Source organism: Apodemus sylvaticus, chromosome 2 (assembly GCF_947179515.1).
Source record: "Apodemus sylvaticus chromosome 2, mApoSyl1.1, whole genome shotgun sequence".
Lineage (NCBI taxonomy): Eukaryota > Metazoa > Chordata > Mammalia > Rodentia > Muridae > Apodemus > Apodemus sylvaticus.
Window position 1 is genome coordinate 31,257,682 of NC_067473.1, and position 288,358 is coordinate 31,546,039.

The 288,358-nt window shown below is 39.4% G+C and overlaps 1 protein-coding gene and 2 pseudogenes across 4 annotated transcripts; all 3 read left to right on the top strand.

Annotated features, from left to right (window-relative positions):
* The first annotated feature begins 21,042 nt into the window (after nucleotides 1-21,042).
* On the top strand, nucleotides 21,043-158,346 carry LOC127677835 (polyadenylate-binding protein 4-like; annotated as a pseudogene).
* Nucleotides 158,347-203,265: 44,919 nt separating this feature from the next.
* Nucleotides 203,266-209,723, top strand: Tac1 (tachykinin precursor 1). Of its 4 annotated transcripts, XM_052172427.1 has the most exons (6): nucleotides 203,266-203,388; nucleotides 204,292-204,388; nucleotides 204,849-204,893; nucleotides 205,348-205,371; nucleotides 206,651-206,704; nucleotides 209,674-209,723. In XM_052172427.1, the coding sequence occupies exons 1-6, from the start codon at nucleotides 203,266-203,268 to the stop codon at nucleotides 209,721-209,723; spliced, it is 393 nt and encodes a 130-aa protein (XP_052028387.1). The 4 variants fall into 4 exon arrangements, with proteins under 4 accessions (XP_052028387.1, XP_052028389.1, XP_052028388.1 ...); XM_052172429.1 differs by lacking the exon at nucleotides 206,651-206,704; XM_052172428.1 differs by lacking the exon at nucleotides 204,849-204,893.
* Nucleotides 209,724-267,692: 57,969 nt separating this feature from the next.
* Nucleotides 267,693-268,627, top strand: LOC127677837 (protein SET-like; annotated as a pseudogene).
* The last annotated feature ends 19,731 nt before the right edge of the window (nucleotides 268,628-288,358 follow it).

Below are 288,358 nucleotides of genomic sequence, written 5' to 3' on the forward strand. Positions count from 1 at the left end.
GCAAGGGCACCTACATTCACAATGAAACTTTACTAAAGCTCAAAGCACACATTGCACCCCACACATAGTAGGAGACTCCAATACCCCAATCTCAGCAATGGACAAATCATGGAAACTAAACAGAGTCACAGTGAAACTAACAAAGTTATGGAACAAATATATGGATCTAATAGATATTTATAGAATATTTCATCCTAAAGCAAAAGAATATACGTTCTTCTCAGCACCTCATGGTACTTTCTCCAAAGTTGACCATATAATTGGTCACAAAAACAGGCCTCAACAGATACAGGAATAGTGAAATAGCTCCATGTACCCTATCAGATCCCCACGGTCTAAGGCTGGTCTTAAGTTCAAACAAAAACAACAGAAAACACATATACACACGGAAGCTGCACAATGCTCTACTCAATGATAATTTGGTCAAGGAAGAAAGAAAGAAATTAAAGACGTTTTTAGAATGTAATGAAAATGAAGACACATCATACCAAAACTTATGCTATACAATGAAGGCACCACATACCCAAATTTATGGGACATAATGAAGAGAGTACTAAGAGGAAAGCTCATAGCTCTAAGTATCTCCAAAAAGAGAGAAAATGAGAGAGCTTACACTAGCAGCTTGATAGCACACCTGAAAGCTCTATAACAAAAATAAGAATATACACCCAAGAGGAGTAGATGGCCAGAAATAATCAAACTAAGGGCCAAAATCAACAAATAGGGGAAAAAAAGAACTATACAAAGAAACAACAAAACCAGGAGCTGAATCTTTGAGAAAATCAAGAAGATAGATAAACCTTTAGCCAAATTAATCAGAGGGAACAGAGATACTACCCAAATTAATAAAATCAGAAATGAAAAGGGAGACATAATAATAGAAAGTGTAGAAATTCAACCAATCATCAGATCCTACTACAAAAGATTATACTCAACAAAATTGGAAAATCTAGATGTAATGGACAATTTTCTAGGCACATACAAGGTACCAATATCAAAACAGCATTAGGTAAACCATCTAAATAGTCCTATAAGCCCTGAGGAAATAGAAGCAGTCATTAACAGTCCCCCCCCCCCAAAAAAAATATAGTCCAGAACCAGATGGGTTTAGTGGGGAATTCTATCAGATCTTCAAAGAAGACCTAATACTGATACTCTTCAAACTATTCCACATAATAGAAACACAAGGAACACTAGAAAATTCATTCTATGAAGCCACAGTAACACACCTAAACCAAACAAAGACCAAACAAGCAAAGAGAACTTCAGACCGATTTCCCTTATGAATATTGTTGCAAAAGTACTCAATAAAATTCTTCCCAACAGAATCCAAGAATATATCACAATGATAATTTACCAAGATCAAGTAGGCTTCATCCCAGGGATGCAGGGTTGGCTCAATACATATATTTCCAACAATGTAATCCACTACATAAACAAACTCAAAGAAAAGAAATCACATGATCATTTCATTAGTTGGTGAAAAAGCATTTGACAAAATTCAGCATACCTTCAAGTTAAAAGTATTGGAGAGATCAGGAATTCAAGGCCCATACCTAAGCATAGAAAAAACAATACACAGTAAACCAGTAGCCAGCATAAAACTAAATGGAAAAATATTTGAAGCAATCCCACTAAATTTGGGGACCAGACAAGGCTGCCCACTCTCTCATCTATTCAATATAGGACTCGAAGTACTAGGCAGAACAATTAGACAACAAAAGGAGGTCAAAGGGACACAAATTGGAAAGGAAAAAGTCAAAGTATCACTATTTGCAGATGATATGATAGTCTACTTAAGTGACCCCCAAAATTCCACAAGAAAACTCCTAAACCTGATAAACAACTTCAGCAAAGTGGCTGGATATAAAATTAACTCAAACAAATCAGTAGTCTTCCTATACTCAAAGGATAAGCAGGCTAAGAAAGAAATTAGGGAAATGACACCCTCCACAGTTGTCACAATAATATTACATACCTTGGTGTTACTCTAACCAAGCAAGAGAAAGATCTGTATGACAAGAACTTCAAGACTCTGAAGAAAGAAATGAAAGAAAATCTCAGAAGATGGAAAGATCTCCCATGCTCATGGATTGGGAGGATTATTATAGCAAAAATGGCCATCTTGTTGAAAGCAATCTACAGATTCAATGCAATCCCTGTTAAAATTCCAAATCAATTCATAGAGCTAGAAAGAGCAATCTGCAAATTCAGTTGGAATAACAAAAAACCCAGGATAGTGAAAACTATTCTCCACAACAAAATAATATCTGGAGGAATCACTATCACTGACCTCAAGCTCTACTACAGAGCAATAGTGATAAAAATTATTATATTGGTACAGAGACAAGAAGGAAGATCAAGGGAATAGAATTGAAGACCCAGAAATGAACCCACACACCTACAGCCACTTGATATTTGACAAAGAGATAAAATTATCCAGTGGAAAAAAGACAACATTTTTAAAAAATGGTGCTGGATCAACTGGAGGTTGGCATGTAGAAAAATGCAAATTGACACATTCTTATTTCCTTGTACAAAGTTCAAGTCAAAGTGGATCAAAGACCTCTACATACAACCAGATACACTGGTAGGGAACACCAGTGGTTTATACTCTAAGAACAAGAATCAACAAATGGGACCTCATAAAACTGCAAAGCTTCTGGAAGGCAAAGCACACTGTCAATAGGACAAAACAACAACCAACAGAGTGGGAAAAGATGTTTACCCATCCTACATCTAATGGAGGACTAATATCCAATATATGCAAAGAACTCAAGAAGTTAGAAACCAAAGAGTCAAATAACTCTATTAAAAATGGGGTACAGGGCTAAACAGATAATTCTCAACTGATGAAATTCGAATGGCTCTGAAGCAGCTAAAGAAATGTGCAACATCCTTAGTTATCAGGGAAATACAAATCAAAACAATCGTGAAATTCCACCTCACACCAGTTAGAATGACTAAGATGAAAAACTCAGGGGACAGAAGAACAATCTTCCATTGCTGGTGGGACTGCAAGCTGATACAACCAATCAACTACTCTGGAAATCTGTTTGGTGGTTCCTTAGAAAATTAGACAATTAGAAACATCTATACCACTTCTGTGCATATACCCAGAAAATGCTCCAACATGTAATAAGGACACATTCTCCACTATGTTCATAGCGGCCTTATTTATAATAGCCAGAAGCTGGAAAGAACCCAGATGTCCTTCAACAAAGGAATGGATATGGAAAATGTGGCATATTTTCACAGTGGCATATTACTCAGCCATTAAAAACAATGAATTCATGAAATTCATAGGCAAATGGATGAAACAATAAATCCTGAGTGAGGTAACCCAATCACAAAAGAACATACACATTTATTGAAAAGTGGATATTAGCCCAAAAGCTCAGAATAAACAAGATACAATTCAAAGAACACATGAAGCTCAAGAAGAAGGAAGACCAAAGTGTGTTGCTTCAGTTTTTCTGAGAAAGGGAACAAAATACTCACATGAGCAATTATGGAGACAAAGTGTGGGCAGACTAAAGGAAAGGTCATCTAGAGACTGTCCTACTTGGGGATTCATCCAATAAACAGTCACTAAACCCCGACACTATCATAGATGCCTAGAAGTGCATACCGAAAGGGGCCTGTTATGACTGTCTCCTAAGGGGCCCTGCCAATGCCTTACACATACAGAGGCAGATGCTAGCTAGCAGCCAATCATTGTACTGAGCGTGGGGTTCCTAATAGAGGAGTTGGAGGGAGGACTGGAAGAACTGAAGGGGTTTGCAGCCTCTTGGGAAGAAGGACAATATCAGCCAACCAGACCCCCTCCCCAGGGCTCCCAGGGACTAAGCCATCAACCAAAGGGTAAACATGGTTCCAGCTGTAATTATGGCAGAGGAATGCCTTGTTGGGCATTGGTGGGAGGAGAGGTCCTTATTCCTATGAATGCTAGATAGATGCCCCAGTGTAGGGAAATCGAGGTTGGGTAGGTAGGAGTAGGTTGGGCAGAGGGGTGTTTTCTTGGAGGCAGGGAAAGGGAGGATGGGTTGGGGGTTTTCTGGGAGGGGGAAACTGGGAAAAGGTATAACATTTTTAACGTAAATGAAGAATATATTCAATGAAACAAAATTCATTGAGATCCACTAGAACTAGAGAAAAGTAATGGCTCCTGGGAGAAGAAGAATTAGCCTCTCCCAGGGATGTTCCCCCTTAATGGTTGTAATGATTGTGCACTGCAGAATGGTAGCCCTAAACCTACACACACCCCCACACACCCCCCCACACACACATGAACACAAACACACACATGCACATACATGCTTACACTCATACTCATACAACAAAAATGCACTCAGCCAGCAAGTAATTTCTGTATATATCTGCACATAAAATACATACGCACGCACGCGTGCGTGCGTGTATGCATGCGTATGTGTGTGGGGGGGGGAAGAGGAGGGGGAGGGGGAGACAGAGGGAGGGAGAGAGGGAGAGAGAGCATATACAACAAAAATAATAAAATGGACTATCAACTTGAGAGAGAGGGGACAACATGGGAAGTGCTTGAGGGACAGGAGCTGGGCGGTGCTGGAGGGAGACGAGGAATGAAAGTAGTGTAATTCTATTCCAACTAAAAACATATTTAAAAAAAAGAAATATGGTTGCTTCTGTTATCAAGAAGCACAAATAAGGAGAGTAAATTATATAAACTTAAATGCTAATCAAGGATTTTAGACACTTAAATTAGCATTCATAGAAAAATTTTAAGTAAGATCATAAATTCAGGTTCGTATTTTAGCTCTTTATCTGCCTCAATAAAAAAGCAATAACATTTTATAACATTCTACAAATGAAAAAAATAGCCTTTTCTCCAAAGAGATGATCTACTTATTTTGGGAAATGAAACTCTATAGCCACTTTAATGATTTTAGCACACAATCTATAGCTATCATCTCCAAACTGTAAGTTTCTCTAAGTAGTTCTGTACCTAAAGCTGGCTGCAGAATCTGTCAAAGGCAGATTTAGAACTTAACTATAGCACTCATTAGCAGTGGAGGGGAAGCTTAGCATATGGAGTTAACTTATCCTGCATTGTTTCATAAATGGGAATGGCGGGAAACGTGGGGCGATAATAGCATACATCCAGGCTGTTCCAGCACGCGCCCTCACTGCCGTTCTTACCCTCTGCCTGCATGTTACACACCTATGGTGTCGGGGCCTTCACAGAATGATGAGCAGAGACTCCTCCTCTAGCACTGTTTGCCTCTCTGTGAAAATGCATTTTTAGGTGCTCTGGCTTTCTTTGTGGTTTAATTAATCCTCCTTATACAGGACAGGCATTAGTGATGCTTTTGCTTTACACACAATGAAGCAGAACTAGAAAGATCAATTTTCCAAGATCTGCTAAACTGGCTTGTAAAGAAACTGGCATTTCAACTCATTTATCTAAGTGTAGAATCCATGTTTGGATTTTATGAACAAGGTCCTCAAGGTCCAGTCCAAAGATACCAACACTGGCTGTCTGTCTTAATGCATTATTTAAAAAAGAAAACAAGAAAAATGGAATTTATTTTCCAAAATTGTATCTCCATTCAATACAAAACATATTATTAGGCTCCTACATGTATTGAGGGCTGTTTTAAAATTTAAGTTTTAACCACAGGATCTCACAGGCCTTATCTTTATCCTTCACATCTTTCGATAAGTATAAGAAGTCTTGCTGTTGGACAAGATAAGGTAAACCAGACATCAGCACTTCTGCCTGAGAATGGAATGAAGAAAAGCTACAAGAAATGGCCTTGAAAGAGCTTTCAACTCCATCCCTTTGCCTGTTTGAAGTACTACATGCCTCTGTTAGTTATTAAGCATATTCTCAGTTGCTGGAGTATCAACGTGAAAACAAAAACTTATCATTTTCTGATTAAACTCACATCTCAGTTACAAGAGATGCCAATTGTCAAGGATCCATAACTGAGCTGCTGCACATTGAACCTTCCCTCTTTCCCTCTCCATAATCTATTTAGCTCCTGTTCCCACACTCTCAGGAACGCAGAATACTGAATAATACTTTCTTTTCTCCTGGTCATACTAAAGCAAACAAGACTTGAAAAAAAAAACCCTGGCCCATGAAGCAGAAAGGAAGATTTAATGGTAAGATTGACACTAGAAGGAGATCCTGTGTTTATTAACTGGAGTCAGTAGAAAGGACTTTGTAATAAGAAGGGAAGAGAAAGCTTTGAGATCTACCTGGAAATATAATAGACAAATGACAGAGGGCATGTCTGATAGGTAGGCTGCCATGTCAACTTGGTAGGATTTAGAATCACCATGGAAACACACCTAGGTATGTCTGTAAAGATGTTTCCAGGAACTGCTAACAGGGAAGAGTAGTGCTTGAGGTGGGTGGCACTATCCATTGGGCTACCAGGATACAGAAAATACAGAAAGTGATCTGAGTGCTGAATCATCCCTCTCCACATGCTGACTGCACGTGATGTGACCAGTACATCTAATCCCTTGCCTTCACGCCCTCCCACCATGATAGACTGTCCCCTTATCCCATGCAAACCTTCCTTCTTTCCCCTCTTTCTTTCCTTCCCTCCTTACATCTTACATTGTTTTTCTCACAACAATGTGTAAAAATAAACTGTCAATAATGTATAATATATTGATAATACATTAACATGCAAAAACAGTTCTCCATAATATTAATTAATGATATAACTGTCAAAAATATAATGGTGTACTTTACTTAAAATTTCTTAACGATATCAATGTAAAGCTCTATGTGCCACTAAGTTTGGAATGATTCTGAAGTGGAATTGTGATACTCTACTACTTTGTTATTTTAATCATGACAATTCTATTAGACCAAGATTCTTCTGCTATGGACACTTCCGCATAACTGAACCTAGAGTGTTCACGGCACGCCCTGTCTACCACCCTCAGTGTCGCAGTCTGTTTCTCCTGCTACCATCAATCCTTCCACTCACCCCTCCAAGCTTTGAGGATAACCTCTCAAGTCCTAGTCAACTGACCTGGGTGTAGTAAATCCCCCTCTAATCACCTGTTCCCTAACATATAGACAGCTGATTAATCACTAGGTGAAAGATCTGAGTTTGCTTCTATATTAAAATAGTCACTGCATCTCCTGTTCTTAATAAGAATGAATTTAATATCATACCAATAGAAGCATGCATGTACTTGTATCAATTCAAATTGCAGCAACACAGATATCTGTCTGAAAGAGTAAGGATTATTTCATTTGTGGGTCTATGCTGCATGTTCTAGGAACTGGCATTGCCTTTCATTTACCCTCTAGTGCAGAATTCTCATTTGGACTTCTCTCCTAGTTCATGTGGAGAAGAACCACGCAAAGCACACAGGGAATAATTTAAGGTGAGTTGGGCAATGGGTGTGACACCTGCTAGCATGGCACACTATGTAAGTTAGGCACATAGAAGTTTCTAGAAAAGGCATTCAGAAACAATTTCTGAGAGGTAGTAACAATGAACATAGGTATGCATGTATCTGTTCTACGTTGTCTGTATACTCAGCATCTCCTATCAGTACAGAAGAAGACACACACGTAGCCAGCTAAAGCACAAAGCCATATATCTTGTTGCCTGTAGTTTAACTACATGCTTGAGAGCAGTTGATCCCATTGTACTTCATGAAGTGGGAACTACCAGAGGTTCTTTAAAAAAGTATTCTTCTATCTTTTTTCCACTAGATATTTTCAGCTCCTTTGTCAAAGATCAAGTGACCATAGGTGTGTGGGTTCATTTCTGGGTCTTCAATCCTATTCCATTGATCCACCTGCCTGTCACTGTACCAATACCATGCAGTTTTTAACACTATTGCTCTGTAGTACTGCTTAAGGTCTGGGATACTGATTTCCCCAGACGTTCTTTTACTGTTGAGAATAGTTTTAGCTATCCTGAGTTTTTTGTTATTCCAGATGAATTTGAGATTCTATGAAGAACTGAGTTGGGATTGGAAAGGCTCAGTGCAGCAGTGTAGGGGAATACCAGAACAGGGAAGTGGGAAGGGGTGGATGTGGAAACAGGGACGGAAGAGGGTTTATGGGACTTGCGGGTAGGGATCAAGGAAAGGGGAAATCATTAAAAATGTAAATAAAGAATATATCGAATAAAAAAGTATTCTTCTCTAAAACAGAAAAGCTATTCAAAATTGGAAAATGTGTAATATATAAAAGATGGTCCTGATTCTAAGTCACTGAAAAGACTCATGTACATCTCCTTTTACTGGTGTTGAAAGTTCCTACAAATTGCATTAGAAGTCAATATCCACCACTTGAAACAATGCCCATCAGGGTGATTGCTCAACTACACAGCACTATCTATGTTCCAACTCACTGTTCAACATTGTGACAGTCTAGCTCCAGTAAGCTACACACATCAAGCATTGTGGCCTTTATTCAAAAAAATCACATCGTTTTTTGTTAGTTATAGTTGAAATGAAAAGTTGAAGGAGCTGAGGTGTGAGGGCTCCCTGAATTTAAACTTATATGTACTTTAGATGTGGTGAGTGCTTGTCAGGAAGTCGTCACTGTGCTGAGGTCTGACTCAGACAACTATTTCTGTACTAGTCTCCCATCAAGAACAAAACAGTCTTATCCTGATGGGCCGATCAGCCTACCCCCCCCCCCAAATCTGTCACACAGATATCATTTTCCTCTTACATCTTTGTAAGGCATTTCCGGCCACTGCTATGTGAGGGGGCCTCAAATTACAGTGGATAAGTACATCTATACATGCCATCATTTGTACCAATTTTATTGCTGGTAAGAACTATCACCTTAAAAAAAATAAACAGCAAACTTTTTTTTAATTGTTGTTTTGGAAGATTTGCAGTTTTAAATGTTTTAGGTTTTATATTCTCAACTGATCCTAATTTTTTAATAATTTTAACACATACACTTATATAAATTAATGGGAAGCAAGATATGTAAGAAAAGAGAAATTTTCATTCTTTCTTCCTCACTCAAAATCAATAAAATATTCATTGACAAACATAAAACTTCATGATTAAATGGATGGACTTAAAGGTCTTCTCAGAGTCTTTGTGCTTGTCGGGAAAAGTACCCATGGAGTCCCAGGGATAACAGCAGCTCTCAGACTGGAGCTGGCCTCTCCCCTCCAGCGGGTGAAGGGGCAGGAAGATGCAATGTGACAGGAGAGCTGCTTAAGAGATGTCCAACAGGATGCTCACTGACCCAAAAGAATTTAACATGCAGCATCCTGGAAAGACGAAAGAGACTCTAACTGATGAAAGCCTTGATCAGCTCATTAAATTATTCTTTCAAAACTGCGAAGAACATTGTGTTATTCACACAACATCTGAGTCAAGTGAGTCCTCTATATGTGCTCACATGTCAGAAGTGTAAGACAGGACTGGCAGAGAAGAGTTCGTGCAGAAAGCCACACCCACGGGATGTGGCTATGTGCTGCCCCATGTGCATTGGTGTCAGGTGTTTCTCAATTGATTTGATGGACTGCAAATATTTATTAAATAAATTGCTACTCTAAGGAAGTGATTTTTTTGATCCCAAGAAATCAGTAACTCAGACACTTTGAGTTTAAAAAAAAGTGACATTATTACAGGATGAGAATAGACAAAGGAAAAAAAAAACCACAGATCTCTCTGCCTCGGACTAAATATATGTGGCTCACAACTCACTCCAACTCACACATGAAACCATAAAGGAATCTAGGTTTCCCCAAAACATTTTCACAAAGCTGGACTATATGCAAACCGTTGTCCTCTATGATGAGGAGTGAATACAACTAAAACTATGTGCTTTGTGTCTCAGTGGGCTTTGTTTCTTCCATACAATAATATGGTGAAGGGTAATAGTTACAAGTACCATGAAAAAAATGACACAATTAAGAATCAGAAATAAGATTTACTGTGATTGATCCAGATAGAAAATTCTGGAATTTTGTTCAAAATGCATTCTCTATTATTTGTTGAATTTGGTCAAAATGACATTGGAATGTTGTCTTCACAAGTTTAGTAATATTTTATTTATGCCACTAAATAATTGATATTAAGAGTATTTTCTTTGTTTAGCTCTGCACCCCATTTTTAATAGGGTTATTTGGTTCTCTGGGGGTCTAACTTCTTGAGTTCTTTGTATATATTGGATATTAGCCCTCTGTTGGATTTAGGGTTGGTGAAGATTCTTTCCCAGTTTGTTGGTTGCCATTTTGTCCATTTGATAGTGTCCTTTGCCTTACAGAAACTTTGTAATTTTATGAAGTCCCATTTGTCAATTCTTGATCTTAGAGCATAAGAAGTTAGACTCAAGAGAGCCAAATATCCCTATTAAAAATTGGGGTACAGAGCTAAACAAAGAATTTTCACCTGAAGAACTTCGGATGACTGAGAAGCACCTTAACAAATGATCACCATCATTAATCATTAGGGAAATGCAAATCAAAGTAACCCTGAGATTTCACATCACACCAGTCAGAATGGCTAAGGTTAAATACTCAGGAGACAGCAGGTTTCGGCCAGGATGTGGAGAAAGAGGAACACTCCTCCATTGCTGGTGAGATTGCAAGATGGTACAACCACTTTGAAAATCAGTCTGGTGGTTCCTCAGAAAACTGGACATGACACTTCCAGAGAACCCTGCTATACCTCTCCTGGGCATATACCCAGAGTATTTCCCAGCATACAATAAGAACACATGCTCCATTATGTTCATAGCAGCCTTACTGTAATAGCCAGAAGCTGGAAAGAACCCAGATGTCCCTCAATGGAGGAATGGATACAGAAATTGTGATATATTTACACAATGGAATACTACTCAGCGATTAAAAACAATGAATTCATGAAATTCTTAGGCAAATGGTTGGAACTGGAAAATATCATCCTAAGTGAGGTAACCCAATCACAAAAGAATGCACATAGAATGCAATCACTGATAAGTGGATATTAGCCCAGAAGCTCTGAATTCTCAAGACACAAATAGCATATCAAATGATACCCAAGAAGAGGGAAGGAGAGGGCCCTGATTCTGAAAAGACTTGTAGGGGAGTACCAGGACAGAGATATGGGAGGGGGTGATTGGGAAATGGGTGAAGGGAAGAGGGCTTATGAGACCGATGGGGAGGGGGAACCAGTAAAGGAGAAAACATTTGGAATGTAAACAAAGAATATAGAAAATTTAAAAAAATTAAATTTTTTTAAAGAAAGAATATTTTCCTTTAAAGTCATCAGAAGAATACGTATATATTTACCAACATAAATCAAGTCTTTGAGAAGTTTCAGTGTCACAGTGGAACTGTAGTGAGAATGAACTAACTTGTATGCAAAACCATCTTTCTACTACTGGTAAGTGACTTGGAAAGCCCCTGCAGTTTATTGGAGATAGTTGAAATGTAAACAGTTGTTAGATGTCATCTTTCAGATGTGCTCATCCCTGAAAAAGGATAATAGTCAGATGCAGGGATGGTTCAATATAAGAAAATCCATCAATGCTATAAACTACATAAACAAACTCAAAGGAAAAAAAAGCATATGATCATCTTATTAGATGCAGAAAAAGCATTTGACAAAATTCAGAATCCTTTCATGCTAAAAGTCTTGGAAAGAACAGGAAAGCAAGGCCCATAACTAAACACCGTTAAAACAATATACAGCAAACCGATAGCCAACATCAAACTAAACGGAGAGAAACTTGAAGCAATCCCACTAAAATCAGGGACTAGACAAGGCTGTCCTCTCTCTCCATATCTTTTCAATATAGTACTTGAAGTTCTAGCTAGAGCAATTAGACAACATAAGGAGATCAAGGGGATACAAATTGGAAAGGAAGAAGTGAAATTATCTCTATTTGCAAATGACATGATAGTCTGCTTAAGTGACCCGAAAACCTCCACCAGAGAACTCCTACAGCTGATAAACAACTTCAGCAAAGTGGCTGGGTATAAAATCAACTCAAGCAAATCAGTTGCCTTCCTATACTCAAAGGCTGAGAAAGAAGTTAGGGAAATGACACCCTTCACAATAGCCACAAACAATATAAAGTATCTTGGTGTGACTCTAACCAAACAAGTGAAAGATCTGTATGACAAGAACTTCAGGTCTCTGAAGAAGGAAATCAAAGAAGACCTCAGAAAATGGAAAAATCTGCCATGCTTGTGGATTGGCAGGATTAATACAGTTAAAATGGCCATCTTGCCAAAAGCAATCTACAGATTCAACGCAATCCCCATCAAAATCCCAACTCAGTTCTTCACAGAGTTAGAAAAAGCAATTCTCAAATTCATCTGGAATAACAAAAAACCCAGGATAGCTAAAACTATTCTCAACAACAAAAGAAATTCTGGGGGAATCAGTATCCCTGACTTCAAGCAATACTACAGAGCAATAGTGTTAAAAACTGCATGGTATTGGTACAGTGACAGACAAGTGGATCAATGGAATAGAATTGAAGATCCAGAAATGAACCCACACACCTATGGTCACTTGATCTTCGACAAAGGAGCCAAAAACATCCAGTGGAAAAAAGATAGCCTTTTCAACAAATGGTGCTGGTTCAATTGGAGGTCAGCATGCAGAAGAATGCGAATTGATCCATTCTTATCTCCATGTACTAAACTTCACTCCAAGTGGATCAAGGACCTCCATGTAAAACCAGACACACTGAAACTAATAGAAAAGAAACTGGGGAAGACCCCTGAGGACATGGGCACAGGGGGAAAAGTTCCTAAACAGATCACCAATAGCTTATGCTCTAAGATCAAGAATTGACAAATGGGACCTCATAAAATTACAAAGTTTCTGTAAGGCAAAGGACACTGTTAAAAGGACAACACAGCAACCATCAAATTGGGAAAGGATATTCACCAACCCTACATCTGATAGAGGGCTAATATCCAATATATACAAAGAACTCAAGAAGTTAGACCCCAGGGAACCAAATAACCCTATTAAAAAATGGGGTAGAGATCTAAACAAAGAATTTTCACCTGAAGAAATTCAGATGGCCGAGAGGCACCTTAAGAAGTGCTCAACATCATTAGTCATTAGGGAAATGCAAATCAAAACAACCCTGAGATTTCACTTTACACCAGTCAGAATGGCTAAGGTCAAAAACTCAAGAGACAGCAGGTGTTGGCGAGAATGTGGAGAAAGAGAAACACTCCTCCACTTCCTCCACTGCTGGTGGGGCTGTAAGATGGTACAACCACTTTGGAAATCAGTCTGGCAGTTCCTCAGAAAACTGGACATGACACTTCCAGACGACCCTGCTATACCTCTCGTGGGCATATACCCAAAGGTGTCCCCGCAGGCAATAAAGGCACATGCTCCATTATGTTCATAGCAGCCTTATTTATAATAGCCAGAAGCTGGAAAGAACCCAGATGCCCCTCAAAGGAGGAATGGATACAGAAAATGTGGTATATTTACACAATGGAATACTACTCAGCAATTAGAAACAATGAATTCACAAAATTTTTAGGCAAATTGTTTGATCTGGAAAATACCATCCTAAGTGAGGTAACCCAGTCACAAAAGAATACACATGGAATGCAATCTCTGATTAGTGGATATTAATTAGCTCAGAAGCCCTGAATACCCAAGGCACAAATTGTATAACAAATGATTCCCATGAAGAAGTATGGAGAAGGTCCTGATCCTGGAAAGGATTGATCTAGCATTGGAGGGGAATATAAAGACAGAGGGAAAAAAGGAGGGAGGTGGTTGGAGACTGGATGGAGAGAAGAAGGTTTATGGGACATATGGGGAGGGGCGATCTGGGAAAGGGGAAATCATTTGGAATGTAAACAAAGAATATAGAAAATAAAAATATTAAAAAAAAAGAATTGGTAGGAGTAATGGTCTTGATTAAATAAGTCTCATTTGGTGGGCTTACTACTCGACCGCAGCTCATTAATCAAGAAAGAAGCCAAAGCACAATGAGGAGCCATTTTCTCACTTCATCATTCTTGCACAAGAATAATTTAATTGTCTTCTAAAAGTACATCATGCATGGGAAAAATTCTGTGTTCAATAAAACCAGCTGCAGAAACTGGGAGTCCTATTAAAGTTATATTAGTCACAGAGGGTTTCAGTTGGTGGTTGCCTTTTAGGGTTAGGTTGGTGGGGTTTTGTAAGAGGGGCTGCTTAGAATGATGGCATATAAAACATCATTTATCCAATAGATGGGTTTCTCATTATTTGTTTTGTAAGTAAATGTGACATTCTGAATTTTTCCTAGGGCTCCTGCAACTCCACGGATTGATTTAGTACAAAGAAACCTCCTTTCTACAGGGGCAGTGGATAATCTGCCCAGTTAGAATAGTATCTTGCTTCCCTGACTTCCATCTCATGACTGCAAAGTATCACAGTGGAAGAATTATGAGTGTCCTAGCTTGGAGACTGATAATAGCCAATCCTATGTATACAATCATCACTACGCCATTCTATAAAGCTCTGGTCGTAGAGATGCCATGTTATTTTGGGGATACATATCCCAGTAAGAGCTTTCACGAGAACTTTTTAGGTGTCCAACTCTTTAAACTCAGTGCTTTTTATTAAACTTTAAGAAATAGGATAGGGAACATTTTGTCTTTATATATCTTGACTTACATTTTTCCACCATAATGGAAGAGCGCTAATCCTGCACAGTAGCCTCCATGCAATTACCTTAAAAGCTTTGATGCATATTTAATTGATCATCATTTAAAGGAAATTATTCCTGTACTTCAGAGATTATTTGATATTTCTGGCCATTTCCACTAGCTGATTGCAAAGTTGTCCTCCAGGGGCTATACAGAAAGCCAATGAGGTGAATTTATTACTTATGAATCATGTTGAAAAGATAGGTGAAGAGGTATATAATAATATAACCCATAGATTTTTCTTTTATTCATTTTTAATTTTTATTGAAAATATTCTTTATATACATTTCAAATGTTATTCCCTTTCCCAGTCCCGCCCCCCTAGAAAACTCTTAACCCATCCTCCCTCCCCCTGCTTCTGTGAGGATGCTCCTCCACCCACAACCCACTCTTACACACCCTCCCTCGATTTCCCTATGTTGGGGAATTTATCAAGCCTTCATTAGGACCAAGGACCTCTCCTCTCATTGACACCTAATAAGGCATTTCTCTGCTACAAATGCAGCTGGAGCCATGTGTACCCTTTGGTTGATACGTTAGTCCCTGGGAGCTCTGGGGGGGGGGGGGGGGTTGGTTGATTCTTCCTATGAGGTTGCAAACTGCTTCAGCTCCTTTAGTCTTTTCTCTAATTACTCCATTGAGAACCCATGCTCATCCCAATGGTTGCCTGCTAGCATCTGCTTCTGTATTTGTAAGGCTCTGGCAGTGCCTCTCAGGAAACAGCTATATCAGGCTCCTGTCAGCAAGCATTTCTTGGCATCCACAATAGTGTCGGGTATTGGTGACTGTTTATAGGATGAATCTCCAGGTGGGACAATCTCTGGATGGTGTTTCCTTCAGTCTCTGCCCCACACTTTGTCTCCATGATTGCTCCTGTGAGTATTTTTTTCCTTTCTCAGAAAAACTGAAGCACCCATATTCTTGGTGCTTCCTTATTCTTGAGCTTCATGTATTCTGTAAATTGTATCTTGTTTATTCTGATCTTTTGGGCTAATCCCCACTTATCAGTGAGTGCATAGCATGTGTGTTCTTTTCTGATTGAGCTACCTCACTCAGGAAAGTATTTTCTAGTTCCATCTATTGGCCTAAGAATTTCAGGAATTCAGATTTTTCAATATAAAACTTTCATTTTTTTAATAAATCACAAATCTTTATCAATGATAATTGAAAGGCAACCCTATCTGAAGGGGAGCTAGTATATTATATGGGTTCGTTCTCCTGCTAGAAGCACGTTCCTTTAAAATCTTGATAGAAAATAAAATACCTGTGTGTGTGTGTGTGTGTGTGTGTGTGTGTGTGTGTGTGTGTGTGTGTGTGTGTGTGCTTGGAGTTAGGGTCTCAGAAGACCATCACATTTTTAGTATACAGCTCAAGTGACAAGCCTAGTTAACCATCTCCCTCATGAGTATCTAGTAGCTTTTTTTTCACATTCTGATGCCTGGAAAACACAATTGCCTCATCCAGCACCATGAAAACTCAGTCCAGACATCACAAAATTATAGTCACTGCTGCAGCAATTCAAAAGAAAAACCGTGCTGCACAGCAGGGTACTTCAATGATCTCCTGGTGATACCGGGCCTCAGACTGCTAATCTGATATCGATTGTTTGCAGTAATACTCTCCTCTAGCAGTAGCTGCAGGCATAAGAACTAGAGGAAGAGCAGAGGAGGATATGAAATAAACACATGTATGAGACTCTGCAATGTAATAGTGACTGATGGGTTGAAGGTGTATTTATATCTCTTGAAACTAAAGACAGATTGTTCTGTTGCTAGAAATTGCAAGCACAAGGGTCACTCTCCAGTCTTACCAACTACTGTTGTTTACTGGCCTTCATGCCTGACCTGCCATTATGTTATACCAAAACTTGAGCAGGAAAGACCTAAAACTACAGGTTTCATTTGCTAGGGCAGAGCAAGCTAAGCAAGCCATGGAGTTATGATGATGGACTTGTGATAGAGTTTCTTGGTCTGTGGACCACAGAGGATATAAATAGACTTGTGACCATTTCGGATGAAGCTGATTATGTATGGTTTTTCTTGTGTCACAATTCCGAGTCTCTGATGGTTGGTACAATTCTCCTGTTTGCCTGCGATTGTGGTCAAGAAAGCTAGTATAGTTGTACTCAAACCAAGAGAATTCCTTTTTCAAACATTTTCAAACAGCACCATTGTTCAAGTGCTAAGAGAGAGGACAAATGCATTACTGTTCTAAAAAAGATTACCATAAACTAAGAACGAACACACACACACACACACACACACACACACACACAGAGAGAGAGAGAGAGAGAGAGAGAGTGAGACAGAGAGACAGAGACAGAGAGAGACAGAGAGACAGAGACAGAGAGAGAAAGAGAACTATAGTGGCAGGTCAATTAACTAACAACAAATTCACATGAAAGCATGAATCACTTATGGGATTTTGAATTTGTATAGATAGTGAGTATCTGGCTGGGCTACTGCAAAGGAGATGGTAATTAATGAACTAGAGTTTGTGGCCTTCTAGGCGAAACTACACCAGTAACGTGTATAAGCAAGCAACTCCTGTTTACAAGACATGGTTAAATTAAAGCCATTAAGTATTGCTACAATTGCAGTCCAGAGCATTCCTCTAACAACTTTATATTTCTAAGGATAAAGCTTAAGTGCAAGAGGAAAACTTAGCATACACCAGTTCCTAATATCCGCATAATATATAGAATTTTGTGACATTATTGGCCTCATTAGAGTAGGAGTTCTCGAGGTTGCATGAACCCTATAACCAGGTAATAGCTAGGACTTCACACTAAAGTGCCACTATTACTTTCAAGTATGAATGTTTCCATTCTTTCATTGCTGAAAAACACTCAGCTCCATCTCTGGAGTGCCTTTCTTATGTTGTTGAGACGATATAGGTTGCAAGACCTATGAAAAACAGATTTTATTAAAATCACTAATTCTTGGAAGATGCAAATCAAAGCCACATTGGGAAATTGTCTCACACCAGTTAGAAAATTAACATCAAAAAGACAGGCAAACTAGGAAATGCTCCTAAGGCTATAAAGAAAGAGCACCTCTGTGGCCTGTTGATGAGATGTGAATTAGAATGACCCCCATTTTAGGGTTTCTATTGCTGTGATGATACACCATGACCAAAAAGTAAGTTGGAGAGGAAAATGTTTATTTGGCTTGCTCTTCCACATCATAGTACATTGCGGAAGGGAGTCAGGATAAGGGCTGGATCCTGGAGGTAAGGGGTGATGTAGAGGCCATGGAGGATGCTGCATACTGGCTTGCTCCCCATGACATACTCAACTTCCTTTCTTATAGAACCCAGGAATGCCACCACACACACAATGGGCTGGGTTCCCTGAGTAATCACTAAGAAAATGCCCTATAGGTTTGCCTACAGCTTAATCTTGTGGAGGGCATTTTCTTACTTGAGATTCTCTTCTCTCCAATGACCCTAGCTTGTGTCATGTTAACATAAAACAATCACAGCCACTAAGGAATGTAGTAGGTTAATTTCTTTAAAACTAAAAACAGAAATACTCTATGGTGCATTTGTATCACTGCTCTGAATAAAACAAATAAAATAACAACAACAAGAACTATGTCATTATATTAAAGAGAAATGTGCTTCCCATTTTCTACTTCACTATTTAAATAATTAGAAATGGAAGTTGCTAATGTGTACACTGGTAATCAAGATGTCTGTCAACAGCTGCTCTTATAGAATGAGAAATAAAATAAGGGACATTAAAGATAAAGAATGGCCAAATTGAGGAGGTTAAAGTGAGGTTGGGAGATGACTACCAGAAAACAGGTGGAATTCATTCTATGGTTTTATGTCAGAGTAGGCTAACTATGGGCTCCAATAATTCATTACATATTTCAAATGACTAGAAAAGTATAAAGCCTTTTACCTTACAGAATTGATAAACATTTGACAAAATGGAACTAATCATGGGATTTGGTCATTATAGCTTAAAACATGTGTCAGATTATTACAAATATTTCATCGATCAAATTGCCTCTTAAAATTTTTAAAGAAATAAGCACCACACACAATGGAATATAAGCCATAAAATATACTAACAAAGAATCAGACACATGATTCAATAACAAACCAGCTTGATGTTAAGACAAGGTACTTACTCACCTCTCTCTCTTTTCAGGCTATGAAGATGAATGGCAACCTAGAGCTAACCTAGAGTAAAGCAAAAATCTGGAAAACATCCTTAAAGCAACAGAAGTATATCTGTTGCTTGTCAAATAGTTGGGTGCTAACTATAAAGATGCTCAGTAATGTAGCCTGGATCATATAGCTTAATGATCTAAACTGGCAGGAGTTGGGTCCCGAACTGTGAGGTGTTGAGTGCAAAGACTATGGATGAGAATAGAGAAAAGGAAAGCATTAACTTGGACCAGGAGGTCTTGTATAAGCTGATGACTTATGCCAAGCAGGTTTATTAAGAAGTATGGCATGATACACTTCTATATCTAGGGGATAACACCCAAGGTTGTCAGAGAGCTAAGTCAGACAATATGGGCCAATAGAATATGGGATACTTCAGGCATAGCTGTCTATCAACTGATAAACCACAGCCCAGGGAGAAAAGTCAGGTCCTTAGAAGCTGCAACCTTGACTCCTCTGAGATACTGGCTACATCCCTAGACTAGCATTCCAAAGCTCACTCCTTTTTTTTTTAATTTATTGATATATTTATTTACATTTCAAATGATTTCCCCTTTTCTGGACCCCCACTCCCCGAAAGTCCCATCAGTCCCCTTCCCTCCCCCTGTTTTCCCAGCCAACCCTTCCCACTTCCCTGTTCTGATTGTGTTCTATACTGCTTCACTGAGTCTTTTCAGAACAAGGGGCCACTCCACCATTCTTCTTGTACCTCATTTGATGTGTGGATTATGTTTTGGGTACTCCAGTTTTCTAGGTTAATATCCACTTATTAGTGAGTGCATACCATGATTCACCTTTTGAGTCTGGGTTACCTCACTTAGTGTGATGTTCTCTAGCTCCATCGATTTGCCTAAGAATTTCATGAATTCATTGTTTCTAATGGCTGAATAGTACTCCATTGTGTAGATATACCACATATTTTGCATCCACTCTTCTGTTGAGGGATACCTGGGTTCTTTCCAGCATCTGGCAATTATAAATAGGGCTGCTATGAACAGAGTAGAGCATGTATCCTTATTACATGGTGGGAAATCCTCTGGGTATATGCCCAGGAGTGGTATAGCAGGATCTTCTGGAAGTGAGGTGCCCAGTTTTCGGAGGAACGGCCAGACTGCCTTCCAGAGTGGTTGTACCAATTTGCAACCCCACCAGCAGTGAAGGAGTGTTCCTCTTTCTCCACATCCTCGCCAACACCTGCTGTCTCCTGAATTTTTAATCTTAGCCATTCTGACTGGTGTAAGGTGAAATCTCAGGGTTGTTTTGATTTGCATTTCCCTAATGACTAATGAAGTTGAGCTTTTTTTTAAAATTTTTTTATTCAATATAATTTATTTACATTTCAAATGATTTCCCCTTTTCTAGCCCCCCACTCCCCGAAAGTCCCTCAAGTCCCCTTCTCTCCCCCTATCCTCCCACCCACCCTTTCCCACTTCCCCGTTCTGGTTTTGCCAAATACTGCTTCACTGAGTCTTTCCAGAACCAGGGGCCACTCCTCCTTTCTTCTTGTACCTCATTTGATGTGTGGATTATGTTTTGGGTATTCCAGTTTTCTAGGTTAATATCCACTTATTAGTGAGTGCATACCATGATTCACCTTTTGAGTCTGGGTTACCTCACTTAGTGTGATGTTCTCTAGCTCCATCATTTGCCTAAGAATTTCATGAATTCATTGTTTCTAATGGCTGAATAGTACTCCATTGTATAGATATACCACATTTTTGGCATCCACTCTTCTGTTGAGGGATACCTGGGTTCTTTCCAGCATCTGGCAATTATAAATAGGGCTGCTATGAACATAGTAGAGCATGTATCCTTATTACATGGTGGGGAATCCTCTGGGTATATGCCCAGGAGTGGTATAGCAGGATCTTCTGGAAGTGAGGTGCCCAGGTTTCAGAGGAACCGCCAGACTGATTTCCAGAGTGGTTGTACCAATTTGCAACCCCACCAGCAGTGGAGGAGTGTCCCTCTTTCTCCACACCCTCTCCAACACCTGCTGTCGCCTGAATTTTTAATCTTAGCCATTCTGACTGGTGTAAGATGAAATCTCAGGGTTGTTTTGATTTGCATTTCCCTAATGACTAATGAAGTTGAGCATTTTTTAAGATGCTTCCCTGTTGCCACCTGCCTCAGAATCCCTTTTGTCCAACAGTAGGTCTTGTAAGAAGTGTTCCTAGTCCGGCTCGGGACTGTGAAGTTTGGAGAGATGAACGCTGAAGCCGCCACCCACCCCATGATGGCCTCCTTATATGTGGGCGATCTGCACTTGGACGTCACTGAAGCCATGCTGTTTGAAAAGTTCAGCTCTATAGGGCTTCTTCTGTCCATCCGGGATCTGCCGCGACTTGTTCACCCGCCGCTCTCTGGGTTATGGCTATGTCAACTTCCAGCTGCCGACTGATGCCGAGAGGGCCTTGGACACCATGAACTTTGACATGATTAAGGGAAGGCCAATCCGCATCATGTGGTCTCAGAGGGATCCCTCTGTGAGAAAGTCTGGTGTGGGAAATGTCTTCATCAAGAACCTGGACAAATCTATAGACAGCCAGGCGCTGTACGACACTTTCTCTGCCTTTGGAAACATCATGTCCTGTTCTGACACAGTCTGCCATCGACTTTCATGCATGAACCCTATATATATATATATATATATATATATATATATACATCTATCTATATCTATCTACCTACCTATCTATCTACCTATAAGATAGTGGTTTTTACATATTAGCAAGTATTATCTCAGATGTTAAAAGCTGTAGTCCTATATGTTAAAATATTTGCAAGAAATCTTTCTATATTCCAGTTGTTATCCTCCATAGCCCCTCCCCCACACTTTATCCCATTCCTCCTCCCCCTTGTCTCCATGAGGGTGACTACCCCCTCTACAAGTCTTCCCCTTTCCATGGGCCCTCAAATCTCTCAAGGATTAATATCTCCCACGGAAGCTGACCAGGCAACCCTCTGCTATATATGTGCTAGGGGCCTTGAACCGGCCTGTGTATGCTCCTGGTTGGTGGCTCAGTTTCTATGAACTCTCAGGAGTCTGGGTTAGTTGAGACTGCTAGTCTTCTGTAGGGTCACTCTCCCCTTCAATCCTATTTCAACCACAGAAGTCCCTGACTTCAGTCAATTGGTTGAGTGCAACTATCTGCTTCTGTCTCAGTCAGCTGCTGGTAGGGGACAGCCTCTCAGAGCAGCCATGTCAGGCTACCATTTGAAAGCATATTATAGCATCAGTAATATCAGGGATTGGTTCCTGAGCATGGAATAGATCCCAAGTTGGGCTTGTTATTGGTCTGCCTTTCCTTCAGTATCTTCTCCATTTTGTCCCTGCAGTTCTTTAAGATAGGAACAATTCTGGGTCAAACATTTTGACTCTGTATTAGTAATACTGTCCGTCCAGTTGATTTTATTTGGAATTCTGTAGGCTTCTTGTATGTTCATGGGCATATCTTTCTTTAGGCTAGGGAAGTTTTCTTCTATAATTTTGTTGAAGATATTTACTGACCCTTTATGTTGGAAACTTCACTCTCTTCTACATTATCCTTAGGTTTGGTCTTCTCATTTTGTCCTGGATTTCCGGGATGTTTTGGTTTGGGAGCTTTTTCTTTTTTGCATTTTCTTTGTTGTGTCAACGGTTTCTATGGTATCTTCTGCACCTGAGATTCTCTCATCTATCTCTTGTATTCTGTTGGTAATGCTTACACCAATGGCTCCTGATCTCTTTCTAGGTTTTCTAACCTCAGGGTTGACTCTTTGATTTCTTTATTGTTTCTATTTCCAGTTTTAGATTGTGGATGGTCTTGTTCGTTTCCTTTGCTTGTTTGTGTTTTTCTGTAATTCTTTAAAGGATTTAGTGTTTCCGCTTTTAGGACTTCTACCTGTTTACCTGTGTTCTGTATTTTTTTAAGGGAGTTATTTATGCCCTTCTTAAAATCCTCTATCATCATGAGAAGTGATTTTTGAACCAAATCTTGCTTTTCCAATGTGATGATGTATCCAGAAATTGCTATGGTGGAAAACTGGGTTCTGCTGATACCAAATAACCTTGGTTTCTGTTGTTTCTGTTTTTACCCTTGCCTCCAGCCATCTTATTATCTCTAGTGCTACCTGCCCTCATTATATCTGACTGGAGCCTATCCTTCCAGTGATCCTGGTTGTATCAGGACTCCTGAGAGTCCAATTGTCTCTGGGATCCTGGGATCCTGAGATATTGGGTGTGTCAGAACTCATGGAAGTCAAGGTACCAGCTCTGGGACTCTGAAATCCGGGTGTGACCAAACTTCTGGGATTCCAGGATCCTGGGTTCCTGCAAGTATTATTGCTCCTGGGAGTGGAGTTTCTTCTGGGTGTTGTGGGACTGCCTAAGGAGTTAGCACCCAAGGTCTACTCAGGGTACCAGCTCAGATGGAAGGAACCCATGCCACTGGTAGGGTGGGGTTCCTGGGTGCCTGGATTCTGCTGGTCCTAGTTCCTCCTAGTGGTGTTAGGACAGATGCTGTGTCCTCCTCACCTCTCTCACTTGAACTTTCAAAAGGGAAAATTTAACTCCACCAAATTTTTTTTCTGATATGTTCCCCTATTGCTTACAAGCTTCAATTTAATTTCCCTATCCTTCATCTAACCCCAATCTAACCATCTGTATCTGTCTCAGTATACAAGAGCATTTCCCTTTTCCTCCCCTCTCCCTGGCCTGCACAGGTTGTTACAGGCATTATACACCCACCACCATTGATTGCAAACAAATGCTGAAATGGATTTAAGAGTTTTATTGATATCCACCTGTATACAAGCTAACTCTCCCCCACCCTTTCTGAAGCCTCTTGGAGATCATAGCCCTTGAAGCAGCAAAGGAAAGATAAATGCAGTAAACATGTGCTGTAGTAGTTCTATAGACCATTAATGAGCCTCTAGTGGACAGGAAAGCCTGGGTGGATTTCAAAACCAGTATGCCTCTGCTTGAGAGGTGCTGAAAATGAACTCTTGAGTATTGGAACAGAGCCTTGAAAGCAAAATCAGACTCAGGTCCTGGAACAGCCTTAGAGTAGCTTACAAAAGCATCGCAAAAACATGTACCTGTTTGCATTCCAAGAATAATAGCCAAGCACACGATGCCACGTTTCAACTTTAAATCAAGCAGTGCACAGAAATTTATATTTGAGTGATTATCTTCTTTGGGTTTGATGAAGGAAGGTTACTATCTTTCTTTTTCCAGGGTGTAGTTGCCCTCCTTGTATTGGAGTTTTCTTCCTATTATTATTTGTAGAGCTGGGTTTGTGGAAAGATATTGGGTAAATTTGGTTTTGTCATGGAATGTTTTGGTTTCTCTATCTATTGTGATTGAGAGTTTTGCTGGGTATAGTAGTCTTGGCTGACATTTGTGTTCTCTTAGAGTCTGCATGAGATCTGCCCAGGATCTTCTAGCTTTCATGGTCTCTGGTGAGAAGTCTGGTGTGATTCTGATAGGTCTTCCTTTATATGTTACTTGGCCTTTTTCTCTGACTGCCTTTAATATTCTTTCTTTGTTTAGTGTATTTGGAGTTTTAATTATTATGTGATAGGAGGTATTTCTGCTCAGAGCCAGTCTGTTTGGAGTTCTGTAGGCTTCTTGTATATTCATAGGCATCTCTCCTTTAAGTTGGGAAAGTTTTCTTCCATAATTTTGTTAAAGATATTTGCTGGCCCTTTCAGTTCTAAATCTTCACTCTCATCTATACCTATAATCCTTAGGTTTGGTCTTCTCATTGTATCCTGGATTTCCTGGATGTTCTGGGATACAAGCTTTTTGCATTTTGCATTTTCTTTGACTGTTGAGTCAATGGTTTCTATGGTATCTTCGGCATCTGAAATTCTCTCTTCCATCTCTTGTATTCTGTTGTTTATATTTGCATCTATGGCCCCTGATTTCTTCTCAAGGTTTTCTATCTCCAAAGTGGTCTCCCTTTGTGATTTCTTTGTTTCTACTTCTGTTTTTAGATCCAGGATGGTTTTGCTCAGTTCCATCATTTGTTTGTTTGTGTTTTCCTGTAATTCTTTAAGAGATTTTTGTGTTACCTCTTTCATGACTTCTGCCTCTTGACTCAAGTTCTCCTGCATTTCTTTAAGTTGTTGGGTTTTTTTTTTTTTTTTTTTTTTTTTTTTTTTTTTTTTTTTTGCCTTTCTTCTTTATTGGCTTCTATCTCTTGAGCCTTATTCTCCTGCATTTCTTTAAGTGATTTTTCTGTTTCCATTATACGGGTTTCTAGCTTATTCATGTTCCCCTGTATTTCTTTAAGAGATTCATTTATGTCCTTTTTGTGTTCTTTTAGCAGCATCATGATCAGTGATTTTAAATCTAAATCTTGTTTCTCTGGTGTGTTGGTATAACCAGGACTTGCTGATGTTGGAGAGTTTGGTTCAGATGCTGCCATATTGCCTAGATTTCTGTTAGTAGCGTTCCTGCATTTGCCCTTTGCCATCTTGTTCTCTGGATTTAGTTGGTCTTGTCCCTGGCTGGTGTTTGGGCCTCCTGAGGGGCTCTGGGGCTATTACTGCAACACTATATGGCTGGGTTTCTCCTGTAGCAGATTGCTGCTGTGCTGTCCTCCTCTTGGGTGCCCTTGCAGGTCTAGTGTGCTTTGCCCCAGATTGTGTCTGTGGACCAGATGGAGCTCTTGTGCACCCCCAGGGAGCGCCGATGGTGTATGCTGCCGGGACCTTCCCTGCGTGCTAATCACTCCGCTGGGCAACAGATCCCCCAACTGGGCTGGCCGCACACAAGGTTAGCCTGGCCACCCAGGCCCTGGATCCAGGCAAAAGCCTGGGAGGCCAAGGTCCATCAAAGTTCCCCTCGGGCTATGACTGTCAACTGGGTCAGCCAGGTGACTAGGATGGCGGGCGGGCAGGCGTGCTCTCGCTCCCCGAAAGCGCTGGGAGAGTCTGCTGTGCTAACAAACTCCTGGGCGGGTTGACACACAGATGGCCCACCAAGCCGCCCAGTTCTTGGGGTCAGTCCAGGGCCTGTTGGGGCCTAGACCCCCGCTTTGTTAGCCTCAGGCTATGCCTGTTAGCCGGCTCTGCCCGCCAGAGTTCTCTGGCTTCCTGTAGGCAAAATGGCGGCGCGCGCGCCGGCCAGGGCAATAAAACCTCGTGGCTGGGTTGGCACCCCGATGCCCCCCACCCCCGAACAGCCCAGGGCCTGGGTGCAGGCCAATGCCCGTCGGGCTCAGACCCCCGCGGTGTTGGCCTTGGGTTATATTTATGTACCTCAGTGTGTCCGATCTCTCTGGAGTCCGAAACCAAGATGGAGGTGAGCCTCTCCTGACTGGCAGGAGGTCGAGTTCTGAAGTGGTTTCTGTGCAGCGAAAGGCGCCGCAAATCCGCAGCTGCTTGCAGCCCGGCTGGTCAGCGAATGTCAGTGGTCGTGGGCACAGGGCCTAACTGGACCCTGTGTCGCCTTGGTTCCACTGCTGATGGTCCTTCAGCTGGACCAGCCACTGCTGCACTGCCACCACCACTGCCACCACCGCCACCTTGCCAAAGTTCACTCCTATATAAGAACACACAACTAACGTTTTCTTTGTCCTTTCATTAGTTCCTCTGATAAAATCTTGGGTCTAAGCTCAAATGCAAATGGATCAAGGACCTCCACATAAAGCCAGACACTCTGAAGCTAATAGAAAAGAAACTGGGGAAGACCCTTGAGGACATCGGTACAGGGAGAAAGTTTCTGAACAGAACACCAATAGCGTATGCTCTAAGAGCAAGAATTGACAAATGGGACCTCATAAAATTACAAAGTTTCTGTAAGGCAAAGGACACCATCAAGAGGACAAATTGGCAACCAACAAATTGGGAAAAGATCTTCACCAATCCTACATCAGATAGAGGGATAATATCCAATATATATAAAGAACTCGAGAAGTTAGACTCCAGAAAACCAAACAACCCTATTAAAAATGGGGTACAGAGTTAAACAAAGAATTCTCACCTGAAGAACTTCGGATGGTGGAGAAGCATCTTAAAAAATGCTCAACTTCATTAGTCATTAGGGAAATACAAATCAAAACAACCCTGAGATTTCACCTTACACCAGTAAGAATGGCTAAGATTAAAAATTCAGGAGATAGCAGGTGTTGGAGAGGGTGTGGAGAAAGAGGAACACTCCTCCACTGCTGGTGGGGTTGCAAATTGGTACAACCACTCTGGAAATCAGTCTGGCAGTTCCTCCGAAAACTGGGCACCTCACTTCCAGAAGATCCTGCTATACCACTCCTGGGCATATACCCAGAGGATTCCCCACCACGTAATAAGGATACATGCTCTACTATGTTCATAGCAGCCCTATTTATAATCGCCAGATGCTGGAAAGAACCCAGGTATCCCTCAACAGAAGAGTGGATGCAAAAAATGTGGTATATCTACACAATGGAGTACTATTCAGCCATTAGAAACAATGAATTCATGAAATTCTTAGGCAAATGGATGGAGCTAGAGAACATCATACTAAGTGAGGTAACCCAGACTCAAAAGGTGAATCATGGTATGCACTCACTAATAAGTGGATATTAACCTAGAAACCTGGAATACCCAAAACATAATCTACACATCAAATGAAGTACAAGAAGAAAGGAAGAGTGGCCCCTTGTTCTGGAAAGACTCAATGAAGCAGTATTCAGCAAAACCAGAACGGGGAAGTGGGAAGGGGTGGGTGGGAGAACAGGGGGAGAGAAGGGGGTTTACGGGACTTTCTGGGAGTGGGGGGGCTAGGGAAGGGGAAATCATTTGAAATGTAAATAAAAAATATATCGAATTAAAAAAAATCTTGGGTCTATTTGGCCATGCACAGCCTGAGTCTCTTGCCTGTCCTGAATGTCTTCTTACTGATATTACAGGCAAATCATTATCCTTAGAGTTACCCATTCTTTAATAGAAATTGCCCCCCCCCATAATATGCAAATATTTTAACAAGAAATAAGCCTGAGAAAGTCCATCACAAGGTTTCCAAATGAAAAGCTGCAGTTTTCCTTTCACCCATGGACACATTGATGGGAGAACAATTCAGGAACCAGTTTTCTCTATGATAAATAAGGAAACCACTTAAAAGGCTGTAGTGATACAACAGCAAATTCAGTCAAATTGCAACCAGTAGGAAAATCATCCCATCCCAACCTCACGTTCAACAAAGTGCAGTGCCTACAAAGCAAACATTCCAGTCCCTAAATTGTCTTCAATGATGCTGAGACTTCTGAATAAAGGAAAGTACTACTAGAGGGACAGGCTTTTGTCTTTTGTTTCATCTGTCTTAGAACACTTCAGGATTGGGCCCGTTTACTGTCTGTGGGGGTATCTAAGAAAAAGAGACAGCTAGACACAGGGCTGCTGTTCCAGAAGACTCCCATGTAGCAGACAAATACCACAGTAGCAAGAGAGTATGGATATCTGAAAACCAACACAGCTGAAGTCCTGTAATTTGGAATTTCCCCCAAGAGATCTAGCAAAATACTTCAACCAAAAGGCAAGAGAGATGTCTACAATCTCTGGGCAGGCTCATTTTGTAAGCATCAATCTGCAAGAACTAGAAATCCTATTTTTCTTTTCTTTTTTATTATTGGTTATTTTATTTATTTACATTACAAATGTTATCCCCATTTTCCAGTTTTCCCTCCACAAACCCCTTATCCCATCCTTCATCCTCCTGCTTCTATGAGGGTGCTCTGCCCCCCTGACTCCTGCCTTACTGCCCCAGCATTCCCCTATACTGGGGCCTTGAGACTTCACAGGACCAAAGGACCTCCCCTGACATTGATATGAGATAAGGCCATTTTCTGCTACATATACAGATGGAGCCATGGGTCCCTCCATGAGCAGTCTTTGGTTGGTGGTTTAGTCTCAGGGAGCTCTGGGGGTTCTGGTTGGTTGATATTGCTGTTCTTCCTATGGGGTTGCAAACTCCTTCAGCTCCTTCAGTCCTTCCCCTAACTCCTCCATTGGGGTCCCTGTGCTCGATCTAATAGTTGGCTGTAAGCATCTGCATCTGTATTGGTCAGGCTCTGGCAGAGCCTCTCAGAAGACAGCTATATCAGGCTTCTGTCAGTAATCACTTCTTGGCATCAGCAATAGTGTCTGGATTTGGTGGCTGAATATGGGATAGATCTGCAGGTGGGGTAGTCTCTAGATGGCCTTTCCTTCAGTTTCCACTCCACTCTTTCCTTTATATAGGAGCAATTCTGGGTTAAAATTTTTGAGATGGGTGAGTGGCCCCATCCCTCAACCAGGGGCCATGCCTAACCTCTGGATATGGTCTCTACAGATTTTCTCTCTCCTTTGTTGGGTATTTCAGCTAACGTCATCCCCATTGGGTCCTGGGAGTCTCTTGTTGTCCTGGCATCTGGGACTTTCTGTTGGTTACCCCTAGTTGCCCATCCCCCATTGCTACACACCTCTGTTCAATGTCCTGACTCTCTGTATATCTCCATTGTCTCCTATTTTTCTTAATTACACAGATATTAACAGCAGCAGCAGCAGCAACAACAACAACAAAGGAATAAAAGTTACAACCAATATGGACTCTACAAAAAGACGAAAGCAAACATTTGGAAGACAGCCTTAAAGCATTGTAGGCAAGTTTATGGTCCATTTTGATTAGTTATTGACATGAAAATATCCAGCCCTTGGTGGCCAGTTCTACTGGTAGGTACATGGCCCTAGACTGTATAAGAGAGCAGGTTCTCAAACCATGTTGAGCAAGTCGGAAACAGTGTTCCACCATGGCTTCTGCTTCAGTTCCTGCCCTGACGTCCTTTGGGGTTAGGGTGTGATTTGAGGATTGTGAACTGAAGTAAACCTGTTCCTTGCCAAATTGCCTTTGATCATGGTGTTTTATGACAGTGATAGAAATTGCAATTAGCCAGGATGTCTGCTCTTCCTAGAGCTCTCCATGTCTGAGTGACTGTTCTTCCTTGAGCAGTTTTCCCCAAAGAGGCTTCTAAGAAGAAAAGTCTAGTGTACTCATGTGTAAGAAGACCTTCTTGTGCCATAGCTACTAATGTTTCCTTGGTTAAAACATTCATCAGAAACAAAATACCATTGAAAACAAACAATAACAAAAACTAAAACTAGTTTCAAAATCCATAGTTATTATGGAGATAGTCTGTAAAATGTGAGCTTATTGACATGACAGTGTGCATCAACTCATTGGAAACAACTAAAGAAACATTCTGCCTTAACACCCTGTGACACACAAAACCAACAGAGATATTAAATTGATGCAGAATGAATGCTACTGCATTCTCTTCTGGTTCACATGAACTTGAAGACTAGACTAATTTCACCCTTAAACATTCCTCCTTCCTTAAATATTCCCTCTGCTCCCATGACCACTCCACATTGTATCAAGATTTTCCTTTGTCTTTGATTTTCTTCCGTTTGAATATGAGGAGGCATGTTTTAATAGCATTTACTCTGGTTGGTGTTATGAGTGTCCTGGATCTGTGATTGTATGGCAGATGGTAATTTGGGGCCATTTGCAGCCTTCATCAATGCATGTACTTCTTCTTATTCTACTGGAATTTCCATTATGCCCATGGCCTACCTGTTGCAATTATACTATTATTCTTGGAGATAGGATTCCAGTTTTTTCCCAGTATTTTTTCTCCAATTATAGTTTTGAAGTTAATGTATACATTTGTTTAAATTCACCAATTTTTCCCTCTCAAGCTTTATTTCAATATAATTGATAAAAACATGCATTACTATAAGGTATACATTGTGAGTGGATGTGCGAAGATATTCTGGCATGACTAAGCAACCAAACTAGTTAATACAACTGCTACCTCATGTTATTATTACATTTTGTGTATACAGATAGAGTACTTGGATTTATTGTTTTAAGACATCTCAAGCACATAAAACAACATTAAAATCTATGTCATATTAAAAAAGCTAAATCATCATATTGTCCCTTGGATCTCACTTTAGAATCTTATTAGGCAAAGCCTATAGCTATGGCCAACATCTCCTTGCTTTCCACAAACCACACAATTATGGATTCTTCTCTGCCTCTATCAAGTGACTAATTCTTGCCCTGGCCATTACCCAGTCTACTGATGAATTTATTAAAGGCAGACTTCATTTGCATTATTATGTCTTTTTTTCCCCCAGAATTAGTCTCCCTTTGGTTCTTACCTTATTTATATGTTCTTCTATGTTGTCCATTTTTCCATTATAGCCCTTACTATCTTAATAGAAGTTGTATTAAGTTTTGAGTCTGGTAACTTTTTTTTAATCTCTGTACTGAGTTCTGAGTCTTATTTTTTCAAACTACTTGTTACTGATGTGTTGTTCAGTATGCTTTTAAAAAATGAAATATTGACATGATATACTAGAACTCAGAGAGAGGGGCCATTAGGGTGAGGTCTGTTTGTCTTGGTTAAGATTAGGTCATACACATCTGAGTTGGGGCTCACATTCTTTCTACTTTATACTTGTGTCTTTCCTAGTTTTTAAGTGTGTTTTTAATGATTCCTTAAATGGAGCACAGAGATGGCAGTTCTTCTAGCTGCAATGGCCTGTTATTGTGTCAGAGCTCTGTTAGGTTGGTGAAATGTTGAGGGGAAGTGGTGTTATATGATTACCCTATGACAAGACAATTCTTATGTTGAGCCCAAGTTTGGTTAGTGAGGTTAGAAACTATGAGACTAGTCAAACCTTCATCAGCTATATTAGTAAATCTATAGAATGTCCACTGTGAAAATATACTGTCTCCTAAAGACAAAGCTTAGAACAAAAGGCACCCAGCTGCACTGTGGCCTTTTGAATGCTTTAATTCTCTATTAAGTCTGCAATGAGTCTCCATCAACTCAACCTGTGTAGTTCTGAGTGTTCCTGATGATATTGGCTTCAGGCGAGAGTTCTACTCCTGGGTTTCATTCTATATAAGTGTGAATCTCTAGATGTACCCAGCCACCCAGTTTTTAAGAAATGATTTTCCTGGAATCCTAGTTCTCTGCTAAGCCCGGGGAAAGCTGGTTGCTTTTGATTTTTTCCATTGTTTTTTTCTTTACCTGTTGTACCAGAAGCAATATTTCCTCAAAACAATATTTATAATTTTCCATTTCATTCAAAGTTGTATAGCAAGGAGTACAGTTAAAAGAAAAACAAAACTAAGTTAAAAACAGTTTTCCTAAAAACAAAAAACAAAAACAAAAACAGTTTTCCTCTGTAAGATGCACACCTAAGCATGAGTTGCAGTGCTGAAAAATAATTCAGAAATTATTTATGTTAGTTTTTAAACACATATGAAAACATTGTCCATGCATTCAATAAATAATTAAGACATATTACTGAAATTTAAATGCATGGGTGAGTGCACTTCATCTATAATTTGTCTTAACAGGAAATAGAAAGTACAACATTTTATAATGTGTTATGAGAGGGTTGACTATAATCGGTATAAACATTTTTTGACAAGGTTGATAAAAATGGGTTTTAAGTATCGTATTCAAAACTCACAGTATAGTTAAAACAAATCAGCTAGGATTCGTGTCTATAGTTACTTACTTGGAAAATATGACAGTGAATCAAGAATCTCAGGCAGTCGGAGAAATTCCATCATTAACCTGTACCATTTCAGCCATTTGAAGCTGCTTTTTCCCGCCAGCAAATGAAATAAGATGAGTAGAGAGAAGAGTTGGAAAACCCATATGAATTTTAAAATGTGGAGTCATTTCTAATGTTTAATATGCTCTGCTAATGTACTCTATTCCCTGCCTTCAGACAAGGTCAGGGAGAACAAAATTAATGACACTGAGAACTTCCCATTACTCGCTTCCCACCCACATTTTAGCACAGTTTTTATTTCAGAGCCGCACACATAATCTAATTCAAATGTTATCTAAAAACCACCAATGCTAACAAACCCTAAGATGCCTTCCCAGCAAGGAAGAAGTCAAACTATCATTATTTGCAGATGACATGATAGTCTACCTAAGTGACCCAAAAAACTCCACTAGAGAACTCCTACAGCTGATAAACAACTTCAGCAAAGTAGCAGGTTATAAAATCAACTCAAGCAAATCAGTGGCCTTCCTATACTCAAAGGATAAGCAAGCTGAGAAAGAAATTAGGGAAATGACGCCCTTCCCAATAGCCACAAACAGTATAAAGTATCTTGGGGTGACTCTTACCAAACATGTGAAAGATCTGTATGACAAGAACTTCAAGACTCTGAAGAAGGAAATGGAAGAAGACCTCAAAAAATGGGAAAACCTCCCATGCTCATGGATCGGCAGGATCAATATAGTTAAAATGGCCATTTTGCCAAAAGCAATATACAGATTCAATGCAATACCCATCAAAATCCCAACTCAATTCTTCACAGAGTTAGAAAGAGCAATTATCAAATTCATCTGGAATAACAAAAAACCCAGGATAGCTAAAACTATTCTCAGCAACAAAAGAAATTCTGGGGGAATCAGTATCCCTGACCTCAAGCAATACCACAGAGCAATAGTGTTAAAAACTGCATGGTATTGGTACAGTGATAGGCAGGCAGATCAATGGAACAGGATTGAAGATCCAGAAATGAACCCACACACCTATGGCCACTTGATCCTCGACAAAGGGGCTGAAAACATCCAATGGAAAAAAGATAGCCTTTTCAACAAATGGTGCTGGTTCAACTGGAGGTCAGCATACAGAAGAATGCGAATTGATCCATCCTTGTCTCCTTGTACTAAGCTCAACTCCAAATGGATCAAGGACCTCCACATAAAGCCAGACACTCTGAAGCTAATAGAAAAGAAACTGAGGAAGACCCTTGAGGACATCGGAACAGGGAAAAAGTTTCTGAACAGAACACCAATAGCATATGCTCTAAGATCAAGAATTGATAAATGGGACCTCATAAAATTACAAAGTTTCTGTAAGGCAAAGGACACCATCAAAAGGACAAATTGGCAACCAACAAATTGGGAAAAGATCTTCACCAATCCTACATCAGATAGAGGGATAATATCCAATATATATAAAGAACTCAAGAAGTTAGACTCCAGAAAACCAAACAACCCTATTAAAAAATGGGGTACAGAGTTAAACAAAGAATTCTCACCAGAGGAACATCGGATGATGGAGAAGCATCTTAAAAAATGCTCAACTTCATTAGTCATTAGGGAAATGCAAATCAAAATAACCCTGAGATTTCACCTTACACCAGTCAGAATGGCTAAGATTAAAAATTCAGGAGACAGCAGGTGTTGGTAAGGATGTGGATAAGGAGGAACACTCCTCCACTGCTGGTGGGGTTGCAAATTGGTACAACCACTCTGGAAATCAGTCTGGCAGTTCCTCAGAAAACTGGGCACATCACTTCCAGAAGATCCTGCTATTCCACTCCTGGGCATATACCCAAAAGAATCCCCAGCATGTAATAAGGATACATGTTCCACTATGTTCATAGCAGCCCTATTTATAATTGCTAGAAGCTGGAAAGAACCTAGGTATCCCTCAACAGAAGAGTAGATGCAAAAAATGTGGTATATATACACAATGGAGTACTATTCAGCCATTAGAAACAATGAATTTATGAAATTCTTAGGCAAATGGATGGAGCTGGAGAACATCATACTAAGTGAAGTAACCCAGACTCAAAATATCAATCATGGTATGCACTCACTAATAAGTGGATATTAACCTAGAAAACTGGAATACCCAAAACATAATCCACACATCAAATGAGGTACATGAAGAACGGGAGGAGTGGCCCCTTGTTCTGGAAAGACTCATTGAAGCAATATAGAGCAAAATCAGAACAGGGAATTGGGAGGTGTTGGGTGGGAAAACAGCAGGGGGGGGGAAGGGGACTGATGGGACTTTCGGGGAGTGGGGGTCCAGAAAAGGGGAAATCATTTGAATTGTAAATATATATATCAATAAAAAAAAAAGATGCCTTCCCAACCGAAGCTTGTAATTCGATAAAAGGGGTATTTTCTTCAAAGGCTCCAAAATTTCAACATAACTGTATCTTTATACTTCAGGACACATCTGTAGAATAATATTGGAGATAGGTGACAAGTGCATAAAGACCAAGAAACCTAATTATGCAATAGGAGGTGGACAGGTACATTGTATAGAAAGCTGGAAATATACAGAACTGGGAATTGAAGATAAATCAGTCTTTTCTTAAAACTGCTGAGCCACATCCTTATAGACAATGTTTATAACCCTAAAAAGCCTCATCCCCATAGACAGTGTTTATAACCCTAAAAAGCCTCATCCCCATAGACAGTGTTTATAACCCTAAAAAGCCACATCCCCATAGACAGTGTTTATAACCCTAAAAAGCCACATCCCTATAGACAGTGTTTATAACCCTAAAAAGCCTCATCCCCATAGACAGTGTTTATAACCCTGAAGAGACATATCTACATGTGTATTATGCATAATCCCAATGAAAGCCATTCCAATAGGGAGTATTTTTAATCCTGAAGAGACACATCTCAACAGTGCTTGTTTCCCTATAGAGCCACATAGCTATATTTGTAAATTTGAAGAACTCATGTTCCCATACTCTGAGTTTTCATTTCTGTAGGGATGTATATATATATATATACATATATATGTATATATATATATATATATATATATATACTGGTTTGATGATGGCTAATTGAAACCATATGCCATATTTTAAAATGAAGAAATAGCAACCTACAGAGAGTTAGTGTCTTGTCCAGCACTACACAATTGCTTTGTGGAAGAATTGGGGTCAAAATCTGGTTGAATATGTGCCCAAAGGAAATTCAAATTTGAAAGCAGGATTGGATTCTATGAAATTGTGAAGACAAACTATTCTGGCACTGAAAGAAAGGAGTCTAGAATGTATGTCATCTCTCGATAGAAGTAATAATCTTACTATGTTCTATGGACTTCCATCTCCTTAACTGTTGGGTTCCAGTGGGCTTCACAGCATGTATCAGATTCCCAGCTTTTGTAAGCTGTCAGACATGCTGGGCTGGGCTTTGGGGATACAGATGTCTTTGAGTTATTTCTGCTCCTGTGAGTAACTCATGCATATTACTCTGAGTAACTCCAATAGAACTCATTGGTTTGAAGAACTAACCTTTGGTGTTATATGTACTATGGTCTGCTGTGGGCTCCCTATATGAGTTGAGGAGACCTGTGTGCTATATCTCCCTAAGAAAAGTCTGGTCATAAAACAGATAGCAAAACAATTATTCTGTAGCATCTAGGAAGCAAAGGAAAAGAAATGAAAGGAGTCCAGTGCAACCGCATCTTTAATATGTTTTTGGTGACATAATTTTCTTCTATACAGAAAGGGTACCCAGGGTTTTCAGAAGGATGACAGAGTCTCACCAACCACCACAGAGTCTCACCAACCACATGGCAAAGTCTCACTTGAAAGATTTGTTAAGCCAAGATACAAACTGGCTGCCTCTGAGTGGGAACTAGAGATAGTAGCAAGTTAAGCCAGGATGTCTACATATAAGGTAAGCAGGAGCATTCACACATGTAGGTAGAAAAAGTACAGCTGTGAGACCATCATACTTGTCAAGCTAGTTCCTGCTGTTTAGGGATGTTGAATATCATTGGTAAGACTGGTACCCACCATTTAGAGTCAGAGTGGTTCAGGAATCATGGACCTCTGATTTGATAGAGAGGAGTTTGGAAGCATTTGTTCAGGCAAAGGGCAATAAACAAGGAAGAGGATTAGGAACAGGAGCATTCTATGCCATGGGGGTCTTGTCTGTCTATAGGCCACTGATTTAAAGAGTTATAAAGAAATAAGAAGAGTCTTCCTTTTTCAGCAATGAGATCTAGTCCCCTCTGGTTTTGTAGAACCATGGAAGCAAGAGAGTGGATCTGACCCTGAAGAGCAAGGATAGTCTACATGTTGGAAGTCTTGAATAAACTGATATGCAAAGCCAGCATATCATGGTAGAGGGTAGAGGGCTCATGGGTACAGGGTAGAGGGTTCATGGGAAGAGGTTAGGATCTGAAATGGGAAGTGTTAGGACTAGAAGGGTAGAAGATTGGAGTTTGTCTGAGGGCCATAGTATAACAGAGAGGAATCCCTGGGAGGCTTGGGAGATGGGAGGAAAAGGAGAAAAAACACAAGAGCTAGCAGCTACTTGTGTTGAATGTCCTCAAAGATGGGAGGTAAATGGGTAATCTTGAGTTTGAGGACAAGATGTCCCCTTGGAATTGATATGTAGAGTGGAGGCTCCTTCTCTGGAGTTGCTATAAAGGGTTTAAGATGGATGGATGAATCCAGTGGGAGAATTGATTGTGCTTGGCAGTAGTGAAGGGTAAGGTGGTGATTGGTGGTGAGGGGTAAGAGGTCAGTCATTTACAACATTTCATTATAGTAGTCTAAGCAGACTGGAGAATAGTCCTCTCTCTCTTTACCATTTGTGATCGTGCTTTTGTTTTTGTTGTATTGATAAGGAATGAAAATGGAAGAGGCTTTGTCTACACGGGATAAAACACAGTTTCAAGCTGACAGAAGGAGATCTACAATTAAGTTGAACAAAGAGAGTTGAACCAAGAATTGACATGCCTCGGGAGTAAGAGTCTTCACTAGAGTAATCATCACTCGCAATCACCAACATCCCCACTGAGATTTCATGTGTGGTTAAATGCACTGGATATTAAAAGGAGATGAGATCATAATCCAAGGATTTTGGATGAGTTGGCAGACCTCACCATCCCTTGGTGAGGTCTTTCATGGGCTCACATGTTTTCATTTCTCTTGAGGAGTTTATAAGAAAATATAACTTGGAAAACTACTCAAGCTGGCATTCAGGGCTTACACTTGCTCTAGCACCATCAAGGACCCACATACAGTCCCATGTTTCTGAAAAATGTGTGACCGTGTGCTATGTAAATTGCATTTCCTCAAGACAGATTCTCTTTCCTACTTTGACCTTGGTCCTCTATCCGTTAATGTTATACAGGGTTAGGGTGAGGGTTAAGGTTAGGGTTAGCATCAAGATGTTACTTGATGGATCCTGGGTAACTGGGAGGATCCTGTTGTGTGCACTTTGCTTTGTGCTTCGTTAGTTTTCTTGGGGTAAAATATGTTCACATAGATCATGGATTTTTCTATACATAGAGAAGAAAGATATTTCTTTCAGCAACAATTTCTTTCAGCTCTACCTTTTAAATAGGAACCAGGTAATAGAAGTGTGGGTGAGGAATAACAATATATAAAACACATAAGAATTATAATGTGTTCCCACTGTGTCAAGAGTACATGGGCAGTGAAAAGAAAGGTTAGAAACAGAAGGTGTCAGAAGTTAACAGATGAAAATTTCCAATGATTATATATGGACTTCTGTGAGCACTCTACTTCAGATTTAAGAAGAATGGAATCTGTCTCCTAGTAGGAATATTCATAGTAATGTAGGATAGATATACAAGATCTTTTTCTCTATCTTTTTTTCTGTTTTGTGGAAATTGGGAAATCCAACTCCATTGTATATAAAGAGCAAACCTGAACTGGATAATGGAGGTGGTGTACACTTTTAGACCTAGCACTCAAGAGACAGAGGCAAATAGATCTTTGTGACGTCCAGGAGAGACTGGTCTACAGATTGAGTTCCAGGATAGCCAGGGATACCCAGAGAAATCAAAACAAGACAAAAACAAACAAAAACATAAAGCAACAACAGCCTTGTAAAAGATAACTACGTCTATATCCAACAATCACATGTCCACATTATCCCTGAAGAGATAACTATATTTATGTTCTTTGAGAAAAATATCACTATCATACACCACAGTAATGTAAATAATGTGATATTATACAGGAATGTTGAGAAGTTCATGTTATTTGGGTCTTTTTCTTCACTGTACTATTGTTCCTTTTGATTTTTCAGTTTTCAAATTATGTTCTTTGTTGTGATTTATCTTATTATAAATGAACACACTTGCGTCAAATTCTTTTTTGTTTTTCTTTAAAAAAAGAAATCTGCCTTGAATTGTATAGTGTTCATGTCCCACAGAGCAAAAATCATTCCCTGGATAGGAAGAAAAGACACAAGATAAAGGCGTTATCTTTATCCTTCTTATTATGACTTGAGTCCATTTCTTTTTCTTATCTGGAGGAAGTTGCTAATTGATGTTTTTTCTTCCAAATATGCTGCTATTGAGGAAAAGATCATTGAAAAATTAAATCAAAATGAGAATCTAAGGCTCCTGTTCTAATTAGAAACCAATTACTGATTTTTAAACTGAACCAAGACTATAAATATGTCAGGGTTTTGTGGCATATAAGTAATTTTAAGAACATGAATCATACATAGATATAATAGATAGGAAAGTATTTATTTTTAATTTTTATGCTTCTCTTTTGGAATCAATTATTACTTTTAACTTCATATTCATAATAATGAATGATATTATGATAGAATTGGAATTGTAAGTGACTGCTCCTGCAATTCCCATGGGGCAGATAAGCTATGCATTCTCCTGATTCTAATCAGCTATGTTACTAATTTATTTTCATGAAATCACTCTTTTAGGTCTATGAATTGATGGCTGCTTTAAAGAAATATTAACTAATAAGAAACCTACATGTGGTTGTTATAGCAATTGGTAACTCAGTCAGCAAAGTTCTTATTGTACAATGACAAACACGTGAGTTCAGATTCCCAGAACCCTTATAAAAACTGGGCATATTGGGACCAGCTCCAGGTTCAGTGAGAGACCCTGTCTCAAAAATAGGGTGGAAAGGGATAGAGGAAGATGTCTGTCACTGACCTCTGGACTCTGAATACAGATATAGGACATTCCCACCACAGACACACTCACACACATTCATACACACACAAGAGAGAGGAGAGTGAGACAGGGACAGAGTGATTATTACGTAGTAATAATACCTCATCTACATGTTTTGTTGTTTTCACAGAGCTGATGCAATTAAAGACAGAATAGTAGAAAGTGCTTTGTGAAGGGTCAAAGTAATGCCAGTGTGCTCACCGTTTATTTGGTATCTTTGTTCTTCTTCACTGCTGGGATCCTGAATAGTACCTAGTAGAGTGTAAATGCTGAGGACATAAGTCTTGGCTCACTATTGTCCATCAGCATTAATGAACACTCTAGTTTACTGAATGGCACTCTCAAAAGATGTGTTGTATCAATCTACACCACCAAGCTTAGTGGCTCTGAAAATTATTTGTTGGTTAAATGAATGGATAAATGAAACATGAAGAGAATTACCTTACCAGGTACAGATAGAGAAATGAATATTGCAGGCACAATGACTTTGAAAAGAGAGATATAAACATATTACATCTATGTATTAGTCAGGATTCTTCACAAAAAAAGAACTAATATGATAAAACATAAAAAAAACCCTACAGCTGATAAACAATTTCAGCAAAGTGGCAGGTTATAAAATCAACTCAAGCAAATCAGTAGCCTTCCTATACTCAAAGGATAAGCAGGCTGAGAAAGAAATTAGGGAAATGACCCCTTCACAATAGCCACAAACAGTATAAAGTACCTTGGGGTGACTCTTACCAAACATGTGAAAGATCTGTATGACAAGAACTTCAAGACTCTGAAGAAGGAAATGGAAGAACTCAAAAAAAAAAAATGCTCATGGATCAGCAGGATCAATATAGTTAAAATGGCCATTTTGCCAAAAGCAATATACAGATTCAACACAATACTCATCAAAATCCCAACTCAATTCTTCACAGAGTTAGAAAGAGCAATTATCAAATTCATCTGGAACAACAAAAAACTCAGGATAGCTAAAACTATTCTCAACAACAAAAGAAATTCTGGGTTATCAATGTCCCTGACCTCAAGCAATACTACAGAGCAATAGTGTTAAAAACTGCATGGTATTGGTACAGTGACAGGCAGGCAGATCAATGGAACAGGATTGAAGATCCAGAAATGAACTCAAACACCTGTGGCCACTTGATCCTCAACATAGGGGCTGAAAACATCCAATGGAAAAAAGAGCCTTTTCAACAAATGGCACTGGTTCAACTGGAGGTCAGCATGCAGAAGAATGTGAATTGATCCATCCTTGTCTCCTTGTACTAAGATCAACTCCAAATGGATCAAGGACCTCCACATAAAGCCAGACACTCTGAAGCTAATAGAAAAGAAACTGGAGAAGACCCTTGAGGACATCAGTAGAGGGGGAAAGTTTCTGAGCAGATCACCAATAGCATATGCTCTAAGATCAAGAATTGACAAATGGGACCAAACTTTACAAAGTTTCTGTAAAGCAAAGGACACCATCAAAAGGATAAATTGGCAACCAACAAATTGGGAAAAGATCTTCACCACCCCTACATCATATAGAGGGCTAATATCTAATATATACAAAGAACTCAAGAAGTTGGACCCCAGAAAACTAAATAACCCTATTAAAAATGGGGTACAGAGTTAAACAAAGAATTTTCACCTGAAGAACTTCGGATGGCAGAGAAGCATCTTAAAAATTGCTCAACTTCATTAGTCATTAGGGAAATGCAAATCAAAGCAACCCTGAGATTTTCATCTTACACCAGTCAGAATGGCTAAGATTAAAAACTCAGGAGACAGCAGGTGTTGGCGAGGATGTGGAGAAAGAGGAACACTCCTCCACTGCTGGTGGGGTTGCAAATTGGTACAACCACTCTGGAAATCAGTCTGGCGGTTCCTCAGAAATCTGGGCACCTCACTTCTGAAAGATCCTGCTATACCACTCCTTGGCATATACCCAGAGGATTCCCCAGCAGGTAATAAGGATACATGCTCCACTATGTTCATAGCAGCCCTATTTATAATATCCAGAAGCTGGAAAGAACCCAGGTATCCCTCAACAGAAGAGTGGATGCAAAAAATGTGGTATATCTACACAATGGAGTATTATTCAGCCATTAGAAACAATGAATTCATGAAATTCTTAGGCAAATTGATGGAGCTGGAGAACATCATACTAAGTGAGGTAACCCAGTCTCAAAAGATCAATCATAGTATGAACTCACTAATAAGTGGATATTAACCTAGAAAACTGGAATACCCAAAACATAATCCACACATCAAATGAGGTACAAGAAGAACGGAGGAGTGGCCCCTTTTTCTGAAAAGACTCAGTGAAGCAGTATAGGGCAAAACCAGAACAGGGAACTGGGAAGGGGTGGGTAGGAGAACAGAGGGAGGGAAGGGGGCACATGGGACTTTTGGGGATTGGGGGACTAGAAAAGATGAAATCATTTGAAATGTAAATAAAAATATATAGAATAAAAAAACATAAAAAATGATAAATAAAACAGAGAGTAGGAAAGAAGGACAAGGGGTGGTAGCAGGTTTAGTTGGGGGTTTGCTTCATATAGTTATTGGTTTTAGAAGTCTCCTAACAGTCCCTCTGAAAGCTGAAGAACTGGAGAAGCTGATGATGGAACAAGAAAAGCAAACGATGCAAGTCAGCCTGAGAATGAAGATCTGAGGACCTGAGGGTTGCATGCTGGGGAAATTCCAGCTCCTGAAAGCCATGGAGTTCTTGTATTCAAGGATAAGAGAAGATGGATGGTCTGATTCCAGGAATCACACACACACACACACACACACACACACACACACACACACACAAAGAGAGAGAGTTAGAGAGACAGAGAGAGACAGAGAGACAGAGTGACAGAGAGAGCAATGTAGAGAGAAAGAGAAAGAGGGAGAAAAGGCAGTTCATCTCTCTTCTGCACTTTACCTTGTTTGTGCTCTGTGTGGATTGGGTTTCTTCCCGCACTGGGTGAAAGCAGATCTTCAGTACTCAGTCTGTCATTTCAAATCCTAACTTCCCCAGGAAAGATTCTTTTACACAGACCCCCAAATTTGCTTTCCACTTGGATCTCTCTTAATCTAGAGAAGCTGACATATCTGCTAATACTGAGATGGGGAAATTTGTATAGCGATGATTAAATCTGCCTAAGGAAGTTGAGGAATCCTCCCAGAAGCACTGACATTTAAACTAGGTACAGAAATGTGACACACATGGGATGGAAAGACAGAGAAAAGAAAAAAAGAAAAGATAAGATAACCATCCTGAACCAAAAACCTATTCCAGTAATGACAAGGGACAGCGAGTGCCAAAGATACAACTCTCATGAGCCATTGTCCATATCAGGGTGACGTTTTCAACAATAAACTGCCATTGAGTCACTTATGCTCTTCCTGAAAGTAAGTCCAATAAAATTACTGATTCGTCAAACTGGGCTTAAATAGAAGTATTTGCTCTGTCACCAGTGACCGACCTTAGGGAAAAAAGATGTTTGCCCTTGTCTCCCCGGGAATCATCATACAACACCAACCCTGACAGTAGCATGAGCCAGATGACAGGACTAGCTGACAAGAACCCAAAAGAAACAATCAAAAATTATTCAATTGACAATTATAAACTGTCTTAAAATAAACGAAAATATGGAAAGTTCTAATAAACAATGAAAAGCCAAACTATAAAAACCTGAAACACTGCCCCTAAAATAAAGTCCACAATGGAAAATTTTTAATTCTTGCAAAGAGCAGTATTAGCACTCATTGTGTTGAGATGACAGAATAGAATTAGCGAGATTGAAGATTAATAAATAGAATTTACCCAACCTGAACATAAGAGAAATACATCAAACAGAATGAACAAAGTTTTTGAACCTTTGGGATAACAATAAAAGACTGAATGCTTACACCATGAGTGTCCCTGAAGAATAAAAAGTGGCGATCTTCGCTCCAAGACAGATGGGACAGGTGACCCCAGGTACCAAGATATCCTGAGTCTAAGACCTCTGGAGACACAGACCACCGAACTATGGGCTGCTGGTGCACCTAGGACCTGGGAAGATCAGAGGTTCATCTGTGTGCCAGCCAGGCATGGGTCCTGTGCCCTGCAGAGTGCCTGTGGGATCCACCTTCACTCCATGGCAGAGCAGACAGGCAGCACCAGGTTTGGTTCACAGATACAACCCAAGTAAAACATTGCTTGGGGCAGGACACACCAGGACTCCAACAGCACCCAAGAGTAGGGCAGCACATCAGCAATCTGGGCCAGGGGAAACTCAGTCATCCTGTGATGCAGAAATAGCCTTACAGGCTCACAGGAGGTTCAAGCACCAGCCAGTGAGAACAGGACCAACTAACACCAGAGATAACCAGAGGGCAAAAGGCAAATGTAGGAATGTTACCAACAGAAATCAAGGCAATATGGCAGCATCTGAGCCCAATTTTCCAACAACAGCAAGTCCTGGATACCCCAAAACACTAGAAAAAGAAGATTTGGATTTAAAAAACTAGTTATGATCCTGTTAGAGGAACACAAGAAGGAGATAAACAAAGCTCTTAAAGAAATACAAGAGAAAATGGATCAAAAGGTAGAAGCCCTTACAAGGGAAAAACAAAAATCAGTTAAAGAAATTCAGGAGAATATGAGTCAAAAGACAGAAGCCAATAAGGAGGAAATGCAAAAATCACTTAAAGAAATACAGGAGAACTAGGATCAACAGGCAGAAGTCATTAAAGAGGAAACAAAAATCTCTTGAAGAATTACAGGAAATCACAAACAAGCAAGTGAAGGAACTGAGCAAAAACCATCCAGGATCTAAAAACAGAAGTAGAAACAACTAAGAAATCACAAAGGGAGACAACTTTGGAGATAGAAAATCTTGGAAAGAAATCAGGGGCCATAGATGGAAATATCAACTACAGAATAGAAGAGATAGAAGAAAGAATCTCAGATGCCGAAGATACAATAGAAACCATGGGCTCAACTGTCAAAGAAAATGCAAAATGCAAAAAGCTTGTAACCCAAAACATCCAGGAAATACAGGACACAATGAGAAGGTCAAACCTAAGGATTATAGGCATGGATGAGAGTGAAGATTTACAGCTGAAAGGGCCAGCACATATCTTCAACAAAATTATGGAAGAAAACTTCCCTAACCTAAAGAGAGAGATGCCCATGAATATACAAGAAGCCTACAGAACTCCAAACAGACTGGAGCAGAACAGAAATACCTCCTGTCACATAATAATCAAAACTGCAAATATACTAAACAAAGAAAGAATATTAAAGGCAGTAAGAGAAAACGGCCAAGTAACATATAAAGGAAGACCTATCAGAATTACACCAGACTTCTCACCAGAGACCATGAAAGCTAGACGATCCTGGGCAGATCTCATGCATACTCTAAGAGAGCACAAATGCCAGCCAAAACTACTATACTCAGGAAAACTCTCAATCACCATAAATGGAGAAACCAAAATATTCCATGAAAAAAAACAAATTTACACAATATCTTTCCACAAACCCAGCCCTACAAAGGATAATAGGGGGAAAACATCAATACAAGGAGGCAAACTATACCCTGGAAAAAACAGGATCATAACCTCCTTTCATCAAACCCAAAAGAAGATAACCAATCAAATATAAAAAATAGCATCAAAAATGACAGGAAGTAATAATCACTATTCCTTAATATCTCTTAACATCAATGGACTCAATTCCCCTCAAAAAAGACAGAGACTAACAAACTAGATACATAAACAGGACTCTACATTTTGATGCATACAGGTAACACACCTCAGTGTCAAAGACAGACACTACCTTAGAGTAAAAGGCTGGAAGACAATTTTACAAGCAAATGGTCTCAGGAAACAAGCCGGCGTAGCCACTCTAATATCAGATAAAATTGATTTTCAACCTAGAGTCATCAAAAGAGACACAGAAGGAAACTTCTTGCTGGTCAAAGGATAAATACACCAAGAAGAACATTCAATCCTGAACATCTATGCTCCAAATGCAAGGGCACCCTCATTCGTAAAAGAAACTTTACTAAAGCTCAAAGCACATATTGTACCTAACACAATAATTGTGGGTGACTTCAACACTCCATTCTCCTCAATGGACTGATCAGGAAAACAGAAACTAAACAGGGACAAAGTGAAATTAATTGAAGCTTTAGACCAATTAGATTTAACATATATAAATAGAACATTTTATACTAAAGGAAAAGAACATACCTTTTTCTCAGCACCTCATGATACCTTCTCCAAAATCGATCATATAATTGGTCACGAAACAGACCTCAACAAATATAAGAATATCTAACTAATCCCATGTCTCCTATCATATCACTATGGAGTAAAAGTGGTCTTCAATAGCAAAAAAAAAAAAAAAAAACTAAAACCAACAGAAAGCCCACATACACATGGAAACCGAACAATACTCTACTCAATGATACCTTAGTCAAGGAAGAAATAAAGAAATCAAAGATTTTTTAGAATTTAATGAAAGCAAAGACACAATATACCCAAATCTATGGGACACAATGAAAGCAGTGCTAAGAGGAAAATTCATAGCCCTGAGTGCTTCCAAAAAGAAAATAGAGAGAGCACACACTAGCAGCTTAATGACACACCTGAAAGCCCTAGAACAAAAAGAAGCTAATATGCCCATGAAGAGTAGAAGACAGGAAATCATCAAACTCAGGGCTGAAATCAATCAAGTAGAAACAAAGAGAACCATACAAAGGATCAACAAATCCAGGAGCTAGTTCTTTGAGGAAACCAACAAGATAGATAAACCCTTAGCCAGACTAACTAAAGGGCACAGAGACAGTATCCAGATTAACAAAATTAGAAATGAAAAGGGAGATATAACAACAGAAATGGAGGAAATTCAAAAAATCATCAGATTCTATTACAATAGCCTATACTCAACACAACTGGAAAATCTGGAGGAAATGGATAGTTTCCTGGACAGATATCAAACACCAAAATTAAATCAGGATCAAATAGATCATCTAAACAGTCCCATAAACCCTAAAGAAATGAAAGGGGTCATAGAATGTCTCCCAACCAAAAAAAGCACAGAACCAGATGGCTTTAGTGTAGAATTCTATCAGACCTTCAAAGAATACCTACCACCAATACCCTTCAAACTATTCCACAAAATAGAAACAAAAGGAACACTATCCAATTCGTTCTACAAAGCCACAACTACACTGATACCAAAACCACACAAAGATCCAACAAAGAAAGAGAACTTCAGGCCAATTTCCCTTATGAACATCGATGCAAAAATACTAAGTAAAATTCTTGCCAACCAAATCCAAGAACACATAGAAACGATCATCCACCATGATCAAGTAGGCTTCATCCCAGGGATGCAGGGATGGTTCAATATAAGGAAATCCATCAATGTAATTCACTACAAAAACAAACTCAAAAAAAAAAAAAAACACATGATCATTTCATTAGATGCTGAAAAAGCATTTGACAAAATCAGCACCCTTTCATGCTAAAAGTCTTGGAAAGAACAGGAATTCAAGGCCCATACCTAAACATACTAAAAGCAATATACAGCAAACCGGTAGCCAACATCAAACTAAATGGAGAGAAACTTGGAGCAATCCCACTAAAATTAGGAACTAAACAAGGCTGCCCTCTCTCTCCATATCTTTTCAATATAGTACTTGAAGTTCTAGCTAGAGCAATTAAACAACATAAGGAAGTCAAAGGGATACAAATTGGAAAGGGAGAAGTCAAACTATCACTATTTGCAGATGATATGAAAATTTAATTAAGTGATCAAAAAAACTCCACCAGAGAACTCCTACAGCTGATAAACAACTTCGGCAAAGTGGCTGGTTATAAAATCAACTCAAGCAAATCAGTAGCCTTCCTATCTGCAAAGGATAAGCAGGCTGAGAAAGAAGTTAGGGAAATGACCCCCTTCACAATAGCTACAAACAGCATAAAGTATCTTAGGGTGACTCTAACCAAACAAGTGAAAGACCTATATGACAAGAACTTCAGATCTCTGAAGAAGGAAATCAAAGAAGATCTCAGAAAATGGAAAAATCTTCCATGCCCCTGGATTGGCAGGATTAATATAGTTAAAATGGCCATCTTGCCAAAGGCAATCTACAGATTCAATGCTATCCCCATAAAAGTCCCAACCCAGTTCTTCATAGAGCTAGAAAGAGCAATTCTCAAATTCATCTGGAATAACAAAAAACCCAGGATAGCTAAAAATATTCTCAACAGTAAAAGAACTTCAGGGGGATTCAGTATCCCAGACTTTAAACTCTACTACAGAGCAATAGTGATAAAAACTGCATGGTATTGGTACAATATCAGGCAAGCGGATCAATGGAATAGGATTGAAGACCCAGAAATGAACCAACACACTTATGGTCACTTGGTCTTCAACAAAGGAGCTGAAAGCATCCAGTGGAAAAAAGATAGTCTTTTCAAAAAATGGTGCTGGTTCAATTGGAGGTCAGCATGAAGAAGAATGTGCATTGATACATTCTTATCTCCTTGTACCAAGCTCAACTCCAAATGGATCAAGGACCTCCACATAAAACCTGACACACTGAAACTAATCGAAAAGAAACTGGGGAAGACCCTGGAGGACATGGGCACAGGGGAAAAGTTCCTGAATAGAACACCAATAGCTTATGCTCTAAGATCAAAAATTGACAAATGGGACCTCATAAAACTACAAAGTTTCTGTAAGGCAAAGGACACTGTCAAAAGGACAAAACGTCAACCAACAGACTGGGAAAGGACCTTCACCAACCCTAAATCCGACAGAGGGCTAATATCTAATATATACAAAGAACTCAAGAAAATAGAACCCAGAGAAACAAATAACCCCATGAAAAAGTGGGGTACGGAGCTAAACAAAGAATTTTCACATGAAGAACTTCAGAGAGCTGAGAAACACCTTAAGAAATGTTCAACATCATTAATCATTAGGGAAATGCAAATCAAAACAACCCTGAGATTTCACCTCACACCAGTCAGAATGGCTAAGGTCAAAAACTCAGGAGAAAGCAGGTGTTGACAAGAATGTGGAGAAAGAGGAACACTCCTCCACTGCTGGTGGGATTGCAAGATGGTGCAACCACTTTGGAAATCAGTCTGGTGGTTCCTTAGAAAACTGGGCATGACACTTCCTGAGGACCCTGTTATACCACTCCTGGGTATATATCCAGAGGATTCTTCAGCATGCAATAAGGATACATGCTCCACTATGTTCATAGCAGCCCTATTTGTAGTAGCCAGAAGCTGGAAAGAACCTAGGTGTCCTTCAACGGAGGAATGGATACAAAAAATGTGGTATATTTACACAAGGAAGTACTATTCAGCCATTAGAAACAATGAATTCATGAAATTCTTAGACAAATGGATGGAGCTGGAGAACATCATACTAAGTGAGGTAATCCAGTCTCAAAAGATCAATCATGGTATGCACTCACTGATAAGTGGATATTAGCCTAGAAACTTTGAATACCCAGGACATAATCCACAAATTAAATGATGTCCAAAAAGAATGGAGGAGTGACCCCTGGTTCTGGAAAGACTCAGTGCAAGAGTATAGGGGAATTCCAGAACAAGGAAGTGGGAAGGGGTGGATGGAAGAACAGGGGGATGGAAGAGGGCTAATGGGGCTTGCGGGGAGTGGGGACCCAGAAAAGGAGAAATCATTTGAAATGTAAATAAAAAAATATATCAATAAAAAAAAAGAAAAGAAAAGAAAAGAAAAGAAAAGAAAAGAAAAGAAAAGAAAAGAAGTTAGGGAAATGACACCCTCCACAATAGCCACAAACAATATAAAGTATCTTAGTGTGACTCTAACCAAACAAATGAAAGATCTGCATGACAAGAACTTCAGGTCTCTGAAGAAGGAAATCGAAGAAGACCTCAGAAAGTGGAAAAATCTTCCATGCTCTTGGATTGGCAGGATTAATATAGTTAAAATGACCATCTTGCCAAAAGCAATCTATAGATTCAATGCAATCCCCATCAAAATCCCAAGTCAGTTCATTTAGTTAGAAAAAGCAATTCTCAAATTCATCTGGAATAACAAAAACCCAGGGTAGCTAAAACTATTCTCAACAGTCAAAGAACTTCTTGGGGAATCAGTATCCCAGACCTCAAGCAATACTACAGAGCAATAGTGTTAAAAACTGCATGGTATTGGTACAGTGACAAGCAAGTGGACCAGTGGAATAGGATTGAAGACCCAGAAATGAACCCACACACCTATGGTCACTTGATATTTGACAAAGGAGCGGAAAACATCTAGTGGAAAAAAGATAGCCTTTTCAACAAATGGTGATGGTTCAAGTGGAGTTCAGCATGCAGAAGAATGTGAATCGATACATTCTTATCTCCTTGTACTAAACTCAACTCCAAATGGATCAAGGACCTCCACATAAAACCAGACACACTGAAACTAATAGAAAAGAAACTGGGGAAGACCACTGAGGACATGGGCACAGGGGAAAATTTCCTGAACAGAACACCAATAGCTTCTGCTCTAAGATCAAGAATTAACAAATGGGACTGCATAAAATTACAGTTTCTGTAAGGAAAAGGTCACTATCAAAAGGACAAAATGGCAACCAACAATCTGGGAAAAGATTTCACAAACCCTTCATCCGACAGAGGGATAATATCCAATATATACAAAGAACTCAAGAAGTTAGACCCTAGGGGACCAATAACCCTATTAAAAAATGGGTTACAGAGCTAAACAAGGAATTTTCACCTGAAGAAATTCGGATGGCTGAGAAGCACCTTAAGAAATGTTCATCATCATTAGGGAAATGCAAATCAAAACACCCCTGAGATTTCACCTCACACCAGTCAGATGGCTAAGGTTAAAAACTCAGGAGACAACAGGTATTGGTGAGGATTCGAATAGTAACACTCCTCCACTGCTGGAGGGATTGTAAGATGGTACAGCAACTCTAGAAATCAGTCTGGTGTTTCCTCAGAAACCTGAGCATGACACTTCCAGAGGACCCGGCTATACCAGGAGGGATCCTGGGCATATACTCAGAGGATTCCCCAGCATGCAATAAGGACACATGTTCCACTATGTTCATAGCAGCCTTATTTATAACACCAGATGCTGGAAAGAAGCCAGATATCCCTCAGTGGAAGAATGGATACAGAAAATGTGGTATATTTACACAATGGAATACTATTCAGCAATTAAAAACATTGAATTCATGAAATTTTTAGGCAAATGGTTGAAACTGAAAAATATCATCCTAAGTGAGGTAACCCAATTTCAAAAGAATACACATGGAATGCAATCACTGATAAGTTGATATTAATTAGCCCAGAAGCTCTGAATATTGAAGACACAATTAGCATAACAAATGATACCCATGAAGAAGGAAGGAGAGGGCCCTGATCCTGGAAACGCTTGATTCAGCATTGTAGGGGAGTACCAGGACAGAGAAAAGGGAGGGGGAAAAATAGGAGAATGGATGGAGAGAAGAGGACTTATTGGACATATGGGGAAGGGGGAACTAGGAAAGGGGAAAACATTTGGAATGTAAACATAGAATATAGAAAATAAAAAAGGTGGCTATAGCAGTATTCCAATAATGACTGGAAATTTATAGAATTGGTTAAAGACATAAAAGCAAAGGTCCTAGAAGCTGATTAAAGTCCTAATTGGATAACCTCAAATAAATCCTCAGCAGCAAAACCAGATAAATAAAAATTAAACTTTTAAAAAAAGCTAGAGATGCATAAAGAGATTAGAAAACAGCCATAGATAGTAGTATATTTCATAGAGTGGGAATAATTTTTGTAACAACAAATTTACTATCTGAATACAAGGACACTACAAACATAAGTAAAGTACACTTCAATTACTAAAAGAAATTTTTTTAATTTGATATATTTTTTATTTATATTTCAAATGATTTCCCCCTTTCTAGCCCGCCACTCCCTGAAAGTCCCATAAGCCCTCTTTTCTCCCCCTGTCCTCCCACCCACCCCTTCCAACTTCCCCGTTCTGGTTTTGCCCTATACTGCTTCACTGAGTCTTTCCAGAACAAGGGGCCACTCCTCCGTTCTTCTTGTACTTCATTTGATGTGTAGATTATGTTTTGGATATTCCAGTTTTCTAAGTTGGTATCCACTTATTAGTGAGTGCATACCATGATTCATCTTTTGAATCTGGGTTATCTCATTTAGTATGATGTTCTCTAGCTCCATCCATTTGCCTAAGAATTTCATGAATTCATTGTTTCTAATGGCTGAATAGTACTCCATTGTGTATATATACCACATTTTTTGCATCCACTCTTCTGTTGAAGGATACCTGGGTTCTTTCCAGCTTCTGGCAATTATAAATAGGGCTGCTATGAACATAGTAGAGCATGTATCCTTATTACATGCTGGCGAATCCTCTGAGTATATGCCCAGGAGTGGTATAGCAGGATCTTTCAGAAGTGAGGTGCCCAGTTTTCGGTGGAACCGCCAGACTGATTTCCAGAGTGGTTATACCAATTTGCAACCCCACCAGCAGTGGAGGAGTGTTCCTCTTTCTCCACATCCTCTCCAATACCTGCTGTCTCCTGAATTTTTAATCTTAGCCATTCTGGCTGGTATAAGGTGAAATCTCAGGGTTGTTTTGATTTGCATTTCCCTAATGACTAATGAAGTTGAGCATTTTTTAAGATGCTTCTCCACCATCCGAAGTTCTTCAGGTGAGAATTCTTTGTTTAACTCTGTACCCCACTTTTTAATAGGGTTGTTTGGTTTTCTGGAGTCTAACTTCTTGAGTTCTTTATATATACTGGACATTAGCCCTCTATCTATCTGATCTAGGATTGGTGAAAATCTTTTCCCAATTTGTTGGTTGCCGATTTGTCCTTTTGATGGTGTCCTTTGCCTTACAGAAACTTTGTAATTTTATGAGGTCCCATTTGTCAATTATTGATCTTAGAGCATACGCTATTGGTGTTCTGTTCAGAAATTTTCTCCCTGTCCCGATGTCCTCAAGGGTCTTCCCCAGTTTCTTTTCTATTAGCTTCAGAGTGTCTGGCTTTATGTGGAGGTCCTTGATCCATTGGGAGTTGAGCTTAGTACAAGGAGACAAGGATGGATCAATTCACATTCTTCTGCATGCTGACGTCCAGTTGAACCAGCACCATTTGTTGAAAAGGCTATCTTTTTTCCATTGGATGTTTTCAGCCCCTTTGTTGAGGATCAAGTGGCCATAGGTGTGTGGGTTCATTTCTGGATCTTCAATCCTGTTCCATTGATCTGCCTGTCTGTCACTGTACCAATACCATGCAGTTTTTAACACTATTGCTCTGTAGTATTGCTTGAGGTCAGGGATACTGATTCCCCCAGAATTTCTTTTGTTGCTGAGAATAGTTTTATCTATCCTGGGTTTTTTGTTATTCCAGATGAATTTGAGAATTGCTCTTTCTAACTCTGTGAATAATTGAGTTGGGATTTTGATGAGTATTGCATTGAATCTGTATATTGCTTTGGCAAAATGGCCATTTTAACTATATTGATCCTGCTGATCCATGAGCATGGGAGGTTTTCCCATTTTTTGAGGTCTTTTTTCATTTCCTTCTTCAGAGTCTTGAAGTTCTTGTCATACAGATCTTTCACATGTTTGGTAAGAGTCACCCCAAGGTACTTTATACTGTTTGTGGCTATTGTGAAGGGGGTCATTTCCCTCATTTCTTTCTCAGCCTGCTTATCCTTTGAGTATAGGAAGGCCACTGATTTGCTTGAGTTGATTTTATAACCTGCCACTTTGCTGAAGTTGTTTATCAGCTCTAGGAGTTCTCTAGTGGAGTTTCTTGGGTCACTTAGGTAGACTATCATGTCATCTGCAAATAATGATAGTTTGACTTCTTCCTTTCCAATTTGTATCTCTTTGACCTACTTATGTTGTCGAATCGCCCGAGCTAGTACTTCAAGTACAATATTGAAAAGATACTAAAAGAATTATTAACTGTGAGTTCTATGCTCATCAAAAGTATCATTTGGAATTAACAAGAAAGACAATCTCCAGTAGATATTTTCAATAGACTGACCATCGGTGATATATAGTGAGTAAAACAAAAAGCATCAAACTGATAGGCTATATATACTATCAGCTATATAAAATGATAGGATTTATATGTATTATAGGCTATATGCTTGAGTTCTCCCAATCACTGATGATGATCATCCCAACAAATATCGTAAGACCAGCTCATGTTCCAAAGGACTTTACCTACGAGTGTTCCAGGCTAACTAAGTGGCAGTGTTCTGACTGATGTCACTATCTTATCATTTTACATCAGACAGACATTTCAGTAGATCTGCTCTTCTTTTTGTTCCCCTGGATCCAATCCTCCAGTCTCATCCACAGCTCTGCAGCAGAACACCTGTGGCAGCCATCCCTGCCTCCCTGTTCCTAACTCCTATGGATCCCACAAATCTTCCCTTCGAATCTCCTTCTTTGACTCTGCTTTGTCCCAGGCCCCTGCCTCACTCCAGCAGACTCCTCTTTCACCCCAAGGGCTGCTTCTGCTTTGGTAATATGTATGCTGATGGTGGGTCCACAATTCTGCTGCTCCAGATCCAATCTTCCTGACCCCAAACCCTAATTCTTATCTCTAGCTCTCTAGCAGGAAACCCTTTGTGGACTCCCTTTTCTCTCTGACCCCATCTCCAATGGATCACAAGGATCTCTCCTATAATCTTTCTTCACCCAACCCTTCCCAGTATCCAAGCCTCCACCATCAGCAGGCATTCACTGGGAACACACAGCAGGTAAACAGGCCAGGAGAACTGATCAGGGCTTTATTAGTCACTTTCAGAGAAACTTCCTCCTATAGAGACCGACAGCTAGCTATTACAAGAAGAGAGAGTTCTTCAAACACACAGCTCTAAATGGGATGTTTCCATCAAATCCCAATCTCTCAGAGCTAAGGGAACCCTTCAGAAGAGGAGGCAAAAAGTTGTAGGAAATGCAGAACATGAAGAAAACAGTACTCTGAATCAACCAACCAAGGTGCATGTGAGTAGCCATGGAAAGTCTCTTCACAGAGACTGAAAGCAACAAGCACGGAGTTGACCAGCTCTATGCCAGGTCCTCTAAGTATATATTGTAGCTCTCAGTCTAATATTTTTATAAGGGTCTTGAGTATGTGAATGAGTGGGTCTCTGATTCTTATGCCTGCTCTTGGGAATCTTTTCCACATGTTGAATTGCCTTGCCCATCCTCAATGTGATGGTTTTTGCTTTATCTTACTATATATTATTTGGTCATGTTTGGTTGTTAATCTCTTAGAATCCTGTTCTTTTTCAATCAGAGACAGAAAGGAGAGAGATGCAGGGAGAGGGGAAGTGGGGAGGAATTGAGGGGAATAGAGGGAAGGGAAACTGTAATCAGGATGTCTTGTATGAGAAAAGAATCTATTTTCAATAAAAGAGGGAAAAGAGAAAAAAGAGACATTTTCCTTCCAATGATGGGAATTCCTTGCTTTTTCTCTCTGTGCTCTGAGTACTTCAGCTGTCACTTAAGAGAACATACAGATTTCTAGAATGACTCTGTTTCAAAATTCTAGAAATATAATTTTTGGGGGGAAATGTCACATACAGTGAAAATGAAAACATATAAAAATCTTTAAGCTTTAGCTTTAATACCCTTCCCACCTCTGCTGTGTTTGATTTTTACACCTGTTGACTGGCAGGAGACTCCAGCACTTTCAGTCGCTTTCTGTACCTCAGTCGTAGCATAGCTGTATGGGTTGGAGACTAAAATATGAGTCCTAACAAGGAAGGCAAAAATCAAACTATGGTCTTTGTAGGGTATTAAGATATCCCTGAGGCAGTGCCCTGTTCAATGTATATAAGAAACTCTTTCCCTCTTTCAGGTTTCATTGTGTGAACATAGCAGTCTGGGGTTCAGCTCACAAATGGATGACAATGAGCTCTAAGACACTGGATGGAAAGAATGGAACCACTGTGCCCCCTTCTCCTTCAGACAGCATAGCTAGTTTCTTCACTCTTCTTTTAAAACTTCAATCAAGGGCTGGACAGATGGATCAGTGGTTAAGAGCACTGACTGCTCTTCCAAAGGTCCTGAGTTCAAATCCCATCAACCACATGGTGGCTCACAACCATCTGTAATGAGATCTGGCGCCCTCTTCTGGTGTGTCTGAAGACAGCTACAGAGTACTTACATATAACAATAAATAAATCTTTAAAAAACAAAAAGAAAAACTCCAGTCAATTGTTTTAGAAGGCCATTCAGCAGGTTTGCTAGGCCTGAGTGCCAGCAAACCCAAGCGTGGGTGTGTGATTGAGCTAATTTTGACTGTTTGAGTAGCCATGGAGAATATCTAAGAACACCCCTCCCCAAAGAAGAGGATGTTGAGGATTTAACCACAGCTTTGGGGCAGATTCTGAAAGCATTAGCTCTCTGACTCACCAGTGTCTTTCTATGAGTGGATGGAGCCTTGAAAAGTAGGACAGAAAAGAGAAATGAAGCTTTGGAATACTGACGCAGGGTGATTTATGGTGACAGGGGTTATCTACTGAAATTAAAGCCATAGAGAATCAATGTAGATTGGCCTCCAGCACCAAGATTCTTTGTTGTGCTATTTTCCAAAGATGAGTCTTCAGAAATCTTGGTTAAAATTCAAGAACAGCTGAAACAAGTCAGTTAAAGTTGGTAAAACCTTATGGAAGATTCACAGTGCATTGCTTCACATTGGTTGAGTACACGGCAAACTGAAAGCTTCGTTCATTTGGGTCCAATCGGATTGAGGAACATTTTTCCTTCCCTTCTACTTTTTAATGAGATGATATTTACCTTTTCCTGTGTTTGCTTCTGAATAATTTAGTTTATACTTGATTTAGGGGATTCTATGCTTGCCAGTTAATTTTGTTTTATAGCCTTCTTAGGAGCATTGTGTGGTAGCATTGGTAGCAAGCCTGGTAGCATTGGTAGCAATCCTTGTAGCACTGCCAATCACAGTGGCCCCATCTCATGGCCACAAGGACTGTGGGAATGAGACACAGGAAAGTCAATGACATATGAGGTAGCTTCACTGAGACTTAGAGGACTCCACATCCCAGACCTGAGGAAGCAAGGTTATTTGCAAATGAGAACCTGGGGTCCTATACCCCATAACGTCTGATGGTGTGGATTCTATTTAGATTGCCTGATGGATTAAAGGGCTCTCTGATATACTTCTTATGCTCTGCATTTTTTTTTTGTCTTAACATAGCTGTAGATGTTTTTCTTTACCTTTGCCAGACAAATAGAGCCAATAAATAATGAAAGAAGAAAGAATACAACTTAAAGGCTTTGAGAATTCTTCCTTCAGTTATCCTTCAACTAATAGGAAAAGCTAACACAAGTTCTAAGATCAGTGGATTGTGAGCAGTAGCTTAAGGACCGTCTGTCTCTTATTTCATTATCACCATGTTAGTGCTATTCATCACACTTGAGCAATTTCTTCCAGGATCCATCACCTGACACACATATCCTTTCAAAGCACTTGAGACAATATAAGTGCTGAATTCTTTCTTCGCTCTCATAGTTCTTAAAAGTCCACTTAATCCATCCTATTAAAATTACAGTTTCAGCTTCGATGTGGTTGATACCGCCATTTACAAAAACATCAATAACCCGAGGCATAAATTCAACTATGTGACACTGAAAGCATTTTGAAAATTTATCTGCATTTTCCACTTTGTATTTGAATGTCATTCCTCTCAAGTAAACTTATATAAGCATTTAAGAGTACATGCCCTTGTTACCTGTGAAGAAAACATATTTGGAAGGCACGTGTTTCATACTCTAAACTACAATATACTTATACCTATCAATTCTCCAGATGATAATCTGGAGGAAAGATACAAATACAGTTCTGCTTCTAATAACTTATAGTCAAAACTGGTTTCTAGTTTGAAGCAGCTTTAACTGTCACAGTTACAACAAAAATCTCCTGGGGTTCCCAGAAACTTTAGTAGACATAAAACAAGCAACAATAACAAAAACAAAACAAAACAAAAAATCTATATGACTGCAACAAGTGAGAGCAGGAGTCATGCAGCCACACATTCCACAAACATTTGATAGGACACCGTGACAGCTTTTCAAATATAATTTTAATTGAAATATAATTATGTCACTTTCCTCTCTTTCTTCCTACAACCCCTTCCAACCTCCACAACTTCCTTTAAGATTGATAGCTTCATTTATTAGAGGGAAACTCCCATAGGAGCCTACCTCTAGACAAAGAACTACAGGCAACTAATGGCTGCTGCTGCTGTTGCTGCTGCTGCTGCTGCTGTGTGTGTGTGTGTGTGTGTGTGTGTGTGTGTGTGTGAGAGAGAGAGAGAGAGAGAGAGAGAGAGAGAGAGAGAGAGAATACACCAACACAAGGTGGTCAGCTATGAAATTATATAATTATATACATTAAAACAACAAAAGCAGAATCAGCAGTATACACACACACACACACACACACACAAACACACACATCACCATGCACTTATAGCAACTAACACCCAAAGGGGCAGCATTTAAACATGTGCTTCTGGGTTTTTTGTTAGAATGAAATTGACACAATTATTAGCTAAAATGAATCAAGAAGTTAACTGTGAAACACAGCTGTGGCATTGCTAACAGGATATATTGTGGAACTTCACAAGTTTGGCTAAACCTTTTAGATACAATGGAAATATATCCTATGAAAGAAGGAATTCGGTTTCAGTGAAAGACACTGTCTAAACAATGAAAAGACAAGCCACAGACAAGAAGAAACTATTTGCAGAAGACATATCTAATAAAAGAATACTTATGTGGAATACATAAGGAATACATAAAACTCAACAAAAATTAAAACAATCCAATTTTTAAAAAATGAATCAATGATCTTAACAGATAATTTACCCAAGAAGATAAAAATGGCAGAAAATAATGTGAAAAAAATATTTCAAATCATGTTTTGTCTGCCAATAAAGACAATTACAATATATTATTACATAGAACCTAGAACATCAACAGACTACATTCCTGACCATACAGCAGGGACTCTCATTTGTGACAGAAATAAAAAGTGAAAGAGCCACTCTGGAAGGCATTGTAGGGTGTTTTTTTTTAATATAAAACCAAGCATATTTTTAATTTATGACATAATTATGGTCCTTAACATTTATGTCAACGTGGTAAGTTTGTGTACCCAAAGAAAGCAGTCCATAGATGCTTATAGCAGCTTTTTACATAATTGTTAAAATTAGGAAGGATGCAAGATATCTTCAGGTGAGTAATAGATTGACTGGAACAATCAATCTAATGGAATAGATAGATAGATAGATCTGGAACTCTGAATATTATCCTGTGCTGAGAAGAAATGAGCTCTTGGTTCATAACAAGATATACACACACACACAAAACCTAAAACATCTATTACTAAGTAAGAGAGACCAGCAAAAGAAGACTCCATAGTATATAATTTCAGTATATAATTCCAATTACATGTGACATTTTAGATTAGGTAAAACTATGGAATATAAAATGTTGAGTGTTTGCTTGTGTTAAAGGAAAAGGGGAAGAGAATCACAAGAGACTTTGAAGGCCGTGGAAATACAATACATGCATAATGGTTGCTGCATCCTATTCATCTTCCCAAACAAAGAATGAACAACACCAAGAGAGAACCCAAAATGAACCACAGATTGGAGTGATACTAAAATGTTTATGGAGGGCCATGGACTCTGATAAAATATAAGTTATTGGAGGTTGAAAGAGGAGAGGTGAGGTTATGAAAGTCTCTGTGCCAGTTGCACTGTGTTGCTATAGACCTAAAACTTCTCCATAAAACATAATGTAAACATTGAAACACTAATGGTATTCAAAAAAAAGAGAAAAGAGAAGAAAGATAAAACCCACAACACTGTCCAGAGTTCCTCGTATGTGTGTACATGTATGTCTGTGTATCTGTGTGGATATGTCTCTGTGTGAGAGAGAGAGAGACAGAGATAGCCAGCAAGAGTCACAATGAGCCTCCACCTTGAGCAGCCCTACCCTTCTCTTATTCTCAATGGGCAATTGTTTCAACCACTAGGGACCTAGAGAAAGTCATCAGAGTAATAAGAAAACATCCCTGTCTCAGGGTGTGTCTTAGTCAGGGTTTCTATTCCTGCACAAGCATTATGACCAAGAAGCAACTTGGGGAGGAAAGGGTTTATTCAGCTTACACTTCCACATTTTTGTTCATCACCAAAAGAAGTCAGGACTGGAACTCAAGCAGGTCAGGAAGCAGGAGCTGATGCAGAGGTCATGGAGGGATGTTACTTACTGGCTTGCTTCCTCTGGCCTATTCAGCTTGCTTTCTTATAGAACCCAAGACTACCAGCCCAGGGATGCTACCACCCACAATGGGCATTCTCCCTTGATCACTAATTGAGAAAATGCCCCACAGCTGGATCTCATGGAGGCATTTCCTTAAGGGAAGCTCCTTTCCCTATGGTACTCAAGCTTGTGCCAAGTTGACAGAAAACCAGCCAGTACAGGGTGTATCTAGTCTTATCATTATACTGAAAAGGGCCCCAGACATTTGCTAAACCTGGGAAACGTGCCTTGTCCTCAAAAGCAAAGAAAGTGTATCTTGTATATACAAGCATTCAAAACGGCTTTGCAAATAGATACATGTGAAAGTTCTCTGGAGGAAAAAAAATGCAGGACATTTTTTTTCTATTATAACCTTGTGATGAATGAAATTAAATTGTTACCAAGGAAAAACTTGAAATAAGGACCATGTTTATTAAAGTCACTGCTTTTTCCAAATTCTTTGTGTGACTCTGTTCCCCAAACAGGGAATTTTTTTCCTTGAGGAATCCTGAGGAATATGAGCTGCACCCTGCTTCTCTGAAAATTGACATCTGAGAGGGCATGAAGCAGATAGATAGTGTATGTGTGTGTGTGTTGGGGGGGGGGGTGGTCCTCATAGCAGTACTGTGCAGCCCAAGTGGGAGGCTTTAACACCAGAAGTCCAGACCTAGCATCCCGAGTACAGGGTGTCAAATAGGCACACATTTGACAGTCTTTCACAGGTCCCTCTCATTGAAGCCTTTGATGGATCAGAGCAGATAAACAAGCAAGGCGGTAGTCCATATGATTTTGCGTTGAGGCCTGCAAACTTTCTGAGATATCAAAAGGGAAATAGAGAATTTTGAAATATATCTCAGGGTTCACTGTGAAAGTTTCAAATCTCATTGATAACAAGGGCTGAATTCTCACTGTCTGGAGATTGACCTAAGATGACACATACACAAACATACACTTGAGCATGTGCACACACACACACACACACACACACACACACACACACACACATGCGCACAAGCAAACATGCACGTAAAAGCTAAATTTAGAATTTCCTAAGAAATGCATCTGTTTCTATTTAAAACTTCTTAGTAAGGCTTAAAGTGAAAGACACATTTCTAACTTCTCTGAAACGAGGGTGCTGCTTGACTGAATCTTCAGAGGAGGGATCTACTTGTTTTTGATAGTAGATGAGGGAAGAAAGGCCTCTACACTGTGCAGAAGAGGCCATGATAATGTCAGTGACATTGTAGTGTAGGTGAGAGAGCAGAACTTGTGTCCAGTGAGAATAGAGCTGGCCAGGACTCCCACCACTGCCATCATCTCCTCCAGTGGTTCTTGAGTGATATCCAGCAACTTCACCAAAGTGAAGGTATAGAACTCTGTTTTGAAAACTGAGTGTGGAAGTGAACTTATCCGTGCACTTAATGGGGTAGAGAAAGAATTCATGGATGACAGATTACATGAATATCTGGAGGAAAGGACTCCTTGAGGGTATGGACTTTCCCATACTAGAACCAGGACTAGAACTACAGAATTAAAGTCTATCCCACCAAGATTTTTTTTTAAGGTGTCAGCTCAAGTCTCTAGAAATACAAAATTCTTAATTGAACAATATGAATATGTTATTTAAGTTATTTAAAATGTCTCCCTCCATGATTAAATGAAACTTTTCAAGAACATAAAGTGGCTTAATCCTGCGATATGGGTGCATGGGGAGGGCGGGCCATTAACATAGTGTCAGCAAGATCAGCGAACCAAAACTTTCATAAAAATGACTATAAAATGATCTTTTCCTAAAAAACCATGTTTTATTTCTAGTCCTGGTTTGTTGTAAATCCTTGTTCTTTCCTACCACTCAGTACCAGCTATTTCCACTCTTTCTGAAATGGAATCTGTCCTTATCAACAGCCATCTGAAATCCCACCCAACACTCACTTATATTTAGCTGGAATTTAGTCATTGACCACACCTAATCATGAGGGGTGGAAGAACATAATGGCAATTTTCTCTAAAAACAGAAGCTTTGGTACAAAGTACAAAGAAGACAATGGGTACCGGTAGGCAGCTTACAGTTTCTGTCACTACATTTTTAAAGAATCCTGAAAGACATGAGAGAAAAAGATTCTAAAATTGATGTAGCATAATTTCCCCTAGCTTGTCCATCTTCTCAGGAGAAAATTCTTGTGCCTTTCTCAAGATTCTAAGCATTCTTTCTTGTGTCTCTTGTGGTCTACATTTGCCTGTCTGTGCCAACTCATTTTGCTTCTAGTAGCTGTTGACTTCTCTCTGTATAGATTTACCCACGGGTATGGCACATCTACACTAATGTCCAAATTACTGCAGAAGCAGCTGGACATAGCAGATTTTCTTTAGAGATTTCAGAAAACACTGAGGCACACAATAGATATCTCTCAGTGTGAACTGACTTACTTCAAAAGTAATCATTGTAGGGCTGGAAAAATGGCTCTGGACTTAACAGCACTTACTGCTCTTGTAGAGGACCTGGGTTTCTCACACACAAGGCAGCTTATAACCATTCATAACTCCTATTCCAAACAATCTGACACCCTCTCTAGCTTCTAAGGATACCAGGCACATATGTGGTAAACGTTCATACATGCAGCAAACTATTCATATACATCAAATAAAAATAATTCTTAGTAAAACATTTCCATTGTATTGTGGTTCTGATTACTGTGCTGATTAATGATATCTGTGAGCCACAGAATCCAGCAGTGCTTAATATTACAATAATAGAAAAAATAATTAACACAGAATTTAGTACCAGAAATAAGGTAGCTGTGTAATCCTGGCTATTTATTCATTAAAGAAATGTAGAAGATTTGAGAAATTTAGAGTAGGAAAGGGCTTATGTGGTGTCTATAAGGTTCCAGTGTTGAGAGCAATGTGGACTATGGGGGTCTAGAACAAGAGGCTTCAGAGAAAAATAAGGACTTTAATAGCCACTAGGCTGGAGGCCATTTCTGTGATAAGGAAATTCTGTGAATAAGGAACTAGACTACCTTCTTCCTTTTTCCTAGAATTTGTGTGAGGCTAAGTTGAAAGTAGTGGATTAATTTCACTATAGCCTAATATTGTTTCTGGTGCCTGGTTATTAGTAATTACTCTTACATAGATCTACAATGAAAATGAGCAGGTGAAGCAAAAAAAAAAAAAAAACCATGTAGTTTGAAGACAAAAATAACAGTAGAAAGTTTAATGTTAAAGTCAAAGCTTGTGGTGAAAGAGATAAGGAGATTAAGACAACAAATCTTCACTGGGATACAGGGAAGGATTCTGTCAGCGAAAGACCCCAACCAGGGAAGAAGATTTACAACTCATGAAAGAAAACAATGTAAGGAATTTTCTGCTCTTAAAAAACAACAACAAACCAGAGCTGATGCATTCTGACTCAAGGGGTCCAGACATACCCCCAGAGGATAGCAAAACTTGGTAGTATTTTCCATGTGGTTCTGACTTTAGAATCATGGAGGATACACTAGTACAAAGGGTTGTGTAGTCTTCTTCCTCAGTTAAGAAAAACCATTGAGGCCCAGGTGTGTGTGGGAGGACAGCCTCTGTATGAAGGCCCTGAGATGGCAAAAGCCCTGAAAGCTCATTGCTTCAAGTTGTGAAAATGAAGACTTGTTTATCACCCTAGTTGGCAGCATGAACTGGGAGAGCAGGGCCTAAAAATGATGTGGACTAAAATCTCATGCCATAGCCAACATTATTCAGAGCATCAGACAATTTATACTCTGAGGGCTAAGAAAAGTCACTTGAGTAAAGTATAAAATTACAAGGACAAGCTACATGTGACAAAAACAAAGAAAACAAAACAAAAACAAGTAAACAAACACAAACAAACAAAACATGTTTTCCATAAAGTCATATAAACAAATAACAATAGGCAATTATAATGAATAATCTAAAGTAAACTTACTCCTATCTACTAAGCAAGGGGTGGACATGAAGGCACATTCCAGAAATAATTCTCATATTTTTAGCAATTCTCACACTTTTGAAGAAACTGAGTCTCAAGACTTTTGACTTGTTTTCTTGGAGATTCCTCATACACACTCAAAACTCTCCTCACAAAACGCCATTACTGGACTGTGTTCCAACAAAGACTGATTGTATTGGAGATCAGAAGATGTTTCAGGTACATGAGATATTCTTTATTTGGCAAAGAGAATTGAATACAAGGACCAGAACCATCATGAGAGAAAGAAATTACTGGCAATAAAACTAGAAACATGGAGCCATGTAAGCCCACTGACACCAGTATGGAGCTACGGGAGTTACAGCTTGCCATGTAAGTCCTCTAACATCAGACATGGAGCTAAAGAAGTTACAGTTTCCACTGCTGGGTTTTTGTCTTGCTTTACCCAATATTTTCTTATTGTGCCCCAAGTAATCCCTTCTAGAGTGGTATATGTATATTTTATACCACTTTATTTTGTAAGTATGTAATTTGCTTTTTTATTTTTATAAAGAAGTGTAGTTAAATGATTGCCTTGACTCTTAGGAGAGACTTTGGACTTTAAAATAGTGTGGCGACTAAAAGACCACGGGGACTTTTGAGAAGGGAGTCAAAGCATTTTACATTATGATATGGCCACAAGTCTATAGAAACCAGGAAGTGGAATGTGTTGCTTTGAATGAGAATTTAAAATAGGTTCATATTTTAAAACTTGGTCCTCAATTGGTCAACAACTGGTGAAATGTTGGGAGGTGTGGCATTATTGAAGGAAATGTGTGACTTGGGGTGGGCTCACATCATTTTCTCCATGTAGTCTTTGCCTCCCATTTGTGGTTTGAGCTGTGGTCTCACAGTTGCTGCTCCCACCAAAGCGCCTGCTGCTCCCTCTCATGTTGCCCTGCCATGATGAAACAGCCAAGGTGTGTAGAAAACTTGCTATGTGACAAATAACTAAGCCTCTTCCATCAGGTGGAGGCATAAGACTGATAGCAATTTAAGACAGTAATGGGAAGTTTCCTTTTACTGGCATTACTGGCACTGTAATGTCTACTTTAAAGATAAGAATACAAATGGAAAGTTTCAAAAATCAAGATTCAATCTCATGTAGGGATCTACACTGAGTCTGTTACACTGCTAATTTGGATGTAATTTAAAAAAAAAAAAAGTATAGATAGCATACACAATTGAAGAGATAGGTTGTAAACTAGGCCTAGAAAAGAGCAAGCTCTGTAGAGGGAAAATCAATTGAGAAGAATATTGAGTTGGGTGTTGGTACCACATCACATCAAGTCCAGCTATTTTATCTTTATTATAGTAGTCAAAGTACCATTGGGTTGGTCTACTTAGCCAAAAACCTACCCTTGGAGTGAATCAGAACCTACTGTCCTATTGTTCCCAGAAAAGAACATCTATTTCTCCAGAAGAATTAAAGTTTCTCTTGTGGAAATGGGAGGTAAAGAGTGTTGAGCAGTTCAAAAAATACAAGTAGTTCTGCATTCTCTAAATACCCTTAGCATTATTCTAGGTAAGGAGTCACTAGCTTCCTTGAGCCTAGATACTGACATTTAAGGCCAGAATGCATGTTGGGGAGTGGAAAGACTGAGTGCAGCCTCACTAATTTCAATTTTTTGATGCCATTAAAAGGAAACTAACTTCCCATTACTGTCTTAAACTGCTATCAGTCATATGTTTCCACTGGATGCACTCACCTTTGCATGAAGAAAAAGTCATCATTATTTTCCTTGGTCAAAAAGGCTTAAAGCTGCACATACAAAGAGGTAGTAATACACAGAAGTTTTGTCTTCAGAGATTTTTGTTAGCTAGCCACACATGAAAATAACTGATAGTTTCTTGTTCTACCACAATATCTCCAAGAAAGGGCCTAAAGGAATGTCATTCTTTCTATTCCCAACAAGATTTTGGCATGGAAATATATGACAGGTACAGAAATTGTATAAAACACAGTCCATAAGCCCTGCTGTGGATATGAATTTGTGTGTGGAGGTATGCAGGTTTATTTCTACATTCCTTTATTTCACACTCAAATCTCTCCTATGCTAATAAAGCACATTTAATACATTTCCTGCTGGGAAAGCTTAGTTGCTTTTTACTTTTCCTTGGGCAATGTTATTTTTAATTTACTCTTTAAGATGGCCTCCTTTTTTCCACAGGTGTTTATGCTTGGCTCTGGAAGTCTGTTGGATGTCTCCACACAACTTCTATTTTGTGCTGTATGTCTTAAGACCAGCTTCATCTGCAACACTCAAGGAGTGTCACCTAACTTTATCTAGTTACTGACTCAGAGTGCCAGAACATCCTGAATCCAGTATGTACCCAGGACTAGAGCCATAATCAATGCCTTTGGCTTGCTAAAACATAGGTAAACATTTTATCTCTTCTAGGAAACTGGATATGTCTTTGTCCTAATATCTACTGCAACTATGAGAACCCTGTGACTCCCACATTATGGGAGAGTATATCAGAACAGCTCAGTGGTCCCCAAATTTGAGTTGAAGGCATTACTGATATTCCCCCATGTTCTTGTTCTTGGTTTTATATCTGAAGTTTGAGATTAAAGATAAATAACTAAAAGGAAATATTTCTTCCTCAATTGCTGGGTCCTTTATCTAGTCTTTAAGAGATTGGTATGAAGGTAAAAACTGAAGATTGAAGTAATCACCTTAAATCTCAGCACTCCAGAAGCAGAGTATATGGTTTTGCAGCCAGGCTGGTCTACATAGTTCTACACCAGTCAGAGCTACATGAGGAGATTGTGACCAAAAAAAGACAGTGTAAAGAAATGGCTTCTAATCAATCATCTACCCTTTTCAATGACCTTAACAATGTCATTGACAGATGCCTTAGTTGCTTTGCTGTTGCTTTTATTAAGGCATCATGATCACAGCACAGTACAGAAGTTTATTTAGGTCTTGAATTTTCATAGAGTGAACCCATCACCAGAATGCTAGAGAGCATGGCAGCAGGAAAGCAGACATAGTACTGCAAGTAAGAGCTTACATTTTGATTCACAATCACTGAAAAGAGAGAGAAAACTGGAAATGGCATAAGGGTTTTGAGACCTGGAAACCCATCCCCAGTGACAAGCCTCCTCCAACAAGGCTACACCTCCTAATCCTTTCCAAACAGTTCCATTGGGAACCAAATATTCAACTATGTGAGTTAGTTGGAGGGAACTAACTCTCCAGCTCTTATCCACAACAGAGCTGAAGAAAAATAAGCAGTGACTTGGTTATTGTTCTATTACTCTAAATAGATACCATGACTAAGACAACAGACTAAGAAAGAAATTAGGGAAATGACACCCTTCACAATAGTCAAAAATAACATAAAATACCTTGGTGTGGCTCTAACCAAGCAAATATATATGCCAAGAACTTCAAATCTCTGAAGAAAGAAATTAAAAAAAAACTCAGAAGATGAAATGATCTCCCATGCTCATGGATTGACAGGATTAAAATAGTGAAAATGACCATCTTGCTGAAAACAATCTACAAATTCCATGTAATCCCCATCAAAATTCCAACTCAATTCTTCATAAAGTTGGAAAGAACAACTTGCAAATTCATTTGGAATAACACAAAACCCAGGATAGCAAAAACTATTCTCAACAATGAAAGAACTTCTGTGGTAATCACCAATCCTGATCTCAAGCTATATTACAGGGCAATAGTGATAAAAAACTGTCTGGCATTGGTACAGAGACAGGCAGGTAGATCAATGGAATAGAAATGAAGACCCCAAAAAAAATGAACCTACACACCTATAGATACTTTATATTTGACAAAGGAGCTAAAACCCATCCAATGGAAAAAGGACAGCATTTTCAACTAATAGTGCTGGTTCTACTGGAGGTCAGCATGTAGAAGAATGCATATTGATCCATTCTTATCTACTTGTACAAAGCTCAAGTCCAAGTGATTCAAGGACTTCCACATAAAACCAGATAGACTAAAACTAATAGAAGAGAAAGTGAAAAGAGCCTCAAATGCATGGGCACAGGGGAAAATTTCCTGAACAGAACACCAATGGCTTATGCTGTAAGATCAACAAATGGAACCTCATAAAATTAGAAAGCTTCTGTAAGGCAGAGGACATTGTCAATAGAACATAATGGTCATCAACAGATTAGGGAAAGATCTTTATCAATCCTACATCTGATAGAGGACTAATATCTAATATATACAAAGAACTCAAAAAGTTAGCCTCCGGAGAATCAAATAACCCTATTAAAATTGGGTACATAGCTAACCAAAGAATTCTCAACTGCGGAATATTGAATGGTCTAAATGCATCTGAAGAAATGTTCAACATTCTTCGTCATCAGGGAAATGCAAATCAAAACAACTTTGAGATTCCACCTCACACCAGTCAGAATGGCTAAGCTCAAAAACTTAGGTGACAGCAGATGCTGGCTAAGATATAGAGGAATAGGAACACTCCTCTATTGTTGGTGGGATTGAAAACTGGTACAACCACTCTGGAAATCAATCTGGCAGTTCCTCAGAAAATTTGACATAGTATTACCTGAGGACCCAGCTATATCACAGGGGTGGGGAGAAGTGCTATCTTATTCCAAACCACTCCGGACAATATTCCTGGTGATATTAGAAAATCTTCCTTCCAGTGCTGCACCACTGACTTTGGAAAATAACATTCATGACATTTTGGTGACAGAACACTGAATGTGCTAAAGGATACAAAGTGGAAAGGAAGAATGCACTATTTGCAGATGATATACTTAAGTAACCCAAAAAACTCCACTAGAGAACTCCTACAGCTGATAAACAACTTCAGCAAAGTGGCAGGTTATAAAATTAACTCAAGCAAATCAGTAGCCTTCCTATACTCAAAGGATAAGCAAGCTGAGAAAGAAATTAGGGAAATGACACCCTTCACAAAAGCCACAAACAATATAAAGTACCTTGGGGTGACTCTGACCAAACAAGTAAAAGATCTGTATGACAAGAACATCAAGTTTCTGATGAAGGAAATTAAAGAAGACCTCAGTTCTTCATAGAGTTAGAAAGAGCAATTCTCAAATTCATCTGGAACAACAAAAAACCCAGGATAGCTAAAGCTATTTTCAACAACAAAAGAACTTCTTGGGAAATCAGTATCCCAGACCTCAAGCAATACTACAGAGCAGTAGTGTTAAAAACTGCATGGTATTGGTACAGTGACAGGCAGGTGGATCAATGGAATAGGATTGAAGATCCAGAAATGAACCCACACACCTATGGCCACTTGATCTTCGACAAAGGAGCTGAAAACATCCATTGGAAAAAAAGATAGCCTTTTCAACAAATGGTACTGGTTCAACTGGAGGTCAGCATGCAGAAGAATGGGAATTGATCCATCCTTGTCTCCTTGTACTAAGCTCAACTGCAAGTGAATCAAGAACCTCCACATAAAAGAAGACACAATGAAACTAATAGAAAAGAAACTGGGGAAGACCCTTGAGGACATGGGCACAGGGGAAAAGTTCCTGAACAGAACACCAATAGCTTATGCTCTAAGATCAAGAATTGACAAATGGGACCTCATAAAGTTACAAAGTATCTGTAAGGTAAAGGACACCATCAAAAGGACAAATCCACAACCAACAAATTGGGAAAAAATCTTTACCAACCCTCCATCTGACAGAGAGCTAAAAGAACTCAAGAAGTTAGACCCCAGAAAACCAAATAACCCTATTAAAAAAATGGGGTACAGAGCTAAACAAAGAATTTTCACTTGAAGAACTTCGGATGGCTAAAAGCATCTTAAAAAATGTTCAACATCATTATTCATTAGGGAAATGCAAATCAAAACAACCCTGAGATTTCACCTCATACCAGTCAGAATGGTCAAGATCAAAAACACAGGAGAAAGCAGATACAGGTGAGGATGTGGAGAAAGAGGATTCCCCAGCATGTAATAAGGATACATGCTCCACTATGTTCATAGCAGCCCTATTTATAATAGCCAGAAGCTGGAAAAAACCCAGGTGTCCCTCAACGGAGGAATGGATGCAAAAAATGTGATATATTTACACAATGGAATACTATTCAGCCATTAGAAACAATGCATTCATGAAATTCCTAGACAAATGGGTGGAGCTGGAGAACATCATACTAAGTGAGGTAAACCAGTCTCAAAAGATCAATCATGGTATGCACTCACTGATAATCGGATATTAGCCTAGAAACTTGGATTACCTAAGTCATGATCCATATATCAAATGATGTCCAAGAAGAATGGAGGAGTGGCCCCTGGTTCTGGAAAGGCTCAGTGCAGCAGTGTAGGGCAATACCAGAACAGGGAAGTGGGAAGTGGGGAATGGGGGAACAGGGGGAGAGAAGAGGGCTTATGGGACTTTCAGGGAGTGGGGAGCCAGGAAAGGGGAAATCATTTGAAATGTAAATAAAAAATATATCGAATCAAAAAAAGGATTATGTTTGGCCTTTGTCAGGTACAGAGAACAGGAAGAGTGCATTGGATTTGAGCCTGACATTGTGACTGCACTGCAATTGGTAAGGTCCATAGACAGACTGGAGAAAGAAATGTAGATGATGAGAGAATATATTTTTCTCTGGGAACCCTCTGGATCTAACCTGTTAAAATTCTCTCCCTCCGTGGATATAACTGAATATAATTTGCTTAAGATCACTTGAACACAAACAGCATTACATATTCGTAGATGAGTACTTCATGTAACTGTGGACCATTAATTAGCCTTTGAGGTATTCTAACTACAAATCCAGACTCCACGCCTTTTCCTTTGAGTCACCCTCATCAAAAGTTCATACTCCAAATCCAGCTGCTATCATCAGTTTTTCAAGTATTTCAATCTGGATCCTCATAACAAAATTCGCTAATCATCATCTATGGTTGAGTTAGAATCTCACTGGGGACTATGATTAAAGTGCAAGATGACTTTTAACATCACATTCCTGTGCCTCCACCACAGTGTGAAGTTACCATAAAAGGCTGACAGGTCTACCACAATATACTTATTAAAGGACCTTCCCTGAACCTAGAAACACTTTCCATCCTATAGAAACCCCTTAGTAGATTGTTTTATTCTCTAAGTCAGTTAAAATTTTACCTACACCTTCTTAATAACAAAGCACTAAGAGGGCATGGCTCAGTAAAAGAATTCAGTGAAAGATTGAAAAGAATATAAAACCAAAATTCACTGGACTCCAAGCAAAGGTTGATACTTGTTGAAGTACTTTGAGCTTCACGGACAGAAAGAATTTATGCTAAAATATCTCTGATCTAAGGCTTGTTTTCACTATAAAAAGCTCTCTAATAGGAATGCTGTGGAGGCCTTTGTCTGTTTCTATCTAGTCATGTTTATAATCAAGCACATGCAAAGTGGATCAGTATCAGAACATATTTTTAAGAATGATGTCATAATTTATAAATATTTTGGAATATCTATAAATATATATGCAGTAATCACAGAAGCTAAGCCTTCAAAATGAAGTAATCCTAAATCTACATGAAGAATGTGATATATAGATATATATGATGTATGGAATATATTATGATGAGTATATGGGAGGTAAAAATTACATAACTATTTCAAGTGTTTTAATAATATATTCCAGGAATATAATTAGAAGTACACATTTGGGGTATGAAAGAGAAGTCACTTTTGACAATATTTATGATACATGTCATATAGCTGGTTAACTAAAAGTCAATAATTAGGAATTATAAGTAATATTCTTTTATCATAATAAAGTAAAAGTAGAAATAAGTAATAAAAGTGGAACAAACAGACATAGTAACTAGATAAAGGAAAAGGTGATTCATTTCAAAGCACACACCCTTATGTCAAACATAACAGCAGAACATAATAAACTTTGTATTGTCCCCAAATTATACAATTTTCCTTTCAATAAGGGATTTTGTACAAATAAGATATAAATAGCCAGGCAGTGATGGCACATGCCTTTAATCCCAGCACTTGGGAAGCAGAGGCAGACAGATTTCTGAGTTCGAGGACAGCCTGATCTACAGAGTGAGTTCCAGGACAGCCAGGGCTATACAGAGAAACCCTGTCTCAAAACACACACACACACACACACACACACACACACACACACATACACACAAAACAAGCAAACAAGCAAAACAAAACAAAACAACAACAAAAGACATATAAAACCATCAAACAAATTCAATTTATCATACCTGTAAATAGTTAAGTCCAAAAATTCTAGAGAAAGCAACATTTAAGATGATCTGTTACCTTTACAAAAGTCCACAGTCTTGGGCTGGTGAGATGGCACAGTGGGTAAGGGAGCTTGCTGTCAAGATTGACCCATAGACCTATGAGGTAGAAGAAGAGAATGTTGGGAACAAGAAAAAGAAATGTCAAAGAAATGTCAATACTTGCCATTTTGTTTTCAGATTCCATTTAATCATAGGGAAAATCTCAGTTCAAGGTCCCCAGGGTAGCTGGGTGCTTCCCAAATAGCCGAACAGTTTCTATTATATGGAGACAGTTGTCGGAATCTAGCCATCTCAGGTATAGCTTGTAAGAAGACAGTTATCAGAGTCCAACTATCTCAAGAACAACATCTCCATTTTGCTGTCAGGGTCAAACTAAATTTATGGTCCTAGGCCCAGCCACCAACACCTATCCTGATTGGTGGAAATTCCTTTGCTCAAGCCCTTTTTTTAAAATAGGACAGACAATGCTACCCTTCTCCCCCTTGCATTATCATTTCATCCTTTAAATATGCTGCACAACATGCTTTCGGGGCTGTAATTCAACTGCCAAGTTTGTTTTGTGGCCCTGATCTATCAGTAGCAGCTGTGTTATTAAAGTTTTGTTGTTGTTGTTTTTAGTTTTTTGTTTTTCTTTTGTTTTTTAAACAGGGCAGATCTTTGTGAATGGCACACATTTGAGGATAGGTTTGATTTCTCCCTTTCAGTGGTTTTTTTTGAGAGAAAAGAAAAATTTTTGTTTTCTTTTTTGGGGGGGATTTTTTATTGGATATTTTCTTTATTTACATTTCAAATGTTATTGTCATCTGCACTGTTCGAATTTTGTTGGATTTAAGAGAATCCCACAACAAGCAGTAACTCTTGCCAGTTATCCTCTAACATATGCTTGCATGTGATGTTATAACCATCCAATATATATGAATAAATGAATAATTAATCATAATAAAAATTTTAAAGGAGAAATTCATGTTCGTATTAAAAGAGAATATTGATCACTTTTTTGGAGACTTTCTATTACCTTCATTTTACAGACATATTGGGTGCTGCCACATCAGTATAATTATATTCATATTTACTGTATTACTGAATTTCTCACTAAATTTTCCATACAGATGCAAGGAGAACAATGATCTAGTTATTTTCCAGAACATAAGACTAAACTCCTGTAAATGGCAACAGAGTCGGTTTCAAAAACCTTAAAAAGAAAGATGGGACTCTGTTCATGTTTAATTTTATTCCAGTACGGCTAATTACATTCTATTTCAAAAGTTACTAAATCAGATGGTTTTATAGTATTATTTATTTATTTATTTTATTTATTTTCTATATTCTTTGTTTACATTCTAGAAGCCTTCTCCTTTCCCAGTCCCCCCCCCCATATGTTCCATAAGTCCTCTTCTCTCCATCTATTCTCCTGTCTTTCCCCCTCCCTTTTCTCTGTCCTGATACTCCCCTACTATGCTGGATCAAGCCTCTCCAGGATTAGGGCCCTCTTCTTCCTTCTTCATGGGAATCATTTATATGCTAATTGTATCTTCAGTATTCAGAGCTTCAGGGCTATTTAATATCCACTTATCAATGACTGCATTCCATGTGTATTCTTTTGTGATTGTGTTACCTCACTTAGGATGATATTTTCCAGTTCCATCCATTTGCCTAAAAAAATTCATGAATTCATTGCTTATAATTGCTGAATAGTACTCCATTGTGTATATATACCACATTTTCTGTATTGAAATACAGAAAATTTCATTGAGGGATATCAGGGTTCTTTCCAGCTTCTGACTATTATAAATAAGGCTGCTATGAACATAGTGGAGCATGTGTCCTTATTGCATGCTGGGGAATCCCCTGGGTATATGCCCAGGAGTGGTATAGCAGGGTCCTCTGGAAGTGTCATGCCCAGTTTTCTTAGGAACCGCCAGATTGATTTCCATAGTGGTTGTACCATCTTACAATCCCACCAGCAGTGAAGGAGTGTTCCTCTTTCTCCACATCCTCGCCAACACCTGCTGTCTCCTGAGTTTTTAACCTTAGCCATTGTGACTGGTGTGAGGTGAAATCTCAGGGTTGTTTTGATATGCATTTCCCTAATGGCTAATGATGTTGAGCATTTCTTAAGGTGCTTCTTGGCCATCCGAATTTCTTCAGGCGAAAATTCTTTGTTTAGGTCTGTAACCCATTTTTTAATAGGGTTATTTGGTTCCCTGGGGTCCAACTTCTTGAGTTCTTTGTATATATTGGATATTAGCCCTCTATCAGATGTAGGGTTGGTGAAGATCTTTTCCCAATTTGTTGGTTGCCATTTTGTCCTTTTAATGGTGTCCTTTGCCTTACAGAAACTTTGTAATTTTATGAGGTCCCATTAGTCAATTCTTGATCTTAGAGCATAAGCTATTGGTGTTCTGTCCATGAACTTTTTCCCTGTGCCTTTGTCCTCAAGGGTTTATATTATATGTTATGGTACTTAAAAAGAGATGTGGGAGGTGAAGAAGAGGGAGAGGAAGAGCCAATACCTGATGCATCCAGCTATCTCAGCTTCTTCGGAATTGACCTAAGACAATTATGGGTTGCAGGTATGAGTAGGGGATTCCTGAGCTGTGAATTAGTGAGCTATATGGATGTGATGGTATGTGTTATTACAACTGTTTTGACTGATGGAGAAATGTTATTTGGAATGAGAAAAGTGATAATTCTGGTCTTTGTGTGAAATACTGTATTTACTTCAGCTGAGCCAATTCTGAGTAAGTTGCAAGACTTTCAGTTTCCCAGCTTTATACTGAAAATAATCCTTTGTTTCCACCTTGTTTCATCCAGAGTCCCCTAGTCAGAACTAAATAAATACACACTGAGGCAGGCAGTAAGGAGTATTAGAGGGAGTGTCTTACTGGATTCCAGACACTGAGAAGTCTTATGGAAGAAGTTCCAAAGTAGTCCTCCTGTGGCTAGAGAGTAGAACTTCATGACATCACTCAGTCCAAATCAAAAGCTTTTAGATCTGGGGAAGTTGATGGGAGTATTATCAGTCAGAGTGTAAAGGGTCAAGAGCTGGGAAGGCAATGACCATGCCTGCTCAGTGAGTCAACAGGGTCTCAATTGAGAGAGGATTTGAAAAGAAAAACAGACAAAATTATAGGACTCTAGCCTGTACTGAGGCTGAAGTAGCTTTATTTCTCTCCAGCCTGCTTTTATATCATTCTAGGTATATCCAAAAAATATGTAGATCAAAGACAAAATACTCAAGTGAAGTTGTAAACAAGATCACACAAGGTAATAATTAAGTAAAGTACTAAGCAAAGAGATCACATAAGGTAGTAATTCAGCAAAGTAGTAGACAGATCCCCATGGTCACTGTTTCTGATATTCTTATCTGAGCCTACTTCTTTGTCTGAGTCCAGTGACACATGCCAAATTCCTAGAAGTGACACCAAAAGCTCTCAACAAGGCAAGGTAGGGAAGGTATCAGTGTCAGTTCCAAAGATGGAAATCTGTGCCTCTGAGAAGCAAAACATGAAGGGAAAGAAGCTATATTGCCAAGATGGGGTGGGGAGCACACGCCCTTCTTTCGCCTCTTTATGTAATCTGAGCCTCAAATAAATGAATATTCCACACTGAGGGTAGATCTTCCTCATAGTCTACCAGGAATGGCATTCCAGACGTACACAGGACTTTCCAGTCATTACTATCCAAAGCAAATCAACCTGAGATCCCATTCAGAATTGCCTTGGTACCTACAGAAGCATAGAGCATCAGTAACACTTTGCCAGCCATGTGAGCAGCCCTTACCACAGTCAAGTTGACACCTAACAACCAACCTTCACAAACACTGACGTTGAATTTCAGCAGTTCATTCAATGAACACTTAAAACACTCATGGGGTGGCCACTCTCTCTGAGGCTCCTTATTGGGTGCTAGAAGTCCAAGTGGCTGAAGCTGATGAGATTTGCAGGTAAACCTTGAAGGGAAAGGATAAGAAAAGGTTGTAAACACCAATAGCGTATGCTCTAAGAGCAAGAATTGACAAATGGGACCTCATAAAATTACAAAGTTTCTGTAAGGCAAAGGACACCATCAAGAGGACAAATTGGCAACCAACAAATTGGGAAAAGATCTTCACCAATCCTACATCAGATAGAGGGCTAATATCCAATATATATAAAGAACTCAAGAAGTTAGACTCCAGAAAACCAAACAACCGTATTAAAAAATGGGGTACAGAGTTAAACAAAGAATTCTCACCTGAAGAACTGCGGATGGCGGAGAAGCATCTTAAAAAATGCTCAACTTCATTAGTCATTAGGGAAATGCAAATCAAAACAACCCTAAGATTTCATCTTACACCAGTCAGAATGGCTAAGATTAAAAATTCAGGAGACAGCAGGTGTTGGAGAGGGTGTGGAGAAAGAGGAACACTCCTCCACTGCTGGTGGGGTTGCAAATTGGTACAACCACTCTGGAAATCAGTCTGGCGGTTCCTCCGAAAACTGGGCACCTCACTTCCAGAAGATCCTGCTATACCACTCCTGGGCATATACCCAGAAGACTCCCCACCATGTAATAATGATACATGTTCTACTATGTTCATAGCAGCCCTATTTATAATTGCCAGATGCTGGAAGGTACCCAGGTATCCCTCAACAGAAGAGTGGATGCAAAAAATGTGGTATATCTACACAATGGAGTACTATTCAGCCATTAGAAACAATGAATTCATGAAATTCTTAGGCAAATGGATGGAGCTAGAGAATATCATACTAAGTAAGGTAACCCAGACTCAAAAGGTGAATCATGGTATGCACTCACTATTAAGTGGATATTAACCTAGAAAACTGGAATACCCAAAACATAATCTACACATCAAATGAGGTACAAGAAGAAAGGAGGAGTGGCCCCTGGTTCTGGAAAGACTCAGTGAAACAGTACTCAGCAAAACCAGAACGGGGAAGTGGGAAGGGGTGGGTGGGAGGACAGGGGAAGAGAAGGGGGCTTACGGGACTTTCGGGGAGTGGGGGGGCTAGAAAAGGGGAAGTCATTTGAAATGTAAATAAATTATATCGAATAAAAAAAAAGAAAGAAAAGAAAAGGTTGTATTTGAGAGGAGTACAAATTACAGTCTTCCTTTAAAAGGTACCTTTTCTTGAGTGTGTGTTTTGTACTTCCTGGCATCGTAATATGTGAGTATTAATTGTGGTTGCATATGGTCATTTGTTCTATTGTTCTCAGAGAACTTCAGACATTTGGAAAGCAGATTACTGTAATGTGAAAAACCTGCCCGAGAAATCGCCTGTCCTGTGGGCCTTGTAAACTATTTGAAAGCAGAGTAAGGAACCCCGGATTTTCGTCCTCTGAGGCTTCATTACCAAGCTTAGTGGAAGCACGATGAAATAATTACTTACCAAATTGGCTACCATTCTTATTGGGAGACAGTTTGGGAGATCTTTCCAAAATCTAAACCTTTCCCAAACACCCAAGACCTTGGTAGTGAGGAAAGAGCCAAGGTGATAGCTTGAAGACAGGACTGCCTGCCTAGAAAATGCTGGCTAAAGGGCAAAATGTTACAGCCCTGGCTCAGCATCTGTACCTGTTCTAAGTTGGTAATAAGACCAGCAGCTGTCCCTGTTCATTCAACAGTTATACTTGAATCCTTCTACTCCCTGACCTGTTCTGAATCACCTCCAATGTTTATTTCTTTTTTAATTGAATTAAAATATAATCACACCATTTCTCCCCCCATCTCCTCCATTTAACCCCTTCAATGCCACCCCCAACTCAATTCTCAAATTCATGGCCTCTTTTTTGTTTTGTTTTGTTTGTAAAAAACAAAACAAAACAAAAAAACCCTGTTGTTACAAAAATGCAATGTGCTAATTCCATTTAAAATATACATAATACATATAACAAGTGGGCTGAGCACTTGGTATTAGATAATAATGGAGAGGTCATCCCTGTGGAATACTAATTCTCTATTGAGTAGGCATTAGTTGCTTATAGCTCTTCATCTAAAAGTTGAGCTCCATTAGATTTCTCCATCTACATGTCAGCTAATATTATCTTGTCCAGGTCTTGTTCATAAACCATAACGTTTAGAGTCCATGGATGCAGTCTTTTGTCTTCTTCTGCTCTGGAGGCACTGCAAGCAGGAAGAGTGGAGCTGATAAATGAGGCCTACTAAAGTCATATGCAATAGCTAACTTTATTCAGAGCACCGGGCAATTTTTACTCTGAGAGTTAAGAGACGTAATTTGAATAAGTTCTCATGAGTTCAGCTGTATACAATCACAGAAACAACATGCCTGTGGCAAAACCATGTTTTTCAAAGAGACATAATTGAATAACAACAGCAAACAATAATGACGAGTCTGAAGTAAACTCACTCCTAACAGCTACACTGTGAGGGGCACAAACTCACACTCCAAGAACAATTCTGTGTGCTGAAGAAACTGAGGTAACAAGACTCAGTTTCCTGGGAGTGTTCTCACAAGCACTCAGATTTCTCCTCACAGGACTCCTGACATCTGTCACATTCAGAAGACACAGCCTTATAACAGACTTCTTAGATCTCTGGCTCTCATAATCTTCCTGTCCCCTCTTTCATGACTTTTCTTGTAACTTAGGTGTAGGTATTGTATTGTAGATGTCTATCTGGGGCTGGGCATCCATGATAATATATTCTCAGTATTTGGACCAGTTGTGCCTTTCTGCAAAAAGGAGCTATCACTTTCTTGATTGCCTTTTCTATTTTTTCTTGCTGTTACTTTTAATTCCAGGATGCCATTTACTTATATCATATCTTGGCTTAATTTTTGTTCACCTTAACATGGTACCTTTCCCTTTCAAGAACTCCTGAATCCCAGGTACACCCCCTTCTATGGTTAGAACTTTATGTTTCAGTTTGCTGAATGAATTTAGATTGTACTGCATGAGCCCTTGTTACTGATTTTTGCATGTGTTTATAGTTTGTTTTCCAAAGTAGTTGATAGGCTATCTCCTAATTCATTTTTCTGCAAGGTCGTGAAGGGGGATAGGCTGTGTACGTTTTTTCACTTATTGAAACCTCAGAACTTCAATTTCTCTTGCCCACTGAGACTTCATTATCATTCATTTTGCAAATACAAAAAAAGAAAAGGCAATTATTTCTGAAATCACTTAAAAGCACAAAACTCCTAGACTTCTACAGGGCATTAAAAGTTGCTAAATGAATTATTTACAGAAAGTATATTTTCAAAACATGGCATTTTGAAATGAAGTGAAAATAGTGTCCCCCTTTTTATATATCTTCATAAGCCACTTGGCTCCAGAGGTATTTGAAAATCTTTTGTTAGGATATTATGTAAAATATACTTTCAGTAAGTTTCAATTGAAAACTCTGTGACTTGGGTCTTTGGATGATAATCACAAACATTGTAGTGTGAGTTGGGGGTTTCTATGTGTTTGAAGAAGCTTGGCTGAAACGAGGCGAATTCTTGGTTCAAGCCCTTGGGTTTTATTCTGAAGAACAAAAATGATTCAAGACTTCCAAGAATCATATAGCCCATAAAGCAATGGACTAGGGATCTAAACAGAGAGCTCTCAACAAAAGTAAAAATGGTTAAGGAATACCTTAACAGTGTTCAGCATCCTTAGAAGTTAGATAAATGCAAATTAAAACAACCTTGAGATTTCATTTGTCCCAGTCACAATGGCTAAGATCAATAAACAATTAACAAACATTGGTGAGGGTGTCAGGACAAGGCAGCCCTTATTTATTGATTGTGGGAATGAAAATTGGAGAAGCAGGCAGCGGCAGCAGCAGCGGTGGTGGCAGCAGCAGCAGCGGCGGCGGCAGCAGCAGCAGGGGCAGCTGGTCCAGCAGAAGGGCCATCAGCAGTGGAACCAAGAAGCCACATCAGAACTCTGCCTCCCGCCAGTCAGTTACAAGAGTCTCTCCGCCATCTTGGATCTCGGGCACCAGAGAGATCAGACTGAGGTACACAAATATAACCCAAGGCCAACATCACAGGGGTCTAAGCCCTGCACCCAGGCTCTGGGCTGTTCGGGGGGCCATCGGTGTGCGAACCAGGCCAGGAGGTTGATTGCCTGGCCAGCGCACACTCCGCCATTTTGACTAGAGGACGCCAGAGAGTCCTAGCAGGCAAAGTCAGCTAAGAGTCATAGCCCGAGGCTAACATAGCAGGGGGTCTAAGACAGAAAGGCCTTGGACTGACCCCAGGCCCTGGGCTGCTCCGTGGGCCATCTGTGTGCCAACCCAGCCAGGAGGTTGTTAGCCCAGCAGACTCTCCCAGCACTTTCAGGGAGCGCACACCACCAACCTGGCCACCTGACAGAATCAATTAACACTCATAGCTCAAGGGGAACTTTGCTTGGGCCTTAGCCTGCCAGGCTTTTGCCTAGACTCAGGGCCTCAGCAGCTAGGCTAGCCTTGTGTGCACCAACCTGGTTGGGAGATAGGCTGCCCAGCAGAGTGACCAGCACTCAGAAAAGGTCCCGCAGCAGCATAGATCATCAGCACTCACTGAAGGAGCAAACGGGCACTCCCTGGTTCACACAGACAACCTGGGGCAAAGCACACTAGGGCTGCAGGGACACCCAAGAGGAAGGCTGCACATTAGCAATCTGTAACAGGGGAAACCCAGCCATCCAGTGTTGCAGAAATAGCCATATAGCCTCACAGGAGGCACAAATACCAGCCAGAGACAAGACCAACTAACGCCAGAAATAACAAGATGGCAAAGGGCAAACGCAGGAACGCTACTAATAGAAACCTAGGCAATATAGCAGCATCTGAACCAAGCTCTCCAACATCAGCAAGCCTTGATTATGCAAAAACACCAGAAATACAAGATTTGGATTTAAAATCACTGTTCATGATGCTGCTAGAAGAACACAAAAGGGACATGAATGAATCACTTAAAGAAATACAGGGGAACATGAATAAGCTAGAAACCCGTATAATGGAAACACAAAAAACACTTAAAGAAATTCAGGAGAATAAGGCTCAGGAGATAGAAGCCAATAAAGAAGAAACACAAAAAAACTTAAAGAAATGCAGGAGAAAGTGAGTCAAACAGCAGAACTCATGGAAGAGGAAACACAAAAGTCTCTTAAAGAATTACAGGAACACACAAACAAGCAAGTGAAGGAGCTAAGCAAAACCATCCAGGATCTAAAATCAGAAGTAGAAATAACTAAGAAATCACAAAGGGAGACAACTTTGGAGATAGAAAACCTTGAGAAGAAATCAGGGTCCATAGATGCAAATATCAACAACAGAATACAAGAGATAGAAGAAAGAACCTCAGATGCCGAAGATACCATAGAAACCATTGACTCAACAGTCAAAGAAAATGCAAAATGCAAAAACCTTGTATCCCAGAACATCCAGGAAATCCAGGACACAATGAGAAGACCAAACCTAAGGATTATAGGCATAGATGAGAGTGAAGATTTACAACTTAAAGGGCCAGCAAATATCTTCAACAAAATTATGGAAGAAAACTTTCCCAACTTAAAGAGAGAGATGCCCATGAATATACAAGAAGCCTACAGAACTCCAAACAGACTGGACCTGAGCAGAAATACCTCTCGTCACATAATAATCAAAACCCCAAATGTACTAAACAAAGAAAGAATATTAAAGGCAGTAACAGAGAAAGGCCAAGTAACATACAAAGGAAGACCTATCAGAATCACACCAGACTTCTCACCAGAGACCATGAAAGCTAGAAGATCCTGGGCAGATCTCATGCAGACTCTAAGAGAACACAAATGTCAGCCAAGACTACTATACCCAGCAAAACTCTCAATCACAATAGATGGAGAAACCAAGATATTCCATAACAAAACCAAATTTACACAATATCTTTCTACAAACCCAGCTTTACAAAGAATAATAGGAGGAAAACTCCAATCCAAGGAGGGAAATGACACCCTGGAAAAAGTAAGATAGTTACCGTCTTTCATCAAACCCAAAAGAAGATAACCACTCAAATATAAAAATAACATCGAAAAATAACCGGAAGTAATAATCACTACTCTTTAATATCTCTTAACGTCAATGGACTCAACTCCGCAATAAAAAGACATAGACTAACAGACTGGATAAGGAAACAAGACCCTACATTTTGCTGCATACAGGAAGCACACCTCATTGTCAAAGACAAAAACCACCTTAGAGTAAAAGGCTGGAAGACAATTTTACAAGCCAATGGTCTCAGAAAACGAGCCAGAGTAGCCATTCTAATATCAGATAAAATTGATTTTCAACCTAAAGTCATCAAAAGAGATACAGATCAAAAGGGCACTTCTTGCTGGTCAAAGGAAAAATCCACCAAGAAGAACTTTCAATTCTGAACATTTTTGCGCCAAATGCAAGGGCACCCTCATTCGTAAAAGAAACTTTACTAAAGCTCAAACCACACATTTCACCCAAGACAATTATTGTGGGTGACTTCAACACTCCACTCTCCTCAATGGATCGATCAGGAAAACAGAAACTAAACAGGGACACAATAAAACTAACTGAAGCTTTGGACCAATTGGACTTGACTGATATTTATAGAGCATTCAACCCTAAAACAAAAGAATATACTTTTTTCTCAGCACCTCATGGTACCTTCTCCAAAATCTACCATATAATTGGTCACAAGACAGTTCTCAACAAATATAAAAAGATCGAACTAATTCCATGCCTCCTATCGAATCACTATAGAATAAGAGTGGTCTTCAATGGCAACAAAAGCGACAGAAGGCCCACATACACATGGAGGCTGAACAATAATCTACTCAATGACACCTTGGCCAAAGAAGAAATAAAGAAAGAAATCAGAGACTTTTTAGAATTTAATGAAAATGAAGGCACAACATACCCAAATCTTTGGGACACAATGAAAGCAGTGCTAAGAGGAAAACTCATAGCTCTGAGTGCCTCCAAAAAGAAAATGGAGAGTGCATACATTAGCAGCTTAAGGACACACCTGAAAGCCCTGGATCAAAAAGAAGCCAATTCACCCAGGAGGAGTACAAGACAGGAAATCATCAAACTCAGGGCTGAAATCAGTCAAGTGGAAACAAAGAGAACCATACAAAGAATCAATGAATCCAGAAGCTGGTTTTTTGAGAAAATCAATAAGATAGATATACCCTTAGCCAGACTGACCAAAGGGCAGAGAGAAAGTATCCAAATTAACAAAATTAGAAATGAAATGGGGGATATAACAACAGAAACTGAGGAAATTAAAAAAATTATCAGATCCTACTCCAAAAGGCTATACTCAACACAACTGGAGAATCTGGAGGAAATGGACAATTTCCTAGACAGATACCAAATACCAAAATTGAATCAGGACCAAATACATCATCTAAACAGTCCCATAACCCCTAAAGAAATAGAAGGGGGTCATAGAAAGCCTTCCAACCAAAAAAATCACAGGACCAGATGGCTTCAGTGCAGAATTCTATCAGACCTTCAAAGAAGACCTAACACCAATACTCTTCAAACTATTCCACAAAATAGAAACAGAAGGAACACTACCCTATTCCTTCTATGAAGCCACAATTACACCGATACCAAAACCACACAAAGATCCAACAAAGAAAGAGAACTTCAGACCAATTTCCCTTATGAACATCGATGCAAAAATACTCAATAAAATTCTTGCCAACCGAATCCAAGAACACATCAAAATGGTCATCCACCATAATCAAGTAGGCTTTATCTCAAGGATGCAGGGTTGGTTCAATATACAGAAAACCATCAATGTAATCCACTACATAAACAAACTCAAAGAAAAAAACCACATGGTCATTTCATTGGATGCTGAAAAAGCATTTGACAAAATTCAGCATCCTTTCATGCTTAAAGTCCTGGAAAGAACAGGAATTCAAGGCCCATACCTAAACATAGTAAAAGCAATATACAGCAAACTGGTAGCCAACATCAAACTAAATGGAGAGAAACTTGAAGCAATCCCACTAAAATCAGGGACCAGACAGGTCTGCCCACTTTCTCCTTATCTTTTCAATATTGTACTTGAGGTATTAGCTCGGGCAATTAGACAACATAAGGAAGTCAAAGGGATACAAATTGGAAAGGAAGAAGTCAAACTATCATTATTTGCAGATGATATGATAGTCTACCTAAGTGACCCAAAAAACTCCACTAGAGAACTCCTACAGCTGATAAACAACTTCAGCAAAGCGGCAGGTTATAAAATCAACTCAAGCAAATCAGTAGCCTTCCTATACTCAAAGGATAAGCAGGCTGAGAAAGAAATTAGGCAAATGACACCCTTCACAATAGCCACAAACAGTATAAAGTACCTTGGGGTGACTCTTACCAAACATGTGAAAGATCTATATGACAAGAACTTCAAGACTCTGAAGAAGGAAATGGAAGAAGACCTCAAAAAATGGGAAAACCTCCCATGCTCATGGATCGGTAGAATCAATATAGTTAAAATGGCCATTTTGCCAAAAGCAATATACAGATTCAATGCAATACCCATCAAATCCCAACTCAATTTGTCATAGACTTAGAAAGAGCAATTCTCAAATTCATCTGGAATAACAAAAAACCCAGAATAGCTAAAACTATTCTCAACAACAAAAGAAATTCTGGCGGAATCAGTATCCCTGACCTCAAGCAATATTACTGAGCAATAGTGTTAAAAACTGCATGGTATTGGTACAGTGACCGGCAGGCAGATCAATGGAACAGGATTGAAGATCCAGAAATGAACCCACACACCTATGGCCACTTGATCCTTGACAAAGGGGCTGAAAACATCCAATGGAAAAAAGATAGCCTTTTCAACAAATGGTGCTGGTTCAACTGGAGGTCAGCATGCAGAAGAATGCGAATTGATCCATCCTTGTCTCCTCGTACTAAGCTCAACTCCAAATGGATCAAGGACCTCCATATAAAGCCAGACACTCTGAAGCTAATAGAAAAGAAACTGGGGAAGACCCTTGAGGACATCGGTACAGGAGGAAAGTTCCTGAACAAAACACCAATAGCTTATGCTCTAAGATCAAGAATTGACAAATGGGACCTCATAAAATTACAAAGTTTCTGTAAAGCAAAGGACACCATTAAAAGGACAAATCGGTAACCAACAAATTGGGAAAAGATCTTCACCAATGCTACATCAGATAGAGGGCTAATATCTAATATATATAAAGAGCTCAAGAAGTTAGACCCCAGAAAACCAAATAACCCTATTAAAAATGGGGTACAGAGTTAAACAAGGAATTCTCACCTGAAGAACTTCGGATGGCGGAGAAACATCTTAAAAAATGCTCAACTTCACTAGTCATCAGGGAAATGCAAATCAAAACAACCCTGAGATTTCACCTTACACCAGTCAGAATGGCTAAGATTAAAAACTCAGGAGACAGCAAATATTGGCGAGGATGTGGAGAAAGAAGAACACTCCTCCACTGCTGGTGGGGTTGCAAATTAGTACAACCACTCTGGAAATCAGTCTGGCAGTCCCTCAGAAAACTGGGCATGTCACTTCCGAAAGATCCTGCTATACCACTCCTGGGCATATACCCAGAGGATTCCCCAGCATGTAATAAGGATACATGTTCCACTATGTTCATAGCAGCCCTATTTATAATAGCCAGAAGCTGGAAAGGACACAGGTATCCCTCAACAGAAGAATGGATGCAAAAAATGTGGTATATCTACACAATGGAGTACTATTCAGCCATTAGAAACAATGAATTCATGAAATTCTTAGGCAAATGGATGGAGCTGGAGAACATCATACTAAGTGAGGTAACCCAGTCTCAAAAGATCAATCATGGTATGCACTCACTAATAAGTGGATATTAACCTAGAAAACTGGAATATGCAAAACATAATCCACACTTCAAATGAGGTGCAAGAAGAAAGGAAAGACCCAGTATTGCAGTATAAGACAAAACCAGAACAGGGAAGTGGGAAGGGATGGGTGGGAGAAGAGAGGGAGGGAAGGGGGCTTATGTGACTTTCGGGGAGTGGGGAACCAGAAAAGGGGAAATCATTTGAAATGTAAATAAAAAATATATTGAATAAAATTAAAAAAAAAAAAAAAGAAAATTGGAGAAGCCAGTCTGGAATCAGTATGGAAAATCTTTAAAAGCTTAAATAAACACACCCAATATCCAGCAATAACATTCTTTTGCATATGCCCAAAGGACTTGACATTTTACTCCATAGATGCTCAGTCATGTTCATCTCCACCCTCACAATAGCCAGAAAATGGAAACAACCTAAATATCCATCAATAGAAGATCAGATAATGAAATTGTAGTGTGTACACAATAGAATGTTCTGTAACAGTGAAGAAAACTGAAGGCATTATATTGTAGGGAAATTGGATGGAAGAAAAAGATGATGTTGAGTGAGGTAATCCAGGTCCAGAAAGGTAAAAACTGAATGTTCTCTCTCATCTGTGGTCCCTGATCCAAATATTCAGATGCAGGTGTAGCTTTCACCTTCATCAAAGGAGCTTCTCTTTTTAGAAAATCAAGATCATTACACAAAACCACAACTGGACACTCATGGGAGCCCAGACTAAGCAACTGCCTTCCTTTTTTACTAAGTAGTGAAGCAATGCCACCTATATACACATTAGTGTGGGATCCTATACAGAAGAATGGGCAACAAAGTAGTAGGTATTCCTCACAGAGCAGTTTACTCTTTTGGCTGCCACAAATCACCAACAGCTCTTCAGCAAGGGTTGAGGCCTCAGGAGCTCCTCCTCACTTCACTCTGGAGTGTTAGCATTGTAGCTACTGTGCGTTTGCATGAGCAGTTACACCCAGAGAACAGCATTTCAGAGTTCCACCTTGTTTTTGAGCTCTTGTATTTCTTCCACCCCCTTTTCTGCAGTGCTCCCTGAGCCTGAGGAACATTGAACATTGCTATGAACCAAACAGTTGGAACTGCTCTCACTGGGAGATTTGTTGATGATTGGGTGTCTGGGTATTGGTTTCATCAGTCCTGGGAATTTTAAGGATAGGAGATGAAGTTCAGGTTCTCTGAGAGGAGTAACTGGGAAAACGTTAGACTTGTGTAGTGCTCTAGCTGGTTTATGCAGAGCAAGAGTGATCTATATCTAAACCAGTCTCACATGGAAAAAAGCCTGATGTCAAGTTATCAAGAAATTCCAAAACCAGTTAAGATAATATCAGCTTAGAGATTAAAGTCCCTACATGTGTATGATGGAAACAGATACAAATATTTTTTGGAGGAAAATCAAATCATATAGGTCTTGGATTATTTCTACAAGGTCTTCTTCTTCTTCTTCTTCTTCTTCTTCTTCTTCTTCTTCTTCTTCTTCTTCTTCTTCTTCTTCTTCTTCTTCTTCTTCTTCTTCTTCTTCTTCTTCTTCCCCTTCCCCTTCCCCTTCTTCTTCCCCTTCCCCTTCTTCTTCTTCCCCTTCCCCTTCCCCTTCTTCCCCTTCCCCTTCTTCCCCTTCCCCTTCCTCTTCTTCCCCTTCCCCTTCCTCTTCTTCCCCTTCCCCTTCCTCTTCTTCCCCTTCCCCTTCCCCTTCTTCCCCTTCCCCTTCCCCTTCCCCTTCCTCTTCTTCCCCTTCCCCTTCCCCTTCTTCCCCTTCCCCTTCCCCTTCCCTTCCCCTTCCCCTTCCCCTTCCCCTTCCCCTTCCCCTTCCCCTTCCCCTTCCCCTTCCCCTTCCTCTTCTCTTCCTCTTCCTCTTCCTCTTCCTCTTCCTCTTCCTCTTCCTCTTCCTCTTCCTCTTCCTCTTCCTCTTCCTCTTCTTCTTCTTCTTCTTCTTCTCTCTTCTTCTTCTTCTTCTTCTTCTTCTTCTTCTTCTTCTTCTTCTTCTTCTTCTTCTTCTTCTTCTTCTTCCCCTTCTTCTTCTTCTTCTTCTTCTTCTTCTTCTTCTTCTTCTTCTTCTTCTTCTTCTTCTTCTTCTTCTTCTTCTTCTTCTTCTTCTTCCTTCTTCCAAATAAACATCTGGAAGCAAAGTCACAAACAGACACTGAAAAGACCACAATGCAAATAAAAATGCAGGAACAATGAACAATCATACAGAGCCTGGACTATATTTTTGAACTAATGAAAGCTTTAAAATAACTATGGTGGTAATGTTTCGAAGATAAAAAAGTGAATGAAATTTTCAAAAAAAATCTGAAATATAAAAATCTGCATAGAATATTGAAAGAGAACATGATATACATCTTATGGGTCAAGCTTCTTTAAAATTAATCATCCCATTAATTTGCATCTCAAATAATATCCTACTTACCAGTTACCTCTCCACAAGCCCCTATCCCACAACCTCCTTCTCCTCCTTCCCCTTTGCCATTATGAGAGTGCTCCCCTACCCACTCTCCCTCTCCAGCCCTACCCCTCCAATTTCTAATTATTAAAATTTACATCTAAATGAAGGCCAGTAACTAAAAGCTGAGCATCATTAAATGATATCAGTCAGCAGAAAGAAGATTCTGGAGAAATTCTTGAGAGTGAACAACAAAGAAATCAATAAAGGAAACACAGCAGCAGAGAAGAGGCAAGGATCATGGCAACACAATGATCAGGACAAACTCACATTCATCTCAAAACTGATGAAAAGAATTGCATGAGAAATATAAAGAAATTCACTCCTACACATCAAAGCTAAACTTCAGGGAAAAAATATCTTAAATGAAGACATGGTGGCACATGTTTGTTATCCCAGCATTCAAGAGGCAGAGACAGACAGATCTTTGAGTTTGAGGCCAACCTGGTCTACAGAGCTGATTCCAGGACAACCAAGGCAACATAGAGAAACCCTGTCTCAAGAAACAAACAACTAAATAAATAAATCTAAAATAATAGTCTCAAGGCAACCAGATATATATATATTGATCTTCAAAATAACAACAATTGGAAAGAAGATTATTTCTCATCAAACAAAAATTAATTATTCTCTTTAGTAGGCTTCAAACAAAACAATAGATTTGGATGCCATGGAAGAAGAACACGGTGCTAGATGAAGCTTAGAGACAAGGAGTGTAAAACTGTGGAAATTGTGAACAGGTGATAAAGTAAATGAAGATAAGCCATACAAATTGCTTGCATTGTTTAAATTTGATCTACACATACCCACTTGTTCTACAGAATAACACAGGTTAGAAGCCAGCTCATATGTTAGCCTTAAGAATGTATTATAAAAGTATCTTAATTGGTAGCCTGTGAAACCTGTTATGAAATTTCCCCTTTCTCATGCCATCTTATTCCCTCTTTACAAGAAACAAGTAAGTTGGTCAGAACAGCTGAGGCTGTCACTTGTCTCACCATTTGAAATACACAAGTATAAAATCCAGGGAAATGGGAACATAGCCACTGGTGGTCTGTCTGGCCCCACATAAGAGTTGGCTGAATTCTCTAACAGCTCCCTGGGTTGATGAGACCAGCTCTCTCATAAGAATAAGTATCTTTTTTTGATATATTTTTATTTACATTTCAAATGATTTCCCCTTTTCTAGCCCCCCACTCCCTGAAAGTCACATAAGCCCCCTTCCCTCCCCTGTTCTCCCACCCACCCCTTCCACTTCCCTGTTCTTGTTTTGCCCTAAACTGCTTCACAGAGTCTTTCCAGAACAAGGGGCCACTCCTCCTTTCTTCTTGTACCTCATTTGATGTGTGGATTATGTTTTGGGTATTACAGTTTTCTAGGTTAATATCCACTTATTAGTGAGTGCATACCATGATTCATCTTTTGAGTCTGGGTTACTTCACTTAGTATGATGTTCTCCAGCTCCATCCATTTGCCTAAGAATTTCATGAATTCATTGTTTCTAAAGCACCAGAAAACAAAGACACAGAAGTAGGAGGGCTTCAGCAAGAGAAAGAGTGAGTCTGAGGCAGGGAAATGGGGGGATGGGAACTAGAACTCAGGATATACGTATATGAAACTGACCCAGAGCAAGAATGATAAAAGCCATAAAATAGAGTTGAAGAAAAACAGAATACACAGTGTTATAAATTAAAGATGAAAGTGTAAATAATTATCTGGAAGTATTTGAAAAAGAAAATACAAGTATCCACATTTAATTTGGAATGTTTCCTTTGTTAGAATACTCAAGCAATGTTGTTTTAAAGGATATTTTATGTAGCTCAACAAAAACTATGTCCTTAACATTGCAATATGTTTGCCATAAACATTCTATAATCAGACTGTTTGCAAAGGTTACAGTTGGATTCATAAAGGAATGAGTATTGTGACCATTTTAAAGGAGCCACTAGATGCTGAATATTGCCAAAGGATGCTGTAAACAACTTTTCTAAAATATTTTGAGACAATTTTAGCACATGTTGTTGTTCCCAGATGAATTAATTCAAAATTATTCACCTAAAATAAATATACACATATATTAGATGCTTCACATACATAAATCCTATTAAATTCTAGATAACAACTAAAACCAGCACTTTCTCTAAGAAATAAAAAATGCTAAATTTTTGAGGAATGAATTGGATAGCAGTACACAGAATTCTATTTAAGTGAAGACTTCCTTTTTAAAAAAAATGTCTCAGGGTCCAAAATGATGATGATGCGGGACTAATTGAGGTCCCTCTGGAACTGTTTACTGAACCAGTATTTTCTGAAAAATAACAAAAAACAGGATATTTCTGAAGGGAGCAAATAAAGACAATCTCATCCTTGGGGGTTGCATTTCATTTCTTTCTATCACACAGCAAGTCCATAATCACTTTGAGAAAACTGGATTAGATCCTTTGTGATAGACACAGACGTCCTTCAGCGGAGTTACCAGTGACAGAGACAATGTCAGGCAGAGCTGTGGAAAGGCTCTTATCAGTGATAATGGAGCTCATTTTAAAATTCCAGTACTGACACGTAACTGTGACAGCACAGAGTGCCTAGCTCCAGCCTTGTACAATAAAGAGATGGTGTATTTTTTAGCATGGTATCCATCAAGAAGATGAAGCAATGAGGCAGGACACATTTCTGTCACTTCTACATCTGCCTGCTGCGAGGACACAGAGAGAAAGAAGCCGTCAGTCTCAGCAACATCTCCCAATCTGGAAGCTTTTAGGAAAATTACAGGGCACTAAAGAATTACAGATCACATTAGAACTGATTGGTGTCACTATGAAAGAAAGATCCCATGTCCTTCAGCAGTAGGATTTGTCTTCCTTGCTCAAAGCTAATCATCTCCGCATTCACAAACCTAACACTGCTAACCTAAAGAGGTGAGCCTTGGTGGGCGCTTTAGCGCAAAATTGATTTTGATTTTCCTAAGTGCCAGCTTTGACTGTGTTGTCAACACCCGCGCAAGTAACCATGCTGTTGGACGCTTGAGTTTGCTCCAAAGTTCTGACTTAGGAAGATTCCTGGCTCCTATTAATTTTGATAAAGGTTCTGGTTCCAATTAAAATGAATGCGAGAATTTTCAGTATCCAGGAACCATCCCTAGAGATCATAGCAGTGTCTGGACCTCCCATCGAAGGAGGCAGTATTTGACAACATTCTCTCTACTTGGCAATGCCTGGCTCTGCTCCATCATGAATTTCAGCCCAGAGCTAAGAGAAAGCAGCAGACATCATTCAGCAAACGAAAGAGAATGAGACTTCGCACTGAAATGCTCTAAGTGTTGTTAAATCAAATGCTTACTGAGTACAAGACATTTTCAGTTCAAACTCATTCATAATAAAGGTTTACAGAACTGAGATTGAATTTGAAGAGATAGATTGATAACTAATTTTGCCATACTTAAAGACACTACTGTGTCATCTAAATTGAAATAAATACAGATGTTGGTATATTTTCTGAGGTATCCAACTGAAGTTTTATGAAAGTTATGAATGATAAGTATGCCCACCACAAATCTTGGACCATGCAACTGAGTTCTCTAACATGCTACCAAACGAAGGGGAGACATCACAGAAAAAACTGTCACAAATTAGGTTTTAAAAGGTTAAAACAAAACAAAACAAAAACCCCCTATGCAAAACATATTTGCACCTCATGGGGCAAGTCACTTAACTTTTCTGAACCTCAAGTTTTCCATTCCTATAATAGAAATACAATTGTAGCTATCAAGTGACACTGTACAAAGGGCACAGCTGACGGAGGTTATGCCATCCTTGTTCAGGGTAATGATACAGTGCTTACTCTTTCTTTAAAAAACTGAGATGGGGGTCATGCACCTTCAAGAAATTGGTCTAAATATAATTAAGCAGCATTTATGTATTTAGCATATTGGCCTTTTATGTGTCTCCCATTTCTTTTTCCACATCCTACTGTATGGTGGAGATATGATCTCCCAACTTCCTGCTCTGACCAGCTGCTGCGATGCTTTCCTGACCATTATTGATGTCCCCTCAGAAACCACAACCCAACATAAACTCTTTTATATAAGTCGTTTTGTTTATGATATTTCACCATAGCAGTAGAAACTTCACTGGTACAATTGAATGTATTGACTTTTAAATGACAGCGATGGCTTTTATTTTATAGCGGAGATAGTAATCTACTTGGAAACGGGCTGGCCACCGATAGTCACTTTGATCCAGGTGGCAGGAAGTATCCATGCTTTTGCACCTTGGACAAAGCTGCTTTCTGAACAGTTCTCTTCCATGGCCGAGGGCAGTCTCAGTCCACTCCATGCACCCAAGCTCAATGGCTCTTCATGTGATTTCTAAGGAAGTCACTGTATTTGTCACTGCAGTGTGAATTCTCCCAAATCACTTTCTGTGAAAGGCCTCCAGCTTCATTCATCAAGTCAACACAGGCCACATTGCCTTCTTTAAGACTTACATCACGATCGGGAACCCCACCCCCCAACCTCAACCCCACTACAGTGTGCCATCTCCAAGCAGTTCAGGAAGCCAGCTATACACCCAGCAGCCAGCAAGGAGGAGGCAGCCTGCACAGGTGACACTGGCCCTGCAGATTGGAGGATCCCATCTGGAGGCCTCTGGCAAGAGCCTTCCAGTTTCCACCTCCAGATCAGGAACACCCCTGACCACAGTGCACCATCTCCAAGCCGCACGGGAAGCCAGATATACACCCAGCAGCCAGCTTGGAGGAGAGAGCCAACACAGCCTGCCTGCATCCAGAGTTGATCAGTGCCACAGAGATACATACCCAAATATAACAGGGTGGGTCTCGGCAGCCATCTTTGCTTCTGTGGCTGTGTAACAGATTAGTAGATAGGGTTCACCAGAGTAGAGGATCACTTGGGACACACCCCACCAGGACTCCACCTGCACCCAGGAACTCGGCAGCACCACAGCAATTTGTGCCAGGGGAAAGCAGGTCACCCAGGGTTGCTGAGATAGACCTGCAGGCACACAGGAGGGGCAAGCTCCAGCCAGTGACAGCAGGCCCAACTAACACCAGAGATAACCAGATGGTAAAAAGCAAATGTGGAAACATTGCTAACAGAAATAAGGCAATATGGCACCATCCAAACCCAATTCTCCCACAACAGCAAGTCCTGGATACCCCAATACACCAGGAAAGCAAGATTTGGATTTAAAATCACAGGTCATGATGCTGATGGAGGGCTTCATGGAGGGTTTCAAGAAGGACATAGACAATTCCCTCAAAGAAATACACATGAACACAAGTAAACAGGGAGAAGCCCTTGAAGAATTAAGGGAAAACACATCAAAACAGGTGAAGGAATTAAACAAAGCCATCCCCAGTATCTAAAGAAGGAGGCAGAAACAATAATGAAATCACAAAGGGAGACAACTCAGGACATAGAAAACCTAGGAAAGAAGTCAGAAGACATGGATCCAAGCATCAAAAACAGAATACAAGAGATAGAAGAGAGAACCTCAGATGCAGAAGATACCATAGAAAGCATTGATACAATAGATAAAGAAAATGAAAAATGCAAAAAGTTCCTGACACAAAATATCCAGGAAATCCAGGACAAAATGAGAAGACCAAACCTAAGGATTATAGGTATAAAAGAGAGTGAAGATTTCCAACTTAAAAGGCCAGTAAATGTCTTCAACAAAATTATAGAAGAAAACTTCCCTAACTTAAAGAAAGAGATGCTCATGAACATTCAAGAAGCCTACAGAACTCCAAATAGATTTGACGAGAAAAGAAATTCATTCTGTCATGTAATAATTAAAACACCAAATGTACTAAACAAAGAAAGAACATTAAAAGCAGTAAGGGAAAAATGTCAAGTAACATATAAAGGTAGACCTATCAGAATTACACTGGATTTCTCACTAGAGACTATGAAATCCAGAACAGCCTGGGCAGATGTCATGCAGACCCTAAGGGAACACAAATGCCAACCCAAACTGCTATATCCAGCAAATTTCCCAATTACCATAGATGGAGAAACCAAGGTTTTTCATGACAAAAACAAATTTACACAGTATCTTTCCACAAATCCAGCCCTTCAAAGGATAATTAATGGAAAACACCAACAAAGGGAGGGAAACTACACACAAGAAAAAGCAAGAAAGTAATCTTCCTTCAACAAACCCAAAAGAAAATAACCACACAAACACAAAAATTACATCAAAAATATCAGGAAGCAACAATCAGTATTTCTTAATATCTCTTAACATCAATGGACTCAATTCCCCAATACAAAGACAGACTAACAGACTGGATTCATAAACAAAACCTAACATTGTGCTGCATACAGAAAACGTATCTCAGTGTCAAAGACAAACACTACCTCAGAGTAAAAGGCTGGAAAACAGTTCTCGAAACAAATGGTCCCAGGAAACAAGCTGGAGTAGCCATTCTAATATCCAATAAAATAGACTTTCAACTAAAAGTCAAAAAAGACACAGAAGGCCACTTTATACTCATCAAAGGAAAAATCTACCAGGAAGAACTCTTTATATTGAACATCTATGCCACAAATACAAGGGCACCAGCATTCATAAAAGAAGTCTTACTAAAGCTTAAAGCACACAATGCACCCCACACAATAATTGTGGGGGACTTAAACACACCACTCTCTCCAAAGGACTAATAGTCACAGTGAAATTAACAGAAGTTTTGGACCAAATGGATTTAATAGATACCTAGAGAGCATTTCATCCTAAATCAAAAGAATATACCTTCTTCTCAGCACCTAATGGTACCTTCTCCAAAACTGACCATATAATTGGTCACAAAACAGACCTCAACAGGTATAAGAAGATCAAACTAATTCCATGCCTCCTATCAGATCACTGTGAAATAATGGTGGACTTCAAAAGCAACAAAAACAACAGAAGCCCACATATACATGGAAGCTGAACAATGATACCTTGGTTAAGGGAGAAATAAGGAAAGAAATCAGACTTTTTAGAATTTAATGAAAATGAAGGCCCAACATACCCAAATTTATGGGACAGAATGAAAACAGTGCTAACAGGAAAACTCATAGCTCTGAGTGCCTCCAAAAAGAAGCTGGAGAGAGCATACACTAGCAGCTTAACAGAACACCTGAAAGCTTTAGAACAAAAAAGAAGCAAATACACCCAAGAGGAGTACAAGGCAGGAAATCATGAAACGCAGAGCTGAAATCAACCAAGTTGAAACAAAAAGAACTATACAAAGAATCAACAAAAGCAGGAGCTGGTTCTTTGAGAAGATCAAGAAAATAGATAAACCTTTAGCCAGACTAACCAGAGGGCACAGAGACACTATCCAGATTAGCAAAATCAGAAGTGAAAAGGGAGAAATAAGAACAGAAACTTAGGAAATTCAAAAAATTATCATATCCTATTACAAAAGCCTATACTCAACACAAATGGAAACTCTGGATGAAATGGACAATATCCTAGACAGATACAAAATACCAAAACTCAATCAGGATCAGATAGGCCATCTAAATGGTCCCATAACTCCTAAAGCAATAGAAGTGATCATTGAGAGTATCCCAACCAAAAAAAAGCACAGGACCAGATGGTTTTAGTACAGAATTCTATCATACATTCAAAGGAGACCTAATGCCAATGCTATTCAAACTATTCCACAAAATAGAAGCAGAAGGAGCATTACCCAACTTGTTCTATGAAGCCACAATTTCGCTGATACCAAAACCGCACAAAGATCCAACAAAAAAAAAGAGAACCTTAGACCAATTTCCCTTATGAATATCAATGCAAAAATACTCAATAAAATTCTTGCCTACCGAATCCAAGAACACATCAAAACAATCATTCACCATGATCAAACAGGCTTCATCCCAGGGATGCAGGGATGGTTCAATATACAGAAATCCATCAATGTAATCCACTACATAAACTCAAAGAAAAAAAACACATGATCATTTCATTAGATGCTGAAAAAGCATTTATTAAAATTCATCATCCTTTGATGTTAAAGATCTTGGAAAGAACAGGAATTCAAGGCCCATACCTAAACATAATAAAAGCAATATACAGCAAACCAGTAGCCAACATCAAACTAAATGGAGAGAAACTTGAAGCAATCCCATTAAAACCAGGGACTAGACAAGGCTGCCCTCTCTCTCAATATTTATTCAATATAGTACTTGAAGTTCTAGCCAGAGCAATTAGACATCAAAAGGAGGTCAAAGGGATACAAATTGGAAAGGAAGAAGTCAAACTATCAATATTTGCATATGATATGATAGCCCACTTGTGACCCAAAAAACTCCACCAGAGAACTCCTAAACCTGATAAACTTCAGCAAAGTGGCTAGATATAAAATTAAGCAAATCAGTAGCCTTCCTATACTCAAAGTATAAACAGGCTGAGAAAGAAATTATGGAAATGACACCCTTCACAATAGCCACAAACAATATAAAGTATCTTGGTGTGACTCTAACCAAACAAGTGAAAGTCTGTATGACAGGAACTTCAAGTCTTTAAAGAAAGAAATCAAAGAATACCTCAGAAGATGGAAAAATCTTCTATGCTCTTGGATTGGCAGGATTAATATAGTAAAAAATGGCCATCTTGCCCAAAGCAATATACAGATTCAATGCAATCCCCATCAAAATTCCGTCTCAATTCTTCATAGACTTAGAGCAATTCTCAAATTCATCTGGAATAACAAAAACCCCAGGATAGCTAAAACTATCCTCAACAGTAATCGAGCTTCTGGGGGAATCAGTATCCTGGACCTCAAGCAGTACTACAGAGCAAAAGTATTAAAAACTGCATGGTATTGGTACAGTGACAGGCAGGAGGATCAATGGAATAGAACTGAAGACCTGGAAATTAACCCACAGAATTATGGTCCCTTCATCTTTGATAAGGGAACTACAACCATCCAGTGGAAAAAAGATAGCCTTTTCAACCAATGGTGCTGGTTCAACTGGAGGTCAGCCCATAAAAGAATGCAAATTGATCCATTCTTATCTCCTAGTACTAATCTCAAGTCCAAGTGAATCAAGAACCTCCACCTAAAACCAGACACACTGAAACTAATAGAAAAGAAACTGGAGAAGATCCTTGAGGACATGGGCACAGGGGAAATGTTCCTGAACAAAACACCAATAGCTTATGCTCTAAGATCAAGAATTGACAAATGGGACCTCATAAAACTACAAAGTTTCTGTAAGGCAAAGGACATTGTCAAAAGGGCAAAACAACAACCAACAAATTGGGAAAAGATATTTATCAACACTACATCAGATAGAGGGCTTATATCCAAGATACACAAAGAACTCAAGAAGGTAGACTCCAGAGAGCCAAATAATCCCTTAAAAAATGGGGTACAGGGCTAAACAAAGACATTTCACCTGAGGAATATCGAATGGCTGAGAAGCACCTAAAGAAATGTTCAACATCCTTAGTCATCAGGGAAATGCAAATCAAAACACTCCTGAGATCTCACCTCACACCAGTCAGAATGGCTAAGATCAAAAAGTCAGGAGAAAACAGGTGCTGGGGAGGATGTGGAGAAAGAGGAACACTCCTCCACTGCTGGTGGGGTTGCAAGCTGGTATTACTACTCTGGAAAGCAGTCTGGCGGTTCCTCAGAAAACTGGGAATGATACTTTCTCGGAGGACCCTGCTAAACCACTCCTGGGCATATACCCAGAGGATTCCCCAGCATGTAATAAGAATATATGCTCTACTATGTTCATAGCAGCCCTATTTATAATAGCCAGAAGCTGGAAAGAACCCAGATATCACTCAATGGAGGAGTGAATACAGAAAATGTGGTATATTTACACAATGGAGTATAATTCAGCCATTAGAAACAATGAATTCATGAAATTCTTAGACAAATGGTTGGAGCTGGAGAACATCCTCCTCAGGGAGGTAACCCAGTTTCAAACGAACACTCATGGTATGCACTCACTGATAAGTGGATATTAGCTTAGAAGTTTGGAATAGCCAAGACACAATTCACATATCAAATGATGCCCAAGAAGAAGGAAGGAGTGGCCCCTGGTCTTGGAAAGGCCCAGTGCACCAGTGTAGGGGAATACCAGGATAGGGAAGTGGGAAGGGGTGGATTGGGGAACAGGGGGAGGGAAGAGGGCTTATGGGACTTTCGGGGAGGGGGATCCAGGAAAGGGGCAATCATTTGAAATATAAATAAAGAATATATCGAATAAGGAAAAAAGGACTTACACCACACAGACTTAATGTGGAGATGTAATTACTCCACAGCTTTCTTTGCCAATATAAATATTGTGGGTTGGCAATCTACCCAGAACCTTTCTGTTACAGGCTCCAGCACTATTACATTAGTGTTTAAAATACTGAAATTCAACGGGAAAATATATACTTTCACTACCAGAATTCTTTATACTCCGTTGCCTTGGTAGTACATTAGCAGGGACTTCGGCCTGTTTTTTTCTTTTTTGAAAGTGACTATTTTAAGCATTTCAAACACACAAAAAGACAATATCACACACCATTCCTTCATCAGAATATTTTACTGTATTGTGTAATTTTGATTGCCTGTGGTTTTATATGGGCTTACACACGTTCTTCAGAAGGATCATGTCTTCTAAGCCTCCTCTGCTCTGTCAGTTCTCAGGCTTATATCCAGAGATGAGTGCATTTTCCTCAACTCAGGTAGGCAGGGGACTAGACGCAGTAGGAGAGAAGAGAGATAGATCCTAGTCTTGGTTGAGTTCTTAGCATTAAAATACAAAAAAAAAAAATAGTCCCTTCAAATGAATTTCTTATAAACCTCTGTTCTCAAAGCCTCGCTGTTGCTTGTGTTTTTATTATGAAAGTGTTGAATTCAGACTTTTCCCTTTGGTAATCTTGTCATTGGTTAAATGTCTTTTTATGTTTCACTTGGTGATAGCCCAGAAACCACTGTCCCTAATTCTATGGCCCTTCCCATCCTCATCTGGCAACTTGGATGTCCTCCTGTGATAATGATCTGTCATAGCAATTTTGTGTAGCTGAGGAGGTTCATAATCATGGCAGCTGATGTTATCAAAAAGAATATGCAACATAAAATAGCCATATAGGTGTTAATCTCAGCATTGGAAAAATCTGAGTATTTCTAAAAGGTAAGTCCAGCATAGTTCTACAGGCAACATGACATGTTCTGTGAACATCTGCTAAAAACACTTAAATAGAATCACTTGCATCTGGGATGATGATTTTTGTAAATAAAAACCATGTATCAGCGAAATCCATGTCTTATCTAATCTATGTTTATATGAAGACTGGTCTAGGTCTATAATGAGAACCATGGTAACTTTTATATCATTAAGCAAACCTATTCTGTTTGTCTTTAATTTTAAATTTGATTGTCATCCAGTGATTTGTCCTTGGTTAGCTTCCCATCATATGAGAAGAAGCCAGGGCACTGGATGAATTATCTTCTGCCAGTATCCATCAGCAATTGCTAATTGCTTCATGAAAAACACTTTAAAGAAAAGAAAAGTAGGAGCAATACTGTGAGCTATATATGTGATGGTGTGGTGGAAACGCCTTTTGAGAATTCACTGTCATAGTAGATTACAGTGGCTATTTGATATGTTTGTCTTGTCAAACAAATAAATGAAAGCTGGAAAGCCTGCTTCCTTTGTTTTCTGAAAAAAATCAATGTCCTGTGGAACAGAACTGGGAGAACAGGGAGAACACGCCCAAATAAAAATATGCAAATGAATATAGGACAATGCCATAAGTTCTTCAGGAAATATAGAAATCATTTTTTAATCCTTTAAATTCTCAGCATACATAATTCTATGTATTTAAACACTAAGTGTAATGCGGGGAAAGTTCAACTTCTCTCTAAAATGTACTACTGTTAAAGCAACTTTAACTTTCTTTGAAACAGTGATTTGCTTTCATTGATGGTCAGAATTTTGCTTGGTGATTTGGTTTTTCCTTCTAAGAGGTTAAAAAAATAAATTGGTTTGAAACTGACCTTGTAACTAGTTTGAATTTTAGAACTACACTTTGAATAACTAAAATTTCTTTTTTATAATAATTATAAAATTGTACCTTATTTTACTTAACATTAGCTTCTGAACTGGGCACTATTATACCTTAGGAATTAGGAAGCCAGGATGATTAAATATATTTCTGAATATGTCATGGTCTTCCTAAAACTTGAGAGTCATGGCTTATTCACAGGTAAGATTTTACTAATGTAATGTTTTTCCATTCAATTGGTTCAGTGTTTACATGCTAATTTAAATTTTGCTGTTTCATGTGGAGAAATTAGTTCAGTATTTCATGAAATAACCTATAAAATTGTACTTTGTTTCAATTTACGCATTTTCATCTGTTGAGTTTTCTTTCTATCCAAACTTAGGCTATCCCTTGTGGATATTCAATCCACACATATTTTTAATAAAGTATCCTGCAGAACAATGAAATCTGGGACGATACTGTGCATCTTCTGATTCATAAATGTCATGAGCTGAAGATCACTCTTCCTTTAATAGCTTTCAAATAGCAAAAACATTACAAATACTTGTAATCAAGGTGTGCATTCATTCTTTCATTAACAGTGTAGTACAGTTTATGGTCTAACCGTTTAGGCGCTTATATTTATGAGCAGCATAGTCTCATTTTCTTCAGGAAGTGATCCATCTTTGAAACTGCATGACTACCTCCCCTATGGGGATCTCCCTGCCTTCCCGACCTCGTTACACTGGATTTCCCTCCCCACACCCGTTCTTGCTGCTGTATGTCCGACAGATTCCAGCTCCACTTTCCTTTGTCCTTAGTTCTGCCATCCTGAGTACCACCTTCACTCACCTGCATTTGTGTACAAGGTACTTTCTCACCGACCCTTTCCAAGACATTCGCTGCCTGAACACAGGGAGACCTTGGAGTATTCGTGAGATAATTTTCCTATCCTCCTTCGGCATTCCCAGTGAACCCCCAATTGTGTTCAGTACAGAATCTATGGCCCTTACATGGCCTCCAACCCCCATGCACTAGACCATCTTATTCCTGGAACCTCTGCTGCTCTCCGCCTCCCTTTAGTTCCCTGATTCAAGCCCACTAGACTCCGCTCCTCTATCCGACCTAGCTCATCCCTGGCTCAGTCTGTCATGCTGTTCTGTCTGTCTGAGCAGTGTTTTCCTCTGGATATCAACATCAATCTGGTTCTTACTGACCAGTGCTCAGCATTGATATCACATCAGATATCAACAAAGAAGTAGTTGGAGCATCTTCTCTCTAGCGCTTTCCATCAGACCATGACATTTTCTTGCTTATTGATTTGTTTATTGGTTCAGTATTGGTGTGCCCCACTATGAGAATGAAAGCTCCGGAAGAGCCGACTAGTCTGCCTCAGCTACCATGTAATCTTTCCCTAGTGCCTACAATAGTCAAGAACTTATTACATTTTCATAGGCTTTGAGGCATATTTGCTTTCATGGGACCACTGCTCATAGAAAATATTAAATATCATATTTTATGACTGCAATGATAAGACAAACACATTCATATCACATATTAAAACTTTTATGTCTCCTACAGTTCATTTTTCATTTTGCTTTAATTAAATTAAAAATCAAAATATTAAGAACTATTAACATTCTTAAAATATTTAAAGAAATTAAAATGATATTTTTGGGGGGCAGGCTTTGGCACTGTACCTACTGTTCCTCATGACACCACCTTAATTAAGCACAGCATCCAGGGCATGACAGTTGCTTAATTATCAAGTGGACAGAGTGGATAATGAGTCCTGACTTAGACCATGCCTTACTTCCTACCCAGCTGGCTACAGTCGGGCAGTCACTAGATTTGTGAACAAAGGGGAGGAAGTCACAGAGCTGTCCTTCTGCCCTCCAGGCTCCTGTACTAAAGTACAGCAACAGTCATGGCCTCCTTGTTTAGTCTTTTATTGCACATGGTTACTATCCTTTGTGCCTTTGTTATAGTTTCAAGTTAGTCCGGTCCTAGTAACTGAGTAAGAGATTTGTGTGTGACTGGAATTCTATTGTAGTCTCCTCTCAAATGCCTCTATGTCCTATATAAACGTGGCTTATTGTCTGTCTAGTCAGACTTTTTAAATGCACATATAAATAAAAGTATAGGAAATACTTTGGCTCATTGTACAGCTAGAAGATGGCTTAAGGGGAGTTTGTGGGAGCTCTGAAACAATCTTTTCCATGTCATCCATGATATGACGTGACCCTCTACACAGCATATGGGGATAATGGAATGAGGCTTTGGAAGTCACTGGTCTTTCGAGTGCTAGGGAAGCCCCAGGCTTTGCTGTGTTGTACAGAAGGTGGATATTGCAGGCCAGTTATCTCATGTTTGTGACATTACCTCTGCAATGGCCATTTTTTGAGATGAGCTGTAGATTTTGATATAGATTTCCTAACCTACCTGCCTCCTAATGAACCTAGTTGCGACAGATCTACTGGCTGCTGAGAGCTAACTGTCCCATTTCAAGGGATTTTTCCAGATGGTAAATAGTATAGCTATTGTTAAAAGTTTACTTTTATAAGATTTATATTATATTATTATATTAAAATAAAGACAACAAATTCTCAACACATTAGATGTTACTATTGTGTATTTCTTATAGTTTAGTACTAACTATGCTTTTGAAGTCATTTTTGTCTCCTGTATTTATTTGGTAAAGACAAAAAAAATAATATTACTCAGATCTTCCCAACTTTGTGCTCAGTGACTTCACCTTTGTAGCCTGAGGAAGCCTGGGCTGCAGTAGGAGTATATCTTTCCTATACATACACATTCACACTGCGTTATAATCAGGAATACCGGGGGAAGACTCCGCCCTTACTACAGCCTGTTCTTAAATGTGTGAACCACACACTGCCATCATGTCTCTCCATCTTTCTTTCCCTCAAAAACTTCTAAACTACTTCCTATTTTCTTCACTCTGTGGTATCTGGACAAACAGGATTGGTAGCAGAGTCAACTTTAGCCTTATAAAGAAAGTCTAATCTAAGAGTTGGGATAGTCATGTACCTTTTCCAAAACTGTTCTTACACACGAGACTCTTTCATTCCGAATATAATCTCTTCTTATTTTATTCTGGATATTAAGATTCATTCCCAGTGCCATGTTCCCCTGTCCCCTCCTGGGATCTTTGTCCTCTACGTATCATACAGCATCAGTCAAGGGTCAGTAGGTTGCCTAGTGGCAAAATCCTCTACTCTTGATTGAACATTTGCCACAGTAAGAAAAAATGATGTCAATGTTAATATTAGTTACACAAGTGGGTTTTGACAGAAAACACATTTTAATATAAAATGTCTATATAAAACTCTGTAACTCTCTGCATTATAGCAAATAGTTTGCTTATCTATAGACCCCCTTGTAAAAGTGAAGTAATAAAAAGTAGCAACTAACAGAGCTGTTATAGAGATGATGATGTGTGGGTGCCATGCAATACTTATCAGTGCTTGACATATATGTTTGACGGTAATATTCTGTCATTTATTTGTTTATTTAAAAACATAGATGGCCACATGCTGTACCTGATGTAGATATGTCTTTCATCTTGTAATCTACAAATCGACTTCCAGAGCTAGTTTGAAGGTTCTTCATCTATTCACATGTCCTTATACAAAGGAATCTCTTATATCAGGAAAATCCCTCTCTAATGAAGACTACAGCTTCAGGAAGAATATGCCTGGGATGGTGAAGGAGGGAGGAATAGAGACCTGGCTTAGGTGGATAGTCTGAATCAACTCTGGAGGTCGGGGGATTAAAGACACCACAGCCAGATCGTCAGATCTCTACTGCTGATTGTTTCCACCATTAGCTGTTCCTCTAAAAGACAGTGTGGTTCAATGGTTCTTATTTGTGCAGTTTTGTATCCCAGGGACAAGTAGCTGTGTCTGGTGCTGTTTGTTGTTGCTGTTGTTAGTTGGCATGTAGGATGCTAACACTGACCTAGCAGGCAATGACTAAGAACATGATGAGGCTCCCACTGACACATGGGACAAGCCCCTGATTCCCACAACAACCAATTACTTGACCCAAAATATCAGTAGTGCTAAGGCTAAAAAGTCTAGTGGGGATGGCCAAAGAACTGTGCATGAATGTGCAAATGTGTCATTTACATAGTTCTTGCTCTCATCTCTACCTGTGGTTATTAAACATGAGATATGTGGCTAGCATGAACAACAAAATATTTTATTTTAGTTCTTTAAAATTATATGGCCAGTAGAAAAGCTTACAGGTACTCTTTTGAATAAGACAGCTCTAGGGCAGCATTAGAAGAAACTCTAAAATCAGAAATTCCTTTTATTGTTCAAGTGCCAAATTATCAACTTTTTCCATAAAATTAAGTTCCAGAAAAGTAGTAGAAATATCATTAAACTTTAAAATATGCACAGAAAAGATTGAAAGTAGAAGAGAAAGTCTCTTATAGTAGATTTATCTGTTAGGATCAGAAGATGAGTCTTTATCTAGTCATATGCATGTCTACTTTAAAAATAATAAATTAAGGTTACTTTCACAAGGAAAAATAAACTTCCAGAAATATGTTTCATTGAGAGAAAAATAGTAAGAACTGTGTCTATGAATAATTTGGAGAATATAAGCTTTGTCTCATAAACAAATGTCATGGCAGATGAAATATATCTCTTCTGTGACGAAGATGGAAGCTGAAGATAGTCAGTCACACAGCTAGGAATATAGCTCAATGGGTAAAAGAATTCATCATGCAAGCCCAATGACCTGAGTCTGCTCCTTGAAGCACAGAGAAAAGAGGGAACAAACTTCCAAAATCATCCTCCATGTGAGCACTCTGGCATGCACTCTCTTACACACATGTGTACATCATACACACAGATAATGATGATAATGATGATGTTGATAATATTTTATAAATGTCTATCTCAAAGTATTTAGTGGTTTTTGTATTTTTTGCAGTCAACATGGAATTTTAGGAAGTACAGTCATCCAGGAGATAAGACGACCAAAAGAAAACATCTTCAATCCAGCATTTGCATTTACCATCATGAAGCAGTCTAACTGAGGTCTACTACTAGTGTGGCTTTAGAACCTGTCTATAACCCAAAGCTAAATGGTGTAGTATCCCTGAGTCCTTAGAATCTTGTATGGTAAGTATTCTGTTAAATTTATTTAAGCCTAAGTGTTAGATGCTTACAATTCATCAATTTATTTCTCTTAGAAAATACATTTCTAGATCCACAAGACTCTTGCAATCACAACATGTGTTTGTCAGTTCCCTGTGACTCTAATACTATACCAGAGATATTCAACTTTAATGAAGTAATGGGCTATTTTGCTGATAGTTTTGGAAGTTTCAATGCATGCTTGGTTGACGCCATTGCTTTTGGCCTATAACAAAACCATTTGTCCTGGCAGGCAGTATGTGATAATGACCTCATAGTAGCGAGTAATTAAATGAGAAGTGAAGAAAGGAACCCCACAGGCATCGACCCTCTTCAGGACCTTTTCAGGATCATTTCTTAGTAACCTGATACCTTCTTCTAAGTTATACCCCATAAAGGTTCTAACACCTCCCCATGGGCTACTGAAAGACAAGCCCTCAATATGTGGGTCTTGGGGCTACTTACCCAACAATTTGAATGCTATGGCTTCTCTCAATTAACTGGTAAGAAATGGAGGGCTTGGAAAAAGTCTGACTATGTGGAGGGATGTACTTCGTCTGGAGTAGTTCTTCTCGGAGGTTTGTTATAATATTTACTTCTTTATTTATTTATCACTAGCCTTATTTTAGAGGCAAGGAAGCCAAAGCCCACACAGGTAAGTAATTTAATTTAGGATAAAAGATGCTGTTCAAATTACTATTGTGGTATAACTATCTAATATGGAATGTAATGCTATAAATCAGCCATGGATTCTGTGGTTCTTATGTTTGATGTCACTCTGTGTTTCTGTATGGGGTCTTTTATAAGATCATAGTAACACATTGGCTAGAGTTTAACTCAGGGTCTCTATCTGTCTGCTGCTTATACCCCTTCCCTGTTTCTTTTCTTTCTTCTGTCTCTGTCTCTGACTCTGTCTCTCTTTATCTCGCCTTCATTTCTTCTTTCGTCTTTTTTTCATCTTTTTTTTTCATTATATTATCTTAAAGGCTCTCTACATGGTCCCTCTACGTATGCCATTTGAGCTTCCCCTTAGCATGCAGCCCCTGGAGAGTCGATGTGGCAGGATACACGTCAACCTCTCTGTCCCAGCTTCTGAAGTCACACTGCATCACTTTTGATACACACCCTTGGTTACAAAACAGTCACAGATTGGGACACATTTAAGTGGAGCATAATTAGACTCCATCTCTGATGCAGAACTATCAATCTTCAAGAATATATCAAATGGAGAGATTGTTGTGACCATCTTTGGAAAATACAAACTAGAAACCATGGTTATGAACCAACCTAGAATCTGAGCCCTAGGCACTTTCAAATCAGCACTGTTTATTCAGTGGGAATACATGCCATTCTTAAGGGATCATATATATGATAATGTGGAAACTAATCAAGGAGAAGTCTCTTGAAAAAAAGTTCAAACAATTACCAGTGGGTTAATTATTAATATTGGGTTTCAATATTCTTTCCTGAAGAGATATGTACAAATTCCTTAGTCAGAAACACACACACACACACACACACACACACAAGGAGAGTAGGATTTGGGGGATTTGGGAGGGTTGTTTTGGTGTTTTTGGTTTTTGTTTGTTTTTATGGATGTCTCCTCTATGCATTTTCAGTCAGTCTTACTCTAAGCATTCTGTCCTGGGATATTCTTTTTCCTAATCTCAGTGACTTTAGTGCTCATAGAAAATCATTAATTTTCCTGAATGTATATATTCAGAGTTTACTTTCAGAATTGCCAATGAGGAAAATATTTGCAGAATGTCTGTGGCTAGAATTTGTTTTCACAGAACTGTACCCCTCTCTGCTGGATTTGTGGACCTTGCCATAGTATCTATGAGTACAGCTGAAAATTGAGTGTTCGTCCTACAAAGTGTCAGTTTGTGACATTATTGGGTAAAATGACTTCCTAATGAAAACCTAAGCTGAACACAGAGGAACTGCAATGTCTTGCCTCCTCTAGGAACAGCACCATTCCCATGATGTGCAGCATAATAGCAGCTACTTGTTGTTTTTAAATAAACAAGACACCAAAGCCTGAACTCTGTTCTTAGTATGCTGAGGCTCCAAATGAAGTGCCGAGAAGAGACTTGGATACAGGAAAAGGCATGAAAAAGCAGTATGAACCAATCACCAGAGTAGAGGCACCTTAAGGACAGGAACACATCCATATTGGTCACACTGATACTGTTTGTAAGGAGTGGCAATCAAACATCTGAGGAGAAATAAGAAGACTTGGAAAGTAAATTTTTAGAACAAAATAAACTTTGAAATTTTGATTCCATCCATACCTGTGAATGGATTTATTTCTGTTGCTAAATTTTATGGTTCATAAAACCTAGGTAATAATAATGGCTTTTAATAACTGTGAGGGGGCCCCGAAATAATGAGGACATTTTCAAATTTTCTTTATTCTTCTTCCTCTACTTTTTTTCAGCCTCCTTGTAGGGTGGGTCTACTGAGCGGGCTACAGCTGAGCCTATAGAGGGAGGATTGGGAAGGTCTGATGTGAGATGTTCAGGAGAGCAGAGGCAGGTCCGGATGTTCATCTATTATAAGAGAGAAGCACTGCCTAATAAAACAGGAGGGGAAGGGAAGTCAGACACAATGCCAAAACTATGTAGAAATGTGCAGAGACAGTAACTGGCAGATTCTAGTTGTCAGAAACTGAAAACATTCTACATGCATCTGAATAAGAATCAACTTAAATAAACTACAGATTGTTCTTATAGCCTTTAAAAAGAACAAACCCAAACTGCATGTCTTAATATAAACATCTTCAGTGCATGTTTTTAAGTGAAAAGGCAAGCTCATAACATAACACGATATGTGTTTCTGTAAAACTATGTCTGATGATGGTGGAAAGAGAAAATCTCCACAGTACACAAAATCCAGTTATAAGGGGTGATTTTGTTAAGTGGAACATGATTAAGGAAGGAAGAATTAATGTTTTCTTTGTACTTTTAAGCTTTCTTAATTTTTTCTTTTCTTTTTGTGTCCCAGACTAGCTTCAGATTTAGTATTTAGACTCAGGAAGAAGTTCTGATTGTCTACGTGATGAATGCTGGCATCCCTGGCTGCTATAGTTAGTCTATACACTGCTGTGGTCCAAACCCACTCTAGCACTCTATCAATTGGGCTGTTTCCTGGCCCCCTTGCTTGGTTTTGAAAGCTTCCAAATATGTGTTACTTTTATAAACTCTTAAGGTTGCTTGACAGAAAGACAAGAGCAATATAGAAGGAGCTGGTTAGGATAGAAAAACCTCAAGGTGTCTGCTCAGTATTTCAGTACTAATGCTGAACACAGGATGAAGTAAGGAAGAGAATCCTACAAGAACTGACAAGAAGGGGTGAGAGGGAGCATCCTGGGCACTTATTCTCCCTCATTCAAGTTGGTCATCCATGGCTGCGGAAGGGGAATCACCTAAGGAGCTTCAAAACTATGCTCAAGGGGCACTCACAGATAATATAAGTTAATTGATTTCAGGGATGGACTAAGCATGAGCATGTTTTAAAATATTCCCTAATCACTCCTTATAAACTCTAACTAGCACTACTTAAAGCTATGAATAGTGGACAAACATCCCCCCCCCAACATGGCAGATAAAATTATATGTGCCTATATCACATATAAAATTATATCATGAAGCATATGTACAGTGTAAAACAGTTAAATCAAGCTCATTTATAAATGACTTGTCATAAAATAGCATTCCATTCTGGACCATCTACTATGTGGGCAGGTATTGTGTTGCTGTGAGCCATTTAAATGGGAAGTGATTTAAACGATATCACTGTTGGTATATGTTAGTTCTTCTACCAACTTGAACTTTCTGGCTGTCAAATGGAAACAATAACCTTAAAAGGAAGCATAGTATAAAAAAAAAATCTCAAATCCAATACCAGATACTTGGGAAGGCAAATTAGATACAATGGTTCCTTTAACTTATTCTAAAATAAATGCTGCTTTTCTCATAGTTCTGGGACCCAAGGCCTTGCACATGCTGGGAAAGGTTCCTTTCCTAGACTCTGCCCAAGAAAATCCTTTATGTGTGGTAGTAACTGCTTTAAGAGTTTGCATGGTCCCATGAACTTGAATACTGGTATAATATATAGGACAGTTCATAGATAGCTGCATTACCCACCTCACTGGGATTCTGTTTGGATTGTGTGATCTCCAGTCAGTTCTACCTGGTTAGAGTCGCCATCAAGCAAATCTCCAGGTGATGAATAAGTTTATAAGGACTTGAGAAGCAATGTATTATTTTCTGGAATGTTCTGAACTCTTTAACCTTTGTTGGCTAAGCCCAACTTATTTTATTGACATTAACTATTGAGTTGTCATAAAATTAAATGATTTGATTTGCAGAGAATGCAAGTGGCTTACATGTCAACTTCTATAAAAATATTAACAGATTCTCTTTTTGACAGTTGCCATGTTGGGCATCATAGGTAATTCATACAGACAGACATCCTAAAGAAGACTGAGTTTTTGTTCTTGCCATTTACAGAAGAGTCAGATGATAAAAAAGAAAACTAAAATTTAAATTCTGTACTGATTGAAAACTCAGCTGTTCTATGTTTCCCTGAGTTTTCAGTTATTTTTTTAAAAAGCAGTCTTAAAAGGTCTAAGTAATATTTAATTTAAAGGTATAATTATTACAGAATGATGTCCTGTACAATTCCAGTAAAAAGAAGGCGGGATGAATATTCATGAGCCAGGCAGTCACATATTACATTTCATTTGAAACACAGCCATATGCATGTAACAAATACATGTTCTTGTGGTAAAGTTTGATTGGCTGGCATATTCAGAATCTTTACAGTGAATCTCCAGACTCTGGAATGCTACCAGGAGAAATATTTTTTTCATGCTTCATTTAAACCTTGAAACATATTTTTACATAAAAAGGGGGTGTAGTTTACCACCATCAAAAGTGCGCAAATATCTAATGGCTACCTACTGAGTAGAGCAACTTTCCTGAACACATTTTAACATAAACATGGAAAAGATCTTCTCATCGTTGTCAATAAAATGACATTTAATTCGTCCCCTTACCATGAAGACTGAGTAAACTTCAGATGGAATTTAGTTAAGGAATGAGTATCAGTACAGTGCATCCCTGGGCATGTACTCAACTAAATTTCCTGTGGGGGCTTTTGAATTTAAACTCAAGCAACTTCAGTTGCAAACAATTATCCTGGCTCTAGGTAGAAGTCCACCTTTTCTTACTGCAGCCAAAAGTAGCAACAGTAAGGCTTTCTCTTCACCACAGTGACGAGTGGATAGCAAGCCTTGCTGTTCTTCATTTATCCAGCCGTATTGGAAATATTTTTGCAGGGAACTACAGTAAGAGGAATATAAATAATTTAATAGCCAGCCTTGGGCTATGTTTCTTGGGCTTGTGGTACCTGTAGCTTGGCTGATTAAGTCTGGCATTTGTTTTGGCCGAACTCCCCAGGATTTTACTTCTGTGTGCACTGTGTGCAGTTTAATTAGAAACAAAAGAATGGAGTTGAGGGGTAAGATGAAAAAGACTTATCTGACCGAGGAGTTTTTCCCCTAAGGACAACGCCCAGCAGTTCTCATCAATTAGTAAGGATGGTACTCCTCTTTAGTGAAAGGTAAATAGAACTGACAACAATTCTTCTGCTCAATATTAAGATTCTGGCACATCTGGGCTTAGCATTACCAAGAATGGATTAAGATTTCATGTGTCTGGGCAATGTCTGATTTTCTGTTTAAAACCACTGAGAATGAAATTAGCTAGCAACCAACATAATGTTGGAGAAAAACAAAAAAATTATCTTTGAGCCCAGGAAACCTCAGTTCTAGAGGAGTAGAATAGCAAAGTGTGTGTATGTGTGTGTGTGTGTGTGTGTGTGTGTGAGTGTGTGTGCATGTGTGTGTGCATGTGTGTGTATGTGTGTGTGAGTGTGTGTGTGTGTATGTGTGTGTATTGAGAGAGAGAGATGTGCTTATATAGGTATATACATTTTATGTATATAAGTATTGTGTTGGACTATGTGTGTGTGTTTGGTGTTTTTGATTATGTGTAGATATAAGTTGTGTGTGTTTGGTGTTTATATGTATGTGTATATATGTATGTATGTGAGTGGTATATTGGATATGGACATATGTTATTCCTTGATTGCTTTCAGCTTTGTTTACTTAAGCAAGGTCTGTCATTGGTCTGAAGATGGCAGATGTGGCTAGACTATGATCAGCAACCTGCAGGGATCCTCCTGTCCCTGCCTCCCCAAACACACACACACACACACACACACACACAGTCCAAGACAATGCTTACACACACAAAATGTATATACATAAATAAACACATCTCTCTGTCTCTGTCTCTATCTCTGTCTCTCTGTCTCTGTCTCTCTCTCTCTCACACACACATACTTACAAACACAGGCTGCAATGCTCAGCTTTAAATACACACACACACACACACACACACACACACACACACTTTCTAGAATCAAACTCATGTCCTCATGCTTGTACAGCATTTTTTATTGGATATTTTATTTATTTACATTTCCACTGTTATCCCCCTTCCTGGTTTCCCCTCGCAAACCCCCTATCCCCTCCCCTCCCCCTGATTCTATGAGGGTGCTTCTCCCTCTCACCCACCCACTCCCACCTCACTGCCCTGGCATTCCCCTACACTGGAGCATTGAGCATTCACAGGACCAAGAGCCTCTCCTCTGCTGACCCATCTCTCCAACCCTGCTTGCACAACATTTTATCAGCTGAGATATCTCCACATCCCTAAGAAGCCGGATTTATTATTTAATATACATTAAGACAGAATGTGATAAACACCATAGGCAATACACTAAGAGAGTGCAACGAAAGGCGTCTCATCCATCTGTGCAGTCAAGTGAGCAGACTCTGCAGCGATGCTTTCAGTAAACAGTAGCTAAACCTCCAAAGCCCCTGTCACACTGTTTCTCCTACCTTTGCCTAGTAACTGGGCTTGGCCATTAAACCTAGCTGCCTTTACTCAGAGGGCACTGAAATGTGTGCCACTACATACGCTCCCAAAAGACTTTGACATTGTAGCTCCATTTACTGTGATGGTTACATTTTAGTGATGGCTTCCAGGTTTTTATGAAGATGTTAGAGCTGACAGAAAGGTCAAGCTTATTGTTTCCAATGGAGGTTTAGATATTTTAAAGAGAGGACAAATCATTTACATGTGTCCCAAGGCTATGCCCTGGAAAAAGAAGGAAGAAACAGCACTTCCCTTCCACTGGGTGATAATTAAGCTGCTAGTTTGTTTGTTTGTTTGTTTGTTTGCTTGTTTTAATCCTAACCAAAAAGTCTCTTCTTCTCATCTGCCCCAACGAAATTTTATTTTTCTGTTTGTTTTGCTTTTCATTTGGAACCAGTCACTTAAGTTTTCCCAATCTCTACTTCCCTTCCATACAGTAAAGGTATTAATAGTGCCTACTTCATAAAGTGGTTATATATATTAATATCTTAAAAAGTAAATGTGTTTTAGAGTGCCACATTAACTGTAGAGCTCTGCACCAGCAGAGCTGCTCCTGCTCTGGCACACTTTCAGAGAACATAGGACAGCTCCTTGCCAAGGTGTTCCCATTACCTTTTGTTTGCAAAATCCCATTACCAGGGATTGGCTTGTTATCTGCCGAAATTGAAAAGCTGCTGGTCAGCTAACATATAAGCTTCTCATTTGTTTTAATGAGATTGCATTTATGCTGCATGCTCCAGATATCTGGCTATGTCAGACAGTTGCAGGAGCTCTAAAGCAGTCATTTTCATTTCCTAATGTTGCGACCCTTTATAATGCAGCTTCTCATGTGTGCTGAACCCCCAGTCCTAGAATTATTTTCGTTGTTACTTCATAACTGTAATTTTGCTACTGTTAGGAGTAATATGTAGATATCTGTGGTTCCCAGTGGTCTTAGCCTCTGTGAAAGAGTAGTTTGACCCCCCCCCCCCCACAAAGTCATGACTCAAAGGTTGAAAATCACTGCAAAGGAGCAGCAGGCACTATGAACTCTTCTAGTGATGTGGATAAAGAACCTGAACAAGAGCTATCGTACCAGGTCTACTCCATACTGCACTTCAGGGCTGACCCTATGTTAAGGACACCTAGGAGACACGTGGGATATCCTTAGATTAGTTCCTGTTGCTGAGTAATTTACATCCTGCTTTTTAGAAAAGACATGAGACATCTTCTCAGTCTCCTTGTTGAGATTCTCTTAGTCAAACATTTTCTGACTCTATTCTTTTTACGTCCTTAAATTCACGTTCATTAAAGAAGGGCATAATTGTAACACTGTGTGTGAGATGCTCAGGCAAAGATCACTGCTGTGGTTTTAGGTCCAAGAAAAGTACATTTTTCTGTGCATCACAGTTTGAGTTTTTCCCTTTCAAATCCTCCACCCTCCCCATAAGCATAAAGCTCAAGGCAAGCAGCTCAAGTAGGAAATAAATTTAGAATGAGACAGGTCTGGCATAGTTCTGTTCCAAAACACACTAGAATATTCACCCGCTTATGGAAACTTGCTGTCATAGGAAACAGCAGCAACCATTCAATGACATCTTAATTCAATTTTCACAGGTTCTATTACACAGGGGCTGTCAACACTGGGCATTGTCATTCTGACTCATTGGGTCATTTTGGTTAACATGGGGCATGCCACACTTCTACATGAACACACAAATACTCACTCCTATGGCAGAGAAAACTACAAATTGTCTGATTGGTAATCTCTAAGGTGATGCATACTGCTAAGCCTAAAAATAACAAATAATAAATAAAAACTGACATTTATAGACCCCTAAAAGACCCAGTCACATCTTATGACATCCCTATACAAAGTTAATACTTCTCATCTTAAAGAGAGTGAACCTAAGCTCAGAAAATTCAAATATTACTCACACAGGCAGCAAGATAGATACTAGATTGAAACTCGTCCATCTCCAGAGTCCAGAAGTTTTAAATAACCATGCTGGTACATTTCATTCCATGATCTTAGATGCAGTTCCTCTGTTACAATCTAGAAATTAATTTCCAGTTTACTTCTCCAGCAAAGAATATACATATACACATACACATACACATACACACACACACATACACATACACATATACATAATAGATATACATATACATAATAGATATAGATATATAGATATACACACACACAGTAAGTGGCTCACCACCACAGAGATGCAAAAGATTATTTTTACTTTATATTTTAGTATATTAATTTACCCTGTGACAATTTTGTAACTATTAAGTGTTTTGATATTATGAAAATGCTACCATTATATGTGGGTCAGCTTTACTTGCGTAAGTAAATGCATCAGATAAGCAAGAATCATGAAGTTACTACCCTCCTATCAAATTAGCTCAGGTCTAAGCATTGCCAAGAGCAAGTCATCACTTACGTAGCATCATTAATTTGTGCTTCTTTAAAAATTTTCATATTTATTAAACAAAATGTATTTTTCCTGATCGGGTGTCATTTAGGATGAAACACATTTCCATCTACCACACTGTGCCTCAACCCTTTGCTAAACACCATTAGGCCAATATAAAACTGTTTTAACTTTTTAAGGAGGAATGTAGAATTCTCCATTTTGTAGAATGTATTCATTCAGGATTAAAAATAAATGTCTGTGCCTGTTTGCGTTGCTACAACAGTCTTCTAAAAATTCAAAACGTCTAACAGTCCTGGATCAAGCTGTGCTGGAAGAACTGGATTTGGTTTGTGTCGTCACACCACAGGACCAGAAGAATGAGAGAGTAGCGTAGGCTCAGCTGCTCTGCTGCATGGTGTACATTTTGTGGATGTTTGGGATTTTTTGCTTTTGTGTATGTGGGTGTGTCTGTGCACCATATGTGTGCCCACAGAGACCAGAATATTGGTTCCACCAGGACTGGGGTTAGAGATGGTTGTGAGCTACCTTGTGGGTGCTAGGAATCAAACCTGTATTCTTTGGATGAGCAGCTAGTGCTATTTAGTTGTTGAACCATCTCTAGCCTTATTTTATGACTCTTGTCCTTATGGAGGAAGAAAAGGAAGAGGAAAAGAAGAAAAGGAGGAAGAGGAGAATGGAGGAGGAGAAGAGGAAGAGGAAGAAGAAGAAGAGGAAGAGGAAGAAGAGGAGGAGAAGGAGGAGAAGGAGAAGGAGAAGGAGAAGGAGAAGGAGAAGGAGAAGGAGAAGGAGAAGGAGAAGGAGAAGGAGAAGGAGAAGGAGAAGGAGAAGGAGAAGGAGAAGGAGAAGGAGAAGGAGAAGGAGAAGGAGAAGGAGAAGGAGAAGGAGAAGGAGAAGGAGAAGGAGAAGGAGAAGGAGAAGGAGAAGGAGAAGGAGAAGGAGAAGGAGAAGGAGAAGGAGAAGGAGAAGGAGAAGGAGAAGAAGAAGAAGAAGAAGAAGAAGAAGAAGAAGAAGAAGAAGAAGAAGAAGAAGAAGAAGAAGAAGAAGAAGAAGAAGAAGAAGAAGAAGAAGAAGCAGCAGCAGCATTCCGGACCAAAGCACCTTAAAAAGTTCTACATCTTAACCCTATCATGTTGGCAATACCTCACTTGTGCAACGAACATAATGAAACTGAGGCAAGAAAGTATAAAGAACAGCTGAGCACCCTGGGATTCCACTTAACCTAAGCACACGATACAGTACACTGGACAGCCTGGACTCTGACCTGGGCATAATATCAGTACACATACTTCAGCAAACAATGAACCTGACAATTTATTAGCACCATAGAATCTTCAGCATCATGCTTTACATATGTTCCTCTCTAAACAATAGAATAAGTCCCACCCCCAACAACAATCAAAAATTCCTCTTTTCTGGGCAGCTTACATTCAAACACATCTTAGAACACACTCCAGAACTAAAAATAATGGGACAATCTAACCTGGACTGATTTTGAGTGCCCACACAATGAAACAAACTGGCCTCAGAGTGAATAGTAAGGAAAACCTACCATTTTATTCACATGTATAAATGAGAATGCATATGATTAAAATCCAGTGCATCATGGAAAGGCTAAAGCAGAGTGAGCAAAAACTTGCATAATCCAACTCTGTGAATCAGAACAGACAAGCACCTGTAACATTCCTTAGCCACAACCAACCTCTTACTTTCATGAAAGGAAGCCTAAACAGTAACTGCAGTTTTTGGGTTCCCTTACTGAGATGGCCTGCTCTCATTTCAGACAATGTATTTCTTTCTGATCTGCAATATCCCTTTGCTTTGCATAAAGTATCCATGCTACTTTAAAGTCTGTGTGCACCTTTATTTTATTCCTGAATAAAATACCAAGAACTTGGGAATGCCTGGCTCAGCCCCTGACCACTGGTAACAGGGCCATAGTAATATACATGCCAGAACATAAAGATGTCTGGTATCCAAATCACTAACCAAGCAGAGGGCTCGGCCAGGACCACCTGATTCCCCAGAACTCTGCTGGAAACCTAAGGAAACTGAATAAAATACTATTAACATGAATTAGAGAAACAGGGCCAGAGAAAGAAAAAGACAAAAGTTCCTTGTGTTTCAAATGATATGTCTTTCTTCCTGGCAGTTGAGAACTGGGAAGTTCTTATTGTTTTTATTTTATTTTATTTTATTTTATTTTATTTTATTTTATTTTATTTTATTTTATTTTAATTGCTGGTCACATTTAATTTTCCAGGAGAGTTACTCGGTTCTATCTTCTGTCATAGTTTCCATTTCCTCACATATTTGTTCTTAGAATATTTCCTCTCTCATTTCTGTTCTGTTCCTCTCTCATAGATGCAATCACTTCTTATCTCTCCTGAGCTGATAATAATGCTTTCTTATGTACTTTGTATTTTCTTCTGAGAAGAGCTAATTTGACTTCTGGAGAGAGGAACAGGAAACTACCCACCCCTGCCCCAATTCATGTGCAGAATCAGTCAGATCCTGTCTTCTTGTACACCAGGTCACCATTTGCCTCTTCCTAGGGAGCCCTAATGAAATGCCTGTTGAGGTCACATTGAGAAGGGACTGATGGGGCATACAGGGATTTTCTCCAACCCCAGCGTGTTATCTCACTGCAGTTACTGATGGAGACCATGGGTCCCTAAAAACAGCGACTACAGCTCAATTCCTGATTTTGGGATAGCTATACCACTAGGAGTCCCAGTCCAGTCACTGGCTTCTTCTTTATATAATCTCAGAGAGAAGGAGGGCCACATGAAGAACTTACAAACTTCCCTTTTCTTCACAAAGAAGAAGGCTAACCTAGCTGATCTCCTGAGGGGCTTTGGGGATTAAGTGATCTCATATCTACTCTGCTTCAAGATGGAAGTGATCATTTCCAACCCAAAGGAAACAGCTATACTATTTGAAAAGTGTCCTGCCTGGTCAATTTTCCAGAATAAAAAGGGATGTGTGGGATTCTCAAAGAATAAAAGTCTCATCTTTTCAGTTTTCTGCTGTGCCTTTTAATCAAATCTAGCTTACAGAAGGGTGGGGTCTGAAGTCTTCATCAATCTACCATGTTTACCAGAAGCTCATATTCCACTATGAGGTATGAAGCCACTCTGTCCTGGCAGCAAGTGGCCTGGACGGATTGAGCATTAAGACTGAACTGACAAGAACTAAAGATGCAATTATGAGATTCTGAGATAGTATTACAGGCCATGCAAATCTTTGGAAAGCTCCCAGCCAGAGCAGGAAAAGAGCCTGTTCCAAGCCCTGGGAAGTCCGCCAAGGAGAGTGTCAAGATCAGTCATTCATGAGCTTTTATCCCACCTCTTGCACCCAGACAGTAAAGGGGCATATGTAAGAAATCTCAATTTACATCCCTGCACTCAAGACTAGGAAACCAGGCTGAGTTGCCCTATGTAAAGAATTCACTGGCTCTCTTTAAATACATGACAAAAGTAGATCTTCTGGTGAGACTCAGCTCTGTGCTGAAGCTATAGCCTAGACAAAGCTCAGAGTATTTTAAAATAAAGGAACTGAGCTTGGCCAAATTCTAGTCAGCCACAATTAAAGGAGAGGGGCTACTTTGGCTACTTGGAAACACAGGAGAGGGATCATCTGAAGCTACCAGATGCTACTAAACATACACAGAACACAGAGGCTCAAAGATGGTCCCTGTGCTTCACCCCACACCACTGGTACTGACACAGATGAGTGATTTTCAGTTTTCAGTGGCAGAAGCTTCTGGACGCCAGCCAGGTAGCTCTCCAGAGGTAGCCAAAAAGTCAGATGGTATATACTTGACCTGAATGTTATCAGAACATCTAAAATATATCTTCAGTCCAGTTTCCTGGCTGATGAAACTCTAGCTATGCAAATAAACAAAGCTGAACTGTTAGCTAAAAGTCCCTGGAAACCAATGTACACAATTCAATAAAATATTCATTTTGAAAAAAGAAAACCCGCATTGTAGGGTCTCTTTGAATATCAAAATGCTATTCAGTAAATAAGTATGCATCTGAATTATAAACCTGGAAGCAACACGATGTCACAGAAAACATACTTTACATAAGAGTGATGAAAACACCCTGAGCACATACTGTGGGGTGTCTGTGAAGGAGAAACAGTCCTCTGGTCGGTAAGGCAGAGAACATGCTGAAGCATTTATAGCAACAGCACCCACAACATCAGCAACACGCAGCACACACAGAATGGTGGGAAACTCTGCATCATCATCCTTGGTTCTAAGAAAGAATGTCCTGTGCTTCTAGTGTGAGGATGTGTTATACACGCATACACACACACACACACACACACACACACACACACACACACCATTGTTAGGACCTAAAGTGGTGTATTATTTCTTTTTTTTATTCGATATTTTTTTTTATATTTCAAATGATTTCCCCTTTTCTGGCCCCCCACTCCCTGAAAGTCACATAAGCCCCCTTCCCTCCCCCTGTTCTGCCACCACCCCTTCCCACTTCCCTGTTCTGGTTTTGCCTTATACTGCTGGTATATTATTTCTAACCTTTTATAAAATAGCCATCCCACACAGATTACCTGTGATCTATACATGGTTCAACCACCAGATTCGGCCCCCTAAATTCTCTTTACTCTGATGCTGACGATAAGCTAGAGCATCCCTAGTGTTCCATTGGTTCCATAATCACCCTGCCACCCACCAGGGTACCCTAAAGCCCTTCAGTTACCAAACTCCTGTGCTTATTAGGTAGTCAATAGAAACAGTCACTAGACCAATTTTAAATGATTATTGGCATGATGTATAGATTATCCTGTCAAAAATCAAGGGTTGATATTTGTATTGTTTCCTCGAGGTGATGAACCGCTTTTTTCCTTTTTTGAACCTGTTATTGACTTAACTAACCTAGAAAACCTAAACATATTGTTTGATCAACAATATAAGAAAGAGGATATAGCCGGGAAGTGGTGGCACACGCTTTTAATCCAAGCACTTGGGAGGCAGAGGCAAGTGGATTTCTGAGTTCAAGGCCAGCCTGGTCTACTGAGTGAATTTCAGGACAGCTGGAGTACACAGAGAAACCCTGTCTCAAAAAACCAAAAAAAAGAAAGAAAGAAAGAGAGAGAGAGAGAGAGAGAGAAAGAAAGAAAGAAAGAAAGAAAGAAAGAAAGAAAGAAAGAAAGAAAGAAAGAAAGAAAGAAAGAAGAAAGAAAGAAAGATATATTTATTCTTCAAAACTAGGCTTCTGAAAGACTGTGGTTAATACTCTATCTTCTGTATCCATTTGACTGTCTTGCTATCTCTCTGATAGATTCTGAGTAGGGGCCAGAAGTGGATGTATAATTCTGCCTTTCAGAACAGGGTCCTTTGCTGACAATGCCATACCTCTTCTTTCTCCTCTAACAATGGTATGTTATATGGTATGGTATATGGTAACAATGTCTTTAACCAGCTTAAGCTCTTCCTTAAGCACATTCTGACTCTAGGGTACAGACATAAGTGATTTGTTGGAGATGTACTAGCCAAAGAAGCCAGTATAAAGTGAAGTGGAATTGGGAAGAGGGCAAAGTAAGGCACTGCAGCAAACTCCCTGCAATTATTCAGCTTCGTCCAGCAGGGAGTTCCAGAAGAAATTCTGCCTCACAGTTGCTCCACCTGGAGGAAGCAGTTCAGATCTTTCATATGCTTATGTCACTAGACCATTTTTGTACAATACCCAGAAAGAAGGCAAAGGGAATCATCTAGACACCATGAGCTGCCTATTCTGACCCCAAGTGCTCAAGTGCAACCGTACAGAACTATATGTATGGTTTCAATGGAAGATGGATCCAAAAGCATCTCAGCAGAGCACCACAGCATCTGGTCAAAGAACATCGATACCTTATAACTCTTCCCTGTTATCAGAAGATAACAGTGGTTCCTCATAACCACTCATGATGCATATCCCATCATAATCATCTTTTGAAGAACATCACTGTTGACATTTGCCATTTGGTTGTCTGGATTTGGAGATAGTCTCCCATACTGTATCATCTCCAGTCCTACAGCATGTAATGATACAGAACAGGTTTGCTATCAACCACTTTTAAAGGACAACAGCAATGATGCTGTCCATTCCAAAAGTGGCAGACTAAGCAGAACATCAACTGATAAAAACTTTTTCTTTAACATTGTAGAAGAAGAAGATTGAGATCCTTGGAATTTGCTTGCAGTCTACAAATTGCACTGTGCGGTGTATGAATTCTGTACTTCACTGAATGTTTGGAGACCACCCAGACAACCTCATGAGGCTCTAATAGATTCTCTCCTGCTTAACGCCTGGGTTGGCTCAAGCCCACAAAGGAAGGCGGGGCAAACGTCTTTTCCCTCACTACCAAGAACTTCTGTCAGAGATGAACAAATCCCATCCAAGTATGTTGTCTACTGATACATTTGACATTGCATTTCCATATGTCTCTCTACAAAAGAAAATAATATGCTCAATTATAAGAATCAAACTACATATTTATTTTACTTATTCAAAGACAGAAAGATAATCTTGACCTGCTTTACTTCCCTGATAAATATCACTGAAAATTAGCAATGGTTTCTGTTCTCTTCTGTACATTAATAAAGAGGATAAATTTTCAGATGAAGAGGACACTTGGAACAGTGAGTTATACTAGCTCTTTGCTTGAACTTTAAAATCTGCTCAAAGAGAAATTTCTGGTAACAATTCTATTAACTATAAATTACAAAATAAACTGTGGAGCCTTCTTCTATGAGTATTCTTTGCTGCAAATTAATTCCATCCTGCTTGATGGTTTCATCTTCACAGTGACATATAGGGAAGCTTTTCCTTCTGAGTTTGCGTCATACAGATTATAGAGCCATGAGCTTCAGTCTGCCCGGTCTATTTTCATTCTTCGAGGCTAGGTGAAATGCGCCCTCTGAGGAAAATAGCCCATATTTCCCATCAGGAAAAGTATTCCCCTTCCATGATTCTTCAGATTCTCCATGTTCTTTCTTTTATACCCTGTTTTATATACTTACAACTTCTCTGGTGCATTGCCCCCACTTAGCTTTTATTAAAATTCATTTGGTCATTCTTGTTGCACTTACAAAATTTTTTCTAGGAAGAATATCTACATAGCTGCTATTTAATTTACTCAAAGCATTGTTCTGACTGCTTTTGGCATGCTTACAACATACTGGGGAGTAACAGTTACATATAAATATGAAAATAGAACTGGTCTTGAGCTTCTCAGCAAGTTTTAAACAGCTATATCTTAAAGCAAAAATTATACTATAGTTTGTTAAATTTTATAAAAGAAACCAAGGTACAGTAGTGGGGCCAGAGATATGGCAAGACAGGTAAAGGCACTTGTCACCCAGTCTGATGATCTGACATTAGTCCCTGGGAACCATATCACAGAAGGAGAGAAGCAGCTCCTAGTCTCCCTCTAACTGCCACATGTCTGCCCAGAAAGAAAGAAAGAAAGAAAGAAAGAAAGAAAGAAAGAAAGAAAGAAAGAAAGAAAGAAAGAGAAAGAATGAAAGATTTAAAGAGTATAATAGGAGCCTGCAATTACTCATGAGGTGAACCATGGGTGTCATCATTAAAAAAATAAGAAAACTGATGATGACAGATTTAGTGTGACAGTCATCATGGAACAGGGCTGGAATGGTACTTTCAGGCACCCAGACCAGTGTCCTCTCAGACCAGTGTCCCCTCTGCCTATCATGAGCACTCCACATTATGCAACAGTGAAAAAGCTTGCTTCTGAGGAAAATGTCATCACATGGCCAGAGTCATATCAGCTGTCCAGCAAGTGTTTTAAATGGGAACAGCATCTGTGACTGCTGCCTACCTTTACCTAGACCATGAACATGTATCATAATAAAAGATCCCATGATCCCAGTTCAACATGCAAACTATATTAAATCTACCAATCTTTACTGCTAACAATTCCCCTCAATATGGCTTTCTCTCAAAAGACAAACACTCCTGATATTTTAACATTTTAAATTGGTTCAACTCAGATATTCTAATGGTCTTTCATCCTGTGGGAAAACAATAGTTATAGAGAAGAGATTTGCACTCAAACAGAATAAGAAGCATGGGATCAAGATATATAAAAGAATCAAGTAGGGGAATACTTTTGAGGAAAAAAATCAAATGGAATAATTTCTGAGACACTTTGTGCTCTTATATGCATGTGCTTCAGGCTGGCCTTAAACTTAGGATCTTCCTGACTATGTCTCTAAGTAGCTGGAGTTATAGAAATATAGATTATTACCTTGCTTTCACTTTTGAAGTTCTGCAATGAAGAAGAACAAAAAATTCACTAGAACAAGAAACTAGGTGTCTCCATTTTAAATTAGTTACTTTAGAGAAAAGGTGAGCTGTGAGAGAAATAAAAGTCAAAGGAAGGAAGGAAGGAAGGAAGGAAGGAAGGAAGGAAGGAAGAAAGGAAGAAAGAAAGAAAGAAAGAAAGAAAGAAAGAAAGAAAGAAAGAAAGAAAGAAAGAAAGAAAGAAAGAAGCAAAGAAAGAAAGAAGCAAAGAAAGAAGCAAAGAAAGAAAAAAAGAAAGAAAGAAAAAAAGAAAGAAAGAAAGAAAGAAAGAAAGAAAGAAAGAAAGAAAGAAAGAAAGAAAGAAAAAAAAGAAAGAAGCAAAGAAGGGAGGGAGGGAGGGAGGGAAGAAGGAAGGAAGGAAGGAAGGAAGGAAGGAAGGAAGGAAGGAAGGAAGGAAGGAAGGAAGGAAGGAAGGAAGGAAGGAAGGAGAAATATTTCACTAATTTGCCATCAGGAAACACACCCTGTTGGTGTCAGGTAATGGTGATACATGCTCTAGCTCTAGGAGGCAAAAGCAAGAGGATTAGAGTTCATGATCAATGTTGTCTGCATAATGAATTTGAGGCTAACTTGAGCGGCTTAAGACCCTGCCTTCAGAATAAATGCATCTAACATACCTCTTTAGAATTGGCACAATACTCATAGAATTTGCCAGCATTCCACCCATATTCCCTTCCATAGTGACTTTATTCTACAATACTTTAAGAGGGTTCTCCCTATTGGCCAGCTGTAATTTTGTATCTCTCTGGGGCAGCAAGAAAGAGAAGAGAATGCCGTTCAACACCATAAACTTGCACCACACCAGTATGTCTCAACCTCCTGTGAGGTCGAGAAATTAGTCACGGTGGAATCATCATTATACACAGCTAATGAGTAAATAAAATCAAGAGAACAAGAGATAATTTGGTTAAATATTCACTAGGGATGGAAAAACAGAGATGGGGTCATTAATCCCACTTACAGTGTTTGGCTTCAAATCCATTCACATCAGGACTAATAATGAGCTGCTCTTCTGCATGACCATCAAAGGATTTAACATATTCCAAACCAGGAAGTCACTGTGGACTGGACCCTATAAAACCTATTTTCAAGCTATTAGAGGAACCCCCTCTATGCAACAAACTACCATAAATGAAGACTCATTGCTGCCCAGGACACCGAGAACAAATGACCAGAGTGCTTCGCCATTGTACTGGCTGGTTTTGTATGTCAACTTGACACATGCTGGAGTTATCACAGAGAAAGGAGCTTCAGTTGAGGAAATGCCTCCATGAGATCCAACTGTAAGGAATTTTCTCAATTAGTGATCAAGGGGGAAGGGCCATTGTGGTTGTTGCCATTCCTGGGCTGGTAGTCTTGGGTTCTAGAAGAAAGCAAACTGAGCAAGCCTGGGGAAACAAGCCAGTAGGTAACATCCCTCCATGGCCTCTGCATCAGCTCCTGATTCCTGCCCAGTGTGAGTTGCAGTCCTGACATCCTTTGGTGATGAATGGCAATGTGAATGTGTAAACTGAGTAAACTCTTTCCTCCCCAACTTGCTTCTTGATCATGATTTTTGTGCAGGAATAAAAACCCTGACTAAGATAGCCATGGGCATGATATTTACACCCCCTCCACTGAAGCTCAGGAGACATTGCAGAAGAGGAAGCAAAAACTGTATAAGATCTGGGATGTGGAGTGAAAAGTTGTGAAATACCATGCCCAAGAGTGAATAAGGGTTCTGTAATCATGAACATCTAACAGGAGCTAATTACCTGTACTGGAAATTAACAAGATTGACCCGGTCAGTAATCAGTCATGAAAGTGAAAGGAGTTCATGGTGTCTTATACCACACTGCTCAACCATTGGTTAATGATAGATTCTGGGAAAGGAGAAATCATTTGCATTCAGTTGTGTACACATGGTTAAAAATCCCCCAACATGGTCAAAATTCCTCCAACAAATATCTCCAAACCCACAGTCACATACACGGGCCCTAGTTAAAATCAGGGGTCATGAAACACAATGAATTGCCATGAACACGAGAAAGAGATCTGTAGGGAGGACACAGGGTAGAAGGGAGAGTGAAAGTGGTCCATATGTGTTAAGTATATGTGCGAAATTGCCAAAGAACAAATGTAATTAATTAAAAAATGAAAACTTGAAAGAATACATTCAAGATGTCTTTTTAATATAACATATAAAAAGGAAAGAAACCAAATCATCAGCACCATTTTTACTGACTTTAAACTACGGGGAAGTTCTTTTTCTTTTCGATGATTTCTCCGCAGATTATTATCTACGTGGAAATTTAATCAACGTAATCAGCAAAGATGAGCTTCCCTTTGCCTACTCCAGGTTTCTCTGGGTCTTTTGCAGGGGATCCCTCTTGCTTAGTCTAAACGCAAAGCCTACATTCTCATTAGGGAAACATTCAAACAACAGAGTTGCATAGCACACTCCAAGAAACAATTCTGTTTATAACCCAGAATTCAGTGCTTAGTAACCTTAATTCCCTTTTAAGGCATGGTAGACAGTCAAAGAATAACCAAGTCAGCTCAGTTAACCAGGATGTTGAGAAAGGGAACAAGAATTACAGAAAGGGGGAAAAAATACAATTAGACAGCATTATAGTATGATTCCAGCAAATGCTGACGTGGGTACAATTGCTTTTATATTACTCTAGGTACAAGCAAAGGATATGGCCAGTTCTGAGGCATAAATAAAATAGTCAAGGAATAAACATGGCAAAAACAAAGTAGTCAAGGAACAAACAAGGCATAAAGAAGACCCCATGGTATTCAGGGTTATCAAGATGATCAAGATCTTGACTCTGCTCCCTTCTCCTAGCTGAATGTCAAATTCTTCCCAATATCCCTGAAGAAGCACCAAGTGCTCGTCATATCTCCCTCTTTTTTATTTCTTAAACAAGGCTGAGTCTGAGATTGTTCTGAGGAGAATGCCTTCCTTACCCATCACTGAAAATGTATTATCCAAGGCAATGTACTTACGTCTTGGGTTGGTAAGGCTCTGTGCAGAGCCTGTTAAACTAGTGGCTCTGTCTGTAGATCCATTTTAAGTTTCAGGCCATATATTTTGGCCGCCAACATGTTGATATTGTTAAAGGGAAATTTTGTCAAAATGGGCAGGAATAAAAGTATTTCCAGGACAAGAAAGGCCTACATGATCAAACTGTATATGGCACTCTTGAAGCCTGACCCATACTGACATTAAGCCATGAATAATTTTATCAGCAATATTCACAGCATCAAAACTTGGTGGAGCAGCATTCTTTAAAATCATAATCTCAGTATGAAAAGCTAAATTATCCAGAGAGGTGTTAGAATCAAGCCAAATAACCTGCAAATATTGATTTTTTTCTCCCAGTTATAGTGACTGTCATTGTAAATTTTAGAGATGACACAAATCCATTGATATTTAGCATGACACTGAAGATGGCTTCTTACTCTTAAACTCTGAACCTCCTCTCCAATAATTTGGATATTATGGAGAGCCTCAATTTATTGTTCCTATCTATATAAATCTTCTTGAATACTCAGAGCATTAGTAACCTCTTTTGCTCATGATTTTAAAAAGTGACTGTTGTAACTTCTTGCATCAAAGCAATTGCAGAAGCAGTAGTGCTAACTTATTACTGTAATTAAAGGTGCTGTATGGGCAATAATCAAACCCACTACCTTCTTGCTTCTGCTTAAAGCCTGAAATCACTTCTTCCAATATTTTCAAGCTTTTTACAGAACACCAGGGATCAGATAAATTTACAGGAATCATAATAAAAGCTAGTTGATATACTATCATTACCAACAGACCATTGTCCAGTGCAGAAACACAATTGGACAAAAGACAATTAAAACAAGAAACATTGAACTCATTATCAGAACTAATAACAAAGATAGCATTCCCAATTAGTAAAAGATTAGGTGGGGTAACACAGGAGTTTGCATTTACCTTATCCCCAGAACCTATTACATTTTGATCCACAGCAAACATAATCACCTACAATGCAACTGCCAGTTTTCAACAGGGTCTCTGAAAATGTCCAGAACCAGCCTCACATATGCCCACCCTCATTTCCCTTTTTCCCAATATTGGATTGATGTCCAGACCAGTCCATGATTAAGTCAGAATAACTGGTCACATTAAAGGAAAGAGAACGGTCGTTATAACAACTTCTCTATTTGATTAATTTTTCAAAGGCAGTTTCCACAGTCTCAATGTTGTCTGTCCCACAAGGTCTAAAAGCTTGAGGCAAGTCAGTTTGGGATACAGGAAAGCAACGATGGGTCAGGGACATATGTCCAATACAGCTTCCCGTCATCACAGTCAGGGTATTCAGCAAGCTCACGCTCAGCATCACTCTTTGTCTCAACATCAGCATGTCTCTGACAGCCACCATGCTCCTTCAGCATCCTGTGAAGAAAACACAAACATGCCATCTTCCTCATATTAATACCCGATCATGACCATGCCATATGCCAGTAGGTAGATCCTTCCATTACATCTAGGCATAAGTGTGTCGTGTTGTAGGGTGCCATAGACACTCCGCAGCAGAGGTCCTTGGCAAGGAAATGAGGGTGGGCATTTGGGAGGCTGGTTCTGGACATTTTCAGAGACTCTGTTGGCCTTTGTCCAAGGTCAAACAATTTGAAATAAGATTTTGTGGTGAAGGAGTATACAACCCCGCTTTTTGTTTATGTAACTGCGTTTTCAGTCAGAAACATTTTTAAGTTTATATTCAAAACACAACCGAAGTGGAATTAAAATCTTGAGCTTGTGATTGAATTGTACACTGCCAGTGTTCCATTAGCTTTATATATATTTAACTATAATTTTTTAAAGTTTCTTTGGCAATATCAGAGCATAACCATAATTTTGCTCTGGCAAAATGTATCCTAGCCCAGTGTCAAATTCTCACCATTATCCTTGGAGCGGTACCAAGAGCTCTCCAAAAAAGGAAAGTCTATTTGGAGAGCTGTAATTGTAGTAGTAGTAGTAGTAGTAGTAGTAGTAGTAGTAGTAGTAGTAGTAGAGTAGTAGTAGTAGTAGTAGTAGTAGTAGTAGTAGTAGTAGTAGTAGAGTAGTAATAGTAGTAGTAGTAGTAGTAGTAGAGTAGTAGTAGTAGTAGTAGAGTAGTAGTAGTAGTGGTAGTAGTAGTAGTGTTTAGTAGTAATAGTAGTATTTAGTAGTAGTAGAGTTAGTAGTAGTAATAGTATTGTTGTTGTTTTAATTATTGTTGTTATTGTTATTGTTGTTGTTGTTGTTAATAAAGAATACTGCTGTTGGCACCTTTTCCAGTGCTGGCCCATCCCCAGGAGAAACTGGCAGTGATCCAGAAGGCAAAATGAAAGCTCTAACACACATCCCCAGTGTGCTGCATTTCAACCCACCTCATCTGCTCACACCTCCAGCCTCACTCCACTGCTCTATTCTCAGCTGATAGCCTTGCCTCTGACCTAAAGAAAATGCGTAATTATTCATTAAACAGTCCTGAGATCCTTCCTAAAAGGAAAGCCTCTAAAGCCGTTCCTCTCTCTGGGTTGTAACTTCTTCTTATGACTCTACATTTTTTTCTTCCAGGTAATGTTCAGACACTCATAGACTGACTTCATTCACGTTGTGGAGACAGATAATATACAAATAAACACTGCAGTAAAACAATGTTAAATTCTAAGAAAAATAAAGAAGCACATGTCGATAAGAATGATACGTAGTTGAAAGGGAACTCTGTGAGGAAGAGAGAGCGCTTGAGTCCAGAGAAGAGGCCTGTGTTGGCCAGGAGATGGGGAAAGGACAGTCACACTGAGGAAATGTTCTCCCTCCTACAGCATATCCTAACCCTTCAGCCGCAGCAACAAACATGTCACAGGGCTAGGAATACTTAACCACTCTGGTTGACTAGTTATCATATCAGAATAGCAAGTTCTATTTCTCAGTCCTGAAGTCACCATCTGTCAGTAGTGTGGCCATCCGAATGGGTGATGTGGGATTTCAAAGGCTGCTGTGTTTCTTGGTTACTAACATGCCAGTCAAAGTATTTTTAGTTCGGAAGTTGTATTCTTGATTCACAAGTTTGCTGTTTGTTTATTGTTTTCCTATCTGTGTGTGGCATTTCTGGTGATTAACAACAGCCCTAGCATATGGAGAAGACTCTACCCAGGGCAAGCAAAGGCTGTTCACACTAGTCTGGTTCAGCCTCACTGGCTGAACTCCAGCTATCCTGGCTCCATCTCAATCTGATAGTTGCCAAAGCATTAAATTCTTTTGTCTTCTATTTCTCAGTTTAACACTTTTGCCAATATGTTCTCTGAATTCAGGGAACCTGGCCTGATCTCTCTGCTCCTCCGTACTTCTCAATGGATCCTATATGTGAAAATCCTAAGGCAAGAGCTTGGTTTTTTAAGATCTAGAAAACTCATTTGCAGTGAACAAACTGAAGACATGTGCCAATTCCATTCAAAGTTAGAGGTCTAGCCGTATTAAGGATGCTGTTCCTTATCTTAATCCAACAGGAAGTCATCAAAGGGTGTTGAGCCCAGAATAAGAGCAACAAAGTAGCCTTTTAAAAATCACTGATGCTATCTTTCTCCTAAAGCAAACACTAATCAGGCTGTTTGTTTCCCAGGAGCTAATTAGAGACATGATAAATAACTTACACAAATGAGTGAGGACATTTGGGGCTAAAAATGAGAAAGTCCTTTCTTACAGCTGGAAGGAAGCAGGCAGTAGCAGACTTTGAGGCCAAAAGTGGGGAAAAGGGAAACAGAGCATTGTCTTCAAACTCTCAGGGCAATGCTGCATCTGATGGCTCAAGTTTCAGATTTATTTTTACAAGTATAGGTGTTGCTTATTCTATTCCTGGTATTCCTCACATGTCAAGAAAAAGTTAGCTGAGAGTATGGTAAGTATGTGAATCATAACCTGTCCTAGGTATCTTGAAAAAGCCATCAGTAGATGCTGCTTTCCATGAGCATTGCTCCTAGACTCCGGGAGGTTCCATTTAATCCAAGCATTGTTTTCTAAATGTCACTTCTCATTGTGTCATCCATTTTATCTCTACATGCACAAGTCACTTTTAATAATTAGTGTGAGGCATGGTAAAGGACAATTATGGTCCAGAGGGCTTACAAATCAAAGGACTTACACAGATAAAAGTCCCTGAAGTAAGTCCATGAATCGATAAGTTATGAAATCCAACTTGTCTCAAATGTCACTAATTCATCATGCCCAATTCCTGGGCTAAGGAAGTGCTCCAAAGTGCATAATCCTCATCCTAGACATTTCACCTAAGACACTATCCTGAGCCCCTTTCCCTCCAAACCTGGGTTTTATCAGTGTTTAAAATCTCCTAGATACTCTACAAGTACATTAGTAACAAGCCAGCAATTCTCCCAAACAAGGGCTTGGGTGAAGCTCAACAGACTTTGCTCCTTCAAAGTCTTAAAGCCATTTTATTTCATTTCAAGGCCATAACACAGAAGGCAGCAAATTCAGATGGAGGGAATCTCTTAATGACTAGCAGACCTTTGCAAGGATCCTAATGTCTCTAACCACAGCCCTTTAGCTTCAAGAATTTCCATTACTGTGCTTTCAAAACAGAACTGTGATTTTCCACAGAACCATTAAAATGCCCTCTTTTGAAGCAGGCTTCTGAAATCGATTACTGTAATGTATTCTTCCCTACAGTCCTCCCCGAATGCATTGCTATCCCCTGGGCCAGGACTCAGGGTCCTGTATGCCACACAAATCAGCCATTAAAAATTCCTAATTAGTGAATCACTGTTCACTTCAAAAGGAAAAACATAAATACATAAATTACACCTTTTCTAAGTAAGCACATTTTCTGTCTAACTGTCATATGCTCAGCTGACAAGCATTAAGTTTTAACATGCTTTCAATTTCTAAAACAAGAACAGTCAAAACCTACTTAGGATTAGAACCAAATTTTGCTGATTTTTTTTTTAGGTATATAACATAATAGGATTGTTAGATCACCTCAGTGCCAGTTGAAGAAGATTATATCCCCATTTTGTCTCGTGGTACTTATTTGTCTCTTTTAGAGACACTGGCTTAATGATCACCGTACTCACAGGAATCTAAGGAGCTGTGTTTCCTAAGCACATACCCGGTTTTCTCAACCCATAGAAGCTCTGCCTCCTGTATATGATAGGAGAAGATATGAAAGGGACTAGAGTCCCTTTCAATCACCAGGTTTTGTGATAGCCATGAAATGTGCATTTCTAACTGCCTCTCTAAAATTGAACAATATTCAAAAATTAAATTTTAAAGAGTATAAAATTAATCATAAATAATAATCAAAAACTATAATGAAAACTTTAACTTCTAAGTTTAGCCATTGGTGTTCACTACTGTTAGGAGTACTTGGATTTTATTTCTCTATGTGCTTTTTAAATTAGAGGATGACATGACCATGATGCAGGATATGGGCTTGCTTATAGAAGTAAAAAAGAAGTGAGAATATGAAAGTGCATATGAGGATTCCAAAATACTACTACTACTACTATTACTACTACTACTATTACTACTACTACTACTAATAATAATAATAATAATAACATCTTCTTAAAATTATTTTGTATCTAACTAATATTTTCTGAAAGGGCTCCATCTGGAGAGGAAGGAGGAATGAGGGAGAAATAACACCAGATTGTTTGATAAATTCTCAAGGTATCATTATTTTATAATGCCTAAAGTTATACACATTCGCTCTCTCTCTCTCTCTCTCTCTCTCTCTCTCTCTCTCTCTCTCTCTCTCTCTTCTAAATTGGTCATTACCAACAGATATCTAATTATACTTAAGGTGAATACTCATCAGGAGAAAAATTGTGCCTGGTACTAGACACCTGGCCAACAAAGTGAGGCTAGTAAAGTCATGGATTTTAGAAAATAATCTACTGCTACAAATTTACTAAACCAGTATAATTCCTAACCACATTCTAACTCTTATAGTTATTCTCATAGATAAGTGTGTCACCCCTCGACAAAGAGACATCTCTTTACAGCAAGTGGAGATATCAAAACTAGATATCAATGAACTGTGGAAGCCGTGCCCCAACTGATACAGCTATATCAGTGCTTATGCATTTAGAGCTCAGATAACATCATAGAAAAGGGGGTGGATTGACTATAAAAGCCAAAATACCATAAAGTCTGCTATGAAACATTCTCTCATAGAAATGACTGTCTAATCAAGACCTGAACATTCACAACAAACATGCTAAATTGAAAGGGTGGAATATCTCACAGTCCCCTACCCATAGACAAAGAACAACAAACAACCAAGGAACAATACAAGCTGTCAAGAGAAGGAAATAATGGTCCTGTCCAGTGGTGATATCTGTGTACAACAATGACCAATATGGCAGAAATATTCGTACAGATGTAATAAATAGTTCTTCTATGTTGGTCATAACCAAGAACAGCAGAGAGGAAGTTGTCTCTCCAAGGAATGTTCTACCTAATTGGTTATCTAAACACAAGGGGGTCAACATGGAGACCATATACATACACACAAGCTATAAAACAGACTCCATTGGTGGTATTATATGTTCATGTATACAGTATATAAGCAATAATAATAAAGAAAGGGTCTATTAACATAATATTGAAGAGAGATGTGTAAAGAATTGGAGGAAGGAAACTTTGGAGAGGTGGAGGGAGGGAAAGAAAATGATGAAGATATAATTACAACCTCAAAAAATAAATGCTCTTTAAAGAAGCAGCTGACTGGGACCTCCTTTAGTAAACACCATTCACTAATTTAATGGAAATCCCTGCAGGACCAGCCTTGAGCTCTCAGTTGCTCCGGAATTTGACTTCATCGGCCTCAGAGTTGACCAGATTCAAAGATGGTGACTCACGCTTACTAATCCACGAGTCTACAGACAGTAATCAAAATGTCAGTTTACAAATTTTTAGTGAGAATTATAACTGCTGGGAAGAACAGATGTCCACATGAGCGGATACAAACTAAAAGGAAAATCCTAGCAGAGGAGGGATGATTGGGATGGAAAGTCAAAATAAAATCAACTAATGATCCACTTATAAAGATTTTTCAAAATGTCATTTGGGTTACTTGATGTGTCCACTTCCATAAAGAGGGGATGCTTCAAAGGCTGCTAGCACACACCTCCCCCAGAGAGGACCAGAACCAGTACTAGTCTCTGCATCTCTACTTCCCATTTGTCCATGCCTCGAGGACTGATCATAACTTTTCGAAGGCTGTGGTCTTTCCTAATGCTAACAACTTGAATAGGTTAGAGTAGTGGTACTCAACCTGTGGGTCCTGACCCCTTTAGGGGGGTTGTCTATCCTTTCACTGGGGTCACCTAAGACCATTGTAAACCACAGATGTTTATTTTGCAGTTCATAACAGTACCAAAAATACAGTTACGAAGTAGCAACAAAATAATTTTATCCTTAGGGGTCACCACATGAAGACCTGAATTAAAGTGCCACAGCATTAGGAAAGTTATGAACCACTGGGCAAGAGTCAAATCCTCTGTACCTTGGTATGCCTAGAGCCTGGTCTGTAGTTTAATATAAAAGATAATTAATTAGAGCTTGTCCACATGGCACACAAGAAATAACTGGGAGAGAATGTGAGGAAAATATATTAGGAGACGAGTCTGCTATGGTTATGGTAAAAAAAAAAATTGGCTTCTTTGAGTGTCTTAAAAGAATCACTGTAGATTTCAAGAATGAAAATAATTTACTTAACTCAGAAGGCAACAGTGTTTTTGTTGTTGCTGTTGTTGTTTGATTGTTAAAGAAACTCTTTGTTAAGGTCCTTTCTGGTTAAAACAACTCTCTTTTTGAAAAAAGTATAATCTTGCACCATTATACATGTATGTCATTCAAGGTGAAGCTCCCTTGGTCCCCAGAGAAGCACAAGCTCACAAGCATCACCAGGTGCTTCTTCTTTAAAAGAAGCTAAGATTTCCTGAATGTGCAAGCAAATTATGTACAATAACACGTAGACAATTTGTATGTCAACTTTATTTTTTCTTACTATTTTGAGTATGATAAACAAACCTTTAGTTTCTAGATAAATCCTGCCTTATACAAAGATTTGCCAGATACACAGTTAAGATGTTCCAGGAGCCATATTAAAAATACAGAAGAAAATAAGAGAAATTAATGTCTGCATCAAAGTTCCTTTAATCCAGTTTTCCTAAAATATTACCATTACAATACACTCAGTATGCAAGTTTTAAAAGATAGTTTACATTCTTTGAAAAAAAGGTTCTTGAACCCCAGTGTGTGTCATTGTGCTCACAGAAACCTCAATGTGAGCAACCCCTGGTTCAAATGTTTAGTAGGTGTTTGTGCCTGTGCATCTCCTTCCACAGTCTGAAGAGGGCATCTAACACTGCCTACTATCTGTCTCAGGGTGTTTATTAGGAGACAGAATTTTCTTTTAGAGAAGGCTGAGCCTGTCATTCATGGGCATGGAGAGGAATGGAAAGTTCATGTGATCCAAGTGGAGAGAAGATGGAGGGAAGGCACAGGGAAAGGCTGGAAAGGAGCCACGGACTAGGAAACTGAGGTTAGTTTTGAGGAGTTAACTGATTCCTTTCTGGTCGAGAGTAGGAAAGCCAGAGTTCCAGAATTTCTCCCCCCTACCACCACCTCCCATCCCTTTTGTGATGGTTTAAAACCACAAAACAGTAGGGTTTTTTGTTTTTTTGTTTTTTTGTTTTTTTTTGGTTTTGTTTTTTATCTTTGAATTTGCATGACTGTTCGTGACATTCAGATTTGAAACTTAACCTGTGCAGGTTGAATTAGCTTCAAATTGTTAACTGAAAAATCCCTACTACATTAAAAAAAATCACATTTTCAGTTATTATCCTCCAATGCCTGCTCCTGATTAAATGTAAGTGAAGAGCTCAAAGCTTTCTGATTCTACACATACTGAAGTTATTTTAGACAGTCTGCTTGCATGAATATCTTCATTCTCACCAATAACCACAGGAAACCATGGGGCATCATGGTACATGGGAGAAAACTAGCTCAGGCCCCAATTGGTAAAGCACCAAGGGTTTGGAGAAGTGAACAGCTACGCATTGTGGCAGCCTGGATCTGTTTTTTAAAGCATGCCCCTGTGTCTCCCTTGCTACTGTCAAACTAACAGTTTTCCTATTCTGTGTCCTTCACAGCACTTTTTAGAACAATCCTCCCACACCTACCCATGGTTGGTGAAAAGACCTCAGAGTCAAATTGGTTAGAAATTTGTATATATTATAGTGACTGAAATTGAGGGATTCTTGAAAAAACAAACAGCATGAACTTGTGTGTGTGTGTGTGTGTGTGTGTGTGTATGTATGTGTGTGTGTGTGTGTGTGTGTGTGTGTGTGTGTGTGTGTGTGTGTATTCAGGTTTAGTCACATTTCTGAATGCTTATACCAATAAGCCTAAAGGAAGCTGTTAAATATGGTACTCACGTTAATTTAATTTATATAACATAATAGTCATTTTTTTCTGGCCATAATAAATAGAGCAGACCGTGGCTTAATAACCTTTGATGAGCCAACATGTTGGATCAGGAGCATCTGCTTTGATGACGCAGGGCAGTTGCCATAGATAAAAGAGAATTAGAGGTGATGCTGCCCTGTAATGGCTCACATCTCCTGATGCTTGTAAGGACACGTTAAAATAATCCCTTCTAAGAGCTGATTTACTGGCCACATCTTCTGCATTGGATGTATTTGCTTATTCTGGTTTGTCCTACTGTTTTGCTGCAGGCAAATCCAAGTTTTACTGTACTGGGAAGCAAATGTGCATATTCTTTTAATGCAACAAAGACAGAGTGAATCCTGTCATTAGATGAACACTAAATTTAGACAAAATTTACTTTTATGCACTAATTTTAGAGAGAGCGGATGTCTGAGGGAGGAGAGGAAGTTAATGACATTACCAACATACTCTCTCCTTTCCAATGTCTATGAAATAGGTTGACAGAAACAGATATCGATGGGCTCAGATTTCATTGGCTCAATAAGCAAAGCTTTAAAGCATTCTAAACATAAATCAGTGCAGATCTAGCAAGGAGGGCTTGGGAATGCAATCACGGTTCTGCTTGCCCCTCCCCCACGTTGGTGTCTGACCACACTTCTCTGACTGGCACTTCTCTTTGGGCTCTTTATTCTTCCTCTTTCCCTTCCTCTGTTCCTCCCTTCCTGCTCTCATATCAGGGGAGTCATCGTCTGGAAATTTCAAGCATCCTTGTCTCCCCTAACTGTAACAAGTAAATGACAGGTTGTTACTAGAAGAAAGACATACTTTCTAATTTTAAAATTGATGCAAGTGTTATTTTTTGCTTTTCTTTTTTGTTGTGTTTTGTTGTTGTCATTGTTTTGTCTTGGTTTTGTGGTGCTGGGACTCAATCTCAGATCTTCATACACTGTAGGCAAGCAGTGCCTGCCCTGCTGAGCCAATTTCCAGCCTTTCTTTTATAATTTTACACTGAAAAGACTAGAGTTACATTTCCCTGGATATGAAAATGAAGAAGAAAAATCAATTTTTTTTGTAGGATTTTTTTTCTGTTCCATGCCAGATTTTTGCCTACTATAGAAATCACTAGATCCTTTCTCTTAAATATTTATGCCTCTAATGAATTCTGTGTTGATTTTTCTGTTATGTTTAATTGTGTACCACCAAATATTCTATCCAGAAATACTGATCTCTAAAGTAAGGAATTATAACTGTTGATAGAACAATAGTGCATGTTAAACTGCTTCCTGTGTTATTAATAAATGGCAGAATTTGATTTCCTTAACTGTAGATCTCTAAAGAAGTTCCCTTTTCATTAAAATGCCTGATTTGAGGTAGTGCTGGAAAACAGGGTGACAGATTGTATTACTGAAAACTTCAGACAGTGATATCTCTGGTTCTCCATCCATTGTCTATAAAAGTATCTTGACATGGACAACAGCCTATTTCTCACACCTTGAAACTGACAGTGCTTTTGTAAATTCCTCAGAAAATACACTGTTGAAAAGACATGCATGGCTTTTAAGGTAAAGTTCTGCCTGGTTCTCACCTGAGATTCTGATCCAGGGAAATCAGGGTCTGGAATCCCAGGGCTACCAAAAAATAAAAATTAAAAAATAAAAAGAATTTCAATGTCTTGGTTAAATTCTCACCCAAGAGTCAGCATTACTAACCTGGTATAGAGGTGGTGGGAGTGGAGAGATTTAGGTTTATTTTAATTCTACCACAGATGATTAGTTGCCTCTGCTGAGATTACAGTGAGGGCAGAACAGAGAGAAACATTCCCTGCTGAGTCCTGTCCCATTTTCTGATCCCCAGAACCCATGAACCTACTAAATAGTTGCTACATGCCCCACGCTTCGTGATACTTAGCCATGCAACAGTAGGTAATTGGAACACAAGGGCCAAGAAGGGGAAGACCAAATCTTTGCATTGTAACTAAGAATGAGTCTTTCTAGATATATTTTATGATTCCAATGCAATCTTGTTTTCTCTCCATGTGTAATTAAAACTACCTCATGCTCCCATATCAACTGAGCAGAAAACACTGCATCTTTTTGGGTTTTCCAATCCTCCATTTTCTAAAACACTTGTTTTTAGCACAGGTCATTTGTTTTCTCAACCTGAAGAGCGAGGTTTGATGTCTCATACTTCATTCAAACTTCAGCCCCTTGCCTTTCAGCTGTTATGGACTGACCAAACCTGTAGGTCCATTATATGAGATGTCTTTCAGAGGCAGATGCTAACAGTCAACCATTGGTCTGAGCACAGGGTCCCCAATGGAGGAGTTGGAGAAAAGACTGAAGGAGCTGAAGGGATTTGCAACCCATAAGAAGAACAAATATCAACCAACCAGAACCCCCAGAGCTCTCAGGGACTAAACCACCAACCAAGGAGAACACATGAAGGGACCTATAGCCCCAGCCGCATATGTGGCAGAGGATGGTCTTGTCAGACATCAAGGGGAAGAGAGGCCCTTGTTCCTGTGAAGGCTCAAGGCTCCAGTGTAGGGGAATTTGAGGGTGGGGAGGAGGGAGTGAGTGGATGGGTGGGGGAACACCCTCATAGAAACAGGGAAGGGGGGGTGGGATAAGAGGAGTCTGGTGGGAGACCAGGAAAGATGATAATATTTGAAACATAAATAAGGAAAATATGCAATAAAAGAAATCAGTGCTCAGTACAAGCAAAACAAACTTCTCATTTTGTGGAGAAGGTCATGCATGATTTATAAAGTCTCCATCTCCCCTCTCCACCCATCCAACAATTCCCTTGCCATCACAGCACATCCCCCCTCAAACTCATGTTCTCTTCTTCTGTAATTACTACTGCTGTACGTTGCATACCAGGGAAAGACATACCCACACTGATGCAGGAGGGACACAAAGCACCAAACACCAAATCAACACAAACTGCCCATCATATGTCCTAATTAAAACACTACATGTACAAATAAAAGGGGACACTGAGAGCTGCAAGAGAAAAGTCTGCAAGTCACATACAGAAGAAAATGCATCAGAAATAGAACCAGTTTCTCAATGGAAACTTTAAAGCTCAGGAGAGCCTGGAGCAATGGATGCCAAGTTCTAAAAGACTATGGTCCAGTCCAGACCTCTTTACTCAGCAAAAGTATCTACCATGGTTGGAGGAGAAAAAATATTCCATGATATAAACCGGTTAAAAAGTTCATGACCACCAAAGCAGCCCCACAGAGAATACCGGAAACAACACTTGGTATGGAAGTGAGGACACAGCTGAGAAACTATAGAAAGAATATAAACAATGCTATAGGTACTAATACACAAAATAGGACTAAACATGCTAACTGCAAAAAGCAATGGAATTACAGCAATCAACACACACCTTTATTTTTTATTTTTTTTGATTTGGTTTTTTGAGACAGGGCTTCTGTGTATAGCCCTGGCTGTCCTGGAATTCACTCTGTAGACCAGGCTGGCCTCGAACTCAGAAATCCACCTGCCTCTGCCTCCCAGAGTGCTGGGATTACAAGCATGCGCCACCACCACCCGGCTAACACACACCTTTAAATAAGAACTTTATGCCAATGGTCTCAGCTCTCCAATCAAAAGACACAGGTTAGTTAAACGGAAATAAAGAAGACACCCCATCCCTTTTTCTGTCTATGAGAAACAGACCCTACTATCAAGAAAAGCACCACCTTAGAGTGACAGGACAGAAGAAGTCAACAGGCATCACCAATCTATTAAAGCAGGAAGTCAGCAGGCATCACCAATCTATTAAAGCAGGAAGTCAACAGGCATCACTAATCTATTAAAGCAGGAAGTCAACAGGCATCACTAATCTATTATCTGACAAAATACAGAGCCTGCCAAATTAATCAGAAGAGAAAGGCACTTCATTCTGATCAACCAAGAGGATTATATATGCATAAAACTCTAACATACCCAGTCTCATAAAAAGCATTCTACTGAACCATAAGCCACATAGTACTCCCAATTCCGTAATACCATGTGATTTTAATATCCTACTTTCTCCAATGGACAGGTCACCCAAATTAAAAAGAGAGAAACATTAGAATTAAATGATGCTATATATTAAATAGACCTAACAGATACTTACCCAGTATTTCACACAAATACTACAGAATACATACTCTCCTCATCAGTATACAGGGTCCTATGTGACCATGACACAATAAAGTCAAAATCAATAGCAAAAGAATATCTAGAAATTAAAGCAACTTGTAAGTGGGTCCAAAAAGAAATCAAGAAGGAAATAAACAGTTGCTGTAAGTAAAAACAAAAGCACAACATGCTAAAATTGGAAAAGATAAAAGCAAAACAACAACAAACAAACAAAAAAAACAAGCAAACAGAAAACTTCCTTGTAGAAAATTAGCCTTCAACTCAAAATTCAACACTGTAGACCTTAGAAGAGAGCCTTAGAGGAAGGGAGAGGAAGGGAGAACTGTTATAACTACATTATAATCTGGAAATAGAAAATTCAAGTTAAAAAATATCTTAGTAAAGTTTATATTGTAGCTTGGGATATGGGGAAGCAGGTGTGATTTTGATGTATTAGAAAAACAGATTTTCAATACACTTCTATCATTCTTAAGAAGTTTCTTTTGTGGGGAAATTCTGAAGGATACTTAGTCTTTCAATGTAATCAAGAAGTGGAATATAGGTGCTAGATAGATGACTCAGCGATTAAGAACTGACTGCACTTCCAGAGGGCCCTGGTTCAATTCCCAGTGACCACACAGCAGCTCACAACTGTAATTCCTGTCCAGGTATCCAACACCCTCACACAGGTATGCATACAGTCAAGTCACAAATGTATATAAAATAAAAATAAATAAAATTTTAAAAGGAAGAATATAAATTTTATTCTAAATGTTCTCACTGAAAAAAATCTTAATTATGTGTTGTCTAATATACCATGTTGGTAAAATGTAGGTAAATTGACACAACGGCAAGAACACAAGATACAATATAGGTGAAAATGATTTGATGACTGAGGAACATACTCCCACTTCAGGATTAAAGGAGAAAGATAAAACAAATAACAGTATTAAAATACTGTGGTAGTTATATATGACACTAAATAATAGTAATTGTCTTTGAATGAGATGAATTGTTTAAATTTACTTTCCAAACAGCTGATGATGAATGAAATATAATTTAAGGTATTAAAATATTAATCAACTTCCTGATTTTCTTTAACTTGTAATAACCTGGTTATAATCCAAATGACTTTGCACTAACACATTTAAAGCTTAAGCAGGAAAAATAAGAGCCGCAAAAATATGCAGTTAATGATGAAATTTATGATGCAACTATGGGTCAGACACTGTTCTACAAAAGACATTTCGAATTTTCTTTTTTCTTAAAAAATTTCCTTTGATGCTGCTATCTACTTTGACATTTTTGGCATTATTTTTGCTGTTTCTCTCTGTCCACATTTAAATCTTCTTTATCTTTCCTCCTTTTTATCCCTACACTGATACTAAAATACATAATTAAAACTACTTATTGCTAAATTTAAAGTAATTTGGTGATCACTCAAATGGTTTCAGGTATTTGAGAGAAGATAAATTGATCATTTGTTTTCTTCAGGAGATCAGAGTCCAGGTAGACGTCATCTGCACAGGACTTCCAAGCCCATGTCTCCTTTCACATGAGAAATTTGACAAAAAAACTCAGTGTACAGGCATATAGAAGTGGTATACATGTTAAATATTTACATATAATAATGCTTAAAAAGTGTATTTTAAAACAATACTTTGATATCATATAATTTCAGTGTTTATTAAAGATTAAAACAAATACGAATACTAATGATATGAATCATATTTTTATTTTCATATAAAGCATTAAGTCTTGGTTGAATGCTTAATAATGCAGGACACAGAGCCTCTTCAGTGCTTTTCAGAGTTGACTGTTATTTTCATTTTATTGTCATCAATGCTGAGCATAGTGCTTCATGTAAAGGTATAGTATAAGATTGCAGAAGTGCACCTAGGAACATTTCAGAAATTGTTGGAAATTCTGTTCTAATACCAAGTAAAAATTCATTTGATACATTTTAAAATGAAATTCGAGTCTGCAACAGAAATTTAAAACAGCAAGCATCCTATTAAGATCTAATTCAAAGATATTCTAATTTGTCAGGATGCTTCAGCGGATGGAAGTGCCTGCCCCTGAGACATGAGGACCTGAATTTGATGCCCAGAACTCATGGTAGGAGAAGAAAACCAACTCTCAGAAGTTGTCCTCTGAACTTACAACCACAGTGAGGTAGGTGTATGTTGACATGGACACGCAAAAATAATAATAAAATAATAAAAATTAACAATAAATTAATTCTCATATGCCAAGAAAAAACATTAGGGAAATATTGATTTCTGCCTTAGAATGGGTATTTAACAAGAAACAAAAGCATGAACACTTTACCAGTTTGGTATATCAAATTTTCCTCTCTATATTTTTTTTTTAATTCCCAAAGTGGTACACAGAACATTAGTTTAAAGAGACATTAAGTATTGAATGAAAAATAGTTGTTGGTGAGCTAGAGTTGGCTCAGTGGTTAAAGTGCTTGCCTAAGCAAGAGATTGAGTGTTTGAACCCTTGTAGATGTGATGTGGACATAACAGCCCATCTGTAATTCCAGCCTTTGAAGGTAGAGACAAGAACGTCCCTGGGAAAACTGGCTTGGCAGACGAGCCGTTTTATCAGCTCTGAGTTTGATTGAGAGAGCCTGCCTCACAAAAGGGGGAGGAGTTGGGATTTTCTATCTAACATCAAAATCCCAACTCAATTCTTCATAGAGTTAGAAAGAGCAATTATCAAATTCATCTGGAACAACAAAAAAAACCCAGGATAGCTAAAACTATTCTCAGCAACAAAAGAAAATCTGGGAGAATCAGTATCCCTGACCTCAAGCAATACTACAGAGCAATAGTGTTAAAAACTGCATGGTATTGGTACAGTGACAGGCAGGAGGATCAATGGAACAGGATTGAAGATCCAGAAATGAACCCACACACCTATGGCCACTTGATCCTCGACAAAGAGGCTCAAAACATCCAATGGAAAAAAGATAGCCTTTTCAACAAATGGTGCTGGTTCAACTGGAGGTCAGCATGCAGAATTGATCCATCCTTGTCTCCTTGTACTAAGCTCAAATCCAAATGGATCAAGGACCTCCACATAAAGTCAGACACTCTGAAGCTAATAGAAAAGAAACTGGGGAAGACCCTTGAGGACAACGGTACAGGGAGAAAGTTTCTGAACAGAACACCAATAGCGTATGCTCTAAGAGCAAGAATTGACAAATGGGACCTCATAAGGTTACAGAGTTTCTGTAAGGCAAAGGACACCATCAAGTGGACAAATCGGCAACCAACAAATTGGGAAAAGATCTTCACCAATCCTACATCAGATAGAGGGCTAATATCCAATATATATAAAGAACTCAAGAAGTTAGACTCCAGAAAACCGAACAACCCTATTAAAAAATGGGGTACAGAGTTAAACAAAGAATTCTCACCTGAAGAACTTCGGATGGCGGAGAAGCATCTTAAAAAATGCTCAACTTCATTAGTCATTAGGGAAATGCAAATCAAAGCAACCCTAAGATTTCATCTTACACCAGTCAGAATGGCTAAGATTAAAAATTCAGGAGACAGCAGGTGTTGGAGAGGGTGTGGAGAAAGAGGAACACTCCTCCACTGCTGGTGGGGTTGCAAATTGGTACAACCACTCTGGAAATCAGTCTGGCGGTTCCTCCGAAAACTGGGCACCTCACTTCCAGAAGATCCTGCTATACCACTCCTGGGCATATACCCAGAGGATTCCCCACCATGTAATAAGGATACATGCTCTACTATGTTCATAGCAGCCCTATTTATAATTGCCAGATGCTGGAAAGAACCCAAGTATCCCTCAACAGAAGAGTGGATGCAAAAAATGTGGTTTATCTACACAATGGAGTACTATTCAGCCATTAGAAACAATGAATTCATGAAATTCTTAGGCAAATGGATGGAGCTAGAGAACATCATACTAAGTAAGGTAACCCAGACTCAAAAGGTGAATCATGGTATGCACTCACTAATAAGTGGTTATGAACCTAGAAAACTGAAATACCCAAAACATAATCCACACATCAAATGAGGTACAAGAAGAAAGGAGGAGTTGCCCCTTGTTCTGGAAAGACTCAGTGAAACAGTATTTGGCAAAACCAGAACGGGGAAGTGGGAAGGGGTGGGTGGGAGGACAGGGGAAGAGAAGGGGGCTTATGGGACTTTCGGGGAGTGGGTGGGCTAGAAAAGGGGAAATCATTTGAAATGTATATAAATTATATCGAATAAAAAAAAGGGGGGAGGAGGCAGAATGATAGGCTGTTTCTCTACCATCTGTGAGATGAGCCAACCCAAGCCACGTTAGATTTTGTTAAAAACAGTTTTACTGGGCAGCTGGCTGCAAGGAGTGAAGCCAGTGCAGTCACCATGGCTGGTGGGGGCAGGAGCAAGGGGGGGAAGGGGGAAGAAGAGAGGAGGAGGGGAGAGGGAGGGGGAGAGAAGAGGAAGGGAAGGGAAAGAGGAGGGGGAGGGGGAATTTGAAACTTTTAAATTACTTTTCATGTAAATGGTTAATGTCTCTGGTAAAAATGCATAAAGTGCATTGAATGGATTAGACAAACACAAGACTAAAATATTTGCTACCTGTTTCATCTTATAGAACACCCATCTATTGAAACCAAATGGAAGAAGATATGCTGTAAAAATAAAAATGAAAAGAGAGTATAAGTAACTATAACGTTTTTTGTATTTTGGTTTTTTTTTTTTTTCAACTCAGGACTGAGTTAATTCTTTAACCTTAACGTTTGGTTTCAGACCCAGGGACAAGGGACTGAGGCACATATTTTACCTGGCCCCCAGGTTCTCCCAGCGTCCCTCAGTCCCTACCTGATGTGCCTTGCCCCCAACCTTTAACTTTCCAGTCCAGGTGCTGAACCTTCTCCAGAAGCCCTGGTCTCTTTTCTCCTCCTTTTTCTCTGAATTCTCTCTCTGTCTCTCTCTGTGTCTCTGTCTCTGTCTCTTTCTTTCTCTCTCTTCTCTCTCTCTCTCTCTCTCTCTCTCTCTCTCTCTCTCTCTCTCTCTCTCTCTCTCTCTCTTCTCTCTCTGTCCTTTGTCCTCCTCTTTCTTCTCCTCCTCTTCCTCCTCATCCCATTCCTCCATGAAGACTTCCCAGGCCTAGGTCCTGTGGCCAGTGAACTTGCCAGCCAGAGAGCAGCTGCCCAATCAGCCAGTCTTTACTATAATCCAGTCTGGTTTGAATTGGCTCATTTCACCAGCCTAAGGACCCCTCCAGCTACTGCAACAGGAGCATGCCGCAGCAGACATCTAAAACCGAAGAGCGAAATGAGTTGAATACTGGTGCTCAGCTTGCTTTATCCAGTTTTCATTTGTACTCAGTCCGAGACCCCTGGCCAAAGAAATGATGATGTTCACAGTCAGGACAAGTCTTCTCTCCACGGTTAAACCTTTCTGCAAGATCACACACAGATGTGCCCATGGATGTGACATGGGTGGTATCTGGATGATTCCAGATTCAGTCATGTTGACAGTGAAGATTGCATATCACAGCATACACGTTTAGAATTCCCACTTTCATCTTACAAGCTGATCCATTTTTATTTGTATTGTTTTACGCTCAACTGTGTTATAATTAAAATTTAAGGTATTGTGTGAGGTAACAGTATTGCTACCTACCCTCAAAATTTCCCCTCAAACTGGACATCTCAATGGTATTGAACTAGATTAAAGGTGTTCCTTATGGTACCTTAACTCCAGTAAAACTAACTCCCACAAGAGTCTGGAATACTATGGAACAATGTTAAGAAAAAATTTAAAAGGCAATTAACTTGATTACTGTGTGAAAATAAGTTACAGTCCCATCGGGGGTTGGTATTTGACCTTTTGTATTTAAAAGATATATTGGACCATGGCTTTGTTGTAAACAAACAAATTAACAAACAAACAAAAACAAAGAGTCTGCTGTATAATGGTAGCAAACAATGGGAGAAGAGGACAGAACCTAAGGTGGCCCTTGATAGATAGTGTCTACTTATCTAACCATTGTCTCTTTAATGTGGACAGACTATCTAAATTATTTCTAATCAACATAACTCAAAGGTGATACATTATTGATGTTGTTTAAGACTATCTTAGTAACAGCTTTGCTCTAAAGACTTCTTGTTGGCTTGATGAAGGAGGCAATGGTATTGGGAGAGGCCATGCACGGAGCTGGAGATGGTCTGTAGGTTGAATGGGCAAGCTTCCTCCCACAGTCATTGAGAAGCTGGGATCCTCACTCAGAAGGCCTCAGTACGATGCACTATTCAGATACTACAGCAACTGTAGAAGCCAGTACTTCCCCAGTCCTCAGTGTTCTTGCATGAGAACTGACTGCTGACACTTTGAATCCTTGTAAGCCCTTGAGCAGACCACCCTGCCTTGGGATACAGGACAAGTAAATTGTGTCATGTTAAGCTGCAAAGTTTATGGTATTATACAACAATAGAGAGCTAATATAATTACCATGGGTATGTAAAATGGATAAAATACTCTTAGAGAGGATTGGTGATAATTAGATTTTTAACAATAGGAAAGAAACATCAACAAAAATAGTAAACTCCTACTTAATTAATAGCTTCACAAAAAATTTGAATGAAATTTAAGAGTAATTTGAGGAAATTTTTAAAATTGAGAGATTGGAAAATGAAAGTAGACACAGCTACTACTATTCTAAAGGACAACATGTAAAAACCTATTGCATAAAATATCATTTATTATTTTGCTACTCAAATGAAATAAGGTAAGTGATATTAATTCTGGGCCCAAAGAAATAGAAGTGTGAAGTGTGACTTAAATTATCTATCTGCCTACCTATCATCAATCTTTAAGTGATATAGTAGACAAAGATAAAAAAGTGTGGTGTAGTCAACATATTGGGAGGATTAATAGAAAAATATTATAGAGATAATTTTCTTTATCAAGACCATCAAACAAAAACCACAAAGGAATGAACTGAGAAGCAGGGAGAGTGCAGTTTATATATGCCACAGAGTAGAAAGTCAAATTGTCTTCTGAAACACTCTACAGAATAAAAAGAATATTTAGAACTGCTGAGTAAAAGACACAGTTCAAGAGCAAAATGAGCAACAACTGAACCAGCAAGTCACAGAAGAGGAAGCCAGAGTGCCTGAAAATGTTTAGGTCAAGTCACAGAGCACAGCTTTCTTTTTCCTTGTAGTAGATATATGCACTAGTGTCTCTCTCTCTCTCTCTCTCTCTCTCTCTCTCTCTCTCTCTCTCTCTCTCTCTCTCTCTCTCTCTCTCTCCTATATTCTTTTTCTACATTCCAAATGATTTCCCAGTTCCCAGTTCCCCCTTCCACATAAGTCCCATAAGCCCTCTTCCCTCTGCCCATTCTCCAATCAACCCCCTCCTACTTCTCTGTCTTGGTACTCCCTTACATTGCTTCATTAAGCCTTTCCAGGACCAGGGCCCTCTCCTTCCTTCTTGGGAATCATTTGATATGTGAATTGTATCTTGGGTATTCAGAGCTTCTAGGCTAATATCCACTTATCAGTGACTGCATCCCATGTGTGTTCTTTTGTGAATGGGTTACCTCACTTAGGATGCTATTTTCCAGATCCAACCATTTGCCAAAGAATTTCATGAATTCATTGTTTTTAATTGCTGAGTAGTATTCCATTGGGTAAATATACCACACTTTCTGTATCCACTCTCTTTAAAGGGGTGGATTTTTCCCCAGGTTGGACTCAGCTAAGCACCCATATTTGGTCACTGGGACATCAATTGAGAGGTCACAAATAGGCACATAGATGACCGAGGCCATGGAATGTGTAGTCCTTTGCTCTTGCTTTTACAGACATAACATTGCAAGGGCACTGTATTAGCTCAAAGCCTTCAGAACCAAGAGCAATAACATCAATTAAACAGTACACATATAAAAACAAATAAATGCTTCTAAGTTTGGAGATATTGATTATTTAACTTTATCAAGAACTCCTGTAGCTAACTGATAACAGATATGAAATGGATATCGATTTTATTGCTAATAAGGAAAATATTGCTGAAACCACAGTGATAAGCATTGTATTGATGTTGCTTAACAACTCTATAGGACACATTGCAGAGTAATTTAGAGATACAGGTAGTGTTCAAAATATGGCAGCAGCAAAGAATGGAACCAGGAAATTCCTGCATGTGAGCACAGAAGTTGCGCACAAAAAAAAAAAAAATATCACAGTGTGATGATCCAAATGTCAATATATGCCCTTGGATAAATAGATAGGTACATGGTGATATGTTCACAATATGGAAAACAGTAAAAATGAGTGAACCATAACTTTCAAAATCTTAAAAACAATGGCAAGAAATTATAGTGAATTTCAAGGTTAGGGTTGTAGTTCAGTGATAGAGTGCTTGCCTGATCTGCTTCAGGTCCTGGGTTCAATCCAAAGAACTGTCAAAAGAAAATGAGAGTGAGTGAGAGAGAGACAGAGACAGAAATACAGGCAGAGACAGACAGACAGACAGACAGACAGAGAGAACCAGATAAACACCAAGTTTTAGAAAAGTGCATCATTTGATTCTATTTGCAACACAAAGTATTAATAATAAAAATTACAATGTGGTGACATTAACTAATGTTTTATTTACTTAAAAGGGAAGCAAACATAAAGAAATGATACGACTTGACAGCTGTGTGCTGAACATACAGCTGTTAGTCAAGGGATTTTTCTCTGGACTTCTCACTCTGTCTCAACATTTTATACCTTGAAAATGAAAAGGCTTTCCGTTTTGAAGCTCTGAAACCAGGTCTGCTGTTAACTGGTCATGTGACCCTTGGTAAGCCCTAACAGCTCTCTAGATGTTTGTTTTCTCATCTGCAAAATAAATGTGTTGAACTCTGAGACCTCTAAACTGCCTGGCACCATTAAAATTGCAGATAATATTAATTTTTAAAATCTTGACTTAACAGCTTTATTGTGATCCATTACTCTGAGCAAAATTCAGTGTATCTACTTGAATATGCAAAACCATAAGTGGAGTCCTATGACCTCAGACAATTAGCTCAGCTCAAGGACCCAAACTAAATTTGAAGATCCTGAAAGCCCTGAAAGTAAGGAAGCACAAAGGGTGTTTGTGACTAAAAGCACTTATATTCCCAAAGTTGAAGGCACACACACACACACACACACACACACTATCATCCTATAAGAAAGCACTTTTCTTATGAATCTTTTATAGAAATGTGTATCTTGGCAGGACCCAACCCACAGCCCAATTTCCTGCTCCGTCTGACACAATTGATGGACAACTGTGATAATTCAAGAAATATGACAAGCACAAGCGTGGGTTTGCAAAGTACAGGGCTAAATTGGTGTCATTTTTCTATTGTAGACGCAAAGAAATGCTTCAGTCTCCAGAAAGGGACAGACTAAAGCTCAAGATTAAAATGAGTTTCCTCAGCAGCAGCAGGAAAGAAGCACTCCCTGTCGCCTCTGGGGATAGTTGATGCTTTCAATTCTTGTGCTTCAAATCACTGGGCGTTATTTGGCTATAGATGATATTATGTCTAAATATGTCCATAATATAGATTGAGGGAAACAAAGCAATTGGCACGACTCTTTCTGCACTTTTAGACCTTCTGACACACAAGACTCTTGTTATAGAAAATGTTTTGTGTTTCGATTTCCTACACATTTCCCTGGACCCTATGGTACCATGAAAACTGGCTCTCTGTGGAATTCAGTTTTAGTGGCTTTCTAGAGACAATCATTTGCAAATACTTGTACCCAGGAGCTTATACCATACTTATGCCGTGCAGGACAGTACCATGCTACAGTCTATTCTCATGATTACTCCGTATGCTTTTAAAGGTACTAGAGTCAAAACACTATCCAAAGAAGATACAACTGATCCTAATCTTAATCATACTGGCTAAACATTTGGAGAGGATATGACATGGATATACCTCCCTAAGCATGGCTAAGTCCCTTCCTTCTGCTTACACAGAAGATCTTAGATATTATGCTTAAGTGGTGACTTTGCTATAAGAGTACTATTAGTCACCTTTTTTGTAACAGATTACCTGACAGGAAGCAATTTAAGGATGTCAAGGTTTGAGAGATTACCCTCCCTCCTGGCAGGAAAGGCTTGGAAGCTTGAATGAGAAGCAGCTGGTCACACTGTCCATTGTCATCCAGCACAGAGAGATGCAGGGTGGCTCTCTGAGGCTTCAGTTTGGTTAAACTCTCATAGGCACTCACTGACATCGGGAAGCTTATGCAACAACGTCTTACCTGTCAACGATTTTTGAAGGTTGGCTTTATGGCTCTGCAGGTAGAGCGCTTGCCATGAATGCACAGGAACCTGAGTTTGAATCACCAGCACCCACGTAAAACTGGGTATGGGGATACACGGATAACCAGCACTTCTGTAGCAATGGAGATAAAGGCAGAATCCCTGGAAGCCCCCTGGCCGAATAGCCTGGCATCCAAAGTATCAAACAGGAGATTCTGTCTCAGGTGAGCCAGAAAACAAAGACTGACATCTAAGCTTGTCCATGCCATGCTGGTACCGCTATTCACACATGTACACACATGGCATGCACACACACACACACACAGAGAGAGATAGAGAGACAGACAGACAGACAGACAGACACAGAGACAGAGACAGTGAAAGAGACAGATATTTCAAAATTCTCATCTTTTACCACATTCCTTCAAGTCACAAGAAAGGCAATGCACCTCTATCCTTTTTTTTTAAAGAATACTTTGTTTCATGTTTGTCGAAAACATTATATAATTTTTATTGCACAGCTACTCACTGAGTGCCTGAGATGCATTTGGACTTGGAAATACCCTGGGATCAGTCTTTGCTCTTGCTGCCATCCATCCTGGGGTTTTGAACTTGTATTTCTTCCAGTCATTACTGTACTGTACCAAAGGTCAGGCTCATTTCAATAAAGACTCTCAGGGGTAGAACCAAAGGTAAAAATATCCATGTAGTTCCAGTAGCATAGCCTTTTGTCAAATTATAAATAGAATCCAAAGTAATCCATTTCTTACATATACATATGTATATATATACAAATATATATTTGAAATTGCAATTAATATATTAATTTGTCTATCTGAATAAATGTTCTGTTTGCAACAACTTTGCCTCCTAATTTTGAGTTGCTTTTGCTGTTATTATTGAATGATTCACAATGAGTAATTTGGGAACGTTTATTTAAAATGTTTATATAATGGTAAACTGTCAAAAATATATTTTGAAGAGAAATCTTATGTGATCGATCATTTTTCAATTTATGATAATCACTTCAAAATATATATGCATACAGAATCATCTCACTTTACATCTAAACCCACCTAAATCTGTGTTTTTATTTGGAACGCTTATCCAAAAATTATGGAAAATAAAATGTTTTGATAACCAGGTCACAAATGAGAAAAGTAACTAGAAATATTAACATATTTTAATATTTAATAATGTTACTTATACTTTTTATTTTAAAAGTATGTAATATATTTTGCTCATGTTTTTGCTCTTCCCCAACACCTCCCAGATCTTTCCCACCCCTCTCACCTAACCTGTTCTTTCTCTCTCTCTAAAAAGAACTAAGCAAATATAAAAAAGAAAATCAGAACAAACAATAAGACAAAAAAAAAGCCCAAACAAAAATTTCACAAAGAAAGGTTTATTTTCTATTGGCCAACTACTTCTTGGCCTGGTGCCTGCTCTGGACTTCTTACCATATCCACTCACTGATACATCATTGGAGAAAATAGATTTTCCTTTGGCCAGAAAGCAGCAATTACACATAGCTTCTTTGTTGGACATAAGATCCTTGTTCTTTTCCTCTTCTCAGTGCTGGGATGCCACATGGTGTGAACCTGTGCCAGTCCAAAGTGTGCTTCCATTGTCTCTGTTGAGTTCATATGTGCATCAGTCCTGTGTTTCTTTAAGTCACCCACCACCTTTGTGTCTTACACTCTTTCAGCCTCCTCTTCTCCATAGGTCTCTGGTCCACAAAGGAGAGACATTTGTTAAAGACATCTCATTCAGGACTGAGAGCTGCACAGTTTCTCTCATTCTGCACACCCTGCAGTCATGGGTCTCTGTTTTAATTATCAGTTACAGCAAGAAGTTTCTCGGATGACAGTTTAGAAATGCTCTGAACATTGGGTTTAGCAATATGTCACTAGGAGTCAGTTTATTGCTACATTTCTTTAGCAGAATAGTAGTAATAGGATTCCCCTTCACTCACTACCTGCTTAGCCTCAGGGTCTTGGCCATTTTATACGTGCCATGTATAGGTCACTTTTCATGAAGTGAGCCTTAAATCCAGTGTTAAATCCAAAGTGGTTTGTTATTCTCATAAAAGTGATATTTTTAAAACAAACAATAAAAGCCTGTCACTGAGGCACTAGAGAACAGAAACATGCATGTGTTCACACTTCAGTAAAAGATGGATGTCAGGGCTCATCATGGCTTCCAGAGCTGCAAGTGAACTAGTCAGTGTGTTTCAGAGTTCAGCTCAGGGAGCTGTCGCCCATATAAGGGACCATCACACATTACCAATTATCTTCAACCACATACATGTCAGAAACAAAAGCCAAACTGGGGTGACTCTTTCACTGAGTTCTGTATGAGAGGAATCACTTCCATGGCCCCTGGGCTCTTTAGGATTTTGATCTGAGCTTGTTGAGAAAGTTGTTGACCTTCCCCATGCTGAACACTGACATGTGGGTCTAAACTTTGCCGCTGGTGCTTCCATGAGTCATTCTGCCCGCCTGACTCCTTAGATGGTCAACACAGATGCTGAATGAGTGGGGAATCTGGAAAGCTGCCAGTCATTACAGTCATCTGATAAATGTTAAACATGCGTTTGAATAGTGAAGAAAATTCCTTCAAATTATCCTTGTAATTCTCCCTCAAACTCAATTTTACCAAAATAAAGCAAACAAATATAACAGAATAAGTTAAAAAGAACACATTATACCAAAACATTGTCTTCTTTGCTTACCACTTGAATATTCAATAGCAGAATCATGAGAAAGGTTGTTGGAATGAATATGAATAGTTTTGCTGTGTTGGGCTTTAAAGCAAATATTCCAATTCTCTTAAGTCTTCAACATAAATATTTCTCTATGCACATTATTTATTTATGCATTAGAAATATTCATCTCAATATTGTGTATGTAAGCATAAATATTAATGAAGTAATAAAAACAATGTCCCTGATTACAAGTTACCTTCCCTTCCAAAGAGTCATACATTACCTTCTTTATGCCTATATAAATGGCTATCATTACTTCTGGAACTACAAAATAGAAACTGGAAGTTTTGGAAAATGTGTCTTTATCCTACTAACTGGCTGTGAATAAGGTTTCCAGCTTCTGATTCCGTATAAGCACATCTGTGGATTTGTCTGTTCTTCTATTTGGCTTCAGCGTATTTCTTTAAACTTCTCTTCATTGCCTACTGCTATGTAAAGGCAACTGTATTCCCCAATGAATTCATTTTCAAAGTTTTATCTTCTCTTGAAGAAAAATTACTATTTGATGAAAAAAATTGAAGTAGATAAAAAAAGATAAAAGGATTTTTGGTTTAAAAATTGAACAGTAGACAGTTGATTCTCAAATAAATGTTTTCATAAGGATTCTATTGAGCAGTTTATTTGTATTTCAAGCTATATACAACAAAATATATTAAATATAAGAAAATCAGTATAATCTTTTATGACTCACAACTATAGAAGTTAAATAAGCAGAAATAATGGGAAAACTAAACCATGATACAAATGTCATCAAAATATTGGCATGCTGTCACTTATAATTCAAATGAATATATATTAGAAATTATTTCTGTAACAGATGCAAAAATAATATATATTAATGTTTTTAAAACTATACATCAATTAAATCTCAGAACTATTGACAAGCAAGTGATTTGGGACAAATGATTTCATCTCTGTTTAATGTGAGAAATGGGTAGAAGAAAGCTTACATCCACAGTAGAGAGAAACATTAGAGAGATGTACCTAAATAGAAGAGTCTTAGTTGAAAAAGCAGTTAATTATCTCTATCTGGTTATGAGGAAAGCAGAATAAATGTTGTCAACAAGAATCTGAAACACAATAAGGCAGAGCAGTAAGCATGGAACCTGCATCAATAAGACTAGAGTTTGAAGTCAGACTGTATACGCACTGGAGGCAGACACAGCAGAAACAACAAACACACAATGGTTTGCTAACATCAGTATCACTGGGCACAGGATGTGTCTGTCATCAGAACCTTAGGCATTCCTATCTATAAATTCTGGATAGCTCTGACTGGAATGGATCTTGTAATGGCACTGGATTGTTACATATACTCAGCTATACATACATACATTCATACATACATACATACATACACATTGTCTATGTGACAAAATCTAGATTACAAGTTTATGGTTAGCCACAATGAAATTAGCGAAATAAGCTTCTGGATTCTATAGAGGGTATCTATTCACTGGATAGAATTCTACCAAATTTAACAAGGTTTAAGTGAAAACAGACTACAAAGAATACAAAATAACCATGATAGTCTGCTGCTCAACCATTCTTCCATTATCTGCTGTATTCAGCTACAAGTCCATATATCTGGACTACGTTTATGTCCCCTTTACTTTATAATCTAATGTTGAATTGTGTGTGTGTGTGTGTGTGTGTGTGTGTGTGTGGACATGCACATGTGTGTAAATTCACAACCAAAATGTAAAACTATAGGTGATAAGAAGTGAATAAAATTTTACTTACACATATTTGACATTTTCTTTTATTTTTCTTCAGTTACAAAGCTACCTGTGATAGTCCTGATTTTTCATTTATAATTTGCATTCATTGCTCATTTTTGTCCTTAAGGCAACATCACAGCTGACTGGTGTCTTCTCCAGATGAGGTGACACTAAATCTTATCCTGAGAGGTCTGAGTGTTGTGGAATGCTGCCTGGATAAAGTCAGTCCAGCTTTGGAGTACTGTTTACCACACTCCTGTACAAACAACTACTGCACACTTAAGGACATCCTTACCCTGTTTATCCCTCCCTGCCTTCACTGAATAACACTAATTCTAGTTCCATAGGTAATCCAAATCAGTTGCTCTATTAAGATAGAATGCATGGCCTGCCTGTTAGGACACTAATAGGAGGAGGGGAGGAATTAGGTTCTATAAGAAAGCAAGCTGAGCAAGCCAGGGAGCAGCAATCCAGTAAGCAGCACCCCTCCATGGCCTTTTCATCAGCTCCTGCCTCCAATTGACTGGTCTACGTGACTTCCTGTCCTTAGCTCCTTTGGTGATGAAACACCAAACAATGTGGAAAGTGTAAGATGAGTAAACCCTTCCTCCCCAACTTGCTTCTAGGTCATGATTCTTTGTTCAGGAATACAAACCCTGACTAAGACATATGGTAAATATTTAAATTTCATACAGATAAAAATATGCCCAGGACTTATCACATACATTGCCTTCAGTGTTATCACAGTAAATAATAAAGCTAGATTAGATGACTGCTATATTCATACCTGTCATTACTTTCAGATCATGGTATGTTTGTGATCAAGATGGTTGGGGTTCATACATAGTAGCATGACTTCTAGTGTCTTTGGTGTTTGGTTTTGTATGAATGTGTTTTGCTTTAGAAGCACACTAGGGCTAAAGGAGAAGACTCCATTAGTGTGTTGGTTTGATTTTCTGTGATCAAACACTGACTAAAGACAACTCACAAAGGAAAGGCTTTATTTAAGCTCATCCAATACAGTCCAAGGATCATGGCAGAAACTGAAGGCAGAGACCACAGAGGAATATTGCTTACTGGCTTGCTTGCTCTGGCTTTCCCGGAGACCTTTTAGTACACACCTCAGGCCCACCTTGACAGAGAAAGGTGGCAAAGTGCTGGGCCCCCCAACACCAATCACTTATTGAGAAAATGTCCTACAGATCTGCTCACAGGCAAGTCTGATGGAGGCAGCTCCTCTATTAACATTTCCTCTTCCCAGGTTCTTAAGTATATGAATCAACATTCACATAATCCCAATTGACTGCCTTCCTGTAGAGTACAGAGAGGTTAGTGAATAAGATGTGGTAGAAAAAGTTGTTAATTTGAGCATACATCTCTATTATCTTCACAGAAATGGCCAGGTGCTTATTCTGTGAGATTGCAATTCTACAGGCAAAGCTTTCATTGATCAAGTCACTAAGACTAGTGAATTTTGCTCATTCTGGCATACATCTATCACAACACTAAACTCAGTATCTGGGAAAATAACCAAGAGGTAGTTTTAAGAGCTTTCTGGGCCTGTTGATGAGAATGTCTCCCAGCAATAATACCCTTTAGTCCTGACCTCTGTCAGACACTACTCTAACTGGTGAGTCACAGGGACAAGAAGCCACCATCCCTATTTGTTTCAAGGATATCAATTTTCTCTATATTAATATTTTTCAAGGCTTTGAGAGGTACACACCCTGGTCCCTCTTGAGAGACATATGAATCAACTGAGAAAATAATAAAGTTTTACAAATTCCATTCAGATTCTCACTTTGATACCCTGTTCTTTACAGAACACAAGAGCATTTCCGAATTTTGTCTTCATTTAATGAATAAAATTTTGTCTAGCAAATCACCAGAGACACAGCTATTTGAGTCAGCATACTATAATGAGTATATCTAGCTGGCATACTCTCATTGTCATCAATTAATCTGATCGAAAACAACATGCCTTCTATTTCGCTCTAACACAGGAATCATTCTGTCCATACACACCAGCCAAATTTCTGTGACTATAAATTAGCAGAATCTTCCAAATATCCATATCTGGAGAGCTTCTCTCAGGTCACCATCTGAATGCCCATGCTTGGACTGTTTCTCTCCTTCCAGGAGAGGGCTAGAAACTCTCTAAGAAAGTGTCTGCAAACTTCCTCAGACAAGAGAGAAAAGGGTCTTACTGCTGAAAAGAGGGAGATGAGAGGAATGTGGAACACACCCAGATGGCCCATTTCACATTCTGGATTTGCCAATTGATGTCCCAACTTAAAAAAACAATATCTTGTGACAATGTGGATCTCATCTGTGTTTGGCATAATTTGGCTGCCTTTATGTTCCAAACCCTGTGGTACCAGAGACAAACGTTTCTTCCAAGGTAATGATGAAGCCTTCCCCTTAAGCTCTAGTGAAAACTTCTGGTTTCCTTATTTCCTTTTTCTGAGTTCTCTAGCATGCTTAGAAATAACCTTATTTTCTTTATTTTCACTACTGTCTATTGCAACAACTACCTTCCAGCCAAGTCTATCAGTATTTTACTCCAGTGACCACACGTGATTAGTTATCTACCCATTTGACCACTACAAGTCATGGTCTACTTGATTTTTATTTATCAATGACAATAGTGCTGTTATTGTCTTGACATCTACTCAAATTGAAGGCCCAATTCCAGATTTCCATGAAACTCTTTATGCCAGTAATGGAGAAGCAGTATTATTAAAATAAAAATTTTGAAATGGAAGTTATGTCTTACAGGACATAGAAAGTGGTAGTAGTGAAAGTCATGATGAAAAGAAACAACCTAAAAAAATGTTATCTATCATTTTGTCCTGATGTAATGCTGATGGAGGAAAAGCCATCGATGGTGTGGAAGTCTAATAAATAGCTTCACTCACCGGGCAGTGGTGGCGAACACCTGTAATCCCAGCACTCTGGGAGGAAGAGGCAGGCGGATTTCTGAGTTCGAGGCCAGCCTGGTCTACAGAGTGAGTTCCAGGATAGCCAGGGCTATACAGAGAAACCCTGTCTCGGAAAAAAAAATAGCTTCACTCATCAAGTCACCAGAAAGCAACTGCAAAGTGGGAAATTTTGGGGCCATCTGTGTGGCTTCCCACCAACTGCCCCTCACATGCTAGAGTAAGGAGGTGTCTATGGCAGCCACTGTGGCTACAATCAGTGCAGAACTGGGGAAAGCTGGTGCTTCCTGGGAGCCAATCCAACTGAATCAGTGGCAACATCTCATCTCACAGCTTCTAACACATTCGCATCTTCCATTTTATCTAATTCAAAGCTTTCCCCAACTATTCTCATTTGTAAATTTGAACCCAGGATATGGAATGGATTGTCAATGGCTATGCCAAATTAAGAACAGACATCACGGAAACTCCAGTGATCAATGGTAGCACTGAGACCAGGGGAGATACTCAGAGAATTCATAGCCCCACAACAGCCTTCACAGTGATCTTTGCCTAAACTTATGTTGCCCATGCCACAGCAAATCTTGAACACTTGATTTAGTATGATTCTGAAGTAAGAATGTTCACAGCAATCCTCAGAAGTGTCTCAAATCCTCTGTGAAATTAAATTGTGGTTCTTCTTGACCCAACAACCTCCTGCACTGGACAAAGAGTAAGACAAATGCAAGCTCTGCAGACATGTGTATATCTCCATCTGTCAAGTCTTTTTGGCAGAGACCTCTTTAGCAATTCACTCTAGAGAGTGATTGCTTTTGGTGTTCTATTTTTGTATCAAGAATGAACTCTAACGACTTCCATTTGTCTCTTAATATGCTTCATACTTTATATATTTGTGAGCCAACATTGCTGAAAATGTTTATGATTCAAAAGTTCCAAAATTTTCTTGATGGTCAGTGTTTTTGATCTCAAAGTAATTTACTAATGGTGTATGTCATTTATAGAGAACTTCACAACAGCTGTGAGAACATCCTAGAATCACATCAATCATAGGATGATTATATACATATCTATGAATAAGTCATAATGAAACCCATTAGTTTGTACAATTGCTATATACTCATGAAAATAAATGTCTCTTTCACACATTATTCTAGAGTACTTGCACTCGACCCGCTGCCACAATTCCAGATGTAAAAAGCTATCAACTTTCAATAACAAAATAATGAGCAAAAACTACAGAAAAAGATAGAGCAAATTCCTGCCGTTCTGAGATGCCTTAAGCAAGTAGTTCTCACGGCATCCAATAACTTCTGAAATCATTGTGTCACCTCAAAACTAGATATTAAAAAATGTTTTCCATTGTCCCGTACATCAAAATTTGGCACAAGATTTAATGAATATGGCTTGAGGGAAATGTCAATAAATCTTATGCTCTGCCCAGGATTGCCCAAAAGTAACTTACTTAGAGAGATCTTCTGTTGTGGATAGAGTACTTATTATGATGCAGAGACTGTCCCAAGTATGTTACAAATGTTAACTGATTCAGTGTTCATTATCCAAGAGGACAAGTACTATTATTATTCTTAATTCAGAGAAAGACACCAAGGCATACTTCAAGATATGTTTCAGGTTCACGATCAAAACAATTCTCAAGCAACAAAACTGAGATTTTGATGCTAAAACTCAGAAATATTAATGGCATCATCATGGTACTTCTTTATTAGGAAGGTACACCTATCCATGCCAGAAACACTGCTGCCTTAAAGCCCCTCTTCACTACCCCAAAAATGCAGAAGTCACAGTATCTACCAGGAGGTGAACCAGAATAGATTTCATATAACATTTCCTTCAAGCATCCAATGAACAGAACATAAGACAAATTCCCAAACTGTAGTGAAACAGAGACTGAGAAGATTCATATATCTAAAAGGGGAGGTAAGCAGGGCTCACTGGGACTGGAATTCAGTGACGGTAAGGATGCTCAAAACATTAAATATGGTAGAAAGGTAATAATCTAATTCAATAGCACATAATACTCTCTTGCACAAATGTAATTGATGGGAGCTACTCACTGTAACAATTGTTGCCAACATTAATTATAGAAAAACTTGTTAATTTATTAAGAATTACATGCAACATGATTGATACATAGTAGCACATTAATAAATAACAAATTAACACACAGTGATATATTAATTAATCCATTGTTCCTCTTCTTATTTTAGTGAGTCCACATCATCCATAAACAAAATTGATCCTCTGTCTGTATCTTTAACTAACTCATGGGAACATACGATTCATTGTTTCTTGCTGTAACATTTACAAAGCCTATACTGTCAAAGACTCACAAGAGATAAAAATATACCACATGCTTTTGAAGAAGAAAAAAATTGCTCTCTTTCCCACGCATGATGATTTCCTCTCCTTCGCACTTTCTAAAATGTTAGGCTAAGCAGAGGTTTAAATAACATCTCAGGGCATCATTTGCCATATCGGAAGTCCTTGACATATGTCTGTGCTCTCCTTTAATCCATATTAAGGGAGATTGGCCTCAGATATGTTTTCAGAAAAAAAGAGATATTGTTTAGTATTTTTTCCATTTATTCATTCATTTATTTACTTTAAATAAATTGGAGATTTCCCTCCCTCTTCTCCTCCCAGTCCCTTCTTGTCCCCTCTCCTCTGCCTTTGACTCCTCCCTTTCTTCTCAGAGAAGGAAAACCTCCTATGAATATCAACCCACCTTGGTATATCAAATAGTAGTAGGACTGGGCTTATCTTCTTCTATTGAAGCTAGACAAGGCTGAGTTCAGTTAGGGAAGAGGGATCCAAAGTCTAGCAACTGAGCCAGAGGCAGCCCCTGCTCCTCCTCTTAGAGATTCCACACGAGGACCAAGTTGTACATCTGTTCCACTTGTAGGGGGACTGGGTCTGTCCCATGCACACTCTCTGGTTAATGGTTCAGCTTTTGTGAAGCCCTATGTGCCAGGCCAATTCTGGAGTTTTAACATAGCTTTGCCATTGAGGGCTTCATTCTAATAAAATATAATATCTACCTGAAAGAACAGGAGAACTGCAATGTCTACATGTATTTATGTATACATTTATGTTGAGCAATAATAAAAATGATGGGATATGGGGAAGTGCCTTTAATTGTAAGGTTTTGAAAAACTACTCCATGTTAATAATCAGATCAAAAGTTGAACTGGCATTTGTCTCAGCATGGGCAGCATTAAGTCCCCACTGCAGGATCAACTTCTCAGATCCATTTGAGTTTTCCATACCTTATATTTTATTTAATTTTTTATGGGTATCTGTCCTTTGCCTGCATATATGTTTGTCTGTATACTACACACGTGCCTGGTACTCTTGAGAGTTAGAAAAGCATGTCAGGTTTGGTAAAACAGGAGCCATCCTGTGGGTGTTGGGAACCATACTAAGTATCTCTTCAGGAGCAGTCAGTGCTCTTAACCACTAAGCCACCTCTTTAACCACCAGAGATCTTATAGTTCAGCATCAGATAGGAAATTATCTATTGTTAAATGTTTTCATAGCTCCTCAATTGTCATTAAGTAATTGAACATACACAAGCTAAGACATTAAAATTGACTATAAAACGTACTGAGAACACTATATGAACAAAACTACAATACATAAATAAAAAAGTAAGGTCTTCTTTCTTTGGAATGGAAATAAGGGAGTGAGTCAAATCATCCTATGATTTTTTTTAAAGGGCAAATACATTCTTTCTCTTGTCCAGGAACAGGAGCTCCCTATGTAGCATTATAACACCTTGGTCACATGGTTCCTTGGTGACATTATCAATGCTCCAGATCTTCTCCCATCCTCCCTCTGATTACTCTTCTACTTCCTTCCTTTTCCTCCAAAGCTGAGTGTCACATGACTCCCTTAGGCTCTCAGACCACCCTAGCACTGCCTCCTCAAATCCATTCTCTCAGCAATAACTTCCTTTCCCATTCCCTCTCCCAGTACCAGTCTGTGATGGGAATGAGTCCCTTGGAGAACCGCTCTCTGCTGTGCTATGAAGTTAAGCATCTAACTATTCATAACTGATTGTTGCTCAGGGAGACAGCACTCCCATAAGTAATACCTCAGGGGAGAGTTCCAACCCAATGGGGGATGCCTTTAACTCCATGTGGTGTTCCCTGGTTTTTCTGAGTTAGCTGTTTTTTATCTGTTATATTTGATGTCACACTTAGATGTAAGACTTTTCATCTTATAAAACTCAAACTCATGTTTAAGAATACAATAAGCCAGCTTCAGCTGGCCTTAACGTGCCAGAAGCATTCATCCACGATTTCACTGAATTGTGTAACTCACATAAAGCACTCAGCCACAGCACTTCTGGATGCTCAGATTCGAGCTTCTCTTAAACTTTACTCCAGGCAGGGGCTTAGATTGACAGTCGGAGTCCCTTTTTACTTTATTCCCTCCACACACAAGCTGAGTTGATTCCTGCGGATGCAAAGCTTTTGTGTTCCACCCAGAAGATGTGACATTAAATGTCGGAAGCCAATAAGGGGAGGAAGCTGTGTAGGAGTCAAATATGAGACCTTGAAGGGTTCCGTGAGGAGGAAAAAGTGTCTGAGAACAGAATGGAGATGGCAGACTATACTCTGCAGCTTTTTACTGACAGAACACTATTGAAACAGCGTAACTTAATGTATAAAAGCAAATTCTTTAAAATTATACACTCACTCCTTACCGTGTTATGTTGTTTGTGAAGACCATGTCCAAGAGGATACTGAGTCCCGGAATGTGATATGACAATAATTTATTCCCAACAAGCAGGTTAATCTCTTGACTCAGCAATAGAAAAAGCACAAAGATCCTGATGGTCTGCCCTTAATATAGAGAACAGACTGAGAAGGGGCAAAGCGTGCTCTTTGAGAGGAAAGCGCCCTGGCCAGAGTGCATTCTTTTCATTGGGACAAGTGTTTTGGAGGCAAATACATCAAAGCCATCCAGCAGAAAGAGAAGGTAAGGCGATGTTTTGGTAGGCATCTGGGTTTTATTTTTGAAAAAGGGAGAAGTCGAAGAGAAAAACTGTAAAGGTAAAGAAAGTAAGGAAAGAGAAACCACAGGAAACTCTCAAGAGATTTTAATCTCTCTTTTTAAGAAGATGAATTTCTTTTATTTGCTGCTTATGGCTGTTCAGCTGTCATGAATGTAAGTGCAGCACAGAACTGAGGTCAGACGAGGGTGATGGATCCCCTGACCGCCTGGATCTGGCCTTTTTTAATTGAATATAATCTTCATTTACATTTCAAAAGCTAAAACTTCTTCCAGTTCCCCCTCTCCCCAAAACCCCCAGCCCCTCCTTTCACCCCCAGCCTCCAAGTATATGCCCCTCCACCTGACCCATTCCCACCCACCTCGATGTCCCCTTGTTGGCTTATCTATTGTGCCTTCACCTGACCAAGGACCACTCCTCCCACTGATGCCCGAGAAGGCCTTCCTCTGCCACATTTTTGGCTGGAACCATGTGTACCCCTTGGTTGATGGTTTAATCCCTGGGAGTCCTGCGGTGTCTGGGTGGCTGGCCAAAATCATTGTTCTTCCCATGGGGCTATAAACACCTTCAGCTCCTCCAGATCACCCTCCAACTCCTCCACTGGGGATCCCACACCCAGACCAATGGTTGGCTGCTAGCATCTGCCTCTGTATGTGAAAGGCTCTGGCAGGGCCCCTCCAGAGACGACCATGGAATGCTCCTTTTAGTATGCACTTCTCGTCGTCGTCCATAATAGTGTCAGAGGTTTGGTGACTATTTATAGGATGAATGCCCAGGTAGGGCAGTCTCTGGGTGGCCTTTCCTTCAATCTCTGCTTCACACAGGATTATTGTGATTCCCCATGCCGGTGCTAGCAACTGGACAAGAGTTCTCTGTAAGAGCAGCAAGATTTATAACCACTAAGCCATCTCAACAGACTCTCTAAAATGTTTGCAATAGCAAGAATTCTGTTTTAAGCAAAACACCTATGACAATAGGTTTAAACTAACTCTTCCTAATAAACACTACAAATGTTTACTCTACAAATGTAGACTCTACAGCTGTGCTGAAGGCACTCCTCCTACTCTGAAACTTCTGAAAAGCCTGTCAGCTTTCCCACATGGCTCCTGTCTGCAGTAACTGGAGAGAAGGACACAGGGAAGAGGCTGGGCTGCTCACTGAAGCCAGGCCATGCAGAAACATTGGAAATAGGAGACCTACCTGGAAAAACTGGAAGGAAGGCTCCACCTTGAAAGGGTGATAAATACAGCATGATATGCTAGTAACTTATTTGGTCAGAAAAATCTGGAGGAGAACCTGACGGTGGAGGGCCTTCACCCACCCATGCTGTTCACAGATCCCTAATCTATTTATCCATCTACTGACTGGTTCAAGAAGTTTGTGTGGAAAACTTTCAACCCATCAGATCTTGGAAATGCAATGCTGAACGGAGAAAACTCAGCTACAGAGAAAGTATTTTTCCCTAAATGATACGATTTTGTGTTTGTTCTGAGAGAGATCTCAGATAAGTCATATATTTGGTTCTGTAGTTAAATGACAGGGTAGCAGGCATTTGACAAACCCTCTGCAATACTAATTGGACTTGTGTCACTGGGATTGTAACAAATTGACACCGCAGGAGCATATACTGTCATTAATTATAACTAGCCTCCCTCATACATATTTCAGAAGTCATTCTTTAACTGAAAAGACAAAATGAAAAGCAGAAACAGCTTTAGAAAACAATAACTCTTGTGCTAGAAAATATGTGAAGAGGGCTCATTTGCTCTTCAGACTCAGGCAGATCATTCACATAAATGTTGCTGATGAAGAATCGCCAGCCTGTGTTTGCCAGCTCTCAGCAATTTATATTTTAAATGTTGGGTTTCAGAACAAATATAAATCTGAGAAACTTTCAAAAATTGTGAATAACCAAATGCAAGACTTTTTTTTTAACAAACACTCAAGTTGTCATGACACCCCATACACACTGTGTTTCAGGCATGCTGCCTCTCAGAGGTATGTAAGCCCATCTCTCATTTATTCATTTTCATAAACTTTAGCAGGAATAGCCTTCACTGAATGAAGCTTACAATCTAAGTCCAGAAAGGGCTCACTGGAGCTGAAATCCCCGCAGTTAAAACAAATGTGGTCTCTATAAACACCCTCAACCCCGAGTTTATTTTGCTTCTAGCTATTTATCTAGCTGTGCCTCTCAGATGTCTTGAGTTCATTCATATCAGTGTCCTCATTCCCCTTTCTTCTTTTCCTGAGATATGTCCCCCTCTTCACATCTGCTTTCACAATTCATTCTTCCTTTGAGATCTAATTTGGGTACCATTGATCCTGTAGCTAGGGTCTGGTCCTAATAAGGTTAATAGAAATTCCCTTGGCATCTTTGCATACCTTTGTATTTTTTTAAAGATTTATTTTATGTATATGAGTACACTGTAGCTGTCTTCAGACACACCAGAAGAGGGCATCGGATCTCATTACAGGTGGTTGTAAGCCACCAGGACGTTGCTAGGATTTGAACTCAGGACCTTTGGAAGAGCAGTCAGAACTCTTGACCACTGAGTTATCACTCCAGCCCACTTGTTGTATTTTTATTTCTATTTTTGATGCTGTCTACATGTTTTGATGCTTGGTCAAACATCAGCTGCTTTTGTTCTTTGAAGACTTTACCAGAGAGCAAGTGATGTGAATCACAGAGACACTGGACCCAACACTTATACTTCCATTTAGAAAATGGAGGTGCCCTTGCATGCTTACAGCTACACCTGGCCTCTCTCCTCCTTCCTCTTCTTTAAAACTTGTTTTGAGAATCCAATAGGAAATACTGAACTAAGAGGCAAAAGGTCATTCTTCATAATCTCAAGTAATTCACTTTCACTTGAAGTAGGATCATACTTAAGATTCTGTTTAAACAGCACCTGATGTAGGAAATAAACGTAGGACAGAAATATACTTGTTTGTCTGTTTGTACCTGGATTCTAAGGCTGCTGGACTTATCTGATGAACTGCCCAACAACACTAGTATATATAGTCTAGAGCCAAGGAGCAGAAATGATTCTCTTCTCTTTGTTGAGCCCCAATTTAATTACTAGTTGTCTCCAGGAAATGTGAATGAATGTTCAGATCTCTATCACACTGACATTATGCAGAGGAGTTTTCAAGAAAAATCACTATTTTCTGTTGAAGATGACATTCAGAAGGAATAATAGCTAAGATTATGCAGAAACTAGCTGTGTTCACCTATTTTGTTCCCTCAACTTTTCAATATGGATCCTACATTTAATTGCTATTCCCCTATCTCCTTAGCCCCAAAGTATTCACAGCACAGCCACAGAGTAAGATTCAAAGCCCTAGGCCATAGGAAACCACTACACTAGCCTGCTCAATGTCCCAGTGAAGAGGCTGATCCCAGATAGGCTGTTCTATAACTGATCTCACCACCGCTCCTCTTTTCAGCTCCATCCGAGACACACAACCTGGCTGCTGTCCTCCCAGCATGGTGTCTATATCTCTTTGTCAAGCAAGGTCTATATCAGCTGGGCAATGTGCTTCAGTGTCATCTTTCCAACAAGATCATCATTTGAGAATCACAGCAGTTCTTCTGACCCCACTCTATTCCTTCTTCTCTTTCCTCACCTCTAACCTCCACCCAAAGTTATCATCTTCTTGGACACTAGATTTGGGCATTACACATGAATTTGTTTCTTTTGTTTGGCTATTGTTTCAATTTGTTGCTCACTCGGAGATGTGAGCTCTACAAGGACTAACATTTTTTCTGTTTTGTTCCTTTGAATTCCCAGTGTGAGAACAGCGTCTGATATGTGGTAGGCACTCAGCAAATATTCATGAAGAAGCTAGTGTACTGAATAACCATCAAACTGAGGTACATGGGGGTTTGGAGAATGCACTCAAGGACACAAAGTAAGAAGAGTTTGAAATGGGATTGAAGGGATTCTGGGTAATTCAACATCTAGATAGCACAGGAAAGTTTCAGCTCAACTTCTCCACAAGTCCTCTGTTTTTATCAATAATGTATTCCAGAAGCGAAGAATCTAAACAATTTTGTTTGCTTTTTCTGTACATATATTTTTCTAATGCAAAAAGAAAAGTTGTCATAGGATTCCTTCTCGCATACTGTCTACTTGCTTATTCTGCTTCATGGTTTTATTTTGGTTATTCCATTTTTTGAAAATATACCCTCATTTCTATTTTGGTTTTGAACCAAGCTGATCCATGTTTCCAGTCCAAATATCTGTCTTTTGATAACCTTAAGGCTTATCCCTCAAAGAAAAGACACCATAGCTTTATTTTGTTCTTCAAAGTATGTGTGCCACTGTGGAACAATAAATGAGTTACTAAGGAAATAAGGAATTCAAAAACTCCTAGATTGGAGTGAAAATGAAAACCCAACATTCTTAAATCTGTGGGGTAAGATGAAAACAGTCCTAAGAAACCCTATAGCCCTAAGGGCCTTCATAATGATTGGAGACATGGCCCAGCAGTCAAAACCATGTCTGTCTATTGCAGAAGACCTAAATTCTGTTCCAAGCAGTCATGTCAACTGCATTACAACAGTCTGCAATTCCACCCTAAAGGAGTTCCTGCTACTCAGGTCTCTATAGGTACCTGCACTGACATGTACACACACACACACACACACACACACACACACACACTATATAACTATAATAAATATTTTTTTTAATCAGGAGACTTCAATTTAATAATTCAATGATGCACGGAGGTCTTGGAAAAAGGATAGACTAAACTCCAAAACAATAGATGAGAAAGAAAAACAACTAAGACTGAAGCAGAAACTAATAAAAAAGAAATTCAAAACAATACAAATAATCAATGAAATGAAAAATTGGTTAAGTGAAGTGATAAACAATATTGACAAACCACTAGCCAAATTAACTACAGAAAGAGAAAGAGATGATAACCCAATTAATATAATAAAAGATAAGAGATAAAAAGAGAAACATTTGAACATATACCAAGAAAAATCACAAGAGCACATCTTAAATTTTATGTTCTACAAAATTAGAAGATCTAAAAGAAATTGACAAATGTTTATATTTAACAAAATTAAACCAAGATCAAACAAATAATTTAAACAGGTGTACAACCAGCAACAAGATTAAAACAGTAATATCTTCCAAATAAAAAAAAGAAATCCAGGACAAAATGGATTTACTTCAGATTCTCCAAGATCTTCAAAGAAGAATTAAGACCAACACTACTCAAATTATTCCACAAAATATTTTTAAAAGGATGCTTCCAACTTTTTAATGAGGCCAATATTCTTTTTTATAAATACAAAAATTAGTAATAAAATCATGATCAAATTGGCCTCATTCCAAAGATTCAGGATCTGTTCAGTATATGTAAGTCAACAAATGTAATATAGTACATAAATGGACTCAAAAGTGGAAATCAAAAGACGACTTCAATAGATGCAGAAAAGTACTTTTAAAAAATCTAACATTTATTCATTATAAAAAGTCTTGAAGAAGCTAGGGTTAGTTGGATATCCAACATAATAAAGGTTGTATAGAACAATGTAAAACAACATCATATTAAGAGAAAAACTCACCTGGAGACATCACCAAAAATGATTGGAACTTTTTACACTCTTTAGCAAAATGGAAAGGATGCAAAATTAGCATAGCATACAAACCCAGTTGAAATGGAACTTTCCGGATATGTCAGATGACAAAGACTCAAGTGATCTTTTGCTGAAGCAAGACCCATGATGCTTGCACAGAGTACAACAGGACTCAGTGGACAGGGATTACATGCTTGCATAGCTAGCTAGCTTGGCAATGCTTCTTTGGACTTGTATTTTCTTTGCTGATTTTCCCTTCATTAAGAGAGACTCTACAGAGAAGTCCTGGCACCCCCAGCTAATCCTGGTTGTTCATGCTGACTAATGCAGATTTGTGGAGATTCTGTGGAGGCCTTGCAGTTTCTGCTAGATCAGAACACTGCTGCTGATTGGCGTTTGTTATCCTAACACTAGTGAACTGGACTGATGGTATCCTGAAAAATGAAGATTGGAATTGCCCTAAAGAAACTACTTCTAAACAGCTCCACATTCCTTGTTCTATTTACCATCTTTTCTCTTTTGTGCAGAGTTAGCATTTGAGAACCCTTATTAAAGTAGGTTTTAAAAACTGAGGGAGGGGATTGCCATCCCACAGTCAAAACTCTGACCCATAATTGTTCCTGTTCGAAAGAACTGCAGGGATGGAAATGGAGAGGAGCCTGAGGAAAAGAAGGTTCAGTGACAGGCCCAAAGTGGGATCCAGCTCAAGGGGAGGCCACAAGGCCTTGACACTATTATCGAGGCTATGGAGTGCTCACAAAAATGCACCTATCATGACTGTACTCTGGAAGACACAACAAGCAACTGCAAGAGTCAGATGCAGATATTTGCATCCAACCAATGAACAGAAGCTGCTGACCTCTGTGGTTAAATTAGGGAAAGACTGGAAGAACCTGAGGAAGAGGGAGACCCTGTAGAAAGACCAGCAGTCTCAATTAATCTGGACCCCAGAGATCTCTCAAACACTGGACCACCAACTAGGCTGCATACACCAGTTGATATGAGGCCCCCAATACATATACAGCAAAGAACTGCTTGGTCTGGGCTCAGACAGAGAAGATGCACCTAACCCTTAAGAGATTTGAGGCCCCAGGAAGTTTAGAGGTCTGGTTGGGTAGTGGGTAGGGGGTGGGGGCATCCTCGTGGAGATGGGATGTGGAATAGTTGTAGGGTGGACCAGGAGGGGGAATAAAATCTGGAGTAGAGTGTTAAATAAATAAATAAATAAATAAATAAATAAATAAATAAATAATTTAAGCCTACACCTAGTAGATTTAGCTTAAACTATGAGTTTAAACTAAAGCTTAAAAAATGTGTAATTTAATTAATTATAGATTTTAAGTTAGTGTCAAACTATACAAGCAGTTGGAATTCCAAATTTATATAAATTTCTTAAATAAAAACCAAATACTCTGGGTCTTCTTTCTTTCTTGATGCTTTCTCATAAAAGAAAACAGCTGTCTTTTCAGAAAAGACTTGAAAACTGTTATTTACTAATTTGTTTATATTTCCATGTTGAGACAATGTTTACCTTCTAAGAAAATGCATTAATTAATCAAGGCTAAGTTAAACCATGAGATTCACCTATATCACATGAAATGATCTTACTGCCTACTGAACAATAAGTTGTATCACAAGTAAGTGATTTTAGAGATTGCTTTTTTTTTTAAGATAATCAAAGTTTGAGTAGGGTACTCATGATTCTGGTTGAAATATGGATATAAAGTATCAAAAGTATTAAACTATACTTATAAGCAATAACTCAGAGGAGTTATTATATATTCACACTCAAATATGTTGTCATACTTTTATTGATACATACACTGTTGAAACATCCTTCAGATTAGTTACTTGTCTGGATGCTGCATTTGTGCACTACATACAAAGGCCTTGTGTGAGCTAAAGGACTTAAGTTTGATAGAAGCCTGCATTTTTCTCATGCACACCCTGGTGCTGGAGAAACATCTTTAAAATAAATGCAGCTGAATTCTGAATGCACATCACTGTTTGGTGGTACAGTTTCTGAGCTTGTTTATGGTCTCATTTTTTTTCAAAATCTATACCCAACAAAACCTAATTTAGGGTTCCTTTATACCAAAAACATGTCTCTTGACCTTAATCCTTCTGAGATTTCATTCTTGGCACTACTTCAGTGGACATCACCCTAGACTTCCCTTTATTTTCTTGGTCCAGTCATTGGTTTCTTAAATGTCTGATCGACCTCTTTGCTTGCCTCATCTTGCTGAAATATGTCTTCATCTGACTTCTTAAGAAATTACATGTGGAAAATAAATTTCCCATTTTCATCACGTGTACCATGATATGTTCTTTTCTGGCCTTTCCCTTCACTGGCAATTTGGCTCGTCTGAAATTATTTTACTACAAGATTTGATACCTCTGCTCTTTACGACCCAGAGTTCATGGTGAAATGTCTAGGACTCTCCTATTTTGTTTCTTGGTTGGTTGTTTATTTGTGCATAATTGTTTTCGTGCTTGTTCTGATTTTAATTCTGAATTTCCATGTTTCTTTTTATCTTAACAGTTATGATATTTCTATCACAAATGTCTAGAATTGACTTATTCTTCAATTCTCTGAAGACACAGGACTCTTTGAATGCAGAGACTTGGTTCTTTCAACTTGAGATGATGGTTTAAAGTTTGCTTTTGTTTTGTGTTGTTTGTCATTATTTGACAGGGTCTTCCCTCAAGGTTCTATTTTTCTCTTTTTGGATGTTCTACATGCTAAAATCTATTTATTGGTTATTTGTTTTACATATGCATTTTTTAAATTTTCATGTACATTCTACAAAATATTCTCCACATTACTTTTTGTGATTAACAAATGATTTTTAAATTTCTTAATCCTTCCTAGTAACTTTTGTCAAATTGTAAACTTTTCTACGTGACTCTGTTTGCATGAATGCAGATTTTGAGACCCCCTGTATAGACACTTGCAGCCATTTTTTTTTTTTGCTTGCTTTGCTTTTCTCTGCTTTGGTTATGTTTTTTGTCTTAATTTCTAGCCTTCAGAATTTTCTTTCATTTTTTTAATCCTTGTTTATTGCGGCTTCTAAAAACATGTTGCGGTAGTTGGATTTAGTCCTGTGGCAAACTTCTTACTTACATTAGTGCTTTTCAGTTAAATTAATCCTCAATAAATTGTAGTTTGTCACATCTTCATCCATCTTCCTGCCTTCATCATTCATAAGGGTGAGCTGTAAATCGAAGGAGGGAAAATGCATCTGAAGTAAGCCATCATACCCCTTAAAGAAACTAGACTTCATCAATTGTTTTGAATAGTCAAGGAAAGTCAAGACCTATATTTGCTGGAAATGTAACTGCATGACTTAGGGAGAAGAACACCATTGAGCGGAATCCAGTCAATAGAGACAGGAGACACATGGATGCAGGCAGTCTCAGAAGGAAGGTCAGAGAATGTTCAAAGACAAGAAGATGATGTTTCACCTTTATTGCTAAGATGTCGCTGTCTACCTCATACAAGTACTATTAAAAATGTGGGCTGTTTTTGTTTCCCATGGAAATCAAAGAACATATAGAACTTGGATAACATTCATCTAAGTGGATATCTGGGAGAGAGCAAACAATTAAGGGAAGACTACAGTAGAGTTAAGAAGGTATCACATCCCTTCACCAGAGTGACAACAACAGCATCACTATCCATGAAATTTGGTACAAGTTGTTTTCCAAAACAATATTCCATAGAAGCCAATGGTACCACAATTACTTAGTATTTGAAAAACTATGTTACTAGAAGTCCCATGGAGAGCTCTATTTAAAAAAAAGGTCACCTTTAAGGAGCCATCAATTCCTGGAAAGTCTGTATTTAATATTGCTGGTACCTTATATTTTTTTCAGCCCACCCAAACAGGAAGAAATCAAGAAAGTGACTTCAAAAAATTTGTTAGACCATGTGTTGTGTTCTGTGTTGAAAACAAGAGCAAATGACTTTAGTTTGAGGCTGAGAAGTGTCACCTGAGTTAAAGCCACTACGTTAAGTTGAAGGTAAAAGACATCAACTCGATGAGAGAAAAGGAAATAATAAACTCAACATATACATAGACATGCCTGTTTTACCACACACAAAGTCAGTGTATAACCAGGAAGTCTGTAATGGGGTACATTTTTGTAAACCTCTCCCAGTTATTTATAGTGGCCTTTTCCAGTCTCTCAGCTGATTTCTGGGTGATTAAAGCCTAAGGAAATTCAGCTTTGGCCACTCCATAGACTGGATACAGCTGGCTTGCTGCCTCCCAGTATGACACACTGCATACAGCACAGGCTGAGAAAGTCAATAAGCAGAAACCAAAGAAGACATAACATGTAGATCAACAGCATGCTGACTTCAGAAGATGTGACTGAACTGGAGAAGCCAGCAGGTGAGTTGTAATGAAACAAGCTTGCCAGTATAACTACTCTACACCACACTGTGTGCTCCTGTTTAACTCTTAGCCATTTTATGCTGGGACATAACAGAGTTTAAATAAACTATATCATTTTGCTTGAAGACCTAGGATCAGTTGACTGTAATAACCTCTGTAATTCTGCCTAGTCTATCGGCCTGACCCATACAATTACCTGGCTGATGGATGAGAAAAAGAATTCATACTCAAACTTTGATGAATGAGAAAGCAACAATGAACTAGAGTAGAAGCTACATTGTTCTATGACTATGTCAGTGGTTCTCAACCTTCTGAATGCTGTGACCCTTTGAAACACATTGTGTTGACCTCCAACCATAAAATTATTTTCATTGCTACTTCTTAACTGTAATTTTGCTACTGTTATGAATCATAATATAAATACCTATGTTTTCCAATTGTCTTAGATAGCCCTTGTGAAAGGGTTCTTCGACCTCCCAAACAGGTCATGGCTTATATATTGAGAACCACTGCCCTAAGGAGTCTGGAGTGCTGTGAAACTATCCAACAAAAGTGCTTTATGTTGTCGTTAAGCCATTCTAATTATAAAAATGCACAGTGATTTGATATGAGAATGAAAAATTTAAATACATGAAAATTCAAATACCCAGGTTCACCTGAGTAGATTCACCGTATTATCGAGTGCTCTTCAGAAACAAGGGCACTAATGCAAATGTTCACATCAGTGATGCAGGCTCTACTGTAGAGCTAGACTCTAGAAAGATGCTCCATTAGAAGTGCTTGCAGACAAGAGCCTGGTATAGCTGGCCTCTGAGAGGTTCTGCCAGCACTTGACTAAGACAGACATAGATTCTCACAACCAACCATTGGACTGAGCCCAGGAATCCCAATGGAAGAGTTAAGGGAAGGACTGAAGGAGCAGAAGGGGATTGCAACCCCATGGGAAAAAACAACAATATAAACTAACCTGACCCCTCAGAGTTCCCAAGGACAAAACGACCAACCAAAGAATATACATGAATGGGTCCATGGCTCCCACTACATATGTAGCAGAGGATGGACTTATCTGGCATCAGTGAGAGGAGAGGGGCTTGCTTCTGTGGAGGCTTGTTGTCCCACAGAAGATGGATGCTAGAGGCAGGAATGGGGGGAGCACTCTCTTAGAGGCAAAGGGGAGGTGGGGCTGCAAAGGGAAGAACAGGAAGGGGGACATTTGAAATGAAAATAAATAAAATAATTTAATAATAGAAAAGAAAGCATAAATTGCTCTTAGATGAGTTATATCTTTATATCTTTGGGTTCTTGGGTTACATTGATCACTCAGACCCTTAGTTGTCATGTTAATAAGTGAGAAGTAATAATTGTATTTTCATCCCAGAGTGACCATGATGATAACAAAAGAAAGAAGCTAAGCAGAGGGTACAAGCCTGATAAAAATGCAATAAAAGTTGTCACTATTCGTACTGTTCTTAGTATTGATGTAGCCTCTTTGGTCAATTGCTATCCATGCATTGTACTTCTCTTGAAGAAGAATTAGGATTTCAACTATAAATTAAGGTTCTTGGAGTGGGGCACAACTATGTTGATTCTATAAGGTTGATTGACCTAACAGAGTTTATCCATTAGTTTATTTATTTATTTACTTTACATCCCATTTCCTGCCCCCCCCCCCAGTCCTGTCTCATAGAGTCCTTACTCCCATCTCCCTCCCCTTCTCCTCTGAGAGGGTGGAGGCCCACCCCTGGGTAACTCCAGACCCTGGTACATCAAATCTCTGCAGGGCTAGGAGCATCCTCTTCCATTGAAGCCAGACAAGGCAGCCCAGCTAAGGGAGCAGGAGCCACAGGCAGGTGACAAATTTAGGGGCAGCTTGCACTCCAGTTATTGGGGGACCTGCATGAAGCTAAACATCTGCTACCTATGTGCAGGGTGCCTAGGCCTGGTCTGTGTATGCTCTTTGGTTAGTGGTTCAGATTCTAAGAGCCATTAATGCTCCAGGTTAGTTGACTCTGTTGGTCTTCCTGTGGAATTCCTATCCTCTCCAGGTCTTTCAATCCTTCCCTCAATTCTTCTTTAAGATTCCCTGAGCTCTTTCCAATGTTTGGCTGTGGGTCTCTGCGTCTGTTTCAGTCAGCTGCTGAGTGGAGCCTCTTGGAGGACAGTTATACTAGGCTCCTAGCCACAAACATAACAGAGTTTGTGGCTAGGAGCCTAGTATAACTGTCCTCCAAGAGGACACTACTTAATAGTGTCAGAGACTGGTGCTTGTCCATGGGATGGATCTCAAGTTGATTGGCCAGGCCCTCAGTCGCTGCTCCATTTTTGTTCCTGCATTTCTTGTAGACAGGGCAAATTTGGGGTTGAAAGTTTTGTTTCCCAACAGTGATGCAATGGTGGGTGGTGTCCTTATACCTCCACTGGGGTCCTGCCTGACTACCACTTCAGGTTCCAGTCAGTCAGGTTCCCCACTACTAGGAGTTTCAGCTAAAGTCACTCTAATAGACTCTTGGGAGACTCGCCTTTCCCAGGACTCTGGCACATCCTAGAAATGCCCCCATCCTACTTCCCCCATCCATTCTTCTGTCCCTCTGTCCCTCTCCCCTGTCTCCCCACACTTGATCCTGACCCCCCACATTCCTCTCCCCATCCTCTCTGCCACTCAGTTTTCTCCCTCCATCTGCCTCCTATGACTATTTTATCCCCCCTCTCCTCTCTTGGGCCTTCCTTCTTGTTTAGCTTCTGTGAGTCTGTGGGTATCCACTTAGAAGTGAGTACATACCATGCATGTCCTTTTGGATCTGGGTTACCTCACTCAGGGTGGTATTTTCTAGTTCCATCCACTTAACTGCAAAATTCATAATCTCATTGTTTTTAATAGCTGGGAAGTAAATGAACATTTTCTGCATCCTTTCTTAAGCTGAGGGACAGCAGGGTTGTTTCCAGTTTCTGTCTATTACAAATAAAGCTGCTATCAAAATAATTGAGCATAGCTCCCCCTTGCTCCACATCCTCTTCAGCATGTGCTGTCACTTGAGATTTTGATCTTAGGCATTCTGATGGGCATAAGCTAGAATCTCAGCGTCATTTTGATTTGCATTTCCCTGATGACTAAGGAAACTGAACATTTTGTTAAGTGCTATTTGGCCATTCAAGATTCCTCTGTTGAAAATTCTGTTAGATCTGTACCCCATTTTTAAATTGGGTTATTTGAATTCATTTTTTTATTCGGTATACTTTTTATTTACATTTCAAATGATTTCCACTTTCCTGGATCCTCACTCCCCGAAAGTCCCATAAGCCCTCTTCCCTCCTCCTGTTCCCCCATCCACCCCTTCCCGCTTCCCTGTTCTGGTATTGCCCTATACTGCTGCACTGAGCTTTTCTAGAACCAGGGGCCACTCCTCCATTCTTCTTGGACATCATTTGATATGTGGATTATGAACTGGGTAATCCAAGTTTTTAGGCTAATATCCACTTATTAGTGAGTGCATACCATGATTGATCTTTGGAGACTGGGTTACCTCACTTAGTGTGATGTTCTCCAGCTCCATCCATTTGTCTAAGAATGTCATGAATGCATTGTTTCTAATGGCTGAATAGTACTCCATTGTGTATATATACCACATTTTTTGTATCCATTCCTCCGTTAAGGGACACCTGGGTTCTTTCCAGTTTCTGGCTATTATAAATAGGGCTGCTATGAACATAGTGGAGCATGTGTCCTTATTACATGCTGGAGAATCCTCTGGGTAGATGCCCAAGAGTGGTATAGCAGGGTCCTCCAGAAGTGACGTGCCCAGTTTTCTGAGGAACCGCCAGTCTGATTTCCCGGGTGGTTGTACCAATTTGCAACCCCACCAACAGTGGTCGAGTGTTCCTCTTTCTCCACATCCTCACCAGCACCCGTTTTCTCCTGAGTTTTTGAACTTGGCCATTCTGACTGGTGTGAGGTGAAATCTCAGGGTTGTTTTGATTTGCATTTCCCTGATGACTAATGATGTTGAACATTTTTTAAGAAGCTTCTCAGCCATCTGAAGTTCTTCAGGTGAAAATTCTTTGTTTAGCTCTGTACCCCATTTTTAAATAGGGTTATTTGGTTTTCTGGGGTGACAAAAACCCAGGATAGCTAAAACTATTCTCAACAACAAAAGAAATTCTGGGGGAATCAGTATCCCAGACCTCAAGCAATACTGCAGAGCAATAGTGTTAACAGCTGCATGGTATTGATATAGTGACGGGCAGGCAGATCAATGGAATAGGATTGAAGGTTCAGAAAAGAACCCACACACCCATGGCCACTTGACAAAGGAGCTGAAAACATCCAGTGGAAAAAAGATAGCCTTTTCAACAAATGGTGCTGGTTCAATTGGTGGTCAGCATGCAGAAGAATGCAAATCGATCCATTCTTATCTCCTTGTACCTAGCTCAACTCCAAGTGGATCAAGGACCTCCACATAAAACCAGACACATTAAAACTAATAGAAAAGAAACTTGGGAAGACACTTGAGGACATGGGCATAGGGGGAAAGTTCCTGAACAGAACACCAATAGCTTATGCTCTAAGATCAAGAATTGACAAATGGAACCTCATAAAATTACAAAGTTTCTGTAAGGCAAAGGATACTGTCAATAGGACAAAATGGCAAACAACAAACTGGGAAAAGATCTTCACCAACCCTACATCTGAGAGAGGGCTAATATCCAATATATACAAAGGATTATTTGATTTCTTGGTGTCTAACTTAGGCAGCCAATAGATGGGAAAAAGATTTTCACCAATCCTACATCCAACAGAGGGCTAATATCGAAAATATTTAACAAACTCAACAAGTTAGACACCAACAGACCTAACATAATTTTATGACATGAAGAATTAGAAGGTTGCAGATTTAGAGTCAAATCTTGGGCTATCTTAATGTTCTTCTTAGCCATACATTGCTACCTCTGTGTCTGGCCTAACATCCTTGTGATAATTATGAGAAATGTCTTGGGGATCTTGTAACAGACTACTCACTTCCACTACTCCCAAGGCTAAGAATATCATCAGCTTGCATCTGAAACCTACCCTGCTTACCTCATGCTCCCACTAATGTATCTGAAAACGGCCTTGAGTTTTAACTGTTTTCTCATCTGTAATTACAAAAAGCCTTCAGGAATCAGTTTCTACATTGGATTGTGTTCGTTTGTGCAATCTAAATCTATGTACTTAAGCCATAGTTATATAATTTAGCCCCAGAATAAACTGAGATTTATTCCTTTTGAGGTGAGAACTCTGTTTTCCCCTTATTGACAGGAAGAAAACTCCCTATATAGTGCCTAACATGCCACTAAATAATACCTCCACATGTAAAAATAGGAAGTAAAATTTTTACTAACAATATTTTGGAGTCTTAGAGGAAAAGATTTGTCCCATACACACTATTTGAAAACAAACCTTTTTTTCCTAATATATGCATCTCTTGCCTACAACTGGTACTCCCCATAGCCTCACAGGATTTTGTGATTACCTAAAGTCCCTGTAAAGCTGATCGTCAGTAAGCTTGTGGAGGAGGTAGTAGGTACATCCTCCTTGCACTGGCTAGTTTATTTCAATTTAACACAAGCTAGGGTCATTTGTGGAGGGGAACATCAATTGATAAAAAGCTGCCACTCAATTGGGCTGAGGGCAAATCTGTAGAACATTTTCCTGGTTGATAACTGCTGTGGAAGTATCCACCTTACTGTGTGGGAGGTACCATCCCTGGGCTGGTGGTCCTGTGTTCTTTAAGAAAGCAGGCTGGGTAAGCCTTGAGAAGCATGTTATTAAATAGCACTCTTTCATGGCCTTGGCATTTCATTCCTGCAGACTCCTGCCCTGGCTTCCCTTGATGATGACCTATAAACTATAAGCTTATACAAATCCTTTCCACACCAAGTTGCTTTTGTTCATGGTGTTTTATCATAGCAATGAATGCCCTAAGACCTTTCCTTACCAAATTTCCACATCATCAGTGAGTGTTCCTGACCAGATCTCAATGACAATAATATGAATAAAATTTTTGTAAATAACATCATGTTTTAAACACCTGAAGAACTTGTAATTAATGGTCATTACAAATGCTCCCCCTCTGATAAAATTCTTATGATGATGTAGAACCTAGCACAAGAGGAAGAACTAGCTAAAAACAAGAGTCCTGGTTCTGCTGACAGCTGGCCTCACAGCCTTAGCAATATCCTTTGCCTATCAGTTTAACAACCTGGAAAAACAGTGGCAAAATTGCCCTAAGATGCTTTCCAATTTTAATACTCTATCATGGATCTTTCTGCAAGAACAAGAAGTTAATATTAAGGCAAATCTTTCTTTCATCTCATTTTCAAGGTGTCTTTCAAATCCATTTGTTTAAAGAAAGCTAAGCTATGCCTTAATTATGTGATCTAAGCTCTGGAAGCTTGAATTCACAAAGTACAGGGCAGTGTTGTGGGCTGGTAATAAGGAAAAGCAAAGATACATTGTGTAGGGTTTTATTTACTGAAACGGAGTGTAATTTCATTTACATAGATACAGATCTGACCTGTTCTTTAGAAGTAGTTTTTATGCCAAAGTGTCATCAGTGAGATGTTAATGTTTCCCTAACACAACAGTGTCAATAGCAAATACGCAAGAGAAGCCAGACTATAAGTCACTTCCTTCATCCCACATCATATTGCCCATTCTATGGATGCACCTATGGATAACTGATTTTAAGTGTATATGCACAACCACTCATCTATTAGTCTCAGTGTTCTAAAGGGTGTGCATCACGTGGCTCAGAGCACTGAAGCTCAGTTGGGATGGGTAGGGGAATTGGGATGATATATATCATGTGCCTAGCACATACTTAAATTCTGGTTCCACCAACATTTAAGATGAGTCTGTTACTGTAATACATTTTAAATATCATTTTGAATATGGGACTAAATGTCTCTTCCCTCTGTGTAGTCTTCCTCTAACTCTTATCTCACCTGAGAAATATGATGGGAGAACCCAAATTAAAGTCAATGGAAAAGAGATAGTTAATAATCTCCTAAAATACTCTGCATTTCTCATAATGCTGTTTGCTAATTTTGGAAGAATCAATCCTAAGTCTCTTGTTTCTAGTTCACTAGTAGAGAGGAAACACCATTGGCTCTCAATTCAAATTGCTTCCTCATAATTAAAAATCCATTTACTCATAATCTTATTGATTCTTCCTGTGGCTAACATAAATGCAGAATAATAAGGTATTATTTTATAGAAAATTGTTCATTCAGATAATTGCCTCCAGGATAACACTATTAGTGGGACAGCCTTATGACTGATTTTTATTATACCCCTCACAATGATTTACAGTCTATACAGGGCAAATAAGTGTGAGGTAGCATCAGACCTTTTCCCATGCTGGGTATAGAATCTGTGTATTGAAGCATCAGATTGGTACCTTAAACTTTGAATGGGACAACCACAGCATGTTGAATATGAGGTGAAACAAAAAGGGTTTTCTCTAAATTGCATGCTACTAGACTACTATTTTTCAATGTCAGACATTGGTGAAGTCTCTCAGAACCCTGCCTTTCTTTCTTTGCTATAAACGAAATCTTACACCCAAGGTCTTGAAAACCCCATCCCACTAATGAACTTTATCGGGACTATCCAGGTTTACTGAATCTCCTTTTCCTGAAGTTTCATCAATTACTCTAACAGACTATTCTAGAATAGTACCATTTCTTTATGCTCTGCTCATAACTCCTTTCAGATAAATCTATTCAAAATATCATGGAGTGGGACTCTAAATAAGATTTCACAACCTGCCAATTACTTACCCTTGTACCCAGCTTTCCACACAGCAAAATTCTCAGTTTTATAGATGAGAACATGTCTCTGAAGAACAAGAACCATTCTTGGATTCTATTGATAGAATGAAACACCCTGATCAAAGCTATAATAACAAGATAAAGTTTATGTTTCTTCAATATTATTAATATTATGATCCTAGAAGGAAGTGTTTCTTAATACTGATTACTTACTAAGAACAGGCATTATTTGAATAGATATAGATATATCTAATATTGACATATTTGTATACACACATATAGATGTGTGTCCTATGACTAATTATTGGGGGTCCTTTTATATTTAATAACAGAATTATTTCTAATCTAGCATTGTTTGATTCTCTGGTGCTTTGTTGGGGAGGATTCTATATCCTTTTTCATCTGTCAGAGTCACTCTAGGTTGGTCTCCTCACTGGAAAATGCAGAGCCCAGGATGCATTTAAGTAAAAACTTAAAGACCTCATCCAGCTAGGAACTGAGTAAAACAGTATGAGAGCTGCATAAGGGTAGAATTCAGAAGGGAGAATGCTTTCTCCAGAATAGATTATACTGGTAACCAGATCACCTAAAAGATCTGAAAATATTTTCAAAGCCAAATGGAAATAGGGTTGTTCTAAAGTAGAATTAGAAATATAGGACATTTTTTTGTCTATTTGTTAAGGTAACATTCGTCCCCGGCTTTAACATGCTATGAGCAGGTGTTGTTTTAATAATGAGCATAAAGTTATCAACAAGATGCACATGTTCCCTGCCTTCAGAGATAATCAAACTTCCATCTCAGGGCCAGCATCCAACACAACCACTGAACGATGGTGAAGGCAGGGACTCAAAACTGTTCACAGTGCTGAAAACAGATGCTAGTAGGACACTTATAACATTCACTCTAAGGCACCGGAAGCATCACAGAAAAGAAAGCAGGAAGAATATGAGAGCTGGAAGACAGAGAGAAGGGGTACAGGGTGCAAAGTGCTCTCTTGAGGGCACAACACACCCATTGCAAACATGATCTCGTAGCAGCTCAGACTGCTTGCGCAACACTGGGCCTGTCAACAGCCAATAATGTGCTAAGGAGGATTCATGGGCCCTACCACCACCTGATGAATTATTACCTATGGATGGATTCTGGAGGAGAAACAGCCATTGTTTTCAGGTGTGTACCCAAGGCTGAGCCCGCCCTATTTCAAACTTTAGACAGTTCCAGACTCCTGATACACAGATGGACCTGATTAAGATCAGTGAATCACAAAAGAGTGCAAGCAGACATCAGCATGGGAAACAGACTTGTAAGGAAGAGGGGGAACTTATAGAAGAGCAAAAGAGAAAAGAGAGAGTAGGGGCAGGGCAACAGGAATGCACTATATACATTTACTAAATTGTCAGCAAAAAAAAAATTTTAGTAAATAAAAATAGGTACATATAGGCCAGTAAATGATATAGTCAAAAGTAAACAAATATAATTTAAATATAGCCTCTGGTAAATTTAAAGAAGTCCTAAATTAGATAAGGTGGCAGAAACTTTTAGCTGATGGTATGCTTAGATACAGTGGTTCTTCTGCCTCTGTAAGAGAGACTCTTTACTTGAGAACTGTGGAATGAGGAAAGACCAGCCTTACAAAGGGAAGGCAGGATGGATAGATCAGCAAGTATTCTGAACACAATCAAGAGTAAAGCAGTTTATGTTCTGCAGGCCATTTGTTCTGTTACCACAAATCAAGTCTGGCGTTGGAGTATGAAAACAGCTACTGACAATGCCTAGATTCACAGGCATGCTTGTATTCCAGTAAAATGTTATTGAAACTGACAGGCAGTAGGCCAGATTTGGTTTCTGAGCTATTGCTTGGCAACACCTGCCTTTAGTCTAACATATAACTTGGGCAAAAAAAATCTAAAAAACCAAAGTAAGCCTTGGGTGTCTTAAGTGGAACATGTTGGGACATGAAATGAGTTTAAAGAGATTAGGAGGCAGAAACTCATGCATGTTTTTGCTGGCCATGGAAGGGTGGTGGAATTTATTAGACTTCATGTCTAAATTTAAATTTTAAGGTTAAGAGCATAGTGTTCTATGTTTTGAAAGCCTGTTTTTATTCTAATGTAGAAAATGGATCGGAAGACCACTGGAGTAATTCTGGATATGTAATTGTGGCAAGGATGGATACTCTGGTCCTTCTTAGAAAGGGAAACAGGAAAGGAAGGAGATACAGAGACAAAGTGTAGAGCAGAGACTGAGGGAAAGACCATCCACAGACTGCCCCACCTAGGGATGCATTGCATATACAGTTACAAAATCCAGACACTATTATGGACCAACAAGTGCTTGCTGACAGGAGTCTGATATAGCTGTCACCTGGGAAGCTCTACCAGTATATGACAAATACAGAGGGGGACACTCTCAGCCAACCATTGAACTAAGCACAGGGTCCCCAATGGAGGAGCTAGAGAAAGGACCCAAGAAGCTGAAGAGGTTTGCAGCGCCACAGGAGGAACAACAATATCAACCACCCATTAACCCCAGAGCTCCCAGGGACTAAAGCACCAACCAAAGAGTACACATGGAGGCACCCATGGCTCCAGAGGCATAGGCAGCAGAGGATGGCCTTGTTGGATATCAAAAAAAGGAGAGGACCTATGTCCTGAGAAGGCTTGATGCGCCAGTATAGGGGAATGCCAGGACAGGAAGTGGGAGTGGGTGGACTGGTGAGCAGGGGGAGGGGGGATAAGTTAGGGGATTTTCTAGGGGAAACCAGGAGAGGGGACAACATTTGAAATGTAAATTAAGAATATATCTATTAGAAAAGAAAATGGAGAGAGGTGAATATATTTAAAAAACACGTAAAGCGAGGATTCTAAATGGTAGATTGAATGAAGAGGAGAGGAAATAAAGATTGGATTCTAGATGAAGCAATTTGGTTGGTCATGGCCAGACAAATCGGATTAAATTGTAACTTCAAAGAGGACTAAAGAGAGAAAAACCTGATTTGAGGAAAAAGGTATATTCCTATAATCCTACAAGGGAGACTGGGTTTGAGATGTTTATATCTTAGGGAATTTTAGAAGCCATGAATCAAATAAATTTCATTTAGTTTAGTAAAATCTAAATAGAAAGCTCAGGAAGAATTTTGAAGAGATATAGCCAGAATTATGCTGCAAGCTGTTTAGAGCAGGGTAGTTAGACAGAAGTGGGAGGAGCCTTCCCACTAAGGAAAGACTAACATCATACAGAGAGAAGATTTATAGCATGATGTTAAAATTAGGAATTTTAGAAAAATTTAATAGACCTTTTAGCAGAGGCTATTTACCATAAATAAAGGACATAGAATATTTTTAAGTGAAAACACGGCAGAGATAAACGTTTTAAATGTAGGTAATTCAACTGGGAAGTGAGTAGAGCTGAGACGCCACAGATGTTTCTGTGTTAGCTCTCTGACAGAAAAGTTAAATCAAGTAATAAAATGTTAAAGGGGTTAAAGAAGCGTTGCATTAAATGGCACTTATATGCTACAAGGAGACATACACTTTCCAGTGCAGGGACAGTAAAAGAAATACATCTCAATCTTTTATAAAAGGACCATTAATGACCATAGCAAACTATGCCATAACTGTTATATAACACACACACACACACACACACACACACACACACACACATATATATATTCCTGAAAGCACTTTGTTAAATCAATGACTCTTCTGTCTTACATTCCGAATATGCAATTAAGATTGAACATAGTTTACATGGACCACCAAGAGGATTTTTTTCAGTTAGTAAGAGCCATATACTTCACACAATGAACTTTACAAAGACTCTTTTTGATTCTAAAATAAGATTTAGAGACACAACTAGTTGTTTCACGACATGTGTGCCCACTCCAAAGTTCCAGCAATTCATCACATCAATTCTACAGAGGCACAGAAACAGTATGCGTGGGCTTGACATGAGTTCTGGAAATTAAAGCCACATCCTCCTCAAGCGTCATCCATACTCTTCCCCGCTGAGCCATCTCTTCAGCTTTCTGCATTAGTCATTAAACCAGTGCTACTAATATGGCTCAGTCATCATCATGCCTAGAGTGGATGTTCTGGCCAGTTTTACAAGCTTGAGTTATCTGAACGAAGGAAACCTCAATTGATCGCCTACATAAGATCTTGCTGTGGGACATTTTCTTAATTTATGATTGATGGGGGAGAGCCCAGCCCATTGAAGGTGGTGCCATCTTGGGCCAGTGGTCCTGGGTTCTATAAGAACTCAAGCTGAGCAAGCCATGAGGAGGAAGCCAGTAAGTAGCACCCCCCACGACCTCTGCATCAGCTGCAGCCTCTGGGCTTCTGCCCTGTTTGAGTTCCTGTTCTGACTTCCTTAGATGATGAACAGTGATATGAAAGTATAACCAAAACCCCATTCCTCCCAAATTTCTTTGGTCCTGGTGTTTCATTACAGCAATGATATCCCTAACTAAGAAGAGCTTTTGCTCTCATTAGAAAACAAAACTCAAAACAAAACAAAACAAAATTTCCATGTTTTAGGGTAGTCGAGTTATCTAAATGTGACTTTTTCCTATCATTAATCCAGTTCAAAGTAACAGACTTCTTAATTTTTAACTTCTCTCTAGGACACATTGTAGACTTGCTGTTTTGCAAAGGCAATCAGGCTTGTTGCATGTAATTTTAATTGGATTTTTGACCTTCAAGGATCTAGTTTAGCCAAACTGATATCTGATTATGAGTACTTTCAGTAGCCTTATTAGTCTGATGTGTTATTTTAAGATTGCAGAGTCATGTTAGATAAAGAGATTATCTTCAATCTCTTGGGAGGTATATAAAATGAATCCTTCTTGATTGTATATAGAAACAATGGAAAGAGGTCACATTTGCAGAATATTTCAAATAATTCTCTTCTCCATTATATAGACATAGTTCAGAGACATCCCATCAACCTTTTTATCTTTAATTTTTATAGCTATAGTGTTTGGAAGTTAATAAAGTAGGTTTTTTGAGGGAAAAAAATGAAAAGAATATGTGAGCTTTACTTTTACCTGAGGGCAGATTGTTTTGTCTTGGTAATATAATTTATTGATGATTAGTCTAAACAAAAATTGATACCAGGTGAGTGACTACACCTTGTTTCTGCCTCCAAGCCCCTGCTATCTTGATTTTCCCTTCTCCAATGGATTCCTAATACATATTCTGACCTCTATAATTAACTCCTTCTCCATGGAATGATCCCCAACTCCATCTCCATTTTCTGTTGCCATGCTACAAGGCCCCCTCTCTGAGTAACAGCCCTTTATCATGTTTCCCGCCTCCCTGACTTTCTTGAGCCCTGTTGAGGAAGTCTATGACTCTATCTCTGTATTCTTTTGACCCTACGTGCCTGGCAAACAGCAAATACTAACAAATGTTTATTGAATAAATTCTTCTGAAGACTTTAGACTCTTTAGAGAGCAGAACAGTCAGAATATTGTGTACTTTTTATTCTACTTGCATTGATATTTCTGAATTAATCAAACCAAGAGCTGCAAACAGTTTCCCGTGAGGGACTCTATGGACAAAGCAACACAAAATGCAAACTTTTGAAGGAACAGTGTCATTAAATAATGCTGTGTTAGTAATTACGTTCATGTTCAGAAGCTCAATATTTCCTTTAAAATGATCATATTATTACCTGGTTTTCAGTAAATTTGCTTAACTTCTGGTGTTCACTAATGTAAAGCCCGGTAAACTGGTCATTTACCTTTATAATGATGTCTAATATAGTATGGAAAATATAAAAAATTGTTCAGAGCCTAGTAGCAATATGGAAAAAAAGGATTTTTAAAGAATCCTTTGTAAATATGTGGAGGAAAGATATTGGAGATATCACAATGCAACTGGCAACCAAAAGAGAGCATATGAAATATCAGATGAAATAGACTTCAAATAAAAAATTACAAACATGGTCCTTTCAAACTTGGGCCTGGTGGAATGGTTTCCACAAAGAAAGGTCATGAGAAAAAGAGACATTCTGCCATCAACAAGGTGGTGACCTGAGAATGTGCCATCAACATTCACAAGCACCTCCATGGAAGGGCCTTCAAGAAGTCTGCCCCTTGGGCATGCAAAGGAATCCAGTAATTTGCCATGAAGGAGATGGGGACTCCAGATGAGTGTACTGACATCAGGTTCAATACAGCTGTCTGGGCCAAGGATATAAGGGATGTCCCATATCACATCCAAAGATGTTTTCCAGAAACCATAATGAAGATGAAGATTTACTAAACAAGCTCTACACATTGGTAATTTTTACCACATTCAAAAATCTATAGACAGTCAATGTGCATAAGAACTAACCTGTTGAGTGTCAAATGAAGATACATAATTGCCAAAAAAACATTACCAAGACTAAATTAAGATATTATATATCAGTAAAAGGTTTAATATAGGAAGGCATCACAATTATAAAGATATTCAGCTAGAATGATTTTTAAAGCTGAAACAAATTAAAGTATAAAGCTATTAATTTAATGTAATGGAGACTACAATATCTATCCATACAGGAATGTAGTAAGGTTTCTGTCAATGAACATAAAACAAGAAAGAAAATAGGAGGCCAGAATAATACAATGTCATAAAATTCATCACTTCTGACCACAAAGAAATGAAGCTAGAAATCAAAGCAGAATAAAACTAAAAATCAAAGATGAACTAGCACACCATGAAACAATCAACACATCAAAGAAAAGAATTATGAAGTTAATTAGAAAATATATAGAAAGAGTGGGAATCATATTATACCAGAATTTATTGGACAGCAAATGCAGTGATGGCATTAAAATAAAATAAAGAGTTTAAATCAAAATCACAATTCATTGGATAAAAATTTTAAAAATGACACTGGGCAAAGAATAATAAAAGCTGAAACACAGATGAATTAAGTAAAGAATAGAAAGCTGGTAAAAAGCAATGAATCCGAAATGTGTTCCTTCAAAATGTTCAACAAAATTAAAAAATGTTTTACTAGATTAACTAGAAAAAAGAAAGTGAAGACTCAAATTACTAAAATCATAACTAAAAAGGAGACATCACTCTCAAATTTATATAAATACAAAAGATTATAAGAAAACACTATGAATAATTCTAGGACAAAAATTGGAAAGAATGAATGAGATAAATAAATTCCAAGAAACAAAACCCATTGAGGTTAAATCACAAAGGAAGAGAAAAATCTGAACAGATCTATAACTAACAGTGAGTTAAATCGATAATAATGAATTTCCCAACAACAGAAAAACTGACAGCTTTATTGTTGAACTCTACCAATTACCTTAAAGAAGAATCCTTGCCAGTTTTACACACTCATCAATCAATCAATCAATGTGTAAATAAATAAATAAATAATAAATAAATAAATAAATGTAATATAAAACACTTCACTCACCTGTGAGCTCATCATTGCCCTGAAACCAAAGCAAGACAAAAACATTCCCAAAAGGTACAGCTAAAAATCTAAATTACACATAAACATTGATGCACAGATTCCTAGAAAAACTTTGCCAATCTGTATTTGGCAACCCATCAAATGGGTTTAAACTCTGACAAAGAGGGAGTTATTTCAGGTATGCAAGGATGGTTCATATACAGAAGCTAACTAATCCACATTAGCACAGTGAACAAAAGCAAAATTGATAACACACATTTCCTTATTTTCAAACTTACTAAAAAAAAACCACATAAAAAACCTCAGCAAGATAAGTGGATATTAGCCCAAAAGCTTGGAATACCCAAGATACAACTCACAGACCACATGAAGCTCAAGATGAAGGAAGACCCAAGTGTGGATACTTTGATCCTTATTGGAAAGTGGATCAAAACACCCATGGCCCACAGCCAACCAATAGAATGAGAAAAGGGTACCCAATGGAGCAGCTGGAGAGAGGACCCAAGGAGCTGAAGAGGTTTGCAGCTCCACAGGAGGAACAATACCTCCAGAGTTCCCAGGGACTAAACCACCAACCAAAGAGTACACATGGAAGGACCCATGGCTCCAGCCACATATGTAGCAGACGATGACCATTTCAGACATCAATGAGAGGAGAAGCCATTGGTGTTGTGAAGGCTCGATTCCCCAGAATAGGGGGATGCAAGTCAGGAAATTGAGGGGGGGTGAGCAGGAGGAGGTAGCATGGGATAGCATGGGGTAATGTGGAAAGGGGTTAACATTTCAAATGTAAACAAAACAAATATCTAATGAAAAAAAGGAAAAACTCAGCAAAACACTCAGCACATCAGTGATTCCACAGGAACTCTATCAGCTCCACAGCTACAGATGGGGCCCCAAGAACTGTGGTATCATGTAGTATCATGTAGCTTAAGTTCAAAACAACCCAGATGGCCCTCAACAGAGAACTGGATACAGAAAATGTGGTACATTTACACAATGGAGTACTACAAAGCTATTAAAAACCATGACTTCTTGAAATACTTAGGCAAATGGATGGAACTAGAAAATATCATCCTGAGTGAGGTAACCCAATCACAAAAGAACACGCATGATACACACTCACTGATAAGTGGATATTAACCCAAAATATCTGAATACCCAAGATACAATTCTCAGACTACATGAAGCTCAAGAAGAAAGAAGACCAAAGTATGGACACTCTGGTCCTTCTTAGAAGGGTGAACAAAATACCCATAGGAGGAGATACAGAGACAAAGTGTGGAGCAGAGACTGAAGGAAAGGTCATCCAGAGACTGTCCTACCTAGGGATCCATCCCATATACAGATACCAAACCCAGACACTATTGTGGATGCCAAGATGTGCTTGCTGACAGGAGCCTGATAGAGCTGTCTCCTGGGAGGCTTTGCCAGTGCCTGACAAATACAGAGGTGGATAATCACAGCCAACCATTGTACTGAGGGTCCCCAATGGATGAGCTAGAGAAAGGATTGGATGAGCTAGAGAAAGGACTGAAGGAGCTGAAGGGATTTGCAGCCCTATAGGAGGAACAACAATATCAACCAACAAGAACCCCCAGAGCTCCCAGGGACTAAACCACAAACCAGAGTACATAATGAGGGACCCATGTCTCCAGCTGCATATGTAGCAGAGGATGGCCTTGTTGAACATCAGTGGAAGGCCCTTGGTCCTCTGAAGGCTCAATGCCCCAGGGAAGCAGGACTGGGTGGGTTGGTGAGCAGGGGGAGAGGGGATGGATAGGGATTTTTGGAGGGGGAACCAGGAAAAGGGATAACATTTGAAATGTAAATAAAGAAAATATCTAATAAAAACACTATTTGCTAGAGATACTGATATAAGCTGTCAAAGTAATTTAGTATTCACAGATGTAGAGCAATGGAGCTCAATAGGAAACTGGAGTGCATGATGGTTTAGGCACTATGCTTACTGTAACAAAACACCAGAACTAGTAGTTTATAATGCCTAGAAATTTGCTTCGCATGGTTCTGGGGGCTGGGAAGCACATCGGGGATCAGGATCTTTGCTCTGTGACAAAGGTCTGCTCCTCACAGTTTGTAGACGACCATCTTTCCTCTTCGGTCTCAGAACATGGAAAACAAAAGGTTTCTTCTCAAGTTTTTTTTAATCCCATCAGCCATGGCTCTGTTCTTAGGATAGTCACTTCTTGAGGGGCCTCACTTCATCATCCCATCATTTGGGGGATTAGAATTTCAACATATGAGAGGAACACTCCTCCACTGCTGGTGGGGCTGCAAATTGGTACAACTACTCTGGAAATCAGTTTGGCGGTTCCTCAGAAAACTGGGCACCTCACTTCCAGAAGATCCTGCTATACCACTCCTGGGCATATACCCAGAGGATTCCCCAGAATGTAATAAGGATATATGCTCCACTATGTTCATAGCAGCCCTATTTATAATAGCCAGAAGCTGGAAAGAACCCAGGTATCCCTCAACAGAAGAGTGGATGCAAAAAATGTGGTATATCTACACAATGGAGTACTATTCAGCCATTAGAAACAATGAATTCATGAAATTCTTAGGCAAATGGATGGAGCTGGAGAACATCATACTAAGTGAGGTAACCCAGTCTCCAAAGATCAATCATGGTATGCACTCACTAATAAGTGGATATTAGCCTGGAAAACTGTAATACCCAAAACATAATCCACACATCAAGTGCCGTACAAGAACAGAGGAGAGGCCCCTGGTTCTGGAAAGACTCAGTGTAGCAGTATAAGGCAAAACCAGAACAGGGAAGTGGGAAGGGGTGGGTGGGAGAACAGGGGGAGGGAAGGGGGCTTATGTGACTTTTGGGGAGTGGGGGACCAGAAAAGGGGAAATCATTTGAAATGTAAATAAAAAATATATCGAATAAAATTTTAAAAAAAGAATTTCAACATATGTACTCAGAAGAGATAATCATTCTTTCCCTTTTGTATGTGATCAAGTGACTTTTAGGATTTGGCTTCTTTGTTTGGGGTTTTTTTTTGTTTGTTTGTTTCTTGGTTGGTTTTTTTAAGCACAGATGTCAAGGTCATTCAGTGGAGAAAGTCACTGTTTAAAACAAGTGGAACTGGGAAAGCTGAGCATTTACACTGAAAAAAAATCGAACCTGAAACTTTCCCTAATACCACACACAATTAATAATTCAAAGTTCATCAAAATCCTACACATAAGTCCTAAATCCAAGAAAGCGTAGGGCAGAAATATATGTTTGCATATTTCAATGGTTCTTAAATATTACAACAAACACACAGTCAACAAAAAATAGACAAACTTAATGAACTTAATATACAAATTAATTAATTAATTAATTAATTGTGCATCAAATGGTACTCTAAACAGAGGACAAGGCAAACCACAGAATGTGAGCCATTGCTTACAAATTATATGCGGGTAAGAATAAATAGCAAATACATAGCAAGACAATGGTTAAAATTCAACAACAATAAAACATGGTTAATCCTGAAAACACACATACAGACTGAGCTGGTTGCGCTTATGTATTTAGGAATGTGTGTGTTTGTGTGTGTGTGTGTGTGTGTGTGTGAGTGTGTGCATTCAGGAATATATATGTATGTATGTAACATACATGCATAATAACTCATGAAAAATGAGGACATAGATTTAAAAGACAGCAGTGAAGGGAGTATGGGATGTTTTGGATAGAGGAAGTGGAGTGGAAAATACTGTAATGATACTATAATTACAATAAAAGACAAAACAATAGATGACAATAAACAAATAGCTGAGTAATATAAAAAAGTGTTTATCATCTCAAATCATTAAGCAAATGCACATTAATACTGTTAGGATACAAATGACAAGTGTGGGCACTGGAGAAATGCACAAGAAGCTAAGAGTACTGACTGCTCTTCCAGAGGACCTGTGTTGGGACTCACAACGAACGATCTGTAACTCCAATTCCCAGGGAGTTACACTCTCTTGTGACCTCTGGGGACAGTGCACACATGAAGCATGCAGTCACACATGCAAGAAAAACACTCACACTCACAAAATAGAAGGTAAAATTAAATACATATTTTTAAAAAATGAGCAAATAGTAAACGTTGGGAAATGCGGAGAACCTGTAAGCCTTGAACACTGTTGGTGAGAATGCCACACAGTCGCTGTTGAAACCAGGGCAGTAGTTTTTCTAGAAGGAACTCCCATGTGTTCTGGTAGCTCCACCTCTGTGTACATACTCAGGCGATCCGGAAGAAATTTCTTGTAAAAATATTTCTATAGACATCCACATAGCAGTGATTTTCATAATGGCTGAAACATGAATTAACCCAAGTGTACATTTGCAAATAAATGGATGAGCAAACTCTGGGATATACATACAATAGGATATAATCCAGTCTTTAAAAAGGAAGGCGGTTCTAACATAGACAAATCCTGAGGACATTTATAAAACAAAGTAAGGCACCACCAGAAAAAGAAATGTTGTGTGCTTCTGTCTGTAAGAGCCACCAGGAATTGACAAAATATAGAGGTATGGAGTAGGATGCCATGGTGGATAGGAAATTATTATTTGGTGTTAATGCATAGATCCTTCCCGTCTTGCAAGAAGGGAAAGGATGGTGGTAATAGTCACACAATGACAAGAATACATTTAATATCACTGAACTGTACACTTAACTAATTTTATGGTAGATGTACTTGACCTTACAGATGAAGAGCAAAAGACACAACTAAGCTAATAAGGCAAGTTACAATCCACCAGGATCAAGAAAAGAAGAGGGGAATCTCAGTAGACAATATGTACAGGAAAAGCCAATGTAACCAGGAAGGGGTGGGGCTATTTCATCTAACATACTCTTTCCATGTCATGTTCATTGGACTGAGTTAGAGTTATTAATTCCATGCTGCAGAGTGAAATCTATAACCACAGGGCAAGCAAAGCAAAGATCATGTTCAATTAACATAATAACCCTTAAGAACTAGCATGCAATGGATGAAAGCAAACATTCTAGAACGAAAGAGGGATGCCCATCCCTGGTGCCTCTACAGAGCTCTTGTCTTCCTTGGTTAACTAAGTAGCGAGAATCTTGAATGACGCTATACACGGAGGGCAGAAAATGGAAGGAATACATTCACTTTCACTCTAGGTGCAATGGATACAAGTGACTGAGAGTTAAAGGAAGTTGACACCAAAAAAAACCAGGGAGCTGATTCTTTTTATTTTGAGCTGACTCCTTAAAGAACAGAGGCAGCCAGCCTCCCAGGCAACATTAGTGATACAATCCGTTTCTGCAGAAAGAGTACAGACTCTCCAGCCAGAGGATTAAAGAGGAGTAGGAGACAGCCTAGACTCTCAAAGGAAAGAACACAGCCTGTTTGCTCAGACGCTCATGGCCTCATTCCAATCCTCCTCTCCCGTCATCATCCCCTCAGGGTTAAAAAGGGGGCGCAGAGGGAGATGCCTATCCTGAGAGGGACAAGATCCTCAGCTACTATAGAAACTAAATTAGATAGTTGATCCCACTCTGTCTGCCCAGAGCTGTCCTAACAACACAGAAATGGAGCAGATAGTAGCCACTCAATGATATCACAATGCTGTGTAATTCTAGCACTTCATTCTAACACTGAGGGGGGGTTCACATTTCTCAAAAGAAACCATTCATGTAGCTGATAGATATATGTAAACATGCTCAGCAATACAATCACGAAGGAAATGCAAACCAAGAGCACAATTAGGTTTCACCTCTCTCTAATATGAATGGCTGTCATCAAAAAGGCAAAGTGCTGGCAAGAATCTGGAGGGGAAAGAACAATTACATCCTGGTGCTAGAGACATAGTAGCACACCCATTATGGAAAATGCATGGGGGTTCTTCAAAATGAAAATAGCAATCTCACAATTCAGTATATAGACAAAGGAAATGAAATCAATACATCAGAGAGACATGTGCACTCCCATGTTTATTGCAGAGATATTTATGATAACCACAACAGAGCCAACCTAAGTGTTCTGTGACAAATGACTGCATAAGCTAAGTGTGCTGTGTGAACACAATGGAAGACTGTTCTGTTTAGGGTGAATTTCTGTAGTTAGCAACAGCATTAATGAACCTTGAGAGCATAATGAGAAGTAAAACCATCCAAATGCAGAAATACAAGTACTGCACAATCTCACTCGTATAGCAAACCTAAAAATGTCAATATCATAGAACAGAAAACAGAATAACAGCTGTCTGAGACTGGAGATAAGAAGATCCAGGAGATGGGTGGATGTCAGTCAATAGGTATAAGACTGTCTTTAAAATGAAATCAGGATGGGGAGAGGGATCCATGGGTAAGAACCCATAGGTTTAAAACTCCAGGGCCCATTTATAAGCTAGGCATGGCTATACATGCATGTAAATCCAGTACGGGGAACAGAAATAGGAAAGTCTGAGAACACTAGCTGAAATGTTGAATATCAGGTTCAGTGAGAGACCCTTTCTTAAAAAAAAAAATAAACAGTATGGAAAGATAACTAACAACCACTCTGGCCTCCATAATTGCATGCTTGGGCACAGGCACCTGTACACAAAGGTGTGAATTCACCACACACACACACACACACACACATATGCATACACACACATACATACACACATGCTCACATTAACACATGTATACTTACTCACATATACATACACATACACTCACACTCACATACATACAAAGAAGGAATATATCCTGGTATTCCATTATACTGAATATTGATTATGCTACTTTTCTACTCATTGTATATTTCAAAATTAGCTGAGAAGATTTCAAATGTTTCACCACAAAAAACAATGCCTGAAATAATGGTTATAACAGTTAACCCTGGTTTGAGTATGAGGTAAGTATGCGTGTATCAGAGATTTACATTGTCCCTGTGTGCGGTTATTGTACTAATTAAAATATCAAATAAGAAAAGGGAAGAGAATTGGATCCGATGACTATAGGAGGTGACAAACATAAAGCCTGAGTGGGAGTCTGGAAACTCTAGCAAGAACCTAATATTTGAGATGTCTTTCATCTACTAGGCACCCAGAGAGTGGATTCTTTATCCACCCATCCCAAGGGAATCCAGTCTTTTTCTATTAAGAACTTGAACTGACCAGAAGTGCCACCCATAACATGGAGAGTAATATATATTAAAGCGTTGATACAAATGTTGATCACATCTAAACAAATACCTTCAAAGAAACACAGAGACTGCGGCTGGAGCAGTGGCACAACCCAATTGAGCCAAGTTGATGCTTCGTCAACCATTGCACACATGCAAGCAGACACACAGGAAATGACAACAGTAACACTGTAGGTTCTCTACAGAGTTCTTCATGTGCAACATGTCTAATACCCGTGGCAGATCTTACTGGGCAAGTAGTATTTCTTCTTCTTCTTCTTCTTCTTCTTCTTCTTCTTCTTCTTCTTCTTCTTCTTCTTCTTCTTCTTCTTCTTCTTCTTCTTCTTCTTCTTCTCCTCCTCCTCCTCCTCCTCCTCCTCCTCCTCCTCCTCCTCCTCCCCCTCCTTCCCCTTCTCCTTCTCCTTCTCCTTCTTCCTCTTCTTTTTCTTTTAAAGATTTATTTATTTATGTGATTGTGGAATTTGCATGAACACCTGGGTGCTAAAAGTGGGTATCAGCTCACTCTATAGATGGTTTTGAGCTATGATGTGGTTTCTGGGAATTGAACTCGGGACCTCTGGAAGAGCAGAGAGTGCTCTTAGCCTCTGGGCCATCTCTCCAGCCCCTTATGCTTCTTAACAGACTAAAAACCTAATATAGAAAGTGCATCAGTCCAAGATCAAATGCTAGCAAGTCACTAAGATGGTATTAAAATGGAGTTTACTTAATATTCCTGTCTGCTGGTTCTGCCAGTGAACTAGAAGAAAACATAAATCAGAAGACAAAGAACTTCTTCCTCCAATCACTTGGCACTAAGAGCATCTAAATATTAAAATTAATTCGACAGAACAAGGGAATTTCAATAAAGTAATAAAATAGCTAAATGAGATGAAAAGGGGAATCACTGTCTATGAGGAGGGAGCAATGAAACATAATTTGGGAAATAAGTGAATTAGAAGCATCATAATCCAGAGAAAACAAAGTGAATTACTGAAACATACATTAAGAAACTGAGCCAAAGGAAGGGAACATAGATGCAAGGTCTTAAAACTATAACTTGCAAAAGATAGTCTACACATTGGCTATCACATTCAGTGAACTAATGTAAATATATGCATACACACACACATATATATACACATATATATGTATATATAAAATATCTTTACATTATATAATGTAAATACATATTTACATACACTTATACGTGTGTGTAGATTAGTTATATAATATAATTATAATTGTATATTATAATGTATATTCTTATATATATATTATATAATATATATATTATATAATATATACATTATATAATAATATTCTTATATATTCATATATATAATAACCAAAAGTGGGCAATCTATTTTAACACAGTTTTAAGACAATAGTACAATGACATTTTCCTAAAATGAAAAAAGAATATAATTAGATAAATTAAGAGTCACCCATACTCAAGAAAAGCAATACTTGTAATACTTCAGGAAAATGAGAGATGCATTGTAGTGAACGAGGGACAGACCCCATCCCCACCAGGGAATATCTTCAGATTTCCAAGCTGAAAACCAAAGCGTGCAGGATTTAGAATGCAGTGCGCTACCCCAGAACACCTTATAACTGTCACTCCACAGACAAAGGAGCAATGTCCACACATTTTCTGTGGGAAATGAAATTTAGTCTGAAGACATTAGAAATGACTAAGATGTCACTTGACATAGAGGTGACTGGCAGACACTCACTTGATACAGAAGGAAAATTTGCTTAACAGTGACATTGAGTAGTAAGAGAGGATTAAAAGTCAACCTGAGAATGGCAGCGTTGGGTTAAAGGGTTTGGCAGGGAACAGTGACTCTATTTAAAAGCAGAGTGAGCAGTAGACAACTGATGAGAATTTGGTAGGAAAGCTGATGGTGACTGCTAAAAGCCTTAAGATGTCAAATAACATAACAAGGTCTCACCAGGGGCAAAATCAGGTGGGTGCGGCAGCTGGGAGGAAGCTTGGATGCTGGCACCCTCATTTTTAAACAGAGAATTTACAGATCTCAAATAAATATCTATTTAAAATATTACAGACATTCATAATATTTATACATAACCATTGATTGCTCCTCCCCTTACTTGCATTTTATTCTACTCAAAATTTGAATAAAATATAAATACCCACTTTTAACTTTTAAAACAATTTCTAGGGCTCCTCTCTATGCTATGGTTTGTATCTGCAAAGTCTGTCTGCCTTTGTTACCTTTCTATTACTGTGATAAGACACCATGGGCAAGACAACTTATAAAAGAAAGCCTTTGATTGAGGGCTCACAGTTCTAGAAGGTTAGAGTCGATGGCCAGCACGGCAGAGAGCACAGCAGCAGATGGGCAGGCTTGGTCCTGGAGCAGTAGCTAAAATCTCACATCTCCATCTACAACCCCAAGACAGAAAAAAAAAAGAGAGAGAGAGAGAGAGAGATAACTGGGAATGACGTGGGACCTCCTCCAGTGACATACCTCTTCCAACACGGACACAACTAGTCTTCTCCAAACGGTTCCACCAACTAGGGACCAAGCATTCAAATAGACGAGTCTATGGGCCATTCTAATTCAGTCACAGTGTTTATTCATTTTCATCTTTGAATGTATCATCCGTGGATACAATACATCTGGTTGTTCTTATCCCTTCCCATTCTATCTCTCTTGACTCCTGTCAACACCTTCTCCTCCTTGCCAATTCCTCTCTCATATCCGTGTCTTTTTGTTCTGTCTTTTGCCACACTGAGTTGAACCCAGGGCCATCTGTGGAAACCATAGGGTTGAAACTATCCATTTGAGCCAAGTGCACTCACCTGTAGGTACAAAACTGAAGACAGTGGCTGCCTCTACATCCCAATTCAACAGTATCTGATAATTCATGTAGTTGCAGTATGGTCGCCTGAATCCTGCCTCCAACCACGACTGACTTATGACAGGCCCAGTCTTATATAGGCAGGTATAGACAACCACAGCTGCCGTGAGATCATGACTGAACTGATTGTGTCACACCCACAAGACAACATTCTTCAGCCCTTCTCCCTGTCTGCAAGGTCTCACGTATTTCCAGCCCCTTTCCTGAGCCCTAGAGAAAGTGGGATAAACATCCTATGTGGAGCTGAGCACCCAACTGTCACTTATTTTCAACAACTTGAGCAGCTGTGTGTCTCAGCGTTCACAAGAAGCTGCTCTGGCAAGGCCAAGTATACCACTTGTCTATCACAGTTACCATAAACATCCAGAAGGCAGTTCGAACCGGTTCCTGTTTTGAACGCTGTTCCCAAGTTGGTGTTGCTATTACTGTTTAGGAGGTGGGACTGCTCTGGTAGGAGATTAATGGAGCAAGCTCTTGAAAATAACATTGGTCCCTGGGTGCTGTCTTGTCCTCTGTCAGCTCTCGGGCACCCACACCACTAGAGGGCGCTCTCCAGCACTGCCCTCCCTAGCTCATTCAATACTGAAGTCAGCAGGGCCAGAGCCAGTTCTCCAGCTCCCAGGGCTTTCTACAGTCTCACCTGCACCCAAACCCGCTGGATCAGGTCTGTTGTGCTGCCCAAGTGAGGTGCAGGGCCGCTCTCCCTGAGAGTAATTTCTCAAAGCAAACTGTTTTATTCCTCGACATTGATTTTTCACTTTTGTAGAGAATTGAATGAAAACGATCTGATAACTTTTTCCCTCTAAAGTTGTAAGCAGTATAAAAAGCTTAAAAGTGATTTATGTTCAGTCACATGAAATTGGACAATAACATCATTTTAATTTTCTTTTTAAAGATATATTTATTTTTATTTTTCGTGTATAAATGTTGTGTGTGTGCCTGTGTGTTCCTGTGGACCATGTGCATGCAGTACTCAAAAGGGACAGAAGAGGGCAGCAGGTCCTCAGGAACTAGAATTACAGATGGTTGCCAGCTACCAAGATGGACACTGAGAACTAAACCCTTTAGTAAGAGCAACAAGTGCTTTTAACCTCTGAGCTATCTGCCCAGCCCCTCTTTATAATTTTCTACAGATTGTTCATTGGTAAAAGTTAAAATATGATACATTAAATAGTTTGTCCACCCCCTCTTGTACTCATGAATGCATAAGGAACACTTGCATTTTATTAAGATTTATATTTTAAAGACCTAATGTTCTAGGAAATTCAGTAGTTAATACAAATAACATCAGTCCTGATATGTTCAGAAAATATGAGTCAGAAAGTGTATAAAATTAGTAAGAAAATTAAGGAGCATTTAATGAATGTCATGGGCAAAATGGGAAATGAGTTAGGTACTAGCATTGACTGGCCTTTGGCTAAGATCTTGGATCAGATCAGAATCAAGAATATTTGGATATCAAGAGGAAGTTATTGCATTGAAAAACCAGAAACAACTCTGAGAGAGAACCTGGCTGCTTTGTAAAAACAACTTCTCCCAAAAATTAAGTAGAAGTCCCACAAAAACCATGCCAACCTCTTGCAAAGCCTTGCACCCCCAATGACTGCGGCACCAGCACTAGAACATCTCCACTAGATGTCTCATCCTCTATCAGCACGGCCACATTGATGACTAAGTGTGTAGTCCATGAACTGAGGGGGGACAAGCCACATTCAATCTCCAGCAAAAGGAAAATATTTACTAGAGGGAAGAGAAGGAAAGACAAGGCCTGAAGCTATAGTCCTTTAAAATATATTATTGTTAAGGATTAATACACACACACACACACACACACACATATATATATATATATATATATATATATATATATATATATATAAAATTAAAGACTCCATGTTAGAGACTTGCAATAATACAACTGTAAGATTAAATTAAAAACAATTCCTAAATTTGAGAGCAAAATGAGCAAACAAGGTTTGACAGCATAACTACACTTTGCAGCCATTACCTTAACTGAGCATACCTACAGGGGTGTGCCCCTAAAGTCTGAAAACTTGCAAACAAAAACTATTATCTATTTCCAGCATGACACTATTGATCATGTTGGCAGCTGTGTGAGTAGCCATGTGAATGCTGTGAGTGGCAAGCGGGAATTTTAGTATTAAAATGGTTGTAAAACAGACAAGGCTAAATAAAGACTGTGATGTTCTGGTTTAGAACGTGCCCACATATTCATGATTTTATATAGTACACATACATAGCACATTAGCACATATTCATATATACTTATACACATAGAATACATATACACAGACACATATATATTCTCTCTCTCTCTCTCTCTCTCTCTCTCTCTCTCTCTCTCTCTAGCTCTCTGCATTGGAATAAATTCGAAGCAAGACATTTGACAACACTGTGTGCCCAGACAGATTATGGTCTCTAATTACCATGTACAACTCATTGAAAATGAAGGCTCCTTAGAGGAAGAGTTCTAGTCTCAGGTAGGAAATAGATCAAAACCAAGGGAATCTCCAGAGGGGCCCTGTCGGAACCTTGCACAGAGACAGAGGCCAGCAGCCAACCATTGGACTGAGCGTAGGGTCCTCAATGGAGGAGTTGGAAGGCAGTCTGTAGGAGCTGAAGTGGTTTACAGCCCCATGGGAAGAACAACAATGTCAGCCACCCAGATGCCCCAGGACTCCCAGGGACTAAACCATCAACCAAGGGGTGCACATGGTTCCAGCCAAAAATGTGGCAGAGGAATGCCTTGTTGAACATCATTGGGAGGATAGGTCCTTGATAGGCTCAATAGATGCCCCAGGAAAGGGAAATGGGGGCATGGGGGTTGGAGTGGATAGGGTGGAGGGTCATATACTTGGAGGCAGGGGGTGGGAGGAGGGGTTGGGGATTTTCTTTGGGGAGAGGGAAACTGGGAAAGGTTTTAGCATTTGAAATGTAAATGAAGATTATATTAAATAAAAGAAAAACAAGGGAGTCATCAATTTCTATTAAAAGCATATCAAAAGCCTTGAAAGGATCTTCTGCTAGCCAACAGTGGCATAAGTAATAAGTTCATTGAAATGTTTTAAATTTGCTTAAATCTGTGAGGTCATAGTCTTAAAAAATAGGTCATACTTAAAAAGTGCTAAATTAGTGATTTTTAAAGTTGCTAGAGGGAAGAAATCAGGGATTTATTTCATGTTTCCTGAATTATGTATCAGAACAATTATGTAGTACATGAGAAAATATTTTCTATGTAAGCGGAAACATGAAATTTACAAATTGTTTTAGGCAAATGACTCTACTTTTGTGTTCACAATTTCTCCTTTTAAACGTTTTGAAAGTAAAAATAGAATGTTCACATGATGAAATCCATCTGAATGTTTACATTCAAGATTAAAAACAATGAACTTTGGAGGCGAACATCAATTTGGCTTGTGAACACTTCTTTCCTCTCCCTATTATGCTAAAAACATAGTAGGAAATGGTGATTCCCGAAAGAAACCAACTCTATCCAAAAGACTACATCACTGTGGGTGTGGTGGCACACACCTGCAGTTCCCGTACTGAGTAGGCTGAGTCAGGAGTTTGAACCCACACAATGAGACTTAGTCTAAAAAGTAAAAACAGGTAATTGCAACATCATTTACTCCATCGAAAGATGGAAAGGTGTTATACAGCTGGGACAGAAGGTATCTGTAAAACCATGGTTTGACTCTGACAGATCTGCAGAGCCCTGTGGTAACAATGGTACTCATCCAGCCCTTGTAATCCTTCAACAAGACTAAAGGGGAGAGAGGCACAATTATCCTCTTCTGACCCCTTCTGCCTTCTGGGTTTGACACCGGAAGAAGCTATAGGGGAACAAAGATGTCCTCAAATGACTAATGGGTAAGTTCTACATGCGACAGCAGGTTTAAACTCCTCTATTCCCTATATGTAAAACAAATCTGCTTTTATCCGCTGAAATACAAGACTGAAAGCCCTTTGCAAGGCTAGAGAAATGAGAGTATTCTGGCTTATTTAGGGAGGGAGGGCTGTTCCAGCCATAGATGTGACACCTCACAAACTTTAAGACACATCATGGTAGAAATGGAAGAACAACCCCCCCCCCGCACACCGCCCCCCGCCCGGGGATCATTCCACTGAAGTGCTTGCTAGTGTCTTAGTGTCAGTTCATGAGGTTTTAGTGCTGAAGTTATTTAGCTGTCCTCAATGCACAAGATTCCCTGACGCCTCTTGAGAGAAAAGTTCCCGAAGTCCGAGGCATGAGTCATTTTGCTCAGTTTTGATGAGTAATCTCAGGTGTCACTGAACCTTCTTCGGAAGAAGAGGGGAGGGGGGCGTCAGATTTGCAGACGGAAGAAAACAGGTCTCTCTGGATTGGATGGCGAAACCTCGACTTCCCTAAAATTGCGTCATTTCGAACCCAATTTGGTCCAGATGTTATGGATTCCGACGGGTTACTGTCTCGGAAACTCTCCATCACGCAAGCAAAAGGCGAGGGGGCGGCTAATTAAATATTGAGCAGAAAGTCGCGTGGGGAGAGTGTCACGTGGCTTTCCGGGCTCGTCACGCCTGAGATAAATACCGCGAAGCAGGAGCAGGGACCAGAGCGCACTCCGACCTGCTCCACTCCTGCACCGCAGCCAAGGCGAGCGAGGAGCGCCCAGCAAGTGCGCACCTGCGGAGCATCCCCGCGGTCCGACCGCAGTGAGTACCACTCCCGCCTGCCAGCCCTGGCTGCCTGGGACCCGTCGTGCCTTGGTCGGAGGTGGAGTACGCCCTGACTTTGCTCCTGCTCCATCCTCAGACCAGGAGAGAAACTGCTAATGCAAACGCCCCTCTTTGTCTGCCACCTGCAGAGCCTTCAGGCTTGAGAGTGTGGGTCAGTGGGTAGGGGGCTGGGACCCTGAGATTCAAAGGAGGGGAAGGTTTGAGGTTCTTTGGCACATCCGTAGCTTTCTTCAAAGGTTTGGAGAAACGTTCGACCTGGTGGGATTTTTAGTTTTGTTTTTATTTTACTCTTGGTTTATTTTACTCTTCCTTGTGGCACTGAAATTCAGCTGCTCTAACTCTTGGGTGGCCACCGCCTACAGATGTATAATGTCTCTTTCTCCCTTTCCTCTGTCTCCTACTCTCTCCAGAAATCCAACATGAAAATCCTCGTGGCCGTGGCGGTCTTTTTTCTCGTTTCCTCTCAGCTGTTTGCAGAGGAAATCGGTGCCAACGATGATCTAAATTATTGGTCCGACTGGTCCGACGGTGACCAGATCAAGGTGAGACCCAACCGGGCTTGGAATCTGTTGCCTTCCCCTGTGGTAGCACCCTGATTAGCCCGGCTTGAGCCAGAGGCACACCGGGAATGTACAGGGCATCATGTCCCAGACAAGACACAGGTTTTACTGCCCTAAGTTTCCTCCCCGAGGGAGGGCAAAGTGGTGGATTCAGTCAGTGTCTCCCCCAACATGAGAGGATCTCTCTAACCGCCCCCCCACACGCCCCCTGTCGGTCCTCACCACATTGGAAACCTCATTAGGTTTTAATCCCTATTTACATCTCGAGGCGCGGGGCAGGGGGTGCTTTCGTAAAACCGCGCAACCAGAGCGTTTGGAGATACCGGGCAGAGGAGTGAATCAGTTAATGGAGGCAGAAGCGGGATCTTACTGAGCTGCGGGCTCTCAGCAACGAAACTAAGTCCGTACTCCAGTATTCAGTGCTCCAAGTTTGCTTTTCATCGCTCTTGGCTACTGGCTCTAAAGGAGCGCGCCTTGGGAAGTAGTGAAAGTTGTGCGGTGGTGCGCGGTCGCTTTTAAAGTATCAACACCTTTGCATACACCCTACTGTTTACAGTTAGGACAGTGAGAGGACTTCGAAGCCTCACTGAGAGCAAACAAAGGTGAGAGCAAGACCTTCTGGTGCAGTTAAGAGGACAAAGCTTAGAGGAACCAGGACCGGAAGGTGTTGCGTTGCTGCGCAGGAGCCTCTGGGGTAGACTACGGAAGGAAATCACAGAAGGGGCCAGAATAGGGAAAGTGCACAGATTCTCTTATGACCCAGACTCGTGCTAGCCCACCAGCTTCTGATCTCTGAGGCATCTGTGGCTCTAGGGGAAGCTCAGGCGCACTGTGAAGGTGATCCTGGTTTACTTAAGTTGTCTTCTTGCGGGTTTGTCCCCCCAGGAAGCAATGCCGGAGCCCTTTGAGCATTTTCTGCAGAGAATCGCCCGAAGACCCAAGCCTCAGCAGTTCTTTGGATTAATGGGCAAACGGGATGCTGGTGAGACGAGCAATAGTCACTAGGTCTATCAGGGTACCTGCTCTGCAAGCTTGCTCCTTCCAAGAGAACCCAAGTGTCTCTTCTACTGAGTATAAAGTTACACGCCTAGAATTGATTCCCAGAAGTCTTTGATCCACACTTCACCAACACTTGCTCTAGCTTGCGGGCAGCGGGGGTGGGGCGGGGATGGGGATGGGGGGGAATCCATTTCCCTTGCTTCACTGCACCATTGTGACCCAAATTGCAAACTAACCTTAGCTAAACACTCCTCTGACTAAAGATCCAAATTACACGGGTCTCCAGGAATGCTAATGGTCCAGGCTCAGGTGAAAGATGTTTTCTTGGATTGGGTTAGATTTGGCTACCCCTTGCTACAGTGATAGAAGTATTTAATTGCCTCGAGTTGATGGCACAGTCAGTGGAGCTTGTGAAGAGTTAATGTCAATTCATCTCTTGTCAGATTCCTCAATTGAAAAACAAGTGGCCCTGTTAAAGGCTCTTTATGGTAAACATCCCTATAAATCTTTATTTTCTTATCATGAATGATCATAAAAAAGTATTTTATGGTAGAAATACAAGATCTTGCAATTATACCTAATTAAAAAGTGTGGGCGAATGCATGTGTGGGTGCATGAATGTGGAGTGTGTGTGTGTGTGTGTGTGTGTGTGTGTGTGTGCGTGTGTGTGTTAATCTCCTGTCAAGTAGGTGACTGACTTTGATGTCAGTATATAGCTTTACTGTTATTAACAGACCTCAAGAGTCCCACAGTTCTGCCTTTTAACCCATGACTCATATTTGGTTTTTAGTAGTAATTTAGTTAGCATTCATCTACTTTAGTCCTCAGAATGGCATATAAATAAGTGTCAAATATTTTGAAAATCAACTCCTTACATTCTCTGTAAAAGTAGCTTTTAAAAAGAAACCCATGTGTCTGCTAACTGGCTCTCTTTTCTTCTAGGACATGGCCAGATCTCTCACAAAAGTAAGTTCACAATCATTTTGACATTAATCAAATGCTAATGTTAATGATATTGAAGGTTGCTTCCTGTGTCACCTTTTACAGCACAACATAGAGCCCAATAGTTTTAATTATGACAATGCAGGGGAAAAATTTACTCTCAGAATATGATTTTCTGAATAATCACTATGACTAAACTACTCTAGGGTTAAAATCCATTGTGAGCACTCATCTCCAATACCAGGTCCCATAGATAGTACAAAGGAAAAGAAAAAAGAAAGAACACTTATATACAACTTCTAACTCACATTTATGAAGTACATTTTATAATGGCAAGGAAGGGGTCTTCAGCCAATAATAAAATAGAGTGTGAATATCTGAATAGAAAATGCACTCAGAATGTGAAAACAGACAGAGATGCAGGCTTACTCCCCCTCGATTCCGTAATTGAGTGGGAACCTGGGAGAGAAGCGTGCAGATTGCAGAACTGGAGGGTCTTTAGAGCCCTTTCCTAGTTAATTGGATCCAGAGGCCACAGGAAGACCCTTGGGATGCTGACAGTGATGCCTGCCTCTATGAGTGCCATGAGTTTGACTCACCCCGGCAGGGTACACCCCAAATGGATGACACCCTAGTCTCAACTAACACAGTGGAAACTAAAAAAATTCTCCCGGGAGCAGTGAGATAATTACCTTTCCTGAAGCCTTTCCTTTTTTTTCTTTGGAAAAAAAAAATACTGATATTTACCAAGGGCTTAAATTGTAAGGGAATTTTGTATAGCAAAAAGCATAATGTAACAAAATGAATGTATCCCATTAATGTTAAAAAACAAATTGCTTTCACAACTGGAGTGTTTTTAAGTCTAAATCTACTAAATGTGACCCCTTAGAAGATCCCATATACTTAGGATCTGACTTAAGGTTCCCTTGTTGAGAAATACAACATATTTGATAATGAAGAAATAAGCTTGGATGTTTTTCCCACATAACCAACTCCCCCAAAATTCAAAGCTTCCCCAAATCCAGTGGCAACCATATTTAAGACTTCATAATAAATAAAACATAATACAGATAAAAGATTCTGCTAATGTCTCAATACCTGGGAAAGGTATTCAAAATATGGTATTTTAGCATGGTTTGCAAGGCTTATATAAAATCTTGGTGGATTCATCATCATGTGACATAGAAACATTTATTTATTTATTCCACAGGCATTTATTCAGAAGCTTGATTACTTTGTACTAGTTATGAGTTTATTTCTTCAAAAACATACATTCTAACATACCCCTAAATGTATTTTCCAGGGCATAAAACGGATTCCTTTGTTGGACTAATGGGCAAAAGAGCTTTAAACTCTGGTATGTATAAAATTCTGTCTGAAAATATGCAAATCCACTTCTGTAATTTTTATGAAAGCACAATATTCAACATACTAAAAAAAAAGGAGAAATAGAGTTAACATGAGCATTTCTGTAGACAAATTTTCATAGTAGTGTCTGTTGTCAAGAGAGAATTGATAGCTGCTTAAGTTAATACCATCACAGTATTAGTATATTTCTCTCAAAATATCAGCTCTTCCAGCATCTGTCCCAATTAATCGTTACACACCCTGAGTCTTTGGTTCACAGCGGTGAACCATTCTCTCATTTCTAGCTTTAGAAGGACATTTAAAAAGAGCCACAGCTCCCCAACCCCATTTTAACCCTAAAGGCAGAGTTTCCTTGACCCAAGTTTGCACAATTTCTCTTTTCCCCTGCTTGAACTTTATACATAAATGCCACAGGCCTATCTCTAAAGCCCCTCACTGTTGACTTCATTTAATCAATTGCATTCCAATGTTAAACAACCCCATCACTGTTTTCATGGAAATTGGCTTTTTGCTAAACACTGATAGTCCTTTACCGGGAAAAAGAGATTAAAATGATAAACATCTGATTAGAACTTAATCAGCAGCTGTCTTATCTATTTATAATATTTAGTCCCCAGAACATTTATAATATGTGCTGGCTTAGTTTTTAGTTGTCTAAACTCATCCCGCAAAATAGGCACTCTAGCATCTTCATCACTAATTCACTTTGCAAAGTTAGACACTTCCATATTTTCTCACTAGTAATCTTGAGGTTACAGAAGTTTAATTCTTAAAGAAGCTATGTACACCAGGTGAAAATTTGTGATTGTTTCATTTTTATGTATATTGATTGTCTCCCAGCCTTGAGAAATGGAATATAAAGTTAATCCCCTGTAGTATTTGCCCCTAAATATATTATCAGTCCTCACATAGCTATAGTTTTGTTAAAAATGTTATTAATCACCAATCTCCATTTCTAGAATTTTTACACCCTTCAGAACACACATAACGAAAGAACAATAGAGCAGTTTAGAGCAGATTAAGTAAAAAGTAGGCTCACTGCAATCAGTAGCATCAGAATTGCTAGCAAACATTTTATTCTTATATCTAAATATAAGTTAATATATTAAACATAATACATTAAATATACAGTATTAATATTTATATTAACATTGTATCTCAATATATTATAAAATATGATAAATATAATATAAAAATAATATAATTAAATATATAATCTATTAAAAATACATTAAGACTAAATTTAAGAAAATACAAATGGGAAAAATAGGGGGGAAATAAGCAGGCCCCATTTTACGCCCTTACGGGGACATGGTTATCAGAGTGGTGTCCTTAGCCACCTGATCCCTGCTGTCTTTTGGCTTCATACAATTACAATCTACTAAATGGGAAAACTCTCACCAGCTTCAGGGCACAGAAGCTGGTAGACATTTTCAGGGCCAGGTAAGAATTTGCTTCCCTGCAGGAGAACACTGTGTCCTACATACACTGCTGCCACACAGTCTTTGTACGCTTTAATTTAGCTACCACCCCACTTCCCTGAGGCACAGAGTTTTGGTACCCTAAAAGCCTGTCAGAGAGGAATTGTTGCTACCCATCCCCCTCCTAATAAAGGAGAGTGAGAAGCGAACTTCTGTGTCCTTCAGAAGTCTCTGGGGTGCAGCCTGCTGTAGCTTGGGTTCACATAGAACTGATGCAAAGAAACATGAGAGTCCTGCTCATTACTCCTCATGTCCCTCACACAGGGAGGCAGGCCTTTAGAGAGTCGCACTGGGAGAGCAGAACCCATGGTAGCCCTGGTGCCTTCCACCTCTGCCTCAACCTTCTCACCTGGGAAACTATTTAGAGTAGCACCATGGCATGTACACCTCTGCTGTTTCCTCTCCATCCGGCATTTCATGCAAAACATTTTCCACGAACACATTCGTTTTATTATAATACCAATCTAAGTTACAGTGCTGGCTGAGAGGATGAGCTACCTTCACAGAGACGGCTATTCTAATCCTTAACATTTTGTGGTTATAGATCCTTTGAAATTATATTTAATATGACGTAATAGAATGCATCTTAGCATTTTTTTTAGCACAGTGAGTCACTGTAAATTACTTAGTTGGGAGCTGAGCACTTTTGGAAGTAGCAATTGACATTTTTACAGGCCTCCAAGTTTTAAGAACTAAATCAAATTGTGCTGTTTACTTGTGAATTCAGTGGAATGCTCAACAAAAAAGCAAGGCCAATGTCAGTCTTAAGGGCAATCACTCTATCAACAGAAGGTGTCCACGAGCGAAGAGACCCTCACGCCATTAAGTTCCCCTAGAACAGAGGTTAGGCAGCCTTGGCCGGAAAAGAACAAGGTCCTAAATATTTTAGGCCTCCTAAGCTCTAATGCTGTGATACTGACTCTTCATATTTGTCATTTTTTAAGCCAAAATCTCCATAGATAACACATGCATGAACTGGGTGTGTACAACTGCAAATAAAACTGTATTTATAAGAACAAACAGTAGGGGCAGTTTTGACCTTTAACCTTTAGTTTATTGACCTCTGTCCTAGAACAAAAATCCAGCATTTCTTTTTTACCCCTCCAGTGCATACCTGTGGTAGGCATAGTCCTTTCTCTAATCACTGTGAGTCTCTGCCACGGGATTTAGTAAGTGGCTGAAAATGAACATCGTACTGGACCATAGAAATGTACTATTGTACTTTTAGGATGCAAAATATATAGCAGATGCCCAAAGAAACTGGGAATGCTGAGACCTGAGCACTTCTAAGCAAGATATAAAGTGCCAGACAGGCTTGGGGGATGTTCCAAAAAGAGAAAAAGGATCTTCGAAGCATTTCTTCCAGGTGGAAGGATGTCTTTATGACATCGCAGTGATTTAGTCTATGCATTGAACTTTCCTGACTCTTTCTGTGAGTCTTCTTAACACATAGCCTGTCCTTCCTGTTCGTTTGCAGTGGCTTATGAAAGAAGCGCAATGGAGAACTACGAAAGACGACGTAAATAAACCCTGTAACAAACGCACTATCTATTCATCTTCATCTGTGTCCGTGAGATGTGAACGGTAAAATAAAGCGTGCGCTATGAGGAATGATTATTTATTTAATAACAAATGTTGTTATGAGTGAGAAACTCAAAAAAGTGTTTATTTTTTCATATTGTGCCAATAAGCCTTGTAATTCTAATGTGATGACCTCCCCAGAAGTAGGAATTAGTGGTAACTTCAGCAAAGCACGGTGTTGATGGAGTTGCACAAGCTGGAGCTGTAAGAGCTTGCCAGTGGTGCGGTCTCCAAAGAAAGAAATGCTGCCGCCTCGAGCCAGTGCAAGCAGCTGTTGCTGGAAGCCAAAAACTCCCGTGCAGCCTGCGCCTCTCCCGATTGCTTTTATGCTGATAATGTACTGAGACTTCAGTATTTGAGTCTATTTGTATCCTAGCAGCATGTTTCGTGTTTTGTGACTATATAGAGATGTTTTTAAAATGTTTCAATGTAGTTCTCTGGTCTCCAGTCATTGTATGATGTGTTGTGATAGCTACCATTTTAAATAAAAGAATGTATCTTCAGGAATTTTTGTCACATTCTTTCATTAATATTTATGTCAAATCAACAACCATTCTTCTATTAGATGAAGCATGTTCAAAGCTGTTGTGGTTAAAACACATTCTATCTCTCTCATATACAAATGCACACATTTGAGTGCATACACACACACACACACACATACACACACACACACATGCGTGCACACACACACACTCCCAAACACATTTTTTTTGCTAAGTCATTTGATATGAAATAAAGTAATTCCCTTTTGGAAACCAAAGAGTAAAAGCCAAATATGCCTATAATTTCTTATTACAGATAGGATAATAATCTGGTTCTATTTTCAATATTAGTTTCACTGGTTGTTTGATTTTCTTGTTGAGTAAATATCACTACAATTTTATGCCTGTTTAAATATACTATATAAATATGCTAGGGCACCAGAGGTATAGGAATTAAGATTGCAAACCATACACTCAAAAGACTGCAAACAGTTGAGGACTGCCCAGCGTTAATAAAGGCAAGAAGTCCTTTCTAGCATTTCTGTGGAGTGCTTTTGTACTGCAGACATCCATAATCCTCCAGCAGAAGCCTGGGGGTAAATGAAGCAAGAATAAATAAATACAGAACACTGAAAAGGATGGGCATATGAACTTATTCAATGGGAAAGATGGACAAGGATCCATGGGTCTGGTTTCATAATGCACAGAGTGTCAAATACTAAGAGGGGATAAAACAACACAGTGTTTATCCACAGTGTTGTAAAAACACAAGAACTTAGGCTGTACTGGTGACTATTGTCAATCAATGAAACCAGTTACAGGAATGAAAAGTCAAAGTGCATTCTCACTTCAGTATCTATAACTGAACTTAGTAGTTAGTTTACACGTTATATTTCATTATAATCTTATTGCCATTATTTTTGACATTTAAAGCCCTCTAAATCCCTATGCCTAAAAGCAACAATTAAAATTCTGTTGTAATATTTTAACAATGTCACAAAGTAAGTAAATTGTATATATGTCTAATCACTCAGTGGGGAAAGTATTTTTACTATTGTTACTGTAATCATTTTACAGATGGGACTAGAAACCTTAAGGGACTGTTGAAATGGGACATCGGAATATGAGATTAGTGTGGATTACAAAGGAGCTCCTGAAGAAATGGCAAGACAAAAGACAAAAAAGGATAACAATAAGTTGATCAATCATGCTGATGAAGCAGAATCCACCGCAGGAATTTTTTCTTTCTTTTTTTTTATTTTCTAAATTCTTTGTTTACATTCCAAACGCTTTCCCCTTTCCCAGTTCCCCCCTCCCCATATGTCCCATAAGCCTTCTCTCCACCCATTCTCCAATCACCTCCCTCCTTTTTCTCTGTCCTGTTACAACCCTACAATGCTGGAACAGGCCTTTCCAGGATCAGGGCCCTCTCCTTACTTCTTCATGAGAGTCATTTGATATGCTACTTGTATCCTGGGTATTCATAGCTTCTGGGCTAATTAATATCCACTTATCAGTGATTGCATTCCATGTATATTCTTTTGTGATTGGGTTACCTCACTTTTGTAGGCAAATGGTTGGAACTGGAAAATATTATCCTAAGTGAGGTAACCATAGCAGGAATTTAAAGTGGCATTATGGGTATCTCAAGTGTAGTTGGTTATCAGGCACAAAGCAGCCTTCCTGCATCATATTCATACTTGCTCTGCACATATGCTGCAGTAAAGGGACCGGTGTAGTGAGTATGAGGGTGTGTTTCAAAGTGAAAGTACTCAGGCTGAATTCTGGGCTCATCATTTCCTGCTCTTGTAATGCCAAGCTCGTCCCTAAGCCTTTCTTGGGGTCCCTTATGACTGAAAGTGGGCTCAACAGCCGTAACAGCAATGCCACTCTGGTAGCACTCAGGTGAGAACTGAGAAAAATGATTCTATAAAGCCTTGAAAATGTGAGATTCTGAATGTGTTCTCTCATGCACAGGGTGTGCTTAGTGGATGCTACTGGCTACCATTCATAGTTACTCTCCCAAAGGCCAGTGGGGAAATTGGTACTATATTTTAACCTTTACAGATTTTCATAGGCACACTGGTGCGTGGGTAGCTTCTAAGTATTTTTCTCACAAATTAAATCTAGAGCTAGACCACAAATTATGTACTGTTCTGTGCTGTTCCAGGCTGAACTAGCTAGTCCCCTTGGCCCCTGCTGACTGTAAGAGTCTATAAATCTGTGTGGCATAGCCCAACACTGGGAAGAGACAGGCATTCGTGTGTGCGTGCACGCGCGCGTGCACCCACACACCAGCTTACTCTTCAGGCCCAGAGTGCCAGCAGCAATGTGACTAGGGCAATGGAAGGAGATCTCAACCTCACATTTTTACCCACAAAGTATTTATTACTATTGAACCTCAATCCTCAATTGGCACATTTCCTTTAGCTAAAATAAGTTTTCATTACTACCATTCTTGCTTATCTTATTCTAAAACATCAAAAAGATCAGACCATATAATTAAGTTACCTGCAAATTTTATCACTTCATCTGTCTCATTTGTTTTTGTTTTGTATTGGTCACTGTAGTGGACAAAAAGACGCTAACGTTTGATAGTCTGAGTAGGCTTTGTAAAGGGAGCGCTTACCGAGGGTAGTCAGGGCATGTGTTTCTCCCAGCATTCTTGGGAGACAGTGCTGTCCTAGGCTGGAGAGTGAACACAGGGTGCCAGGCATCTTCCTTCTTCTGAGAGAAGTGGGAGCCAAACAGGGTGACGCAGTATGGGCGGGTGCAGCACAACGAGGGGGCCAGAAACAGATCACCCCACTCTGTTCTCCTCTCTCTGACCAAATTCAACCCAAGAACAGGATGAAGATCCTGGAGTCCTGTCCACAAGTAGGCAGTAATACCACATACTGCACAGGTATGTGAAGGAGCACAGGAGAGGAAAAAGGCAGAGACCCAGTGGTATGTGCTCTCAAATGTTGTGCAAAACTTATTTCATGACTTAAATATTTTTTTTTCCTTTCTTGGGGTCCCAATGTTGGCTCTGCTTCATTTTCTAATAATTGTGTCAAACTTTCTTTGCAAGTCAAGCATTAATCTGGAATGACCATTGTGCAGTTATTACGTTGTTTCCAAGATGAGAACACACAGCAAGCACCTGGGCCATTAGGACTGTGCTGTGCTGTGTCCCTAGACCTCAGTTTTTAATTGTTTAAGAATCATTGCATTATGGGACTTTCAGGGAGGGGGGGGATCCAGGAAAGGGAAAATCACTTGAAATGTATATAAAGAATATATGGAATAAAAAAAAAGAGAGAGAAAAAGAAAGAAAAACAACAACAACAAAAAAAGAATCATTACATCAGGGAACATCTAGTTTCATAGAATTTGTCAGAGCAGGAGAAAGAAGTAAGAAAGCCGATATAATAGAGTAATTATGCACACCAAGGCCAACTGAAAAGCAGTCATGTACAAATGAGATCTATACAGCTATTATCCAGGGCTAAGGTTAGGTAAAATAGGAACAACTTTTTTTTTTTTTTAACAAAGAGCTGCCGCAAGCTACTGAGATGTCCCCATCCTGGCCTACTGCAGGCAGTCCCTCATTTCAGATGGTGGGTCCCCTAAAGGACTGTATCTCCTGCTTCTCAGGGTCCCAGACACCATCCTTTCCTTTTCTACAAGGAGCTGCCACAGGCTTCGGAGCTATCTCCATCCCGGCCTACTGTAGGCAGTCCCTGTCCTTGTATGCTGTCCCCAACAGTGAGTTAAAGTGAAAGTCCTCCTCTAGATGCCTAAAGCTACACCCTAAGGAAATGGGCTCACCTGAACCCAGGCAAACAACAAATGACAAAAAATAAAGAATTTTAGTAGACTGGAAAGGAAGCCAGACCCTAACAATGAAAATGCATGGACAGGATCATCATCAAGGTGAGGCCCCAGCAGAAAATACAGAGAGGGAACCAGAGAGGACCTGGTCCCAGAGGCAATTCTTAAAGAAAACCAGCTTGTTGTGACACTACTGATTATAAAGAGCTGAGTGCTCATAACTCCTCTGTAAAGCAATGTTTCACCAACAGCTATTTAAGGATAAATATGTCAGGGAAAAACAAAACTAGATATGGCCAGCTTAAATCTTTATTAAAACCATTGTAGCAACAACAGTTTGGTACATTTTCCTGCCTAAGGACTTTAGACACTGTGTTAATGAAGATCAGTCCACTCTATTCTGAAAGTTACTCACTTCTCTTACTCATAGGAGGTGTGGAAGCTGTTATTATTCCTGTGACAGGTTGTGAAGGTACAACAGGACCTACACTGAGGTTTTAGCAGCTGTCAGTCAACTTGGATGTAATAAAAGGGGGAGGGGCAGAAGCAGACACCGAGATCTTGCTTGGACCTGTGGAATAAATCATGAAATTTAATTTCTCCTTATTAAAAAAAAAAAGCATTTTCAAACAGAAAGGTTACACCCACCTTTGAAGGAATTACGAGAGGGTGTATTCAACAAGAAGAAAACTAAATCTAGGGAGAAGTCACACTTAATGGGAATTTTAGCTACAACCCAAGGTAACCATTTGATACATAGGAAAATAGGTCCAATTAATTACCTATGACAATGCACAAGTGCTGCCTTTTCCTGAAAAACTACCCAGCTCATTCATGACATCAACTTAATAAAATACTAAAACGAAAACTATTCAAGAAAACCATAGATTGGACCAAATGTGACCATATAAGTAAGTGATATAGATCAGAAACTCAAATATAACTTTGGGTGCTATACAAAATGTATACGGCATGTGGTTATATATGGTATGTGTGTATAGTTTATATAATAGGTTTACATGTATATTAATGTAATATATATTCAAGAAAATGCATAATGTACATGAAATAAGTAGTTCACCATTAGAAATTTTGGCAGTAAAGTTGACTACAACAAAATACTCATGACTCTCACCCATACCTGCTCTTTCCAGATGTTTCTGGAGCTACTGATAAGCTGATCCTAACATTTCTATGAAAATTCACATGAACCAAAGGGTGAAAATAACCCTGACAAAATGCAAGCTTAAGAAATCTCATTACTCCAATGTCAACAGTTACTACAGAGACACATAATCAAAACTGCTGCACTGACATAAGGCCAGATGTGCAGGCACACAGAATAGAACTGTGGCATAAGGCCAGATGTGCAGGCACAGAGAATAGAATCAAGACTCAAGAAAAAAATCTTCTGACTTGCAGCTAGTGTACTTAACAGGACAAAGCAGGAAATGGTCTTTTCACCTGGAAAATGTCAGGATAGCTACACACACACACACACACACACACACACACACACACCACACACATGAGAGAGAGAGAGACAGAGACAGAGAGACAGAGAGACAGGGAGACAGAGAGACAGAGACAGAGACAGAGACAGAGAGACAGAGAATGAGAGCAAAGAGTGACAGACAGAGAGACAGACAGACAGACTCCTAATAGACCAAAAATCTAAATCTAAAAGCTAAGATGATACAAAAATTTTTTGGAAAACAGAGAAGTGAAGTTCATGGTCTTCAGTTACCAACAGGTTGACAAAGGAAAAAATAGGTAAATGTTTGAAAGCTTATTAAATACAAGCACTCTATTTGCATCAAAGAAAATTATCCGGAAAGTGAAAATGGACCCACAAGGTGAGACAAAGAGTGTGAAAACCTTGTGTCTGACAATGGACACATAGCCAGGGTATGGACTTAAATTTCTGTTAGTGAAGATAAAATAAAAATTGTAAATAAAACCAAACAACCCTATTAAAAAATGGGGTACAGAGTTAAACAAAGAATTCTCACCTGAAGAACTTCGGATGGCGGAGAAGCATCTTAAAAAATGCTCAACTTCATTAGTCATTAGGGAAATGCAAATCAAAACAACCCTGAAATTTCACCTTACACCAGTCAGAATGGCTAAGATTAAAAATTCAGGAGACAGCAGGTGTTGGAGAGGGTGTGGAGAAAGAGGAACACTCCTCCACTGCTGGTGGGGTTGCAAATTGGTACAACCACTCTGGAAATCAGTCTGGCGGTTCCTCCGAAAACTGGGTACCTTACTTCCAGAAGATCCTGCTATACCACTCCTGGGCATATACCCAGAGGATTCCCCACCATGTAATAAGGATACATGCTCTACTATGTTCATAGCAGCCCTATTTATAATTTCCAGATGCTGGAAAGAACCCAGGTATCCCTCAACAGAAGAGTGGATGCAAAAAATGTGGTATATCTACACAATGGAGTACTATTCAGCCATTAGAAACAATGAATTCATGAAATTCTTAGGCAAATGGATGGAGCTAGAGAATATCATACTAAGTGAGGTAACCCAGACTCAAAAGGTGAATCATGGTATGCACTCACTAATAAGTGGATATTAACCTAGAAAACTGGAATACCCAAAACATAATCCACACATCAAATGAGGTACAAGAAGAAAGGAGGAGTGGCCCCTGGTTCTGGAAAGACTCAGTGAAACAGTATTCAGCAAAACCAGAACGGGGAAGTGGGAAGGGGTGGGTGGGAGGACAGGGGAAGAGAAGGGGGCTTGCGGGACTTTCGGGGAGTGGGGGGGCTGGAAGAGGGGAAATCATTTGAAATGTAAATAAATTATATCGAATAATAAAAAAAAAAGGTGATGGGAATGATTGTCAAGTAATATAATGGAGGGACCACTATATATATATGGCAATGTACTTTCTCAAGGAGGATTTTATTCATTTTGATTCCATAAATATTTATTTCTAGGCTGCTATGAGCAAGGCAACATAACCAGCACTTGCAGACACAAGATAGAAAGGGGCGCAGATTGACAAACATTTCAGTCCTTTTTAAAAACCAGCCTGGGAGAAGTCTGTTCTAGTTTGCTTCTCTGTGGCTGTGATAAACACCAGGACCAGAAGAAAGGGCTTGTTTGGCCTGTCACCAAAGGACGCCACCAAAGGACGCCAAGACAGGAACTCAGAGCAGGAACCTGAAGATAGAAACTGAAGTCAGGGAATGCTGCTTGCTTGCTTGCTCTCCACAGCTTGCTCAGGCTGCTTTTGATCCCAAGGCCTGCCCAGGGGTGGCACCGCTCACCGTGGGCTGGAGCCTCCTATATCAGTCATTTATCAATCACCTTTGTCTACAGCAAAATCTTATGAACGTAATTTCTCAGTTGAGGTTCCCTCTTCTCAAGTGACTCTAAAACTAACCAGCACAAAGATTTTTCTACTTTTGAAGACTTGAATCTATCCATTTATTATTATTCTTTTTTCTTTCTTTCTTTATTTGTTTTGGCATAGAAGCAGCATATTTGTCAATTTCCAGAAACAGGGTCTCCACTGAATAAGCAGAAAAATAGAAAGTTTACTACTTTTAAAAGGCAACTATGACAAACCAGTATGTAACCAGGAAAGGGGTTTCTAGGAGTCGACCATCTAGTCTGCAGCACTGCCGTGACAACAAATATGAACTTGTGTTCTCCACATCCTGAGAATTGAGACTGGCATTTCTCTGAAGAGCTGGGCTGAAGCCAGGAAGCTTTTGTCACCCACACTAGCTGGCCCAGTCCTGGAACCGGAAGTAGTCACTTGCTGTCTTCCACACCGTGTTACTGGGAGACGCTTGAGCAGTAACTTACTGTGAAGTTTCAGGACTGATGCAAGTGTGGTGGAGGCATGCATTGTTGGGCATCAGTGGGAGGAGAGGTCCTTGATCCTATGAAGGCTCAATAGATGCCCCAGCATGGGGAAATTGAGGGGCTGGGTAGGTGAGAGTTCGTTGGGCAGAGGGGCATCTTCTTGTAGGCAGGGGGAGGGAGGATGGGTTGGGGGTTTTCTGGGAGGGGGAAACCGGGAAAAGGTATAACATTTGAAATGTAGATGAAGAATATATCCAATAAAAAAAAATTAAAAAATAAAAGATGAAGTTCTGAAAAAAATATTGTAAATAAGCAATGATAGGAAAAGTGTATATAAATATACAGTATATTTATATTAAATAGAAGCATTTATTATATAAAATATATTATCTATTTCTAATATATATATTTCTCCAGAGAAGAAATATGAATGGCACATGAAGAACTTCTCGTGTCATTAATCGTGTGGCAAAGGTGAATGCCAATAGGGTAGTTATCATTTAAAACACAGGTTAAAGCAAAAGATTGCTTTAGGGAATAAAAAGTTGCTCATGAAGTCATTGTTTTTTAATAGCTGAGTAGTACTCCATTGTGTAAATGTACCATATTTTCTGAATCCATTCTTCTCTTGAGAGATATCTGGGTTGTTTCCAGCTTATTGTTATTATTTAAAAAAGTCTGCTATAAACATAGTGGAGCATGGGTATATGAATAGCTGGGTCTTCTGGTAAAACTGTTTCCAATTTTCTGAGGAACTGCCAGATTGATTCCCAAAGTGGTTTTTACCAGCTTGCAGTCCCACCTGCAATGGAAGAGGGTTCCTCTTTCTCCACATCCTCACCAGCATCTGCTGTCACCCAAGTTTTTGACCTTAGTCATTCTGATTGGTATGAGGTAGAATCTCAGGATCATTTCGATTTGCATTTCCCTGATGACTAAGGATGTTGAACATTTCTTTAAGTGTTTCTCAGGCATTTGAGATTCCTCAGTTGAGTATTCTTTGCTTAGCTCTGTTCCTTCTTTTTTAATAAGATTGTCTGGTTCCCTGGATAACTTTGTGAAATTTGCAGGTAAATGGATGGAACTAGAAAATATCATCCTGAGTGAGGCAACCCAGACACAAAAGAACACACATGGTATGTACTCACTGATAAGTGGATATCAGCCCCAAAGCTCAGAGTACCTACAACATAACCCACAAACCATATGGAGTTTACAAAGAAGGAAAACCAAAGTGTGGATGTTTTAATCCTACTTAGAAGGAGGAACAAAATAATCACAGGAGGTAGAGAGATACAGGGACCATGGAGGAAGAGAAGAGCGGGAGGGGGAAAAGGGGGGGCGGGACCGGATATTGGAAGAGACAGGAGAGAATTACAGAGGATCAGGAAATCGGATAGAAATATGAAGCAGTGGAGGGGGGCATCTTGGGGTAGCCACTACAATATTCCAGTAGCCAGGGAAGTGAGAGGCTCCCAGAACCTAGTGGGAATGACTAGCTGAAATACCCAACAAATGGTAGAGGGAACCTATAGAGACCATATCCAGAGGTTAGGCATAATCCCCATTTGAGGGATAGGGCCAGCCCACCAATCTCAAAAATTTTAAACCAGAAATGTTCCTCTCCAAAGGAAAGACGGGAACAAAAAATGGAACAGAGACTGAAGGAAAGGCCATCCAGAGACCGCCCCACCTAGGGATCCGTCCCATTTACAGACACTAAACCCAGACACTATTGCTGATGCCAAGAAGTGCTTGCTGATAGGAGCTTGGTATAGCTGTCCTCTGAGAGGCTCTGCCAGAGCCTGACCAATACAGATGCAGATACTCACAGCCAACCATAAGATTGAGCCCATGAACCCCAATGGAAGAGGTAGGGGAAGGACTGAGGGAGCTGAAAGAGATTTCAACCCTATAGGAAGAACAATATCAGCTAAGCAGACCACCCAGAGCTCTCAGAAACTAAGCCACTAACCAAAGAGTATACCTGGAGGGAGCCATGGCTCCAGATACATATGTAGCACAGGATGGCCTTATCTAACATCAATAGGAGGGGAGGCCCTTGGTCCTGTCCAGGCTTGATGCCCCAGCTTAGGGGGATGCTAGAGCAGTGAGGCGGGAGTGGGTGAGTGGGTGGAGGAGCACCCTCATAGAGGCAAAGGGGAGGAGGGAGAGGAGGGATGGGATGGGGGTTGTGGAGAGGTAATCAGGAAGGGGGTATTATTTGAAATGTAACAAATAAAATGATTAATAATAAAACAGAAAAGGCAATTAGCCACTATATTTAAAGTGCTAAAAGAAAAATAAAATGTCCACCAAAAACAAAAAAAATAAATAAATAAAAACAAAAAACAAAAACGTTGCGCACATGGAAAAATAGTCTATAGTTGTTCAAACTGTCAAGCAAAGAGTTACTACAGTTTCCATCCCTAGGCACCTGGATAACAAGACCAATACAAAACTTGTGTATGAATGTTCATGGCAGCATCGTGTAGTGGTAGAGCTCAACTGTGCTAATGCTGCAACCCTTAAATACGTGTTGTGGTGACCCTCTACCATGAAGTTATTTTGTTGCCACTTCATCACTGTAATTTTGCTAGTGTTATGAATCATAATGTAAATGTTGGATTGCAGAATATCCGAGGTAGACCCCATGGGGTCACGACCCATATGTTGAGAACCTATATTAAATACTTTTGGCTAGAGAAATTAGTATGTCTATCAGCTGGCAAGTGGATAAACCAAATACAGTATACATATACAGTGGACTATTCTACAAAACAAAAGGGAATACAATCCCAGGGGGTCCTGTAACATGGATAAACTTCAAAACATTTTTCTAGGTATAAGAAACAAGTTACAAAAGAACACATATGTGACATACATGTTATCGTTCCACCTATATGAAATGTCCAGAATAGGCTAATCTACAGAGGCAGGAAATAGATTAGTAGTTTCCTAGGTGTATACTGGCCAAGGAAATGGAAGGTAACTGCTAAGTGTTGACATCAGGCTGTGTTCTATTCCATACTGTAAAGCAATACTTTTCCAGGTCTTGCCTTGCTCTGTGATTGCAGTATGCAACAGTGTTTGCAGTTTGACTCCATTTTAAGGTGGAGGATGATTGTATATCTAAGTATACCCACAAACAACATTGTCTCTCTAACACCATCCACATAGCACAGGCTGAAATGACATTTGTGAGAGTAATGGTAGTGTCACCCTATAGCCTTATCTGCACAAATTGAGGATATAAGGAGAAAACATATATACAGGCATGTTAAAATCATATCACAGAAATTAGGCCCAGGAACTTATTAGCCATGCCAGATGGAGGGAAAGCTCCAAAGCCTTTCCTGGGCCTCAAAAAGTGGTGGTTACCAAGCACTGTGAGGGCTCAGGCCCACCAAACACTCAGTGAGTTCATCCACAGCAGAGAGGAAGAGACTGTCCAACTGTCCCTGGGGATTCGTTCAGCTTGGCCCCTGGCCTCCTCACTCACCGCCACCTGCCTTTCCACCGGCTCATAAATCTAGGCCTAGATTTGCCATCTTCTGCTCTGGACAAGACCTTCCTCTTTGCATCTGCCTGCATCTTGACTCTAAATCCAAGCTCTCTTGGAGCCTGACAGCAACAACTGCTCTCCTGTGGCAGGTTTAGATTCTTGTTTTGTCAATACAGACTCTATTTTCATTTTAACCAACCTGTGAACTGTGTTAACATTGCTTTCTCATAATAATGTAGCTGTGTAGGTGAATGGGTATGTAAGTAGGCACATGGGTAGGCAGGGAGGGAGGTATGTAGGCAGGTAGAAAGAGAAATAAACACACACAGAGACAGATTTACCATTTAATACATGCTCTATGAGTTAATATTAATAATTAATATTAGAGTAAAAGAATCTACACTTGCCTTGGCCACGTTGCCAAGGTATATAGAGTTATCTGAAAAACTACTACAATTGAAACCTCTACACTTGGTGATTTTATTCAGTAAGTTCTGACAAGCAGAAAACCACAAACCTTCTTGTACCTTCAACCCAGGTAAAAGAAAGGAGAAAAAAGCTTTGCTTTTGGCTGCTGGCCTTCACTCGCACTGGCACGTTGATCTACTCTTTTGCTGGTTCTGCTGCTGCTGTTGCTGCATTCCTTCACTGATATTACAACCCAGCTTCAAGCTTCCAAAGTGGACTAAGCGCAGAGTCCCTCTAGAAATCCTCCAGTCCTACAGAGCCAGAGATGATTGTTGATGTACTCAGCCTTGTGGAGCACACAACTACTGGATTCTCCACCATTCCAGTGTGAGGCAGCCACTGTTGAACTTCCCAGACTGTATTTCACAAGCCAACCTAAGCAATCACCTTTCGGTAAGTTTTCATTCTTTAAGTTCTGTTTTTTTAAGAACCCCTATCAAACAAATTGTTCTCATCAACGTTTCTGGCATACCATGCTCATGACAAGTGGAGTATTTCCTTTTAAGATTACAATAATGTTCTAAAATTACTTGTGGTAAGGAGATGACCTATGACTATACTGAAAAACTATTCCTGGTAATCCATGCCATACCAAAGACGCATTCTGTTTTGTAGGCTAATACAAAGTATGACTAAAGCTATGTGCAGTACCAATGAAAATGCATACATACCTAGTGCTACATACCTGTCCTGATGTGATTGTACATGGCACATATTGCCAGTGACTGAGGTCTAGCGTAGTATAGAAGAGCCAGCTGATGACTTCTGAATCCTTCCTATCCTTACTACAAAGAAACCGTCTGTTTATACAGGGTTGTATACAACTTATGTTAACTCAACATCTAATATATTATTTCATTTCTAAAGGTATTGACTCTGATCACTCATGTAACATGATTTTGTGAAATTGGCCTTTTGTGATGGGACACTGTGCTAAGCATTAGTTATTCAAAGATAAAATATGTTGTTGTTGTTGTTGTTGCTGTTGTAGAACCAAATCATTATTTTCAAAAGCAGTGAGAATCAAGTGACAGATTCAAACATTCATCTTCCTTGACAATAAAGTTAAGAAGTTTCTCCGTGTTCAAGCTCCCTAGCTAACAAATGAATTGTTAAAATTAAACTATCACTGTTCCACCATCCCCAATGAAGCAATGAATCTGGGCAAGCAGTCATCGATGGCTGTTCAGACCACAAGAGAGAAGTAAGCCAGTAGCTGTTGCTTCTTGATGAACTTGTACAACCTTATGTAAGAAATCTTTCCAAAACATCAAAGTTGATCATGTTTTTTAGTTTAACTAATAATTTAGGGAAAGTATAAAGGTCCTGGGGATGTGACAAATGCCCACACAGGAACACAATCCTAAACATCTGGCTACTGGGTTCTTTGAAGAAGAACACCCAGATCTACCTTAAAATAAAGAATAACAAAACAGTAACTGAAAGATGAAGGGAATGTTAAGAAACATCAGCCAGTGGCAATCTATGGGAAGTCTTTGAATTCTACATAAATCAAAGCTTAAAATGTATGAGTCAGTCAGAGAAGTTTGAACTCTGGGTATTGGACAAGAAAAAGGAAGTTATGCCTTGGTTATGGTTAAATAATGTATGAGACATAGTCATTGACCTCATAAAGCTTTCAGTGAGTGGGGGAATACATGGGTTTAAAGGAAAGATTACGATGTAACTTGATAAAGATTTGCGATAAGACATAAGTATTGTGGGAATGCAAGAAGGAACATCAATAAGGAAGCTGGAGGGATAATCGTTGTTAGAGAGAGAGATGGGTTTTGAAGGATGAGGAACATGCCAGGGGAACCAGGAAGGAGGGAGCTCCGACATAAGGAAGCACTGTGAGCAGAGACAAAAGGGGAAATAACAGGAACAGTCTGTGTTCCAAGCCCTGTGAACTTCTGAGCACAGATCGAGCTGGGCAGATGGCAAGAGACTGGAGAAGTAGCCTTGCAAGAGAGCATGCCAGCTTGCTTGACTCCATAGTGAAAACAGGGCAATTCTTTCATTATTTCAGGAGATGAAGAAATGTTATAGGATACTTAGAAGTAGATTTCTCTTTCTAAGGAGCCTAATCTGGGAACCAGGTTTTGTTATTGTTGTTGTTATTGTGTTGTTTTGTTTTCTACTTTGTACATTACAACAAGAAGGTGGCTCTTATCCTAAGAAATGTGAAAGAAGCATTGTGCTCAAAGTCATGTGACGGTATTTTATTGTTACCAAACAAAACGGCATTACACCATGTTTGAGATTTCAAGATGTCAGCATCACTGTATTAAGAACAGCTATGTCTGTAAAGGGCTTGCCTTTCTCAATCCAATATTAATGAGGAATTTGTGGGCATTGGATACAGTGTACCTTTAAGAAAAACTTGATAAATTTATCCTTCAATCATTTACATTGGTACTACATCCATCAAGCTGCTACATATTTTCTCAATTATAATTGTTTTTAATCATTTATGTAATCTTTCCGAACACTGCAAAACTGAGAGACGATAAAGTGACGGCTTCAGTATGGATCCATTACAGCATAGAATGGCATTACATAGAGGAAGAAAACACTAGGTTTGGTAGAAAATAAATTGGAAGTGTTAGGCCTTCTTTTTTTATTATTTATTCTTTTTTTTTTTTTACAGTCCAGACTTCATCCCTCTCCCATTCCACCCTCTGACTGTTCCATATCCCACACCTCCTCTCCCTGCCCTGTCTCCAAGAGTATGTGCCCACCCTCCCACGCCTATCCCCACCCCCACCCCACCCCACCTGACCACCCCACTCCCTGGGGCCTCCAATCTCTGGAGGGTTAGGTGCATCTTCTCTAAGTCCAGACTCCACAGTCCTCTGCTGTATATGTGTTAGGAGCTTCATATCAGCTGGTGTATGCTGCCTGATTGGTGGTTCCGTGATTGAGAGATCTCCAGGTTAATTCAAACTGCTGGTCCTCCTACAGGGTCTCCTTCCTCCTCAGTTCTTCCAGACTTTCCCTAATTCAACCACAGGGGTAATCAGCTTCTGTCCATTGGTTGGGTGTAAATATCTGCATCTGACTCTTTCAGCTGCTTCTTGGGCCTTTTGGAGGGTAGTAAGGACAGGCTCCTGTTTGTAAGCACACCATTGTCTCAGTAATAGTGTCAGGCCTTGGGGCCTCCCCTTGAGCTGGAGCCTACTTTGGGCCCGTCACTGGACCTCCTTTTCCTCAGGCTTGTCTCCATTTTTATCCCTGCAGTTCTTTCAGACAGGAACAGTTCTGGGTCAGAGGTTTTTTTGGGAATTTCATCTAAGGTCCCTTCCTTTGAGTCCTGAGACTCTCTCACCTCCCAGGTCTCCGATGCATTCTAAAGAGTCCCCCACCTCCTACCTACCAAGGTTACCTGTTTCCATTCTTTCTGCTGGCTGCTGGTAGGATTTGCTGAAAGAAGCAGAGGCAGGAGGATCATGATTTTGAGGCTAGTCTGGGTGTTAAGCCTCTAAGCCTTCAATAGGATTTGCTGAAGGAAGCCGAAGCTGAGGATCACGATTTTGAGGCCAGCCTGGGTGTTAAGCGCTCTAAGCCTTCTAATACAGCTAATGAGGTCTTACTAAGAATCGATTGGCTTCCTCACCTTCACCTCCAGGCATCCTTCTGCCCTTGACTCTGGATGTGGTGCAGCCTGCTTCAGGTTCTGCCTTGATTTCACCTCAGTGATGGACTGTGACCTGGAATTGTAAATCAAATAAGGAAGAGTTTTTTGACTCACAGTTTTAGCACACAGTCCACCATGGAAAGGAAGGTAAGAGGATGTGAACATGTGGGAGCTGGCCACGCTGTAGCCAGTAAGAAAGTAGAGAAGAATGAATTCTAGTCTCTCTCTCTATCTTTGTCTCTGTTTCTCTCTCTCCCTCTCTCTCTCTCTCTCTCTCTCTCTCTCTCTCTCTCTCTCTCTCTCTCTCTTTCTCTCTCTCTCTCTCCACACACACACACACACACACACACACACACACACACACACACTTTGTTCTGGACTGTAAATATGGTTAAGATGACAAAGGAGATTAATCATCACTCTCCCCCTTTCTGATTCATCTAGGCTTGCATTTGTTATTCAGCTAAAACAATAAAAATGAAAAACCTAAACAACATGTATTTGGAGGCACTAAATAAGATGCAATACTATAAAGAAAACCCAAAACACAATTAACAAAATTGACAAGACAGAATGTTTTTTTCCTTTATTAGAAGAGGGGTCAGAGGCTACACAGGATATTTTTAAACTACAGATATATTTGATTCCCTAACATTTGTTCATTTTATTGTAGTAATCATTTTCCAAAACATATAAACATGATACATACTTCATCAGTGTGATACTATATAATGAAATACATGCATGCACACACATGCATATGCACATACATACCTTTCAAAGGTTATGGGATTCAGTGAAACTACTCTCAACTCTCCATAATCTGAAACTTGCTCCCTGTAAAGAAAACCCAAAACACAATTAACATAAATCACAAGACAGATTGGTATTTGCAAACTGATAGTACAGTGGTGCTAACTGGCATCCCAAAGGAAAAATAACACATACATGTATAAGTCTGTAGGCCCATTTTAATACCCTTGGTTGACTCTACTTCCAAATTCAAAGACAGGCCCATAAAATTGAAATGAGATCTCTTCCTTTGCTACCCCTGCCTTCAAAACTAGAAAATATTTTCTAGAGTTAAGAGTTAAATATCTCATATTAAAAAAAATCTTGTAAGTGGGCATTAGGAGGACCCACAGATTGGATCCCAGAAAGCCACAAAAACACCAGGTGGCCATCGGGCCCATTGCAACACTGTGGAGTTCTAGATCTGACTTAGCATGTCCACACACATGATAAAATAAATACACAAATATATCCATATTTCACACACACAAATAGGAGGAAATCTTGTAAGATTTTCTCATGTAATAAAAAATTATTTATGACAAAATAATTTAGGTTCATAATAAATATAAGACAAGCAAACAGTATCAGTATTGGGATAAGAAATATGAGAGAAATTGGGGCTCAACCATTCCCCTCTAATGGCTGCCTTGGTGCTCAAGTATTTGACATCATTTCAATCCACAATGATCAAGGCTGAGCTTGTTTTGTTCCAAGGGTAAAAACTATTTTATATTACTCTGGCATAATAGACCAGACATCCTGATTCATTCACCCTTCCATCCATTCACCCATCACACATCAACTGTCTTATTCATGCACAACATTGCGATAAGTCTGACAGAGGAAAATAGCCATGAATTACACAATGAGTGCCTTTAAAACATTTACTGTTTAGTAGGAAAGTAAGAAATGCACAAAAGACAAACAGTACTAATTGATAAAACAGAAATACACAAAAAATATGATTATCACTGGGAAGGTGAAAGATACTTGCCTCACTCTCTCTCTCTCTCTCTCTCTGCTTATCCCACACCCCTGAGAGAGAGCTGCCCTACTGTCGCTAATTATTCATACTGAATAAGATGAGGAGAAGAATTGGTTTATAAAATAAGGAGGTGCTGTGTTACCTGAGTTGAATGATGGAACATTCTAGGCCCTGGAAAAATGCATTGTAAATTTTAAGATCAAGGTCAGCCTTGTGAATCATCTTATTTATTCTAACTCAGATGTCTTCGACAATAGATGCCTCAGTATGGCCCTTAGCTCCCTCTCCACCGTCTCATGACATAACTCCTTGAGAAATCCATGAGCAAAAGGACAGATGCAGCCCAGGACCAGGAAGGATTGGCTAAACTGTGAAACATCAAATGGACACTGCTCGTGCCAAAGGAGTCACACTAGGGTGCTGAGCACAGACGACACATACATCAGACCATACGTAGAATTCTGTAAGTTGCCTGAAGAACCTGTAGCAGCTGCTTTTAAACAGGGCAACTGCACACTTCCTCTGAGAAACTGGCTTTAATACTTGAGCTGCTTCTGTAAGACCGCCAAAAACTGAGGGAGCCCCACACCTCAGAAGGGACACCCAAATCACTTGCAAGAAACAATCTCAATGCAATAGCATGAGAATTTCTTTATTCCAGAATTCTGGGTTCCACAGCTGTACACCGTACAGGAGTAGAGGACTGTGGACCCCGTGCAACTGAAGTCAAGGGTATTTAAAGGGGGAAAAATCACAAGACAAGGGGTGAAGGACACAATTCACAAGGCAAGGGATGGAGGACAAATTATGCATGGAGTGGGGAATGAGGAAGTCAGGCAGTAGTTTATGCCTTAAGGAAGGTTAGAGATTATCTGGAGCAAACGTCCTTGGAGCATTGTATAGTTAAACATTGGAACTAGAACAGGGTGGGCTATCTTTCTCATGCTGAAAGCAGAAAAACAAGTTACTCTGTGCTGGGCTAGTTGTTTAGGGGTCTAAAAACTGAGTTGGGGGGGTGTCTCTCATTTCCCACTCCTTCTCTTGTTAATAGTTCTAATCTTAGAACTATAGAACTAAATCTCCGACTCTATATATTCTGGATTGTCCTGCCCTAATCTCTGATATTGTTGGTGTAGCATAAGAATCTGCATAGCACTTATACGTTCCCTAATAAAAACTATTAACTGGTTAATCACACAGGTTCCAATTGTAAGCAAAAGGAGTAAAATTAGAAAACGTCTCATCAAAGCAGACAGCAGGGTGGTCAAGAGTACAAGATAAGGGCCTTTCCACCAAGTCTCAAGGTTTTCTGCCCAGGTAGACCAAATCTCCAACTTGGAAATGACTTGCAAGTCTCTTTCTCCTGAGTAGGCCTTCCATGCTCGCTCCCTCACCCACTCGAGGGTCTTGAGCCTAGAGAAAAAAAGGCCTGAAGAGCACAAAGGGTAAGAGAGCTATCTAATCATTAACACCAGTCTCTGTGGTCAATTTGGTGAGAGTTTCTTTCATCAGGGTTTCAGCAACTGTTCCTGAAGCCTTCTTATACAGATCCAGTGCCTATCTGGAAGCAGTGAGGAGTTTCTGGCATGCCTGGAGCATTTAAGGCAAATCTCATATTATGGGACACCTCCTGGGAGGGCCCAGTGGACACCAAAGGAGTTGGGGTATCAAAGAGAATCTCTAGGGGGGTCAGGTTAAAATGGTAGGTGCTCTTCAGAAACAAGGGGAAAGGCACCACCCACCTTGAGTCAGTCTCCAAGGTCAATTTAGTTAAGGTCTCTCATAGGGTTTTGTTTATTCTCTCTACCTGCCTTGAGCCCTGGGGACAGTACGTCCAATAATGTTTCTAATTAATCCCCAATATCTCTGTCAATTTCTGACTTACCTTAGAAACAAAAACAGAACCACTGTCTGATCCAATTACCTTGGGTACTCTGAAACTCTGGAAAATTTCTTCTAACCTTGGCAGCTGTTTCCTGCTTCAACTCATCTAGATAAAAGTATCTATAATTGCTAGAATATATTCTATAGCCATACTCTCCTGCTTTAGCTTTTATAAAATCTCTTAATGTACTCTAGGCTGTTCTCTTCTAGGTCTTTTGCCCTGTTTACCCTTTACTGAATAATCATTTACTTGCTGGCATATCTTACACTGTTCTATTATCTCTCTAGCCTAAAACCTGAGTCATAAATATATACGTTTGTCCCTTAACTGCCAGGACAAGGTTTTTAATCCCCTAAATGAGTCTATCTGTGCATTTGGCCTAGTGAGTCTTTGGCTTACTTTCTTGGGAGTATAGTTCTCTCTTCTTGTGTGCACCTTCTCTTGGTAATAGTTGGTAGGGTGGACAGCAATCTCAGTCCTTTAAGTGAGGCTTTTCTTAATTTTGTCCCATTTCCCAGTAGCTGTCTCTTACAAACCCATAACCAGTATAGGCTCCTGCATACCCATTCCTGGAGCCACTTGCTCTGCCTGGTTATTGCCCATTGAGTATTTTCCCTTTGGATGTCCTGGGCAGTGAATACTCACAGTGGCTGGCTTCATTAGGACATCTAAGAGGTACAAGATTTCCTGTTGGTTTCCTCTGATGTAAGCAGTCCTCTTGGCATATATCCCTGTGGACGTGGGCTGTGGCAAAGGCATATCTGTTATCCATGTGGATGTTGATTTTCTTGCTGGTTCCAAATTCCAAGGTTTTGGTGAGGGCAACGGGCTCCACTTTCTGCATTGACATGTCATGGGATAAAGATTCTTCCACCCAGATGATATTTGTGTCATCCACCATAGCAGCACCTGCTTATCTCTGTCCATCATGGAGAAAACTGCTCCTGTCTGTAGTGACTTTCAGCAGGGGTCAGTCTCCTTTTTTTGGGCCAGTTAGCTGCAGCCCATTGGGCGGGAAGCATATCTGCCCCCTCTCCATTTTGGAGAGTATGTCTTACTCCAACAGAGAGTAGGAACAGTCTAGGGTGACCCTAAATGAATGGGCTACCCATCCCATTCTTAGATCCACTGTTCTTTGGGTAGTCCATGAATACATTTAGGTGCCAGTGGCTTCTTGAACCCACGATCTTTTCTTGGAAACAGTGCCATTGGCTTGAAAGACCGAGTGTTGAGCCCCTGTGTCCATCAAGAACTGTGTGAGTTTCTCTTTCATTACCACAGTTTTCCTGGGTTAGGGGAGGTGGTCAGAAACCCCATCTCCTCTTCATCCAGGGTTAACTCCTGGGTTTGCCATTTGGGGGGCACTTTTCCCAAGACCTGGGAATTCCTGCTCCTGGCTTCTATTTCTTAGGGCACACTCTGGCTCAGTGGCCTCTCTCCTTACAGTATGCACACTGGTCCTTTTTTGTCTCTCTTTTCTGCTTTTTCTAACTATTATAAGCAGGATTCTCTGTAGCTTCCTTCTCTGTCATTTTTCTTTCTTTTTCTGTTTCTTCTTCTCCTCTGTCTCCCTGTCTCAGCAAACAGCACTAAATCTCTCCATAGACTTTCTCAACAACCTACATTAAATCCTTCAACAGACCTTCTCAGCAACCTGCACCAAATCCCTCTAGCCTCTGAAGTTTTTCCTGATATCTCTACTAGCCCTGTCTATAAGAACCATTGTCATAGTAGCTTTATATTCCATGCTTCTGGAGTCATAGCATATATATTGGCAGAATGCCTCTATGAGCTGCTCTAGAAAAGCTGCAGGTGACTCATCTGGTTCCTGCTTAACCTTACATACCTTGGTCAAATTTGTGGGCTGCCATGCCCTTGAGACCTGCCAATGGAGTCTAGTGTGTTGGTCTTTTAGGTGCCTCTTACCTTTTGTCTGAGGGGATAATCTTTTTGGCTTCCTGTATTACAAATAAAACAGTCTCAAAGAGATTAATTAGTCTCTTGGGAAATATACTCTTATTTCATGGTAGAGAGTTACCATGGTATCAGGATAGGTAGTCTCAGGTCCTCTCCTGCTCCACTCTGTGGCCCTCTCTAAATATCAATTGAACATAATTATTACCATTTTGTAAATTCTAAACTATAAGATAGTCATAACACCTAGTTTATCATCCCTGTCAATTAAATAGAACCCTTTCATCTCTATTATCTTAAAATACTGTCAGAATTAACACTTAATGTTGTATTCTGTAGCTGCCTGCAGCTACTAAGAACTGGGTTGCTGGAATTTTAATGTCAGTCAGAACTTTTAACAGTTTGGGCAAGCCCTTCCCCCCAGACCCCAGGCTGAGTTCCGGGGAAGTCTTCTGGAAGTCCTTGGCTTTACTGCTCAGGCAGCTGAGTGGGTCACCTGCTTAATTCAGGAATTCATAGACCTGGAAGAACAAAGAGCTTAACCTTCACTCTGAGCTTCTCCACCCTAGGTGGAGCAGGATCCTGACTAGCATGGGAATCCATGCTCAACATAGGCTGGGAGAAGATCACCTTGACCAATGTCAAGTACACTCTTAGCATTCCACACTAGGATAAAAATTACGGCTGTAACCTACTTCCCTATTATGCCCTAACGGTCAGATTCCGGCCTGAAGCCACAGATTGTCCTTGGCCAATGTCAAGCCCCCACCATGCGGGACAACTCCCCAATATGGCTCTGCACAACTTAAGAATTAACATTGTAAGAATTACTCATGTCCTGGCTTTAAATTTTATGTCACCTGAAAATCATTTATTTAAATCTATATCAGCTTTCTTAGGATTAAACAGATTGGGCGGTCTATGAGACTACCAGTCTTCAATACCATCAGAAATCTGAGAGTGACCAATATTAACTGAAAATATATATAAAGCTTAACACAGCTTTTAAGACTTAAACATCATATACCATGGATTTTTGACGTTTTTGAAAACCAACTATCTATGTAAAGTAATGTGGACTGTGGTCTGTTAAACTATCTTCAGCTATTTCTGATTAAAACCTAGAAAACACGCTAACAATAAACTCAGAGCCTTATATTTCTATTTAGCCCTAAACTCATAGGCTTAAACATCTCATATCTGTAATAATAACAAAGAACCGGATGTAAATCCTGTACTTTCAAATTTAGTATTTATACCAATGAAAACCTTGATTTTGTATCAAAATAAAACCTGTATCAAATAAGAACTTATACCTTGAACTTAATAACAATTATAAAGATTTTTATCAAATCAAATTATTTTATTCCCCCCCCCCCCATTTTAAATCTGACCATCAGATTTAAAATCTGACCGTTAGGGCATAATAGGGAAGTAGGTTACAGATTTAACATCACATTGATCATAACAATTTAAACAATTTAAAATAAAAGAAATAAACCATCTGTACAAAGTTAATGTACCAGAATACTCACAGCTGCCACATTGAGCTTCTTGTCAAGACTTGTTTTCCCCACCAGGGGGTGTCAGAGTCCAAGTATTTTGTCTCTCCTCTTGTTCTAAGTTGGAGAACTTGAGTCATGTGACCTGATTTTGGTGCACTTGAGTCACATGACCTGATTTTGGCACCACAGACAGAGTTGCTTTTGAGTCAGTCTAAAGTCCAAATAAAATCGTCCGCTTAAGTCCAAGAGCACAAAACACGATACAAAACAACGCCACATAGACAACCTGACCCTGCCACTGTCAGGCCTCTAGATTCAAGAACACAGAGCAATGAAAATCACACAATTTGCCCCTAGGGGGCGCAGTTTCAGACACCAGGTGTCCCTGCACATGCTTCATGAACCAGATGAACCAGATTTCAGCAAAACATGGCTTCCACCATTACTGACTTGCTGTTTACAGATGGAAGAGAACCTTATTTTGCTCTCTTCAGGGTCTAAAGCATCCTCCAGACCCCCACAGTCTCAACTCTAGCACTTGCCATTCGAACGCACTGTACCAGACAGGCTCTCTGAGCCCCAGAAGCTTGCAAGCAAAACTGAAATTTTCAGAAAGGCTTATAGACTCATACTTTGACAAACAGTGAGACAGACAGAAAACAAACCACGGCACCCTGACAAGTATTCGCCTCCACTGAGACGGACAGAACCAGATCAGAAAACCAGAAGGCCAGGAGGGCGTATAAGTTCTCCAATTCAATAGAACTACCATGTCCTCTCCGACACTCAGATGGGAATCTTCCAGGGTCCCTGGAGTTCCTCCAACCCCCCACCCCCACCCCCGAATGTCTCCCATGGTCACAGCCTGTGGTCTATGAGCATGTCTATTCACCATGGTTCTCTGGCTCTTACGAACTGTGAGAACAGCTGCTCAACAAAAACACGTGTCTCCTCAGATTCAGAAAACAGTTCAGGACAGGCACTCAGGACATTTAGAACAAAGACACTGCCGGCTCACACATATTCCAGAGGGGATCCCCTTTTACCTCCAAGTCGGTTCTCGCGTGTGAAGGAAAGTCGCACTTCCTGGCCAACATACTAAGAAAATGTAAGACCCCCCCCAAAACTGAGGGCGCCCCACGCCTCGGAAGGTGACACCCAAATCACTCACAAGAAACAGTCTCAATGCAATAACATGAGGATTCCTTTATTCCAGAATTCTGGGTTTCACAGCTGTACACCATGCAGGGGTAGAGGACTGTGGACCCCATGCAACTGAAGTCAGGGGTATTTAAAGGAGGAAAATCACAAGACAAGGGGTGAAGGACACAATTCACAAGGCAAGGGGTGGAGGACAAATTATGCATGGAATGGGGAAGTACAGAATGAGGAAGTCAGGCAATAGTTTATGCCTTAAGGAAGGTTAGAGAGTATCTGGGGCAAATGTCCTTGGCACATTGCATAGTTAAACATTGGAACTAGAACAGGGTGGGCTATCTTTCCAAGCTGAAAGCAAAAAAACAAGTTACTCTGTACTGGGCTAGTTGCTTAGGGGTCTAAAAACACTGAGTTGGGGTCTCTCACTTCCTTTCATTAAATGCACAAAGAGAACATGCAAATATTTCTACTGTATATCTTAAAGATGGTAAGGAATCTGAAGGAGAAGAAGGGTCATTGAGAGAGGCTGAACTATCATTTTATTAAAATAAATCTTTACCCTCTATCATGCAATAGATTATTTTTTCAAGCTCAGTGGAACAGAAGTGCTAATTAACTAACAGAGCTTCTGAATTGTCTACAACTTCATAAAGCTCAGCAAAAGGTGAACCTAATGACTTGAAAACTCAAGTTTCTTTTTGTTCCAAATTAAAAACAAAACAAAACATAGGAAACAGAACTGAAAAAGTTAAGAATAACCCCATAACTCTATCAGAGGAATTGAAAAAAAAATGACACTGAGCTATCTGGTTAAAAACAAAAATATTTTTGTTTATTTGCTTCATTTTCAGGCAATTTGAGGTACAAAAGAGTCCAAAATCATCTAGCTTAAAGCCATCTAAATTGTTTAAGGGAAGGCATGTTTTGGGTGCTTTAAAGTCTTGGAAAGATGTTCTAAGGGCTGAGATAAGCCAACAGAAGCTGGCACAGAACAGGATGCCATTTATTTTAGTTCTCAAAATGTGGTCCCCAACAAGGAGCAACAGTGTCACCTTTATTGTTAAAGAGGTATGTTCAGAACCATATTGGGATGCCATGCCACATGGTAGGAACTTGACACTGATCAAGGTGAACTTCTTCTCCTAGCCTTTGTTGAGCAGGAATTTCTGTGCTATTCAGGATCCTGCTCCGCAGAGGGTGGAGCATTCAGAGTGAAGGTGAAGTTCATTGTTCCTCCAGGTCTACAAATTCCTGAATTAAGCAAGTGATCCACCCAGCTGCCTGAGCAGTGGAGCCAAGGATTGCCAGATGACTTCCCCGGAAATCAGCCCTGAGTCTGGGGGGATGGGTTTCCCAAGCTATATATTGACTAACATTAAAGTTTCTGCCTCGACCACCAACTGTCAACCTGGCCCTCATGCTTTTCACCACTTCCCTATCCATCCCTCAGCTTCTCTTCCAGGAACCAGGTCTCAGTAGCTGCAGGCAGCAACAGAGGTAGATTCCTAAGCTCCTTCCTATCTAATCAGCAACTCCAGGATTGATAACAACAACCAGTGTTTTAAGAGAACAGCAGCCATTCTGAAGGTACAACATGCATCCAAGTACTTTAAAAGGCCTGGTAACACCTTACATGCTGGAGTCCTCTTCTGCTAGTGGCTATCAATTTCTCAAAGAATCTTTCCATGATTGAAAAGCATACCAAAAATGATATTCCTCATTCTGTTGTTGGATTCATCGGGAAAAATAAAATATCTTGGTTATATGGCGACAGCCAGAAACCAGAAGCATGGGAATGGCACTGGCCATGGCCAGGTTTGAAGGAAGGAGAAGAAAAGTGTGAGGCAAACATTGGAGATCATGTGACCTCTGAAAGCTGAGGACCTCACCTCACTCACCAGCAAGCAATTTTTCCAGCAGTGGCATTTATATAAAAATTGTGAAGTCTAATCTCGACATCTGTATTTTTACTAATGAATGTTGTTTTAGCAACATTTATAATAATATACCAAGATTGCAAGAGAAAATCAGTATGTGTATATATGTTTAAATACATATATGTATGAAATTGGTAATGTTGGATGAAAAACATAGTGAAAGAAAGCAGTTTTCCACAGAGGAAAATTACAAGAAAGAATTGAGCATGTACGTGCTCTAGAGATTTTTCAGGTAAAGGGATGCAAAGGCCATCATCCTATGACTGTTAACATACGAGTCTATAGAGATATGAGCAACTAGAGACCAGTGTATTATATGCTTGTACTTTCATTTGAGTACAATATTCCAGCAGCAGACTAGACATTTGTTTCTGAAGAGATTACAGTAATTTTGTAAGAATATGAAGTTTGTTTTTATGGTATATGTTTATCATTAGAAAATATATACTTAGTCCTTATGGAAAGTGGTATTTTGGAAATTATTAATATTATATAGCTGAAGTTATATAAATATAAAAGCATTGATTTAAAAGCATTTATATTATGTTACAAAACTAAACATGTACACACTATACTAACAAAGATGTATGGCCTAAAAATAATTCTATATAAATATATTAGGAAGCATCTACAAGAATATAGATGAAATATTGTTCACAATGAGAATAATAAAAGCACAAACACAGAGCTCTTCATGAAATCTTCATATTAAACCACAAAGATAAGCTAAAGAAATAAAATAATAAAAACTAAGCTTTCTGATTTAAAGATAGCTTCTAAGCAGAAGCAAGAACATCTGGAAAGGAGAGTTAACAGCAAATTGGTCAAGTGCTTCCAACTGCAGTAATAAACACTAACTACCAACAAGAAAAGACTTCTACCTAGAATGCACTGTTCCAAGAAGCTTACCCAAATGGAAAAGTAAAGAAAGACAGTCTCACTAAGTAAGGAATCAAGGGTTTTAATGATCATAAATTTTGGGAAAAAAATCTATTTTCAAACATCACCCAACCAATGGAAAGATAAGACAAAATAAAGACATTGCGGTTGGAGAATGCACACTGTGAAGAGATTCTTGATGACCACTCAAGTCTGAATAGTGTAGTCACCAAGTGTAATTTTGCAGTCTTTAAAGAAACAGCACAAATGTAAAATAAGAACAACTTTAGCATGATAGACTAGGTTGAACTTTGCAAAAAGGGTCAAACTGGGTATGGAAGGCAGGAGTGAACAACACAGAAATCCCTGATCATTAGTCCTTCAGGAAACATGAGAAACTTGGCTTGACTTCTAACATTGATGGGATAGAAAAGAACCTCCTTGTAAATTGTTTGAAAACTGCAGAGGAGATTGATAAGAGGACGAAAAGGTAATATCTGTACATCGTAAACCAGAAAGAAGAAGAAAGTATAAGGAGAAGAAATCAGAAACCAGGTGCCAAAGTAAGCAAAAATGGATTTCTATATTAATCAATAGAAAAAAATAGAAAACATTAGCAAAGAAGTCAGAAAGAAAACCAAATACATACAATAAATAGAAGGATAAATTCATCAATAGAATTACAATCATTAAACATCATTAAACGTATATGCTATACACAAATATTTACCTTAAAAATAGAATCCAGACAAAAACAAAACAATTTATAAAATCTGGGTGATGAAAGTGAAGGTAAAAGCAATGGAGAGACCTAGAGTTATAAAATGAATGCCAATATTCTATGTAATGAAAAACATTTCAATAGGGTGAAGAGTGGACAGTCCGCAAAGGAAATAACTTTCATGAATATTTATTTTAAAGTATCGCACAGCATTGAAATTCATGTAGAAAATAAAGAGAAAATCGATATCTTTCTCTTTGGTAAGCTTGAAGGAAAAGGGGAATGTAACTGAGTCTGGGTAATAAAAAGTCAAGCGATGTGCTTTTATATGAAACTTTCTGGGAAAGGAGGAAATGGTTGTCTTTTTTTTCAGTACACATTGGCTAAGCACAGGTGTGTGTACTAGAGCTGGTAGCACACATATCTGAAATCCAGAACTCCAGAGGTAGAGGCAGGAGGATCAGAGTTCAAGGTCAGCTCTGACTACATAGGGAGTTTGAAGTTAACCTAAGCTACTTAAGACACACTCCTTATAAAAAAAAAAAAAGAAATAGAACCATGCTACATATCTAATACTGTAGTATGCAATTTCCAGAAAAATTCAAGATTTAAATATTATTACAAAGAGGAAGTTAGAGGAATCGTTTTTTTTTTTTTTTTTTTTTTTTTTTTTTTTTTTGTAATCCTGGGGATACAGAGAGTGGGTTGATAAGTAAGAGTAGGAAGGCTCACAGCAAAGTGAGAGCCACATGGTTAAGATGGAGATGTTAATTAGAGAAAATAAGAAGGCCAAATGTGGTTGCACACACTTGACATCTGAACACTCAGGGATGCTGAAACAGGAGGAGCTAGAAACCAACAGACAGCCTGGGCTACAGAGTGATACAGCAAGATGCTATCATCATCATAAAAGAAGAGGAAAGTAAGACAGGCTGGGAGGAAAGATGGACTAAAGAGAGGAGGAGGAGGAGGAGGGGGAGGAGGAGGGGGAGGAGGAGGAGGAGGAGGAGGAGGAGGGGGAGGAGGAGGAGGAGGAGGAGGAGGAGGAGGAAATAGAGAAAGTTTAATAGTTTAAGATACTATTAGTAGAAATATAGACTGATACGTTTTTTAAATTCATTTTGATCGTGTTTAATTCTAAAAGAACATTAAAATGTTACTTCCTTTTGTTTTGGTTGGGGTCCTAGCATGATAAGCACTGTCTCTAGTTAAGTATAAGCTGACTGTTGAAATGATGTTGACTAGAGAAACAGAGTTAAAAGGAGAGGTGGAGAACAAAGCCAAAGGCAAGACTGGAACCAACCATGTCGTTAGACCATGCTCACTGGAGTAAAAGAGTAAGAGAGAGTCACCCACACTTTTAAGTACATGTATCCCTCCACTCAAGAACTACAACCATAAGGAATGATGAGCCAAATGGCCTCATTCGAAGGGCAAGGGAGAATGACAAATTATGTGACAGTTCTAACAAAACTACACCTTTCTGTCTGGGTGAATAGACTACAGCAGCCCACATTCAATACCTTACTCCAAAAAAAAAAAAAAAAAAAAAAAAAAAAAAAAAAAAAAGAAAAAAAGAAAAAAAGAAAACCTTGCTCAAAGGTCCAGATATTTGCAACTAAGATATTTATCAGAATGGCTGTGAATACAGTAAAAAAATGAAAAAGCTGTTTGATATTGTAGAGTTGAATGAATAAATGATGTCATAGCATCCGAAGAAGTAGCACAATCACTTAAAACAATGGTGCAGACTATCTATGGGCATGGGCAGGTGCCCTCAGGATGGAGTGAGTCAGTACCAGACAGCAGGCTTGAGGATACAGCTCAGTGGTAGAGTGCTTGGCTAACTACACAATGCCCTTGATTCCATTCCTAGCAGTTACAATAAAAAGTCATTTATTACTGTATTTTAGGGGAAAGTGGGGATTTACTGAATAAAAACACATTGGGAAAAGTCTGCCTGAGTTTACTGAACTGTGGGTGAATTGGCCAAGACTGGGCAGGCTAAGGAATGTGGAAGAGTTGATTTGCATAAATATATGTATGTTAAAAGTGTGAAAGGAAGTACATCAACACTTTAATAATAATTTTTACCTCTTTCAGACTACATAATAATACTCATCTGCATTTTGTTTCTGTAATGAACTTGAATTAATTCTATAATTAATAGAGAGAAACAGTTCCTCTTTGCCCTTGCAGTAGCAAGAATGGTAATAGAAAAACATTCTGGGATTAATCTCATAATTGTTGGTTTTTAGCAGTGAAATTGGGTTAGATATATTCCAGCTTGGCATTACATTGAAGCTTTGTTGAAAACCCAGTATCATTAAATGCCATTAATCATTAATATTCATTGAGTTGCAACAAAACTAGTTTGCTGACAGTCAAGAAGCCAGGCATTCAAAGCACAATAAGAAACATGGCCTCATTACTCTCCTTTGACATCAAGTTGCTGTTAAGAGCATCCCACACAGTTTAATACCCACAGTGATGGGAAGAGTCTTACCCTGAAAATGAATTGTGTATCTGCCGTGAAGCAGGGACACGCTATTGCAATCCAGTTCTGGTCAACTGGCATGTTTTTATTTTTTTGTCCCTTCATTTGTTTGTTTCCTGCAGTTTGGTTTGCTTGTTTTGTTCTAAATAAGATACTTTAGTCCTCTGCCTGAGATGACAAACCTAACCTGCCAGTTGACACTTGCGTGAGATATATATTCATAAATCTCCCAAGGAGTGTCAGCCCGCCTGTAGGAGTTTAAATGTTTGTTCAGAATGCTGAGCTCGTGGGTTCCCATGTGAGTCTAAGGAGTGTCACAGAGGTGAGAGAGTCAGGAGGTACAGAAATGGGAAAATAACATCGCAGTGGCTCCAGTCGGCACGCCAGGGGCATCTTATCCAATGATTGCCTTTCATACCCTCTCCTTTGTCAACACAGACTGGAATTACTTCTGGAGCAGCAGATTCACCAGTTACAGACACAAGTAACCACAAGAGAATAGTGATACACAGAGGCAAGAGAAGACAGACAGCGTCTTACCTGACTACTTCATTTGCAGCTGAAACAGCTGTCATCTAAAGAACTCAGAGACACACAGGAACAGACAAGACAGAGCCTCATTCTTCTCAGTCCCTGATGTAATTATTTGTCTTTTGTCAGGGAAACGTAAGTTACTAGCTTTTCTCAACCCAGATATATTTCAAGTGTAGAATCCCAGTGTCTAGTGCCACAAAACCAACTAGTGCTAATTTGAATGCGAAATAATTCTCACTTATTACATCATAGCTTTCAGACCAGTACCACTGGCATAGCAAGGAGGGACTCAACTCAAGTTCTCTTTACATTTAAACCAAGATCTCAGCCTTGCCACGGAATTCTCCTCCAGATCTTGAGACCTTTCCCAAGCGCAGGTCATTGTGGCAAGATAGCATTTCTTATAGGTCTAGGTCTGCAATCCCCATTCCTTTCTGGCTGTCAAAGGAAAGATGTACTCAACAACCAGGGGTTACCTACCCTTTCTTTTTGCCATGTAGCCCTCTAGTGTTCAAAGCTGAGAAAGAAGAATTTGGGATCAGAGGAGCTGCTTAGCCAAAGCACAATTTCCAGGACAGAAGGAAGGGAGGAAGAGAGAGGAAGAGGATGAAGAATGCTCTGCGGGCCAAGTCCTCTCATCCTCCAAGTTTCCCAGATTGTTCTCTTCAAAAAAAACCCAACTACTCATTATTAAGGCTCTCATAATTAGCTCAAGCCAACCCAGAATAACCACCCTTTTAAAGTTGGCTTTAAAATGCATTTAAAATGCACTAGGGATGCATTTTAAAGCTGGCTGTGCCATTTAACATAACCTACCAATGATTAAATTCAATAATTCCTCTACAATCAAGGCATAGATGCCTTAGACTTTTGACTCCCTTAGAACCTGAGGAGTCTAGCAGCTGCCATGCCACTGGTCCAGCTGTGTACTCAATGGAGCTGAAATAGAAGGGCACATTGCCACTCGGCACATTTCTGAAGACGTTGCTTGTGAAGACTGTGGATACGCAGACCAATACCCACAAAAGTGCTTGCTCACTCACCAAATTTTAAACAAAACAAAAAAAAGTAGGGTCTTATAACATTTTGTGTAAGGGGGAGCTACCAAGACTGAATGGCATGGGGTTATTGAGGGAAATAGGGATGCATCATAATTTCTGGTTTGAAATTACATACATCAAGTACTCAGAGTTCTTTTCTTCCCATGAAAGAGTTATGTCCTGATTCTCCTGTCATCATGAAGATGAAAGGAACTGCAAATGATGGCTTTGCCAAGAGTAAGGACAATACTCTGTCTACAATGACCGTAAACATCCTCTTTTGAACTAATGCACTTTGCATTCATTACATAGACCAAAATATGTTTGGAGATGCTGCCAGTTGTCCTGTCTGCCATTTCTATGGTTACAGCTCAATTTCATACTCTGCATCTTCTCGCTACTGCCCTGGCTATTCACTATGTCTAAGCCTCTATTTTCCCTCTTCAACCCACCTAAGACCCACAGCAAGTTTAATGCCTGTTGGTCTGCTGCAAGGGGCAACCCAAACATATGAGCCACGCCCCCTTTCTTCTTACAGTTGCCTCTAAAAGGTGTCAAACCTCTGCTCTGTCTACAATAACCAATAGCTCCTTCTCTCTTCTACTTTTACCACACTATAGCTTTATTGGTTTTGCTTTGCTCTGTGTACACTGGGTAGTAAGTCTATTGAAGGCAGGGATCTTTTTGGGCGGGGGGATATATTTCATTCACTGTACTTTCTAAACAGCAGGCATGCTCACGTTTGTTGAGTGCCAGATAGGATTTTTGGTCTTGCCTTTTGATATATACACCAATAGAATATTAACTTATCCTCTGTTTGAAGTAAAAGAATATCATTTCTGAAACTCTCACAGGAAACATTTTCTGATGAATTGTCCCACTGACATGAGTAAGCAGTCAGCTATATAAACAGATACTCATGTCTTTGGTAGTAAATTAATGCTTAAGGGTATGGGGCTCACCAATAAGTTACACAAACACACACACACACACACATACACACAAACACACACATACTTGTATACACATATATTTATGTAAAATAGTGGAAATGCTGTATAATACAGCATATAGGGAACTCATTGCAACAGGAACACTGGTTTTTTTAATGGTTTAATTTATATTATGCATATGTGTGTCTGTGAACATGAGTGCAAGTACCAGCAGATGATGATGAAGTAGGATCCCATGGGGCTGTAGTTACAGTCTGTTGTGAGCTTCCAGGCATGTGTCCTGGGCATACAACTCAGATCCCTTGGCAGAGCATATGTGGACTAAACTGTTAAGCCACCTCTCTGAGTTAAATGGTAAGTGATCATCATAGATTCCAGGTTTCTGGGCAATGAAAACCATAGATATCCACCATAGGCATCTACCGTCCTCAGGAATCTTCCGGGATACATTTGTAGTCTGTTAAAATGAGGCATATGTCACCCTGACTCTAAAGGCTTTCCATGATTTGGCCCTACCTTATAAGTCTACCCAATTCTCCCTCACAGCATAAGCTCTAGATTATAGGCAGAAGGGTCATATTATCTTCAGGTTTGCCCACTCATCTTGGGAAAGGTTGTCTTTAACTCCTTACAAGGATGTCTTACTCTTACCGAGTCTGTCCAGTCTATCATCACCACAGAATTCTCAAATCTCAGCTCCTTCTACTTCGGCCTGATGAGTTTCCACTTAAACAACATCCTGCATAGATAATAATACCCTTAACATACATGGTATTTCTCTCAGAACAGTAGGTTTTCCTAATGCTTCTCCAATTTCCAATTTCCACTCAGACCTTCTCTACACATACACACACACACACACACACACACACACACACACACACACACACACACATACATGCATGTGTGCACACATACAGAGAGAGAGACAGAGAGAGGGACAGAGAGAGAGAGAGAGAGAGAGAGAGAGAGAGAGTCCTAGGTGCCTAGCTTCATCTTCAGTGAGCAAAAATATAATATGTCCAATTCCCAGGACTAGGGATAAAATTTGCTTATAATTCATGCATCTCTCTCTCTCTCTCTCTCTCTCTCTCTCTCTCTCTCTCTCTCTCTCTCTCTCTCCTTCCTTCCTTCCTTCATTTTTTAAATTCTTTTCTAGAGACAATGTTTCTCTATGCAGCCACGGCTGTTTTAGAACTCTGTAGACCAGACTAGCCCCCAAATGCAGAGATGTGCTTGCCTTTGCCTCTGAGTGCTGGAACTAAAGGTGTGTACCAACATGTCTGGCACACCATACATTTTCAATCTTAATCTTTGTCTGCTTTCATTGCGGGAAATTTTTTTATATTGTAATTTTTATCTTTAGTTTTTCCTTGTCTACTAAAGATGCCTGGTATTATGTGTTAGATCATTTTCACTGTAAGTTCCTGGTTTTAATTGTTCTATCTTTCTATTAATGTTGGTGATTATTCATTTCTATTTGTTATTAATTCCATCACCAATGACTCTGGTTCTGACGCTTGACATTTCTCTACATTTGGTCTGTAGTTATGAGATTCTGGCTCTCAAAATGTTCCTTTAGGTTTGCACATTTCTTTTGTATCCCACTCTGTTCTATCAGGATGTTGTTGTCAACCTCTGTGTATTGGGCTCACTCTTTCCCTAAGCAGTTCCACGATGCTAAGTAAACATTGATGGAAGACTCAAGCTGCTTCCTCACTCTCCCCTGCTGTGTCACAGTCTGGCAATGGCTGCATCTCTCTGGTGTGACAGCCTCCGCCAGGTCTAAACTCTGTGAGAGCCCAGATCTTACCTGACTCCGTTAATGCAATTCTCCCTCCCACTCATCCCAACTCTGTCTCCCTTTAGGGAATAGTTCCCTGCTAATCGTCGTGCTTCGCCACTTTCATAAGTTAACCACTCACATCTAAGTAAGTAGTTTCTCCATGGAATGTTCTCCAGCTAAAAACCTTTGCATTTGCTGCCGTTTTTGCTAGGGCCTGGCTGATGCACTCAAATTTGCTTCTAAATGGACATGCTCTCTCTCTCTCTCTCTCTCTCTCTCTCTCTCTCTCTCTCTCTCTCTCTCTCTCTCTCTCTCTCTCTCCTTCCCAATCCCTCTCCCCTGATGTGTGTGTGTGAGTATATGTGTGCCTGTGTGTGTGTCTGTGTGTCGTCTCTGTGTGTGTGTGTGTGTGTGTGTCTGTGTGTGTGTGTCTGTGTGTGTGCATATATGCAGGTCAGAGGGCAATGTTGGGTGTCTTCCTCAACTGATCTCTAATGAGACAGGATTTGTTATTGAATCCCAGTGCTCACTGATTGGCTAGACCTGCTGGCCAGCAAACTCCAGGGATCTACCTGTCTCTGCTCTCCCACCTTCTTCATGATGCCCACAACTACACTTGGCGTTTTACATGTGTGCTGGGCAATCAAACACTTGCATTCATGACTGCACAGCAGGCAGAATGAGCCTCTCCCTCAGCCCTAGGTACCAGTTGCTGATGCTCCTGATGGTTATGGTTGGTTGAAATGGATTCTGCTCTCTATTTCTACTATCTGCTCTCTATCTCTCTATCTACCGTGAGTGATAGTTTTCTTGATGTGTGATGTGAGCAGAAATGGATTCTGTTCTCTATCTCTATATCTACTGTGAGTGATAGTTTGCTTGATGTGTGATTCTTACTTTTTCTCATTTTGCAAAACATGCAATACTTTTGCATCCAATTATTGTGTCCAGAAATTTATCCTACAAATGCTAATATACATTGACCTCTTCTTTATTTGATTTTGAAGCTGGTCATGCATTGATCATTCCAGTAAGAATATTATCCTTCCCCTGGGCAATGGGAAAAGAGACAACTTGTTGGTGCTGTTGTTCATATATCAGTCAGATGGCAGTCCCTTGTTCATTCTAGCTTGATGGTGCTCATAAGAGAGAGCTGGGGTGATGCTCAACACAGACCCAGATCCGCTGGTCTGAACTGATCCATCTCAAAATCTATATCACCTGCAAAAGGTTGGGACTCAGAAATGGGCCAGTCCTGCTGCTCCAAAGCTGCAGGATCTCCATGATGCAGGACAGCAACATGATAACTGGCAGGAGGCCTGTAAGGATCCAAAATTGATGGTGTCACAGAAGTCAGAGATCTCAAACCAGACCAATGACCCATTGCAATGGACATTTGCAAGTGAAGATGTGTGGGATATTCTATGGGACACACTGCAACACACTACAGCTTCCATGATGAGATGTTTTCTATGCTTTGTTTTTTAGTTTGTGTGCTTTTTATTTTGGAGTGAAGTCTCAAGGGTGAAGGGTGGATATGAGGGACTGGGGAGATTAGCATTACTGGGGTGCATGATGTGAAACTCATAAAGAAACAGCAAAAAGTTTTAAAAAATGTATTATCTTGGCACCTCTATTACTGTTCACACTTTTGACCAAAGTGAAAGGAAAAGTCAGTTCTCCTGAGTACTGTTGCTCAGGTTTCCAGAAAATTTCAGGAATCATTGAAACACTAGAGATAGTCTGAAAACACTATTCTACACTGTTTTTTATTTGTTTGTTTTTGTTTTTACCATTTCTAAATGTAAGTAGTCAGGATGGTTGTAGTTCACGTTCGTGTCCAAGTTTGTACACTCACCGGTATCATTACCAACCTGAATTGGTAGCCAATCTTAATTCTTCTCTGCAGAAAAACCCCGTATCATTTCTTTCCCTTCTATAACTAATATTGACATATATGTCTCCTAATTAAATAGCCAAGAAAAACTGTGTGCCCTTGACATGTACTTAAGCAGCCCTTGATCTAATCAGTGGACTTCTTATATTGGTAACTTGAATCCTAAGACCACCTGGAAAGTTAGACATGGCTGACATTGTTTTGTTTGTGCTATAGAAGTAAAATCTTGTTTTCAGGTTTTCCAATATTTTACCAAAGTAAGGGGCTTCCTTAAATTCACGGTGTCTATTATGATAAAAGTGACACCAGTTCCTTACTTAGCATTCACTATACTAATTTAATCATGTCAAATACATATGCTATTGGGACAGTAATTCCTGTGTTTGCACAGGTATAATACTGTTGGCATAAACAACACTCAGATACTCCCCAACAGAGCTCCCAAAGAACAACAGGATGTATGCTAATTTCCACCTGTCACTGGTGTTTTTCCTTTAGTGACTGAGCCCGTCCCACACACCCAGTGTCAGAGTTACACACACAGCTTTGGAATGTGATGCACAGCTCCCCTGTAAGAGGGACCCCTTAGTTTGCTCACTCATGGCATAAAGACACTGGAAGAGAAGTAACTGTCCATTGAGCACAAGCATGGTGTCACAACGGGTAAATTTTTTCTTCACTTTAGACATTCTGAACTTCATTTGTGTCTTTCTGTATGCCACTGCCTTGTTTATGGACCAAAATTTGCTCTAGTTAAGGGACTGGCAACAGTAATGGAAGTCTTTATCTGAATTTAAATTAAATTGTCATAGTTTCCTGAGGAAACTTCACTTGAATCTTTAAATTCAAAAGTAGAATGAATGGCTTGCTGTCTGTTGTAGAGAGTCAGAGAATAGAGAATGGTTCTGAAAACTCTGAGAAGGATTCAGATATTTCTGGAGCCACAGAAGTGTTGCTGGTCCTGCATAACCTTGTCCTTTGGGGCGAAAAAAAATGCTCCTAAAGCACAGAGAAATAATTGATGTTTTCATTTAGCTAACAATTTTTATTATCTCATGTTTTCAAATTTATCATTTAATCTATGTCTATTTTCATTATAGAGTCATTTCTTTCCTAAATCTCAATCTTTTATCAAAATTCAGATGCATTATATTAAAATCATGTGTGCTCACATGCTAAGTTCACATGCTGTGCTAACATGCTATACTCACATGCTATGCTCACATGTTATGCTCACATGTTGTGCTCACATGCTATGATCACATAATCTGTTCACATGCTGTGCTTGAATGCTGTGTTCATATGCTGTGCCCACATGCTATGCTCACATGCTGTGCCCACATGCTATGCTCACATGTTATGCTCACATGCTGCACTCACAAGACCTGCTCACATGCTGTGCTTACATGCTGTGCTCACATGCTATGCTCACATGCTGTTCTTACATGACCTGCTCACATGCTGTGCTCACAAGACCTGCTCACATGCTGTGCTTACATGCTGTGCTCACATGCTATGCTCACATGTTATGTTCACATACTATGCTCACACAACCTGCTCACATGCTATGCTCACATGCTGTTCATATGCAATACTCACATGCTGTACTCACATGATGCTCACATGCTATGCTCACATAACATGCTCACATGCTTTGCTCACATGCTATTCTCACATAATCTGCTCACATGTTGTGCTCAAATGCTGTGTTCACATGCTGTACCCTTATGCTATGCTCACATACTATGTTTATATGCTGTGCCCACATGCTGTGCTCACATGCTATGTTCACATAACATGCTCACATGCTTTGCTCACATGATGTGCTCACATAATATGCTCACATGCTATGCTCACATGCTATTCTCATATGATGTGCTCACATGCTGTGCTCATATGCTTTGCTCACATGCCATGCTCACATGCTATGCTCACTTGCTGTGCTCACATGTTTTCTCTGTGGTAAAGTTCTATAGCCTTCTGTTTACATGTTTATCTGTACAGAAGCATGTTCTTGAAATGGAAGAGAATAATGTCATGATTTTGTTTGGCACATGGTACACAAGTATCTATTTCTATACAATAAAGGGTATTTAAGATGACAACCTATATTTGAAATATGCAATACGGCACTTACCTTAAATTATACTATGTAGGTGGAGTGCTATAAAAAGCATACTGTCATGTTATTCAGAGTTCATAAAGAGGCTTAAGAAATAGTCTAAATACAGAATATTTACAGTTTTCCTACTCATAATGTTAAGCTTATCACTAGAAAGTCTACACGTTAGCATCTCAGCAGCTCAGACTCTCACTTGCAAGAACCCTGTGCTAGCTGTTTAGCTAAGCCATTACAGAGAACTGGTTCTTTCTGCAAGGCTTTTTTTTTTATTGTTCCTCTGCACCTGATTCAATCCTAGTGCTGAAAGCATAGCAGACAAATCACCCAGATAAATATTCTTTTGGCCATTTAGCATACAAGCTTGTCTTTTAATTCCAGAGGACATACAAATGCAAGGTCAAGGTAATTCTAGAGTAGACAAAGAGAACAGGTTCATGTTTAATGCTGAATAAATGGAAAATGCAGGCTTCACCACACAAGTTCAACAGAGAATGATCTCAAATGATAAGTCCATTGAACAAACGCTGATTTTCTCTGGTGTCTTACGATATCTGTTGTAGTGTCAATGCACTTAGACTGCACTTCTAGGACTGGCTGCTTTCCTTCCTCCCTTACTGTCTTGTGCTTAGATTTTGACCATATCTTTCTCTATGGCCACAGGAAAAAACTTCATAAAACTGTCCCTGCCAGTAGAAACCACTGTGGTTGATCAACACGGGCAGACAACATGTCACAATGGGTGTGTGGGCCTGTGACCAAGGAAAGGACTGGATTGCAATGCTCAGCCGACTTTGATTCACAAAGTCTGCAAAAAATGAGTTTTTGCAGTAAGTTATTTACAAAGTCACTAAATTCTGTTCTTGCCTAGTTAAGGACTGTCTCTTAACAAAGATTTTATCCAGAACAAAGAAGCATTGCTTTGGGTGCAGAGTTCACATATCACATATGAACAGAATACAAAAGGAGCTAGGAAACAGTGATTACTGAAGCCTGTCAAGGCACAAAGAAGCAGTAGCCTGTAGAGGGAAGGAGAGGCCCAAATGGAAGAGGAAATTCATAGCGTGAAGAGCAAGTTTAGCCAACTTGCCTCTGAGGGAGCTGATTAATCCACCTTCGGCCACTTTGTCTGAATTATTAAATGTGACTTGAGAGTCCATAGAGAGTCATGATAAAATATAAGCTAAATATTTTACATCCAGGCCAAGAACTAGAACATCACCATTCCCAGATGCCACTCTAGTCCGTGACTAGTCCGTGACTGAACATCCCTCCTTACTCCCCTTGGAAGTGATTGTGACCTCACTCATCTGTAATCTCATCTGGCTTTGTTTTTGCTTTATTGTTGTCTTTATGGCCCACAAGTCCCTCTGCTTGAACATTTACAATGGATTATTCCATCTTTGTTGCAACCAAGTTTATGCCTTTGAGACCATCTATACTGATGGGTGTTCGCAAGTTGATTCCTTTTCCCGGTGGTGTCGTATTTTGCTATATAAACATTCCATATTTATCTATTCATCTTACTGTCAAACATTTAGAGTTGCAGGCATGAATTCTATGATGAAGCATGCTGCTGTTAGCATTTAGCAAATGCCGCCTCCTAGTGTGTGAGGAGCTTTCCAAGAATTTACTCACTAGTAGAATTTCTGGCTCATCAAGTCTGGTCATACATAACTCTGCTAGGTGATACAACCATCCTTCAGGAGTGTTTACACGGTTCTGTCTTACCATCACTACACCACTGGAATCCTGTTGTTGATAGTCTTCCTGGCCTGTCATCTTCATGGAATTTCTCTACAGCAATACATAGCACTTCCTTAATTTATTTAGTCCTCTATCAGAATTGTATTTTTCTAATTTATTCATAGGAATACTTCTGTTATGGATATTAACCACTTACTAGCTGTATTAGTCAGGGCTCACTGGAGCAACAGAACTTACAGAATGAATACATATATACAGACATATATACATATACACATGTGTATATACACACAAACATACAAAGACATATAATTCCATCTCATCACTTTATTCTGAAAGTTAGTTTTCCATTAATCTTTGTATATTCATGCTACTAACCTCCATCACACTCCATTGCACTTCCTGATCTTTTACACTGTCACATGTTTTGCATAGGATGTCATCTGTTGTAATTGATTTCATATAATATATAGTCTTTTCTTCTGTGCATTCTTTTTCTGTTAATTATTTTATTTATTTACATGTCAAATGTTGTTCCCATTCCCAATCTCCCCTCTACAATCCCCCATCTCAGCCCCCTTTCCCTTTACCTCTAAGAGGATGCTCCCCTACCGACCCACCCACTCCTGTCTGACCCCTCTAGCATCCCCCTTCTCTGGGGCATCAAGCCTCCACAGTACCAAGCACCTCCCCTCCCACTGATGCTAGACAAGGCAATCCTCTTCTACATATGCAGCAGGAGCCATAGACCCACCCATGAGTGCTCTTTAGTTGGTGGTTTAGTTCCTATGAGCTCTGGTGTGTAGTTGATATTGTTGTTCTTCTGATGGGATTGCAATCCCCTTCAGTCCTTCCCTAACTCTTCCATTGGCATCCCTGGGCTCAGTCCAATGGTTTGCAGTGATTGTATGTATCTGTCTTAGGAGCTGGCAAAGCCTCTCAAAAGACAACCATACTAGGCTCCTGTATGCAAACACTTCTTGGTATCAGCAAAAGTGTTGGGGTTTGGCTCTGCAAATGGGATGGATCCCAAGGTGGGGTGGTCTCTGAATAGCCTTAGTCTTTTTAAGATTGGCTATTTTAACTTAAAATATGTCTGTTTCTTCTATGTCCTTTTGTGGGTCAATAATATTCTATTTTTGTACCAACTTCTTATTGTTTCCAAATTCTGACAATTAAATCATGTTGTTTGTTCTGTTTTGTTTTTCAATATGAGTGCATTTTCATGCCAATGTGTGAAGTTGTTGGGTTGTGTTGTAAAGGCATTTACTTTTGTAAGAAAAAGTAAAGCAACTTTCCACGTAGTTGTGCCATCTTCTATTCCCTAGCACTGAACAAGAGCTCATGCAGCCTGGCATCCTGGGTTTGGTTTTCAGCCATCCTAATGCCCTAGTACTATTTTACGCTGGGCACCTTTTTCTATAATTAAGTATGATTATAAACCAAATTCTTTATCAGAATGTTTTAAAGAATTTTCTAGCCTCATACCTTTACATGGGAGAACAACAGGCAAATAACAATGGAGATAATTTGGCAAAAAGGGAATATACTCTTAGAAGGAAATATTTACGTAAAGGTTCTTGTCTTCTTTAACTAAAAGACTCTCCAACTTAGTTTATTCAATCTCATATAAAACATACCCCAATGTCAAGATATTTTGCAAAGCTATAATAAATATATCTTAAAGTATTGGCATTAGGATAGACAAGTATATAGTGCATAATCCAGATGCTGGCAGCAAACCCAATGCTGCACAGAAACAAGCCATTTCACAGATCTGTGAAGGGAGAATGGATCTAGGCATCTTGATGGGATACTTGGTAAAACAAACAAAAGAACAGTTTGCTTGATATTTAGCATTCTACTCAACTACAAATTCTAAACATATTGAGGGCTTGATGTATGATCGGGAAAATCAAGACTCCAAACTTAAGAAGAGAAGTTGGAAGAATATCTTTGAAATTTAGAAAGCTAACAGGAAAGAAACTGGGGAAGACCCTGAAGGACATGGGCACAGGGGGAAAGTTCCTGAACAGAACCCCAATAGCTTATGCTCTAAGATCAAGAATTGACAAATGGAACCTCATAAAATTACAAAGTTTCTGTAAGGCAAAGGACACTGTCAAAAGGACAAAACGGCAACCAACAAATTGGGAAAGGATCTTCACCAACCCTAAATCCAACAGAGGGCTAATATCCAATATATAAAGAACTGAAGAATTTAGACCCCAGAGAACCAAATAACCCTATTGAAAAAATGGGGTACAGAGCTAAACAAAGAATTTTCACCTGAAGAACTTCGGATGGCTGAGAAGCACCTTAAGAAATGTTCAACATCATTAATCATTAGGGAAATGCAAATCAAAAGAACTCTGAGATTTCACCTCACACCAGTCAGAATGGCTAAGGTTAAAAACTCAGGAGACAGCAGGTGTTGGTGAGGATGTGGAGAAGGAGGACCACTTCTCCACTGCTTGTGGAATTGCAAGATGGTACAACCACTTTGGAAATCAGTCTGGCGGTTCCTCAGAAAACTGGACATGACTCATCCAGAGGACCCTACTATATATCTCCTGGGCATATACCCAAAGGATTCCCTAGCATGCAATAAGGACACGTGTTCCACTATGTTCATAGCAGCCTTATTTATAAAAGCCAGAAGCTGGAAAGAACCCAGATGTCCCTCAATGGAGGAATGGATACAGAAAATGTGGTATATTTACACAATGGAATACTACCCAGCAATTAAAAACAATGAATTCATGAAATTCTTAGACAAATGGATGGAACTGGAGAACTTCATACTAAATGAGGTAACCCAATCACAAAAGAATACACATGGAATGCAATCACTGATAAGTGGATATTAATTAACCCAGAAGCTCTGAATTCTCAAGACATAATTAGCATATCAAATGATACCCAAGAAGAGGGAAGGAGAGGGCCCTGGTTCTGAAAAGACTTGATCCAGCATTGTTGGGCAGTACCAGGACAGAGAAATGGGAGGGGGGTGATTAGGAAATGGGCAGATGGAAGAGGGCTTATGAGACCAATGGGGAGGGGGGAACCTGGAAAGTGGAAAGCATTCAGAATGTAAACAAAGAATAGAGAAAATAAAAAAATTAAAAAAGAAAGCTAACAGGATAAAACAATAAATTCAGCACCATTGAACATTATCTATCTATCAATTAAGAGAATAGAACATGAAAATAAAAAAGAAACTACTGATTGTCATGCATATAGATGATGAGAGATAATGTCTAAATAAATAGCTCCTGTAAATTAATAACTCCTTTCACACAATTTATCTTGGGAAGTCCTAGACACACAAATTCTATTATCAGGGTGTCTTCTCTTCAACCTTGACCCTCGAAAATTCCACATGCTTACTTCCACCTATAGGAAGATAAGGAAGGAACTGCAGAATGTTTGTCAATGAAACACAATGAAAAACAGTCGTTAAAATGACTACTGTTATTGAACCGCAAGAACACGCAGTTAAAGCGGGGACTGAGCCTTGCAGAGCACATACCCTTAATGAAAAGTTTGAAAAATGTGAAACAATATTAGATGCTGTGCATAAACAAATATATCACAGAAACATGACAATATAAGTACCAATAGTAAACATTTCCAGTGTGGTGCCTACCTCTGGAGATGTATGTATATTATTTCTTAAGATTATCTGTGTGAATATGGATCTTTATAAAACTCTTAAATCTTATTTGCATTAGCTTGCCTCTAATATTTCTTATTTATGTTAGAAAGCTAGTTTTACAAGTGTCTATAACAGAGTGCTGGGAAGCAGGCAAGCTATTGCGGAAGCCCTACACAAGGATCTATCTACCCCTCTTCTCCACACCTAGGGCACATCTTTTTAGATGTGTCAAGCCCCTGCTTCCCACTACTGTCTTCCATCGTTGACCTAGAGCCCTGACTCTCCTTCACTGTCATTGTCTTCAAGAAATGCCAGTCCCAGCCATCCGAAGTTCTTGAGGTGAAAATTCTGTTTAGCTCTATACCCCATTTTTAATAGGGTTATTTGGTTTTATGGGGTCTAACTTCTTGAGTTCTTTGTATATATTGGATATTAGCCCTCTATCTGATGTAGGGTTGGTGAAGATCTTTTCCCAATTCATTGGTTGCCGATTTGTCCTTTTGATGGTGTCCTTTGCCTTACAGAAACTTTGTAATTTAATGAGGTCCAATTTGTCAATTCTTGATCTTAGAGCATAAGCTATTGGTGTTCTGTTAAGGAACTTTCCCCCTGTACCGATGTCCATTAGCCATTAGGGAAATGCAAATCAAAACAACCCTGAGATTTCACCTTACACCAGTCAGAATGTCTAAGATTAAAAATTCAGGAGACAGCAGGTGGTGGCGAGGATGTGGAGAAAGAGGAACACTCCTACACTGCCGGTGGGGTTGCAAACTGGTACAACCACTCTGGAAATCAGTCCGGAGGTTCCTCCGAAAACTGGGCACGTCACTTCCAGAAGATCCTGCTATACCACTCCTGGGCATATACCCAGAGGATTTCCCAGCATGTAATAAGGATACGTGCTCCACTATGTTCATAGCAGCCCTATTTATAATAGCCAGAAGCTGGAAAGAACCCAGGTATCCCTCAACAGAAGAGTGGATGCAAAAAATGTGGTATATATACACAGTGGAGTACTACTATTCAGTCATTAGAAACAATGAATTCATGAAATTCTTAGACAAATGGATGGAGTTGAAGAACATCATACTAAGTGAGGTAACCCAGTCTCAAAAGGTCAATCATGGTACACACTCACTAATAAGTGGATATTAGCCTAGAAAATTGGAATACCCAAAACATAATCCACACATCAAATGAGGTACAAGAAGAATGGAGGAGTGGCCCCTGGTTCTGGAAAGACTCAGTATAGGGTAAAACCAGAACAGGGAAGTGGGAAGGAGTGGATAGGAGAACAGGGGGAGGGAAGGGGGCTTATGTGACTTTCGGGGAGTGGGGAGCCCTGAAAAGGGGAAATCATTTGAAATGTAAATAAAAAATATATCGAATAAAAAAAAGAAATGCCAGTCCCTGTGTGTCATGTCCTTTGATCCCTCCTAAGCCATGCCCACCCCACAGTGGATTCCTGTCCAGCCAGGTACCATGCCCAGGACATTGCAGACTGCCTGCACCAGTTGCTCATGCTTTCTGCATGTAAACCCTGCTTCATGGGATTTTTTTGAGAACCATTTTTTCAGTCATTTCTGAAACAACCAACGACATGGTATTAATAAAGCATCTCTCCCAGCATGAGCACTTATGGGATGTTCTCATTAACTGAGGCTCGGATGATGTCTGCTGAGTGACTTCCCTTGGATAGCACTTATTGATGTCTAACTCTAGTCTTCCCATTCGATATTCTGTCTAAATATCTACGGCCCTGTTTAATAGTGAGGCACAAAATGCTCCGAGTTTTTATTGCCACCCTCGGAGCTATTTTCTTGTGTTCTCTGTGCACAATACCCAGAGCTGGACTAGCACTTGGTGAAACGATGCCATAATGCATCGTCTTCAGGAAGTTTCTGCTGCATAACACTCCTCCATTACTGCTAAAGGATATCTTCATTTTTGAGAGAGTCCAATTCTCTGAAAGGTGGCAAGGATATTTTATAGGGAAATTTTTAGTGCCAGTCATTCAGAATAATGTCACAATCAGTGTGCAGATCAAAAAAGAAATTAACCTAAAAGAACAAAGAATTTAACATATTTAAAACTGTAGTTTTAATAGAGAAAGTTCATTCAAAAATGCTCATCAAGGGGCTGGGGAGACAGCTAAGAGCTGCCATTCTGACTCCTGCTAGAATGAACCACAGTGGCTGCTCCTACCTGGACATGATCTCACTGAGCTGCCCTTGCAGAGGACCCAAGTGGTTCCCAGTACCCACATGACAGCTCAAAACTGCCTTTGACTTCAGTTTTAGGTGATCTGGTGCCCTCTTCTGGCCTTTGCCAGCCACATGGTTCATATGTGCAGGTAAAATATTCTTGCCCATAAAATAATAATGAGTAAATATCTTTAACTGTAGTTTAAAAATCAGAAAAGAACCTAATAAAAGAGATGATTGCTGAGGTGATTAACAAGTCACATTCTCATGTGTCCATCCAGCTCTGTCTCTCTGTCTCTCTGTCTCTCTGTCTCTCTGTCTCTCTGTCTCCCTGTCTCTCTGTCTCTCTGTCTCTCAGTCTCTGTCTCTCTGTCTCTCTCTCTCTCTCTCTGTCTCTCTCTCTCTCTCTCTCTCTCTCTCTCTCTCTCTCTCTCACACACACACACACACACACACACCATCTGACCACAGGTTCACCTCCATTTTCTGCTCCCCTTCTCTTATGTGATAACTCCATTTCCTGTGTCTCTGATCTCTTCTGATTCCTGTTAGAATGAATTACACTGGTCAGTCCTACCCGGCCATGATCACACTGAGTATTTCCTTACACCAAGAACCTGAGTCACATATGGTCATGCGCCACCACGTAGGTGATAGAAATAGGCCAGGGTCCTCTGAAAGGGCACTTTGTGCCCTTAACTACTGAGCCATATCTCTAGCCCATAAAGGAACTTTTGGTGTTGAAATTTTAAATGTTGTGGAAAGGGAGCTAAGAAAAAGAAGTGGGGGTGTTTGAAGGGTTTGGTTTCCTCAATTCCTAGAACGAAGAGCCCACTTTCTCCTAAACCTGCACAATTGTTTAGCCTTGCAAGTGTGAGCAGATTTATGCTTTTTTGTCTGTGTCTTATGGCCACCACCCTGAATTGCACACGGGACAGAATGTGACAAGCATATAGAGCTATGCGAGTAGAAGAGCAAGTTGAGTCTATGGTCAGAACAAGAGGGTTGGACACATGAAAACGTGACTTGTCTTCTGCCTTTTCCTAAGCCAGAACGGAGCTCTCTAAGCTTCCAAGAGAGGCAGCTTTTGTAAGCACTTCAGAGTCCTAGAGCCTGAGTCTTTACCGTAAAGTACACTGAACCTCATTTCCCAGCCATCTCGACAGGTAACTTACGCACCAGGAGCCACATTACAAGGGTGATGAGCCCTCAGTGCTTCCTGCATATGAGCTGCAACATCCATCTCGGCTTCCAAATTAAGTACTGGGTACTGAGTGGTAACAACCTGTTATATATTGGAGCAGAAGACACACATTTTCCCTTGTCTCTCTGCAAAGGGCTCCTTTGGCAGAGAAGGAAGTAGAGGTGTCAGTGGGTGGTAGATTCTCAAAATATTCTAGTAAGGCTTAGGAAAGTGTTGTCCACGCAGATTGATCCTCTTCTTTGCTATGTATGCTTAGTTTTTTTTGTTGTTTCAGATACGGATGACTATCACTAAAGTCTGAAGCAAGGAAAGCATGTGTGTCTCACTGTTTCCCCACAAAGGAGGTAAAACTCAGAGACAATGCATGTGGAGCCAGATACCCTACACACAGGCATCATTTATCACAGATAAATGTGACGGGCAGAACATTCACGATGTCGTCACTCTGAGGTATTCATCCCAAAACTGTTGAAAAATATTCATAAATAATGGGATGATATAAATGATAAAAGACATTGCTTGCCTGCAGGGCTTCTGCGACTGGCAAGTTTGATGATCTGTACACAGCATCCTCTGAAATCTCATTTGCCAAATTAAAGTTGAATTTTCTAACTGGGAAGGAAGCGTTCACTAATCCGCTGAATAAAAAAAGTCAGGTTTTTTTTTTTTTACTATAGATGCATCTGTATGTGACATGTAAAAAAAAAAAAAAAAAACCTAATGGTAGCACTATTTCTTTCTTTTTTTTTTTTTTAAGAAAAGACATTACATGGGGAAGGGATCTCTGGGAGAGTTGAGGGTAAGGAGTGGGCTTTGATAGGATCTGAATATATTGTGCTCATGTATAAAATTATGAGCAAATTTTCAAAAAAAATATTTCTGTCCTATGAAAGTAGGGAAAAACTGTTTTTAATTTTTTGTTTATTTGTTTGTTTATTTTTGGTTTGGGGTTGTTTTGGTTTAGTGTTTGTTTGTTTGTTTGTTTGGGGGCTTTTTTGCTTTTCTGTTCCGTTTTGTTTTGTTTTTTTGGACAAGATCTCATGCAGCCCAGGCTGATCTCCACCTCACTGTGTTGTCTGGAGGGACTTTGAACTCCTGATCTTTCTTCCTTCCCTGAACAGGTACCAGGGTTACAGCTGCGTGTTAAACTACTGGTTTGGGGTGGGGGTGAGGGGTAAGAACTCTTTGGAAAATGTGTTGTATTTCCCCTTTGAGATGGTTTAGGAACAGTATACTGGAGCACACTGAGAGCTACGTAAGTGTCTGTCCCACTACTCTCCCATCGTATTTTTTTTTTTATTCTTAATCTTATTCTAAGATTCCTCTGAATCTTAGAAGCTGAGTTAGGGAACTTGAGGGAATTATTCTTGGCTGTGCTCAGTAATTTCCTAAGCCATTCTGTATCCGTGCATTCATTTCCTTCTGGTGACTAAGTGGATGGCCTTAATGTCTCTTTCCAGATAAAAACCCAGGAGATGGTCAGATCGGAGCTCCGTCACAGGTCGCTATCAACCACTGATTACTGAGTGTCCTCTGCAGTCAGAGGAAGACGGGGGTGATGAGAAACAGGGTAGGGTTATCTAGATAATGGAGTCTCCCTGAAAAGCTTTGATTTGCCTTCTGGGTAGAGATGCCTATAAGAGCACAGACAGACGTATTTGAGCCTTAAAAAAAAATTAAAGTAATAAGCAGTAGCTGCTTCTCCCCCCACACTTCAGCTCATTACACAGCCCACAATAGATGAGAGAGAGAGAGAGAGAGAGAGAGAGAGAGAGAGAGAGAGACCCTTAGGGTAGTTTTTATACCCAACATTTTTTTTTTAACATACAGATAAAATTAAGCATAAAGACAGCAATTTAACTTAGATTTCAAGAACTACCCAGCATCTCTCTCTCACACCTTAACCCAGCACATAGCTCAGTGAGAGCATTTTTTGGACATGTGCAAGGCCGTAAGTTTAATGCCACTTCAAAATAACAACAAAACCTCCCCCCCAAAAAAATTAATATATGCTCTTAATATAGAGACAGAAATAACTAAGTCACCCTAACTTAGTACACCTTGCGAAATCCAATTTCTTCCAAAATAAACGTTAGTTCGGAAGGACTGTCGATCCTTCGCACAGCCTCTCCAGATGCCTGGGTAGGAGTTTTCTCTATTCGCATGTATTCATCCCTTTGCCTCTCCCCGATTGTGTTCTCTAAGATAACTGTACCAACTTTAACTTCCTCAAGCCATGTAAAATGTGTTTTCATCAGCCTCCTCTCCTCACGGTACCCTTCTCTTCTTCCACAGTGTACTGGGTGTAGCTACTGTGCATGTCATGCGCATTTTGCTCTGTGAGACATCTCTTGTTATATACTGGCCTCTCAGGTTTACTCTTCTGCTCCTCGGTAAATTGTTGCATAACTATTTCTGATTGCTGTTGTCTTTGTATTCTTCCTATTGATTTTATAGGTTTCTTATGCATCTGGAATACCAGCTCTCTGGTTGTTATAAGCACTGAAAATACATTTCAAAATTGCCTTTTCTACTTTTTAAAGATGTTTTCTGAAGTAGTTTATGGTTTGATTAAATGGATTAAATTGATTAAATTAAATGGATTTATCTTTGCTTCCATGATCACAACAGCATTGTTTATAAAAATCAAAGAAGGAAACATCCTAATAGCATATCACTAGAAAAATGGGGAAATGAGTCACTCTGGATATATTCAACCAATAAAAGGCTATGCCACAGCAAGTGTATTAGCCCACACATCTCACAATAGGTAAATCATATGAACGGAAGTGTGAGTGGGACACACAGTAAAAGATACCAAACAATGTAAACATATACAGAATTTAGAAACATTTAAAATGCATTATCATAAAGTATTTAAAGGTATGGGGGAAACATACTGAATTTCAAAGTAGATTTGCCATGTGATTCTTTTCTTTTTAATTTCATTGTATATATCCAATTTATATAGTACTATGCTGCTACATATGGGCATTACACACACACACACACACACACACACACACACACACACACAGATGATACATTGATAATAGTCCCCCTACTGTGATAGAAGACAATGATGCTGACAGGAACCTTGACAGTGGTGACCTACTCACAGGTTTCAAAGAAAAACAGTGCTCTCGATGGAATTGGGCCAGGAGCCATTCCTATTATATTATGGCCAAGAATCTACCTCCACTCTTCCTATATCCTGAGAACCCAAATAAAGTTGAACTTAAAATAATAGATTAATATGTTTGCCAGATATAATTTCCAGACAGGAGAGTATTTGATAGGTGCTGAGAAAGCAGCTGTAATTATTTTTTTTATTCGATATATTTTTTATTTACATTTCAAATGATTTCCCCTTTTCTAGCCCCCCACTCCCTGAAAGACCCGTAAACCCCCCTCTCTCCCCCGTCCTCCCACCCACCCCTTCCCACTTCCCCGTTCTGGTTTTGCCGAATACTGCTTCACTGAGTCTTTCCAGAACCAGGGGCCACTCTTCCTTTCTTCTTGTACCTCATTTGATGTGTGGATTATGTTTTGGGTATTCCAGTTTTCTAGGTTAATATCCACTTATTAGTGAGTGCAAACCATGATTCACCTTTTGAGTCTGGGTTACCTCACTTAGTATGATGTTCTCCAGCTCCATCCATTTGCCTAAGAATTTCATGAATTCATTGTTTCTAATGGCTGAATAGTACTCCATTGTGTAGATATACCACATTTTTTGCATCCACTCTTCTGTTGAGGGATACCTGGGTTCTTTCCAGCATCTGGCAATTATAAATAGGGCAGCTGTAATTATTAAAAAGATCAGCATCACTAAAGAGGAAACCTTTTGGCTGCACTGAGACCAGAAACAAACCCCACCCACCAAGAGGTGCTACCTAACGATAAGTCAAACTCATTTAAGGAAGAAAGCCTGAACGGAAGAAATTCCAAGTTCCCCAAAAGCAGCAGCCACCGAGGAATGTGCTACTTGGGGTCAGCGTACAGAAGCTCAAACACCTGTGGGCCAGCAGGGCAGAGTGCATCTCGAGCTGGCAGAACTTGGCAGCACGATCCCTGGTGGGTTTTGCAAGCATGGAAGATGAAGGGACTGATGGCGTCCTGGAGTCTTGGCTCCATGATATCAGAGAACAGCTAAGCCCAGAAATGTTTTAACATCCTTACAAGGAGGGCCTCAGGAGTCAATTGTGTGAAGCTGTGAAGGTAAGGGCGAGGCTGTGTGAAGAGCCCAGGACCATGAGACATGCACTGAGGGAAGCTGCAGTCATGGAATGGAGGCAGCTCAGGAAAGGCTATGTGCCTGGCCTGAGGGCAGCAGAGCCAGAGGACGGGGCCATGGAGCTGCAGGATTTAGTGTGAATGCTCCTTGCTATGCCTGGAATCTTCCCTTTGGGAATAGGATGTTTACCTACTGTACTGCATTTTATGTATTGTATTGTATTGTATTGTATTGTACTGTATTGCATTGTATTGTATTGTTGTATTGTATTGTATTGTAGTGCGTTGCAGTGTATTGCATTGCATTACATTGCATTGTATTGTATTGTATTGCATTGCATTGTATTGTATTGTATTGCATTGTATTGTGTTGTGTTGTAGTTTTCCTGTTGTCATTGTATTTTACAAATATGTAACTTATTTTTTACATTTATAGAACCTTATAGTTCACAGACTTAGGACTTTCACAGTATTGGAATTTTTAAAGACTTAAATTTTTAAAGTTGGATTCAATGTCCCTTATACCATGGTGATGAACAAACCTTAAAATGTTAGGTTTGTTTTAAGGATTTATTTATTTTATATGTGAATACACTATTACAGTCTTCAGAGAGAACAGAAGAGGGTATCAGATCCCATTACAGATGGTTGTGAGACACCATGTGGTTGCTAGGAATTGAACTCAGGACCTCTGGAAGAACAGTCAGTGCTTTTAACTGCTGAATTATCTCCAATCCTAAAATTTTAGTTTTAAGTCATCTTAATAAAGGGTAGGGTTGTGATGGGTGATATTAATTGTCAATAGGAGGTGGACCTCTGGGGATGCCTTAGGGGACCATCTTGATTATTTTAACTATGGCAAGAAACCTGCCTTCCATGGGTGACACCACTCCCTAGTTGAGACACTGGACTGTATAAAATAAACAAACCTAGAAGCATTTATTTATCGTTTTCTACTCCAACTGCTTCTGTAAACAGTCACTTTTCATGACTAACTGCTTCTTTCACGGTGGTTTAATTTTATTACTGGTTCTCAACCAGTGGGTAATGACCCCCTTTGGGGGGGTCAAATGACCTTTTCACGGGGATTGCCTAAAACCACAGGAAAATATAGTTATTTATATTACAGTTCATAATGGTATTGACATTAGAGTTATAAAGTGCAACAAAAATAATTTTATGTTTGGAGGTCACCACCACATGAGAAACTATATTAAAAGGTTGCAGCATCAGGAATCTTGAGAGTCAGTGTTTTACAAGGTCTCGTTTGTGAATTGTTGGCTTTATTTCCTGCGAGATTGATTGACTATTCAGAAGGTCCTCCTCTATGCCTATATCTTTCTTTCACGTACAAAATTCTAGTGGAAATCTCAGTTGAAATTAACTCATAAGAAAGTTTAAACATCATATTATAGTTGTTATCCAAAATTCCAGAAAGCATTTAAACAAGCAATAATGTCATTATTCACTTGGGATAAACAGAACAAATAGTCAGAAAACTTGGTCCCCCAAATGTATATGGTACTTGCCCCTTGATCTTAGAGAAGAGAGAAAGTCTTGGTGCAGGCATTAGTGACCACTGGCTCATGAATAGTTAGCCTTCGCTGGAACTGGAAAAATCCTTTAGTTTCATTTTGTAAGGAAGCTGGTGTTGTACTTCTTTTGTTCCATGAGAACTGTCACTCAAGGAACTTACATCATACTTATTCATTCTAAAAGGCTCTAGAGATGAGAATTTAAGCCTCTGCACAAAGCCAACTACCTGAAGTTTATGAAAACTATCCAACATTGGTCTGTAATTTATTTGAGACAATAAAAAAAAACATCATTTCCTTGGAAGATAAAATTTTGATCCCACAGGAAATTAAGATAAGAACTCATGGTTGAAAGTCAACATCCTGGTTACCGGACAGTTATTTCCCAAGTGTGTGTCACCAATTCTCATTCTGTGTTATTTTCAAAGGCTCTTCTTACCAGCTCCACTATCGACCAGTCATCAGAACACACCCAAGTCACTGCTGGTTCAACTTCAGAAGAGTTTCAAAATAAGAGGAGGAAGAAGAGTTAGACTGAGAGCATGAAGAGCTTCATTTTACCAAACTCTACAGAACAGCAGCAGTAGGGAACAGGAAATCTCTTCCCACATTCTATATGTTGAAACAATAAGCTCGTTGAGTACAGAGTAGCTCTGGTGTCTGTGTCTGTCTCTAATGAGCCATTAGTCTGTTCTGAGTCATGTGGAAGAAGCATGGAGTTGATATCGATAAAAGAGATTCCTAAGAGGATGGCTCCCATGAGCAGAACTGAGGTCATTGCCATCATTGGTGCTGTGTTATCTTTACAGATACCAAATGATCACTGATAGTGTAAATAGTCAGTTACAGTTAATATCCCAATATGACTTTTGTTGTGAAATCTAAGATTAGACAAAGTTTAGATAATTTGCTTCTCTAACAATCCAAGCAGGTCAAAAGTCCTAGACGCTTCATATGAAGGAACTGAAAAAAAAAATCTATCTAGGGCTTGGTGAGAAGAGATACACAAAATCACAGGGGCTAGCTTTGGTGTGCTGAAATATCATGATGGGGCCAAAACCTTGATAATTTCCACTGTCAGAGCAAAAACAATGCCAGAAGCACGCCTGACCTCTGTATTAACAACAAGTCACATGCCACTGCTGTTGCTTATGCTTTGGGCAGGATTGTTGCTATCAAATACAGCACATTGATCTTGAGCCGTGGAATTAGTCAGCATTTTTTAGGGCGTTCATCCTGCATTGTGAAGATAAAATCTTTGAGGCTCAATCCTGCATCCTTGCACAGTCCGGGGACAGACCTAGATGAGGTGGTGAGGGAATAAAGAAACGACAAACATATAAAGACACACAGACACAGAAAAGGCTGCGATTAGGTAGACTTGGCTGTCTGATGGAGAAACTCAGAGTGTTTATTATAGACAATCGAATAGCGGAATGAAGTCAGTGCATTACCACAGCTGAATGCGGAGGCAGGGTTACAACATACAGATGAACAAGGGGGCAGGGTTTATGGTACACAGCAAGATCAAAAAGGCAGGCTCAGCTAAACTCATTAAGAGCACTCTCTCTAGAGGAGCACTCTTCGGAGGCAGGAGACGGTAGGTGGGTTCTTTCTGCACACACTATCAGCATCCACACCTTCTGAGGCTCGCCCTGGGACAAAACTGCCATGCTTCCATATGAGGTGAAGGTCCCTGATGGGGCCATGCCCAAGTCAGCGACACACCTCCACTCCACGTACTCAGAGCTTCTTCCACTTCTCACAGTTCAACCTTTAGGTAGGGAAATCTCAAGTGGAGAGACTTTCCTGAAAACATGCAGAGTCAGGCCTGTTGTGGTTAGAATGAGAACAGCCTCCACAGACATTTGAAAATCCGGTCCCCAGTTGGAGGCTATGTGAAAATGGATAGAAGATGTGGCCTTGTTGGAGGAGATGTGTCCCTGGAGGAGATGTGTCCCTGGGGTGAGCTAAAGGGTTCTAAAGTCTCTTGCCATTCCCAGTGTATCCTCAATGCCTTCTGCTTGCAGGTCAGGATATAAGCTCTCAGCTGCTGCTCCAGGACCATGCCTGCTTGCTTCCCTGCTCCTGGCATAATGGTGATGGGCTCCTGTTGGCCCTGCACCATAAACCCCTAGCCAATTCCTTCTATGCGTTACCTTGGTCATAGTGTTTTATCACCGCAATAGGAATTCTTAGACAAGGCCTGCCATCAAAATAAGGTTACTGGCAATAAGAAGCTATCTATTTTGTTTTCTTTGGTACTTAATAATTATTATTTGTGTATATGGGACTTTTTACCCACATGTATATCTGTACACCACATTTAAGCTTTCTGGGTGCCACTATAAGTCAGAAGAGGGTGTTGGAGCCTCCAAAACTGGAGTTGCAGGTAGTTGTGAGTCACCATGTGGGTACTGGGAATCAAGACATCTGGAAGAACTATTAAACACTGAAGCATCTCTCCAGCTTTCTTCTCTAATATTTTAAATATATAAAACACATTCTCTCAGCATCCAGAAAGCCCCTGGGTTCTTTTTCTCACCAGCTCATTCCGCTTTTGATAAACGAATGTTCTGTTTTGTAGTATGATAGCCTCTATGAAGAAATCTTTCATGATCTCAATAAAGATAAATCATAAGCCTATGACCATTTTGGGGACTTCTCAATAATGAGAAGCCGAATTACAACATCAAAACTGCGAAAGCTATGGCCTGTTGTGCAGATGTCCAGACAACATCTGGGCGCGCTGGCCTGCCTATGCTCTACTGCTCTTGCTAATCTTTGGTATTTTAACTGTCAGTGCTACCATTATACCAGGTAACCATAAACTGGGATTATCTTTTCTTAAAAAATTATGGATATGCTCACTTAGATTTATGAATCTAAATATACAGTAATCAGGAATATCAATATGTCAGGCAACTCTGAGCTCTCAAACATCCCCTGAGAAGATCAATTGTGAAGAAGAATACAATTGTTGAGGATGAGAAGTAGAGATAAAAAATTCTTTCTGTCTTATTTGTGTGTGGGCATGCATGCTTGCTTGAGTTTGTGTACACCAGAAAAGGATGTAGGATCTTCTGGAACTGGAGTTGTAGGTGGTTGTAAGCTGTCTGATATGGGTGTTAGGAGCCAAACCTGGGTGCATGCAAGAGTAAGAAGTACTCTTAACCACTGATCTCTCCAGTCCCGTAGGTTATTTCCTAAGATTGCCTCAAATGGTGTGCCTTCATCTTGAAGACCAAAATAGAAGTTGAAGAACATCAAGATGAAGTCAGTGCTGATTACAAGCAAAAGATTCTTGCCTAATTCAATGAAATGGTCATCTAGGTAGATAAGAACCAGATAGGTAGAAAGGCAAACACACATACACATATGGGGAGAGAGAGAGACAGAGAGAGAGAGAGAGAGAGAGAGAGAGAGACAGAGAGAGAGAGAGAGAGACAGAGAGACAGAGAGACAGAGAGACAGAGAGACAGAGAAGGACAGAGAGAGATACAGAGGAAGAGACAGACGGACAGACAGACAGACAGACAGACAAAAAGAGAGCACTTTACTGGTGTCCTGAAGATGGAGGCCCACATCTGTATTGTAGAACAAACTTATCCAAAACACCCTTGGTTTAAGTCTATCATCCTGAGATAAACAGTAAAAGCCCTCCTGTCATTTCAACATTCCAACTTTAAAGCCTAGACTACATGGTAACTCTGCTTCTGTAGACATGCTACAGGGCAGAGAAGAGAATTTATGCTGCACAACAACAGCCTTTGTAGGACTGACCTTTTCAGTTCGAGAAGCTAATGGGAGGGTTTTTTTTTTAATTTGAACTTCAGCCTAAATCCTTGAGTGGGCATTCTGAATAGCTAGATGTGGGAAGTCAGAAAAGGTCTTAAATTGAGCTTAACGGTTCTGAAAACACGTATAAAATACAATTTATGCCCTGCAAAATAATGTTCTTTTAAATAGGTAACAAATGAAGTAGAAATATTTCATAACTCACTTTCTCAGAGACAGAATATAACTAAATGAAGCAGCATATTGTGAATAGCAGTTGTCCTTGTAGAGCAGACTTAGAAGTGTTTGCGGTTTTTCTTTGCAGGATGAGTAGATTTCATTCGCCCTACTTGAATAAGCACACATTTGCTTTTGTAATAATAGTAGTGAAGTGTTTGGAAATGCTCAGATTGACTCACAAGGAAGCAAAACATATTTCTAAATACAAGACATACTTAAGGGGATTCATAAAAGCTGAAGATACAAGGGGAAGCAAAAATATACTAGAAAACTGTGAACAAAACTGAAGACCTAAGCCTCCACCAGCACAGGCACAGGCCACAGAAACAGCACAGAGGTGGGTGGATGAGTTCTAATGCTAGTGGCTACAAATGACCAAAAGCCTTATCTTCCCAAAGAACAGAACAACCTTCAAAGCTCAGCCACTGCAGGAGAAGCAAGAACAGTAAACACAAAACTTCCCATTGTGCACTAAGCACACAGGCTATTTCAGTGAAAATGGAACGCATACACCTCACAGGGGAAACTGAGCATCAATACAGTAGAGATAAACAAATATATCCGATATCACAAGACTATAAGCCTAGGTCTTCACACAGGTAGGTGAAGACCCTCCACCTGGAAATATCACCTTGCAATGTTATAGGGTTCTTAGATCAAAGTAGAAAATCTCACTTAACATTTCAGAATTTTTCAGACATATTGATAAATAGCCTACTTATAGGAATCTAACAGACACAATTAAATCACTGATTACAATATAATTGACTACATTAAATGTAAATAATAATATTTAAAATCATCTAATTTAAATATCCTGCTTTAAAAAAACTAGAAAAAAAATGTAAAAAGTAACTACCTCAGAAAGCATCAGAAACAAATTAATGAGAATAAATTACTAGTTCCTGCAAGTTTCTTCTAGCATCTGGGCTCTGCTTCTGTCTCTTGCCACTGCCTTGTGTCAGGGAAGGCAGTAATCTGTCCTTCTGCCTCTGGCCATGAAACCTAGACCAACCAGCTCCTGGAGAGAAGCTGGGGAACACAGCCTCTCCTTGCCTGTTGGAAGGAGAAAAATAACAGCAGGAAACAATTGAACATACTGAGGAAGTACAAAATGAAATAGACTTAAACAACAGGCCAGCGAGGAAATTCTGAAAGTAGATAAAAAATGTAACACAGTTCACCAACCTCTTTTTTTTTTTTTCCAAAACAGGTTAGAACTGACGACCAAACTCCCAAATTTTGAGGTAACACTTCTCAACCATCCACAAGTATCTGCACTGCTTGGGGAGGAAGACTGCATTATTTGACCAGAGTTGAAATGACAGAATTTCAAGACATTAAATCAGCCTACAGAACACGTTTTGATTTTGATGCAAATCTTCACTTGGAAAACAGCATTCCTTCCAATGATTCTCATCTGAATGAGAGCAGTATAATGTCTTCAAAGTCCACTGAAATCAAATGAGAATCAGGTAAGGATTTGACCAAATGCTCAAGTCAAACAAAGAATAAAGCCAGCAGGAAACATCATAAGGAGCCAGAGAGCATCTTTTCCTAATTACAGACCGTTCTCCTGTAGGTACAGATGTTAGAAAGGGTCATCAAAGATGATATTGGGCCAAATCCTTTGCAGTGATATTTGGTTCCCAATTCAGATGATGGAGAGGTAGAAGATGATGAGGATGGTGAAGAATTAGAAGATATTGGTAAAGAAGGGGGTAAGGATGAAGGGGAAGATGTTGGTGAAGGGGAAGAAAGAGAGAAGGATGTAGGTGAGGATGACGCGCACAGCAGACTGATATATTCCAACCTTTTCTTTTCTTTTTCTTTTTTAATTTTTCACCGGTTTCTGGGAGCAGGTCGCAGTCAGTCCCCTCTCTCTGACCCTCTTGAGCCCAGTCATCCTGTTTTGAGATCTCTCTCTTCTTAACACCATGGTTCTCGATTTATTTTAGGGGAATACCTTGAGCAAAATAAAATGGGAAGAGAATCTCTACTCTTCTATTCTAAATTCATTTTATCCTTTTCTTCCTCTCAAAAACCTATGGATTCATTATCACCACCATGTTCTGTGGGGACAAAGCCCTTCCATCTGTTCCCTCAGCTCTGCTGGAGGCTGAAGGGCACTGAGTTGCTTCTTTTCCTTTCTCCGCGATTACAGTGTGCTCAGAGACAACATTGCGTCTCTATGCGAATGCAGACTGTTAGCATTTACCCGCGTGGATCTGACTTTGTCTGACTTAATAAAAAGGAGAGGAGAGGAATAAAGGTCATCAAGGGCTGGTCGGAGGTGACTGGGTGGGCTATGTGGGTATTTTGAGAAAATGGCTTCTCCATTGGCATTTTTCATTGTAAAGTTTAACAGGCATCCTTGCTGTTTAAGGTGACACTCTTAAATTCTCTCCTAACAATGACTTGAACCCTGCCATTCAGTGGGAGAATCAGCAGAACCTGGGAGGCTTTATTTAGAGTTGACATTCTCTGTTATAACTATATTTTGGGGTGGGAGGGTGGGTCCCACTGGAAAGAAAACGATGCTCATTTTAAATGTCGAAGAAGTTGCTTTGTTACAATAAATTCAATGTGTGTACAAAGGGCCTGATGCTTTTCTGTCAGGATAGATGCTTACTATGACCTTTTTGAGTCTGACTTGCATAATGGAATCATGTCAAACTGTGTCTCTCCAACCTTGTATTTTTTTGATACATACTTTGCAGCACGGCCGCAAGGCTATGAAGCTTGCATTAATGGAATTTGAATCATGTCTTAATGTCTCCACAACTGAGTGATGTCGGTGCGATTTGCTGGCATTGACTGATACTTTGATTTTTATCCCAATTTGGCATTTTTTAAATGGGCCTTTAGTTAACTCAGATACTATGACAGCACTTGTTCCCACATGTCACAAACCTGTTGCTCCATTGTCATCTATATGAAGGACAGCTGCTGTCACATCTTCTTTGACAGTGTGAACTGGCCAAGCAAGCAGGCTATCAGGGTAAGCAGTCAGTGAGGTAGGAGGAAGTATTCTGTCCCAGGTATGTCCCAGGCATGTAGCAGAAGGTCTCGATGTGACTCTAAGCTCTGTCTGCTCAATACCATTGTGCAGAGACTAATATTTGAGAAGCTAATCTGACACATAAGCTTTTTAAGGCTGTGTCTTAGTTAGGGTTTCTACTGCTGCAAGGAAAACACCGTGCAAGTTCAGGAGGAAAGGGTTTGTTTGGCTTACACTTCCACATTGCTGTTCATCACTAAAGGAAGTCAGGACAGGGACTCAAACAGGGAAGGAACCTGGAACCAGGATGCAGAGGCCATGGAGGGGTGTTGCTTTGTGGCTTGCTTCCCGTGGCTTCTCCAGTGTATTTTCTAATAGAACCCAGGACTACTAGGCTAGGGATCGCACCACCCACAATGAGCTGGACCCTTCTCCCTTAATCACTGAGAAAATGCCTTAGAACTGGATCTCATGGAGGGATTTTTCCCAACTGAGGCTCCTTCCTCTCTGATGACTCTAGATTGTGTCAAGTTGACACACAAAACCAGCCAGTACATGCTGTAAAATAAAACTAAAATTAATGCTACTTTTACAGAGATGATTAATGGGCAGCCTGGTCAAATTCAAAGTTTTCTGGTGTATAAAACTTTACAAATGGAACTAATCCATCAATGGGTAAAGTGTAACCAAAATCTGTCTAGACGGAGAGTATGTAATTTCTGCACAGAATAATGTTTAGCGAATATATCACAGTAGCAGGTGTGGATCTCCTACCAAGAACATCATCTCTAATGACCACAACATTATCATCTATATCAAGAAATTAGCAGCAGTTTCCTAAGATTACCTACCTCCTGTCATTATTTGGTGATTTTATTTAGATCACCTTCACAAACGTATACAATACAGGAAGATTCTAATGTATTAGGTTTCCATACTATCCCTCAAGTAATCCTTAATTTTAGCTAGCTCTCTCATATTACTCCCATATCCTTCTCCCATCCTTATCATCTTATTTAAGCTCCCCGCCCCCACCATCCATCTATAACTATCAGTTCTATTTATCTTTCCTAGGGAGGTCTTTCCTCTCCCCTATAGTCTACCCTCTGTGGTTCTATAAATTATAGAATGGTTATCATTGATTTAACAGCTAATACCCACATGTAAGTGAATGCACACCATATTTATCTTTCTGGGTTTGGGATACCTCACTCAGGGTGGGGCTTTTTTGTTTTTCGTTTTGTTTTGTTGTTCCATTCTTTTACCTGTGAATTTCATTCTTTTTTTTATGATATATAATAAATCTCTATCTTACTCTTTTTTCTTTTTTTTTATTCGATATATTTTTTATTTACATTTCAAATGATTTCCCCTTTGCTAGCTCCCGCCCCACTCCCTGAAAGTCCCGTAAGCCCCCTTCTCTCCCCCTGTCCTCCCACCCACCCCTTCCCACTTCCCTGTTCTGGTTTTGCTGAATACTGCTTCACTGAGTCTTTCCAGAACAAGGGGCCACTCTTCCTTTCTTCTTGTACCTCATTTGATGTGTAGATTATGTTTTGGGTATTCCAATTTTCTAGGTTAATATCCACTTATTAGTGAGTGCATACCATGAATTTCATTCTTTTTAGCAGATGAGTAATACTGCATTATGTACCACATTCTAGGTTTTTTTTTAATCCATCCTTCAGTTGGGGAATATCTAAGCTGTTTCCAATTAATAAGAAGAGAGCAGCAGCAATGCACATGACTGAGAAAGTGTCTCTGTGGTAAGATGGAGTGTGCTTTAGTTATATGCTCAACAGTGGTACAGCTGGGTCTTGAAGAAATCCATTCCCATCTTGCTAAGGAACCACCACACTGATTTTCAAACTGACTGTACAAGTTTGTACTCTCACCAGTGGGTGAGAGCTCCCTTTACTCACATCCTTACCGACACGAGCTGTCACTTGTTCTATTGGTCCATTCTGACAGGAATAAAATTAAATCTCAGAGTAGTTCAACATTCCTAGCCACTCTTAGATTTCATTTCTATCTTATTTTTAACTTAAAATTTATTTATGTGTTATCCATGTGTTTCTATATGTGTGTTTATGTGTGTGTATACACATACATTATGTTGATATTAGGTTTTAATACCAATGTAGAGCTCATATCAAACTCTTAGCAATTGAGTTTTCTGTTTTATGTATGCATTAAAAATATATCAGTATCATCCATTTGTCATGGTCTGAAATGAGAAATGCCACACAGGTTGGTATGTTTGAATGCATAGTCTCTGCTTGGAAAGGTCGTTAGAATCTTTCCTTTTAAGATATGAAGTTTATAATGGACACTGTGACCAAATAAGAGCATATAAAATCATAAGCAATTACTTGCTATTGTCAAAATGAACTAACCTTAGAAAATTTTGATGAAACAAGTAATTTCCCATGAAAACTAATATTTAAAAACTAGACTTTTTAAAAAATACATAGAGTGCATGTCATTTTTGGCAAAAGATATAGAAATACTAACCAAAGGTGTTTCCATGTAGGTACCAGATCTACAAAATACAACAATAAAATAGTATATTCATTTCTTTTATAGTTGATTTGGCAAAATGACTAATAAAAGCAGTATAAGAGAAACAACGTTTCTTTTATTGTGATTCCAGTTTAAGTTTCCAATGACTAGTTTCATCCAATGAGGCTCCCACAACAATTTCATCTTTCTGTCTAAAGTTTTATACAATAATATATTAGTTGTCATTTCTACATCTTCCCCCCTCTTTCATACACTCAAATTAATTAATAAGTTAAACAAATGTAATAAAAATTTAAAACTAAAAAAAAAATAAATTCACACTATTGAGATAAATGTGGTTGCCTATGGTATAAACCACCTAAGAAAGCAGTAATAAAACTTTATGGTCCTACTGAGCCCTTTATTATTTTATCTGTGTTTCAGACTAAATAGACAACAGGTCTCCAAAATATCTTAAACTAGGATGGATTTTTATATGATATAAACCCCTAAGGTTATAAATATATATACTCAAGGATAACAAAAGCTGACTTAGATGTTTTGCCATCTGTATTTAGCACCAAGCTTCTAAATTTTTTAAATAAAAAACAGGGGGCTAGAGAGATGGCTCAGTGGTTAATAACACCGACTGCTCTTCTGAAGGTCCTGAGTTCAAATTCCAGTAACCACATGGTGGTTCACAACCATCTGTAACAAGATCTGACAACCTCTTCTGGTGTGTCTAAAGACTGCTACAGTGTACTTACATATAATAAATAAATAAATCTTTAAAAAAATATATATTTAATAATTTTGTATACTATAAAAGAAACAGAAAGGTAAGGTCCCCAATCTCTCTATGGACTGCATTTATTGTTTAAGTCTTATTTTGATGCCAATGGATCTTCAATTCAATCTTAAGCTTGAGGCTCAAACTTTATAAGGATAAAGCTAAAAAAAAATGTTAATCTTATAAAAGCTAGTAACTTGTAAATTGTTATATAATTCATTTAAGGGCAAGCTGTAAGCACAATGTTTTGTGTGCATTGTGCAAAGATTAAACTTGTATTATTCAAATGCTGGTTTCTCTGGCTGCCCTCAAATCTTGTTTCAATCCAGCTATGTCATTGTCATGCTTATATCAAGAATCTCCTGTCTCAAGTTTCTGTAAACAATGCTTATTGGTTATTTTCTGCCTTGTCAATAATGCCTGCTCACCCAATAGCTGGGCAAAAGAGAGAGAATAGGGTGGGACTTTTGCCATCCAGGGGAGGGAAAGAGGAAAAAGAGGAAGAGAGATTGAGCCAGGAAGAGGGTGAGAAGAGAGGTAATGGAAAATGCATCCAAACCCTCAACTGCCAGACCAATCCTCAAATACAAGTACCTCCGAGACTTTGCTGGAGGTAGCCAGAGTAGTTTAGAGGATTAAAATAGATCAATGACTACCGAGGTATTGGAGTAAAGCTTGGTTAACTAAATCTTGGTCTCTCTGTGTCATTATTGGGGAACTAGCTAGGATAAAGAAAAAGAGCTCCTGTATTCATTTATGGCTTATATTTATATTAAAAATTTTATATTAAATATAAAATATTTATATTAAATATTTTTAATATAATTAAATATAATATAAAATATTTATATTAAAATTTACAACAAGATTTATTTAGACTTCTGTATATGCTTTCAAAGATAAGCCTAAAGCAAGTAATTAAAAATAAATAAATAAAAATAAAGATTTTTTTACTCTGGTATACTTACCAGATGGTTATCAAACTCTTTGGAGATCTTCAGAATATGACCTTCAAAATACTTAATAAAAAGTTTCCCATGCCTTGGTCATGGTGTCTGTTCTCAGCAGTAAAACCCTAGCTAAGACACTTAGAAATGATGGTAGGAAGATATTGTAAATGTTTGCATTTTTTTCTTATGGTGAAAATACTATATGTTTGCTGGGCAGTGGTGTGGAGAATGCTTTTAATTCTAGCACCCAAGATGCAGGCAGCTCTCTGAGTTCAAGGTCAATATGGCCTTCAGAGTGAATTTCAGGACAGTTCATAATTTATAGCACAAAATTGTCCTGAATCTGAGTCACGGTTCTGCAGGCAGTGTTTGTTGGCCTTCCATCACATCATGGCACATATACTGCAACATGCCCAGTGGTTAGAACCAAGCTTTCAATGAAGTTGCATGGTGTAGCATGGGTTTGTGCTGTCAGAAGCACCTTGGATTTCTTACACACATGATTTTGAATTACATTTTGGCCATTACACACCCAGAAACCTCTTACTGTTACCAAGTTTTATTGTTTGCCTTATGGGGTCAGTGATCCACACTTTAAGCCAATGTTGGATGTGCATATTGAAATACTTAAAATGAAATAATATGATACCTTAAAATAAAGGTCAGAAGATGGAGGTGCTAGATGAAATAAAATGAGAATGTGTTGATGGTATTGTGTATAACACAGCATATTTGTCACCTGTACCAGTAACTAGCTAAAATGCCTGCTGTCATGTAGGTCAGCCTCCACAAAGAATAAATAAATTAATTCAGCTGTGGTCCCTAGGCTGGAGTAATAGTTTAGCTATTCCTGATTTTAGTGTTTGATATAGAAGTGCTTGTACGATCCTCTCACCAAAGTTATTAAATAAAATGCAATCTCCTGTGTAGTAGTGTTAGGAAGCAAGCCTTTGCTCATGAGTCACCATGATGGTATTGATATAAAATCCACAGTTCTCGTCTCAAAGAGAATAAAAGATGGCTTATTTTGGAGACATTTTGAGTGACTATAGCCCAGGAACACAGATGTAGGTTACCCCAAATTCCAGTTTTCAACATGGAAGCAGTTTCATGAGGTTTTACAGTTGTACAGAAAAATAAATTAATAAATGTATTAATTAAATAATAAATGTATTTTACATCATAAATGTAATATGGGTGGGTACATCATACAAGCAGTTACAGCAACATGAGGGAAGCTTTTCTATAGGACTAAGATGCTGTTTGGTAACAGTCTTAGATTAGGGGTTGGTTGACCTATTAAAATTAATAGATTCTAAAAGGTTTCTATTAGTCACAAGATAGTTCAGACACAGGTAGGCAAGGAATGGCTGTTCCGGATGGCTAGAACTAGCCTACAATAAGGTAATAAGCCTCTGGATCTACAACATTCCCATGTCTCCACAGTACTAAAATTCTAAACAGTCAATACATTTCTGCAGAACCAACTTATTTTGAGTTTTCACTCACAGTGGAGTTCCCAGGAGATGGATTAATGTTACTATAAGGAGCCAAAGGGCCAGAATCCTCTCTCCCAATACTATGTAAACATAGCAAAGATATCAATAAACAATAGTTCCTTACCAAACACAGAGTCAGCAGCACCATGATCTTGGACTCCAGCCTCTAAACAGAACTTCCAGTTGAGTAGAAGTGGCTCTAATGTTGTGTTAGAGCAGACTGAACCACACAGTCAAAGAGGCAGAAAGAGGCAGCTACAATGAGAATAACATATCTACCTGACATAAGGCCATACCTTCTGCAGGGTTGAAAGTCTGTCCACTGTTCTGGAGCAAAAGCAGGTCAAGGAAGTGGACTCTAGTCAGGGGCATCCCTGGGGCCATCTGTCAGTGTGAGGGAGACTAGCTATTAACGAATGATCTTTGCATGAACTTCAAAACCAGCATATTTTGTCCTCATGAAGAAGTCCTCCTGAGCTGTAATTTGTCAATTTTCTTTTCTGACTGTCCACTCTAATGAGAAGTGGTAGAGGGTCAGAAGTTGCTTATTGTCCCTTCACAACCAAACAAATGTGAAAGTGATTTCCCCAAGGCACACAGCAATTGGTTCTAGGGGGAATAAATGAATTTCATTTGTGTAAATCAACTAAATTGCATCCTCAGGGAAACATCTTGCATTGAAAGCAATTTTCAAAATAGCTAATACTATCAACTTCCCCTCCCCTTTCCTTTATTTCCTTTAACATCTTCCTATAGGAACTCTATCTACCCTGACAGGACAAATGGGTATATATAGGTGTTGGGCTACACAAAATACACCGGAGAGTCAAGAAAAAAGCCCTAAAAACTGAACTAAAGATTTTAGAATGTATGGCTTTGGTGAGAATGAAAGTCAAGAGGGTAAAAGTCACAGAAAAAAATGGGTTTAATTTAACAACTCAGGGAGTGAGACTCCAGTTAAGACATTCAATAATAAGCAATTGATTGGCCCTTCCCTCCAAAAAATGTAGTTGAAGTGTAGAGAATACTAAGAAACTAGATGTTCCAAAGTGAAAAAGATCTTCACTTAGCATCCATAGAGTGCACAGATGGTGAAGAATAAAGAGAAAAAAATGTCAAGGTTTTCTGATTTAGATGACTAGTACTTTTGAAGAAAGAGAAGATGGGAACCATAACAGAAGGAAGGTGGTTATCAGCCTTTCCTTAATTAGTAAGATGTGGAGGTATACTGTGAATAAAACTCTCTCTCTCTCTCTCTCTCTCTCTCTCTCTCTCTCTCTCTCTCTCTGTGTGTGTGTGTGTGTGTGTGTGTGTGTGTGTGTGTGTGTGTTCCCAGTCTTTACTCACACAGATGGAATCTGAGGAATTCAGAATGCAGAAAGCCAACGATGGAGTTAATGTATTAATACACTGTGTGAGGTGAGCCTGTAGGAGCTCTGCAAGACCATTTAATCATTGTAGCACTTTATTCCTATGACTGGTTCTAAAAGCTTTCCCAGTTGTCTAATAACCTTAATCATGAGAAACATCATAAAGCTTAATAATTCTTTTCCATTTTAAGTGATATTTATGATGAAATGTCTTAATTACCCCTAGATTAAATTCAACTGGTAATAGAAATTGTTCCTGGGTTTGAAATGTACAAATTTGACAGCCAAGATATTGCTACGGTTGATGCTATTACTTACAGAGAAGGAAGGCAATATAATTCCATCTTGAAGCCAATACATCATATCCCAGTGTCAAATCTTCAAACAATGACAGTCCAAAGAAATTGTAGGCTCTTTCCCAAGAGAAGTAGCTCTAAAGGTACACTTAGTACTTCACTTTTGGAAACACATACATCTAGCTGCAATTTGACCATCATCTATAAAGTTAACTCTTTGAAGTTGAAGATGGATCTCTTGTCTGGCTGCACACTGGAGTCATGGAAAGCACTTTCAAAGGTAAACTGGGGTCCAGTTGACTCCCTGTCCTATTCTAATCTACTTGGTCTTGGGCATGATCTGAGAACCAAGAGGGTTAGAAGCCCTCTGGGGGATTATAATATACAGACAAGGTGGAGCATCTGCTATGTTATCCTAAGGATTCATTTTTCCAGATTTCCACTCCTTTTTCAAACAATTTCCAAAAGTTGTGGTAATGCTATTAGAACACACTGTTGCCATAGGAAAGTGGAGAAATATGTCAAAGCGAATCATACAAATAAATAAACAAGAACACAACAATTATTGCTATTCTTGGAAATGTAAGTGCATTTTAGAGAGAAAAATGCTATTTAGGGAAAATCCTTTAAGGCTTTATAGAGGAACAAAGGAAAGGCAAAAAAAAAAAAAAAAAGCCTTACTATTTTACAAGAAACATTGACTCTTAAGGGCTTAACATAACTAAGTATAGTCAGGTAAATGATTGTTTCTTCAGCAGCAGAATAGCTTGAGGCTGTTTGTTTGTGGTTTTGTCTGGTTTACTTATTTAAGGAGAGGTTTCTGCAGAAAAAAGAAATTGAAATTAGGGTCTAGACTTAAATGGACTTATAGTTTCTTGGCAGTTATGTCATCCTTAACACCTGGAAAGAAATGACCAGTTGCAGAGTTCCATAGCAGTACTTGGTTGCTGAAACTTTGAAAGAGCAAAGTCAGTCATTTTTACTTACCAAATTGGATTGATTCCGATTTGATTGATCATCTTGGTTCTCAATGAAGTTTTGCTACTTGTGCTATTACTACTATCTGTTGGACTTCAATGTGACCTGACCCTAGAGAATGGAGAAATGGCCATGTTGTTTTTGTTTATAGTAACTTGTACAAACTAGAGTATCAGAGAGGAAATATCAAAAGCCAGGACCATCTAATAGGTAGGTGATGAGTGACAAGCAGCAATCCTACAGATTTATTCTACAGAATCCATGCGTTCTCTCAGGAAGAAAGCTTTAGTTTTAGTTTAAAGATGAAAGAAGCAAGTTACTTTAGAAAGTTTAAGAAATCAATAAATTCCTGCCTTTATCCATATTTCCAGTTCCTTCTTCAGCCTTTCTTTCTCTTCTCCCTTTGAACATTATGAACAGTAATTTCTGTCCTTGCTATTCAGTTGGACCATGTAATTTGGCCCAGATAATTGAAAATAAGTAGATCTAATGTAAAGAACTTCCAAATTGAATATCTAGAATGTTCTATGTGATCATTCCCTTTTTTTCAGGCAGCTGAATACAAAAGCTCCAGTGCAGAAAGTCTAAGAAAAACTAAAGAATTATAACGCCACTGAATGAAGAATTCAAGTGTTTCTATCATCACAGGAAAGTTTAACACCAAATACTCTTTGGGATATAATAAAATAATTTATGTTAAGCTATTGGCAATTGTGTAGTGCTTATTCCAGCTGCTAGTTAGTTTTGATTAACTCAACAATATGTGCTTAGTGATTATCTAGACCCAAGGAGTCTCAAAATGTATACTTATTATTTTTTATTTTTAAATGTTCTTTTAATGATATTTTTGTATAAGTATATATTACACATTAAGCATATTTTTTTCTTTTTCTTTTTTGGTTTTCTGAGACAGGTTTGTCTGTCTAGGCCTGCTTGTCCTAGAACTTACTATGTAGACAAGGCTGGCTTCAAACTCACAGAGATCACATCCTACCTCTGCCTCCTAGAGCTGGGATCAAAGGTATATGCCACCATCACCTGGCAAGTATTTTATTTTTTAAACATTCTGTAAATTTCTAAAGGATTTTCAGTGTGATATATGGAAATAAAAAGTTCAACAGAAAAAATATGGAAAATTTTGCTTTAATACTACAAAACAATAAACCCAGAAGTCAATGGATGGAAACTAGAAAGTATTTAGAAGAGGAAAAATAAAAACACAACATTTCAATACATAGAGAGGGTTGTTTCCAGGTCCAGTGTTGCTGCAGAAGGGATGGTGTGATATAGTCCCCACACCTGGAGCAGAGCCAGAAGGGTATGGGTCTTCAGGGGTACTGACAGATGCTGTAGGTGTATAATTTGTATACAAATGTAGGCTTGTTTGTATAATAATGTGTATATTTTACTTTATGTTCTCTGTTCAGGGAATGTTCTCCGTGCCAGGGTTAATGACTCCATGGTAATCAGAAATAGCAAATTCCAGGAAGCAAGAATGTGTCTGGTGTTCCTCAGCAAAATGGCAGCATTGTGACCTTCAGTACAGCCCTTAAGGCTATGGGAAAAAACTCCGAAAACTTGAGTTCAAACATATATAAATCAATGTAAGATCTGTTCTATACAGGAGTTCTCAACTATGCAAAATAGAAGGATGCAGTATGAACTGTATGAGGGGCTTCATGGGCTTGAAAGAACAGAGGCAGGTGCACTAATGAGCCAGCTTTGTCAGAAAGATATTAAGGAAGGAGATAAAGAAATTTAGAGAGTGGTGATCTCAGATCAAGATCCCGCCCAGATAAGCTTATTGTTTTTGCCACTGAACAAGAAAGAATTTAAATTTTTAATCTGAAATGAACTATAATTCAGAAATGAAAGGCTCACTTGTGCTCCAAATCTTGAAGTTGGAAGACAGGGGCTTTTGATTTTAACCTTGAGGAAAAGTGGCCCTGAAAAGCTTAAGCCCAGGCATGTCCAAGTAGACAAAAGCAAACATATTTCTGAGTTCAAGTCCAGAGCAAGTTCTGGATGAAGAAAAGCATAGGTCCAGGCACAGTGGTGCACACCTTTAATCCCAGCATTCAAGAGACAGAGCTATGCAGATATCTGAGTTCAAGGAAGGTCTGTCTACAGAGCAAGTTCTAGGACAGTCAAGCTTAGGCAGCAAAGAAGTTGGAATACAGAAAGCTGGAGATAATGTAATAGAACAATGGGCCATGTTCCAGCTCCAACAAGTATCAGATCTCTGCAGCTTTGGCCGTGTAGCTCTGTCTTTGGAGTCAAGGGTCCAAGGTCATCAAATGTTGAATCATGGGTTAAAAGGGAAATGATTGAATAGATATGCAATTCCTAAGGAATTGCAAAATAAAAGGAATTATGCAAAATAAAGAACTTTAGTCTATGAGAGAGAGAGAGAGAGAGAGAGAGAGAGAGAGAGAGAGAGAGATCTTGAGCAGAAAGCTATCTCAAGCAGAAAGCAAGAGAGAGCTATCTCAAGCAAATCAGAGCTGTCAGATTGCATCCATCACTAACTGAATCATTCATCCACTGCTCCCCAGCACCCCTTCCTCAAGACCCCCAATAAAGCTGAGGTTAATCCTCAGTAGGTTCTATAGCCCCTGGAGTGCTTGACAGCACTACGCAGTGTGCATGTTTCTTTAGCGTGTATATCCATTTTCCTCTATTCTGTGCCTCTCTTTTTCAAGATTTTATTTAATGCACATAGCAGAGAAACTAAAGTTTGACCTTCTTTGTCTTGTTTCTATTATCATTATTTACTAACCAGATAAAGGTTTGAAAGACTGATGTCTTGAACACCAGCTCAGAGTAAGAGCATGGTAAATATCTACTAATCTAACTAAATGAATTTCTGCTTGGAGGGAGGGCAGCGAAGACAACTAGCAGCATTTTCTGCTCATGTTCATCCCACTCATATACTTGGCTCTCATTTTCCTCTCTCAATAGTCCTTCCAAAAACTACATGATAGAATCACAAAGCTAAATCAAAGCAACCCTGAGATTTCACCTTACACCAGTCAGAATGGCTAAGATTAAAAACTCAGGAGACAGCAGGTGTTGGCGAGGATGTGGAGAAAGAGGAACACTCCTCCACTGCTGGTGGGGTTGCAAATTGGTAAAAACCACTCTGGAAATCAGTCTGGCGGTTCCTCAGAAAACTGGGCACCTCACTTCCGGAGGATCCTGCTATACCACTCCTGGGCATATACCCAGAGGATTCCCCAGCATGTAATAAGGATACGTGCTCCACTATGTTCATAGCAGCCCTATTTATAATAGCCAGAAGCTGGAAAGAACCCAGGTATCCCTCAACAGAAGAATGGATGCAAAAAAATGTGGTATATATACACAATGGAGTACTATTTAGCCATTAGAAACAATGAATTCATGAAATTCTTAGGCAAATGGATGGAGCTGGAGAACATCATACTAAGTGAGGTAACCCAGTCTCAAAAGATCAGTCATGGTATGCACTCACTAATAAGTGGATATTAGCCTGGAAAACTGGAACACCCAAAAACATAATCCACACATCAAATGAGGTACAAGAAGAACAAATGAGGTACAAGTGGCCCCTGTTTCTGGAAAGACTCAGTGTAGCAGTATAGGGCAAAACCAGAACAGGGAAGTAGGAAGAGGTGGGTGGGAGAACAAGGGGAGGCAAGGGGCATATGTGACTTTCAGGGAGTGGGGGGCCAGAAGGGGGGAAATCATTTGAAATGTAAATAAAAAATATATCGAATTAAAAAAAGGGGAAAAAAGAATCACAAAGCTAACCTGTCCATAGCTAATGCATATATTTCTTCTTGGATTTCCACTGAGGACTTATCCAGTCTCTTCTGAATATTTCTAATTAAAATACTCAGCACATCTGAAAGATGTCTAGACTCATGCCGATAAGTGACTGAAACCAACCTTTACATATTGGTATGTGACTCTAATGATAGAAAGACTTTAAGCATTGCCATGGAGTTTAGCACAAGCCTCAAATCCAAGTAGTCTATCTTCATAGCCAGAGTAGTCTGTAGCACTACTATAGTAAAGGCTGTCTTTACTCCATCACTTCTGCCTGAGACCAAGAGTACAGTCCCAATATTTCCATTTTATCTATTTTGAAACTTATTAGAAACCTCTATATCTGCACACCTGATCTTCAAAATGTTTATATTTTAAGGTACTACATGATCTTGATATGTAAACTCTGTGAAAGCACAAAGCCTCAACTGGTACCTCTCATTATATCCACCATGTTAGCTCCTGTCAGAAGTAAACAAATACTTAATAGTGTTATATGACAGACTTATTCTAGGGGGATACAACACACATGCACACTTATCTCAGATATAGAACCCACTGCAGACCAAAGGACATATATCACCAAAGTCCTAATGGTGAACCAGTGAATGTAACCAGAGTTTGACTACTTGGTGGATTCTTCTTTCATCTACCTTCTCCATCCTTTTCTTTCACCCTTCCAACCCCCTAACACTAGATAAGAGAGAAAAGGGTAGAGAGGAAAGAAATCCCTGAATACAGTCAGGAGTAGGAAAGGGGGCCGATGTTATCATAAACTACTTGCTGCTGACTTAGGAGCACCAAGTTCCTTGGGGGAAAGTTTGATCTTTGCCATCAGGATATCTAATTTCTTGTTGTTTCTTCTTTGTGCATAACTACTTAACAAACTGTGGCCAACAGCCACTAACCAACAACTTACCAACAACCCACCAACAAAAAACCCACCTATCAGTCATCTTGCATTTATATACCCCTCTGAAAAGTCCCCAGAATTCCAAATGTCACTCAGCTCCAGAAACTATCTACATCTGGCAAAATCCAACCCCCATTCCCACCAGAGCATGAGGCAAGTCATAGCTGCTGCAGACAATCTGAAAAAGCCCTACAGCAGCTAACGATGCTTTGCCTCATGCTCTGACAGGCACACAATTCTGCCTGCTGAAGATAGTTTACATTTGGAATTCTGGGGACTGAGAGGATATAAAAATGTAGAGACCCAAGAGGCTGTAGCAGCTGTTGATCCCCACTGAAGTTGCTATTGTTGTTTTCTGGATTGCTGGTTTCCCATTTGCTGATTTGCTGAATTGTTAGTTGGAGATATCTTAGTGATAAATATTGGATTTGCCCCAAGGACCTTGATACCTCTAATCAGAAGGATGTCATCTATTGAGATTGATGCCTCTTTTCCCATCTAACCTCCTTTCTGTCATACTAGTTTTGGGGAGTTGGAATGGTTTGGGGTGGAGAAATATGGTAGGTTTAAGAACCCAATAAAGTAGCAAAAAAGTATGGTTACAGTGTGGCTCTTTAGACAGTGTCTTTCGATGGTATTTACTATTTATATAAGCTTAGGAGAAGAGGGGTTTAATGATTCTGGTCAGTTTCAGGAACTTCCTGAAGTCATATATAATTGTTTACTCCAGCCAATTGTCTACCTGCACACTGCCATGCTTCCTGCCAGAGATAATGGACTAAACCTCTGAAACTATAAGTCAGGCCCTTGTAAAGAAAATGGGTTTCTTTATAAGAGTTGTCATGGTCATGGTGTCTCTCCACAGCAATAGAAACACAAACTAAGATAGACTGTCTGATCAGTTGAAAGTATTACTTAGCATTTGCATTCCAGAACACATTTCCTTGGTATCACTCAAAACACAATCAATATTACTGTCATTTCCTGTTCTAGAGCTAAAAGTACAGATCACAAAGTTCATAATATTTTAAGCAAATTTTCAAATGTATTTTTACAATATACCTTAGTGGAGTTTAACCACAGACATCAAATGGTGTTGTTAAACTCTTATGTCACTTTTCCATATACTACATAAACCAGTGAAGTGTATTTATTCACTAAGCCTTTTGTGTTCCGTTTCTGATTGCTAATATTTGAAATGTCATTACATCAAGTGTAAATTCAATTCTTTTCTCCAAATTTAGTATGTGCATCTTTAATTTTTATTAGAACATAATCGACCCTGAATTATTACATCACTTCAGGACTGGAGAAAAGCAACAGCTTGTATTTAAAAGGACACGTTAATAACTACTGCCATCTGCAGGCAACAAAGAAACCTCTCTGGCTTATATGATCAAAGGCAATTCCACATGAACAAAATAATTACATTTTCAAGAACAATGCACTCGCAAATAAAAATAGCCCTGGTTGTTTCCTGCCCTCCACATGTCATTGGAGCAAACAGCACATAGAACAAACAGGGTAACACGAGCCAAGGCAGTTGTGCTGGCAAGACTGCAGCTGCCACCTTCGGTAGAAAACACAGACTGGAAAGGGTTAAGAGAACAGAAAGGATATATGTCCCTAAAAGATAGTTTAGTGAAGCAGGAGCATCAAGTTGGGGGGAGGTGGGACTGTGTTGGGTAGAGGGGCATATATGTGGAGGCAGGGGGAGGGAGGAGGGGTGGGGAATCGTTGGGGAGGGGGGCTTTTGGGAGGGGGAAATTGGGAAAAGTTTTACCATTGGCAATGTAAATGAAGAAGATACTCAATTAAAAAAAAAAAAAGACTACAACTGTCAGCCTATCAGCCGGGCGGTGGTAGCACATGCCTTTAATCCCAGCCATTCGGAACCAGTTGCAGACAGATCTCTGAATTTGAGGCCAGCCTGGTCTACAAAGCAAGTTTCAATACAGCCAGAGCTACATAGAGAAACCCTGTCTAAAAAAAAAAATAAATAAAAAAAGAAAAAGAAAGAAAGAAAAGAAAAGAAAGAAAGAAAAAGAAAAGAAAGCAAGCAAAACAAACAAAACTGTAACTACCAAGTTAATGATTTCTTTTCAACTCCCTCTGCAGTGCTTTCTGAGCAAATGACAATTTAACTAAGCTGCTAAATCAAACTGATGACTGCTCACATAAAGGTCTCAGTGCTCACACTGAACTCAAGCTATGTCTATTCTCAAAGCACAGGTGCATTTGCTCCCACCCATTAGGTTTATACACATACCATGGAAAATATACGACCATATACAAGCTGTAAATTAGCTTTCAAATGCCTCAAAGAAACGGATTTGTCTTTCTTTAATCTAAGCAGGGTAATATAGCCTGTGATCCCAACTCTTAGGGGCCAGAGGCAGGAGGATCACAAGATTAGAGCCAACGTAGGCTTCACAGTAAGATTTTTATCTCAAGTTAACTCGATAATAAGCAAAACAAACAAATGTGTATTTTTAAATTTTATTTTATTTTTCAAGACTTTTTTTCTTTTTAGATTTCAAGATTCTATTTTTCTCATCATGTACCCCTGGGTGTCCTGCAATATGCTTAGTAGACCAGGCTGGCCTCACACTCACAGAGATCAGTCTGCCTCTGACTCGAAGTCCTTGGGATTAAAGACATGAGTTGCCTGGGCACAGCTGCACATTTTAAAGATGTCTTTGGATGGTAGTCTACATCAGTCTCTCCTGCCAGTGCTGGGACTGAGCAATTCCTTGTTCTACATTCTCTGACATGCTTATTATTTCTGGAACTAGTAAAAATTGAATGATTTCCAGTTATTTCCTTAGTATTTGGTCAAAGATTCTTTAAAGAAATGGTAACCTAAGGATAAAGAGGAAAGCTAATTCTGACAGCCATAAAAATACTTTGCCTTGCCGTCCCTGTAATTCATAATATTCACCTGCAAATATTCACCTGCAGCGTTATGTGTTAAGTTATTACTTTATCATGGTGAATCTAGTCTTATAAACCTTAGTAAAACATATTTATATATATAAACATATAATAATATAATAATATAAATATATATTAAGGTGTTAAATTGTAAATGACAGAAATCCAATAAAAGCAAATGAAATATGATTGCGGTTAATAACTAATATATTTTTTAAATCTTCATAACAATAAAAAAGAGCTAATACTAATAAGAAAACCATCAAAAAAGTATAAATTAAAAAAACTTTTAAGAACAATTACCAAGAAAGCATATTGGACCCTGTTAGTAGACAAAGGAATATAAATGGTATCAATTTTAAATGTGAAACAGGCTGCACAGGCCTGGTGATGAAGTTCAGTTCCTAGAACTTATCGTGGAGTGACAGAACCAACTCCTGAAAGTTGTCCTCGACTGCCACACAAATACGCACTCTCTGTCTGTCTCTCCCTCCCTCCTTCTCCCTCCTTCCCTCCCTCTCTCTCCCTCTCTCTCTCTCTGTCTCTGTTTCACACACACACACACACACACACACACACATACACACACACACAAATTATCACATAAACACATGCATACACACACATCCTATTACACATACAAGCACACATGATATCACACACACATACTCATGCTGTCTCTGTCTCTCTCTCTCTCACACACACACACACACACATACAAACACCACACACATGCACACAACGCACACATACACACATGCACCCACTATAAACATCACACACATACTACACATTCACACAACACACGCGCACACACACACATGCACCCACTACACATATCACACATGCACACCACACATATACACATGCTGTCACACACACACATAGGCACACAAACACACCACACACACCACACATACACACATGCTGTAACACACACACATACACACACAAGCACACCACACACTCCACACACTCATATATACACACACATTCACGCACACATGACATACAAAGTAATAGTAAATAAAATTAAATGCTCAATAATATTTTACTTTTAGAACTAGAAAGTATATTTACATAAAAATGCTCATTGATGGTGAGAATTCGAAGAAGCATGGGCATAGAGGCATACATGTAGGGCTCATGCAGAAAGAGATATCAAACCTTACTAAGTTATAAATCACTTAATCCACCAACCTTGCCTTAGGAACTCAGCTGTATCACTGCAGATGTGAGCAAATATTCATCTGCAATATTATGTGTTAAAGTATTACTTTTATCATAATACATATATATATATACATCCTACAGTTTAAGAATAGAAACATTAGATGAATTGCTGCATAACTAGAAAATAAAATGTGACTCTTAAAATATGATATTTTGAGAGCTGAAGCTGTGAAACATTTTAAGAATATTACTTGGGAAAGCACAAGATACAAAGCAGGATGCTAAACAGTATGTGGAAAATATGATAGTGTTTTTAGAAATATAGAGAGTGACCCGTGGCTCCGGCTGTATACATAGCAGAGAATGGCCTGGTCGGACATCAAAGGGAGGAGAGGCCCTTGGTCCTGTGAAGGCTGGTGCCCCAGTGTAGGGGAATGCATGACAGGGAAGAAGGAGTAGGTAGGTTGGTGAGCCGGGGGAGGGGGGTGGGATAGGGGGTTTTCAGAGGGGAAATGCGGAAAGGGGATAACATTTGAAATGTAAATAAAGAAAATATCTAATAAAAATACATAAAAAATATATAAACTAGTTGGGCTGGGCTAGAGACAGGGCTCAACAGTTAAGAGCATTCGCTGGCATGCTCTTCCCAGGAGACTCTAGGTTGTATCGAATTGACTATTAAAGCTAACTAGCACAATGTGTATAAAGAAATGACTACCGAAGGACTATAAAAACACTCACTAAAATGACTATTTCTTTCTGGTTCCAAGATTGACTGTGTCTTTCTTTCTCTATTGTTTCTGGGTTATATGCAATGGGTACATAGGACTTCTGTGATATAAAAAATATGAGATGTCATAGGCTTTCACTCGGTTAAAAGGAAATGTATGGATCTTCAAGGGAGGGCATTAGTCGTGCTGTCGCTGGTCTGCCTCTGTGTCATGCTCAGTTGGTACTCCTAATCTGAACTCACTCAGGGTTCACCAGCTGGAGTGGAAGGGATGCTTCAAACTAAGACAAGGGCTTAGCAACCACACACTGTATCTGGGTGCACGAATAAAGTAAGTGTGGAATAGCACCCCCTACACACACACACACACACACACACACACACACACACACGCACACATACACACACATACACACACACATACACACGCACACATACACACACATATACCCACACACATACACACACACATACACACACATACACACACATACACACACACTTACATACACACATACATACACACCCACACATACACACACATACACACACACATACACACATACACACACACACACACACACACACACACACACTCATGGAAGACGTTAGGGCCTAAATGTACTGAAACTCAAATGACAAAAGTATCATAGCAAAGGGGGTTCAACAATTATTCCTTTATTTTTTTTTACCTGAGGTATTGTTTGAACTGACTGTT

Coding starts and splice junctions, on each gene's coding strand:
- Tac1 (XM_052172427.1), top strand. CDS start 203,266: ATGAAAATCCTCGTGGCCGTGGCGGTCTTTTTTCTCGTTTCCTCTCAG. Junction 203,389..204,291: donor CCGACGGTGACCAGATCAAG/GTGAGACCCAAC, acceptor TTGTCCCCCCAG/GAAGCAATGCCGGAGCCCTT. Junction 204,894..205,347: donor CCTGTTAAAGGCTCTTTATG/GTAAACATCCCT, acceptor CTTTTCTTCTAG/GACATGGCCAGATCTCTCAC.